Consider the following 258,483-nt stretch of genomic DNA (forward strand, 5'->3'; position numbering starts at 1 on the left):
CGCCCGCTCTGCCCGGCCGAGCGGGGCCGCCTGTCAGGACGCCCCCGGGTGCCTCCCGCCGCCCCGCGCCTCTCCTCACCTCAGCGCCCGGGCCCGGCCGCCCTGCGCGCCCGTCCCGCCGCCGCCACAGCAGCAGCAGCAGCAGCGGCCCCGGCCCCGCGCAACCCGCGCGCCCCGGCCGCGCACACGCCCCACCCCTCCCCGCCCGCCGCGCGCAGCGATTGGCCGCCCGGGGCGGGGCTGAGGCTGCCGGGAGCGGCCGCCAGGCCCGGCCCGGCCCGGCCCGGCCCGGCCCGGGGGCGGGTGGGGAGCGGGGTCGTCCCTGCCCTGGGTTCCCGGGGCTCTGCCCTGTCGCGGGGGAAACGGGGTGCGGGAGTCTGGGGGGAGCCCTGGCCGCTGCATGCGGGGGGAGAGGTGGCCGCGGGGGAGCGAGGCCGGGCCCGGCTTTCGGGCAGCTGCGGCTCCTGCGCCCTCTCGCAGCGCTGCCGCGCCCTCCCCCTTCCCTTCCGTTCTCTTTCCCCTTTCCTTCCCTTCTCCTTCCCTTCCCCTTCCTTTTCCCTTTCTTTCCCCTTCCCTTCCTCTTTTCCCCTTCCCTTTTACTTTGCCCTTTCCTTTCCACGTTCCTTCTTCCCCCCCCTTTTTGTTTTTCCCCTTTCCCCACCCTTTACCTTTCTTTTCATCCTGATAGATGACAGGGTGGCCATGAGCTAGCAGTGTGCCCTGGGGGCTGAGAGAGCCAGGGGGATCCTGGGGGGCATCAGGAGGAGTGTGGCCAGCAGGTCACAGGAGGGGATCCTCCCCCTCTGCTCTGCCCTGGTCAGGCCCCACCTGGAGTGTTGTGGCCAGTTCTGGGCTCCCTGGGATCAAACAGACAGGGATCTGCTGGAGAGAGTCCAGAGGAGGCTACAGAGATGAGGAAGGGCCTGGAGCATCTCCCCTGTGAGGAAAGGCTGAGTGAGCTGGGGCTCTTCAGCCTGGAGAAAAGAAGACTAAGGGGGGACCTCATGAATGTTTATCAATATCTCCAGTATGGGATGCAGGGGGAAATGGGCAGCCCCTTCTCAGTGTCTGTGGGGACAGGACAAGGGGCAATGGCTGCAAGTTGAAGCACAGGGAGTTCCACAGCAACATGGGGAAGAACTTGTACCCAGTGAGGGTGAGGGAGCCCTGGGACAGGCTGCCCAGGGGGTGTGGAGTCTCCTCCTCTGGAGAGATTCCAGCCCCGTCTGGACACCGGCCCATGTGACCTGTCCCAGGGAGCTGCTTTGGCAGGGGGTTGGACCCCATGGGCTCTGGAGGTCCCTTCCAACCCCTATGATTCTATTCTATTCTAAAGCAGGCAGCTTGGGACTATTTGCTGGGTGTGGAAGAAGGATTAAATCCTGCTTTCTTGCTCTGGGTATGACTTCCCAAAGAAAGCACTAGTCAATGAGCTACGTGCTGCCCCAGGGATCCAACCCCCACGGTCTGCTTTGGGGTAACAGCTCTGAACACAGAGCAAGTACCCCTATGGGAACAGACAGACGTGGGGTTTGGGCTCTCCCTTATGGAAAAGCTTCTTAAAAGAACAAATAAAGGAATCAAAAATATTACAACAACAGTGGAAATGACGTTACAAGGCGCAGGAGGGGGCGTGTTCTGAGCAAAGCATTTTACTGTCCATAACTTTCCCTTTTTTTTAATCAATCTGCTCTGGAAGCAGCCCAGTGTCTGTCTTAATGAGTAGCTTGCATTAGCTCTCGGGGTGTGTTTATTTACTCATTCTCTACACCACGCTGAGTTATCTTCACAGAACCTGGGAGTTCCTCTGTCACCTACATAGGAATTTTCCCATGAATTTTTGGCTCATGCTCCTACAAATGAGACTACTCCTCCTCTTTGCCCAATCAGCCTCAATTTCTTTCTCAATCAAACCCAGGAGGACAGCCAGCTTGAGGCACAATACCTCAACACACCAAAGCTGCAAACGGCTGGTGGGTCTAAAACTCAAATATCTCCAACCTTTTTTTTCTTTTTTTTTGCCAAAACTACCTTTATTTGAGCCAAAATTTGCAGACCTCTCCTTAAAATTTGCTGCCAGACCTTAAATCTGCTGCACCAAGCGCTGGTTGCATCACCACAGAAGATGCACGCAACGCTGAAGATCTTGGGAGGGCTGAGCACGCACAACTCAGTGCATTGGTCTGACAAACCAGTTTGTACTGGGTTCTGGGCAAAGGGGCAGGAATAAGCCCTGGGCTTGGTGGAGTTAGTAGCCACCCTCATGGTTTTCCTATGGTGGAGCTTGGGTTTTCCCAGCGCAGCCGAAGCGCCGCGCTCCGTGCTTGGCAGGACACGGTTCATACGGCCAGGCTGCCTGTCTCCAGCCAGAGGTTGTTCCCAAGAAGCACGTTGTTCCTGCTGGATTTACAGGCTCCTGCTGGGCCTGGGGGTGGAAGCGAGTTTCCTTTGCCTGCTGTGCTTTGAGCAGTGAAACTGGACTTGCAAATGTTGGAGCTCCATCAGATCATGATCTGAACGGGGCAGAAATATCCCAGCAGACCTGAAACTCTGACACACCCTGGCAGGGCTGTGAGCCAGACCCAGGAGATCCTATCAGGCCTGGGACACGCTGCTGGAGCCCGCCAGCAAACCACTTCTCCCACAACCAACTTCTCCATCCCTCCATTCCTGCTCTCCAGGCTTGACCCAGATTCACACCTGCTGCTCCTGTGAGAACGGGCTGATTTCAGCATCGCTCGTGTCTGTCACGTCAAATGACACGTGTGACACAGCACAGGGCGTGGGTGACACTGCTGTGACAGAGGAAAGCTCACCCACTAGCACACAGCTACAACCCCAGAGGCTGCTCTGGCACAGGGGAAACACCCACTGGCACTGTCGGCCTCCTGGGCTCTGCCAGCCACCAGGATGGGGATGACATGCACAGGATGCTGCAACAGCAAATGCTCCCTTGCCACTCTCCCAGGAAACACGCTGGAGTTCTCAGCTGTGCAAAAATGCTCTCCAGCAAGTTGAATTATTAAGGGGGAAAGACCCTCAGACCCCCCAGTGTCCCCCTGCCATGGGTAGGGACACCCCCTATCAGCCCAAGGTGTCCCAAGCCCCATGCAACCCGGCCTTGAACCCTGACAGGGATCCAGGGGCAGCCCCAGCTTCTCTGGGCACCCTGTGCCAGGGCTTCCCCCTTCCTTGGGAAGGATTTCTGCCTCCCAGCCCCTCTCCAGCTGCTGGGGGTGCAGCCCAGGACCTGGGTGGCTTTCTGGGCTGCCAACAGTGCTGGGTCAGGTTGGGCTTCTCACCTCCCACCAGCCAAATCCTCCTCAGGGCTGTTTTGCATCCATCTTCCCCAGCCTGTCGCTGTGCTGGGGACTGCCCTGACCCAAGGGCAGGACCTTGGCTTGGGCTTGTTGAACTCCATGCACCTCACTGCCCCACAAGGTCCCTCAGGATACCATCCCTTCTCCTCCCAACCCACCACACAGCTCGGTGTCATCAGCAAACTGCTGAGGGTGCACTCAATCCCCCCATCCATGCCTCTGTTAAATGATCCCAGTACCAGCCCTGGGGAGCACCACTCCTCAGTGCTCACAGAGGAGTCAACTGGCATCAGAGTTACAATTCCCAAGTCTGAACTTCTTTCCTTTCAGAGCTCTGTGATGACATCCTAATTCCCAGCTTTAGTAGAAGATAAAGCAATAAGAACTCCAGCCCTTTGCACTGCCCTTTTTGGTCATGGCCCAGGATGGAAAGCTGCAAGCAGTTAGTTAATGGAATGCCAAGCATTCTTTTCTTCCAGCATCACAGGACAGCTTCCTTCTGTCAGTAACTCTGAGGTCATCAGAGTCCTTATGAAGAGAGGTATGACTAACTCATCCACAGGTGCCAGCAAAGCAGAAAGGTTGGGAGCAAGCGGTGTAAACTTGACCTCCAGCCCAGCCCCACTGTTATCAGAGTGACCTGACACAAGGTCCACAAGCTGATCTCCTTCCTCATTCCTTGCCCAAGAGCCAAGGCCAAGGAGTCAGCTCCAGCTGCTCTGTTCAGGGAAAGTGACACGATGGGAAGGAAAATCAATCCTAAGGATGTCAAAGAATGGGGAAAACAACTGGAGAAGAAATGCTTTCCAAGGAAATGCAGGCATAAATTGGATGAGAAATTACTCCAGAGAAAAATGTTAGGAAAAAGATGCATGCAAACACCCAGAAAACCAGCATCCAAAACTATGTGGCTGTGTTGTGCTGCCACATATAAACCCCATGGGTTTATCTGCACAGCTGTATAATGAGGCACTGCAACCCCTCTGCAGTAAGGCCACAGCTTGGGTTTGTCATGCAGATCTGAAGTAAAATAAAGCTTGTACCAGCACGTGAGCACAGAACCACAAGGTTGGGAAAGCCCTTTGAGAGCATCCAGTCCACATGGGAGCTGACATGCTGCCAGAAAAGGCATCAGCATCAGGTGCCACTGAGCACTGCCTGTGGCTCATCCACATCCCACAGGCAGTTTCTATGTGGATAGTTCTGTTTAGCGTTATTTTCATCATATTTTACTAAAATGCCTTGCAATTCTTCCCTCCCCAGCACAGTCTTCCTGTCTCTTCCTCCACACACATATCCCAATAAGCAGGTTTGAGGCAGCAGCCAGCCCCAGCCCACCCGTTTCACACCTCAGCTCTGACACCATTCTAGACCCTGCCCACAGTTCCTGAACAGAACTAACATGTTCTCAAAACCCAGAAATCTTCCAGATTTAAGTTTCCCAGTAACAGGGCAATTCTTTCCCAGCACTCCTTTCCAGAGCTGGAGTTGAAGCCCACAGAAGTCCCTCTTCCACACCAGACAGGAGGGAAACAGTCAGGATGTACCCAAAGGCTTCTTTCAAAGAGCAGGTGGGTATACACCGAATGGCTCCTCACTGCTTCTCTCTATACCCTAAAGATGTATCTTCCTTTAATGTGCCAGTTCCACATGAAGTACTTCAAAAAATGAAACATCAGCATACTCTAAAACCAGGAAGGCTGGCACACGTACCAGTCTTACCCTGCATCGTGCTTTGGGTTTGGGTGGTGAGGGTTTGGTGGTGGGGGACAGGGGAGGCTTCTGGGAGAGCTGCCAGGAGCTTCCCCCAGGCCCCACAGCACCAACACCAGGGGCCTGACTGTCTGCCATGGGAGGGACCCCGTGCTGGAGCAGGGGAGGAGTGTGAGGAGTCCTCCCCTGAGGAGGAAGGAGCGGCAGGGACAGCCTGTGAGGGACTGACCCCAACCCCATCCCCGTCCCCCTGTGCTGCTGGGGGGGGGAGGGAGAGAAATGGGGAGAGAGGTTGAGCCCAGGAAGGAGGGAAGGGTGGTGGGAGGGGGTAAGATTTGGGTTCATTTCTCATTATCCTGCTCTGGTTCCACTGGACAATAAATTAGATGCATTTTATTCCATGTTGAGTCTGTTTGTCCCACGACAGTAATTGCTGAGGGATCTCTCCTGCCCTTATCTGGACCCGTAACCTGCTTGTTTGATACTGTCTCCCCTGCCCAGCTAAGGAGGGGGGGTGACAGAGTGGCTTTGGGGGCATCTGGCCCCCACACTGGAGAACATGTGCCTCCCAGCAGCACAAAGCAATCCAACACAGCAACCCAAAGCAATCCAATACAGCAACCCAAAGCAATCCAACACAGCAACCCAAAGCAAGCTCTCCAAACCAGGACAGCTGCAGAAGTGACACGTTCCACATGTAAAGTGCTGGTGTAAAATCCTCTGGTTTTAACAGCACAAGAACCCAAAGCCCAGGACCCAGCCTGGTGCTCTTAATCTGCAACAGCCACAGTGGCCACTGAGGTAATTTCACATGAAAATGATCCCAAAATTATCTTGGAATATCTAGAACAAAGACACATCACCCTTTCATTCACCCCAAACACACAAAGCACCACCTAACAAGTACCTACAGTAATAACTGAGGGATGCACAAGTTTGGTGGCAGCCACTGAAAGCTCAAGGTCCCAAAGCTGGGCTTGAGTAGCTCTGGGAACACCTGTAAGGAAATGCCATGTGTGCAGCTGGAGCATACAATACTTAATGACTGTGTTTTATAAGAGTCCATCCTTGTGTTCTCTCTAAACCACATCTGCATTTCTCCCTTGTATCACCACAAAGAAATTAATACTGACAGGGCTGATTATAATAAAGGATTATAACAAACCAAAACAAGAGTGTATTTAGCATTTTTTATTATAGTCTTGGCTAATGGCTGTAAATAAACCAGAATATAACAAGATTTTTGTACCAAAAGCAAGTAATTTTTGCTACCAACTATAAAGCCCTGCAAATGTAGAAGTATTTTGACTACTAAAATAAACACTGTAATAATGTTGTAACAGAGAGTTGTGGCTAGCTCTGCAAGCCACCAAACAACATGTACCTTTTGTCTCTGAGTCTTTCTTTACCCAAGTCTTCTACCAGTAGTTGAGTTTGGCTGAAATAAGATCTGAGCAAGGTAGCCTCACTTCTCATGCCTTAGCAGGAAGCCAGTAATTGTGTGAAAAGGGAAGGGGAAAAGACTTTGGAAGAAGCAGCAAGCAGCCTTCTTAAAGCATTGCTGTTACAGTGGTGAGAGCTGTAAACTTTTGTTTCCTATTAAAAAAAAGAAAACCCAACTACAAAAAAAAAAATCCTCCATATGAAAATATTTCTCCTGCTAGTATTATAGAACAAAAAGAAGCAAACAGAATACTCATTCAAATGTTTTAACAGATAGATGATACTGCAAAGACATCACCTAAAATAACTCCACAGGTCGTGACCAAACAGACTGCACGGACACCCTGCTTTTTGTTGCCATGTCAGAAAACCCAGGGGAAAAAGCCCTCTCAAGCCTACACACACAGAGTTACATGTGCAACCAGCCCCCCTTTGCACCCATCTGAGGTTTCACAGTTTTTCTTCAAGTACAGGTTCATAGTACTACTGCAGCCAAGCTTACAGGTGAGCACACCAGCATCCCAGGGCTGCTCTCCCTGGCAAAGCAGGCAGCACCCACAGCACGCTGCCTTCAAAGCATTTCAGAGATGACAGACAAACAGCTTCCCAGGAAACAAACAGCTGCATCAGTAGGGAAAAACCCCACCTCAAACCTCCAGATTTGTGGCAGTGGAAGCACAGCATGGGACTTCACAAAGTTATCTGGTGAATAACTTTGTAGCTAAGTTCTTTTGGTAAGTTTGTGACAAGCAATTCACACAAATACATCAAAAACATTTTGATATAAATAAGGTAGAAAGGAGGCTACAACGCAGGGTTTTACTTCACATTTTTTTAGAAAGATTCAAATATAAAACAATTCATCAGCAGTAGTTTCAGGCAGGTAAAAAGTTGAGCTGCTTAACAGGTTTATAGCCACTGAAGTACCCCTGGAATTATCCATTAGCTGTAGAAATCCTACAAATTGTTTTTCAAAGAAACGTTAAAAAAAATATTATAAAAGTCACAGCTGCCCTTCAGCTTGGAGAAAAAAGTTGCAATCCTACCTATTAATTAGCTGCTCAGAAAACAACATTTTGTAACAGATCAGATGAGGAAACCTGCTTGCTGGCTTTATCAGTAGTAGAAAAACTAACACTGTCTTACTGCTCACCCCATGAGCCAGCACCTGTGTGGCTGTGCACTACAGCTGGTACTGATAGGTAGTAGAAGTCCAGCCAAGCTAACAAATGGTCTCCTCTCCTTATCAGCATTAAGGAAAGTGACTTTGACCCCCAAAAAACCCCAAGGAAGTGTAAGTTGTCAGTCACTTCTGAAGTAATACTGCTCACTCTGTCTGGGAGCAAGACCTTAATGTATACTTTGCACTGATCCCCTCAGGCAGAGAGCATTTAAAGCCAGTACATACTTCATGCTATGATTAACACTTTGCAATGCCCTAAAAACTGTATGAAAAGACTCATTAGGAATTCTAGAATTATTTATGGATTTGGATATAGAAAACTAGTCTTTGAGGTTTGCTTCATTTAACAGCATCAGTATTATTTATTTGCTTGCAGTAATCCCAGAAAATAGGACTGATTTGTGCTAACCTACAAGAAACCTACAATGATCTGCAAATAGAGTAAGAGATTTTAGGCAAACATAAAGAATATGTGTCCCTCAAAGTTAAATCTGGGGGAAATCATGGCTGTCATATAAAATGCAGTGTGCCTCTTAGAGGCATTTCCTTTCTTTCATTAAGACACAAGGCATGCTTCAATTTTGAGACTCGCAGAAGCCAAGAAAATCCTCTGCACTGAGCAGAGACAGAAAAAGAGCCAATGGTCTCACAGACACACCCCTGGAAACACAGCAAAACAAAGAAAATAAACCTTCTGGGGCTGCCTGGTGAGGTGACTGCTATACCCTACTGAACAAGGGTTGTTGGTGTTAGACTGAGTTAAAAGCAAGGAGCTAATTAGTAAGCCATATTATTATTAAAAAAAGAAGTGGTTATCTAATGCCCTATCTGACTAGAAAAGTTTAAATGTCTATTTCATATCCCTAATACAATGGGAAATTAAAAATAAGCTCAACACAAGAATTACTAAAGAAAAGACAAAGCCAAGTGTGTGTAAAATACTGAGTGCATGTTAGGAAGTACACATCTCAAGAGTTACCACGATTCGTTTCCACGTTAAACTCTAATGCAAATGCCAAGTCACTTGTTGAACAACAGGCATCCTTTCTGGTGTAACCCCACCACAGCTCAACTTCAGAACATCACCCTGATGCCCAAGTAAACCTAAAACCAAGACAGAAACAACATGATTTGAGGGGGGCTATCTTCTTGGGAGCCACAAACCTGAAAAAGCTGCAAAGGTTTTAAAAGCTCCAATGAAACGATGACTTCAGCACGTGTTAGAGAATCACCTGTTCACACCACTTCAAAGACTCCTTCCACGATTCTTGCCAGCATATATTGCACAGACTTTTGGGAAAATTTGAATATATATATATATATATAAATAAAAATACATAGGGACATATAGACAACCACACTAATGTTTAGTTTGGCCCCAAGCCATCCACTCCACAAACAGTAGTTAAACCTTTACCAGTGAGAAGGGAGGTTGAAACCTATGCAAACCCTTGTAAACATTTTTCCAGACCTTCTCAGTACCAAGTGGTGAAAAAACCCACCCTGTAAGTGGTTACATCTGCCCACCTTACCCAAGGCTTTACACATGGTGTCCTTGAACTGCGCTGCCATCTCCTTCTCCACTCTGCATCTGCATCTGCATCTGCGCCTGCATCCTCGCAATCATCTCCTGCATGCGACGAAGCTGCAAGAGGAGCACAGAAGCCTTCAGCCTAATCTCACCTCAGACTATGGCTCTCTGCTGCTGCCACACTACTAATTAGGAATATTAAAGAGGGGAGGCATGTCTACATTATCTTTATCTGATGGGTAACAATCTCAGGTTCTGTCAACCTTTTGTTCATCCGCTGAGAGGTTGGGAATATGCTGATGGAGATAAGCAGGCTTCATTAGTGTCATTTGGGATGAGATTTTAAGCATCCTTAATTGGAAGCCTTTGCTTCCTCTGAAGTTAAAGGCAGAAACCCGATGGTGCTGAAGTGCTGAGCAAGCAGCTACTGAAGCTCATCAGCAGAAGCAAAGCAGGTTGTTTATGACCCTCAAAACTATGTCAGTACCTGTCACCAAACAGAGCTGTCAGGGCTACTTCCCAGCTCCTCACTGGTGGTGTCTAGGTGGAAGGGAGTATTACAGACAAACCACCCAAGGAGACATAAGCTTGCCCCAAACCCATTTTTAGAGCACTGCAACATTTAAACACAGTGCCAAAGTGTGACTTGGCGACTGAGATTCATTCAGCTGTGCTGCTTGTACAATACTTACACTCTTTTATCACACCCAACTCTGAGGGGTGGGAAGTCAACCTCACCCCAAAATGTATTTGGTGTCTTTGCCTGTGTGCATCTACACTCTGAGCTCAAACAACTGTTAAGCTAAACAATGAAAAGTTAAAGCTGTGAAATGTTTACACTATTTTTTTCCATATTCTTTAAATGAAAAAACTTTTAACTCTACCTATCCTGTGGGACTCAGGTAGCCACCAAAACCACCAGCAGAAGACTGAGGATCTGCTTGTGGCAGAGCAGACTGAAAAGTCCACCTAACTCAGCCTTCTCTCCAACACCAGCTATCAGCAAGTGCATGGAAAAGCCCAACAGCTGAGTGTGCACACTGGGTCTTTCCTGACATATCTTTCAAAGTCCAAACATCTGTCAATCTGAAATCTGAACTTGCTAAACCAAAAATATTCTACCTTTGTGTTCAGTGAGGCATTTTACCACATTCCACCTGTTCCAGTAAGTCATGATCCTGAGACTCCTCTACACCTCTTCTCATTCTGCTACTGCACCTTGAATAACTTTATATTAGAAAATTCTGGTTTCCTTTCCAAATTACCAAGATCATATAAATCATCTGACATAAAGTAGTGCTACAAGAATAAAACTTATCCCATCACAAGAGTGTAGAAGTTCTGTCATCTTACTTCAGCTTCTTTTTCAAGCAGAATCTGGTCTTTATTTACTTCTTCGTCTTCTATTTTCCTAAAAAAAAGAGGAATATTGTTCAGGAACACCCATACATTCCAGATTTTGAATTTCTAGAGAATGCTTTGTTGACAAAAAAATCAAGGCTCTTCGAACACATCTTACATGGTAGAGTTTCATAATACACAGTTCATGAAACTTGGTCTGCCCACAGCTGCCACTCAGAGTTTCACTTTTAAAGTCTTTTCAAGACATCAGTTTAGCCCCTGTTCCTTCAAAAGGTTATGCCCAGAACAAGTACAAACTGTTCTACCTACAACTTTAAAACATGACAGATCTTTTCATGCAGATAACAACAACAACAGCTATTTCTGAGCAGGGTTCAAGTGTGGCAGTTTATCAGAGCACAACGTTATCTGAACTGACTGCAATCTGAGTTCCACACAGATACAGGTAATTGAGGAACACTGCAAACACATACTCCAGTATTCTCTTTCCCTGGTGCAATAAATCAATACAACTACATCAAAACAGAAGTTCAAGGTCGTGCTGGACAAGATAAATGGAATAAAAATAAATGGAAGTGATATGTAAAATACCCAGTGCTCTGAGAACTTCTGTCTCTGGAAGCTGGCTCCCTCCAGGCAGGACCTTCCTCTGATGCAGGTCAATCCCAGCCCTAACTTCCTGAGCCATGTTTGCTACCAAAACATCTAAAAGGGTCACAGCCAAACCCACAGAAGTAACACAACCACCACACGTATCTGGAATCCATCCAAGTGGAGGAACCCTTTATCCTTTGCTCCACGTAAGACACTGAAGTTTGACTATTTTTCTAGCATTTTCTTTTTTATTTTAATAAGTCCAAAAGGTTTCTTTTGCATGACAAGATCATAGTACAAGCATTGATTACACCTGTCAGAATTAAGCAGTCAGCAGTGTGCCTGGGTGGCCAGGAAGGCCAATGGCATCCTGGCTGGTGTCAAAAATAGTGTGGCCAGTAGGTCTGGGGAGGGGATTGTGCCCCTGGACTGGGCACTGGTGAGGCTGCACCTCGAGTGCTGGGTCCAGTTCTGGGCTCCTCACCATAAGAAGGACATGGAGGTCCTGGAGTGAGTCCAGAGAAGGGCAACCAGGCTGGGGAAGGGGCTGGAGGGCAAATCCTCTGAGGAACAGCTGAGGGAGCTGGGGGTGTTCAGCCTGGAGAAGAGGAGGCTGAGGGGAGACCTTCTCCCCACCTCCACTGCCCTGCCAGGAGGGTGCAGAGAGGTGGGCGATGGTCTCTTCAGCCAGGGGACAGGAGATGGGACAAGGGGCAATGGGCTCAAGCTGTGCCAGGGCAGGGTCAGGTCAGATGGGAGGGAAAAGTTCTTCCCTGCAAGAGTTGTCAGGGCCTGGCACAGGCTGCCCAGGGAGGGGGCTGAGTCCCCACCCCTGGGTGTGTTTAAAAAAGGGTGGATGAGGTGCTCAGGGATCTGGTTTAGTTTAGGATGGGAATGGTTGGACTTGATGATCTCAGAGGTCTTTTCCAACCTGGTGATTCTGTGATTCAGTAACTCAGTATCTTTCTTAACTGGGACATTCCAGTTTTACAGTGAGTAAACCAAACATACATTTTAACACACTGTAGTTTCAAGACTACCTACTGCTTTGCTAACAGATTGTTCCTGTCCCATGAGGCAATGGGGAAGATCTGCTAATAAGTCTAATCATACAAGTGCCACCAAAAGTGAACAAACTGATGCTCATTAAAAGGCCAACAGAGAAATTGTTTGGCAAATAGTCCTCGGTGCCCAAAAGGGAAAACTGGACTTGTAGCCCAGTGCTACAGACAAACTCCTTTTCCTGAGGAGTGAGTAGGCATTTGACAAAACCTGTGTCAACAGCATGATGGGAAAAGCTTTGCACAATATCTCAAACCTGCAGAAAAGTGCAATTCTGAAACCCTCTGGTGGCTGAAGTAAGAGAAGCAGCAGGAAACTCAAACCAGGAAACACTTTCCACAAGGACACACAAACTCCACTTTCCAAACCCTGCTATTTTAATGAAAAATGGAGTGTTCTGCCCATCTCTCTCCCCAGGAAAGCTGTGCCCTACCTACCACAGCTCAAAACAGGGTTGAAAGATATTATCCTGTTTATTTATGTAGAAGATACCCTGTCCCTGGGAGTGTTCAAGGCCAGGTTGGATGGGGCCCTGGGCAACCTTGTGTAGCTCCAGGCCTGGAGGTTGGTGTCCCTGCCTGTGGCAGGGGGTTGGAGCTCTGTGATCCTTGGGGTCCCTTCCAACCCCGACCATTCTATGATTCTATGGTGTTTAATAAAGTAGAAGGACTTGAGTTTCTCTTTCCAGTAGTTAATTCACAACCCTCCTCCCCCCCCCCTCCCATTTTTAACATATCAGCACTGACCTAAACTGCAGATTTTTAAAGACATTTACCACAGACATCTGCCCTTCTTACTTACCTCAAATGTTATAATCCAACTGTGCTCAAGCCTTAAAACAAAGCAGAGGTCTAACTCTACCCTTTTAATGACACAACTGTCTCTTCAGTTTTACAGACTACTCTATTCTTACATTCAGTGTAAACTGGTCAACTGAACTTGGTGCTTACTGGAGCTAGACTGTCCATGACCTACCAAATCCTAGCAATGAAACAGTAGGAGTGACACAGAGAGAGACCAAAAACTCAATTCAGAAGAGGGAAAACCAGCATTTAACTGTAAGATGCCAACCTGCCGCCTCGTTTGAGCCTCTCAGAGCGGAAGTTCTCATAGTGAAGGTCCTGGGTCACCTCCTGAAGATCTTGCATGTGGGTGCTGGTGGAAGGAAAACAGTTAAAATATACCTGTGTCATGTCAGCTTCTTTACCCAACTCTAACATGCAGCACTATGAGGTCAGGGGGTTCAGCGTGCACACCCAGTTAATATGCTAATTTCAAAGCTAATTTAAGTTCATTTGGTGCAATAAAAGACACAGAGAGATGACATCAGACCTGGAGGCAGCCCTGAAATAAGCTGTCCACCTGGGTAAAGGTGTTTAGGCAGGGGAAGCAGAGTGGCAAAGCCTGAAAAAAGTCAACCAGTGGACTTTTGATGTCTATTCTTTTGCAGATATCTATCCACATAGAGACATTATCAAAGGTGTGAAGCAACCTGCTCTGTGATATTGGGGATCTGAAGCCATACAACACTCTTCAACAAAAAGCATCGTTTTCTAGAATCACTTGGTAATTCATATTGGAAAGAACCTGCAGAGCTTATGTGGTCCAATCCTAGTCTAGGCCAGCTAGGTCAAGGTTGCTCATGGTCTTCTCCAGACACACGTCTCCAGGGATCCCACAACTGCTTCCTACCCCTGTTACAGTTTTAAGAGTATTTCCCTGGTGATTGTTTTTTCAACTACCATTTAATTGGGATTTTCTAACTTACATTAACATGGTCCTCAGCTTCAGGAAGTCATTATGTTCTGGATTCTCCACTTCAACTACACCCCATGGGTAGAGTCGACCTCGAACTTTTTTACCTTTGGCTTCAATGAGTTGATTTGATCCCACTACACAAAATGGAATGCTGGTCTGAAAGTGAAAAATGCAAAGATTACTAAAAATGAAGCAAAACAAACTACTACTGTTCTGTTCAGTGCTGCATATTAAGGTATTAAGTTTGTAAAGCTTTTAATTTGAAGCTATTAAACAAAAAAAAAAACAACCCAACAAGTTGTTAACACCTTTATCTTCCAGATAGAGCCTGAGCACAGAGATTCTGACTCACTCAAGGTCTCATCACTTGTTCTAAAGCCATCTGAGCAGTCCAACAATACAGGATATTATGCATGTAAGTAGCCTAGGGAGCCAGTCATACCTTCAGGAGTCTGGTCTGCTCCTTAAAATCTTCATCCTCATCCGATTCAGCATCAGGCAGGTGATAAATCTTGATGCCATGCTCTTCTATTTCATCCAGAATCTGACATTTATAATTTCAGAAATGGAGAAAACAGTAAAGTCAGGACTTTTAAATCTTAAAGTAAAATTACTTCATTGGTTATAAACCACCTCATTAGAACTGTGGGCCTATCTTACTGGTATTTGTTTCTTAACACCATATTTCTTCATGACATTCAACACCTACATGCCACAGAGCTTCATACAAACAGGAGCATTCAAACAAGCTACAAACACAACAAATACTTTTTTCTGTCTTCATGACTGCTAAGTATGGCATCTGCAGCTGGAATCCATACACCCATATTCTGCTCTTTAAAAAAATTGCATTTTTTTAAAAACCCTTTTATTTCTGCAGAATTCTACCACAATACATCTCTCAAAGTAAAGCTTCTCTGTTTATTGCAAGTTGGGTAAAGATATTCAGAATAACTGGAAGAAATCATAGATGAAGCTTTAAATATAACAGTTAAGACTGGATCAAGTGTGCCTTCTGCCAAGCTGGTTCTAACCCTGATTTCTAAATGTCATAGTTGTTATTAACTCATAATGCTTTGTCACCTTTTCCCCCACCCTCAGCAAATACAGCATCAAGTCCTACAAGACTGAATGTGTTAAGGGGTCTTGTGGAAGAGAGAACTGGAATGTATTAGAAGAAGGTGACACTGGAGCAGAAAAATAACTCCAAATCATAAATATCTCAAAAAATTAAAAAATATATGCACATTATAGCTGCAGAAAGGCTCTGCTTTGGGACCATGAAGATACCTAATATTATCTAATATGTAGTTTGATAATTAGGGCTACAAAGATGGTTAAAGGACCTGGAGCATCTCCCCTATGAGGATAGGCTGAAAGAACTGGGGCTGTTCAGCCTGGAGAAAAGAAGCCTGAGAGGGGAACTGATCAATGTTTATAAATATCTTCAGTATGGGATGCAGGGGGACATGGCCAGCCTCTTCTCAGTGTCTGTGGGGACAGGACAAGGGGCAATGGCTGCAAGTTGGAGCACAGGGAGTTCCACACCAACATGGGGAAGAACTTGTACCCAGTGAGGGTGAGGGAGCCCTGGGACAGGCTGCCCAGGGGGTGTGGAGTCTCCTTCTCTGGAGAGATTCCAGCCCTGTCTGGACACCGGCCTGTGTGCCTGTCCCAGGGAGCTGCTTTGGCAGGGGGTTGGACCCCATGGGCTCTGGAGGTCCCTTCCAGCCCCTGTGACTCTGTGATAATGTTACACTGTAGGTGAGATGACGTTTTCCTTGGCTAGGCCAGGGTAAGACTGAATGAGAATGCCCCACCTTTCAGCAACCACGCTGCTGTAACCAAACCCTTTGGAGCAAGCCAGAAAGACACTTACCCTTTTCTTCAGCCTTTCTCGCTCTTTCAGAGAAAGAGTATCAGCCTTTGCAATCACTGGCACGATATTTACTTTGTTGTGTATGGCCTTCATAAACTCAACATCCAGAGGCTTAAGGCTAAAATTGAAAGATGGAAAGGGTTACATTTATTTTTAAACTAAATTACCAATTTTACATATTTTTTTTACACCAATGTTGAGCTTCCAGAGAAGAAAATACCCTATTAATTCCAGCAGTTCTAGTACATCCTTAAGCCACAGCAATCAGATTGGGAAAATTTAAGTCAACAGGCACAAACCAACTCCCCAAAGTAAGAAAAGAGCAGTGAGAAGCACTTACCCATGACCAAAGGGTGAAATGAAGTAGAAGCAGCAATGAACCCGGTTATCTATGATGTGCCTCCTGTTCAAGCCACTCTCATCGTGCAGGTAGCGCTCAAACTGCTCATCGATGTAAGAGATGATGGTCTTAAAACTGGAGAACAAATATGGGTTTGAGAATCAGCTAAAGACAGATTTTTTTACTTGCATTAAAGACTAATTACTTTTCCAGAGTATTGTTTAATTTCATGTGTCTCAGTGGTTCCAGTGCTTTCTGACTAAGAAAAAAAAAAAGTCAAGGTCACTGGGGAGTTAAAACTGTTCCAAACTTAAAGTTAACTAAGAGCAGCAAAAACAAGGAGGGGGGGGGAAACTAGAAGCAGGAGGGGAAAGAGAAGGGAGCGGGGAATGAGAGGCCGACAAAACTTATTTCATGCTGTGTGGAAGTTATTGATACCTCTTTACATTTATCTGAGTGAACTCATGACACTTAAATTAAGCTTCTACAAAACTAGAGAGCATACCCATCACTCCAAAAAAACCTCCCAAAGCATCAGACTTCAAATTCAGCACTTTGCACAACACACCAAAACAAAACTGATGACTTTGAATCGCCTTTGGAGTGGAGGTGTTCAGAAGAGCTGGGTTTGCCCCCTGGGCCATCCTACTTGAACTGCCTATCATTATTCATATAGCCCTGCTGCAGTTACTTGTTCCCTCACACACACACACCTCAACACCTCTAAACTGGCTGTCAGTCCTCATACACAGGTGAACATGCACTCTGTGTCCATACCAGTCTCGACAGTTGATGGCATCCCCGTATCCCGGTGTATCGACAACCGTCAGGCGCAGTTTCACTCCCCTCTCTTCAATTTCAACCGTGGAGGCTTCAATCTGCACAGTGCGCTCGATCTTCTCTGAAAGAAAAGAGACTGGATCTTCCAGAGCTGAATTTATAAGATGATGCATAGAACAGAATCACAGAGTCACAGGGGCTGGAAGGGACCTCCAGAGCCCATGGGGTCCAACCCCCTGCCAAAGCAGCTCCCTGGGACAGGGCACACAGGTGGGTGTCCAGACGGGGCTGGAATCTCTCCAGAGAAGGAGACTCCACACCCCCTGGGCAGCCTGTCCCAGGGCTCCCTCACCCTCACTGAGGAAAAGTTCTTCCCTATGTTGCTGTGGAACTCCCTGTGCTCCAACTTGCAGCCATTGCCCCTTGTTCTGCCCCCACAGAGCCCTGAAAAGGGGCTGCCCATTTCCCTCTGCATCCCATACTGAAGATATTGATAAACATTCATAAGGTCCCCCCTTAGTCTTCTTTTCTCCAGGCTGAACAGCCCCAGCTCACTCAGCCTTTCCTCACAGGGGAGATGCTCCAGACCCTCCTCATCTCCGTAGCCTCCTCTGGACTCTCTCCAGGAGCTCCCTGGCTTTTTTATCCCAGGGAGCCCAGAACTGGACACAAAATTAATTGGCAAATGCAAGCATGTAGATGTTATTCACAGATTACCTTCTAAAGCCTGATAGCTCAAGAGCAAGACCCAGTACTTAAATTCTTCAGATTTTGTTGGAGGATTATTTGAGATTTCAGACTGGTCTTAAAGAGAAACTGAGGCAAAAGCAACCAAGAAAGAAAACCTGAATGTCATCAGCAACTTGGAGAACAATGCTAAATTATACACAATGGATTGTTTCCTAATGTTCAAAGTGGTAAGTAACTGTCAGCTAATGAGATGTCCTGAGTTTGGCTAAGATAAGTTTTATGTTCACCAGAACCTGGGGAGGGACACAGCCAAGACAGGTGAACCAGACAATCCAAAGGGCTATTCCAAGCTATATGACATCATGCTCAATATAAAAGGGGGCTACTTGAGATGGGGCAGCGAGGCTTCAGGATGCACAGCTCAGGGATGTTAAGGCTTTGGGATGGGGCTGAGCTGCATGGTTCAGTGAGAAACAGCCTCATCTATCACCAGCTTTGTATATTTTGTTAAGTCCTGTTGTGCTTTCATAGAATCATAGAATAGAATCATAGAATGGTCTGGGTTGGAAGGGACCCCAAAGATCATTGAGCTCCAACCACCCTGCCACTGGCAGGGACACCAACCTCCAGGCCTGGAGCTACACAAGGTTGCCCAGAGCCCCATCCAACCTGGCCTTGAACACCCCCAGGGACGGGGCATCCACCCCCTCTCTGGGCAGCCTGTTCCAGCCCCTCACCACTCTTTCTGTAAAAAACTTCCCCCTAATATCCAATTTAAACCTTCCTTCCTTTAGTTTTAATCCATTCCCCCTTGTCCTGCCATTGTCTATCCTTTTAAAAAGTTGAATCCCCTCCTGCTTATAAGTTCCCTTCAGGGACGGGAAGGCTGCAGTGAGGTCCCCCCACAGCCTTCTCTTCTTCAGGCTGAACCAGCCCAGTTCCCTCAGCCTCTCTCCATAGGGGAGCTGCTCCAGCCTTCTGAGCATCTCCGTGGCTCCTCTGACCCCTCTCCAACAGCCCCACATCTTTCTTGTATTGAGACCCCAGCTCTGGACACAGGACTCCAGCTGGGGCCTCCCCAGGGCAGAGCAGAGAGGGACAATCCCCTCCCAAATAACCCATCCTTATGCCAATCCATGAGGTCTGCCTTTGCAAAGAGGGGAAATAAATAGCACCTTCCTTCTTACAATATCCTCTTCCACTGGATTCCTGGATTACTGTATGCCTTGGTTAACATAACAGAAAAGGGGCAACTGCAGAAAAGCAGGTGAATGGCACATTCACTAAATATCAACCCAAAGCAAAGGAATCCAGTTGCAAGTCCCAACAGGCATAAACAATGCACAAATTTAGAAGTGCAAAAGATTAAAAATTAAAGAAAGCATCTGGTTTGTTTGGTTGGTTGTTTATCTTACTGTGCCATTATTTTAAGCAAAAGAAGGAATCAACTTTCTCTATGCCAATATGAGTCACCTGAGGATGAAATAACAAAGACCCCACAAACACCCCAGGTACAGAGGGCACCAATCCTACTGAACAGTTCCAGGGTAAGGAAGTAGATTAGAAATTACCAAATCTAGAAATTATTCCTAGCTGTTACTAAAATCCTAAAATAAAAGCATTCAACTCCAAAAATCATTGAGAACAGAGAACTAGATCCAAGGTGTGCTTACCAGCAGCTCCTGGGATTATCCTTTCTGGGTAGAGATCTGTCAAGAAGAGGCTGTTTATTAATGTAGATTTTCCCAGTCCAGATTCACCTGTGATTCAATACAAAGATAATGTCAACATATTTATATAATTAATTACACTGGTATCCAGATAGTATCATCTACCTATACATTTTCACAATGTTCCATGTAGATATTTTAATTAAAACACTTACATCTTCTAATTTTGTATAGAAAACTTTGCACAAGAAGGTTGAGTAGCAATTTTTGCATCTCAGCTGTACAATCCACTTCCTCAGAGCTTTCACTGATGATTTCTAATTAAATCTGCTAGGTAAGTACACTTCTGATTAATTTAGACTTAAAATGTCTCCTGAATGTTCAACACGTGCATTGCTGCTACCCCTCCAGCATGTGAGGGATCACACACAGTGATGAGCTGCCTCCTGCCTGGGCTGTGCCATCAATTTAAAGAAGGGAAAGAAGGCATTGCTCAACTTGTGCACAGCCAGCCACCACAAAGCACAATCTATTTCTGGAGCCTTCCAATACCTGAAGGGAGCAGAGAAACAGCTTGTTAAAAGGGTAGACAATGGCAGGACAAGGGGGATGGATTAAAACTAAAGGAAGGAAGGTTTAGATTAGATATTAGGGGAAAGCACTCTTGAGAGGTGCATTCTATAAGGCATTAAAAACTGGCATCTCCTAGTAAAATCTTAATTTAAAAAAGAATTCCATCTTTTTTTTTCTTTTGTTTGGATGGTTTTTTTCAGACTTCTATTGCAGAATAGTGGTACTCAGAGGGGTCGTGTGCCCCATTGCTTTTAACAGCACTTTTTAAAAAAAAATAATTCTATCAATACCTGAAATGAAGCCAGAATGCCAGTAAAGGAATTGTTCAGTGAATTGAAGTGCTGAGCACTTTGAGTTGCTGGTCTTTTTGCATGCTGTGGATGTTTGTCCTGATTAAGATCTTTAGCTAATTAGTTGGCTTTTGAACTTTCCTTATGGCTCAGTCAGTAGCCCTAGAAGAAAAGTATATTTATGGTACACCCAGTGAAACTGTACCATCAGTGAAAGTAATGCCATATTCCTCTTCCCTTGGGTTTGTCATAGAACCATAGACTGGTCTGGGTTGGGAGGGACCCCAAGGATCTCAGAGCTCCAACCCCCCTGACACAGGCAGGGACACCAACCTCCAGGCCTGGAGCTACACAAGGTTGCCCAGGGCCTCATCCAACCTGGCCTTGAACACCTCCAGGGATGGGGTATCCACCCCCTCTCTGGGCAGCCTGTTCCAGCCCCTCACCACTCTCTCTGGAAAAAACTTCCCCCTAATCTCCAATTTAAATGTTCCCTCCTTTAGCTTTAATCCATCCCCCTTGTCCTGCCATTCTCTACCCTTTTAACAAGCTGATTCCTCTCCTAATAAAGACTAACAGTCCAGCACAGGCATTGTGATAGAGCCCAAAAGAGAACATGCTTAACCCCATGCGCATCTCAAGAGAAAGAATTCACATTCCAAACTGCTGAAATAATCAACAATTTAAAGCCTAGTTTATTTTATCTTACATCAGCTGCCTCCCTCTGCTAGTGTGTCTTAAAATATAGTTCCAGATTTTCAATAAAATGACTTTTCTCCAAGTTCTCTTCCTGTAGCCAACTTATCACTTAGATGCTGGCAAGCAGCAACTGTAAAGTGATTTTTTTTCTCTGAGACATGGGTGGGGTTAATTGCATTTCTGTTACTCTGACAACAAAGAATTTCCCCCCCCTGTTTTTATTTTACAAGCAGCTAGAAACAACTATTTGGTCTATAGAATTTTGCATCGTTTTCTGCCTGAGCCATTTCACAGAGCACTATTTGAAGTTAATCTCCAAGAGATCTGGAAATTGAATTTAGCTGCAGCAGAGAAAGCACATCTTTTGCTTCTCAGAACTGTTTAGGAATTCTAGGATCACTGCACAGTAAACTCTAAAGAGCTGCAGTAGATCCCATAATGTGAAACATCTGCTTATAGTTTGGCTTTACCCTTAGAATTGTTAAGATATCCCTTGTGATATTATCCTCAGCAAATCCAACAAACAATATGGTAAACAACTACCATAACATTCTAGGAATGCAAAAGTAAGAAGCTGACTCTGTCCAACATTAAACCCCACAAGATGGGAACATGATAAAAGCAAGACTACGGCTGTCATCAGGCAAAACTAATGAAAGGTTTCAGGACAGTCTCTTTCTGTAACTGCTGGAATCCAAAACAATTAAGAACTTAAAACACCTCCTACCATGTACCACCTGGCCTCTCCTGCTCATTTCCACTGTGATCTCTGTTGGACAAATCTAACAGGCAAATGGGATTTGCTTCTTGTAATGCCAGGTAATAAAGGACTTCATTCTGTTAGGGTAGCTTTTGCAAAAGCCTGTCTTAAAAGCCAGAATTAGCAGAGTTCAAACACCAGAACTCACAAGTTTCAGCTCCCAAGCAGCGTGGCCAGGAGAGGGGCAGAAGACACCCCAGCCTGAATCAGGAGTCTACTTCATTTGCAAAAATTAACACCAACTTCTAAGAGGATCAAGGTATTTTTTTTACAGACACACTAAAACTCTCTTTCCATTCCAGATACCAACACATGCTTCATGAAATACCAAACAGAATTAAACTTTAAATTAGGATTGCTAACAGAAAATCAAGCTCAACTTTAAAAGTAACAGCTCACATCAAAACCAATTAATCTAATGTTCATTCTTTTCTTACTTGAGTCTTTAGAAGGGGTAGAAACACCAGAGTTCAGATTCTTTTGAGCAACAAAAGCATTTTAAAATGAACACTCTCCTTAACACTACTCTCTTAATCAAAACACACACTCCATTTGAAATGGAAAGCTTGGATCCCATTAAGAGCAGAGGACAGAAGTAATGATCACAATTTTCTTAATTAATGTATTAATTATTTCTTATTAATGTATTTAAACATTATTTGTAGTGTGGAAAACAACTGCTGTATGAATTAATAAACTATAAAAGAAAGTTAAGTGCTACTGCACAGAAAGGTTTCTGAAGGAAGCTGAAGCCTTGTGATAGTGAAAGTGATACTAACTTCATTACCAATTCTCCCTGAGTAAATGCTAATTTGGAGAAAGACACCAAAATGTTTCCTTACCAACCACCATGAGAGTAAATTCAAAGCCCTTCTTCACAGACTTGCGGTGAACCTGATTGGGAAGGTTTGCAAATCCAACATAGCCAGGGATTTCAGGGTTGTTAAACTGAGCAGGCTGTTGCTAAAATGAAAATAGAATAAGACAATGATAAGCAACCACTCCAGGGGTTTTCTCAGTTATTTCAAATGGTTTGTATGACATACTGAGAGAAAACTTCACAGGTGTTCCTACTACTCAACAGTTTCACAGCGAAATCCAGAATAATTACACCCACCTAGAATTAAACAAACCCACCCCAAAGTTTCATTTACTCAGCTATCCAGCCAAGATCACCTTAAGTAAAAGCAAAACTAACCCCCAAACGTTTATCTATTGCAGCATGAAGTCCATTCAGTAACCAGACACTTTTTAACCAGTGCCTTCACACACATTTAGAATAAAAGTTTTAGGTTCATAACCACTGGACACAAAAGATGAGCATTTCTAGCCTGTTTTTAGCACATCCAAACACAAACAGCCAAGCCATCTGCTGGAAGGCCTCCTTAGAGATGGTGGGGTTTTTTGGGGTCTTGGGGCAGGGCTGTGCAATTGACACAAAATGTACAAAATAGTGTTTTTTCCCTCTCTCTCTGTCTGTTTTTTTCTCTTAATTATGATTCCAGAAGCACCATGACTATGGTTGATGGGCTCAGCCTTGGTCAGCAGCAGGTCTTGAGCCCAGCCAGTGTTTGCTGTGTCAGGCCTGGGGGAAGCTTCTAGCTGCTTCTTGCAGGAGCTGCCCCTGCAGACCCCCTGCCCCATCCTCCACCAGAACCCCACCATGCAAAACCACAACACATTTTACTCTAGTCAGCTAGCACAGATTTTCTACCCATTAAACCAAGTGCTGGTGACCAAGGACCAGATGAATTCTAGTCATTTGATCATGCATGGCAAGATTTTAAGCTACCACATGGTTTATGAAGAATTTTTCAAGAAGATCAGTTGACTATAATTGTAAATGAAGAAATTAAATCTAAGAACAGCCTTTTCTTAAATGATTCCTGCTCAAACTATGATAGTAGAATGGAATTTCCAATAAAAATGCACTAGGGAGCTTGTATGCAACTCTGTCACCAAAATTAAATCCTTCCAGGAGCATTAGTTAACTGCACTTCTAGAAAACTACTTTTGTGTGTGCTTTATGTGGCTCAATATTACAATATTATGCCTTCTTAATGTGAATTCTCTCTTATTTATGACCCATAAATTTAGCATTTACGTCAGAATCAAACACAATATGTGTTATACATTCTGCCCTTGCAGATTAATAGGAAAATTAAATCATAAATCTGGTTTACATTGCAAGACAGACACGTTATTCTTACCTTGGACATTTTTATAGAAGCTCAGGAACAAATCTGGAAAAATAATAATGATTTTCAGTTTATTAAAATTCATAGGAGGAAAACCACACAACTAAACACTTAGTTGCACAGAAAATTTAAAAAGGAGACTTCTTGATTTTGAAGCAGTGTCAATGGCTTCAGAGTACAAATGTTTGACTCGTTGGTATCAATGAGAGGGGCAGAATTTTCAGCAGCCACTCGTTCCTCTTAGCACCACTGGCCAATAAATTGAAGCAACACAAAGGTGGGTGCTGAAGGCACTAGATGCACAACAAACCATGCTGAAGCTTGGAAAATAAAAGTTCACATCCTTTCCAGAAACTACCCACACCAAACACACTACTTAAAGACTTCTGACTATTTACAGGCCACAGCTCAAAAAAAAACCCCAACTCGTGTATTTTTTTTTCTTTCTTTCTTTCTAAGCCTCCTTTCCCAAAACATTTCCTGTCATGCCTGAGTGCTCAGGAAAGAGCTGAGAACTTCAAAATGAAACATTTTTCTCCTCCTCTTTCATCTAGATGCTTGCAAAATCAGTCATTTTAACTTCTGTTGCCAGGATAAGACTTTCACATGCAGCTGGACCACTTTAAGATACAAAGGAGACTTGGAGGGGAATCTTTCATCTAACTCCTCCATGCAAAAAACTCTCTTGACAAAGACAGACCTGTCAGCAGAAGAGAACTTCTGTCACACTTAACTTGCATGAGTTCAGGTGATCGTATCATTCCTTATGGCAACATAAAAAAGTTAGCACAGGCTGCACCTTTAAGTGATGAGCTCCTCAAGTCCCCCTTCTGGTCCCTTCCCTGGCTTGCCCTCTCACTGCAAAGGTATCTGTTGCCACTCTCAAAGCCATAACCTCACACATCTACCTCACTCCCACTTCCACTCTACAGACCTGCAGTTATCCCTGTCTGATGCTTTCCTCTTCCAAGCAGACTTCTGTCAGTGAGTTCAGCACCTTGTGAAATGACCCCAAACTGCTTCCGTGGGCAGCACCCTTCAGTCTGTCTGTCCCAGGGAAAAGCCATCATCCTGAAGTCAAAACAACCTGCCAAGCGTCAGACTGACAGGAGCCCAAGCAGAAGACAAAGCTGTTTTCAAATTGCCTGTGGTTTCCGGCAGCTAGGGCATTTCCTTCTTCAAGCTGCTGTATATGTATATATAAACCTCCTCTAGGTTTACTGAGATGCAGCTTCATAGCTCACCTCAATTACTTCCCTTTCAAGAGCTACCAAGCCACTTTCCCACCCCACTCCCAACAAGGAAGGGCTCAGTCCTGAGGCAGGCTTTTTGATGGAAGAGGCAGACTAAAGGTGCCAAACACTGGAGCAACCTGGTGTCCTTTCATAGAATCATAGAATGGTCTGGGTTGGGAGGGACCCCAAGGATCACAGAGCTCCAACCCCCTGCCACAGGCAGGGACACCAACCTCCAGGCCTGGAGCTACACAAGGTTGCCCAGGGCCCCATCCAACCTGGCCTTGAACACCCCCAGGGATGGGGCATCCACCCCCTCTCTGGGCAGCCTGTTCCAGCCCCTCACCACTCCCTCTGTAAAAAACTTCCCCCATATATCTAATTTAAACCTTCCCTCTTTCAGCTTCACTCCATCCCCCTTGTCCTGTCAGTCTCTACCCTTGAACAAGCTGATTCCCCTCCTGTTTCTCAGCTCCCTTCAGGGACTGGAAGGCTGCAATGAGGTCCCCCCACAGCCTTCTCTTCTCCAGGCTTTCACATGAAGCTGGACTTGATGACCAAAATCTGACCTCCTGATCACACACACGGCAGAAAAACTGCATCACGTGCTTCTCAAGCGAAATTTAATGCTAAAAATAAGAGCCAATATCTGCATTTTCAGGCATTAAGCTGGCCTGTGGCCTAGGAAGCAGCAGTTATCTGTGTGTCTTATCACCATGCAAGACTGCTCTGACAGCAGCTCTCAGAACAGTGCTTCCTGCCCAGTGATGTCACCCAGCCCTGTGCGACCCATTCTCCGTGACAGACTGCCCAATGCCAAACCAAACTCCATCCTGCTAGAACACACAACATTCTTTTAATTCACGGGGCTCGTCTGTCACCCAACTATGTCTCAGAGGCCAGCTGAGAGCAGAGGGGAGCTCCTCACAGCTCCCAAGAAGCGGAGGAGAGCCGCATACACAGATGGCTGCAGTCAAGTTACAGTTTAACACAGAGAAATCCTTCCCAGAGATATTTCCCCCCCCTCCCCAGCACTCCCTTCAGGCAGCAGCACCCAGTCTGGGAGCAGACAAGAGCTTCCTCTGGAGAGGGGCGATGGCGAGCTTTCCCCTCCCGCCTCAACAACCCGGCGGGAGTTTGCTACGAGCATCTCCCCAAGTGCAAAGGGCCCTGGACAGAGCACCTCGCCGCTCCGGGATGAGGGGACCGCACCTCGGAGACCCTCCCGCCGGGGGGGGGACTTCGGGACCTCCCCCCCCCCACCAGGCCCCGCGCCCGGCGGTGGCAGCGGGGCGCTCCCTCACTCCTCAGACCACCCCCCCCCCCCGACCCCCAAGCAGCCGGCGGCTCTACAGCCGGGGCAACGGGCCCGCTTCCTCCTCACCAGCATCTCCCCCGCACCCCTCCCGGCCGCCTCGCAGCCCCGCCTCAGCCCTTTCCTCCCTCGGCCCCGGCCCGCCCTGCGCTGTCCCACGGGAGCGCCCGCAGAGGGGGCTGCGGGGGGCTGAGGAAGGGGCCATCCTTTCCCGGCATCCCAGGGAGGGCCCCGCAGGCAGCTCGGCGCTCCCCCGGCCCCCACCGAGGGCAGCGTTGGGCAGCATCCCCACCCGACCCCGCGCCTCACCTCCAGCCCGCGTCGCTCCCGGCCCACGACCCCAACCGCCTCTCCCTCGCCCGCGCTCCCAGAGGGGGAAGGGGAGGAGCCGGGAAGACCCTCCCATCCAAGCCACGCCCCCTCCCCCTCAAGGCTCCGCCCCTGAGGCGTTGTGGGGCGGCCGGGCGCATGCGCCGGCCCCATTCCCATAGCAACCCGCCGGCCAAGGGTACGTGGGGGGAGGGATCAGCCGTATGTTGGTAGGTCACGCACAGACCTCTTTCTCACCAAGATGGCGGCCGGCCCCTCGGCCTCGTACCCAGCATAGGCTTCTGCTGCGGGCCTACTAGAGGTAAAGCCGGCCCTGCCCTCGGTGGCGCAGGCCGCGCGGGAGAGCGGCGGGGGTGGGTGGGGGAGCGCTTCAGGTAAGTGGGAGGAGGAGAAGGAGGAGGAGGGCGGCGGGGGGGGGGGCCCGGCCCTGCGGCCGAGCGGGTCCCGCTGCCTCCAACAAGATGGCGGCAGCAGAGAGACGGGCTCCGCGGGTGGAACGTCTAGCGAGCGCTCCGGCTCCGCTCTATGGTCCCGGCCTCTCCCATTGGCGCGGGGTGGGCCACGTGCCGCCGGAGCGGGCTCCGTGTGTGTCCCCCCCCTCCACCCCCCTCCCGCAACGAGACGGGGCGCGGAGGGGACTCGCGCCGACCCCCCCCCCCCCCGCCCCCCTTCATCCCATCCCCTCCCTTCCCGCCCGCCCGCCCCGGGCGGCTACCGGCGCGCGCCGCCGTGCCGGGCAGGGAGCGGGAGAAACGCCTGAGTCACGGCACCGCGCCCCTCCCTGCGGCGCCCGGCCCCTCGCCGCCGCCGTTCGTTCCCTGAGGCGGCGGGGGCTGCGGAAGGGCTCAGCCGCCTTTCCGCTGCCGCCAGCGCGGGTACGCGGTCGCCTTCGCCTCGCTTCCCGCCTTTTCCGGCTCTGTGGCAAGGCCCGTCCGGTGCCTCGGGCTGCCGTGTGTCACAGGCTCCTCTCGTACGGCTGGTGGGGAGGCTCCGCTCAGGGGGCTGCTCGGGAGAAGGGTTTCTGCCCCCCCTGTGGCTCCTGTGGCAGGATCGTGCCAGAGGGGGAATCCTGCCTCTTCCCTGCCCAGTCCTCTAGCCCTGCAGTGCGGGCTGCTGGCTTGTTCGCAGCGTATTTATAGAACAGGGCGACCCGGCAGCTGAGCGGGGCTGAAGAGAAGGTTTCTCGGTGTGGGAGCTGCGTGATTCTTGGGCCCGGCTCGGCGATGGCTGGAGTGGTTTGACACTTGATAAGTTATGCTGCTTCCTCTGCTGGCCTTCCCCACGCAGTAGGAAGGATGCCCAGCTGGCAAGAGCCGTTCCTTCCACTGAAAGATGAGATGCAAGATGGGCAGGTCACGCTGGGAACGTTAGTAACAGCAGCAGCAGCTCGCTCATAGCCCGTGGAATGAGCTGAGGGCCTTGAATTCGGAGCTCTAATGTAGAATCTGAATCCAAATTCACAGCTCTGTGGCCAGGAAGCGAAAAATCAGAGACATTCTCAGTCCCAAGGAGTTTGGAGGGGTCAGTTCTTTTCCTGTGCTGTTGTGTAATGACAGAGAAAACCCTGCTTGCTGTTGTGAGCTGTATGGCTTTGTTGTGTGTTTTTCTAGTTAGTAAGACAAGCCAAGCTGCTGCTCCATGATTTAGTCTCCGTTTTTCCTATTGTTGCTATCCAAACCCTATGCAGTGGTTTTCAGTTAGAATACAATTTAACACATTCTAAAAATGGCTTTTTGTTTTGTTTTCCCCCTCCCAAACTAGCCTGGAAAGTGGTGTTTCAGGTATTGTTTCCTAGGTGGATTGGATATCCCTCCCTCTGGTACAGGAATATCCATTGGAGACAAGGCAGGAAGGGAAGTAGTAACACAGTGTGTAGCTGTGTGTTTGCCAAAGCTCTGTATCCCCAACCCTTTTGCCTGTTTAGATTTAAGCTGCTGGGAAAAAAAAAAACCAGCCTTCCTGTTTGCACGTGGGTTTTCACGCAGCATGGCCCAGATCATAAGGCAGGGCCAGCCACAAAAAAAACCCCACACCCAACCTCTTCCTTCCAGAAAAGTCCACAGCAGTATAGTTTTTCAGGGATTGGAATGACAGGCACAGGAAAAGCTCTCTTTAAATGTGGAGGTAACAGTATCTGGAGGCCTGTAAACGTAGAGCGGAAGAGTCAGTGTAACCATCTAGACTGAGCTTTGCCACCACAGCAAGATACAGTAAGCCTAGACCGTTCTCAAATGATGGTTTTCTAAGCAGCAGTTATGAAGGATCTCTCTGTGTTTGTCCTATATAAATTGTTCTGGTGTTTCACTACTAATAGTGACATGTACTGTCTCTTCCATCATTGAAAATTAAGCTCATTTTTTTGTTGTCTTTTCCTCCTCTCCCCCAATTCTGTCTGAAAAGGTGAGAAAATTGTGTTGCTGCTTCTTAGGTGTTCCTCATGTCTAGTCTGGGATGATGAAGGAAGAGGTGGGGCGAAAGATTTCCTCTTGGTTGGAAACTGGCTCATAACACCATTATGTTAGGTAGCATAGTGGTAACAATAGCCATTTATTTTTGGGAGGATGAAGCAGCTCTTAGTCGAGTACCTGGTCTTTTTCCCAGTTTGTGTTCTGAAGACAGTACAGTCTGTCAGAGGAGAGTCTGTAACCTTGGATCTTGTAGCTGTTAACAGCCTGGAGAGCCATCCCAGACACACCAGCCCGTGCAGCTCACACCTCTTCCAAGAAAATGGAGATATTCTCTTCGTTGTAATAATTCAGCTGATACTGCTTTTCCCAGAAGCTGCTCTTCCCTTCGCAGATAGAAGCATGTTAAGCTGGTACAAATGCATTTAGGATTATACTTCTGTGAGAATTCAGGTATTTTGCCCAGGTCACTACTGGTCAGTGATTAGAGCAGTCAGTGTTGAGGCCAGTCCAGAGTGTTCAAGCTGAATGTGTGGGTGTGACTGAAAAAACTAATCCACTATGACTAGGAAGGTATAGGACAATTTGAGCCACAGGTTTCTGTAGAATACCAGTTTTATGTTATTTCTCTTTATTTTTTCTAAAAAAAAGGTCTCTCAACAACTGTTCATCTGTTCTGTATTCAAGAATTCTACAGAAGGTAATTCTTGGGCCTTTACCATGCAGAGTTTATAAAATAAACCTTGAAGGAAGGCTCTGGCAAGTGTCCTCATGGGTGTTTAGAAGCTGGCAAGCAGTAAAGACAGGGTGTGGAACACTGCCTTTGTGCTTTCCTTGCTGCCAGACAGAGGGGAGTTACAGATCAGTTGGTCTCATCCTTAGCAGGAGTAGGCATCTGAGCATCAGCTGGCAAGGCACCATAACAAGAAATAGAAGCCTTTTGGTGCCCTGTGGTTCAAGCACGATAATAACCTCCTCTCTGTAGCATTACCCCTGTGGAAATGCTGTTAGAGTCTCCATGGAAGAGATGCAGCACTGAAGTTGCAACAGAGGTTTTTAAAGTGGGCTGAGAAAGGCATGTTCACCCAGGATGTAACGAGTCTGACTTGCCCAAAAGCGTGTTACCAAGTCCCAGAGCCTGTGAAACTTTTGCAACGTGGGTCTGTGCAAGAATTAAAGTGGGTGTTATCTGTATTAAAATGTGAAAACAGATAAAGAGATAGGAAAGTAAAACCCAGCTGCAGGATTAGGTCTCTCTTCCTAATTACCCTAAGCTGGAGAGGAGAGAGAGTGTTAGGCTGTCTTGTGTAGCGTGGTGGGGTTTGCTGGTGGGTTTTTGGTTTGCTTTCTGCTTTTTCTGGGTCTTTGGTCTAGAAGCTGATCCAGGGGAGTCCTTGTTACCAGGAGGCTGTGGTATTTATCATGGGATGTGAGACTGCCTTTGGACTGGTCCTGGTAGGGAGAGATGTCAGAGGAGCCCAAGAGACGGCTCATGATAGGCTGGGAATTAAAGCAAGGGTGTAGTGTCCTGAGCTCAGGGTTTGTTTGAAGAGCTTTCTTCATTTTAGAAATTCTTAGTTTTAAAATAATAATTTTGGGTTACAGGCTGACCCTGGGTGTGGAATTATACCTGGGAGAATTTAGCATATGGCTTTATATTTAGGTCTCCTTTGGCTTTAAAAGAGTGAGTGTTTATGTCCTCAGAATCTGCTATTAATTTCTCATTGTTTACATTGCTATCTTCAATGGAAAAGCCCTGCATGCTTAGTAATTCCAGTGAAATTTTTCTCCATTTTCCTTCTGTGAACTAACGTTGCCCTGTAGCTCTCTCAGTGCAACTTCAGTGGAAGAGAATCAGGGAGTTGGGATGAAATAAGATGTATAAATAAGCAGGGAGGGAAAAGTTCTTACCAAAGTTGGGGTAGGGGGAAGCTTCTTATTTAGAAAACTTGATGTCTGTAGTAGACTTTGTGTTGCTAGAAGATTTATGGGTTTATGCACCTCCCCTGTGGAGAGAGGCTGAGGGAGCTGGGCTGGTTCAGCCTGGAGAAGAGAAGTCTGTGGGGGGACCACATTGCAGCCTTCTAGTCCCTGAAGGGAGCAGAGAAACAGGAGGGGAATCAGCTTGTGAAAAGGGTAGAGAATGGCAGGACAAGGGGGATGGAGTGAAGCTGAAGGAGAGAAGGGTTAAATTGGATATTAGGGGGAAGTGTTTTCCAGAGAGAGTGGTGAGGGGCTGGAACAGGCTGCCCAGAGAGGGGGTGGATGCCCCGTCCTTGGAGGTGTTCAAGGCCAGGTTGGATGGGGCCCTGGACAACCTTGTGTAGCTCCAGGCCTGGAGGTTGGTGGCCCTGCCTGTGGCAGGGGGTTGGAGCTCTGTGATCCTTGGGGTCCCTTCCAACCCAGACCAGTCTCTGATTCTAAGGCTTTAGTTCTGATGAGGAAAAGTAGTCAGGCTGTGATGCATGTTCGGGATTTATCTTCGTTTCAAAAGAAATGTATGTATGTTAAATCCAAAGTGGTTCTTTTTTCATTAATTCAGGATATCTTTGGTGTTTTTACTTCCACAAACTCTGCAGTTTAAGTAAATTCTCTCACAGATCCAAGTATCCTTTCTAGCAGCTCCCATATCATGCAGATACTTCTCTTTGAACTTGCTGGTAGACATCACCTGTGTAAGGATTGGCTCAGTTTGGTTGATTCCTGCATCTGGTAGTCTCTCAAGCCTTTTAGGTATCTACTAATAATTTGCAATTTATTGCTATATATATATTAGCATTTACAGGTACATTTATACCTCACAGTGCTAACTTCTTGACTGATTCAAAAAAAAACCCATTTAGTTCAATCTGGGTGTCCTGTAACCTTGTTTTGTGCCTGTGCATCCCTGCAGTTTGGAGAGGGCTAAATAGGCAGCTCCTGCAAAGAGGCAGGGGCTGAGCATTGACATACATGTCTGTATGTAAGAAAGGCAGGTGGGTTTCTGCTTACCTCCTGTAAATAAAGCAACATGGGAGTGGTGTTGGGAGGGTGTGGAGGAAAACCCAGCGTTACCCCTGTGGTCCAAGCAACCCTCTCCCCTCAGTGAAGTCTCTTCACTTGCACTTTCAGCAGTTGTTGGACTTGGGAAGAGAGATCTGGCCCCTTGGAGCTGGCAGTGGGTTCCTGGGCAGCGTGGCAGGAGCATGATGGCCTCATCCAGTGGCCATGTGGGTGTGGGGGTCTGACCTTGGCCAGGGCTGCCTGTACCAGGGGAGCTGGTGGTGCTGCTGCAGCAGGATGGAAGCGTATCGCTCCTGGGTGAGGAGCAGGGGATGAGGCTGGAGTCACGAGAGGCGCTTGGAAAGCAACAGGCAGGAATAACAGGAAGAAACCTGAGAGGAGAAAGGATGGCCCACAGAAGGCTTGGTTAGAGGAAATCATGATGAGTTTAACTGCAGTGGAAAAACAGCTCTGGAAGGGAAGGGATTGGTTCGGTAGCTGTAAGACACCAAGAAATGATTCACAGGAAAAGTTTTGCTTTTGAGAGGATTGAATAGCACAGTAATATTCATGTGACCTCACTGAAATGGCACTGCTTAATTTAATTGTGAAGTGAAATGGATTTACTTGTTGATGCACAATGGAAGTGGTACCAGATTCTCTTTGATTCAGCAGCACTGTCTGGAACTGTTTTCCAGCACTGGGTTTGCCCTCTTTTTCTGAAGATTTTTCCCTGATAAGAAAAAGCCATTTGGGAAGAGTTTGGGGATGGAACTGATAGATGTAGTTAGCATTAGTGGGGGGAAAAGAAAACAACCACCCAAACAAAAATAACCCCAAACCAAACAAAACCAATTCCACATAGGTCCCAGACTGGGGAGATTCTGGTAGAGAATGCCATACCTTTAACTTGTTTGAATGCCAAGCCTTTTGCCTGCACAAGAAATAGCTGTGAATGAGAATTTCTGGAAGCAACTGCTCATATGACAGCTGATACTTAGTAGTTTGATATCCCAACAACAAACTGGAGTTTGAGGAAAGACTTCCACCCCTGTAGTGTCTTCAACTATTGCTATTCAGCTCAGAGGTGGCAGGGCACAGCCTTCTCCTTGCATTATTAAGCTGATAATTGCTTGGTGGGGTCTCTACCAAAGCCTGTAAAAGGCTGACCCAGCCATACCAGACTCTGGTTTTAAAGGAAGGTTGCTGGTGGTGTATCTTGCAGTAAGTATCATGAGAGAGGCATGGCTAGGTTTTATAAAGCAAACCTCAGGCATGCTTTTCATGGGGGATTGGATAACTTGGAATAATCTTCTCAGATCATTCAAGTGCCAGGCTTGGTTTAGAGTGTTGGCAATAGCAGGGGCATCACTCCCCTGTTCCTTTTCTCCACATCTCTGCTAGTTTTGTTTGGCATTTCAAAGGTTTTGCAGTAGGCTGTCTGGGTAAAGGCCTTGTTTTAGAGGAGCACTCAGCATCGCTCAGTTTGGGTGGTGTGACCTACAGCAGCACCACTTTCTGGTTCTCACCCTGTTGTTTCTGGTACTGTGTCTCTGCCTGTACCTGCTTTTTGGGCACTGAGAATTAAACTGTGTGTTTCACAAACTAAGCTGGGTATGTGTCAGAGAGGAATGAAAAACAAAGCTGGGCCGTGTGGCCAGACACAGATGTTAGGCATGGGATGCAGACACTGAGGGAGACAGGAAAGAGCATGAGGGTCAGAGTTGATAAGAGGAAGATGGCAGGGGCAGAGGTGAAGCAGAGAAAGCCCCAGCCAGGAGCAATTGAGATGGTCCCACTGTCTATCTCAGCCCTGGGTGAGGAGTGGAGGTGTCTGTGTGTCTCCAGCAGGCACTGTAGATGGTGTCAGCTCTCCAGCCTCCTCTGCCCTCCCCAGATTGGGGTGCGTGGCTCAGCTCTTTACAGACCAGGCTCTGGTTGTTTCCACTGCACAGTAGAAAGTTTGTTGTGAGCTCTGTTCAAGTGATAACACTGAATGTAAACCTGTGTTGGAGCAGTTGGAAGGGAAAGCTGGGAAGTACAGCTCAGCAGGCAGGGTGAATGGATGGATGGGAATATGTTATGCTTGGCCTGTTGTTGCATCTGCTTTTGTTTTCAAAACAAATACTTCAGTGCTTGGTGTAGCCTGCTGAGATTCAGGTGTGTGGCCTTCCAAGGGCCCTTGAAATCTCTGGAGAGTAGCAAGTTGTAGGTATGTGACTTGCTTAACAGCAGAGCTGGTGAAGTAGCGTTAAGGAAACTTGAAAGTAAGGTTCTACCCCTGTTCTTGGAAAAAGTTTCATGAAATTAAAACACTGGCTTGATGCCTCTGATTGTGGCTGAGAACATGAGGGAGCAGTGATTTAGAGATGTGTTAGAGGTTCTTGGAAACTTAAGAGATGTTAACCCCTCTGTTTTATTTGCAGACTCACACTGCACAGGGCACTGGCCTGTGATCTAAGGCAGGAACAGTGTGTGAGGTGGGGGGCTCCAAGCAAGAGGTTTGTATGTGTGGTGGCACATGTACCCTACCAGCTCAGCCCAATGATGAGAAGGGTGGCACTGGAAACGTTTCCCTTATGAAAAGAGGGGTTTTAAGCATAAAATAATGTTATTTATACCTATTAGTGGAAGTAGTTTTACTGGGAGTTCTTGCTCTCTCCCCTTTCATAGCAGGCTTAGCAGGGCCTTGCAGATTTGGAAGAGAAGACTGTGTGGGTTTTTTCCCTGTCAGTTTAGATCACCATGATGTAATTCTGTCTAACACATGAAGAGCCTTTTGCTTGGCCTAGTAGAGATTAGGAATTAGTGCTTGTGTGTGAATATGTTGAGCCCCTGTTGCATGGGCTATGAATAGGATGAAGGGAAGGCTGTGCTTAAATAGCAAGGGTCCTATCATTGCTTTTAAAAAATGACAGTTGGAAAACGATCTTCAATGCTTTTTTTTTTTAGAGGAACTGTTGCCAAAATGAAGATAATTAAAGAAGAAAAGTTTGAATTCCCTCTCCAAACAAAGCACTAGCCTCCCTGCAAGCTTCATTATTTTTCTGAGGTTTCTGTTTGCTACAACAGTTTTAATTTTTCTGGGTCGTGTTTTCAAACTGCTTATTGTAACTGAAAGGTAGAAATTAAGACCTACAAGGTTGAGTGAGTGTTGTGAGGCTGAGTGACTTGAGGGCTGGGAGGAAAACATAGGAGAGCACATCATCAGAAGCTTGTAAAAAGGGAGCTCCAGCATTCTCATCTTTATTTTCCAATAAGCATTAATAACTGAGGAATCTTTTTAAGATCTTTCAAGGAGCTGTGAGCAACTTTGCTCACATTTTTCTGTGCAATACCTAGAATTGCTGTAGCTGAGCAAGACTAAAAAAAAAAAACCAAAACCCTCAAACAAAACAGACAAAAATAATTGTCTATTTACAGTTTCCATGCTTAAGTTGTAAATTGTGCCCCTGCCCCCCTGGAAAGTGTCATTTGGGGTGTTTCATTTTGCTACTTGTCTTAATTTTTTTGTGGTTTTTGCTAATTGAGTCTCTGAAAAGAAGTGGCTGTCATCTTTATATACTGCTGTAAGCACATCCTTAAATTCTGCCTGGCAAAACATTGGCCAAAGAGTACCTGTAGGAGGGTCTCTGGGACTGTGGTGACACCTTCAAGCTATGGCACACGGTCAGTCTGAATGTTCTGACTGTATAATGGTTATAAGTTCAGAATATATATACTGAATATGTAATAGTTAATGTGGAAAAGGGTGAGTTCAGGGTTTGCAAGTCCCTTGTCTTTCTAAGTGATGTGATATGTAGTGTGTGAGAACTTCTGGCAAGATCTCTTGGGGGGGGGAAAAAAGTAAATTAAAAATTGCCACATGTTCATTTTATATTGCAGTTGCCACAGGAGAGGGAACAGGGGATGCTGGAAATGTAAACAAAAGCACTGCAACCCAAAGCCAAAGCATGGTGGAGTGAAAGTTTCCTTTTGAAAACCAGAAGGGAAATATTGTGCACTTTGTTCTGCAGTATCTCTGCAGCCCTCAGCCCTTCTGGGGAAACTGAGATATGTCACTGCAGGTATCGAAGGGCAGTTTGGGAAGTAGCTATCAGCTAATTATTTGTGGAAGGTTATTTTTTTTTCCCCCCTTCTGCAGCACAGGTTGCAGGGGGAGCACTGCTGGAGCACCTCTGTGTGAGGAGCAAGCAGCGTGGTGGTGATTGAAATCCAAAAAGCAAGTCCAGATCAGCATAAAGAGGTAAAATTGAAATGAAAGGTTCTGACTGCAAAGTGAGAGAGCTGCTTTGCTGTTAGGATAGTCAGGGCTTGGAATAGGTAGGTTGCTCAGAAAGTTTGTGGAGCTTTGAAAGTTTTCAAGACCTGACTGGAGAAGGCCCTGAATGTGGTGGTCCCACCACACCTTCAAGCAGGAGGTGGGACTGGAGACCTCAGAGCCTGGACCTCTGTTGTCTGGTGTTCTGAGTTTCTGTTGGTTTCCTTCGCTTCTGCTGCTCTGTGTGATTGCTGCTTTCCCAGCAGTACAGCAGGAGTTTGTTCTCTAGATCTCTTTCCCCATTCTGGGGTCAAGTCAGTATGTTCCTTCACTGTGAAACTCCCAAGCAACACAGGAAGGCACTTTGTCCCTCATTTTTAAAAAGCATTCCTCTCTAAAGTGTTTATTGGCTCCCCAAGGCCAAGAACCTGAAATTTGCTTTTACTTTGATAACCTTTTGAATTCTTAAATTTGCCTACAAGTATTTCTGAAATACAGGTGGGAAATTGACCTGAGTCATTCTTTGTGAGAACATATTACTTATGTTTTCATCTCATCCCACTTTATCTTGTTATTTAACATCATAACTTCTCCTGAAAGCGTAGTTTGTGTTAAGTGACTTCCATGGCCTCCTTTTGCTTTGCTTTTGGATTGATTTTACTGAACTACCCATTGGCTTTCTCCCTTGTCCCTGAAATGACATTTGTTTTGTGGTAGCACCTGGCACCCAAGGACCAGGGCGTTCTGAACAACCTGAAATGAGCTAACGAGTCCACAGAGTAAATTAAGCCCACAGTGTGTGTACCTGGGCGACCTGGAGAGTCTCACTGCTTGGTACACCAAATCAGCAGCAAAACTAAGAGTGAGAGCTCAACTCTCTTGTCTGCATTAACCACTAAATCTAGTTTTCTCACAGTGTTCCTGTGTAAAACCTACATATCTACACCTCAACCAGCAGCTTGTGCTCTCTCCAGTCACAGGACTCAAAGCTGCATCTTCTGACTAGAACTCTGTCCACACCAGTAAGCTGCTCCTGTTCTTCCTACCTGTTTTGCTTGCCCCCTTTTAAAGAGCACCCAGTGATAGTCTAGGAAGAGCAGTATATACAGTGTTTGCTAGCTGGCAGTTGCATAATCTTATTGTCAGACTGCCCAGGAAATAAATAAGTCTCTTAAAACATCCAATCTAGCTTGAAAGGCCTGCTGCAGTTAGTCACCTTCCTTCAGTGTCTGGTCAGCTCTTCTGCTTGTGCAGGAGACTTGCTCTCAGTAAACAATGCAGGTTTGTCAGGAGAAAGGCAAGTGGTGTTGTGCTCTCCTGGGACCCCTTATTTATAGCAGCTAGGTCTTGTGTGAGACAAACATGTGGAGTTGTTCGTTCTTCCTTCCACCTCCCTCTCTGCAGTGTGACTAAAGGGCTGGAGTTGGGATTAGTGGATAGGTTTGGGTAGATAGGGGTTTTTTCTCTCTTTCTCTGCTTGGGTATTTGCAGTGGGCCTCTGAAGATGGTGAGCTTGCATTGAGTGCAGCTGAGGGGCAGAATGTAGCCTAAGGAGTCATTTCATCCTCCTACTGATGTGTGAATGGGAACAAGAGGTGCCTGACTTGCATGTCCTTGGAAGTTTCCCTTCTCATGGCAAACAAAGACAATCTGGTCTTGGAGTCACTGAGATGTAGCAGCATAGACTTGTGTTCAGTCCTCTGTTATGATGAAGCTTTTTTCATCCTCTTAGCAGAAGGATCTATAGAATTTGACCCTTAATTTCAGTTTCATAGATGTTTTCCTGTAGAAATAAGACTATTCTCTTGGAAGATCCCATGGCAAGCTATAGCTTTAGCTCTTACAGGCATATCTTGTTATTTTGGCCAAGAACCCAAGTGTTCTCTGGCTTACAAGTGCCCTGTGTCCTGAATCCTCCTCTCTTTTTTTTCTCCTTTTTCAGCCAAAGTATTCCCCTACCCCTTTTCATGCTCCTGGTGAGGAATGGGCTGAGATATTTGGGGGAAGATCTTTTGTGGTGGTCTCTGACTTCTGTGTGTGGGATAAGCACCCAGGCAGAGTACAAAAAAAAAGGTGCTTATTTGTACAGTTCTGGAAATCTGGACTTAAAATTTAACAGGAAATAAAGTCACAGCACACTTCAGAGCATACTTGGGTTGCTTTCCAAGTAAGGCTTGCAGTTTCTGGCAGGAAAAATAGGGATCTCTTATAACAACAGAAAATAAGAACAGGCTAGAAGAAATCCTTTGAAAATCCTAGCTCAGCTGAGGGTGAATGTGCCAGGAAAGACCAACCTTTTTGTGGTTTTTTGCTCCAGCGGTTTAAGGAGCTGAAAGTTTCCTCTCCCTTCCCCAAGAGTCCTGGGGAAAGCAGCTTAATTCCTCAACTGTGAACACGTGTTCTAAAACCCCAAACCTGTTCAGGTTTATGTCTGTGTGTACTTTGTCTTTCTGCTGGGCCTGTTTCTGTGTCTTCCCTCAGCCTGGTGATGTGAGCTGCCAGTTGATAAGCTGTGGAAACTGTATCTTATCCATGCCTTTATCTCTTGCCCACTGCTGCTCTTTTGGGGAAGCTTCCTCCTTTTCAGTTCTCACAAGTCATGAAACCAGGGTCTGTCATAATGCTGCCAAGATAGGGGATGCTGTAGGGAGATGGGCAGGTTGGTGTTTGTCATGGTGTTGGGTACCATGATCTGACTCCTTTCCCCTCAGTAAGCAAAGTTTCCTGCACCTGGCTTCTAGAGGAGCCATTTTACACATGTCCATGACAAGCATATATTATTTATTTAATTTTTTAAATGTGAGGCTGCATTTGTGGGCAAGTAGAACAGACACCAAGCAGCCCCCATGGGCCTCTTCTGTCTTATTGAGGGAGAGGGATGGGGTGGGATGCATACGGTCAGTGTTGCCCAGATTGAAATGGGCCTCTTAAAGGCCTCTCTGTGCATTTATCCACGTGCAAGACTCACTGAATGTGGGAGGAAAGATGATCTCTTCCTCCTCTTTCCCCTATGGAAGATCTTCCTCTGAGGAGAATAGCCCCTATGAGGTTTCCTTTCACCCAAAACTGCTATTTGAGAGTAGCACACAGTGCAATGTGCTGAGCCTTCCAGTAACTTCAGGGCCTGACAGGCTTTCCTCCCACCACTGGCAGCTGCAAATAAAGGAAGAGCTACAGAAGCACATGGGGAAGATTCCCTCTTAAGCAGTCCTGGGGAGGAAGCTGTGATGACAAGTCAGAAACCCATAAGATGCTAGCAACACCAGGAGCTGCAGCAGTGCTGTGTAGAGCAGGACACATGGCTGTCCCATAGGCACAGGGCATGTCCCCACAGCGGCTCTGTGCTGAGCCAGGTAATGAGGTGGAGTTGAGGGAGAAGAATGTTGATGTTTCAGTGAGATGCTGTAGCCTGTGATGCTCCTGTGGTTCCTCAGCACAGGGGATCACAGTATTTACCCGTGACACAGTTAATTGGATGCTGCAAAGTTGAAGCTTTGAAAGGAGACTGCTTGATTTGTGCTGGTGAGGGAGACAGGAGGGAGTGAAAGCACCAGCAAAGCATCGTACGCCTTGAGTGAGGTTCAGAGTGCTGGGCTCCAAGTCCCAAGTTACAGCCACCTGCACTCCTGGCTACTGCCTGGAAGCACAAGTGTCCAAAATCTGGAAGTGCTGTGGTTTGCCTGGGTCCCCAGAGCTCTGCTTTTGCATGAGCCACCTCTTTCTCAGTAGGCACCAGCCTGTTTGCATGTCTTACAAGCTAGTGCTGAGGGAGGGAGGGAGGGAGGGAGGGAGGGAGGGAGGGAGGGAGGGAGGGAGGGAGGGAGGGAGGGAGGGAGGGAGGGAGTGCTGCTGGAGGGAGGGAAGGAGGGAGGGAGGTAGTGCTGCTGGAGGGAGGGAGGGAGGGAAGGAGGGAGGGAGGTAGTGCTGCTGGAGGGAGGGAGGGAGGGAGGGAAGGAGGGAGGTAGTGCTGCTGGAGGGAGGGAGGGAAGGAGGTAGTGCTGCTGGAGGGGAGGGAGGGAAGGAGGTAGTGCTGCTGGAGGGGAGGGAGGGAAGGAGGTAGTGCTGCTGGAGGGAGGGAAGGAGGGAGGAAGGGAGGGAAAGAGGTAGTGCTGCTGGAGGGAGGAAGGGAGGGAAGGAGGTAGTGCTGCTGGAGGGAGGGAAGGAGGGAAGGAGGGAGGAAGGGAGGGAAGGAGGTAGTGCTGCTGGAGGGAGGAAGGGAGGGAAGGAGGTAGTGCTGCTGGAGGGGAGGGAAGGAGGGAGCGAGGGAAGGAGGTAGTGCTGCTGGAGGGAGGGAGGTAGTGCTGCTGGAGGGAGGGAAGGAGGGAGGGAGGGAGTGCTGCTGGAGGGAGGGAAGGAGGGAGGGAGGGGAGGAAGGGAGGGAGGGAGGTAGTGCTGCTGGAGGGAGGGAGGTGGTGCTGCTGGCATCCGTAGCCCAGACCTTTTTTTCTTTTCTCTTTTTTTTTTTCTTGCTCAGAGGAGCCTGAGCCAACTCTTGGAGCGTATATGACGTGGCAGCAGTGGTTGCTTGGAGCAGTATTGCTGTGTCCTCACGGAGACCGATGGGCTTTTTGAGGAGAGGCCAGGGTGGGGGAGATGGATCATCTTGGTGTCTGGGCAGGGTGTCAACTCTTGAGGACTGTTCTCCTTTTAGCGTGCTTCCCAGTTTCACCCACAAGTGTCACGCTGTTTACAGTGATAAATTGTTTGTGTCAAAAAGTTCAGTGCTTCAATGATGTCCTCCCAGCCACAAAAAAAAGATTGAAAGAGGAAAACTGGAGATGTCTCCTGTTCTTGTACAATAATATTGAGTAATCGTAATTTGACTTAAGGCTAAATACCGGCTGTGTTTCCATAAATACATCACAAATATATCTAAAAATTACTGCCTGTAATCTAAAGCAGTTATCCCAAAGACCTCACATTTCTGTGCTCTACAAAGCAGGTTCTTGGCCTTATTTTGCTGGGATCTGAGAGAGAGCAGAGTGTGAATGAGAAAACCAGCCAGGAAGCACAAGTTCTGACTGATGAGGAGAATTAATCCTGTGTAGGAAAACGGGCAGAGATGGAGCTACTGCAAAAATCAGTTCAAATTCCATGTATTTTCACACTGATGGGACTTGGTTTTCCTCAGTTCCTTGAGGGTGCAGGGCTAATAATTAAAAACATCTATATTGCACAAACTTTAATAAACATCCTCTCTGCAGGAAAGGAGGGTAGTGTGCTTGCTTGCTGGCTTGCCTTCCCCCTCCCTTTGCTCTTCCCCGTTTCCGAATTAGGGATTGGAACAAGGAGAGGGGTGGTATTGTTACTTATTTTTAATCCTGCCCTTACCCCTGCTGCCTGCAGCTTCGGCGTGGAGGAGCTGCTGCTTTGACGCAGCCTGTGCAGGAGGAGGAGGAGGAGGGACTGAGCCTCCGTGTCCCTCTCCACTCGTGCGCCGGGGCAGCAGCCGCCGGTCTCCGCAGCTCTCCAGTGCCAGCCATGGCTCTGGCGCTCACCAGAGCCCTCCTGAGCCTCCCCAGCGCACTAACCCTGCGTGCAACCGGCCTCAGCCCAATGCCTCGGTAATTCCCGGCTCGGGGGAGCTGAACGCGGCGCCGGGGCCAGACAGCCGGGCGGGCTCCGTTCTGCGGCAGCAGCTCCAGCCCTCGCTTGGCCCCGGCTGCGTGTCCGGGGCGTGGAGCCCCACGCTGCGCGCTGCTCTCGCCCTGAAGCCCCGCCAGAGCCGCGGGCAGCCGGGGCCGCTGCTCCGCTGCTCCGCTCCGTCCGCGGCGGGCGGCGGGGCGCCCCCGGCGGTGCGGGGCACGCGTGGCGGGCCGGCCCCGCCGGGAAGGGGCATGTCCCGCTGACGTGCGGGCCCGGGATTGGCAGCGGCCCGGCCTATATAGGCGGCGGGGCGGGCGCCGCGCCGCTCTCCCAGGAGCGCTCCGGTTCTCCAGCAGGGCAGGCGAGCGGGCACCGGCCGGAGTGAGTCACGGGGGACGGGGAGGGAGGGGGTGGGGGGGGCGGCCCCTCCGCCACGGCCGCGGCGCCGACGTGGAGGCTGGCGGGGCGGGGGAGCGCCCGGTCCGCGGCGGCCTCGCTGCCTCCGCCTGGGTAGCGACGTGTCAGCGCCGCCGGGGAAACTCCGGGACAACTTCTCAGGGGCCGGGCCGGGCCGGGCCGGGCAAAGTCCGGCGGGCGGGGGGCGGGGGGGCGCTCGGGGAAGGGGGAGCTTGGAGCAGCCGGCGGCGGGAGGGCCGGGATCTGGCGGTCTGGTCTCAGCCGGGGCCGATATGGCCGTGCCGGCCGCCAGCAGCTGTTGGGTAGCGCCGACCTACGGCGCCGTCCCGGAGCCGGGGGGGATGGGGAGGGGGTGGGACGCTGGGCCCCGCGGGTGCGTAGGAGAGGCCGGGCCGCGGCGAGGACCCCTTCGCCGGGAGGAGAGAAGGGGTAGCGGTACGAGTCGGTGCGGCTCCACGTCGTCCCCGGCCGTCGGAGGGTTTGCGCCCGGTCTGAGCCAAAGCGCTCGGCGACGGGCATTGGTCCAGCGCCGGCTCAGCCCGCGGAGCGCCGGCGGCGGGCAGCCTTCGCCCGGGCGGCGCGGCCAAGCGGCTCCGCTTCTGTCGTAATTAGAAGGGTGAGCGCCCGGGCCCCTTTCCCCGGGCCCCCGTCAGGGCCGAAGGGGCGTTGGGAAGGTGCTAAGGCCGGACTCGGGGCCGCCCAGCCCCGCACGCTCCTTTGCTACCGCCACCGGCAGCTTTCCGGCGGCCGCCGAGCCGTGCCTGGGGGGACTGTCAGCGGGCCCGTCCCGTTCCCCCTTCCCCCGCGGGATCACCTTTCCCCTGCTTGCGTTACGTGTCCGCCCCCGGCCTGCAGCCCGGAGCGCCGGTTGGGGCTGCCGCTGCCCCTTCCCCTCCGCGCTCTTAGTCCCGTTCCCGCACGGGTGGCGCGTTGGGGCAAGACCCCCGCTGCCGACCCACCCCCCGTTCAGCCCCGCGCGGGGGGCGCCGGTGACAGCGGGGCCCAGCCGGGCCCTTTAAGGGCGCCGCCCCGCCCCGCCGCCCCGCCCCCGGTGCCGCCAGTGCTGAGGTGGCGCTGCCGGCGCCGCCCGCCCCGGCCTGGCCTGGCGTGCGAGGCCCGGAGGCTTCTCCGCCTCGGCCTGGCCTGGCGTGGAAGGCCCGGAGGCTTCTCCGCCTCGGCCTAGCGTGGCCCGGCCCCGGCCGCCTGCCCTCTCCTGTCCTGGGCAAGGCGGGCGCTGCCCGAGGGCCGCTGTAACGCCTCAGGCCCGGGCGAGGAGGTGCTCCCCGAGGCTGGCTGCCCCTCTCGGAGCGCGGCCGTGGAACCCCCACCCCACATAACACACCCCCCCTCCCCCCGGCTCCGATGAGAAGCACCGCGGGGCCTACCGCGCTGAGGGCTCGGCGCGGGACCGACGGTAGGACGGCGGCTGCCACGGCGTTGCTGGCGGAGGGCTGAGGTCTGCTCTGAGCCTGGCAGCCTCCCAAAGTACCCGTCGCGGTGCGGTCTGAGGTGCAGGACTCGGGGAAGGGGCTCTGCCCGGGCGGTCCCTTTGGACCCAAAGCCCCGCAGAGGAGCCGCTCGCTCCTCTGCCAGGCAGCGCCCTGCTATCTGCCACCATCTGAGGAGAGCTGTGGCAGCCACAGCCAGCCCAGCCACTGGCTGCAGCTCCTCTTAGTCACCTCGACTAACCAAATGCTGATATTTTCATTAAACACAGCTTGAAACGGCGTGTAACTCACATTTCTGCCTGCGAGGACCGGTCGTGCTGGCAGTGCTTTTGCTTCTCTTCATGGAGACGTTCCTCAAGCAGTTCAGCCTGGCCCTGGTTAGGGGTTATTTTTAGGATTATTTCGTTCTCTAGGCTTCTGAAACTTTGCTTGGCGCACAGAGCCAGCGCTGCAGAGGGTGTATAAACCAGGCAGTTTGAAACCTGTTGACCCAGTCAGCCACACGCCAGCGTGACGTAGCTGAAGCCTTAGTTTCAAAACCTAAAGTGGGAAGCCAGGGAGGTGTAGGCTCCAAATGCGGTGCCTCAGCTGCTGGTTTTGATGTTGCATTGAAAATACCCTTTGGATGGCCGCCTCTGGCTTTGGCTGGAGATGAATCCCTGAGGCCTGCAGTATTCCAGATGTTTTGGGTTTACTGGAGACGAAGAGCATTTGTTCTGAGCTTGCTGTATGGGTGACGAAGCAGAAATCCGTGCGGATAAACGTCACCCTTAGATGCTCCTTTGACTGTCTAGCTGTCCTCGGAGGGGGAGGCTGCAGGGGAGGTCTCTGCAGCTGGTGCAGACACAGTGAAACCAGCACCTGTGCTTTGAGGTTGTCGTTTGCAGGCAGGCGCTGCGTTGGGTGCTGCTCGCCAACTGCTTGTCCTTGCCCTCCTCTAAGGAGCAGGAGATGAGTTATGTGATGGTTTCTCAAGAAATGAGTGTTAAAAGAGTCAAGAAAAATGTGGGCAGCAGGTCCAGGGAGGTTCTCCTGCCCCTCTGCTCTGCCCTGGGGAGGCCTCATCGGGAACTGTGTGTGTGGTGCTGGGCTCCCCGGGTCAACAAGGACAGGGAGCTACTGGAGAGGGGACAGAAAAGGGCTATGGAGATGCTGAGGGGACAAGAACATCTCTGATGAAGAGAGGCTGAGGGACTTGGGACCTTTTAGCTTGGAGAAGAGAAGATTGAGGGGGGATCTCATCAATGTCTAATGATACTTGAGGGGTGGGGTCAGGAGGAGGGGGTCAGTCTGTGTTCAGGACAAGAAGTGATGGGCACAAACTGGAGCAGAGGAAGTTCCACCTGGATGTGAGGAGGAACTTCTTTGCTGGGAGGGTGGCAGAGCCCTGGGCCAGGCTGCCCAGAGAGGTTGGGGAGTCTCCATCTCTGGAGCCATTCAGCCCCCATGATCCTGGACGCTGCCCTGTGCAGCCTGCTCGAGGGGACCCTGCTCTGGCAGGGGATGGGCTGGATCAGCTGCAGGGGGCCCTGCCAACCCCAGCCATTCTGTGATAAACACATCCGTGCTGTTAGCAAGGCTCTGCTCAAACATTAGTATCTGTTGATGATGTCTAGGGTGCTTTTTGTTCCTGTTCTCCATCCTTCTTGAAGCTTGCCCTGAGGTGGTGGCACCTTGATGATGACCCGTGGGCTGGAGGAGCCGACAGCAGAGTCTGCAGGCCTTGCCCAGACAGTCTGGTGCTGGTGCTGTGCCACTCACAGGCTTCCCTTGCTTCTCTGCCAGCTTGAGCCACCACACAGCCCTGTACCAGGGACGTGCAGCCACGTGTTACACCGTGGTGCAGCCATGGGCAGTGAGGAGAGCTGCAGTATTTCTCTGAGATCAGGTTACCAACCACCCTTGCCATGTAGCAGCAAATGCCTGGCAGAACCTCTTCCTGCTGCCACAGATGTGCTTCAGGCAGCACAGCTGGCTGGTTGGCCTGGTAGCTGCTGCCTCTTAGTAGCAGATCATTACAGGGTTAATTGCAACGTTGACTCTGCTGCTGTGATAGTGCAGGTGGTGTTGCCCTGTGCCTGATAAGAGGCCAGTCGAAGAGGGGAAAATCACTCCAGCCTTCCCTGATGTGGGAATGGGGCCTGTTGTGCTCCCTTTCATCTTCCCTCCTTCCCTCCTGCCCCTGTCACCTCCCTCACTGTGTCATGACACAGGCGTGATGCGCAGCACTGCATCAGTGGCACCGTGGGCTTGGGAGCCTTTCCTGGCCTGTTGGGAGGTCAGAGATGGCTTCTGTCAGGTTACTGAACATGTCCAAGGTGCTGTGCAGGAGGTCTGAGCCACGCTGCAGGGGCTGTGGGGGAGAGAAGCCTCCTGCCTCCTGAGCAAGGGCACTGGACTTCAGGGGAGTGCGAGTCCTGCAAGAGCACCAGGGGTACGGTAGGGCTGGGGAGCTGGTCCCCTCCTGGCAGGGTGTGTGCTGTACCAGCTTCCCAGTTTCACTTCTAAACACCTTTTTGGTAAATGTGCAGATCTGGATGCAGCAGCCATAAAGCTCCCACCAACAATGTGTGTTTTTTCCTGGTTCCATCTTCTGAAGGTGCCTAAAACAGCCCATGTCAGACAACGTGGGGTCTGTTCTTCCAACCTGCAGCCTGGAGACAGGGTTCAGCGCCTGGTACACGGTCTGACTGCAACACAAACCAGAGGGGGGAACCAACCAGCAGCTGTGTGTGGATAGCCCTGAGTGTTTGCCTTACTTTGTGAGGATGCCTCTGTTGATTCACCCGAGCTCCACTGAACTACATTCCTAACTTCTGACTGATGGCAGTGGTGTTGGCAGGTTTTCAGGTTGTTAGTCTCCTCTGACTAGATGTTGATGCTCTTGCTCCCAGCCCGAAATTGTATGTCTCTCTTGTACATCTGTTACTAATTGACTGCATTTTTGCCTGATACTGGATGGCTGGCTGCTCTTGTAGCCAGTGTGATGAAAGAGTAGCTACTCTAGGCTTCCTGTTGTGAGGTGTAAGTAGATAGGTGTTGCCTGTAGCTCTAGTAAAACATGGTGAGATGTGACTCCACATGAGAACATTTTGGGCAGGGTGTAAGCTCGAAACACAGAGCAGACTGAGCTCCTTTGGAAGGTACAGTAATGGGGGTGTCGTGTCTTCCTGTTGTCTTGGAACAGTCTCATGCCTATTTTCTTCTTTCTGTTTTTTTTTTTCTGTAAAGCAAAAGCTGGCAGGCTGACAAACGGGCAGTTTACAGGACGGACTCTCTGGCTACTGACCATTTAGCTGGTAAGTTCTTCTTTTGGGAGAGCCAGAGATGTTGCTGAGGCTGGTTACCAGCACAGCTTTAGGAGCATATCCCTCCATCAGTGGGAGTTCAGGCACTTAACTAAGTCTTTTTCAGGAAGAGGCAGCATCCTGTGCATATTTTGTTTTCTCTCCAGGGTTACACAGTGGTCTTACACTGACTATCCAGACCTTTGGATACTCATTTAAAAATCGCATGCCATTAATAATTGATAGATTCATTAGAGTATTCTTTAACAATTTTTGGTGTCCCCCTTTCCAGCAACCTTCTCAGGTTGCACATCTTCTGCCTTTTTGATGAGGAGCTCTGGTTTTGGTGACCACTGAGCTGTGAGGAAACATCCCCCTGGGTTTCTGTCTGGTTCAGCAAGAGAACTGGGCACCTGACTGGCACTGTAGATGCTTTTTGAAAGGGTGACTGGGAAGGTGCCTGATAACACACGCTTTGTCTTCCTGGGGTGACTGTTGTGCCTCTTGAGTAGCCTTGTAGTAGTGTTGCCACCTCTGGTCTCTCCTAGTGGCATACCCGGATTGTGTGTGGGTGGGAAGTCAACAATGAGCTCCGTGGCAGTTTTGACCCAGGAGAGCTTCGCTGAACACCGCAGCGGCCTGGCTCAGCAGCAGGTGAAAGGTGAGAAAACACACTCTGAGGCCCTGTGATGTGCATCAGGCTGTGACAGGCAAGGTTCCTTGCTGTTACCCAAGCTGGTTCCCCACAAGTGTGCAGACATTGCATTCTCTGTTCCAAGGCTGGTGGCCTGCCAAACTGGCTTTCCCCCACTAGCAGCCTGATGGTGATGCTGCACGGTGCTGGGCCAGGAGGTGGCAAACCTCAGACCTTGGTAGAGCTCCAGCCAGTAGTGCTGTCAGCTGTGGGACAGGGCACGTGCAGGAGTGGGATGCTGGGCTACAAGAGAGCCCCATGGGGTTGGTGTCAGGGCTGTCGCTTCCCTTGCTCAGCCAGGTGCTGGGGAGAGTCGGTGTAACTGTACTAACAGCCTGTGTGATGGGTTTCACACTCATCCTCAGCTGTGAGCTGGCCCCTTGGCATGGCCCCATACGCAGCTGAGTGGAACGTAAGGTACCAGCTTTCCCTGGGCTCTTCCCTAACTACAGCCTTTCTCTCTGCCCTTCTCCTGGGTGTATGTTTTTCTTACCCCCTTCTGACCTGCAGCCTTGCTCTTGTTTCACTTCCTTTTGCTCAACCTGTTCTCCCTTAATTAAGCTCCTCTTGGTGAATTTGGTGGTAACGTGCTGTTTGCTGCCACCATTCACTTGCATGTTCCCTTCCCTCATCCCTAGTGCCAGCTCAGACAAGGGTGGTGGTTCATGGCATCTGCTGCAGTTTCTGCTGTGCTCAGTTGTGTTCCAGACTTGGCTGCTCCACAAGCATAACTGGGATGGGATTAATAGTAGCACACAAGTAATTTGCTCTCCCTTGATAGTGGTGCCTAAATACAATTGTCCTGCCTAGGAATAGGAGCATTTCTGCAGGGGGAGAGTCTCATTTACCTTGTTTGCTTCACCCCAGTTACAGCTTTAAACTCCGAAGAAGAAAATGATCCTCCAACCTACAAGGAAGCCTTCCCTCCGCTCCCTGAGAAAGCACCATGTTTGGAAGCTGCCCAGGAACCTGCTGGGCCCTGGAGCAAAATCCGACCCATAAAGGCTTCTGTCATCACTCAGGTTGGTGGGAGTGGGTGTCACCTCCCTCCTTTCTGCCTTCCAAAAAGTGGGTGAAGCGAAGCTCTCCCCGGAGCATAAAATCCTTCGTGTGTCACATTGACAACCCCTTTGCTGTGCTTTACCCTGGGGCACGAGGAGGAGGGCTGCAGCTGGTCCACAACCATCCAGGAAAAAGCTCTGGATCCCTGTTGCACACACAGCTGGAGCAGGCTTGGAGGGAGGGTCGCAGCAGTCAGGCAGCGAGCGCTGACCCGCTCAGGCACTCGCCCCGTAGCACGTGCTCTGGGCCAGGCTGCCCACTGCAGTGCTCTCACACCTCCTCTGCTCACAGCTGCTGAGGAAGGGCTGGTGGGTTGCACAGACCTGAGAACTTAGTATACAGGTCCTGTGTGGCAATAAGAGAAGTGGGGGCTCTGGCAATCAGAGGTGTAACTGACTTTCTGTCTGTCCTGTGCCTGAGCAGGTGTTCCATGTGCCACTGGAGGAGAGGAAATACAAGGACATGAATCAGTTCGGAGAAGGTGAGCAGGCCAAGATCTGCCTTGACATCATGCAGAAGACAGGAGCTCACCTGGAGCTGTCTCTTGCAAAGGACCAGGGCCTTTCAATCATGGTCTCTGGCAAGCTGGAAGCAGTCATGAAGGCTCGGAAGGAGATTGTCGCTCGGCTGCAGACTCAGGTGAGGAGATCTAACTGTTTCCAACCTCTTCTTTGCTCTTCCCCAAGACTCCAAATGCTTTGAGACCTTTGGGTGTGTGTGCTTCTAAGCCAAAGAGGTGTTATTAGATGACTAATTCAGCTTTGCCATCTATTTTCAAGGTACACTATTGGCAATTTGGAATGGAAATGAGGCTTAAAATAGGGTTCAAAACTAATTACAGGTCCTGGTGTTGCTTGAAGGGTGGAGTCCACAATCTCTGAACACTTGAGTTACAAACAGTGACTTTGTGCTGAGGTGGTGCAGGCCCCTCACACAAAGGTAGTGGTGTGTGAGAGCAGGACTGTGCCTTCTCTGAAGTCCTTCAAAAAGTACGTGGAGGGGTGGGAGAAAGTAAAGTAGAGAAGAGGAGGTCCTGCCAAAAGCTGAAAGCTTCAGGTTGGTATTCTGGATTGTGTAATTGAAGGCACACTGGTGAGGAGCCACAAGCCTGTTGCTTCTCCTTTCAGTCCTGTAGGTTTTGATTTCTTACCTTCAGGTTCTTGAGTTCATAATCAAGGTGGTGGTTCTTGTTAGTGTGTAACACAGCCAGTTTTTAAAGTCTAATGTCAAAAGTAGTTAATGCAATAGTTAATACCACGTCTGCTTAGTGGTGCTCAGCCCATGGGTCATACCCTGCCAGAGGGAAGGGAAAGGGACAAACCCTACATAATGTGCATCTGAAAAAACAGTTGAGGTCATACTGCCACAGGTCCATGACCCACTGTCCTCAAATATACCTCCTACTGCCCTGGCCTCAGGTCCAGGAGGTGTGTCTGTGTTCCCAACTGCTCCTGGGTTTGGCTGCTTTCAGTACCAGGGTTAGAGTCACGCCAAGGGATCTTCTTTTGATTTTGATTTTTCCCATTGTAGCTTGGTTTTTAAGTGTCTAATTGCTGTTAGTAGTTACAAGTTTCCAGGACAGTAAGAACTCAGGTGAGAAGGGAAGATGTCAGGGATCCCTGTTACAAACCAGTCCTTCAGTGGCAGATTAAGAGAAGCTCTTGGGAGCCCTTTTCCAAGAGAGGCCTTCTCGAAGCAGTCCCAGGAGCAGCATGTAGTGCTTAGAAGTGGAAAGCATTTCCCAGCTGTGTTGCCTGCTGGAATAGGTTTCTGGTGTTGAATTTCTGTTTCCTAGGAGTCAGACTGTGTCTTGTTCTTTGTAGCCTTGGCAGCAGATGTCAGAGTTCAGAGAAACTCCACCCATGAGCCATCATCTCGATTATGTCTGGTATTGCTCCAGTGGCTTACACTGAAGGATAGGCACCTCCTCATCCATGCCTAGAAGCCTTTGCTAATTCAGAGTACTAGGTCTGGCCACACACAAGGGTTTTGAGGGAAAGGTGGGTTTTTAGCCTCCTGATACACAGGCACTGTAGATCAGCTGTTGTGGTACAGTGTCAGGCCTCAAGCAGAATGTTCTGGGAGGGCATTGTGTTTGCTCCTAAGCACTACTGCTAACGTGCTCTCCCTTCCTCTGCCCTTGTGGATCTGCCAGTGCAGGCAAAGGTTCTCACAGACCCTTGGTTCTTGTGTTGCAGGCTTCAGCGACAGTTGCCATCCCCAAGGAGCACCATCGCTTCGTCATTGGAAAGAACGGTGAGAAACTGCAGGACCTGGAGCTCAAAACTGCAACCAAAATCCAGATCCCCCGCCCAGATGACCCCAGCAACCAGATCAAGATCACCGGCACCAAAGAAGGGATTGAGAAGGCCCGACACGAGATCCTGCTTATATCTGCTGAGCAGGTACTTCAGTGCTGTGGTCTCCCTCATGGTGTTAGCTGGACAGTCTTTTGCCTCTCTCAATGGTGTGTGAGATGTTTGTAGCCACCGTGGCCATAGTCAGTAGCTACTATGTCAGTCTCAGTGAAGACCTGCACTGGGCCAGTGTGTGTATGAGCACCACTGCCAGGTTCTGCAACTCCTGGTTCTCTATTTTGCCCACTTCTGAAGTCAGATAAGCCTGGTTTGTATTTGAAGTGAACCATATGAGATGCCAGCTGAGATAAGGCAGGAGGTGAATGTCCTGTATCATCACCAGCAACATTTCTATATCGAAAGGGATGGAGATCCACGAGCCTGCAAACCAGAAAGGGTGCTTGGGCCAGAGTGTCAAGGCAGCAGTGAGAAGTCAGCTGTGTCTGACAGAGACTCTGACATGGGGGCAGTTCCCACCGAGGTCTGTTCTGGGCTCTTGCAGGATAAACGTGCCGTGGAGCGGCTGGATGTGGAGAAAGTGTACCACCCCTTCATTGCTGGCCCCTACAACAAGCTGGTGAGCGAGCTCATGCAGGACACAGGGACGCGCATCAACATTCCTCCACCCAGTGTCAACAAGACTGAGATAGTCTTCACAGGAGAAAAGGAGCAGCTGGCCCAGGCTGTGGCTCGTGTTAAGAAGATCTATGAGGAGAAGGTATGAGTGTGTAAAGCTTCCCATCTTCCCCCCCACCTGCTTCTAGTCCCTTCTTGTTCTACTTCTGTGCATCTCTCTGCACCCTCCTCGTGCCAGCTCTGGCTCAGCAGCCCTTGCAGGTGCATGGACCTGGACCTTACCATTTCCTCATTCAGCAGAGTGGGACTTGGGGTGATGCCACGAGGGAGATGACAGGTTTCTCACTTCTCTGTCTCGTGGGAGTTAGCAGACCACAAAGAGCTCCCCTGGCTCTTGTTCACACAGGTGCTACTAAGGAAGGAAGGGTCTACAGTGGTGGCCAGCTGACAGTATCTAAGTTACTACACAAGTAGAAGTTGCTGAAGAGTGAATTTCACTCCAGTTTATTTCCCACAGCCAACGCTGCTGTGAATATCCTTACTGTGGGCTGGTTTTCCTCATGGTTAGGTCTGTGTTTGTACCAGCCTGGATTTCAACAGAGATAATCAGCTTATAGCCTCATAACCTCCATGATGTTGTGTTACAGCACTGCTTGGGGACTGCCAGGCCTCGAGCCCTGTTGTGCAAGCAGAAGGGGTGTGTATGTGTGTATATGTGGACTCTTCCATGTAGCATCCCAGGGAGCTTGACATGGGATACTATTCTTTGTTCTTCACCTATGAAATATTTTGAGCACAAGGCTTTCCATGGGCCAAAGGGTACTGCAGAACCACTGTGCTCACCTTTGCTTTGCTCTGCTCTTCCCTGGGTGCAGGACTTCGCTGCATCTTGTGCCTCTTCCTTTCGCTGGCATCCTTCCCTGCCCCCTTGTGATTGATGCCCCAGTGCTTCTGCCCCTACAGAAAAAGAAGACTACAACCATTGCAGTGGAGGTGAAGAAGTCCCAGCACAAGTATGTCATCGGCCCCAAGGGGAATTCCCTGCAGGAGATCTTGGAGAAAACTGGAGTCTCTGTTGAGATCCCACCCACTGACAGCAGCTCGGAGACAGTGATACTGCGAGGCGAGCCTGAAAAGCTTGGGCAAGCGTTGACTGAAGTCTATGCAAAGGTACTGATGAGCTGGCCTGGTAGAGAGGCAGCTCAGGAGTCAATACTGAGAGTGCAGCATGGAGATTGGAACTGAAATTTTGTGGAGACCTCTTCCAGTCTGTCCCTCAAACAGCTTCTCTGTTTTTCTGTCTCTCAGGCCAACAGTTTTACCGTCTCCTCGGTCTCTGCCCCCTCTTGGCTTCATCGTTTCATTATTGGAAAGAAAGGACAAAACCTGGCCAAAATAACTCAGCAGATGCCAAAGGTATGGATGGGCTGGTTAGCTTAGCATCCTCTGACATTGAATGTGGAGTGTGGTTTAGTCCAGATTGTATTCTAGCATGGGGGGGGGGGGGGGGAAGGGAGGAAGTGACACAGATCTTAATATTTAGGGGAGCCTCTCTTTTACTGCTGCAAACACTGCTCATCCTGTGTTATTCTCATGGGTTGAGCCCTTCAGAGGAAGCTTTATGTGATACTATTTTGAGGATTGATGTAGTAGGATACCTGCAAATGTTGACTTCAGTGAGGCTTCTCCCTGGTGAGTTAGGTCATACCTAGAGAAAGGTTGAGGTAGCTTCTCCAAAGCCCTTGCAGCCTCCAGGACAGCACCAAAGCCTCAGGCTCTAGCCACTGATGTGTCCAGATCTGTAAGTTACCTACTTTCGAATCCATGGGGATGGTGTGTGTATTTTTTTGGGAAGGAAGCCATTTAGTGGCAGGGCTTGATAGCATAGGCCTGACTAACAGCACTGACCTCACTTGTATCTTGGAAAATTCTTACTGGATTCCTTGCCCTGTGTCTCAAGGTTCACATCGAATTCACTGAAGGAGAGGATAAGATCACTTTGGAAGGACCTACAGAAGATGTGAATGTGGCTCAGGAACAGATTGAAGTCATGGTCAAGGATCTGGTAAGTTGGTGTTACTAGTTCCAGACATAACAGAGTGGGGGAAGAGGCCAGGGAGCAGAGCTGACAAGGTATCACATGCAGATCGTGTCTCCACATGCTTAACAGAACTTGCAGAAGACAAGCTGTGTGGCAGATGGATGAAACTCTTTTTTACCAAGCTCATCCATAGCATTCTTTAAAAATCAGTAATGGGTGTTCAACCTTTTGATGTAGAGAAGGAAGGCTTCTCTTTCACTTGTAGCTGGAGAGGCTTAGCAGTTCCTTTAAACGTTGCCCAAGCGTGGTGCACTCAGTTTGAACCCCAGGGAAGTGCTTCTGCTCTGCTTGGTAGCTGGACTCCTTGCAGCTGACTGCTTGCAGAGCCAGTGCCAAGGCAACTCCTAAGGGCACAGGATGGGAGACAAGGTGGCCTGCCCTGCCTAACCCTGTATAATTCTTTATAGATCAACCGGATGGATTATGCAGAAATCAACGTTGACCACAAATTCCACCGACACCTGATTGGCAAGAATGGAGCTAACAGTAAGTGGGGTGCCTTTCTAGCCCTTCCTGTCTCAGGCTCTCTGTATTAGGGCTTCCAGGGCTCTGTAGCCTGTTTGTTGGGATTTTTCCCATTTGTTTGGGGTTCTTCCCATTTGTTGGGGGTTTTTCTTTTTTTTTTGAAGTTGCTCTGCCTGAATGACATTTCAGCAGTCAGTTGGGAGTGGTGAAAATCTGTCTGGGGACTTTCTCCCAAAAAAAACCAATTTGTAATTAGAAATTAATGACCATCTTCTGATCTAAATGTGGTGCTTTTTGGGAAAGAAACAGGTGCCTCTCTCTGGCAGGTAGACAGTTGGCTCTGTATACTCTAGATGCCACAGTATTTATTTGCACAGGTTCTCCTGTGGCACAGGTCTGGTGCCACTGAGCTCTAGGGTGAAGAAGTACTTTCCCCCCTGTTCAGCCTCACCCCACTGGCCCCTTCTCAGAGGCTGGTTTACTCCTTAAATGGCCTCTCAGCAGTGATAATTGAGGTGCTTTGCTTCCCATTCATCGCCTTAGCAGGCTGTGTCACCACTGTCCTTGCCTTGAAGTTAACAGGATTAAGGACCTTTACAAGGTGTCTGTGCGCATTCCACCGGACAATGAGAAGAGCAACCTGATCAGAATCGAAGGAGACCCACAGGGGGTCCAACAGGCCAAAAAAGAGCTGCTGGAACTCGCTTCCCGTATGGTGAGTAGGAGGACATGATGCTTGGGGTTTGGGCCCTCAAGTTCCTTCATAACCTTCAGGGTCAGACTCGATGATCTCTTGAGGTCCCCTCCAACCCTTCAATTCTGTGGTTGTGGTGAAGGTCTGTGCCCCTTTGCCCACCAAGCCCTTGGAGCTCACAAGTGTGAGTTCCTCTTGTTCCTCTGCTCCCTTGGATACCCCTTCTCTGTCAAGCCAGAGTGAATTTTGCCTTAGAGGAGAAAAGAGGCACAATGCAGACAGCAGACTGGCCAATCAAAGGATGTGGCTCTCTTGCTTGAACACTCAGTGTGAGCTCTGTTCTCATCAGGAAAACGAACGCACCAAGGACCTGATCATTGAGCAGAAGTTCCACCGGACCATCATTGGGCAGAAGGGCGAGCGGATCCGGGAGATCCGGGAGAAGTTCCCAGAGGTAAGGCTTGGCAGGAGAGGGGGAGGGCTCCAGAGTGGAGGAGCCTCCAGCTTGGGTAGGAGACACATCATTGCACGAGTCCTAAGTGTACTGGCTCTGTACCTAATATGTGTAAGGAAGGTAGTTCATTTGGGAGAGGGGCTGTGTAGGGTCCCCTCAACCTTTACATGTGTCTTGACACAGCAATTCCTGCGTTTGCTTGAGCTGACTGAGTGACCCCCTCCTGCAGGTTATCATCAACTTCCCAGACCCTGCGCACAAGAGTGACATCGTCCAACTTAGAGGTCCCAAAAATGAGGTGGAAAAGTGCACCAAGTACATGCAAAAGATGGTGGCAGACCTGGTAAGGGGGATGGGACATCTGTCTGCTCTTCTCTCCCATGTGCTTTGGGTAACCCTGCAGTAAAGCAGAATTGTTACTGGCTTGGCTGGGGCTCAAGCACCTCAAGATGAGGGAGCTTGGACACTTCTGGCTGGATCGTGGTGAGGGGTGAGGGGTAATACCTGTTATTTAAGGGCTGTAGAAGAAGAGGTTCCCCTTTGGTTATTCTTACAAATCTCTCATGTAGAGAGCTTCCTTGGATCTAAGTCTGTTGTCAGAAGCTTGTTTATCAAGTTCCTGGGACAGGGCCTTGCTTGCCATGATGGTGTAATCTTCAGTTCTCCATTCCTTTCTCCCTTAGGTTGAAAACAGCTTTTCTATTTCTGTTCCCATCTTCAAACAATTCCATAAGAACATCATAGGGAAAGGAGGTGCTAACATCAAGAAGGTGAGATGTTGTTCCTATCTCCAGTGCTCATTATGGTAACTGCCTGCAGCTAAATCCCACTCGCTGCTCTCCTGCTCATTGGGGATGTCACATAGAAGCTCCAAGGGATTTATTCTGACATGGAACACTTCTGAGATGATTTTCTTTCTTACCTTTGTGGCAGATCCGTGAAGAAAGCAACACCAAAATTGATCTCCCAGCAGAGAACAGCAACTCGGAGACAATTGTCATCACAGGCAAGAGAGCAAACTGTGAGGCTGCTCGCCACAGAATTCTTGCCATCCAGAAGGAGCTGGTAAGAGAAATGACTGTCCTGTTGCAGCTGAGGAACTTGAAAATACTGCCAGAAGACATAAATACAGAAGTGCTTGTAGTAGGGGAGGGCAGGGGGACAGGAGTGAGTGTCAGTCCATTCTTGACTCTTGAAACCTGGGTTTGTGGCTGCTGCTGGGCTGAGAGTAGCCACTCTAAAGCTCTCTGCTCAGGCATTTCCTGGCAATGTCGAGTTAAGAGGGTGTGCAGAGTGGGTGCAGCTTGACTAGCAGCTGGGTGTTGTCCTCTCCTAGGCCAACATCACAGAGGTGGAGGTCTCTATTCCTTCCAAACTGCACAACTCCCTCATTGGCGCCAAAGGCCGCTTCATCCGCTCCATCATGGAGGAGTGTGGTGGGGTCCACATCCACTTCCCCACCGAGGGCTCTGGCAGCGACACCGTCACCATCAGGGGCCCAGCACAGGATGTGGAGAAAGCCAAGAAACAGCTGCTGCACCTGGCAGAGGAGAAGGTGAGCCTTGTCTCACAGGGGAGGGAGCGGATTGTTTGGGCCAGCTGTTTCCTTCTGGGGGCTGAGGTGATCCCCTCTGCCTGCTGAGAGGAAGCCTCTGGCATCAGCCAGCCTAATCCTCTTCTTGAGGGGTTTGAGGACAGTTTGAACAATGAAAAGAGAACTGCTCTTCTGTCCTTGCAAGAATGAGTTCTTTCCCCATAGGTAGAAAACTGGCTGTAATGCCTGTCTGCCCAGGCTGGGGACATACTCAAGGGATGAAGGCTTCCTACCCCCGTTTTAGGGATCCACATTGCTCTGAAGTAGCTTACTCTGAGTATCTCCTTTACCTTTTTCTTGATCTCTGAACTCCAGCTCCAGTTCTTCCATTTCACTGCGTATCTCCAGGTTTGAGAACTTTGGGTTCCAAGATCTTGCTCTGAGTTGTGGCTGACTGACAGGTCATTTAATGGCAAGAAAACCCCCCTTTCTAATACCAGCATGTGGCCTTGTTCTCACTGGGTGGTTGCCTCTGCTGCCTGACTAGCAGCAGCCTGTTACCAAACTGGTTGCGCTGCCTTGTGTGAACCTTCTCCTAGGGATGTCTTTTCTGCCCACATTCTCACCAGTTGTGCTGAGTGTAAAGTTAGGGTTTCAGCCCTGAGTACACCTTTTTGGGCAGTGTTTTTAATTAAAGACATTAGATACCTTTTTGACTGTGACAGCATGTTGCACCTACCTTGCTCTCGCAACGCTGTGTATGTGGATGCAGGCAACACACCTACGTGCTTGTGCTGACGGGTGTTTTCTGTGTGCTGATGTGTTCCATGGGTATCTGACTCCTTTCAGCAAACAAAGAGTTACACTGTGGACCTCCGTGCGAAGCCAGAGTACCACAAATTCCTCATTGGTAAGGGAGGCGGCAACATCCGCAAGGTGCGTGACAACACCGGCGCCCGCATCATTTTCCCCACTGCTGAGGACAAGGACCAGGAGCTGATTACTATCATGGGGACTGAGGAGGCTGTCAAAGAGGCACAGAAGGAGTTGGAGGCCCTCATCAAGAACCTGGTATGAGCTGCTTTTTTCTGTGGTCTTGCCTGTCACTCTAATAACGTAGAGTCATAGAATCATAGAAGGATTTGGGTTGGGAGGGACCCCAAGGATCACAGAGCTCCAACCCCCTGCCACAGGCAGGGACACCAACCTCCAGGCCTGGAGCTACACAAGGTTGCCCAGGGCCCCAGCCAACCTGGCCTTGAACACCTGCAGGGACGGGGCATCCACCTCCTCTCTGGGCAGCCTGTTCCAGCCCCTCACCACTCTCTCTGGAAAGAACTTCCCCCTAATATCCAATTTAACCCTTCCTTCCTTTAGCTTTAATCCATCCCCCTTGTCCTGCCATTGTCTACCCTTTTAATGAATCAGTGTGGAGGACCTCCTCACCTTAAAACCATCTGCTGCCCTTCACGGGAGCTCAGGAAGATCCTCCTTGCCATCACTTGATGGAGTGAGGCTGTAAACAGATTGCTTAGCAAGCTCATGCTTACCACCAGAACAGAGGAGGGCTGACTGACTGTTGCCTGTTGGCAGGATAACGTGGTTGAAGACTCCATGGTGGTTGACCCCAAGCATCACCGCCACTTTGTCATCCGGAGGGGCCAAGTGCTGCGTGAGATCGCGGATGAGTACGGCGGTGTGATGGTCAGCTTCCCGCGCTCGGGCACCCAGAGCGACAAAGTCACCCTCAAGGGAGCCAAGGACTGTGTGGAGGCAGCCAAGAAACGCATCCAGGAGATCATTGAGGACCTGGTATGTTGCAGGGAAAGTGTTTCTTCTGTGCTCTGTGGCTTCAGTGGTGCCCTCTCTGAAACCTGCTGTTCAGCAGAGCTTTATGGGAACGAGTCCCACAGTAGTTCAGGGATTTGAAGCTTTGTTACTAATCTGTAGAGTCTGTGGACTTCTAGACCTTGGCCTGGGGAATGGCAGCTGGCTCCAAAATGGCAAGGAATGATTTGCCTCCCCTGATTACCATCCTTTTGGTGGTTTAGGAGTGGAAATAGGAGACTGTTCCTTGGTGTACTTCTAGACATAAAAAGATGTGAGCCTTCTCATGCCTCTCTATGCCTGGGCTTGGGCAGTGGTTGCTCTCTGTGCTGTTAGTGTTGGCTTTAGGAAGCAGCCAGCTGTCAAACCTCTGCTAATCCATCCCTTCTGTCTTTTTCCTTTCTTCTAATGCTTTGTCCCCTACACAGCTTGAGCTTTGGTCTCCAAAGCCCTTGGTGCCATGAGTTGGAGGCAGCCTCCATTGCAAAATCCTCTGTTAATTCCCTGAGCAGAGCTTGTAGATTCTTCCCTTGTCAGCAGCTCTCACCTTTCCCAACTCCTCTCTCTCTGTTACGGATTTCACCTTGCACAAGCACCTGGTTGGTGTGAAAGAGCAGGATAGAGAGCAGGGATAGAGCATGATAGAGCCACTCTGCTTTCTCACAGGAAGCTCAAGTGACAATCGAATGCACCATCCCACAAAAGTTCCACCGCTCCATCATGGGCCCCAAAGGATCCCGGATCCAGCAGATCACCCGGGACTACAGTGTCCAGATCAAATTCCCTGACAGGGAGGAGAACCCAGGTATGCTCATGGATGCATGGTGGCTGGGGCTTTCAGATGAGCACAGTGTAGTGTAGCAGTGGACAACCAACCCCCTGCAGTGTCCTTGAGTCTGGACTTAGAATAACCTTGCTCCCATGGCAGGAGGATACAGGAGGACCTGGGTGTTTTCAGCATCTTCTCACCACAGAGCTTAGGGGGTACCAGGACCTACTACAGCAAAAAGGGGCTGTACAGGTTACTGAGGTCTCTCCAAGCTCCCATGTGTTCATTGCTGAGTGTACTGAATCCTGTGCAGCTGGGTACTCTGGCCTAGCACCAGCCATCCTGCTGTGACATCCAGTGCTGTGCTGGGCAGCCTTCCTGATGGGGGACAGCAAAGGGCTGCAGAGATGCTGAGGGGACAAGAACATCTCTGATGAAGAGAGGCTGAGGGACTTGGGACTTTATAGCCTGGAGAAGAGAAGACTGAGGAGGGGATCTTATCAGTGCTGATAAATCCTTGAGGGGTGGAGGGGATGTTCTTGTGTGTATTCCAGGCTGAGCTTGTGGCCAGCTGCCTGTGTGAGGAGTGACCTCCTCCACAGCAGCCTGTGCTGTCCAACTGCCTGTGACAAAGCCCAGGTTGAGCCTGAGGATCTAGAGGGGGAGATGATGAGCAAGGAGAGGGGACTCTCCATTTAACATCAGACTTTCTGTGTTTCCAGCCCCTGTTGCAGAGCCACCTGTGCAGGAGAATGGTGAGGAAGGTGGGGAAGGCAAGGATGGGAAGGATGCAGATCCCAGCTCTCCAAAGAAGTGTGATATCATCATCATCTCTGGCCGCAGGGAGAAGTGTGAGGCAGCCAAAGAGGCGCTGCAGGTATGTGGCTCTCCAAGCCCCTTCACCCTGTAATGCAGTGATGTCCTGATGCAAGAAGCTCAGCACAGGCCTTAGTGGTAGTAATAAAAGCTCCTCAGTCAAGATTGGGATCCAGGTGGTCGCTGAGGCTAGCTACAGAGCTGTACACCACTCAGGGGAAGTCCTGTCCTCTCTGATTTGGCCTGGTGGCTTGAATTGTAACACATGACCTTGCCATTGCTGGAGCTTGCAGGCAGCCCCAAGTGACTTGATCTAAAAGCATGACATGGGTGTTTCCTGAAGCACAGCTGGAAAGAGGAGGAGTCTAAAGCTGAGCTGTTCTAGCTTTAGCAGACCTTGTCGTGCTCCTTCAGTGATGTTTTCCAAGTTTCTGCTAGATGGAAGCCAAGGACATGAAAAGAGCCTGTCCCCAGGGGCAGGATTTAAGATCACTCATTTGGAAAAAATGCTTCAACACCCAAAAAAAAAACCCCTGTGGGTGTCTGCTGGTTCTCTCTTCCTGAAGAGCCTGTCTGCTGGCTGCATGGGAATACACCTCAGCTCAGCAGCACGTCCTTTGGGGCAAGTGTGTGGCAGGCTGAAGGACAGGAGAAGTCTTTCAGCTGGCAACCTGTGCCCCCTCCCCTGCAGGCTCTGGTTCCTGTCACCATTGAGGTGGAAGTTCCCTTTGATCTTCACCGGTACATCATTGGCCAGAAGGGAAGTGGGATCCGCAAGATGATGGATGAGTTTGAAGTAAGTCATCCCCCCCTTCCCCCCAGCCCCTGCCTGAAGAATCAATAACTGGCCACGTTTGTGGGGGCAGCAATCAGCTGTGGGATACTCAGGACTTGTTGTGGTTTGACCATGGAATGAGGCAATGGGATGTGTTTTGATTTAAACCCCTGACTGGGACTTGGTGGCTTTTGTGTTGAAGCTGGGTGGTGGGCAGTGGTGCTGTGAGCTTTACCTACAGGGATTCCTCACCACTGTGAGAGTTGGTTTCCTCCTCAGCCATGGGAAATGGCTCTGCTGTGCCTGCCCCTTTGGGGAATTCCCTGGAAGCCCTCAGGAGCTCTTGGGGCTGGTGCAGGTTGGCTGCAGACAGTGCTGCTGAGCACATACTCCATAGAGGAGAAGACCTCTCAGGATCTGGGTGGAGCAAATCAGGCAGGGAAGGGAAAAGATTGGCGTGGTTGAGTAGAGACCTGCTGGTCAAAGTACAGAGCAAGAAGCCAAACAGGGACAGGTGACCTGGGAAGGTGCTGCATGGTGGTGTAGGGATGGGGTCAGGAAGGCCAGGGCACAGCTGGAGCTGAATTTGGCAAGGGGTGCAAAGGGTAACAAGAAGGGTTCTACAAGTATGTCAACCAGAAGAGGAAGGTGAAGGAGAGTGTACCTGTCCTGATGAACAGAAATGGTCACCTGATATCAACAGATAAGGAGAAGGCTGAGACACCTTCTGTGCCTCAGTCTTCGCTCTGAGGGTGGTGAGGCCCTGGCACAGGTTCCCCAGGGAGCTGGTGGCTGTCCCCTCCCTGGAGGTGTTTGTGGCCAGGTTGGATGAGACCTGGAGCAGCCTGGTCTGGTGAGAGGTGTCCCTGCCTGTGCCAGGGGGTTGGGACTTCATTAAGTCCCTTCCAGCCCTGACCATTCTGTGTATTTGCCTCCTCATCCCTCTGGGCCAGTACAGGGACAAACAATCTGTTCACAGCAGAAGAAACAGGGTTCTATGACAAAAAGCCCAACATTGAGACATGGGCCCAGGCAGTTGGACCTGGTGGAGCAGGAGGTTGGACCAGATGACCTCCAGAGGTCCCTTCCAAGCTCAACTTCTCTGTGATTTTGTGGTTTAGGCTGTGTGGGAGCTGCTCTTTGTGGCAGGAGGGATCAGCAAGATGCCAGCCTCCATCACAGATGATAGGAGAGCAGTACCACAAAGTGATAATCCCTACTTGTTGTTCAGGTGAACATCCAAGTCCCTGCTCCTGAGCTGCAGTCAGATATCATCACCATCACTGGGCTGGCTACCAACCTGGACCGTGCCAAGGCTGGGCTCCTGGAGAGAGTGAAGGAGCTGCAGGCTGAACAAGAGGATCGGGTAAGGCCTGTGCTTCTCCTTCTTCCTCCCAGCCAAACAAGGCTTCAGCCTCTGGGTGTTCTTCCAGAAGCTGCACAGATGCCAGGAACCCCTTGTTTTAGCTGCTCTGCAGGTGTGGGGTGCTCCTGAGAGAGTTACCCAAATGACTGTCAGGGGAACTGACAGGAAAGGTTTAGGGTTGTGTTTTAGCTGACTTTGGACTGTCCAGGGCTCTGTCTTCATGTTCTTTGGAGATGCTGCAGGGTGGGAACCTCAGTGTGCCTGTTCTCATTGAACAGGTTGAGTTGGATGATTGCTACTTGTAGTTTCCCACTGAACTTGGCAGAAACACAAGGTCCCACCAGATGGATGTTGGGGTGCCTTTCTGTGCCCACATACATTCAAGGTTGACTCTGCAGAGTCTGTCCTGTCCATCTCAGAAGCCAGAAGGGTTGTAGATGGACATCACTGGACTGGCTGTGCTGTTGTATCTCACTCTGGTTCTCCTGTCACAGGCCTTGAGAAGCTTCAAGCTGACAGTCACTGTGGATCCCAAGTACCACCCCAAAATCATCGGGCGGAAGGGAGCAGTGATCACCCAGATCCGCACGGAGCACGAGGTCAACATCCAGTTCCCTGACAAAGATGATGAAAGCCAGGTGAGAGGTCAGAGGGGGTGGTTTTCTCTGAGCACAACACAGGTGGGAAGGGGACAGTTGGACTTGATGATCTCAGAGGTCTCTTCCAACCTTAATGATTCTGTGATTCTCCAGGGCTCTGACCCACCTGCAGATAAGGCGGAGGGTGAAAGAATCATAGAATCATAGAATTGGAGGGGTTAGAAGGGACCTCCAGAGCCCATGGGGTCCAACCCCCCTGCCAAAGCAGCTCCCTGGGACATATCACTCAGACAGGTGTCCAGACAGGTCTTGAATATCTCCAGAGAAGAGACTCCACACCCCCTGGGCAGCCTGTCCCAGGGCTCCCTCACCCTCACTGGCTACAAGTTCTTCCCCATGTTGCTGTGGAACTTCCTCTGCTCCAACTTGCAGCCCTTGTCCTATCCCCACAGAGCACTGAAAAGGGGTTGGCTGATTCCCCCTGCATCCCCTGCTTAAGATAATTATAAACTTTAATTAGGTCCCCCCTTAGTCTTCTCAAGGCTGAAGAGTCCCAACTTACTCAGCCTATCCTCATAGGGGAGATGCTCCAGGCCCCTAATCATCTTCGTGGCCCTTCTTTGGACTCTCTCCAGGAGATCCCTGTCCTTTTTAAACCAAGGAGCCCAGAACTGGACACAATACTCCAGGTGGGGCCTGACCAGGGCAGAGTAGAGGGGGAGGATCCCCTCCTGTGACCTGCAAAGGGATTAGTGGGGTGAAGACTTCCTCAGCTGTTTGATCCTGGTCTCTCTCTCAGTCACACATGTCCCTGTACCCCCAGGCTCAAGACCAGATCACCATCACTGGCTATGAGAAGAACGCTGAGGCTGCCCGGGATGCCATCATGAAGATCGTTGGGGAGCTGGAGCAGATGGTGTCTGAGGACGTGACCCTGGACCACCGCGTCCACGCGCGCATCATCGGCGCGCGCGGCAAGGCCATCCGCAAGATCATGGATGAGTTCAAGGTGAGCAGGGGGCTGGTGCAGCACAGGTAGGGGCTGGGCCTTTGCTCACAGGTGTGGTACCAGCCTTCCTGAATTCAGGAACCTCGCGTCTTGTGGTCCTGGAGTCTTGGGCCTGTTGAGCACCTTCAGCTGGAAGGGGCAGCAGAAGGGATGCCAGTGTTGTCCTGCTCTGTCACCACAAATGTCCCCCCTGCCAGGGCAACCTCTGTGCTGGGCAGCTGGGTGATGTGATCACCACGCCCAGGCACCAGCAGAAGCATCCCCAGATGACCTCAGCTGTGAGTCACCCTTCTGGGACCCAGGCCAGGAGGAGTGAGCCCTTCCTGTCCTGCTGGAGCACAGCCAGAAGAGGAACCCGGAAATGTTTAGCCCTGGAAAGAGTGCTGAGTTCTGCCCCACTGCACAGCCCTTCTAGGGGGTTTCTTGCAGGCAGGGGTCCAGATGGTTTGCAGAGGGAGAAGGTGGCTGTGTCAGCTCCTGTGGTGACTGGAAGGGGACAGCCAGGCCTCTTGCTGGGGGCTCTGGGAGGAGACTCTGCCCACACGCCCTCAGCTGGAGCTTCACTCATGGAAATCCTCTGGGCTTCTTTGTCTCTAGAATCATAGAATCACAGGGGTGGAAGGGACCTCAAGAGCTCATTAGGTCCAACCCCCTGCCAAAGCAGCTCCCTAGGACAGGTCACACAGGCTGGTGTCCCAACAGGGCTGGAATCTCTCCAGAGAAGGAGACTCCACACCCCCTGGGCAGCCTGTCCCAGGGCTCCCTCACCCTCACTGGCTACAAGTTCTTCCCCATGTTGCTGTGGAACTTCCTCTGCTCCAACTTGCAGCCACTGCCCCTTGTCCTGTCCCCACAGACACTGAGAAGGGGCTGCCCATTTCCCCCTGCATCCCATACTGGAGATCTTGATAAACATTCATAAGGTCCCCCCTTAGTCTTCTTCTCTCCAGGCTGCACAGCCCCAGCTCACTCAGCCTTTCCTCACAGGGGAGATGCTCCAGGCCCTGACTCTGGGGACTGTGACCTGCTCTCAGGGCTTCAGAGTTGGTGGAGTCAGCTGACTCTGGGAAGCACAGGGACCTTTGCCCCAACAACGTGTGGCAGTAGCTGTGTGCTTAACTACAGGGGCAGTAGCGAAGGTGAACCCTGAGCCATAAGGCTTTGGAGATGTGCATCTTGGCTGGGCTCCAGCATGGAAACAAGCTGTTTGGTTCCCAAATGAGCAGCCTCTGGTTTTGGTCCTGTCTTGTGTTCCTTCCCTGCACCCACCTGGAAAGCAGCTTTGTGGGGGGTACACCACACCAGCTCCCTGAAGTAGTCATCAGCCAGGATTACTCTGTCAGGGGAGAGATGAGAGAGCCCTTAGTTTTGTGCTGGAACAGGCTGCCCAGAGAGGGGGTGGGTGCCCCATCCATGGGGGTGTTCAAGGCTGGGTTGGATGGGGCCCTGGGCAACCTTGTGTAGCTCCAGGCCTGGAGGTTGGTGGCCCTGCCTGTGGGAGGGGGGTTGGAGCTCTGTGATCCTTGGGGTCCAACCCAGACCAGTCTATGATGCTGGAAAGGCAGCCCTGTGCTGCAGGGGCTGCTACTGCAGAGGCTGCTCAGCCTGCCTTTGGAGGAGAATGGGGCATGTATCCCAGTGTACCCCCAGCATGGGGGCTGTGCAGGTCCCACACAGACTGGGGCAGGGAACAGACCAGGGTTTTGTTCTCCATGTGTGTGATGATGAGGCTCCTGGGAGTCTGTGGCTTTGCAGATCTAAGTCCTGTCCTGTGCTTTGTGTTCCAGGTGGATATTCGCTTTCCCCAGAGCGGAGCTCCTGACCCCAACTGTGTGACTGTGACAGGACTCCCTGAAAACGTGGAAGAAGCTATTGATCACATCCTGAACTTGGAGGAGGAATATGTAAGTGGTCAGCAAGTCTCTGCAGGGGCTTAGCAAGGATTTCCTCTGCCACAGAGCTGATGGCTGAAGTATCTCCATGTAGTATTTTCTACATTGGAAACTGGAGCCCTGTGAAGGCAGCAGTCAGCCCTGGTCTGCAGCTGTCCCTCAGACCAAGTGGGTGCAGAGCAGTGGCAAGGGCTGGCCCTGCTGTCCAGGGTAGGAGTGAGAGTGCTGGAGCACCACCAGCACAGGTCCATGCTTGCCTTGCTGCTGCTTCCATCAGTCAGGAGCTGGTGGCCCTCAGGCTGTAGCAGAAACTCTGGTCGCTGTAAAACACACCGGTGGCCTTGGGCAGGTTGTGGTCCAGTGAGATGGCTGGGGGGAGGCACCTTACACCAGTTTGAAGGGCTGTCCAGCTCCTCCCCTAACTGGCCTGTGTCACTGCAGCTTGCAGATGTGGTGGACAACGAGGCAATGCAGGTGTACATGAAGCCCTCATCTCATGAAGAGTCCAAGGCCCCATCCAAGGGCTTCGTGGTGAGAGATGCACCCTGGGCCACCGTCAACAACGAGAAGGTGAGTGGGGCTGGGGGCACAGGGCATGGGGCATCTGCTGCCAGGGACCCACTCTGGGCCTGGCCCTCCTGTCACACCCAGGGAGACAGGCTGCTCTCCCTCCCCTCAGGAGCCATGAGGGGCTTTCCCTGTGCATTGCAGCCCCTGGCTCTGCCTCTCCACCCTCCAGAGTGTCTGCTGGCTCTTCCTTCCAGCCTGACTGGTAGTGGCTCCCACTGTGGGGCTCCTAGGGCGTGGGAGACCCTTACCAGGAAGTGTCCTACCAGGTCACCTTGTTTCTCAGGGTGGGGATGGCACCTTGGGACTCCTGACTCTTCTGCTGCAGCCCAGCAGGGCTCGATGCTGGCTGGCTGGCAGCAGTGAGCTGGGACTCCTGGCAGCTCTGTCCTCAGCTGGCAGGACTGGCTTGACCCTGCTCCAGTGGCCAAGTCCCCAAGGCTGGGCCCGTGGAGCCATCTGCCCCGGCCTGCACCCTCCCAAACATCATTTCTGGATGGTTTGGCCACCCACCCACCCAAGGGCAGTCCTGAGGACCCAGTGATACTTCCCACCCCCACCCACTGCTTCTGCTCATGAGACATCAGAGCATGCTTAGCTCAGGGCTGCACCGCGCAGGCTCGCAGCAGGGCAGCAGCTTAACTTGTTCCCTTTTTGTTTGCTCTAGGCCCCTGATATGAGCAGTTCTGAAGACTTCCCCAGCTTTGGGGCTCAAGTGGCCCCCAAGACTCTTCCCTGGGGACCCAAACGATAATGACCTGGAAGCAGAAACTCCTCCAGCCCGCTGACCTGACACTAACCTGCCACAAATACTTCCTGTCTGAAATCTGACCCAGCGGCTGGAGTACAAGTCAATTGCCCCAAGAGGTCTCCTAATGGTGTCTGGAGTGCTAGAGCCCATCCTGCTCCCCTCAGCTATCACCGTGGCTAGGACCCACCCTCATCTCTTGATGGATATTCTTTCCTCCTTTGGAACAAGACTTCCACTCAGATTCAAACACTAAATGTGTGTGGTTTTGGTTTTTTTTTTTGTTAGAAACTTCATAATTGACTCCAAGTGGCTTAAGATTCGCAGCTTCCCGAGCGCTAGCAGAGCGAGCCGCTCTCCTGAGCATGTCTCACTAGGCATTCTCGCCTTCATTAGGAGACCTCCTTTACTGTGGCTAGGAATCTACTTCCTGTCTCATGACCTCAGGAAATAAATTTCCTTGACTTTCTAAAGCCAAAACGTTTGCCCTCTTTTTCCTTTGTGTTTATCCCAGGCCTTACCTTACCTTTGTAGAGTGCAATCAACTCTTCTTTTCTTTTTTTTTTTCCCCTCCTTTTAACTGCCAAAAATTCATTTAATGCTGATAGCTGACTGTGGGGAGAGCTTCAAATCATCTGAAAAGGTCAGAAACTTGCTTTGTAAAAGGATAAAAACCCCTTCAGTAGGCTGTAGAGGCGGCAGAGATGGAAGGGATCGGAGCAACGCCCGGCTCTCTGGGTCAGGTAACCCCCTCCTCTGAGCACCACATGATGCCAGCCCCTGCCCCCAGCTCCCCCAGCTCCCCCTGGGCCCTTCCCAGCAGTGTGAGCAGGCAGGCCCAGCCGTGGTACCGCACGGGGCAGGCTTGGGTTGGCCCAAGGGGTGTGTGTTGTGACCCAGGAGCAGCTGGAGGGAAGCGCAGCCTGGAGACGCTCCCGCCCTCTGCTCGCCTCTGGGCACGAGCAGCAAGGGGGATGCCTGTTGCCTTCTTTCTACCTCAAAAGTCAGTGGGCTGGTGGCCTCTCCCTGTAAGGGGGGGAGCAGCTGGCCCAGCTCTTGCACCCGGAGCGGGAGTGGGGAGGAGAGGGAGAAGCAAGAGGAGCCTTTTGTCTCCACGTGGCTGTAGGGAGCCTCCTCCAGAGGGAAGCTGAGCCTGGCTGGGAATCACAGCCCTGGTCCTGCCTGCTGAGCTGCAGCCTTGCCCTTGGCTGCAGAGCTGGGCAGCCAGGCTTCTGCTTCCCTGGCATGGGGGGCTGAGGGTGTGCTGCGCTGAGCCCTCCCCAGGGCCCCCAGCGTATGGGTGGCAGAGGGTTGGTCCATGCTCTGGCCTCCAGGCTGCTTGTGCTCAGCCCCTGCCAGGGCTTGTGTGAAGGAGGCTGTGTCCAAGCTCCAGCCAGTGGGAGGAAAAACCACCTCTTTGTGGAGGGAGGCGGGGAATGCCGGGACTCTGTTCCCTCCCTTCCCTGCCTCAGTCTGAGCCGTTCCTCTACCCCAGCTGCTTCAGCTCTGGGACAAGCAGGAGTCCCTGGCCTCTTCTCTAGAGCTGCTTCTGGAGCAGAGGCCCAGCGTCCTTGCCTTTCCCCTTTGTCCTGATGTGCTGACATTTCTCCTTCCCCTGCCAGCTCTTCCTGGAAGAGGCTGCTATGCAGAAGTCAAATCAAAACCTCACCGTGCTCCCCCTCTTTGAGAAAGGACTGGAGCTGGTTGCAGCCCGCTGCAGGGACCTTGGCTGCTCCCAAGGACAGGGGTGGCCTTGCTTCCAGCACGGGAGACAGGGTGGGTCAGGCAGAACTAGGGTGACACCCTCCCATCTGCATCTTGTCAGGAAATGGTTATTACCCATGTAGCTTAGACCTGTCCTTTGTCACCGAGCCTATTGCCCCACCCCACCCCTCTTTAGGCCCCTGTGCCCTCACCAGTTGCACAGTTAGGTGTGAGTTACGTTTGGGGCACCACAGTCTGGGCTCGTGCCCCCACAGCCCAGCCCTCCACTTTAAAGAAGGTCATGAAGTGATTGTACCTAGTACTGTCCCCCCCAGCACCCTCCCTCCGCAGCAGACTGTGGCATGTGTCCCATTTCCTCTCTTTGACGTCTTCCATATTGTACGTTTCCATAGCAATGATCCCTTGGCCTTAACTTTGGAATTTGGAGACTATATGCAAACATGTAAAAAGGCTCATGAGTATGGATGACACTGGAATTTTATAAATTCTAAAATAAAACCTGAAACAGCCTGGAGTGTCGTGGATCTTCTTTCTCCTGAAAGGGAGCCCCCCCAGGCAGCCCTTGGCTCAGCCAGGTTTAGCCTGGGGGGGTTGAGGTGTTCCTGCCTGCACACCTGAGTCTCTGCTGCAACCCTGCCCTGGCACAGCCCAGGGCTGGTGTGGAGGGAAGGCAGGAGCAGCAGAGCAGGGGTTGGGGCTGTGCCCTGCCCGAGGGGTGGTGCCTGGGGGGCTGCAGGGGAGGAGAGGAGAGGGAGGGCACCAGCCATGATCCCCTTGCTCACCTTCTCCAGAGCCTCCTGTGGCCAGCACCACCTCAGCACCCAGCAGCCCTGGCCCAGGCGCTGCTCTCTGACAGGTGAGGCTCCCCAGGCTCCAGGCTGGCTTGAGGAGGAGCTGGTTGGGACCCCCAAGTCCCAGCACCCAGCCATAGGGCACACTGTGTTGCTCAGCTGCTGGAGAACTGCTCTGTCTCCCAGGCCTGCAGCTGCATCTGGGATGCTGGCCTTGCTTCTTGGCTCCTGTCTCTCAAAAGGACCTGAGCCACAGAGAAAGGGAACTGGTGTGTGCAGGAGCTGCCCCAGCTCTTTACAGGGCTGCTGTCTTGCTTGCCTGAGCCTCTGTGCACGTTTAAAGCAAAACCCAAAGGTTTTTAAGGAGGTGGAGGTGCCACAGCCCACCTTGTCCTCAGCCAGGGTCTCCTGCCCAGGTACCATCCACACTTCACCTTGACCTCTCTGGACTCAGAGATGTGAGAGGTTCCAGCCAGGAAATCACAAGCCCAGGAAAGAAAAGGGGCCCTGGGGGTGTCGCCTTTGGGAAAGCAGCTGCCCCTCCAGCCCTGGGGCAGGCCCAGCCAACCCCATGTGCCAAACCTGAGCCCCAGCTCCTGGGGAGAAGGGACAGGGGCTCCACTGGCAGGTGGTCCCACAGCACACGAGGTGAAAGACGCTCCCACAGCCACACAGGCAGCTGCCATGGACCTACCTGTGGTCACCTGGGGCAGGAAGTCAGAGGTGAAGGTGATGAGGAAGGCCTGGGCACAGGGGGGGCTGCAGCAGGCCCTGCAGCTGGGGGATGCCCCAGCCCCTGCCCCCCTGCCCAACCTCCTCTGTGTGTGGTGTTCTACCTCACCTTGCCCTCAGCACAACACAGCAGACAGGCTCAGCAGCTCCCTGCTCACATCTCCAGCTCTCACCCCTCACTTAAACCCAAGCAGGGCCACATGTCATGGGGGTGTGAGGGGAGACAGCATCCCACAGCTGGAGCTCCACCTTCTGCAAAGCCAGACCCACCCCAGCATCACATCTCCCCTCACCACTTCAACATCCTGCAGCACCAACACAGGTTTCTGCCCCTACCTGCTCCAGCAGACTTGCCCCTCACCACCCACCACCCACCCCACCATCCCCAGGCAGGTGACAGCCCCCAGGACAGAGCCCCAGATGCTGCTCCCTGTGCCTGCCCAGCCACAGGCTGCTGGGAGCCACAGGCAAACTTGCAGATCCTCAGCACCAGCTCACAGCTGTAACCTGGCTGAGCATCTCCACACCATCCCATTTCTGACCAGGACACCACAGAGCTGGGTCTGACTGGGGGACCTGTGCAGAAGGTGACTAACCTGAGGGTGGGGTACATCAGCAGGTGGCTCCAAGCAGCTTCAGCTTGTGGTAAACACTCTCCACCAAAGCTTCTCCCCTAAACAACAGGAGCAAACACCAGGGAAGCCTCTTGTGTTAAGGTTTAATAATAATAATAACAACAACATTTCAAAACCAACGAGTGTGTTGAACACGAGACCTGGGTACTCAGTGGCTGTTCAATGACCATCTGCTCTGTGGGGGGGGGGGGTCAGTGTACTGAGGACCTGGGGAGTAGGAAGTGGATAAAAAAAACCCAGTTAAGGAGATTTCTCTCTCTCAGGGAGGGCAGGACAGGCTGTGGGGTGGGCAGCAGGGGGTTCAGAATCGGACAAAGGTGGCATCGATCTGCCGCACGGTGGGGAGGGCCAGCATGATTTTGCGCCGGTACTGGGGATCCTTCTGCAAGGGGTTTCTCTCCAGATAGACAGTTTCCAAATTCTTGGCTCCTTTCAGCTCATCCAGGTCACTCCAGCTCTCCACAAGGTTGTCATTCATCTGCAGAGCACACAGACATGGGCACAGACAGGTCAGAACCCTTCAGAGAGCGCAGCCCGTCCCACCGGCGCACTGGGGAAGAGCCAGCAGGACCCTGGGACAGGCTACAGAGTGTCCCAGCCCACCCACTGCTCATTTAAGGGTTGGAAATCTTTATGGCCAAGGCTTTCTCCCACTCTAACACCTATCTTTACCTTCAGGACTTCCTAGGAACTGTTAAGAAGTCCCAAGCTGCTGTGAAAGGTGACATTTTCCTCTCCTCCCATTCACATCAGCTCTCTACATCAACCCTTCTGAGCTTCAGAGCAAGCAGCAAGCCCTCCCACTCAGGGTCTCCTCCCATCAGCCCAGGAGCTGCCTTGCTGCTGGGCACTGCCAAGGAACCCCCACACCCAGGGGACAAATGCTTCAAGGAAGCAAAGTGTGCAAGGTGGCCACATGCTGCTGTCCCACCCCCAGGCCTCAGGCTTTTGGATCCAAAGGCAGCTACTACAGCAATACCACCTTTAAAAACAGTGTATAGGGGGCAAAAAAAACCCCAAACAAACCTCAACCCCCCCCCAGTAGACCAGCTCTGGCCCCCTCAACAGCTGTTCTTTCCCAGAGTAAGCCAGAAACACTGTGAACCCTGTGTGCTGTGTCAGGTTCCACAGTGTTCCTGTGCAGCAAGGAAATCCCTGTCACTCTGCTACATCCAACTCATCAGCCCTTCAGACATCTCCATCCCTCTGCTCAGGAGGTACCAGGAAGCTGTTAGGAAACACCAGGGTTTGAAACTCTGCTTCCTTAAGGTGTCAAAGGACCTTGTTGTGTGGCCTCTGTTCTACACTCAGTGCCAAAACATGCAGGAGTCGATGCAACATTTGTTTCCATCAGCCACCCCTGCCCTGCTCTTTATCAAATTGCCCAGCATTTTGACTTTTTAATTGTTTTTAAAAGCCCCAGCAGTGTTCCAGCAGTGAGAAGCCAGGAGGGCATCTCCCAGGTTCAGGTAACCCATCCTGGGCAGCAGAGAACTCACCACACTGAGGGGGTGGTCAGGCTGTTCCCATTCCCTCTGTCAAACAAGGGGAAACTGCAGCACAAAGCTGCCTTCTGTAAGCAGGGCAAGAGCTGGAAGGGAGACTGGAGGAGACTTCAGAGGACAGGGACACTCCACCATCTCATTTTTAATGCCCCAAAACCTCCAGCCCATCTGTGAGGCCCCTCCCAGGCAGCAGGGTGCTAATGTTCCAGCAGCAGAGTCTCCCTGTACTTCTTGACAGGACACAGGAGTGACAAAGGGCTCAGCTAACACCAGGAGGAGAGAGGAGCAGCCCAAGGCAGTTCCCTGCCTCTCAGGAATGGGAGTGAACTGGAAGATGGTGCTTTTGTCTTCCTGTTTATACCACAAGCACATTGATGTGGCTCTAAACAGGCATTGTGCAGAGTGCAGTGACAAGACAGTATCAGGTTCCCCCTTATCACTTCAAAAAAAAGCATGAGATCTGCAAAACTGGGATGAGGGAGGGATGTTTGGCAACCCCCCCCAACTGTGGAGGCAGGGCCTGTTTCCTAGGTAGGGCTGGGCTTGTTCCCACTAAGCAAAGTTCTAATCTAAGCTCAAATTTTTCCTTAGGGGGGAAAGAACCCCCCCATGCAGACAGCCAAGGTCTCAGTGTTGGTCACCAGAAGAGCTCACTCCAAGACACAGACACACAGTGGCCTCCTGCTTGCCATCAGAAGGGTCTCTTTCACCCCTGAACAGACACCCCAGGGCCTTACCCAGAACTCCTGCAGCTCTGTGAGGTGGCTGATGTTTTCAATCTTCTTGATTCTGTTGGCTGCAATGTCCAGCATTGTGAGTTTGTTCTAGACAAGCAGAGACAACAAGCCATTAGGCTGGGCTTCCTCACACCTTCCCCATCCCGTTTTTATTCTCAGGCCCAGAGCTGGAAACTACCAGAAGCAAAGACACATCACTGCCAGCTGCTCACAGGCACCTCAAGAACTGCCTAAATACAGCAAGGGAAGTTGTTTTTAATTAAGCTGGGTTAATGACCTCCCAGAAGCCACAGGACAAGAATAAAAGCAGTTCCTGGCTGGAGAGCAGGTGCCAGCCAAGGGCTCCCAAGAAGTGAGGTTCTCTCACAATGCATTGAGAGGAGGAATCCATTCAAAACCAGATCCTAAGTGTCCCCTTCAAGCACCAGAGCTGAAGGTACTTCTTGCAGCAGGATACCCAATGGTTTTAGAAAGAGGGTCTGTTTCTGCTTTGCACACACACAACCCAAGTTCCAGGTTGTCTCTGTTCTCCAGCAAGGTCACCTGCTGCTGGGTAAGAAGGAAAATGCTACAGGCTGCTTCTGGGAAATCAACCCAAGCCAGAAATTGTGTCAAGCTGCTGCCTGAATGGCTGCAGTAGAGGCAGCTGGCTGCAGCCACCAGTCTTTCCCTCCCTGAAGATCAGCCAGGCTGCTGCACCTCTCGCTTCCCCTCCTCAGGTCATGGAGAGAACTCTACTCCAGGAGATGTGGAGGAGCTTCACCCACACCACAGCTTTTAACCTAAGAAAACCCTCAGATCTTGGGGGCTTTTTTGAGAAACCAAAGACCCCACTACCTAACTGGGGAAGCCAAGAGCCAACAGCTCCTGGAAGAGCAGAGCTACCAGCAGTTGAGGAGAAAAGGGCTGTGTCAGAGTTAGCAAGAGCCTCTCACGTTGTTCTCCAGCCCCTCGATGGCTTCGATGCCGTTGTGGCTGAGGTACAGCTCGCGCAGGTTCACCAGGCTCTGCAGCCCCTCCATCTTGGTCAGGCGGTTGTTCTGGAAGGGAAACCAGGAGTTTTCAGGCCCATTCCCCACCAACCAAAAGCCCAGGGAGTCACCAGAGGAAGCAAGCACCCCTCCCAGCATGGAGAGGGCCTGGGCCCAGGCTGGGATCTCTGCAGCGCCAGGCACAGGGGAGCCGCAGCCTCTACGTTTAGAGGAACCAGACTCTGACCTCCCCATCAAAAGGTGAAAGTTCTCTGTCTCCTCAGAAGCATGGAGAGCTCTCCTCCTGCAGGCTGTACTAAGGGAACAGTGGGATGGGGAGTTAGAGGACTCCCATCCCACCTGCTGTACATCACTCTTTACCTGTGCCTGTCTCACCAGCCACTCTAAGAGACACCACGATGCACCAGCAGTGCCACACAGGTGAGGGGGCTTGAGCAAAGGAACTGGGTGAGTGGCTTTTGTTCCACTTTAAGGAAGAAGCTGATGGAGGAGATTTCAATTTCACACAGGCTCCCTTCACCTCTCCTCCCTGTTCAGGAAGGAAGGAGTGACACTGAGCCAGCTTCCCTGGTGTTACTCATTGGGTGTTACTGGAACATACTGGGAAGCAGCATTCCAGGAAGGAAATGGCGGTAACACTCATTGCTTCCTGTTCTCTCTTGCATAAAAAGTGTTCAAGCCTTTCACCAGTGTCTGTCAATCTCATTTAGTGGGGGAGGATGAGGAGAGACAGCACAGAGAATATCACGAGAATATCACACTCCTTCCAGTCCAGGAGTTTGGCTCAAACACTGGAGACAGAATCACAGAATCACCGGGTTGGAAAAGCCCTTTAAGATCGAGTCCAACCGTCCCTGTCCTGTGCTGACCCAGATCCCTGAGCACCTCATCTCCCCCCTGTTAAACACACCCAGGGACTCAGCCCCCTCCCTGGGCAGCCTGTGCCAGGCCCTGACAACTCTTTCAGGGAAGAACTTTTCCCTCCCATCTGAGCTGACCCTGCCCTGGCACAGCTTGAGCCCATTGCCCCTTGTCCCATCTCCTGTCCCCTGGCTGAAGAGACCATCGCCCACCTCTCTGCACCCTCCTGGCAGGGCAGGGGAGGTGGGGAGAAGGTCTCCCCTCAGCCTCTTCTTCTCCAGGCTCAACACCCCCAGCTCCCTCAGCTGCTCCTCAGAGGATTTTGCCCTCCAGCCCCTTCCCTGGACTCGCTCCAGGACCTCAATGTCCTTCTGATGGTGAGGGGCCCAGAACTGGACCCAGCACTCAAGGTGCAGCCCCACCAGTGCCCAGTCCAGGGGCATAATCCCCTCCCCAGACCTACTGGCCACAAGCCAGGATGCCCTTGGCCTTCCTGGCCACCCAGGCACACTGCTGGCTCATGTTCAGCTTGCAGTCACCCAATACCCCCAGGTCCTTCTCTGCCTGACAGCTCTCCAGCCAGTCTCCAAAACTGGACACAGACCTGCTGATTCAGAAACACTTTCAAACTCCAAGGCAGCTCACAGAGCTGAGGCTGTTACAAGTGTGACAGTGAGCAGCAGAGCCAGTACCTGTATGCTGAGCACAGTCAGGTTTGTCAGTGCATCCAAGTTCTGGAGCTTGGTGATTTTATTCTTCCCAAGGAACAGGCTGTCAAGACTGGCCAAGGCGTCGATGTTCTCAATTGCCTGTGAAGCCACCAGAGGAGACAGTGTTATGGGATGCAAAGCTCCAAGCTGTAGGTGTGGTGAGCATGTTACAGCCCTGACCCAGGGGCTGCACCCCTGAGAAACACAAGCCTGAGGCTCCCTCCCTTTTGACCCAAGAGCTGAGAGAGCACAGGACTTGGCAGGGTGGCAATGAGCTGGGCCAGCGTGACAACTGGCTTGTGGCACCACTACAAGGTAGTTTCAGCACGGGTGGCTTTGTCCCAGCTGTCCAGGCAGCAAGAGCTGAGCAAGGAAAGGCCCAGGGAGCACTAAATGTGACATTCCCTAGGCCATAAGGTGTACCCAGGGCAGCAGATACCCAGTTATGAAGTGAGAACAAGGGAACAGAAGGACAGTCCAGGAGAAAACAGGATCTGAACATTCAGTCCTGACCATTGGTGACAGTCAGCAGCAAGGTGTTTAGCTTCTACACACAACAGTCTCTGTCACAAGCACAGCTGCCTGTTTTATGGGTGTATGTGTCAATGTCTTTAGCTACTGCTGCTGCAGCACAAACACATGCCAATTTCAGTGACAGATATGCTCCTGGCAGCACATGTGTGTTATACCAGTTTAAGTCCTGAGCTCAGCTTTTGGTGGGAGGAAATAAGGATCTCCTGAGGCATCAAAGGCCACCATATTCTTTGTTTGCAAAGGAAAGGGCACCAGAAAGCACAAACAGAAGAGAAAAAGAAAGGCAAGAAAAGGGGAGAAGGAAGGGGGTTAGAGAAGTAAACAGAAAGAAAAAACAAGCAGCTTTTTTCAGGGGAAAGCCTCTTGATTAAAGGTGCTGTTAAAATAGCAGGTTATCAGTTACATGTAGGTATCAAGCTAGAAAGACACACAATAGGCTTTAGGGACACAGCACCAGCCTCTGGGAAGGGAAGAGAAATCAAAACCTGCTGGGTTTTAGCAGGAGAAAACAACCCCCTGCAAAAGGCAGCACACACAAGGGGTTACACTGGGGAGGGAAGATTTATAAGCAGCGAGGCACTACGCTCACATGGGATGACAGGACCCAGCAGGCACAGCAAGGAGCTGTTCCAGAGTGACAATGGCACCCAACTGTGAGGGCCAGGCAGTGAAGTGACAGGAACAATGACCATGAGGTTGTGAGCACAGGCCAGGGAAGGGCACTGAGCTCAGGCTCACGCCAAGGCCGCGCTCGCCAGCGGGCACCGCGCCTACCCGGATGCGGTTGGATCCCAACTCCAACATCTGCAGCATCTGCAGGCTGCTCAGATTCTCAATCTTGCTGATTTTGTTGTTGACAAGGAAGAGTTTCTTTAGCTGGGTGAGCCTGTCCAGTCCTTCGATGTGTCGCAGAACGTTGAAGGAGATGTCCAGGATCCTGAGGGGAAACACAAGAACAGAGGTGCCTTCAGTCCCCTCAGGTCTGGAGGAGCCTGGGAGAGGCACTGGGAAACTGGTGGGGAACCTCACTGCCTGCAGAGATCAAGCCCTGTGCTAGGCCTTGCAGTCCTAAGTGTCATTTCTTGTCATCACAATGGCAAGTACACCTTTCAAAACACTACTACAGCCTGCTGTCAGGGCAGCACAGAGATGATGGTCAGCGTTGCGCCCAGCAGTGGAGCTCCCACTGTGGGAGGAAGGCAGCCCCCAGGGCTTCCCCCCAGAAAGGGAAGGCAGCCCCCAGTTCTGGGCTCCCTGGGATAAAACAGACAGGGATCTCCTGGAGAGAGTCCAGAGGAGGCTACAGAGATGAGGAAGGGCCTGGAGCATCTCCCCTGTGAGGAAAGGCTGAGTGAGCTGGGGCTGTTCAGCCTGGAGAAGAGAAGACTAAGGGGAGACCTTATGAATGTTTATCAGTATCTTCAGTATGGGATGCAGGGGGAAATGGGCAGCCCCTTCTCAGTGTCTGTGGGGACAGGACAAGGGGCAATGGCTGCAAGTTGGAGCACAGGGAGTTCCACAGCAACATGGGGAAGAACTTGTAGCCAGTGAGGGTGAGGGAGCCCTGGGACAGGCTGCCCTGGGGGTGTGGAGTCTCCTTCTCCAGAGAGATTCCAGCCTTGTCCGGACACCGACCTGTGTGCCCTGTCCCAGGGAGCTGCTTTGGCAGGGGGTTGGACCCCATGGGCTCTGGAGGTCCCTTCCAGCCCCTGTGACTCTGTGACTCTGTGATCACCTCTCATTCTCCCTGCCTCACACAACACACACTTCACCCCCAGCTGACCATCCCTGCTGAGCTCCAGGACACGAAGCCACTTTACCCCACAGGTTAAAATACCAACAGAGAACAGCCCCTTCCCAGAGCACCCAAACAAACAAGGAGAAGAGCCTGTGTGTAAATACAGCATGAGCAGCTCAGTGAAAGCCCCCTGTGGTTCCCCTGGACTCACTCAAGCTCCACCAGAGCCTCCAAGTTCTCGATCTTCCGAATCTGGTTGTCATAGAGATCCAGTTCCCGCAGCGTCGGCAGCTGCTCCAGGTTCTCAATGCGCTTGATCAGGTTCTGACGGAGACACAGAGTCTGATGGGGAGGGGGGAGAAGATGAGAAACAACCAGGAACATGGGTGTGAATGACTATTTTTGGCATAGAGATAATGAGATTTGGTGGTTTGGGGTGTTTTTTTTAATAGAATCTTGCAGTCTCCTGAGTTGGAAGAGCCCATGAGGATCACCAAGTCCAACTCCCAGCTCTGCACACACCCAGCCCAGTCAGAGCATCCAGGTGCTTCTTGCCCTCAGCCCAGCTCAGGGCTGTGACCCCTTCCCTGGGCAGCCTGTGCCAAGCACCCGACCCCCCTCTCAGTACAGAACCTAACAGAATCTCCTCTTGTTTTTTCCAGCTCTACAGAAGGAAATCTTTTTACCACAAAGACAGTCAGACCCTAGAAGAGCAGCCCAGAGGGGCTGTGTAATCCCCAGCAATGTGCTTTAACTGGACCTGCTCTGAGCAGGGTTTACTAAAAGCCTCCAGAGCTCCTTTCCAACCTAAGTTTTTCCTATGTCAATCCTGCTCTGCAGGTACAGGATGGATCTTTTCCAATGAGCCCTGATGTGTTGTCTCTCATCCACTTCTAAAACCCCAGAATTCCTAATACTACCTGACAGACAGGGAAACACCACCTCCTCCACTTAAACAGAAAGGCACCTTGCTAGAAACCCAGCCAAGGAGAAGGCTCCTCTATCTGTCCTCTTAGATGTTAGACAAGCAAAACCTCCAGCTCCAAGAGGTGTTCCCTCTTCCTTAGGACTGTTACCTTCACTTTCTTGAGCACCTCAAATCCTTCAATCTTCCCAATTCGGAAATGATTCAAGTCAACATCCTGAAAAAGAAACAGAAGGATTCAGCAGCTGCTTCAAAACACCCTTCCAAGGCCAACCTGGCACTTTTTTCTTACAAAATGTGTTGCCCATTCAAACATCCCTTCAAAGAGCTGCTGAAAACTGGGTTTGGCACACAATTTTACCCCCAAGGGTGAAGTGTGTGGCCTAAGCTTGTCAGCTGTGAAAGGGCAACATCCCTTCACAGAGCACTGTTCCACCAAGGGGAGAAGTTCTTGTTCAGTGAATTCTGATTTTATGGAGACAGACAAATTCTGCTGTCTGGCATCAGTAAGATGTTGCAGAAAACTCTCTTGCCCACTCAGCTAGGGGTTAACTGGAACACACTTTGCTGTTTCCAGTTCTGGGCCTCAGATGAACAGGAACCCACTGTTACTTCAAATAACCTGGTGGTCCTGTCAACATTAACTCCACACAGGCTGAGGCACTTCACATCTGTGCTGCCCAGCCCCAGATGTTCCAGTTTCACAGGACAGACAAGGAGGAATAGAGCACTTTTACCATGGGAGCTCAACACCTCTCCAGCTCACAGGCCCAGGAGGCTGCTGAGGCACAAGGCCTGGTGCAAACCACAGGTCTGACAGCAGGAAGGGGCTCAGTAAAGACATATCCCCACTAAGGCTGGTAGCTTGTCAGTAACACGTGCAGCACAGGCTCACTCCCAGAGCCTCCACGCTTCATTTAACATTCTAAATTAGTAATAAGATGTTTTAGCAACTGACAGAGAACACAACCCCCCTACTTCTAGCTTAAAGGCTCTGAAACAATTCCAGGGAAGATCACGACAGGCAGAACCTTCAGAAGGATTAAATCTTTCACCAGGTTTCAATACTTGCCTTTGCCTACGTTTTCTTCCCGCTGTATAAAGCCCGTAAGGGCAAAAATCTGCCTTTACCTCAGCTTCTGGGTCCAGGTTAATAGTCTCCATGTCCACTGGTGTCTCTGCTTCTTCTGCAGGAGAAGTAAATACATTAAAAACTTCTGCTGCCTGAGAGCTAAAGGCAAGATTACATTGGCTAACACACAGAGAGGCAAAGGGAACCAATGCTCCTCCTCAGAAGAGGAATCATAGACTGGTCTGGGTTGGGAGGGATCCCAAGGGTCACAGAGCTCCAACCCCCCTGCCACAGGCAGGGACACCAACCTCCAGGCCTGGAGCTACACAAGGTTGCCCAGGGCCCCAGCCAACCTGGCCTTGAACACCTCCAGGGATGGGGCATCCACCCCCTCTCTGGGCAGCCTGTTCCAGCCCCTCACCACTCTCTCTGGAAAGAACTTCCCCCTAATATCTCATCTAATCCTTCCCTTTTCCAGCTTCACTCCACCCCCCCTTGTCCTGCCAGTCTCTGCCCTTTAACAAGATGATTCCCCTCCTGTTTCTCTGCTCCCTTCAGGGACTGGAAGGCCGCAATGAGGTCCCCTCACAGCCTTCTCTTCTCCAGGCTGACCCAGCCCAGCTCCCTCAGCCTCTCTCCATAGGGGAGCTGCTCCAGCCCTCTGAGCATCTCTGTGGCTCCTCTGACCCCTCTCCACCAGTCCCACATCTTTCTTGTACTGGGGCCCCAGCTCTGGACACAGGACTCCAGCTGGGGCCTCCCCAGGGCAGAGCAGAGAGGGACAATCCCCTCCCTGTCCCTGCTGCCCCCACCTCTGCTGATGGAGCCCAGAAACATGGAAGATACACAGTTCAGCTGTTCAGCTGCATGAAAATACCCCTCACCTATCTGGCTTGTGTTGTGACAGCTAGCTGTAGAAGAAGCACTTCCCTAACAACAGTGTTTCATGCCTAGATGCAGAAGAGAGAGAAAAGCACCTTCCCCAGCCTGCCTGTGCAGCTGCTGCATAATGCTGGCTTAAGACTGATCTTAAGACTCCTTTTCTTTACACTTAGGGCCATCCATCCTTTAGAAGGACACCATCCAGTGTCTGTGCTCCTCCAAGGAGGAACACAACCCTGCCAAGAAGAAATCTAACCTGCCCAGTGATAGCTCCAGGAATGACCAAGCATCTGAGCAATCCCACCCCTCAGCTTCTCCCTCATAAGCACTGACAGTTTATGTCAGCATTGTGCACACCTTTGCAGGGATTTCCCTCCTCTTGTTTGGCTGAACTCCCTAACATGCCAGAACACATTGTTTGTCACACCACACAGGGTTTTTTGGGCAATGTCTTTATAGCTCTGGATGGCAGCCCAGCATTTGCTGTGCTCCTGTAAGAGGGAGTGAAGTTTACTGGCTCAATTCATTGTGAATAATTCATGCCCAATTCTCCTTTCTTGGTGACAGTCTGCTAGTTGCATCAACTTCCAAAGAAAGTCTAATTCACCTTGGCAAGAGACACACAGCACACAAGCCTTTTCCACTTCATGTGGTACAGGCAGAAGCCTGTGTGCTTGTGTGCTCCAAAAACCCAAGGGACTGTAACTACAGTCAGACCCCAGACTGGTCTGGGTTGGGAGGGACCCCAAGCATCACAGAGCTCCAACCCCCCTGCCACAGGCAGGGCCACCAACCTCCAGGCCTGGAGCTACATCCCAAAGGCTGTGCACTGACTCCTGCTGTACTGTTTGCAAGCTCATCTGTTAACCCAGAAGCCAAGACTGCTTTTACACCCCAGCATGGTTTTAACACCCTCACAAAGGCCAGGTGTCCCCTGTACTTCCCAAGTGTTTTTCCTCCCCATGCTTGGCATTTCAGTGGCATTGTAAGGAGAAGCAGCTTCACATTCTTTAATGTTGCCATCAAACACTGAGGTTGGGATACACACATCACCTCGTTGTCCTGTAGCTGCTGCTCTTGCCCAGGCACTTCAACACTGAAGAGCACGAGCTGGACCGACTCACACAAGTTAAAACCAAAACCACTGCCCTGTCTTCATCTTTTAATATACTTTCAAGCAGCAATTAGCACAGGGAGTGTAAAGTATATTTTGAAGATAAAGTGAAATGAACAGGAAGGCTTGGAGACATTGAGCAGCTGCACAGAAACACCACCAAAGCTGACATGCAGAGAGATGCCTGTCAGTGTTTCAGCAACAGGCAGCACTTTGCTTTTGCCTTATTTTCCTTCTCCCAGAGCTATCACAGAGTCACAGGGGCTGGAAGGGACCTCCAGAGCCCATGGGGTCCAACCCCCTGCCAAAGCAGCTCCCTGGGACAGGGCACACAGGTTGGTGTCCCAACAGGGCTGGAATCTCTCCAGAGAAGGAGACTCCACACCCCCTGGGCAGCCTGTCCCAGGGCTCCCTCACCCTCACTGGCTACAAGTTCTTCCCCATGTTGGTGTGGAACTTCCTCTGCTCCAACTTGCAGCCATTGCCCCTTGTCCTGTCCCCACAAACACTGAGAAGGGGCTGCCCATTTCCCCCTGCATCCCATACTGGAGATATTGATAAACATTCATAAGGTCCCCCCTTAGTCTTCTCTCCAGGCTGAACAGCCCCAGCTCACTCAGCCTTTCCTCACAGGGGAGATGCTCCAGACCCTCCTCATCTCTGTCCCTCCTCTGGACTCTCTCCAGGAGACCCCTGGCTTTTTTATCCCAGGGAGCCCAGAACTGGCCACAACACTCCAGGTGGGGCCTGACCAGGGCAGAGCAGAAGGGGAGGATCCCCTCCAGCAGAGGAGCACGATACCCTGCCTGCTGCTCCCAAGGCTGCATCTCTTTGCCCTACTTCTCCAGGTGCAAAGTGCTGCCAGCACAAAGTTCTCCAAGCCAAACAAGCACCCTCATTGAATTTACAGCCAAGAACACAGGCCAAGTTTGGAACAACAGGAATTGGAGACAGCACATAGAAACCCAAGCCATTCCCCTTGTATTAAGTTGTACTAGCAAGTGCTCATGGTGAAGAGCCTTCCAGGTTTGAGATTTAAAGCTGTCCAAAAGTAAAACCACTCATGCACTCAGGAAAAAAAATAAATTATTTGAACAAAAATAAAATTCAAATGGAAAAAAAAAATTATTCAAAGTTTTTTGGCTTCCCTATAAATGAAGTTTCATTGCAGCACTCAGTCCAGACCATTTACACACATGTGGGTTTGGCAACGTGCTGAGTACTCTGTTCTGGGACCTGTCAAAGGGCAGCTCAGAGTGAAGGAACTTCATCAACACAAACCCACCCCCTTCCTTGTGTTTTTTTGCCACATGGCTTTGGGCAACCAGCTCCAGCGTGGGGAAGAGGCATGCAAGTCCAAAGGTGCACAACCCAAACCACACAGGACATGTGCACTGAATTAACTGAAAGAAAAGCAATTTAAACCCCATCAAAGCAATTTACACCAATGCATCAGCATTTATGTCATCAGGCCAGCTCTCTCAGTTTATGGACTGTGTGTTAGGCACTCTCCATAAAGTAATGTCTAAAGTGAGATGAGCATGCTGAAAACACTGGTAAATCAAGTAGTGGTAGGAGAACATTAAAGAGCTTTTTTTTCCTCCCAAAGAAGAGAATTTAAAGCAGTTTTAGCAAACTCAAGTCTTATTGTCAGCCAGCATATTATATATAAACCAGGTGGCCATAAAGCACCCCAAAGCAACTGCTTTACAAAGAGAGCTGGAGGTTCAGCTGCATGCAGTCCATATGATGACAGGGTGTCCATGAGCCAGCAGTGTGCCCTGGGGGCTGAGAGAGACAAGGGGATCCTGGGGGGCATCAGGAGGAGTGTGGGCAGCAGGTCACAGGAGGGGATCCTCCCCCTCTGCTCTGCCCTGGTCAGGCCCCACCTGGAGTGTTGTGGCCAGTTCTGGGCTCCCTGGGATAAAACAGACAGGGGTCTCCTGGAGAGAGTCCAGAGGAGGCTACAGAGATGAGGAGGGTCTGGAGCATCTCCCCTGTGAGGAGAGGCTGAGTGAGCTGGGGCTGTTCAGCCTGGAGAAAAGAAGACTAAGGGGGGACCTCATGAATGTTTATCAGTATCTTCAGTATGGGATGCAGGGGGAAATGGCCAGCCCCTTCTCAGTGTCTGTGGGGACAGGACAAGGGGCAATGGCTGCAAGTTGGAGCAGAGGAAGTTCCACAGCAACATGGGGAAGAACTTGTACCCAGTGAGGGTGAGGGAGCCCTGGGACAGGCTGCCCAGGGGGTGTGGAGTCTCCTTCTCTGGAGAGATTCCAGCCCCATCTGGACACCGGCCTGTGTGCCCTGGCCCAGGGAGCTGCTTTGGCAGGGGGTTGGACCCCATGGGCTCTGGAGGTCCCTTCCAGCCCCTGTGACCTGCAAACAGAGCTTCAGCCCACAGTTTTGAATGCAGCAGGTTTCTCCATGGGCAAAGAAACAAACCCAACACTGCTCTGGCAACGAAGCTGCTTAAGTGAATCCTGGTGCAAGCTGTGCCTGGGAGCCAGGCAGCTCTGCAGAAGTAGGTAAAAAAAACCCCTGACATTCAGGAAACCCAAATTCCACAGTGGGGAACTGCAGTCGTTGAGTTATGTAAGTTCACAGCACCACAAGCCTTTAAAGCCACTGACAGCCTGACTGCACAGGCAGGAGAAGCAGTATTAATAGCTGAGTTGTAAGCTGCACAAGCAGAGGCATTGATCCTCAGAAAAAAAAAAAATCAGCTGAATGATGAATCTGAAGCTTCAGCTGCTCCAGCTCTTTCTATTTATGATCTTATGGAACACTCTTCATTTTCCTTTCAGCTGAGAAAGGAAGGAGGTGGCTGCAGAAGCTAACTCAACTGCTGCAGAATTATTCCTCTGCTTCCTTTCTGCCCCAGTAGAAATTTTCTGAATGCCAGCAGTTTGGAAGCAGCAGCAGCAACAACACAGTTGCTGTATTAAGCTGCATCCAGTAATTCAGCCACCAAGTGGGTTTTTACTGAAGTATTTTCTCCAGGACTGTAAATCACAACCTGAAAGAGGCAGGTAGGTGACAGCAGCTGAACAAACACCTGGTGTTAATGGAAAACTGTGGGTTTACTGATCTTGTGAAGCACAGCTTGTGAAGGTGTGCTCTTCCACTTTCACAGACATCACTGGGGCATTATTTAATTAATATGCAGGGGAGAGAGGTGTTATGATCAATTATACCTAGAAGGAGTTAGTTTACTTACTTAGGAGATGAGATTTAAAATTCTCACAATAATTTACTAGCTTGGGGAAATATTTTTTGCAAATTCTAATGGGGAAGGTGAAAGTTGGGAGAGGCCCTCAGTAGATGCACACCCAAAAAGGCCTCAAGATTTGGTGCAGAAAGTTTGCTGTATTCATTTATTTTCACTTCCAGAGCAAGAATAACCACAGGAACCTGCCTGTCAAAAGGATGCCATTACACCTCAGATTGTTAGCTACCACCAAAAGCCATGGGGATGTTGCTATACAAGGTCTCCAGAAACACAGCTCCACTGACAAATTCTAGGCAAGCCACTGAAAATCAAACTGTTCCATCCTACACACACTGGATTGAAAGAGAAAACTGGGTAGAAGCAGCAAAAACAGCAGCAGCCAGACAGCTTCCTTGAGTTTATCTAGTCACAGAATCACAGGGGTTGGAAGGGACCTCAAGAGATCATGGGGTCCAACCCCCCTCTGCCTTCCAAAGGAATCTGACAACCTACATCCACTAAAGCAGAATCATGAAAAGCTGTTTCTGTTTATTTTCCAGTGAACATTTCCAGCACCTTTCAAGGGAGAGTTACTCTGTCCCCACCAAAAAAAGAAAACCCACCCCAAACAAGTGTGAACAAAAGGGGTTTACATTTGGATGTGAAGTATTTCAAACAGAAATGTAGATGGATAGATAAATGAATAAGATTTTTTAAAAACAGGTGGTTTTTAAAACCATATCAGTGGTTCCCTGACACGAAGGCAGATTTATTTTAGCAAGAAGGATGTGATAACTTATTTCTGCTTAAAGGAGATTGCTCCAGGGTGGGTTTGTGTAGTTAACTAACATTGCCACAGCCATCAAGAGCACAAAGAGCCGCAAGAAACACAAAGGAGCCATGCAGACGGGCTATTGTCCACGGTGGTCAAACAATTCCCACAGCAAATCACCGAGGCTGGGAAAGGTACCTGCGGAGTTCTCACCATTCTGCTCGTCTCTCAGGCTCTGCTGGCTGAGGTCTGTTACTAAGCGAACCGCTTGCTTCTTCCCTTCCTCGTCTCCAGACTCCTCCGATTCAATCCGCTTATCGACTGCGTGAGACAGAGAAGAGCCGAGTTAGGCTGTTTGCAGCCGCGGAGCAGAGGGGAAGGAGCAGCAGGCAGGTACAACAACCGGGATTCACATATACCACTACTACGCGGTTAGTAGAAATCCTAAGAGTTAACTAAACGAAAGGTTTAGTCTTAAATAAAAGGCCTCTTACCCCTTGTTTCTACTTTGATTTTGGATGTACTTTTTCCTCCCATCACATCTTCCTAAACAATCTGGGAAGAAGACTGGAGGAAAAAGGAGATTTCTTAGATCAATGAAGTGCAATTCCAAAGATTACAGAGGGGGGATTAGAACTATTACAGTTTAAAAGCTTTTAGGGATATTATATATATATAAGTATATAAACCCAGTATTGTGCACGGTAGTACGAGTGACACAAAGAGGTGGCAGCGTTAAGAAAATACTAATAGAAGAATTAGACAAAAAAATAATCCCTGCAGATCAAAGAAACCACCTCCCCAGCACAACCTGCGGGGCCCCCTCGCCGCTCGAGCAGCCACAGCCCTGGCAGCCACCCTGGGGACCTGAAGCTCGCTCCTCCCTCTGCTGCCCCTCAGCAACCCCTCTCGTTTCAGGGCTCGGCCGAGGGAACGCAGCGCCACGGCGGCGGATTCCTTGGGAATTTGGGGTTTAAGGCCACAGGCGCCTCCACGAGCTCCCTCCTCCTCCTCCCCGCCCTCGGGCGCGCAGCCCCCGGGGAGAGGGAAGGGCCTCAGGCCGTGCCCCGGGGAACGCACCCCCCAGCCCGGCCGCCGGCCCTCAGACCGGACACCCCCGAGCCGCCCGGCCGCCCAAGCCCCCCCAGCCCCACAGAACGCAGCTGGCAGCCGCCCCGCCGAGCGGCGGCACCCAGAGACGGGTCGCCCCACCTCCCACGGCGGCCATGCCAGCCCCTCAGCGAGCTCTCACCCTCCATCATCTCCTGCGGTCCCTCTCCGCTCTCCGCCGCCATATTGCCTCCCCCACCACCGCCGCCCCCTTCCGGAAACCGCCTCATCCTCCGCCGCAGCCAATCATCTCCGCACTCGGTGCGCCGAGGGGGCGGGTGAGCGCCCCAGCCGCCGGCCTCTCAGGCGCATGCGTAAGGGACCGTACCCCCCCCCCCCCCCTCCCCGCGGCCTCCTGGGAGTTGTAGTTCCCGCCAGGCAGGGCGGGAAGAGGTCGTAGCTGCAGCAGCGGCTGGGGAGCTGCCTCCTCCCCTTAGCGCCTCGGCTCTGAGGCGTTACCAGCTACTCTCGGCCTCGGCGTTCCGCCCGTCGGCTGTCACCCCGCCGAGGAGCCTTCCATCTGCTGAGCAGGGATCCTTGGGCGGCTCCGCTGAGAGTGCCTGGGCTCGGCGGCTCGAAGCGGGGCACCGTGCGTGGCGGTGGCGGGATGGAGAGGCTGGAGGGAGACGCAAGATTCCCCGACTCCGCATCAATTTTGCCTCTTCCCGCGCTGGCGTCCTATTGGCTGCTTTCCGTGCCGCTCTCCCATTGCCTCTTCTTATTGGCCGGTGTGGCTGCTGGGTGCCGCCCCCTACTTCCTCGCGCCCGCCGCCTGTGAGGCGCCCGCCGCCTGTGAGGCGCCCGCCGCCTGTGAGGCGCCCGCCGCCTGTGAGGCGCCCGCCGCCGGGAGCTGTGGCTGTCGCGGTCTCGCCGGGGCTGCGCTTCGCCTCTACCGCCGGCGGGCTTGGGCTGTAGCCCTGTGAGGCTGACCCAAAGCTGGTAATCCCTTCCCAAACGGCCGAAGAAGCTTTTTGCTTTTCGAACGAGCGGGGATGGTGGGGACGGGGAGCGCTGGCTGCAGCTTGGGAGCTCTGGCAGAAACATGGTGGCCCTTTGGCCATGGCTACTGCCTCCTCTCTGGGTACAGAGCCAGCCTTGTGCCAGCAACACGGGCCAAATGTGGATTGGGACACGAAGGAGAGGGTGGCAGTCATGCCATAACTTGCAGGGCTGTGCTTGGGGTTAGAAGGTGATGTTCCCTGCAGCATCCTATCCTTAGCAGCCTGGCTGGAAAGCTGACTGAACTAATTGCATTTCTGTTACAGATGGTGGCTGCTGGGTGTGGGGTGGCAACCAGAGTGTGGTCATGGCAGCCGAGGCTTGTAGCCCCTCTGAAGATGGCCTCCTGTCTTCGTCAGTAGGCTTAGTCCTTGCTGACTTGGATGACTCCAATACGCTAAGTAGATCCTACCCCTGGGCCAGCAAGAGCAGGAAAAGTCAGCTGTCTCAACTCTGCCGGCTTAGAGCATCCCTGTCTGGTGAGCATGTTGCTTTGAGATTGAATTCACGTGTCGGTGGAGGTGATACGTTTCAGATGGTTTTAGATCTGCTCCCCCCCTTCCCCAAAACTAGAGGCAATAGCAATAAGTATGTGCCAGAAAGCACTTGTTCACAGAATCACCAGGTTGGAAAAGACCTTTAAGATCGTCAAGTCCAACCATTCCTGTCCTGTGCTGACCCAGATCCCTGAGCACCTCATCTCCCCCCTGTTAAACACACCCAGGGGTGGGGACTCAGCTCCCTTCCTGGGCAGCCTGTGCCAGGCCCTGACAACTCTTGCAGGGAGGAATTTTTCCCTCCCAGCTGAGCTGACCCTGCCCTGGCACAGCTTGAGGCCATTGCCCCTTGTCCCATCTCCTGTCCTCTGGCTGAAGAGACCATCGCCCGCCTCTCTGCACCCTCCTGGCAGGGCAGTGGAGGTGGGGAGAAGGTCTCCCCTCAGCCTCCTCTTCTCCAGGCTGAACACCCCCAGCTCCCTCAGCTGCTCCTCAGGGGATTTGCCCTCCAGCCCCTTCCCCAGCCTGGTTGCCCTTCTCTGCACTTGCTCCAGGACCTCAATGTCCTCCTGATGGTGAGGAGTCCAGAACTGGACCCAGCACTCGAGGTGCAGCCTCACCAGTGCCCAGTCCAGGGGCACTATCCCCTCCCCAGACCTACTGGCCACGCTATTTTTGATACAAGCCAGGATGCCATTGGCCTTCCTTGCTGCCTGGGCACACTGCTGACTCAACAAGCATGGTTTAGATTTGACATTATAAAGAAATTCTGTGTTATAAGGGTGGAACACGTTGCCTAGAGAGGCTGTGGAAGTCTTTAAGGCCAGGTTGGATGAGGCTCTGGGCAAGCTGATTTAGCAGAAGGTATCCCTGCTCATGGGAGGGGGTTGGAACTAGATGATCTTTCACATCCCTTCCAACCCAAACCTTTTACCAGGCATAGATGCTCTGCACATGTCCCTGAGCAACCTTTACTGGCTGCTATTGGACCACCCTGCCACCTTGTATTATCTAAAATGTGAACATTTTCTAAATGAGGAGAACAGTGTTGTTATACCAGTGACTGTTAATCTGGCAAAGGGGAAGAACTTTGCGCTTTACAAGGTATTCAGATATAGATCATAGAATGATAGAATGGTCTGGTTTGGAAGGGACCCCAAGGATCACAGAGCTCCAACCCCCCTGCCACAGGCAGGGACACCAACCTCCAGGCCTGGAGCTACACAAGGTTGCCCAGGGCCCCATCCAACCTGGCCTTGAACACCCCCAGGGATGGGGCATCTACCCCCTCTCTGGGCAGCCTGCTCCAGCCCCTCACCACTCTCTCTGGAAAGAACTTCCCCCTAATATCTCATCTAAACCTTCCTTCCTTTAGTTTCAATCCATCCCCCTTGTCCTGCCATTATCCACCCTTTTAACAAGCTGATTCCCCTCCTGTTTCTCTGCTCCCTTCAGGGACTGGAAGGCTGCAATGAGGTCCCCCCACAGCCTTCTCTTCTCCAGGCTGAACCAGCCCAGCTCCCTCAGCCTCTCTCCACAGGGGAGCTGCTCCAGCCCTCTGATCATCTCTGTGGCTCCTCTGACCCCTCTCCAACAGTCCTACATCTTTCTTGTACTGGGGCCCCAGCTCTGGACACAGGACTCCAGCTGGGGCCTCCCGAGGGCGGAGCAGAGAGGGACAATCCCCTCCCTGTCCCTGCTGCCACCCCTCTGCTGATGGAGCCCAGGATCTCATCACCCTTCCGAGCTGCAAGAGCCACTGCTGGCTCATGTTGAGTTTCTCATCCCCCATGACACCCAGGTCCTTCTCAGCAGGGCTGCTCTCCAGGAGCTGTTCTCCCAGGCTGTGTTGTTCTCCTTGTTCTGTCATGGTGATGGTTCTGTGTGTGGTGGAGTGATGGCATTTGGCTGCTGATGCTGCAGCCCAGGAAAACATCGTTTTACTGGCAGAACTTTAAACAATTTTAGAATCACTTGGCGTTGTGTAACATGAAACAGTGATGTGGGCACAGGTATTTCAGTGTCATGTGGAGTTAATAAACTGACTTCTGACTAATGCAGCACTTAATCAGGGTTTGAACACTTACCACAATTATATTTAATAACGGTTTCAATTTTAACTTGAGAGATTTGAAAACCCTTTAAACCCTGTTAGCTTGAGTGAAAAATGAAAAAATTGAGTGGTCTGAGTGAATCTTATGGATGTTTGCATATTTTTTTCCTAGCCTACAGACTGAGTTTAGCTGTTGCAGTGGCTGTGTTTCAAAAAGATGTTTGTTAGGAGAGTTTCTGTCTTCTTTAGGTTCAGTTATTTTATTTTCTTCTAGTTTCTTTAAAAGTATTTTGGGGTTACTTGACAGCTGCTTTACCTGCCAAGACTTTTTAAATTCATTTCTCTACTGCTCCTGTTGTAGACTGTTACAGTTACATACCTGTTCTTTATCTTCTGACAGGGGAGAGATGGAGCTCTTACTGTCTGTCTTCGCTGGCAGCTCGTAACGTTTGTGCCAGCAGAGCTGGCAGCTTGTGTGCTCGGTGGGATTCTGCCTCTCTCTCCACTTCCCTTGGAAGTTCTGCTTCCTGCTCCTTTTCACGTGGCCTTGCTGGGGGGGAACCCAGCCAGCACCTCCTGCCTGCTGCACGCAGACCAAACCAAGCCATCTTCACTCTGGATGTCAACACCATGCAGGTATTTGCTGTAGTGGCCACTAAACTAAGCAGGCCCTAACTGCCTGTGCTGAGTAGTAGGATGCCTCTCATTTGTGTGTATATCTGCAGACAATCAGAACATCATGAAGGGGTTTTATGGTGGGCTCAAGCTCTGTGTTCCTCACTGCAGCCTCCCAGTCCCTGGAGGGAGCAGAGAAACAGGAGGGGAATCAGCTTGTTAAAGGGCAGAGACTAGCAGGACACGGGGGATGGATTAAAGCTGAAGGAGGGAAGGTTTAAATTGGATATTAGGGGGAAGTTCTTTCCAGAGAGAGTGATGAGGGGCTGGAACAGGCTGCCCAGAAAGGGGGTGGATGCCCCATCCCTGAGGGTGTTCAAGGCCAGGTTGGCTGGGGCCCTGGGCAACCTTGTGTAGCTCCAGGCCTGGAGGTTGGGGTTGGAGCTCTGTGATCCTTGGGGTCCCTCCCAACCCAGACCAGTCTGGGATTCTAAAGACTGACAACATGTTTCCACTGCAGATTGTAGTTAACACAGTGTGGAAGGCAGCAGCAGAACCACAGATGTCTTGAGCCCTTCTCTCAAACAGAAAAAGGGAATAAAGAATAATGCAGCTGTGATGTGGCATGAGGGAAGAAAGGAAAAGCAGAAAGTGCTTCAAGCCTTCTGTCTAGAAACACCAACCCTGGGATGTGTTTGTGGTGGCATGAGGCCTCTTTATCTGACCCAGTAAATATGTGTTTTGCACTGGGAGAGAGAGAATTCCTCCATTTCTGTCATAATCTGAGTACTGAAAGCTTTAAGGAGCTGCACTGGTTTTAGTTTGAACTGGCCATTGGGGCTCACCCCTTTGAGAGGCATTTGATCCTCACATGGTCTTTACCCATGCCAGTGGTGATTATGTGCCTTCAGGCCTGGGTAAAGCTTTGTGGTCTGTGCTTGCAAGTGCAACTTAGTCACTGTCACCTCCCTGGATGTAATTAGCTAAACAGCACAAGTGGGTAGGCAGCTAAAAGCAAGCAGGAAGCCTAAAAGGAAAGCAGTGTCTCAAACCCCTTAATCAAGAAGTTGTGTGGGCAGAGGATATCCTAGAATAAGAAGCTTCAGTGAGGTGGCTTTGAAGATTACAAAAAGCCACTCCATTTCCACCAAGAGTAAGGGTTATTAAAGCAACAACCCAAGGAGGTGAGGACCTATTAACAAAACTTACAGCTTTTATTTTGTTGTGTTTTTTCCCCCCACTTTTCTAGATCCTGGTGGCTAATGACAAAGCCTGCAATCTGCTTGGGCGCAGTAGTCAGGAGCTCATTGGTCAAAAGCTGTCCTGTTTTATGGCCAAATCCAGTGAAGAGGCCTGGGGAGCTGTGGGAGAGGAGGAGCACATAGAAACTGAGGAATGTTCACCCCTGTTCTCAGGAGCTGTGGTATGTGCAACGTTTCAGCACACATGCAGTGCTTTTCCACTTTGGCTATTTTGCCATTTGTAGGATTTTTTTTGGTTTAAAAGTTTGCAGATAAGGGAATTCACAGGGCAAAAAGATATTTTGGGAGGCACCTGTGAGAGCCTTGCAGCTGCCAACATAAATAGTAATGATGGTAGAATTAGAAATTAAATGACATTAGATTTTTAAGCAGAGGTCAATATAGGTTGCTTGACATGGAAAAAACTGTTGTGGAAAAGTTCCCAGTTGCCTAGTCTTCTAAAATATCTTAACATCATCTTAAACTGCATTGTGCATAGGATAAAGTTACAAGTGAGCTGAATACATAAATGTCTGTGCCAAAATACCCTAGCTGGCACAAAAGAGTGGTACTGATACTTTGTCTGTAGAAAGGTTGTTTATTAAGAGAACTGTATGAGAAATGCCTCAGAATTGTTTTCTTGTGCTGCTGTGCTGAGCTGTCGCTAGAAAATGTTTGGGAAGTGGGCTCATACTCTTCAGGGTGTGCTGTTTTGGTGCTGAAATTGTGAGCATCTCAGAGATTAATCTTCCTGAATCCTCAGTTGGATATGGGGTGGTAGGGAATAAAACACCTAAGTCTGATTCATTGAAATCCAGAATGGAATGAAATGCCTGGTAAAGGCATCAATTCTAAGCTGCAGCCATTCCATGTGCTTTATAGGAGTCACTGTGTAATTCATAAACCCATTCTGTCAAGAGCATGCAAATATGATAAAAGGCCTGATAAGAGTACTGCAGGTTATAAGAGAAACACCTTCTGATCTGAGAAGAATCTCCCCCCATATGAAATTCAACTGCTATTTTTACAGCTTCAAGCATAAACTTTGTTAGTAATGTCAACTGCTGGTGAGCACCAGGGGACATCTCTAAAGTGAGGCATCTCTGAAAGGCAGTTCTCACTGCATGCACGTTCATTCCACTGAAGGAAATGCCCAGAGTCTTCCTGAGGTGAGGCCCCAGCTGGAGTCCTGTGTCCAGAGCTGGGGCCCCAGTACAAGGAAGATGTGGGGCTGTTGGACAGGGGTCAGAGGAGCCAGGGAGATGCTCAGAGGGCTGGAGCAGCTCTCCTATGGAGAGAGGCTGAGGGAGCTGGGCTGGGTCAGCCTGGAGAAGAGAAGGCTGTGGGGGGACCTCATTGCAGCCTTCCAGTCCCTGAAGGGAGCAGAGAAACAGGAGGGGAATCAGCTTTTTAAAAGGGTAGATAATAGCAGGACAAGGGGGGTGGAGTGAAGCTGAAGGAGGGAAGGGTTAGATTAGATATTAGGGGGAAGTTTTTTCCAGAGAGAGTGGTGAGGGGCTGGAACAGGCTGCCCAGAGAGGTGGTGGATGCCCCGTCCCTGGGGATGTTCAAGGCCAGGTTGGATGGGCCCTGGGCAACCTTGTGTAGCTCCAGGCCTGGAGGTTGGTGTCCCTGCCTATGGCAGGTGGTTGGAACTCTGTGGTCCTTGGGGTCCCTCCCAACCCAGCCCAGTCTGGGATTCTATGATACCAAAGCCACAGTGACACAGTCAGTGAATTATTTGCATGCCTTTGCATCTGGGTTAAAACTAACAATGACAGGGAAGTGTCTTGGCTCAGTATCTTATTTCTGTTTGAAATTCTTGCTAATTAACTGCAGTCTGAGTAACTGATCAGTGTGTCTCTGAACCCTGTGGCCAGGTGGATGTTGTAGGCCGTCTCAAGGAGAAGATCCCTGTCTCAGTCTGGCTGAGGCGAATAAGAAGCAAGGACAACCAGTGTTGTGTGGTTGTGCTGGAGCCAGTGGAAAGACTTGCAGCTTCCCTTTCCTTCAGGGCTGATGTGAGTGTTTTCCTAATGATCAGATGAAACTGCAGCTTGGGAGGGTTGATGTGCACTGTGGCTAAAGTGCTAAAATTAAAATAGTCCTGTAAATTTTCTTCCCAAGGGAAAGATTATATCATGTGACCTCCTTTTTGCCCATCTCCATGGCTACCCAACACTGGAAGAAGTAGTTGGGCTCCACATCAAGGACCTGATTCCTTCTGTGCAGATCCCTCCTCTAGGCAAAAAAATCCCAAAGGTATAGTATAAGCACCAACCCCATTCTTCCATACCCTTCCTGTTTGGAACACAGGCCTACCCTCTTCTGCCTCCTTATGTATAAAGCCTTCTTCCTTAGTAAGAAAACCTTCCCAGAAAGAAGCATAAGTCACCTGAAAAAGGGTTATTTATGGAGCTGCTATCTGAATATTTCCTAACTAGACCAAGCCCTGACTTCTCATTGTGGAATCTGTCCTGGTGAAGGACACTTTTCTCCAATCCTGGATTGATAAGAAACCATGCTGATTCTGTGAGCTCCTTAAGATTATTTTGAATTCTTCAGCCCACTTCAGTGAAGGTCTAAAGAATGCCCAGATCTTCCAAATGCCATAAAAACAGGCAGATAGATAGGCAAAAAGGGCCTTACTAATGCTTTGCTTGCTGTAAAGCTGCAGCATGGACTTTTCTGCTCTTCTTGGTCAGGCTGTTCACACAGGAGTTCAACAGTGCATTCCAAATCCCCAGAAAGCCAGACTTTGATCATTTGGATATTCCCAGGATGGGTTTGTTTCTCTTTTCTCTTCCTCCTCCTTTCTCCTGACAACATGCCTGTGTAATTTTATCTGAATACTGAAATGAAACTAAAACATTTGGGTAGCGGGAGGTTTTCTGCTTGTTTGTTTGTTTTCATTTAGAGCCTCAGGATTCAGCAAGCTGTAGGCCGATCCAGAGAGGGGAACGCGTTCCCTCTCAGTTTGAAGCTGCAAGTGAGCTCCCTGGAAGAGGCCCAGGTGGCAGAGCAGGAAGGTGTTCCACAGACAGAAGCTGGCTCTTTCACAGCCTATCATTACTCTGCTACAGTCGTGGTTTTCTCCACCATCAGTGGTCTTATTACTGTCCAGTCAAATGGAACCATCTGTGGCATCAAGGACAGCTTTGCATTACTTCTCTTTGGCTACGAGAAGCAAGAGCTGCTGGGAAAGGTAAGACAGGAGTTCTGACCCCTGCCTGAAGGCTGCCACGTCTGGCAGCATATCCATTGGAATTGTAAAGTCAGCTTTTGCACTCCTTTCTGCCTGACACAAAACCTCTGTGCTGCCTGTGGCCATGAGCCAGCAGTGTGCCCTGGGGGCTGAGAGAGACAGGTGGATGCTGGGGGGCATCAAGAGGAGTGTGGCCAGCAGGTCACAGGAGGGGATCCTCCCCCTCTGCTCTGCACTGCTCAGGCCCCACCTGGAGTGTTGTGGCCAGTTCTGGGCTCCCTGGGATCAAACAGACAGGGATCTCCTGGAGAGAGTCCAGAGGAGGCTACGGAGATGAGGAAGGGCCTGGAGCATCTCCCCTGTGAGGAAAGGCTGAGTGAGCTGGGGCTGTTCAGCCTGGAGAAAAGAAGACTAAGGGGGGACCTTATGAATGTTTATCAGTATCTTCAGTATGGGATGCAGGGGAAATGGGCAGCCCCTTCTCAGTGTCTGTGGGGACAGGACAAGGGGCAATGGCTGCAAGTTGGAGCAGAGGAAGTTCCACACCAACATGGGGAAGAACTTGTAGCCAGTGAGGGTGAGAGAGCCCTGGGACAGGCTGCCCAGGGGGTGTGGAGTCTCCTTCTCTGGAGAGATTCCAGCCCCGTCTGGACACCGGCCTGTGTGCCCTGTCCCAGGGAGCTGCTTTGGCAGGGGGTTGGACCCCATGGGCTCTGGAGGTCCCTTCCAACCTCTGTGATTCTGTGTGTTTGGTGAGTAGGCTGTAGGATGATACACAACCCCCCTTGCTGTAACTCCCAAGCCTTGAAGTGCTGGGGATCCTGTATGGATTTCAGTTGTGTGTTCTCTGTCAGACACATGGATGACTTTTGCCTCATGACTACTCATGAGAATCAGGTCCACAACAAGGGCTTGTTCACATTTGCCTCCCACCTGTGAGAGACAGCTTAGCTTTAAATGGGTTTTCCCTGTGTTTTAGAACATTACATTCCTCATCCCTGGTTTCTATAACAACATGGAGAGGATTGATGACTCCATGGGCATGGAGAGCGAGTGCATCTTTGAAGATGTTAGTTCCTGCCATGCAGCTGGCTCTGGCTGTTCTAATAAAGGTAAAAATGAATGGAGACAAGGGATTTGCCTGTGAGGATGGGAATGTGCTTTGTGTAAGCAGCAGACCTCTGTGCAGTTTTTTACTTGGATTTTCACTATAACCTAAAGCAGAGAGTGTTGTGTACTGAGGGCTCTGCTTCTGTCTTTCATGCTAAGAAGGAAAGATGTTCTTGACTTATTCTTTCTCTTAAACATGTTTAGACTGTTTTCTGTCTTGCAGTTACAATGAGTTGTATAAATGCTGTCTAAGCCTTTTAATTGTAGGTGTTTGGAATGGGAAGTGTATGTGTGTTTGGGGCTTTTTTCCCCTGCTATTTGTATGATCACCTTATTTCCAGGCTCTGCATGGTAACTGGCCTTTTTTTTTAATCCAAGTAACTAATCCAGGAGGCTAATCCCTGTCCAAGAGCTTGGACAGGAAGGCAAAGTTTAGCAGCCCTGGATTGTTTTATTTTCCTGCACGTGACAATTTTTCAGGCCAAAGGAGAGGGGAGTGCTCATGTCTGATGAAGATGCTCAGAGGGCTGGAGCAGCTCCCCTACAGAGAGGGGCTGAGGGAGCTGGGCTGGTTCAGCCTGGAGAAGAGAAGGCTGTGGGGGGACCTCACTGCAGCCTTCCAGTCCCTGAAGGGAGCAGAGAAACAGGAGGGGAATCAGCTTGTTAAAGGTTAGAGATGGGCAGGACAAGGGGGATGGAGTGAAGCTGAAGGAGGGAAGGGTTAAATTGAATATTAGGGGGAAGTTTGGCAGAGAGAGTGGTGAGGTGCTGGAACAGGCTGCCCAGAGAGGGGGTGAATGCCCCATCCCAGGGGGTGTTCAGGGCCAGGTTAGATGGGGCCCTGGGCAACCTTGTGTAGCTCCAGGCCTGGAGGTTGGTGTCCCTGCCTGTGGCAGGGGGGTTGGAGCTCCGTGACCCTTGGGATCCCTACCAACCCATGCCATTCTATGATTCTATGTTTGGACCACTTTGTCTTAATTAAGTCTAGCTCCTTGGGGAGGAGACAGGCCAAGGCAGTTTCAAAATCCTTTTTTAATCACTGTAGTCTCTGAAGCCCCAACACAAAAGGCTAAGCTGGGTTTTGTTTCTTGACTGGTCCAGACAGCATTTTCTCCACTGCATCTTTAGCAAGTCTTCTGTCAAGAGAAGAGCAGGAATTGGAAAGAAGAGACAAAGATGACAAACTGATGCACAATGAGACTAAACCAAAGAGTGGGACCAGTTTATTTTCTACTCCCTCACCTCCTGAAGCAGCATGCACGTCATCTAATAGGTAAGCATTTCATGGACTGCATACTCAGTTTGAAAAATGAAGGCCTGTGGTGGGAATCACCAGCAAAAACTCTTCACATCTGTGATGTCTTTGGAAGGTGGGGCAAAAGCCTTCTCCACTTTGCTCCCTTTAAAATCTGAGTGCTGTTTGCAAGACAGATTGAGTTTTGCCTACCTTAGATATTTTTTTTGTTTGGCTCTGTACAGCCTACAGCTGTAAAGCAACAGGAGTCCTGTCCCTAAAGGGGACCAAATGCTTCCCCCAGGCTGGGAAAGGTAGGCAGGGGGGTTGAAACTCTGTGATCCTTGGGGTCCCTCCCAACCCAGACCAGTCTGTGATTCTGTGATTCTTTGGTCAAGCTGGAATTTGTTAGGATTTTGGCTCCCTGTGACAGCAGCTTTCTGTTTCTTCCTTTTTAACTTCAAAATAAAACATCTGGACATAGCAATGTAAGAGTGGGTAGTGTAGAATATGATGGTTTTCTCATTCTTTTGTCCTCATGCTATCACTAATAACTTTGAACCCTTGCAGCAAAGACAGCACTGCTACTGATGGGCTGTCAGTCCACCACAGAGAGCCTTACCCTGAAACCTGGCTGGAGAGAATGAGAGCAGTGGAACAGTACAGAGCAGTGGAAGCTGCAGGGTCAAGTAATTCTCAGAAGATGCTCTCTGCAAGGTGCTCTCTCACATCATCTGGTTCAGAAGGGTTGGATTTAGGTGAGAGCATGAAGGCTGCAGTAAGAAGCACAGATAGTGCAGTAGCTGCTACATCTGAGACTGGGAATGCCAGCCAGACTTTCATCTTGCCTAACCAATTACAAGCTCATCATCAAGATCTCAGGGAAGTAAATTGTCAGCAGGTCTCTGTGTTAGCATATGAAATGCTGAAGCATCAGCCCTCAGCTGATGCCTGGGGACAAGCTTCTCCAGAAAATGTTGCCTGGTCACCTCTTTGTTCTAGGCAAGAAGACAATGCAGATACAGCTTCCTGTGGCCTGACTAAACCACCACCTGGTGCTCCTTGTAACTCACCTGGAACACCAACAATGGATGAGCCACAGCCTGGGACAACACCAGACTGCAGACAAGACTTTCAGAGCCACACAGTTCCAGGACAGTTGGCAGAACCAAACTTGTTGTGTGATGCAAAACGTTCCAGTCCCAAGTACAATGTCACTGAAAATGGCCTGCTACAGGATGCTTCATCCTGCCTTGCCAGTGGAAGAAATACTGTCCCTGATGTTTGCTTGGGAGATAAATGGGGTCACAGTGCTTCTGTGCCAGGAGCTGCTGTAACCTCTGAGGGTGTTAAAGAACCAGATGCTGAGCTGAACTGTATTTGCTCTGGTCTGGAGGGACTGGGTCTGAATATCGATGTCATGGGGAACTCAGGCAACTGTTTAGGGATTGTTTCAGGAACATTCTCCTCTCAGGAAGTGGACTCAGCTGTAGGCAACGTGCTAACTCAGAAAAACAGTGCTTTTTCCACTGGACAGGAAAAGCAGCTGGTGAATGATGTGGCAGAAGGAGATGGTTCTGAGTGGCTGTCCTCCCCAAGGCATCTAGAAAACTCCAGAGTGTTTCTTGAGAAGCCTGAAACTCTTGCAGAGACTTTGGGGGACAACATCAAAAGAAGGCCACTGGAAAGCAAAGGTAGTCCAGAAGAAGACTGTCAGCTGCATGGGCTGCAAAATGTGGAGCTAAAAGCAACATCAACCCCAGTGAAACACGAAGGAAGGCTCAGTCCAGCAGCTCCTTTGTCCTTGGAGATTCTGGAAGGCAGCTACACTGGGAATTGCTGTCACAGAGATGGTTCACAATTAAGTAAGTTACACTTATTTATCCTCTTACCAAAGGTCTTAGAGGGATACTCTTTTTTTCACCCACATTTTTGCAGAACACAAACAGTTCTGGTTATAAACTCACAGTGGAGAGAAAGGAAGAAGCCCTGGCACCTAGAAGAAAAAAACAGCCTACTCAGATGGTATTGGAAAAGCAGGTGGTGTGACATGCAATGTTACTAAGAAATTAATCCAGACTAATAGTCAGAAATGTTCCTAAAATACAAGTAAAAGATTTGAGCCTGATAACTTTTCATGAACAGAAAAGATAAACTCCACTGTAAAACTTGTATTTCAATTTTGTAATGACATGTGTTCCATTCACTCCTTCAGCTGAATTTGATGTCTTGTGGCAGAAAAATCCCCTTTTTTGTGTAATTTGGAGTAACAATGTGGAATTAATTATCACAATTGGATGGTGACAGAAACTTCTGCTGGGGGCTGGGGACTATGGAGGCAGCTGCCAAGCATCTCTAGAATAGTTGTGCTGTTGTCAGGCCCTCTGATGATTCCTTACTAAGTAGGTGTTCCCCAATGAATAATGGAGGGACTCACTTTATGAAGCAGCTCAGAATTCTGCCCTAAAATGTCTCTTGTTCAAAACTGACAGTTTATTTGACTGGCTTTTAACTTTTTCACCTTTTTTTACAGGTATACTCTTTGAAGTGAAGCAGGTAGAACTGCAGGGCCCTGCCATGCTTTTCTGCATTTGGGTGGTGAAAGACCTTCTGCAGAGCCACAGGGAAGCTGTAGCAAAGACTCAGCTGTTGCTCTCCAGTCTGGCAAGCTCTTCTCAGTCTACTGCAGATCTTTCAACACACAGTCTTGGAGAAGTAAGAAATTCTGCCATTGAGTAATGCTGAATATTTCTCTCCTTGTTTGACTGCTCAGCTGAAGTTGAAAAGCTTAAGACTATTGTCAGGTGGTGGTGGATGGCCACTGCTGTTTCATTGTTCCAAATTTTTATGTCAAAGGAAATGTTTCTTTGCCCTAAAAGGGACAGAGTGCTGTTTAGTACCTTCTTCTGGTGGGGTGTGTTTGGCTTGGTGTAGTTACCCTGCCAGCCTGAACAGCGAAAGCACCTAGTTTGTTCTTGGGCTGGCTGAAGTACATCTGCAATGGATGAATTTTTAAGTCCCTGTAATCACACTGGCAGCAATGACACACCACCAGTAAAAAAGGAAACACTGTGTTGAGTCTGGTTTGCCCAGGACAGTAATTGCAGAGTGATCCCTCTGTCCTTATCTCAACTCCTGAGCCTCTCAATATCTATTTTATCCCCTTTCCAGCTGAAAAAGGGGAGTGATAGAGCAGCTTTGGTGGGCATTTGGCCTCCAGCCAGGGCCAAAACACCTCACTACTCCTGGAGCAAGAACAACTTCTGTTATGTTTAATTTCTCATGCAGTGTTGCAGGCCTTGGTAGGAACTTCAGTAGTATTTCTCCACTAGGGATTTTACAGAGGTATTAAAATTCAAGGATGCCTTAGACTTGTTCCCTCTCCATGTCTGCAAAGAGATCAGTCCATAGAACTAAAATGCCATCTTACCAGAAAGTTTGGGTAAACACTGGTAAATTAATATCTCTTATATCCTAACAATTTTTAGGTTTCTGGGGCAAATAGAAACAGCCAAATTTGTAGACGGGGCTTAAAGCAGAACCTTTCTAGGTCTCTCCATCTAGAATATGCTTGTCTGGAAGAATTACAGCATTGAAAGCAACCTGCTTTTTATTTCTCCAATAAAATTATCATTTGGTAATGATATTACCAATTAATTAATTTTTCTCCTTGCACAGATAATCTTGTGTGAGCACCTAAAGTGTGTATGTATCTGTTTTCTTTACCTTCCTGTGAATTAAGCAGCATAATTTAAGTATGAATTAAGTTGACTGTTGACTTAACTTGCCTCATGTGGTGGTGGTTACAGCTCTTGCTGCCAAAACAAAGGAGGTGTCCTTTCCTTTCAGCACTCCCTTCATTTTATGAACATGATTTCTATGGCTTGCTCTTTTCTTTTTCTCTTTCTAAACCTGTACCTAGGCTATCCAAACGACTTCACTTTTTGAGAGTTCCCAAAGAGCTGAAGAGCTGGAAGGATTAAAGGCATGTGAGGGGGAATACGCCCAACATTACCACACTCTCGCTCTTATTGGCAGAGGATCTTTTGGCTTTGTCTGGACTGCCAGGGGCAAGAAGGATCACCAAGAGGTTAAATATTCCTTTTCTATCTCATTGCAGTAATGTACAGTAGACATGCTGAGGTTGTGGGACCCTCTGCCAGCAGAAGTAGTTTGGGTGTTGAGAAGCAAGCTGGGGTGTTTCTCTGCATTGATGGCAAGTGCTTGTTTCCCTCCACTGTACCCCTATGCCAGAAGTCACTGCTGCTTGAGTTGCTGAGAGAGCTGGCCTGTCAAAGCCTTTGGAACCCAGCACATCAGTCAAATCAGTATCCTCTGCTTCTGTGCATTGCTTGGCTTCTCAATTGGCTTAAATGTGTTTAAAGATACTATAAGCAAGGTGTGTTGGGTTACCTCTGACTTTCTAGTACTATGATTCACTAAGGTTTTCCCTGGAAATGAACTGACCAAGCACTTAAAGCCATGCTTTCACAGGGGATGCTGAATGCTGTTGTCTGTGTAGGTTGTTGTAAAGTTCATCTGGAAGGAGAGGGTGCTGGAGGACTGCTGGGTAGATGATCCTGATCTGGGGAGAGTTACTCAAGAAATAGCAATCCTTTTGAAGCTGCAGCACCCCAACATCATTAAGGTACAGTGTGAACATGTTCCTCTGAATGCTTGGTGTCTCATGTTCCTCTTCCAGAGTGAGGAGGTGTCCTGTATTAAAGCTACCACCTTTTCAAGAAAGAAAGGAGCCTACCTATCTGTCCTGCTTTGGTTTGGAGGTTATGTTACAGCAGACTATTGCTTGTTTTGACACTTTTACCCCCAAAAACTGATGTAAACATCTACCTGAAGGTGTTATGAACAGGAAAAAGATGATTTCCAGATGATTGGAAGTGTGATGTCACATGTGGACATGTTCAGCAAATCTGGATGCATATCTTGATTCCTTTCACTTCCTTTTGGGGTTGTTGGGGGGTTTTTTGGTGCATGGGGTTTTGGTTGGTTGGTTTTGTTCCCCAGAAAGAGAATTCTTCTTGTTTTAATGATGCTCTCTTTTCAAGCAACATTTGTGCTGTGTGAGAGGAGACTTCAGTCTCACAGGTTGTTGAAATCTCCCAGAGGGGAGCAGTGTTTGTTCAACACAAACCCACAACAACAGGCAGTTTTGGGGTGAAGCATGGGATTGACACAGTCTGTTACTTACAGGTGCTGGATGTATTCCAAAACGAAGACTTCTTCCAGCTGGTGATGGAGAAGCATGGATCTGGTCTGGATCTCTTTGCATTCATTGATAATCAGCCCAGGTTGGATGAGCCATTGGCAAGCTATATATTCAGACAGGTGAGAGCTGGGGGGGGGAGCACAGCTGCTCCATGTGGGTAAGATAAGAACCAGGACCCTCCTGCCCCTAAAAGAACTGCTGGCTGATAAGCAGGCATGCTCAATACACAGAACTTTCCCTTCTTATGGGGCAGGGCTTATTTCTAGCTGACTAAAATGCTACCTGCAGAAACCTGGAACAAAGCAACCTGTCCAGGACCTTACTTCACCTAGGGGGATCCCTATAGAACCATCCACTTGCTGTCCCATCTATTGCCCAGTGTTTCTTGGCAGTTCAAGCACACCCAAAGCTAGTGCTTTGGTTAAGTTTACACACAGATGTTACAAGGTAGTACCCTCCCAGTGGTGTGCAATTAGAGGAGTAACTGCTGTGTAACACCTTCAGTGGCTGTGGAGGAAGGGTCTTCAGCTGGGGCTGGGGTCATCTTGACCTGTGGGTGTGTGTCAGTTCGGTTTGGGAAAGCTGGACCTTAGTTTTCAGTGCCCAGCTGGCTCTGTGTGCATTGGATGTTTGGTCTTCCAGGACAGGTACTTTACAGGTGTTGCTTTCAGTACCTCCCTTTGATCCTTTCCCTAGCCATGCAGTCCTTATCCATCATGTAATACAGAGCTGGCCTTAGCTTTACAGTTTGATGATAGATACCAGCTTCTGTGGCAGCCCACACCCCCGGGGCCTGGATGCCTGTGTAGCAGTCACATTTCCTCTGTGGGAGGAGGAGAGCATGGGGAAGTTGCTCCTAGCCTCAGGCTGTCCCTTAGATCAAGGGTAAAGATCTAAAGGTTTTAAGGCACCTAAAATCAAGGTGTGATCTTGGATTTTAATGTGGTGTCATGCAAACCAGCTCAAGGTGAGTCAGGAGTTTGCCTGAGAGCTGACTTGTCCTCTGTTGGTTGGGTCACTGCTCTCCACAGCAGCAGTCCTCAGGTAACTCCCCCTCACTGTGCTTTGGAATAAACTCTTTGCTCTGAGGCATGCAAGAATTCCTGTGTGCTGATAACCCAGATGGGAGTGATGCACCCTTCTCTGTGCCTGCTGTGCAGCCCAGGGTGCCTTTAAACTTGGGGGGGGGATAAGCCCTTTTCCTGACCCCACCCCAAGTTTGTAGGGGGTGCTTGGTTACCTCACACCAGTGCCACGTTCCTCTGCAGTGAGACCTTGGTGTTCCAGATAGAAACTCTTCTTCCTCAGCCTCCTTGCTCAGATGCACTGTCACAGGGATCACGATTGTCTCCAAGGTGATACAATTCTGAGGCTGTTTTTCATTCTGGCACCACAGCATGAATCACCCAGAAAGAAGAAGGGGATTTAGGAGTGACTGTATTATTTATACCAAACTTCACCCTTCGCTGCTTTGTCATCCTGCAGCGAGGAAGGAACACAGCAACATCCTCCTGGAGAAAACAAAAGGACCCTCCCAGTGAAGCTGGGATAAAAATAGAGTAACCTGCAGGGCTGTAGCAGTAAGCACTGGTGCTCCTACCCAAAAAAAACCTCAAGCACATCGTGACTGCAGCATGCCATCTTCCCCCACAGAAGCTTTAAGTTCTCCTCCCAGGAGCATTGTAATGCAGTGCTGACAGGCATGCCTGAGGGGGTTTCCAGTTACCCAAATTAGGATCTGTTTCTTCTTTCTGTAGTGTCAAGACCAAGCCAGATTGTGGCTATTGGAACTCTGATGCCATATAGAGTATCTGGAAGGACACCCCTGTGTAGTAACACCTAGTTCTTTCTCCTTCTTTCAGCTTGTATCAGCTGTCGGGTATCTCCACTGTAGAAACATCCTTCACAGGGATATCAAGGATGAAAACATCGTCATTGCTGAAGATTTCACAATTAAATTAGTGGACTTTGGTTCAGCTACCTACCTGGAGCCTGGGAAATTGTTCTACACCTTCTGTGGGACAATTGAATACTGCTCACCAGAAGTGCTGTCTGGAAAACCGTATGTCACCCTCTGAAATGTCGTGTCTGTGGCACTAAAAAAGTGTGTGTGCAGGGCTGGAATGAAGAAGCCCAGCTGTGTTACCACCTAGCTAGAGTAGTTAACCACAGAGAACCCCAGTGACATGTAGGGCACTGCAGTGACAGAAATGACTTGTAAACCTTTGCATGTAGAGCTGTTTCTAAGTCTGTGACAGGCTCTCTTTCTCTGGTCAGCTGTTTTGCAATGCTCAGAGGAACAGCTGCCCCCCACAGAGCTGAGCTCAGGAATGAGCCTGTGCTTTTAATTTCCAGCCTGCAGGAATCACAGAACCACAGAATGGTCTGGGTTGGAAGGGACCCCAGGGATCACAGAGCTCCAACCCCCTGCCACAGACAGGGACACCAACCTCCAGGCCTGGAGCTACACAAGGTTGCCCAGGGCCCCATCCAACCTGGCCTTAAACAACCCCAGGGACAGGGCACCCACCCCCTCTCTGGGCAGCCTGTTCCAGCCCCTCACCACTCTCTCTGGAAAGAACTTCCCCCTAATATCTAATCTAAACCTTCCCTCCTTTAGATTTAATCCATCCCCCTTGTCCTGCCAGTCTCTGCCCTTTAACAAGCTGATTCCCCTCCTGTTTCTCTGCTCCCTTCAGGGACTGGGAGGCTGCAGTAGGTCCCCCCAGAGCCTTCTCTTCTCCAGGCTGAACCAGCAAGAAGAGTCTGGATGAGTCACAGTGTGACTCCAGCATGTCCTTTTTCCTCACTCTTTCACACTGTGCACCTCAGCGTGCTGCCCTCCTTGTTACACCTGCACATGAAGCCACCAATACATCTCTACTAAAAGCTGCTCTTCTAGAGAGGTGGCATAAGCACTGCTGTATGGCATCTGCCCCTTGTGATGCCTGGCTTGGCACTTCTCTCCCTCTCATCTCCTCTCTTCCCTTCTCTCCTACTTGCTTCCCCATAGGAACTTTAGCAGTTTGATCATTGCTCATCTCCTCATTGTTTTTCTCTTTTCCTGTGTGTGTGTGATCCTCTGGACTCCAGTTCTCCCCTTGCAGCTTGTCTTGCTGCTCTTTCAGATGCACTGCCTGAATCTCAGCTGTCTTCTCCCTGTCCTCTCCTCCTCTGAGGGCTTTCTGCCTGGAGGCTGGCAGTCTGACACCCATGCCTTACTGTCACAGGGTGCCAAACACAAACTGTACATACAACTATGTCATCTTGCTCTCATTTCACAACTGTTTGTGTGGGTCCTTCAGCCAGCTCCTCTTAACAGTGTGGGAAGCTATGTGAGGAGGAGAGGAAATCCCTGCTGGGAATGAGGTGGAAGATAAAACAGTGCTGCCCTGGGAACTCAGCCTGTCCCAGCCTGAAGAAACTGTCCCTTTTCTCAGAATCTAGATAGTTAATATTTATATCCAAGTAACTCTTTTTTCTTTTAAAGGGATGGGAGGGGGCAAATGGGATTCCAGTGAAGTGCCTGATGTTCCACTGAAATATTTACCTGAGAGTTTTTGCTTATGGTTGAGGAAGGAGGATGCTTAAGTTCTCCTGTCACCAGATGATGCATGTAGAAGTCCAAGTGTGTGTTACACACCTGTTGGCCTTTGGTTGTTTTTCTCTTGTGGAGAAGCATAATGCAGACTTCCCAAACACATGAGATCCTTATTAGAATTCTCACAGACTTCCCATGTTAAAAGTTGGTGATAAGGGCTATCAGCTGTCTTTTTATTCCTTTTTACTTTCCTTAGCACACAATAAGGTCATTTGCACTCTGAGCTGATGCAGGTTTCTCTCTGCATAGGTACCAGGGCCCCGAGCTGGAGATGTGGTCGCTTGGTGTCACCCTTTATACCCTAGTGTTTGGAGAGAACCCCTTCTGTGAGCTGGAGGAGGCGGTGGCAGCTCTCCTGAACCCTCCTCGGCCTGTCTCCAAAGGTGAATTTTTCCTACTTCCTTTTCCAAAAGAGCAGAGACCCCTGGGGGAAACAGTAGGAGCAGTATTTATTCCCTGGAAATAAAGGGGAAGACTGGAAAAAATGTTTCCAGGTGGGCCATGCAGTGTTTCCAAAGCTGCTCCCTGAGATGGAGGAACCTTTCAGGTAAGTGCTGCAGCCCCTCGTGCCTCCAGCGAGCGCAGCTTCCTGCTGCCTGGTTTTCCTCTCAAACTCCAGGCCTCGTGCTTATTGTGATGACAACCTCTCAGCTTGCCAGGCTGCAGTGAGGTTTATACCCAGGGAAACTGGAGCTTGATGGGGAGGTTCACTCAAGTGGACAGCTCAAGGCTGAACAATGGCACTTGTGTAGCTCTAACACGTAATCTCACCCCAGCTACTAGCAGTCCCCGCTCTGTCACGTTTGGGATGGATCATTGTCTGCTGTTCAGCTGGGCCTAAGGGACACAGGAAGCAGTGGGGGGGCACACTTAGGCCAGCTGACCCAAACTACCCAGAGGGCTATTCCATATCACAGAATCACAGGGTTGGAAAAGACCTTTAAGATCATTGAGTCCAACTGTCCCTGTCCTGTGCTGACCCAGATCCCTGAGCATCTCATCTCCCCCCTGTTAAACACACCCAGGGGTGGGGACTCAGCCCCCTCCCTGGGCAGCCTGTGCCAGGCCCTGACAACTCTTGCAGGGAAGAACTTTTCCCTCCCAGCTGAGCTGACCCTGCCCTGGGGCAGCTTGAGCCCATTGCCCCTTGTCCCATCTCCTGTCCCCTGGCTGAAGAGACCATCGGCCCACCTCTCTGCACCCTCCTGGCAGGGCAGGGGAGGTGAGGAGAAGGTCTCCCCTCAGCCTCCTCTTCTCCAGGCTGAACACCCCCAGCTCCCTCAGCTGCTCCTCAGAGGATTTGCCCTCCAGCCCCTTCCCCAGCCTGGCTGCCCTTCTCTGGACTCGCTCCAGCACCTCAATGTCCTTCTGATGGTGAGGGGCAGTGGCAGCCAGGATACACCTCTAACCACAGGTCAAACGCAGGGTGACTGTGGGACAAGGGTGAGCTTAGAAATGCCAGGTCGGGGTTGTCTCTGTGGCATTTGCTTCTACTTCTGTCCCCCTCAGTGCCACAACCTGGGAGTCTCTGAGCGTTCCCCCTGTGAGGAATGCAGTAGCACAGCACTGCTCAGGGGCTCAGCAGGGAGGATTTGGAATTCAAATCTGCATTCTTGGAATAGAAAGCATGCCTCCCTGCTGTCTCCCCCCAGGTCTCATGGATCTCATCGCTGGGCTTTTGCATCCTGTTCCAGAGCAGCGCATGACTCTGGCAGTGCTGCTAGAGGATTGCTGGCTGAAGCAGCCTGTGAACCTGGGTGGTTACACCTGGGAAGAGGTGTACGTCTCTCCTGAGGCAGGTGAGGTGGCATTCTGAAGGCTTTCTCCTCTGGACAGCTCTGCCAAGCAAGCAGGAATGGTTGGTGAGAGAAGATTATCCATGGTGAGCGAGATTCTCCCCCCTGGAAGGACACCTGACGTGCAGAGTCCCTTGCCCCACGCCTGGGGGGATCTGTTGATTCACCCCTCTCAGTTTATCCTGCTCCCTAGAAAGCAGCAGACACAGGAAGGGTCCTGGTGCAGGTGCCCATGCAGACAGACTCCCATCTCCCAGCAGACAAGGATGGGCTGTGCCAACCTGCAGATCCCTGAAGGAAGCAGGGGCTGAGGGCTGCCTGGGCTGTGGGGGTCCTGCTCCTTACAGCAGCACCCCTAGGCTCACTCTGGACCCAACAGCACTCCCCTGTAAGCTCTTCTCTCTCTGTAGGAAGAGCTGGTGGGCAGCCCTGGGCAGATTCCCCCCCGGGAAGCGTCTCTTCTATGCACTTAGGATTGTTCTTACACAGCAGCTGTTCTAAAGCTGTGAGACAAGGGGTTTAGTGCTTTTTGTTTGTTCTAAATAGCTTGTAACTCGGAATATGGGGGGTTTTTTTACGCCTGTTTTATATATTAAGCGACTGAATAAACGCTTTTGCCTGGGGTGCCGCTCTGTGCCTGGCGTTGGGAGCCTGTGAGCAGGGGCTGGGCTCAGCCCCGGGCGGGAACCGTGACAGGGCCCCTCTGGCTGGAGCCGCTGCCCGTGGCTGGGGGCAGCCAAAGCCGCCGGAAGGAATAACGAGTCAGGAATCACCGGGACGGGGCGAGGCGGCACCGGGGCAGCCGCACCGGGCCCGGGTCACCCTCCCGGCGCGGCCCTTCTCGCCCGGCCGCGGGGCCGCTCTGGCTCCTCCCCTCGGCGCCGGGACATGGCGGCGCGGGTGCTGCGGGGCTGCTGCTGCCGGCCGGGCCCGGCGGGCTGGGCCCCGCTGCTCCGCGCCGCTCCTGGGCCGCGCCGCGGCTGCGGGGAGGCGGCGGCGCTGCGGGATATGGGCTTCAGCGAGGAGCAGACCCGCCGGCTCCTGGGGCTGCAGCCCCGGCTCGGCCCGCAGCGCCGGGAGGCGGCGGCGGCGCAGCTGCTGCTGCTGGGGCTCAGCGCCGAGGCCGCGCTGGGGCTGCTGGAGCGCATCCCCGGGCTGCTGCGGATGCCGCCGGAGCGGCTGCAGGAGCGCAGCGCGGAGCTCCGGCGCCTCGGGCTCGACGGAGGTATGGCCACGGGGGGGGGCGGGGAGTGGGAAGGGGGGGGGCGGGGGCTCTGCCGGCAGCCCCCCGGTTCCCCCTCACCCCGGCGCCCGCAGGTCAGCTGCAGCGGGCGGTGAGCCGCTGCCCCCAGCTCTTCACCCTGCCCCGGCAGAGGATGGCGGCGGCGGTGCGGCTGCTGCGGGAGCGCTGCCTCTTCACGGCGGAGCAGCTGAGGGAGGTGCTGCGGACCTGCCCCGACGTGCTGCTGGAGGAGCCGAGCCGCATCCACCTCCACTTCCAGGTGAGGGGTCCTGGCCCTCCCGCGGCGGGGGCGGGTTTCCTGCGCGGCGGGAGCGCCCGGGAGCCGCCTGAGTCGCCCCGATTCCCCCGCAGTACGTGTACTTCAGGATGGGCGTCCGGCAGCAGGAGATGGTGAAGGCCCGGCTCTTCAGAACGCCTTTCGCCGAGCTCAGGAACCGGCACATCTTCCTGGAGCGCCGGGGGTTCTACCAGACCCCACACAAAGGCCAGGCCCAGACCGATAACCCCAAGCTGAAGGACATTCTCCAGCTCTCAGAAAAAGACTTCCTGGCCAGCCTGGCCCACTCCACCCCCGAGGAGTACGAGGTCTTCAAGAAGCTGCTGGCAAGAGAGGAGGAGGAGGAGGAGGAAGAGGAGAATGTGGAGAAAGAAGAGGAGGGCAGGGATGCACTATATGCAGGGGAAGATGAAGACTTGGGTGAGTGGGGGAAGTAAACTGTCCCGAAGTGAGATGAGGCTGGATGGGACAGTCCCTGGCCCCACTGCATCTGTGGGTGCTCTGGGCCCCCCACCCCACACCAGCACCGGCTGTGTGGGGGGGTGGGGGGGTGCAGGGCCCCACATGCAGGCCCTGCTGAGGAGCAGCAATAAACTTCATCCATCAGAATACAAGAACAACCCTGGTGCCTCCTCATTCACCAACTACTTGGAAAAATAGCCAGTTTCCATAAAGAGTTTTTATTAACAAAAAAAAAACCCCACCTGATCCAAACCCAACCACAGTAACTGAGTGCCAGGGCCAGGGTTAAACCTACGCAGCGTGCTGGCTGGGGGGCAGGAGGCTGCCCTGCTGGCTCCCAGTGGGGCTGCAGCCCTGGGGGGACTGTGCAGAAATGGGACTGTCCCACGGCCCGGCTGCCTCCCCTTTCACAGCCAGTGTGGGTGCTGGGCTTGTAGCTGACAAGATGGGGGTACAAACCCTCCCCTCCTTCCTGAGGGAGGATCTTCTTGCTTCCCCCTTACCCTGCTCTTCCAGGCAAGGGCTGGCTTCTCCCTCCTCTGGCTCCGGAGCAGGATCAGGCAGCCTTGGAGCAAAGTGTGGCGTGTCCATCTCCGATTCTGGCAGCAGAGCTGGAGCTGTGCAGGAGGGGAACGTCACATGGGCCAGGTGCTGGTGCTGCTGGTGGTGACTTTACATCACATCCCTGCTGCTCCCAGGCTGCAGCTGGATGCTTGGGCAGGCATCCTTCCAGGCTGCTCCCAGGAGGGAGAGGGGGCTGTGAGGAGCACCAAGCCCCTGGGCTGGTCCTGCTCAGGGAGCATCTTCCAGGCTGCCGCTCAACACACACGACTGAACAGCAAAGTGATGCTCGTGGGAGGGAGGGGAGGGGAGGGGAGGGAGGGCTGCCCTGCCAGACCATCCCCCACGCTGCTGGGAAAATAACACTCTATACCATAGCTACGATATATCTCTGGTATGTATTAATTTATAATATACAATGTGTACGTTAATACACAGATCTATGTTTAACTAGTGTTGCCATACAAACTCACAAAAACTAGGAACATTTCTAACCTACTCTTTTCCCTGGCTGCTGGGGCAGCTGCTGGGTGCTGATCCTCTCCTCTCTCTCCTCCCCAAACAGGGAACACAACTGCTGCAGCAGCTCAGGGTATGGGTGTGAGGGGAACACACTTCAGCACCCAGCCCCTCACGGTGCCCTGCACTGGCTGGGGGTGGTCAGCCTCCAACCAAGCTCCTGTTAACCAGCTGACAAACTTCACCTTCCAGATGGCTCTGAAATGGTGTTTCCTGGGTGCTCTGTTGGCCTCCTGAGCTGGGGACTGGGAGAAGAAAACCAGGGATTCTTTACAAAAGCAAAACACAAAAAGGCAGGTAATAGAAGCTCCTTCAGAGAGGGGACAGAGACAGGGCTCCAGTGCCCACGCCTCGCTGCTCAGGGGAGCTGCTCACCATGTCCCAGTCTTCCACACAGGGAAGGAAGGGCTCCGACCAGATGGGGCACGTTCCAGGTGATGGCTACAGCTTCTTAGGCTGCAGTACACTGGTTTTATTTGGGTGTTAGAGGCCATTTATCACCTGGGATTATGGAGACAGGCTGGTGCAGGTGCTGTTGGCAGGGAGCTGGCTCAGCCCTGCCTCTGTCTGAGCCTGGCGCTGGTGTGGAGGGGCAGGGGGGTGCTGAGTGGGGCTGGTCCCTGGCAGGGTGGGGGCAGCCAGCCAGCCACTGCAGTGTAGTGGTGCTCAGCTCCTCAGGGGCACAGGGGGTGGCTGGAGAAGGGCAAAGCCAGAGCAAAGGCTGGGGGCTGGTCTGGCAGAGGAAGGGGAGTGCTGCTTGGCATGCTGATCTGGCTGCATGTCCCTAACGGGCTGGAGGAGAGGAAGAGGCTGGTGCCAGGCAGGAAGGGTCCAGCGCTGCGGTCAACCCCGTGAGCAGATCTGATCTTCTGGTGTTTCAAAAGCCCTTAGCTGCGGAAATATGAAGCTTCTACTGCTCTGAACCCTGGGAAGGAGGAGGAGAAGAATGAGCTGGCATGCAGAGCCTCTCCGAAGCCCTGCACCTGCCTCTTCCCACCCGTGTGCCAGTCTCCAGCTGGGAAAAGCCCAGCTTTGCCTTGCACGGGCAGGCAGCGCCTGTGTCCTTCCTGTGCAGGAATCTCTCCTTTACAGGGCTGCAGGGAAGCAGAGGATCACCTCCTGCTCCTCCAGCCTGGCCACAACCAGCAGCTGCATGCCTGAGCCAGACTGGCACAGCAGCTGTGGTGCCCTTACATGCCCCTGCCAGAGCTTGGGCTGCACCCTGGCCCCATCCCATCCCATCCCATCCCATCCCATCCCATCCCATCCCATCCCATCCCATCCCATCCCATCCTTCTCCTCCCCAGCTCCCTGTCCAGGATGGGCACAGCCACAAGCAGGAGCAGGTACTTACTCTATGGCTGCTTCAGTGTGTGACTGGTGCTTGGTTTTCTGGAAGAGAAGGGAGGAGAGCCCCATCAGCCCTGCAGCCCCTGGGCAGCTGCTCGCAGGGGGTGACACACAGAGCCAGCCTTGGCTGCGCACTCCCTGCACTCTGTGCTGCACGGGGTGCCTGTGCTCTTCTCCCACACCATCCCCCAAGCCTGGGCACCCCAGGGCGTGCTGGGGGACACAGGCCAGTTCATGCTCTGGCCCCAGGGCCCCAGGAAGGCTGGTGTGCTGGGTGTGCTGCTGCAAGCTGTACCTGCTGGCTGTCTGCTTGGAACCGGTGCTCTCGCAGCTCTCCTTGTAGCAGATGTCCTGGTGTACCTTGTAGACTCTCCTGTACCTGCACACACAGCAGAGGAGTGAGTTGCAGGGAGTAAAAGAGACTCATCTGCTTTTAGAAGGTGGGATGGGGGCCGGGGGGGAAAGTCTGTGGGTTCCCTGTGTTTCCTTCAGGCTGCAGTCACTGGCCCTGGGAGGAAGGGGGCTGACCCCACACAGCCAGGCACCACCCGACCCCCCTTCACCCCTACCCCCCCCCCCATGCCTCCTCTGTGGGACAGAGCGATGGGCCCCATGCCCTGGCACTGCAGCAGGGCTGCCCACAGGTGGAGAGGCAGCCAGGCAGGCAGGGGATCTGCTGCTGCTTGGGGAGCACACACCCTAAATCCAACCTCGCTGCCCCAGAGGCAGGTAACATGGCTATGGGGCTGTCAAATTGCAGTGGCACCCTGCCCTGGACCACAGGCAGCAGGGCAGCCCCAGGGCTCACGGGTACACGAGGCTGCTCCACCTGCGCTGGGGAGGGGGCAGCTGCCAGCCAGGGTCTGAGACGGCCTCACTCCCCCTTCCCTGGCTCCGAGCACCAGGGGGAGAGGGGAGCACAGCCCCCAGGCAGCGCTCAGTACTCACAGGTAGTGGCAGGTGCCTCCTTCCCACACGGGGAATGACTTGGTTTCCGAGTACAGCCGCGTGCACGAGTGTGACACCTTCTTGCAGGCTGCTTGGGGAACAGGAGAGGGGAGCTACCAACAAGCCCATCTCCGACCCTGATGGCTGGTGCCCCTTGGCAAGGGCCAGCAAGGCCCCACGGGCTTTCCTCTCTGCTCTGCTGGAAGACTGGGCTCTAAAGAGGCAGGAGAGGCAGAGGCCCCCCATGCCCAGGGAACTGCGTGCACAGGGCAGAAGCTTCACCAGGCTGCCTGGGGCAGGGCTTGGCCAGAAGCAGGGAGCTGACCTGCGCTCCCACATCTGCCTGACCTGGCCAGAGCTGAGCCCAGCTCCTCCCTGTGCTGTGGGCACAGTCTCTCCAGGGGAGACTCCGCACGGTGGGAGCCCCCTTGGTGGGGAGACGCCGGGTGCTGTGCCCTGGGGATCCATGGCTGGCACAGGCACTGTGCTGGGCACGTTGCCACCCACTCTCAGGAGGGAGCTGAGCCCTGGGGCAGCAGCACAGCACTCACCCAGCTCGCAGAGCCGGCCCTTGAAGCCCAGGCGGCAGTCGCAGTGGTAGGACGTGGCGTCCCTGGCGCAGGTGCCTCCGTTCCTGCAGGGGTTGGTGGAGCAGTTCTGCCCCTCACCTGTGGAACACCAGTGCCTGTCAGACCCTGGGGCCATGGGGCAGCTTTGCCCACCCTGCTGGGGCCTGTCAGACCCTGGGGCAGCTTTGCCCACCCTGCCAGTTTGCCCCCAGCATGAGCAGGGCTGGGTCAGCCAGCGTGTTGTGCCGCTGTCATGCCTCCAGACAGGGCTGGTGTCCAGCTCCTGCTTGTCTGCAGGGCCTGGTCCCTGCTGCACATGGGGGGTGTCACTGTGTCCTCCCCCCTGACTTACTCTTGCTCTTTGCCTCGCGCAGCTGCAGTGCCAGACTGCCCTGGCTGGACACCTCCACGTTCTCCAGCTTCACTGGAACCTCCGGCTCTGGGCAAGAAGAGGGTCAAATGTCACCTCCATCTGGGGCCAGACGCAAAGGCAGCCCCTCAAATGGGATCCAGTCCCTCAAATGGGATCCAGCCCCTCAAATGGGACCCAGCCCCTCAAATGGGACCCAGCCTGCCCACCCCATCAGAGAGCTGCTCAGGCCCAGGGCAGTGTCCAAGTCTCACCCTTCCTGGAGGGTTCAGGGCTGGGGAACCATGGGCAGAGCCCAGCCCTGCCGCCACCTCTGCCCGCTCCCTCTGTGGCATGGGGTCCCCAAGCCCAGCAAGATACCCACAGGGTATCATGTTATGGGACTGACAAACAAGGGGGCTGGTCCCAGGTCAGCAAAGGGCTTCTCACCTGGGCACCCTCCTTGACTGGGAGGCTGTATTTGGCTGTGGGGGCTAAGGCTGCTAAGCAGGCAAGGGCCACACTGGAGGGCTGTGGGGTCACTGCCTGGGCTCCCACAGCTGCTGGCAGTGGAGAAAGCCAGCCTGTGCCCCAGCCATCCTTGTCTCCCATCAGGGACAGTCTCTCTCCGGTCTCCCCAACTGCCTGTGTGTCACAGGTCTCCCTGGGCAAATGTTTGTCTGCCCAGGGAGGTGAGAGGGGGCTCTGCCCTCTTCCATGGCTCCCCCAGTTCTACAGCAGCCCGCTGAGCAAGCACCCTGTCCCAAGGACAGGCGTGTCAACAGGTGACAAGAGGGGGACACAGACAGCAGAGCACTCACGTGTCTTCACAGTGATGGATTTGCCCAGCGCAGTGCTGAACCTGGCACTGATCCTCCTTCTGCCATCTACCAGCTCGGTGAACCTGAGACAGGAGAGCCATGAGGGTCCAGGGCACTGTGGTGTCCCCAGGCCACCACTGCCCCACAGGCTGGGGCTGGAGGCACTTGCTGGCCGTGCCAGGCTCAGGTCTGCTCACATTGTACGGCCCTGCCTGGCTCGGGACCCCAGTGGTGAGGGGGGTGGGGGGCAAGGGGTGCAGCCCAGCAGGAGCATGGCTGGGAGAAGGGGCTGTGCTCAACACAGTGCTGGGAGAGCTGGAGCAGTGCCTACCTGGGGGCTGGTGAGGGTGCCTCAGCTGTGTCGTGATCCGCAAGCAAGCGCAGCTCAGGCAGGAAAGCTGGGGGCAGCCTGTTGCGCAGGACCCGGGGGTGTCCGGCCTGGCTCCACCGTCTCTCTGGAGCCCCATCCCTCTGCACTACAGACCAAAGGGTTGGGCTTAGCAAGAAGCAGGCTGCGAGTCAGCATGGGGGGGCCTACAAGCCCACCTCCTTGTCCCCAGGCTCGGGCTGCAAATGCCAGTCCTGGCGCAACACCAGGGACCTGTAACCCTCCACCTGCCCTCCACTAAAGAGAAGCAGCACCCTGTGACCCCCTCACCCCCTCTTTGCAGGGGAACAGCACCCCATCCCTGCAGCTGGGGCAGGAAGTCCCCATTGGGGGGGGGGGCTGGTTATGGTGTTGGGTCAGCCCTACCCCCAACGGGCAGCACCGGAGACTCACGGGTGGTGACGTAGAGGTAGATGGGCTCGCTGTGCACTTGGCCTTGCTCTGTGTTCTGCACAGCCGTGACAGACAGGCGGTAGCGCAGCCCGGGGAGCAGGTCCCGCACGGTGTAGGACACCAGCTTCCCGTTGGGCACGTAGCGGCTCTTGACGCTCTGGGCGGTGGTGACGTTGATGATGTAGCCCTCCACAGCGCCAGCGGGCGGCTGCTCCCACGCCAGGGACACCGAGCTGGCCGTGACACGGGAGGCAGTGAGGTTGCGTGGGGGGAGAGGCCCTGGATAAGGTGGGAGGAGAAAAAGGGGTCAGCACTGGCGCCTCTGAACAGTGACAGGGTGACTTGTGGCCACCCTAAAAAGCACAGCAGGGCCCTGGCTGGCACAGCCACAGCACACGCAGCCCTGGGCAGGGATCGCAGGGCACCAGGATCCAGCTACACAGCGCGCCAGGAGATGCTCAGTGTCGGGTCTCTGTGGAGGCAGGCAGAGCCTCACTGCACACTGGCACCCGGGTCTGGCCCTGGCCCTGCAGCTGCCGTACAGCACGGGCTGAATCAGGCCCGTGGGGCTGAGCTCATGCTGGCCTTGGGCAGCAAACAACAGCTGGCAGGGGAGGACGTGCCGCTGCCTCGCCTGCCCTTCCCAGAGCTGCCTGCACGCCTCCTGCCCGCCGTGCTGGCCAGACAAGCTGACGGCTCTCACACCTTCCCCTCCCTGCAGCTCTCCCCCTGGCCCAAGCCACCGTGCCCAGTGCCTGCCAAGCCCTGGGGGCCCCTGCAGCAAAGGCAACCCCACTCACTCGTCCACACGTGGAAGGGGGCCGTGGCCAGACTCTCTGAGGGGTGGTCTTCTGTCCCCAGCCCGCTCAGCGTCGTGACGTGAACGATGTACTTCTCCCCTGGCTGCAGGTCCCTGCAGAGGAGAAAGGCGGGGTGGGAAGGGGTAAGCTGGGCAGGCTGGAGGGGCAGCTGGCCGGCCGGGTGCTCCCCCCTGCCACCCCACTCACAGGAAGGTGTACTTGGCCACGCTGCTGTTCAGCTCCACGGTGCGGTCTGCCAGGTCGCCCAGCTGGCGGATGGAGACCCGCACCCTACTGACGGTGGAGTGCTTGAGCCGGTGGAGAGCCCACTGCACCGTGATGGCGCTGGCCGTCACGTTCGTGATCTCAAAGCCTTCCACCGGACGCGGTCCTGGCCAGAGGAAGCAGGGAGGAGGACTGCGGTCAGTGCAGCTCGCCCCATCCCTTCCCCCGTGGCCCCCACCATGGAGGGGGGTGGGTCCTGCCTGCCCCTCTGGGAGCAGCTCAGCGCTGCCCACCTTTCCAGACTCATGCTCTCCACCAGCTCCTGGATGGGCAGGTGGCACATCCAGCTGCCTGCCTGCACGGCCTTGTGCCGCCTGCAGCACCCCAGGGCTGTCATGCTCTGGCCTCATCCTCTCCAGCCCCAAAGGGTTTGCAGTGCCTGGCCCTCAGCCCGCCTCGGGACTGTCCTGAGCCCGGCTCTTGTTGCCCCAAACATCTGGCCCTTGCTCGAGGCCTCCCAAAAAGCCACAGCTGGGGTGCAGACCTGCACTGCTCCTGCCTCCTTCTCCTCTGAGCTTCACTCCATCTCAGCCCGTGGGGGTGACGTGGTTGCAGGCTTTCCATCCTCCTCTTGTTAGAGAGCAGCTCTTCTAGGTCTCATTCTCTCCATCCCTTTCCTTTCTACACCCACCTGCCCTAGCAAATGGGCCCGCCACTTCTCCACATGCCTCCAGCCCACAGCAGCATCCCTGGGCTCTCTCCCTTCCCAGCACAGCGCCGAGGTCCTGTCACCCTCTGCCCTCATCACTCTGCCCTCTTGGCACGTCCCCATGGTGAGACAGTGGAGACATGCCCGCAGAGCTCCTCTTCAGCACAGCACCCCAGCCAGCACTGTGGGGGGCCAGGCAGCACCCACAACCTCCCTGGGCCCCATGAGGAGGACTGAGGGGTGCAGCCCAGCTCTGGTGAACGGGACACAGGAGCAGCCCCTGCTGCCAGCCCCCGGTGAGCTGTGGGGAGCTGCATCCCCCCTTTTTCACTCACAGCAGAGAGAACAGCGACTCTCTGCGGAGCTGCATCCCCCCTTTTTTTACTCACAGCAGAGAGAACAGCGACTCTCTGCGGAGCTGCATCCCCCCTTTTTTTACTCACAGCAGAGAGAACAGCGATTCTCTGCGGAGCTGCATCCCCCCTTTTTTACTCACAGCAGAGAGAACAGCGATTCTCTGTGGCACTGCATCCCCCCTTTTTTTACTCACAGCAGAGAGAACAGCGATTCTCTGCGGCGCTGCATCCCCCCTTTTTCACTCACAGCAGAGAGAACAGCGATTCTCTGCGGAGCTGCATCCCCCCTTTTTTTACTCACAGCAGAGAGAACAGCGATTCTCTGCGGAGCTGCATCCCCCCTTTTTTACTCACAGCAGAGAGAACAGCGATTCTCTGTGCTATTCCCAGCTGACTTTTAGGATCTGCACTGCCAAACCAGCTGAGCTTCAGCGGTGAGGAGGAGGAGGAAGAGGAGGCAACACAATCCCCAGCGCCGGCTGGGACGGGGGGCTGCAAATGTGCTTCCAGCCCGCGATCCCCCCCGGTTGGGAGGGAGGGGGGGATGCTACTCACTAGTGCGTGTGGTGAGCATGATGGGCCTGCTGATATCATTCTTGTTGTTCACGTTGCGTTTGACTGAAAAGACAGAAATATTGTAGGCTCTGCCGGAGGCTAGTGCCCGCAATTGGTGGGCAGAACGACTTCGGTCCACAAAATCTGTCCTGCGGTAAGAGCCGTCGAGGGATACGTACGTCACGGCGTAGCCGTCAATGAGTTGCCTGGCGGCTGCGTCCTCAGGTGGGTGCCAAGAAATCAACACACCAGTGTCCTCCACCCTTTCCACCTTTAAGGAGGTTGGTGGCAGCAATTCTTCAGGGTGTAGGCAAAAGCAAAGGGGAGAGGTAACGCCAATGAATCTCTAGAGAACAGACCCCACCCCCCCAGCAGCGAGAGGCAGAGCGGTTGCAATTGGGAGGACAGGGCCCTCGCTCTCTCTCTCTCTCTCTCTCTCTCTCTCTCCCTCGATGGGGGTACCTCAGGGCACCAGCCACCACTGGCTCAGCAGGCAGCAGAGGAATTGAGGCACCCAGAGTGTGGCTGGCCGCTGCGACCTGGCAGCTGAGCGCTTGTCACAGCCTGCTGGGGAGGCCAGTGGCAAGAGGCTTCCCTTGGGCGCCTCGACCTCCCCTCCCAAGGGCATCCGAGGGATCACCATCGCTACTAGGGGATGGGCAGGGGAAACTGGGCCAGGGGAAACCTGTCCCCGGTGTCCTTGTGCCAACCCCGGTGCTGGCAGCAGCAGCAGCAGCTCAGCATGCCAGTGCCCAAACACAGCATCGGCGTGGCCCTGGCTATCCCCCCCCTCAGAGGCGAGGCCCCGGCCGTGCAGCTGCTGGTCCCGGGCAGCGTGGAGCCCCTGGCAGGCAGCGGCCGGTGTCCAGCCCCGCGCCACGTCCCGGTGCCGCTGCTGAGGGCCTTTACCTTTTTCGCAGCTCTTGCCTGTGTAGCTGACTTTGCAGGTGCAGCTGTGGGTGCCGTTGCTGGGCAGGCAATAGCCTCTGCTCCCGCAGGGGCTGGAGAAGCAGGGGTCGCTGGCTGCGGGACAGGGGCCGTGCCCGGCGGCGTTAGCTGTGCTGTGCCAGCGGGACAAGCGGCCACCCTGCCCTGCGCCGAGCCACCACCCCCCACCCCAGCTCACCTGTCTCGCAGTGGTAGCCGAAGAAGCCCTCTGGGCACACGCAGAGGTAGGAGCCGCCGTAGCTCTCGCACTCCCCTCCGTTTTGGCAAGGGCCTGACTCGCAGGCATCCACTTCTGCAGGCAGGAGAAGGCCAGAGGGGGGGTGAGCAGGGACCAGCAGCCAGCTCCTGTGGGTGAGCGATGGCAGACACCCCCCCCACCCCCCCACCCCAACCCTGTGGGGGCAGCAGGATGGAACATGCAGTCCGGGGCTCAGCACAGCCCGTCTCGACCCAGCATCCCACCCCCATGGACACTTTTGAAAGGGGACCTGCTACCAGCAGGCTCCTTAATTCCTTGCTGCCTCCACACTGGGGCAGTTTCAGCTCTAACCCCCGAAGCTGCAGGCAAGGAGGTGCGACAGGCAGCAAATGCCCAAGGCAGCTGCTTGGGGCCAAGGTGGCAACCAGCTGCCTGGCCAGGTCTCAGTGTGCAGACTCCCCACCCTCCTGCTGCACTGGGAGGGGCAGGTCTCTTACCTGTCTCACACTGGGTCCCCACAAAGCCCTCGGGACAGTAGCAAGCGAAGGACCCGGGGAGGTCCTGGCAGGTCCCGCTGTTCTTACAGGGCTCTGACTGGCACTCGTCAACATCTGGAGAGCAGCAGCAGGAGAGGCACCGGCTCAGCACAGTGCTGAGACAGACAGCAGAGAGCAGGCAGTGCTTCTCTTGCAGAACACAGACCCTCCCCACATCACTGTGACCCCCCCCCCAAGCTCACCAGCTCGGGCCAGTCCTACTCCTGAGGCCACCCACCGCCCCATGCCCGGCCCTGGCAGCAGGAGCTGGGCACAGAGACGTGCCCTCAGAGATGCATGGGGACAGCTGGCAGAGTGGAGCTGTGCCAAATGTGCCTGCAGCATGTCCCCTCCTCTGCCCCTCTGCAGGCATCCCATCTTCTCCCCACACCATCCTCTCCCAAGCCACAAGGAGCCTGGCTAGAGCTGCCTGCCCCTAGGTCCCCCCAGCCCCCATGCTGCCCACCACCCCTTTCACCCAGCGCCCAGGTGCAGCCATAGCCCTGTGCACACATGGGAGCCCAGCACAGCTGAAAACATGCACCCTGCCTTCCCCCACTTGGCCAATAACCTCAGGGCCACCCAGGGCACATCCCACCCAGCCCCTCTGCATGGGCTTTACGTGCCTCAGGAGAAGCCACTTTCCTGCCAGAGTGCCCACAGAGCATCTCCCACCCCAGAGCTGGCCGGGGGCTCTGGGAGAAGAGCCCTCGCCACGGGTGAATCTGGTAGCAGAGTGAAGCTGTGATATGTGATCCTGGCCACGGGGCTCCTGCCTGTGCCACTCCCCAGGGGCAAGGCGAGGAGGGGGCTTGCTGTGGCCCCACAGTGCACCCAGCAGGGCCCCTTACCTGACTCGCAGCGGGGGCCAGCGTAACCCGGCTCACAGAGACACAGGAACTCCGCGACGCGGTCCTTGCACCGGCCCCCGTTCAGGCAGGGCTGGGACTGGCACTCGTCGATCTCTGCAGGCAGTTGGGCAGGGGGAGAGCCGTAAGCACGGGGCAGGGGTGGTCTCCCAGCGCCCCTGGGCTGGGCCGCTCCCCACTGCTCCTCACCGTCGCATTCGGGTGGGTCGCTCCAAACACCCTGCAAGCGGCAGACCCGGGGGTGGTTGTGCTGACTGAGGGTGTAGCCGAGCTCACAGTGGTATTCAGCCAGCGAGCCCACCTTGGTGGAGTTGAAAGAGGCCTGGGCATGCTTCACCTTGCTAGGGACACCACAGTCGACCTCTGGGGAAGAGACAGGGGAGGTAAGCAGGGCCCGCAGAGGCACCCCGAGCCCCTGGCTGGCAAGGGGCAGCACAAAGCCCTTACCAGACTGGCAGTGCTTCCCTACGTAGCCCATGGGACACGTGCAAGTGTAGACCCCACCGAGGTCCTCACAGGTAGCTCCGTTCTCGCAGGGGCTAAGGAAGCATGGGGAGGGCACTAGGAAGAAGAGCAGAGCAAAAAGCAACTGCTGCAGAGCTGACAGAGCCCAGACACAAGAGCCCAGACACAAGAGCCAGCCCCTTTTCCCCTCCGGCAGCGTGCCAGGGAGTCAAAGCACTCCCAATCAACAGGGAAGGGTGTTGGTAACAAGTGGCAAGGCTTGTGGCTGTCACAGCTCTCCCGGCAGCCCCAACACCCCCTCTGGGACCGGCGCACCCTGCTGACACCTACCGATCTCACAGTGCCGGCCAGCGTAGCCCGGGGGACAGTCACACTTGTACTTGCCGATGTAGTGGAAGCAGGTGCCCCCGTTCTGGCAGGGCCCCGAGGCACAGGGGTCTGGCTTACCTGAGGGGCAGAGGGCAAGCGGGAGCTGAGCAGCCAGCGGGACCGCTGCCCCCCCACTCTCTTCCCCCCCCTCTCTTCCCTGGTGGGGGGGGTGGGGTGGGGTCCAGGGGGCCGTACCGATCTCGCAGTGCTTGCCGGTGAAGCGGTAGGGGCAGGTGCAGTGGTACTCGCCGTCCGCTTCCCTGCACGTGCCTCCGTTGCGGCAGGGCCCGGTGCTGCAGAGCCGTGGCTTGGCTGCAGGGAGAGAGCAGGGAGTCACCCACCGACCCCCATCCCCCCCCAACAGCACCCCCAGCAAACCCCTCGCTGCAGGAAAGCTGGGTGCACCCAGACGTCACAGCCCCACAACAACAACACCCCTGCAAGGGCCCCTGGGGTGCACGATGCTCAGGACAGCTGCTCCCAAAGCTCAGGCAGGTAAAAGTACTCCAACACTGATGGTGTTAGGCAGGACACACAACCAGGTTGGCTGCTGGGGTGGGGTGGGATGGGATGGGATGGGATGGGATGGGATGGGATGGGATGGGATGGGATGGGATGGGATAGGATAACCAACCCTGCAGGGTGGGCTGGGATGGGATAACCAACCCAGCAGAGTGGGGTGGGATGGGATAACCAACCCTGCAGGGTGGGGTGGGATGGGATAACCAACCCAGCAGGGTGGGGTGGGATGGGATAACCAACCCTGCAGGGTGGGGTGGGATGGGATAACCAACCCTGCAGGGTGGGGTGGGATGGGATAACCTGCCCCCTCTTCCAATGGCAGCTCAGGATACGGCTGCTTATCTCCCACAAACTCCTCCCCAAGCCTCTGCCAGGCCCCAGGTTGGGCAGGGCGCTCTGTCTGGGTACCTTTCTCGCAGCGCTTGCCCAGGAAGCCTGGAGGACACTGGCAGGTGTAGGAGTCGTCCTGAACCTCACAGGACCCCCCGTTCAGGCAGGGCTCCGAGTCGCAGGGGGACGGCATTGCTGCAAAGCCAGGCACAGGCAGGGGCTGAGGACAGGCAGCCAAGGGCCAGGGCTGCTCCCCAGCTGATGGCAGTGTTCCTGCTCAGCTCCCCCAGCCCCCAGTGTGTCCCCCACAGCCCTGCAGGGCAGACTCACTGTGGTTGGTGCTGTAGTCAGTGTGGCACACGCAGAGGTAGCTCCCGCCGTACTCCATGCAGTAGCCGCCGTCGGGGCACTGGGTGTTTATGTTGCAGGGTGTGGTGGTAACTTCTGCAAACACAGCCAGAGCTGGCCTGTCAGGCAGACACACAGCCGGCTGCCTGGCTGCAAACAGGGGGCTCCTAACTCTGCAAGGTCTGATGAGATGGGAGGGACCCTCTGTACCCCACTCTGCAGAGAGCAAGGGCCAGCCTGGATGCCCATGAGCCACAGAGGGGGAGCATGTAGAGATTCCTCCATGCTCAGGGGTGATGGGCAGGGTCCAGGGGCTGGGAGAGGCACAGCTCACTGGGGAGTGATGAGGTCAAGTGCTGCCTCCTCACCAGGGAATGGTATTCCCAGGCTCCCATCCAGTCTGTATCCCTGCACTGTGCTAGGCTGGGGCATGGGGCAGAGCAAACCCTTGCCTACCCACAGCCTGCCTGGCTCAAGCATCCTGGCAAGGTGGGGTTGGGGGGGTGGGGGAGCACAACAAGTGAGAAGCCTTCACCTACCAAATTCACAGAGCAGACCAAAAAACCCAGGTGGGCACTGGCAGATGGTGACATTCCCCTCCAGACAGCTGCCCCCATTGCGACACTCACAGCCCTCCGAGAGCTCTGCAAGAGAGGAGAAGATGGGAGCTTCCCAGGACCCTTCCTGCTTGCAGGGCTGGGATGGTCAAGCAGTCTTGTCGGATGCTACCCACAGGGAGAGCTCAGGTGGGCGGCAGCCACGAGCCTCCCCCCCCCAAAACACAGCCTCCTTGAGAGGGAGGCTCCTTGAGGTGCTGGAACAGGCTGCCCAGAGAGGTAGCGGATTCCCCGTCCCTGGTGGTCTTCAAGGCCAGGTTGGATGGGGCCCTGGGCAACCTTGTGTAGCTCCAGGCCTGGAGGTTGGTGTCCCTGCCTGTGGCAGGGGGTTGGAGCTCTGTGATCCTTGGGGTCCCTTCCAAACTAGACCATTCTATGATTCTATGATGGACCCACTGTTTCAGGAGCCCTGAATGGCCTCTCTGGGCTGCTCCTCTCCCCTCTCAGGAGCATGAAGGCTGCTCCCCTAGAGACGTGACACCCCACCAGAGAGACACCGGGTACTCACGGTCTCGACAGTCCTGCCCGGTGTAGCCCTCCTGGCATTCACAGACATAACCCTGCTCTGTCTCCAGGCAGCTGCCTGCATTCTGGCATGGCTGGGAGAGGCAGGCACTGGGCACACGGGGTCCACCTGTGGACAAGGGGGCAGACTGAGCCAGACCCCCCCCAGCCTGGGGCTGCAACACCCCCTTGTCCTGGGGGGAGCTGTGGCAGAGCCTGCCCAGCACAGCTTCATCCCAGAGACCCCCCCTCAGGGCAAGGAGGGAAGGAGCTTTCTCCCAGCAGCGCGAGGACCCCTCCGCACACCCCCTGCCCGTTTCTGCTGGTGCTTCAGGCTGAGGCAGCCCCTCACTGTTCAAGCCCTCTCCTCCCAGCTCCCCCAGAGCCAGGTCCTGTGCCCCCCAAACTCACTGTACTGGCAGTTGCTGCCGTAGTAGCCCGGGGAGCAGGTGCAGATGTAGCGGCCGGGGCGGATGTAGTTGCACGTCTGCCGGTTTCGGCAGCTCCGGTCCTCGCAGGAAGACAAGTCTGGGAGGAGGGGGGAAGCAAGTGAGTGAGTGGGAAGCAGAGCTGAGGCCTGGAAGAGGGGCCCTGGTGGCCCCAGAACACGGGGGGATCCACGCAGTAGCCGTCACCTGTCTCACAGCGCTGTCCCGCGAAGGGCTCCAGGCACACACAAGTGTAGTTATCGACCAGGTCAACGCAGTGCCCGCCATTCAGGCACGGGCTGGACTCACACTCATTCACCTCTGCAAGGGGAAGGCAGGGAGGGGTGGTCAGGCCATGGGCCAGCACTGTGAGCCCACTCGCTGCCTCCTGCCCTGGATGATGCTCATGAGGAGGAAGGTGATGGGCAGGGGGAAGATGGAAACAAAACCAGCGCCAGCATCAAGGGTGAGGGTTCCCCTCCCACAGCTGTGGCTGGGGGCAGAGCTGGGTGGGCAGGGAGCTCGCTGAGGCACCCAGGCACGATGTGTCCCCAGCACCTGCTCTGGCCACCCACCTGTCTGGCAGTCCAGCCCTGTGTACCCCGGCTGGCACAGGCACACTGCCGTCCTGTTTGCTGCCTGGCAGCTCCCGCCATTCTGGCACACCCTGCTCTCACACGGGGACTCCTCTGCAGCAGGACACCACAAAAAAGACAAGGGGGGTGGGGGGGAGGAGAAGAAATCAACTCAGGCACAAGATGGGCACGTGACATCCTCTGTCCACACAGTGATGCTGGGCCCAGCTCAGAGCCACTGACACAGCCTCCCATGGGACACGGCAGCCACATCCCCACTCATGGCTCTTCCCCAAAACCACTCCTAGGGCAGCTCGGCCCTTTCATCCCCCCTGTGCCAACCCCTCAGATGCCAGCATGCCACACTGGGCATTTCTCCCTCCCTTTCTCTGAAAGCCAACTCCCTGCTCTCCTTCTCCACAGAGGCTCGCTGGGAGCCAGCTGCTCTGGCAGCACTTCCCCAGGTGGGCTGAGGCCAGAGGTGGGGGAAACCAGCCACCACAGCCCCTGCCAGGAACCAGGAGACTCCCTCCTGGCTTCAAAGCGCTGGGGATCAGAGCATCACCTGCAAAAGCAGGGCTTCTGAGGGCTCTGCTGGAGCACTGAGGTAGCTTTTCCACGCTTAGGGAGCGGTGGCAGGGAGAGGTGCTGGCGGCAGCGCAGAGCCAAGCCCTGGGCAGAGCAGGCTGCCAGCAGCAGGAAGGGCTCCCAGCCAGAGCAAAGCTTCCCTTGCCTGCAGCAAGCTGCAACCCACGCTGCTCATCGCCCAACTGCTCGAGTCCAGCAGTTGCCATGGGAACCCCGGTCTCAAAGAACACCCCTGTACCCCCCAAAAGCAGCAGTGCCTCTCAAACCCAGGGTGAAGAGCCAGCTTATGACCCAGCACTCACCAGTCTCACAGTTGGTGCCCTGGAAGCCTGGGGGACACCTGCAGCTGAAGCTGCCGGCACCGTTGAGGCAGGTGGCTCCGTTCTGACACGGGTGGGAGAGACACTCATCCACATCTGAAACACAGCAGGAGCTCAGGGCAGGGACAGCCAGCCAGGGTGACAGGGACAGCCAGCCAGGGAGGCAGGGACAGCCAGGGAGCAAGAGCAGCTTCCTGTGGCTGGCACCTCGGGGCTGGTACTCACCAACATGGCACCTCTTCCCAGTGAAGCCGGCCAGGCAGGAGCAGGTGTAGGAGGGGTTCCCCGTGATGCAGTCCTCGATACACTTCCCCCCATTCAGGCAGGGCCGCAGTGTCAGGCAGACAGAGGCTGTGGGGACGGATGGTGCCCACCCCCGTCAGCTGGTGCCCTGGCAGGGCTCACCCGCCACCTTCCAGCCACACCAGTGCCAGGGTCTGTCCCCACACCCCCCCTGGCTCCTTGGGGCACTTAGGGAGCCTATGGCGGCTGCCAGCCTCATGAGGGGTGGGGTAGGGTCTGCTCCTCAAGGGCTGCCCTGGGACAGGCTTTATTCCTCTTGTGTCAGGAGCTGCGTGGGGGCAGCCACACCGCCCGAGGGGAGGAACAGGGACACGCTTATTGCCCGGGGTGGAGGGGAAGGGGGGGGACAGGAGAGCCCCTGTGTAGCAAACCCACCAGTACCACGCAGGTGATGGGTGGAAAAACACGGCCAGGGGGAAGCAGGGACAAGGAAGGGGTGGCCTGTGGCACCACAGGATACATGTCACAGCCCCCTGGGTGGGGAGTGCAGCCCGGCCCTGGCACCCCAAGCCCCACAGGGGAAGTTGGCACCCAGTGGCCCCCCAGCACAGCTCATCCCAGCCTCCTGGGACTTACAGACATGTGCACGCCCCAAAGGTGCCGGCCCCTCGTGCCCTGCCCTGCCTGGCAGTGGGGTTCTGCCTGTGCGCCATCCTCTCCTCCCCAGCCTCCCTCATCAGCTCCCCACAGGCTCCTGTCACCTCAGAAGTCTGCCTCCCCTCCCCATTTGCTCTCCCAGCCCCTTCCCAGCCCCAGGGCACCTGTGGGTGCTGTCCCCCAGCCACGGTGGGCACTGAGGGTGGTTCCCCCCATGGCTGCCTCCCCTCCCTCCCCAAGCCCTTCGAGCCGCCTCCTCCAGCACGCGGAGGTGGGGGCTGAGGCAGGGAAAGACAGGGCTGGAGAACAGTGTGGGGTTGGGTTGGGAGTTAAGTAAACCTAACTGCTGTCCTCTTACTTGTATTGCTGCAGCCCCCCACTTGCACCTGGGCATCATCGATTCTGAACACCCAGCGCCCGGGGATACCCACATTTGTCGTCATCTCCACGTCAGCGATGTCATCGGTGCGGGATCCAGGGATGTTGAAGTAGCGCTTTCCATCACCAGCGTTAAAACCTGCCTGGGAGGACAAGGGCAGAGGGAAGAGGCATCACTAGTGCATGGGGGGAGAGGCTGCTGGAGCACGTGGGCTCTCAGCGCCGCTCAGACCGGCCGTCCCCTTCCACACGGTCCTGTCCACATGCTGGGACAACAGCCAGCACCACAGGGTGATGCAGCCATCCTGCCCACCTGGGATTCCAAATCCTTCCCTGGGATTCAACACCCACCCCACTTCCCCTCCACCTGCAGCATCACGCCTGCGGCAGGCTGGGAGCCAAACACGGAGCAGCCTGAGGGTAAATTCACACATCTGAAGGGGCACTGGGGTTTCTGGGGGTGGGAGCTTTGAGGTTTTATCCACACACACCCCCCCTTGAACACAACAACACACCCAAGGATGAAATAAAAACACAGCAAGAGCTGTGCTGGCTGCAGCTGCTGCTCTTAAAGGCTGAGGTTAGGAACGAAAAGGGACTAGGAGGCAGCAGCCAAGGCAAAGACCTGTGGTTTTGGTATAACAAAGCCCCCTGTATGGTCTTGGCTTTGAAAGCCAGAGCACACATGGATATTTAAGAACCTTAAAAACACACCAAAAAAAGCCAACAGGGGGAGGCTTTCCACCTCAAAAAAAAACCCCAAAACCCCAACAAAGCATAACCAAACCCCAAATCAGGAGCCACGAGCTCGCAGGACAGATGTGCTACCCAGGTAGCTACCCAGGTGCTACCTGGGCACCCTGGGAGTCACATTCACCACTTACCTGTGCTGCAATGCCGCCAAGCCCGGTAAAGTCCCCCCCACTGCTGGCGTGCATACCCGTGGTCCAGGTGATGGACTCATAGTTGAAGATAGTGAAGGAGAGCTTGCCATCCGTGATGAGAACGATCTGGAACGTGTTCACCTGCAGCAGGGAATGTGGGGGGGGTTAAGAAGGCAGGGAGGGGGTGTGGGGTGGGGCAAATGAGTCACCCAAAACCCTAAAGGGCTAAAGAGCATCATTGCAAAGGTGTTCTGCAAAGAGCCACCAACCCCCACCCTGCTGCTGGCCAGGAAAGGGGGATGCCAGCAGCTGCCACGCAGCTCGGAGAGGAGGGTTTGGTTCTGCCAGCCTGACACTGCTCTGCTGGGGTCAGCTGAGTCCTGCCATGTGCAGCCAGAGCATCACCGCCACGGCTCAGCTGAGTCCTGCCATGTGCAGCCAGAGCATCACCACCACGGCAGGTACCAAAGCCCTGGTGGGCTGTTCCTTTTAATAACCAACCAACCCCCCCCAAAAAAAACCCCACAAATTAACAGCTGCTCTGCCACAGCTACTCACTGGTGAAAAGGAACTGCCCCCGAAGAAGGTGACTCGGTACCAGGTGGCAATGAAGACCCACTGAGCAGAGAAGCCTGGGAACTCGGGGAAGTACTGTGCGATGTCCCGGCTGGCCCTCTCCAGGATGGGCTGCTCCGTGCTCTCCCGGTAGTACACGTCGCCCGCCCGCCGGTTGTCCACGTCTGCCCAGAAAGCAGCAACCACACGCCGGTCCTTGGAGATGGGGAAGGCCACCGGCGTGAACTGGGAGACTTCCTTTAGGAATGAGATGATCCCATTGTTGTTCACCTGGGGAGAGGGAGGGCGACAAACGGGTGGGCCACGGTTGGTTCCCGCCAGCAGCAGGACCCCCGTGTTTGAGAGGCACTTTCCATTTTGCCATTCTTCCCCATCCCCCCCCCCACACTCCCCCCATCCCTTTGCACAAATATTGGAGCTGTTTCCCTTCCTGCTCTTGGAAGCAGAGACGTGCCCCGGCGCCCGCAGCCCCCCACGCCGACCGCTTGCTCGCCGGAGTGCGGCAGCTGTCTGAACAAACCCATCCCTGTTCTCTGCTGAGGTCGGGCTGGGGGAAGGGGAGGAGGGGAAGGGGGGGGGGGGGTGGTGGGGGGAAACGGGCAGCTGAGAAAACTGTGGCAGCCCCGGTGCTTTAAACAAACAGCGCCCAGCACGCTTGGCCAGCTCACACCAGTGCCCTTGGCGGGAGGAGAGGATGTCTCGCTCGCTCCCCACTCTCCCAGGCTGGCTGGCAGGCTGCAGGGCTGGGGGTTAGGGCTGTTGCCCTCCTGGGAGGGGGTACATACCCCCAAGCAGGAAGCCCCAGCCTTGCTGGGCAGCAATCCATCCCCCAAGTGAGTTAATGAGTGGTCAGGTTAACAGGCTCGTGGTCCCCTGCTGACCAAGCACCACCATCCCATGCAACGCCCCTGATGCTGTGCCACCCTCCCATGCAGTGCTGGGATGGGCCTCACCAGGCTGTTCTTGTTAAAGCAGGGGATCCCAGACACTGGGGTGATGCACTGCAAGCTCTGAGCCCTACCCCAGCACTAATTAACTGGGGCAATCAGCGTCCTGGCATGCCCAGCCCAGGGATGTGGGACAGAGGTGGCCTTGGGCCCAGGGAAGGAAGCTGGGAATAGGGGATTCTGCTGCCTCCTGGCTCGAGTGAGAGGTGGGAGCAAGGAAGGGGAGGAAACCCCCTGCCTGCACCGCTGCCTGAGGAAGCAGGGATCACAGGGAAGTACCCTTGCCCTTAGCCCCCTAATTCCCAGGGGAAGACCCTGCCAGCCCCAGCAGGGTGGGCAGCCCCAGCAGGTCCCACGTCCTGCCTGCACTTAGAGGCTCTCAAGTGGACAGAGCAGCACCGGCATGCAGTGAGCAGGCAGGAGTGGGCAGCAGCATCACCCTCTCCTGCTGACAGGCAACTGGGGGCCAGTGTCTGCCCAGGAGCCAGTGCCTGTGCCCCGGCACGTCCAGCCCAGGGGAGGGGGTCAGCTCCTCAGCCCCTTCATTCAAACACCAGGCAGTCCTTGCTGTGACTAAGGGGAAGAGGATTCCTGTTTCCCAAAGCCTCTGTAACCCTGCGGTGTCCGCAGAAGAACATTCTTCCCCTGATTAAAGCAAGATGGGAGAAAGCCAGAGCCAAGAAGGGGTTTTTTTTGTTGTTGTTGTTGTTGTTACTTTTTGCAAAGGAGGCAGGAGTGGTTGGAGGCAGCCCTCAAGGACAGAGGTTTTCAGGTGAGCCCAGCCAGCCCCATTCCAGCTCCCTCCAGAGAGCGGCTGCCTGTGGAGGAGCAGCCCCGCTGCATGTACCCCCACACCAGCAAGTTGGCCCTGCAGAGCCAGGGTGGGGGGGAGTCTTGTTTCAGTGGAGGGGCACGCACCACCCTCTAATTCCTGCAGCCCCTTCAAGAGCCAGAGCTGTGCTGCAGATCCCGTATGGGGCAGCCATCACGTCACCTGGCTTCTTCCACCCTCTTCTGTGTTCCCACCATGGGTCAAACTTCAAGCCCCAGTCCCTCCTACCTGATGGCAGGGTTGCTGGGAAAGAAACCCCACCAGTAAGTACCAAGGACCTCCTGTGCTTAACTTGGAACAAGAAACCAGCCCTGAAATGTCACTGAGGTCACACTCAACCCCTCTGCCAGCCGGGTCTGGATCATCAGTCAGCCCACAGCAAACTGGGGAGAAGAGATGGGACACTGGGGAATTCGCCACACTGGGTGGCAGCTGGCATGGGCAGCACAGATCACTCCCCAGGATGCAGGGCAGGTGTTTGGAGCCAGCACTGCCCAAAAGGCTCTGGGACAGCTGGGCACTCTGGGCTACTCCTCTGCCCACAGAGTGGGAGACACACAACGGGCCAGGTATGACTTGACTTCTCCCCATCCAGGTGGCTCCGGAGCTGCTTATCAGCCAGGGTCCCAGCGGTCAATGGGGGGAGAAGAGGTGAAAGGGAGCTTGATGTGCTGAGCAGACAGCCAAGCCCACTGCCACCCAACCCAAAGGGCACTCATTGCCTCCTCTCAGGCGACTGACACCCTTCCAGGTCCAGAGCATCCCTGCTGCCGGCTCCTGCCCGCCGGCTGCGCTCAGCTCCCCGCTGCTGGGACCCGTGTGGGACTCCAGTGCCGCGGGATGCGGGTGTCGGGGGCAGGCGGGCGTTTTGCCCCGCATCCCCAAGGGCGGTGGGGCCAGGGCTGTCACCAGGGCTGCCACCAGGGACAGGGCTGTCACCAGGGCTGTCACCAGGGCCAGGACACGCGCGGCACCACTCGGGGCGGCCCCGGCCCCGCCGAGCCGGGGGGTCCCGCGCTCTTCCCGATCTGGCCCTGCCAGATCCGCCTCCTGCTCCTCCAGATCCCCCCCCCCCCCCTCCCTCCGCATTCCTCTGATGCTCCGAGGTACCTGGAGACCACCAGGCCAGCCGGGCCCGTCGGAGCGGGGCGGTCATCACTAGATGAAGCTACGCGGGAGACACCCCCCACCCCACCCCCCTCCCTCCGCACCCCCCGGTACTCACATAGAGCCCGGTGTGCCCCGCCCCGAAGAAGGGGAAGGGGATGGAGAGAGGCCGCAGCTCGGAGCCGCCGTCGTCCTGCTTCCGCGTGGCCGCGTCGCCCTGCGCGGGGCCGAAGGGGTAGAAATCCGCCAGCGGCACCACGCCGCCCGCCCACAGCCACTCGCCCAGGGCCACCAGCACGGCCCAGCCCACCAGGCGGCTCCGCATGGCCACCGAGATCCTGCCGCTCGCACCCTCACGCCGGTACCGGCCACCGCGGCATGGCGGCGGAAAGAGGCGCCCGCCGACGGGGCTTGGGAGCTGGACTGGGAGGGAAGGGGGGTGGTGGTTCGGAGGTGACGGGCTCGGAACCGGGCGGCCGCCCGCAGCTCGGGGCTGCTCCGCCGCCGCGGCCGAGCTGCTTCACCCCGCCGGCCCCGCCCCGCCGCGGCTGATTTGCATATCCCGAGGGCGGCCAGCCAATGGGCGCTCGGCGCGCCGGGAGGGCGTTGGTGGAGGGGGCGGGGCATGCAAATTTCAGGGGGCGGTGGGGAGGGGGGGGCAAGGTTGGAGGGGGCGGGGGTGCTGGGGCAGCTCCCGGAGGGTCCCGGTGCTCCGCGCCCCCTCCGCCACCCCTCCTCTCCCAGCGGGGGAACGCAGCCAGGCCTGGGGGCAGTGCCCCCAGGGCCAGCCGCCGCCCCCCCTGTGTGTGTATCCCCCTCCCCCAGCTCGGCAGCGGGTCCCCTCTGCTCCTTTAAAGCCGAGGAAAGGGGGGGGGAGGGAAGTGGAACAGGAAAAAAATGGTGTTATTTGGGGTTTTTTTTTTTCCTTCCCCCCCCCCCCTTTCTTTTTTTTCAGGTGCTAAAAATATTATCAGGAAATTCTTTTCAGGAATGCCGTGTTTTCAGTTGTACACGAGGCTCAAGGGCCTCTTTGTCTCCACGGGGGGAAAAAAACCAGAAAAGCCCCAAACGCCCCCACCCAACAACTACTCCCAGGTAACCCCCCCACCCACCCACCCACCCAAAACCTGACAGGACCCCTGGGGGGTTAACTGCTGGTAACCACAGGGCAGGTGCTGGGGTGACAGAACTCGCCAGACTGCGGGGTTTGGCACCCCCCATCCCACCCCCTATACCCACAGCTGTGCCCGAAGTTCATGGATTAAGGGAGAACCCCATCCAGCCCCGGGCCAGCATCCCAGCAAAACCAGGGAGGGCCGTTGTCGGCCCCTGGCACTGGGATGGTGCGGGAATCCGGTTCCCGGCTCCAGAGGTTTTCCGTGTTATTCCACACCCCCGCTGTATAAATATCCTCTGCTGTAACTATGGCGAGGTACATTTGAAAAGGGGCCAAGGAACAAATTATGTAAAGAGAGAAGTGGAGGAGCAAACAACAGCGGGACTGGGTGAGGACCAGCCCCGGAGAACACTGAGGAAAGTCTGCCTCACCGGGGCCCCAGCTCTGCCATCAGGGCAAGGGTGGTCCCAAACCCCTTGCCCAGGAGCCACTGGCTGTCCTGCGAGGCAGCAGTGCTGGCAAACGGGGTCTGTTCTACAGAGAGAGGGAAACTGAGGCATGGGGTGGTGGGCCAAGAAGTGGGGGGGACACACCTTGCACAGGCAGCTAGAATGCAGCACCCAGGGTAAAACTGAAGAGCTCAGAAACACCCTTGGAGCAGCATGGCATCCCTGGTCCCCAGCAGCACCAGCACCTGCCCCCTCTAGTAGTGACCCCAAAGCTGGACCCTAAGATCTGTCCGACCCCTTGAGATGCCAGGGCACCTCAGCCAGCACCAATGCTCCAGGAAAAAGTGAGCCCCCATCGAGTCCTGCTGCTGGACACAGAGAGGCGTCCCTGGCCCTTTAAAAATCTCCTGGAAGAAAATGTTAAAAGGAAAAGAGGGGAAAAAAAAAAAAAAAGAAAAGAAAAAAAAAAAAAGAGGCGAAATCCAAAATAAATAAATGGCCACATCCGGATTTCTCCCCTGAGACACTAATAAAGGCTTTATGAATTTGATATGAATTACCCTCCCTGGCCATTTGTGGCTGATCTTCTGGAAGGCATTAGGCTGCTTGCCCCTTCCCTGGCTCAGGGACACCGTGGGGGGGATGCAGTGGGGGCTCTGCCTTCTCTCCACACAGCCCATCCATGGCTCCGGGGGTGCTGGCAAAGACCCATCTCTTTTGGGGAGCAACTGAAGTGTGAGGGGGGGGGGGTGGTGGGCTGTCTCCTGGCTCTCAGCACCCACCACCTCGCAACCAGGAAGCTGTGGCCTGGGCTGCTGTGATGGGGAGCTGAGCCCCCTGATTGCTGTGCGCTCCCAAGAGCAGCACTCAGCTCCCAAAGGGACAAGGGGACGGGGCTGTCCTGTGTCTCAGCTGGTGGGTTTTCCCTCGTGGGACAGGCAGGAGGGAGCAGCCCAGCCGGCAGCCATCCCGAGCTTGAGGGAAGGGTTTTCTTCTAGGCAGGCTTCGCACAGGAAAGCGCTGCAGCAACACTCCCCCGGCGGCGGCCCGGGCCAGCTCTCCGGGATGTTAAATTGAAAGCAGCTACCCAAGCGGGGAAAACAGCTGTGGGCCACGGCCGGCAGCCATTTCCTCTGGGCCAGGGCCTGGAGCCGGTGCAGAGCCAGGCTCCGTGATGAGAAAGCTGGGAGGAGTATGGGGGGGGGAGAAGGAAGCAGCAGCCCCTTCCCCGCACCATCTGGCCAAGCGCTGGTTGCCGTTGCTCGCTCCTTCTCTGAAGGCTGAATGCCCCTTTCCTCCACCCCCCCCCCCCTCCATGGCTGTGTTCAGGGCATCTGGCAGCCTCCAAAACAGGGCTACGTTGTGGGGTGGGGAAGGCGTGGGTCTGGGCAGCGTTCCTGGCACTCATCCCAGGCGTTCCTGGCCCTTCCCGGCACTGGTGGCTGGCAGCACTGCTCAGGGAAAGGGCCTGGCACGGGGCTGGCGGCCTTCGGGCCTGCCGCTTCCTCCCAGGCAAGTAGGTTGAGGAGGGTGACGGGCTCCAGCTGCTCTGTGGGAGCAGCTCTCCCGCCGCAGAGCTGTGTTCTGAGGGATGGAGCCACAGGCCCACCAGCTGACCGTGAACCTGCTTCTCCCTGGCATCACAGGGATGATGCATGACAGGGACAGGCCCCGCTGGCTGGGGCTGCCCCAAATCCACAGCCTGCCCTCCGCTGGCTGCTGCCTATTGACTTCCACAAAGGGCAGCTCTGGATATCCACTGGCAAGGTCCACAAAGGCCAACCTCACAAGTGTCAGGGGGACACACGTGTGGGGAGGACCCGAGTAGCTCAGAGGGCTGTTGGGCAGAGGGGTGAGCTGAGCATCCCCGAGCTCAGCTCATGTGCAGCACAAGCATTGCCTCCCATGGGGGAAGGGGGGAATCTGGCCCTGGAACCCCCTTCCCAGGGGTAAACGAGGAAGCCAGGTCACCCAAAGAGGTTGGGGTTGGGGGGGGAGGCAAGGTTTTAACGATGGGCTTTGAACTCGTTCTCTGGCTGGGGTTCAAAGAATGCGAGAACACGGACCACGTGCGTAAATGTGGGTGGTGGAAGGGGCTGCAGAGTGGCCAGGAGAGTGGAGGTTACTGCAGCACATGGCTCCTGCTTCCCCTGCGCTGCCCAAGCCTGCAGCAGCACCCACCTCATGGTCTATGGGCCATGAGAATGGGGTAACCCCCTTCTCTCCCACCCCTTCAACCTTCCCCTGCCACCCTGGGACCCCCTGCACTGCGTGGCCAAGGTGTCTGGTGGCTTCAGGCAAGCTGGGCTACGGCCACAGGGTTACTTGGTGGCAATTACATTGTCCCAGCCCAGGGAGCCCCAAGTGAGCAGAAACAGGGCTGGGGGTGCCTCTGTTTTAAGGCTGTACCCCTGCCTCCCTGGGGACCAGAAGCTCGGGGCTTCTCAGTGGTGCCAGGGCAAAGCGGGAACACCGTGAACTCGGGAGAGGAGCTGTGGTCATGCTGGCAACCAGCTGGTGACACCAGGGTAAATGGGAACTGTTTAGACAGACAAAAACCTTGTTCCCTGAAGGAAACCCTGGACCAGGGTTCTCAGCCCACTGCTGCAAAGCCAAGCTTTTGAAATTCTGAGCAAGGGTTGGAGATGGGGAGGGATGGGAAAGCTGGACCCTTCCCATCCCATGGCAGCGATGGCAGCCCTGCTGTTCCCCACTCCAGTCCCCATCCCTGACACACAGCTCTGGGGAGGACAAGCATGCAGCACTTCACCCAAGGATTTCTCTGGCTCCCAGAACAGTCCAGTGCAGGGGACAGTGCCAAAACCAGGATGTGAGGTTCAAACTGGTACCTGGCCAAGCCTCGTACCCAGCTGGGGCTCCCAGCAGCGGGGAGCTCGACCTGTTCCAAGTGAAAGCCACCCACCACTGTGGTCCCCAAACTGCATTAAGGAAGACCTCAAACCTGTGCCTGCAAGTCTGGCAGCCCTTAGGGCTGGGACCAGCCACAAGCACCTCTAGCATCCTAGTGTGGTGTCAGAAAGCAACACTGGATTTCCCAATCCAGCTGAAACCTCCTCGGATGTTCTGCTGCTTTGATTATTTGACAGGCCATGTTTTTTAAATTATTCTTGTATAAATATTTACATGTTTTTACAAGAACCATGCTTTGAGCAACAGGCCATGGCAGAGGAAGGGCCAGAGGGGAGGGGGCTGGAGCCTGGATTGCTCCATCCCGGCTTTGCAGGTCAGCTTGGGGTTGAGTTCAGCTGGTGGGGATGGGGCTGCACCCATTCCTGGGGCAATGCACTGCCGGGTGCTGATGGCCCCCCCTTGAAGGAACAGTGTGATCCTAACCCTTCTGGCTTGCCCAGCTTTCCTCTGCCCAGGGAGCAGAGCCTGGCCAGGCACCCGAGTGCCCAGGGGCCAAACCTCCTGCTGTGGGGTATGTGTTGCTGGCCACTGCTGGGAGATCTGTGCAGACCCACATGTGTGTCCCTGGTCTCATCCCCAGCCTCGTGCCTGGTCCTATTGCCTACCCAGGTCTGGAAACCACCTCCCACAGACACCCTGAGCCGAGCAAGCCACCCTGCCAGTGGGCAGTGAGGGAGGATGTGGCTGCTGGTGGGATGGGGACCACCTCAGCACGCCCTGAGCGCAGCTATTCTGCCCCTCACTCCTACCCCCGGGTACAGCTTCTCCATCCCCCGCTCTCATTCCAGCACAGCAACCCAGCCCTTGTACTTGGGGCCAGGCTGGGGAGTGGGCTGTGGGGGGCTGGAGATCTCTCCCAGAGAGAAGGGGATGAGGTGCAGGGCTATGGGGGAGGGAGGGTGGGGTGTCAGCACTGCAGCCCTCATGCCTGCTCCCAAAATCCCTGAGCCCAGGCACGGTGTTTGCAGAAAACTTCCCCATTGTCATGGGGACCCTCCCTGCCAGCTCCATCCCACTCCCCAGGACTGTTGCTGGGGGTTTTTTTTTGTGAAGGATGAGGGTGAGCTTCTCCCCCCCCTACCCCCCCCAACCCCCCCATCCCCCATCCACAGATGGGATCCACAACTCAGCCTCACGTTTTCCGCCAAGCTCAGCAGAAATTCACCCAGAAGGTCAGTGACCAGAGAAAGGGACGATCCATCATTAAATAAATTGTTTTCATTTCCCAGGATAAAGGGGAGGAAAAGGAGGGGTGGGGGAGTTGGGAGGAGGGGGGGGAGGGAGGAGTGGTGATGTTGGACCAGGATTGGAATAAAAAAGAAAAGAGCACAAGGCAGGAAAACCACCCCCTGTGCTCCCTGCTGCTCCCAGCCTCTGCTCCTTCCACACACACTCTCAGGGCTTTTACAGCCAAAGCTCTTAATGGGATTGTAATAATTATTTCTTTCCTAGCAATGTGGGGTGGGTGGGTTTGGGTTTTTTTTTTTTTTAGGGTTTTTTTTTAAATAAACAGCCTCTTTTGAAATGTTGTTGGGGGAAGCCAAGAATCCAGCTGAGCCCTGGCCCCGGAGGAAGGAGCAGGGGCTGGGGGAGCGTGCGAACGTGCACGGAGTGCGTGCAGGCAAAGCATGTGCCTGTGGGTGCCCATGGGGGCAAACCCAGGGAGGGGGGAGGTTTTAGGGGGGGTGTTGGTGGTGTGGGGGCTCCACTGGAGCGTGTGAGTGTACCCCAGTGCTGGGAACTCTGGATGGAGCAGCCAAAACTCCCATGTCCCCGTCCAAGCGCCCCGCTGAACCCACCTTCGCAGCCCTGCTCCTCGGTGTGGTCCCCCAAGCCCCAGGGCCAGGCTTTGAAATCTGTTGAAAAGAAACCCCCTTTGCCAAAATAAACAGCCTGTCATGTTAAATTACTCTCCCTTCCTCTCTACCTCCCTTGCCTGCCTGCCCACCCCCTTTCCCACCCCAGCCTGTTTGCTGGGGGGGGTGGGATGGGGACGTGCTGCTCCTGCTGGACTCCTGTGTCTCTGGGTGTGGGGTGCCATGGCCAGTGTAGAGCTGGTGGGGGGGTGCAGAGCAGAGAATCACTTACCTCCTGCATCCCAGTCTCCCTGTCCCCAGTTAATTTTGGCACCTTAACCCCCTGTGTCTCTCTGCAGGGTGGCCTCTGGCAGGGTGTGTGGTGGCTGCCGAGTCCTATAGAGGGGCAAACTGGGTGAGGGGCACCCAGCCCCTTGCCCACCCCTGACATGTTGAACGTCCTAAATGACCCCAGGGTGTTTCCCTCTCTCTCTCTCTCTCTCCCTTGCCTTCTCCTTTCCTTTTTGGCTTGTTTTCTGGATGGAACAAAAATTCCTAGAACCGTCAAATGCTGGGATGGAAACTGAGCGATGAGCTCATTCCCCCCAGCCCCTGTGCCAGTGCCAGCCCATTGCCTGCCACCCTCCCAGTGACCAGCCCAGGCCCAGCGCTGCCTGCTCTCTCCCTGGGCCTCCCCACAGCCCAGCTCACCTCCTGGCCAGGAAACCTCCCCTCCCCTTAGGTCTTGCCTCACACCGCAGGGTGAGCGGCGCTGGCACCGCGCTGAGCGCCCGGCCGTGCCACGCAGCAGGGTTCCTATCCCCAGCCTCCCCCCCGCCCCTCCAACACCACCCACTGGTGCTTGGTTCCTCCCTGACCTGCATCATCCCTTCCCTGTGCCAGCTCCTCTTCCTCCCACCTGGCTGGGCTCCCCTGGCACCCTGCTCAGGCTCTCCAAGGGATGGCAGCAGGCAAAGGGCAGGTGGGGGGCCGGACCTGACAACATGAGCTGCCTGCTCGGCCTCGGTGGCTGTCCCCCTGCTTCAAGGGTGACCCTCCTGCTGTGTCCCAGCACCCTGATGATGAGTTGTACCCCAGCCCCGGGGTGTCAGGCAGCACGTGGCACCGGCCCCCTGCCCACTCATCCTTCTCCTGCTGGGCCTGCACTGCCTGTGCCTGGCAGCCCTGGGGGAGATGCTCCTCCCGGACCTGCTCCTGGCTACTGGGGAGGGAGGAGGATGAGGAATGGGAAGGGGAAGAAGGGGAAGGTAAAAGGGGAGGAAGGAATGGAAAGGGGAAGGGGTAGGGGAAGGGAAGGGAAGGGAAGGGAAGGGAAGGGAAGGGAAGGGAAGGGAAGGGAAGGGAAGGGAAGGGAAGGGAAGGGAAGGGAAGGGAAGGGAAGGGAAGGGAAGGGAAGGGAAGGGAAGGGAAGGGAAGGGAAGGGAAAAGATGAAAGGGGAGGGTGAAGGAAGAAGGGGGAAGAAGAAAAGGTAAAAGGGAAAGGGGAAAGGGAAAAGGGGAAGAAGAGGAAGGAAAGTGAAGGGGAAGGAGGATGGGGGAAAAGTGGAAGGAGGATAGGAGAAAAGAGGAAGGAGGAAGAGGGAAGGGGAAGCCCCCAGCCTGAGGGAAGGAGCAGAGGGCAGCATTTTGTAGCACCCACCTCTCAACGATGGCACATGGAGGTCTGCAAATTGCAGGTGCCAGAAGTGTTGAGGAGCTGGGGAGACGTTGCACTGCACCCACTCCACCTGGTACCAGAGCTCTGCCAGTGAGAGCAGCAGGATGCCAGGGTTGCATGTGGGGTCAGCCAGCACTACACTGAGGAAGGGGAAATGCCCACCAGCACCCAGCTACCCAGGGGAACTGCCCTGTCTCCCCAGCCCCATGAGGCTCCTGCTCCCAGTTCAGTTCCTGTGTGACCCCCATGGCCTCCTCCAGCATCCCTGACAGGTGCTGCCTGAGGGACTGTGCTGGCTGCAGCCACAGCAGGGAGTCCATGTGGGACAAAGAGCTGCTCCCAAGGCACACAGCAGCCCTGCCAGCAGTGAGCCTTGCCCCACCAACCCCAGGAAAGCAGTGGCCTGTGGCTCTCTGCTCTCTTTTTCCCACATTGGGGCCTGGAGTGGTTGTGGCTCCTGCCTGGCTTGGGCTTAGCATCCTCCAGGATGAGCCTGAACCCCTCTGGGTGTGAAGCCCACAGGACCCCTACTTTGGCAACAGGGAGTCCTGCTGCTTTTAAGCAGGGACACCAGCTGGCTTGTCCTCCCTGCACGATGGGAGAGGGCAAGACCTATCTGTGCCTGCAGTCCTGGCCAGGACAGTGGTCAGTGGGGTGAAACTGAGAACACATGGGTAAGGAGACGCAGAACCTGTGTGCCCTGGGTCTCCCCAGCCTTGGCTGTTCACAGCCTGGGTCGGGCTCCTGCTGCAGGCACAGGAGGATGCTCTGCAGCTTGAAGCTCTTGCCATGCTCCCTCTTGGAGGGTTTTCAGAGCTGAGCTGGCGGAAGGACAGGCAGCCACAGGGAACAGACAGGGCCCTGTCTGGAGGGTGGCTCCTCTGTCACTCACAGGGATGAAGGAGAAGCAGCCAAGCAACTAAACCCACCAGCTTCATCTGGGCTGTGTAACGGGGCCATAAAGAGCCTGAGCCAGAGGAGGTGGGAGGACTAACTGTGAGCCCTGCCGTTCCCTCTCTCCCCCCAGAAGCTGTCCTAGGGCCCCATGTTGAGCAGCGACCGCCCCTTCCCACACCGGCTCCTGCTGTCACGGAGCCTCCCTCGCTCCCTTCGGTGCCGTCTGCTGGGAAGCCGGGGCTCCCACACCGTGCTGGGAGAGCCCTGCAGGACACCCGGGGGCTGTTAATGACCGAGAGCTCCAGCTCCGGGCCTGGGAGGAGCCACAACATACGCACCCACAGGCCGGGGCTGGTGGAGGGGCTGAAGGACCGAGGGCAGCGCGGAAGCAACAGCCGCTCCCTGCCCTGGTTTTGGCCAGAGCTGCCCTAGCCCGGGCCAACCCAGGGGCGAGGCCTGTCCCGGGCCGCTCTGGGGAGGCAGGTGACGACCACCCGTCCCTCAGCAGCAGCAGCAGCTGCTCCTCCTGGCGGCAGCCGGGCAGAGCGCAGCCCCCTCCCTCCCTCCCCATCCCCCGGAGCCCCGGCCGGCTCCCGCCCCGCTGCGGGGCGGCTCTGGGGCCGAGGGCGCTGGGCCGTGCGGGTCCCCCCGTGGCGATGCGCCCCTCGGCCCGGCGCTGTCGCCATGGCAACCGCAGCCACTGCGCCTCGGGCGTGGCGGGGGGGGTGGTGGTTGCCGGGGTGACGAGGGGGCGTGGCCTGGAGGAGGGGGCGGGGCAGGCGCCGCCCACCCCGGCAGCTCGGCGGGATGGGGTGGGCGCAGCCCGGGATGGGGCCATCCCTGGGGGGGGGGGGGCTCTTCCCGGCCGGGTGGTTGGGGGCTGCTTACATCTGACGAGCCTGAGCCGGGGCGTGGTGGAGCTGTGGGCCCTGCCCGGGGTCCCGCAGGTCTCCCCAGCCCCCCGCCGCACGGCCCGACCCCCGCACCGGCCCGTGTGGGCGCGCCGCAAGCTCCGAGGTGACCGGATCAGCTGGGAGGGGGGTGTTTTGCCTTCGTCTGCCCTGGTTCGGAGGGGATGCTGCTGGCGCGCAGCCCCAGGGCAGGTGTGAGAGGCCGTGGTGCTGTCTGGGTGCGAGCAGCCGGCTGAGCATCCTTTATCATCTGCTGGGAGGGGTGTGGCTTGGTCCCCCACCCTGGTTCTCCCAGCCACTCTCCCTGGCGCTGGCCCAGCAGCGATGCTTGTAAAGCGCTGGGCCGTGGCTTCTACCCGCCTGCCCTGCGCCAGCTCCCAGCCCTGCCCTTCAGCTTGGAGCAGGCTGGGGACGGTGTCAGCCCTGCCATGGCAGCCAGCGCTTCCCAGTGGAGCAGCTACCTGGGGGCAATCGTGTCCCATGAGAGGCAGCGGCTGGAGCATTTCCAGCGGGCTGAGGACATCCTGCTGACGCTGCTGGAGGCCATCCATGCCAGGGATCCCCGCTTCCTTGTGGATTACGCCAGGAACCTGGAAGCCTTCGAGTTTGCTCTCTGCACCTCTGAGGATGCCGTCACCATGGAGGTCCCCCTGAGGATCGACGGTGATGCCCTGCGGGTGCTGACATGCTGGGACCCCTCAGCTGGGCACTGCTGCCTGGAAGTGCCTTCCCCAGGGGCTGGCTTGGAGGACTGGACCGGTGCTGTTGGTGTGACGGCAGGGGGAGGTGGTGCGGGGTGCCTGCTTCCCGGCAAAGTCCTCCAGCGCCTGAAAGAGCTCCTTGTTTCAGCCATCGTGCAGTGCCAACGCCTCTTCCTGTTCCAGCCAGGTGCGTACGCCGAGGGGGCATTTCCCCAGGCAGGAGCCCGGGTTGGTGGTGGTCCCTGCACAGGCGGGTTGGGGCGTAAGTCCCTGGGCATGTGGGGCCCCCCAAAAACCTGCAGAGTGATTGAGCAAGTGCCCTACCAGGCCCTGGGCCAGGCTTTGCCTTCAGCTCAGGAAGGGAAGATGCAAACTACTCCCTGCAGTCCCACATCAGCAAAGCCATCCTTGGGCACCTTCACCCTGGGCTGGCAGCAGGCTCCTCGGTGGGTGACAGCTCCATGCAGGGTCCATCCCCTCCCTGCTATTAGTCCCTGGGGGGGTTTGCCCAGGGACTTGGCATCCTTGGCTCACCCTAGCAATGCTGTCCCTGTCTGTCCTGGCCTCCCCTGCTCCCTAGAGGAGGTACATCAGGGCTGAACCTTGGGACGTGGGTGTGACCCTGCACACACATGCGCCCCAGCATCTTCAAGAAGGACATGGTGGGGAAGGGACCCCAGGAATGCCCCTAGGGATCCCCTCAACTTCTTCATGCATTCCCACCTCCAAAGGTACTTCCTGAAGTGAATCTCAGCCTTGATGGAGATGTGGTGTGAGAGGACCCACAGGTCTGAAAGTCCCAGCCCCAGCAAGCCCACCATTCTCTCCTCCTTTGGTGGCCAAGCCAAAGCCCTTCACCTTCCTCAGGGTCCTGAGACCTTTCCTGATCCATTTTCCTTGTTCAGCCACCCCACCCATCCCTGTTTGTCCACTCAGGGCTTCCTGCTGTGCCCACACCTGGCCCTGAGCCCTGCTGGAGCCATGCTCCTCCCTGAAATCCCCCCCTCCCCAGAGTGTTTTGGAGACTGGCTGTCTCTGAGGAACCAAACAGCAGCATCCAAAAGGGATGAGTGGAGCAGGGTGGGTGGGACCCGCCCATGGGTGTTGTAGCACATACCTGGCTCAGCTTGTGGGACAGGCTGTGGTAACCTCACAACCACGGCCAAACCCTCCCTATCTAGGTGACCTCAGCGCCGAAAGCATACAGGAGGATGCCCTGGAGCTCTCCCTGCTGATCCGTGGTGGCTGGAAGACCATCCGCTTCGACATCGTTCCTGTGGTGAGGAGGCAGCAGGGGCCGCTCTGGCTCAAGGGGCGGCAGGACAAGGGGCCCTTCCCCTCGGGCAGCCTCCGTGAGGCTGGGGAAGAAGCCCACTTTGTCCCTGCCTCTCCCAATTGCTGGAGGTGAGTGCCGTGGTTGTGCCCCTGCTTGGCTGGCAGCGCTGCTAGGTGCAGGCAGGACAGAGATGGGAGTGTGGAGAGACATATTTAGGGTCTTGGGGGGGGGGTGTGTGAAGCCCAAACCCGTTGCCCTGCGCTGGGGGAAAAGGCTCAGCCAAATTTCAGGCAGCTGAAGGAAGGAGAGGCTCATGCAAATGAAATACCCCACCCCTCCCAAATTGTTGACAAGAGCTGAACCTTGGCTGCAGGAGACTGGCAGCTCTCCAGGAGGGTGGCAGCTCCTGCTTGGGCTTCGGGATCAAGCCTGGGCTTCTGGCAGTGGCAGGGTGATGTGGTGCTTCCTGGGGCAGGCTATGGGTGGGTGACACATACATGACCTGCCAGCACAGCCACCCAGCCCCAAGGAGGGGCCAGACGTGCAGCTGGACCAGCCCAGGCTTATTTTGGGCACAATGTGTTCAGCCAGATGCTCAACCCCTCCTTGAGGTCCAATCCAGCCTTCCCTCCAGGGCATCCTGCAGCCATCCCCTCTTGTACCCCTTGGGAAGGCAGGAGCTTCGCTCAGCAGCATCCCTCCCTGCTCCTTCCTGACCAGAGGTGTCCTCTCCCTAGCTGGGAGGGTGGAGGTTCACTGCAGCCCATCTCTCTTTTGCCAGATCCTCCACTCACATCCCGGTCCTGAAGCTGCTGCGGGCTGTGGACACGCTGAAGGGACACCGGCTGGACAGCCTGCGCCTGCTCAACCAGCTCTGCAGCCAGGAGTGGGGGGACGAGGGGCAGGGGGCTGCTCTCACCTTCACCCACCTGAAGGTACCTACGTTCTGCTGGTGGGACTGCAGCTCTCTGGGCAGGCAGAGTGGAGGCTGCTTTCTTGCACCCCACCGTGCTGCTGGAACAAGAGCCCTAGCAACAAATCCCAGCTCCTGCAGCGCTTTGGGAGGCACCAGCCCCTGGCTGGAGGGCTTTGATCCTTCTTCCTTGCTGTATTGAACCAGCAACCTCCAGCTTGAGGCATGTGGAGCTGGGGCTGTGTGTCCATGTGCCACACATCCCCTGCTAAGGCTGCCTTGGGCAGGGGCCGTGCCGGGGGCTGCACCACCGTGCTGGCTGTGCCATGGGGTGCTGGGTGCCCCAGCATGCTGGGAGCTGCCCGTGCAGGGCTGAGGGAGGAGTTTCCTCTACCAAACCCTTGCACTCCACCCAACCTTGGGGGTTTTTTTTGGTGCTTTGGATCCACACCAGCTGGTGATGCCTGTTGGGAAAGGGACTGTGCTGGGGACAGCACTTGGTGGCACGATCCAGGTGTGCCCTGCCTTGTCCCTGCTCTCCAGGATGGGGTGGAGAAGGAGGCAAAGTGGTCTGAGAGAACAGCTCCAGCTCTGAGTAACACAGATGCTGGGGGGGTTGGCTTTATGTTGTATTCTTGGATGTTTGGTTGTTGTTGTGGGGGTTTCTTTGTGTTGTTTTTGGGTTTGTTTGGGTTTTTTTTTTTAATAAAAAGGGTGCAGTGTGCATCTGTCCTTCAAAAAAGCCATTTCTGCTCTAGCCCACCTTGTGCACTGCCCATTCTGCTGGGTTGCCAAGAGGTGCTGGGCCGTGTTCTGGCCCAGAGCTGAAGAAGCTGGTGTGGCAGCTGCTGGGGCTTCACCTGCCTCACCAGCAGCTGGTGAAAACCACCAGTGGGATTTCCTTTTGCTGTTGTTTGGGAGCTGCTGGTGGAGCTGGGATGGGACATCAGCTGTGCCTGCCGTGGCCCAAGGAGCCTGTGAGCCCCTGGGTTGCTGAGGACATGCTGCCTGTTCTGAGGGCTCATCCCCACAGGCGGGTTCACGGTGACCCCGCACGGCCTCGGTGGGGGAGCACCGGACCCCCTACAGCCATCTCCTCCCTCCCCACAGATGGTACTGCTGTGGAGCACGGAGCTCTTCCCCTCCCCAGAGGACTGGCAGGACCTGGAGGGCTCTGTCTACAGGCTCTTGGTGGTGCTCCTCCGTTGCCTGGCCACCCGGCGCCTGCCCCACTTCCTGCGGCCCGAGGAGAACCTGCTGCTGGCCGCGCAGGCCCCAGGCCTGGCTGCCCTGTGCCGCAAGGTGCAGAGCTTCGCCCGGAGCCCCCGCCACCGCCTCCGCTTCCACTTCGGCCTCCCCGCCCGCGCCCGGAGCTGCCAGGAAGACCCCAGCACCCAGGCGCTGCTGCATCTCCCCACCCAGGACAGCTCCTACTGGGACACGGCCTATTTTGACATCTTGCTCAGCCAGGTGAGGGGGGGGGGCTGCGGGTTTGGTGTTGTGGTTCTACCCTGGCTGAGAGCTGAGATCCATGGCAGCTGCCTGCTCTTCAAAGGAAAAGAGGAGGGGGAGAAGTGTGTGTGTGGGGGGGTGAGGCAAGGGAAGGGAAAAGGAAGGGGCAAATAACAACCCCAAAACCAAGAAACCAAAAGCCCCATGGGTTGGGATAAGGGTAGTTTACTAGAACAGCAGAAAGATCAAATATAACAATGCTAACAGGACTTTGGAGCTGTTGATACCCAATGCAGTGTCTCACTGAACCCACAGCTCAGGCTGTGCCACCCAGAGCCGTCCCGGAACCCAACCGTACCCCAAAAACCACGCATCCCAGAGCCACCCCTCTCCCTCTCCCATCAGCCCCCTTTATACTGAGCAGGATGTAATTGGCGTGGAATACTCTCTTTGGCCAGTTGGGTCACCTGCCCTGGCTTCACTGCTCCTTTCTCATGAATAGAGAAATACAAAGAGCTGAGAAAGTCCTTGACTGCTTCACCACAACTAAAACCATCAGGGTGTTACCAGCACTGCTCCCATTTTAACACCCAAACTCAGCATTCCATCCACTGCTACAGAAGAAGTTAACTCCATCCTGACCGACACCAGGACCCCTGGAGCGCAGCAGCACCAGGATCCGCTGGGTGTGCTGGAATTTGCCCCCCAGAGCCCTGCAGCCCTTGGCAGACACTGGCACACGCTGCCCAGTCCTGCACTGGAGGCTGGGGGAGGCTGCTGATCAAAGCCACTGGAGGGAAGCAGGAGGGGATCTGGGGGAGCCCCCATGGGGCCACAGGTGCTCTCACCTCACAGCATCAGTGTGTGTGGGGTGGGCAGAGCTGTGGGGCAGAGGAAAGGCCGTTGCTCCCTGTGGCAAAGCAGGAGGGACCCTGAGGGTTGGGCTGTTTCCCACCTCCCCCCCTGGGGTTTGGGCACGACTCTGCCCTGCTCCCTGTGCTGCCATGGTGCCCACCTCCCCTCCTGGGACTGCTGAGTCGGGGGGCACTGGACCCATCTATGGGGCTGGAGAGTCACAGAGTGATGGGGGTTGGCAGGGCCCTCTGCAGCCCACCCAGCCCATCCCCTGCCAGAGCAGGGTCCCCTCGAGCAGGCTGCACAGGGCAGCGCCCAGGATCACGAGGGCTGAATGGCTCCAGAGATGGAGACTCCCCAACCTCTCTGGGCAGCCTGGCCCAGGGCTCTGCCACCCTCCCAGCAAAGAAGTTCCTCCTCATGTCCAGGTGGCACTTCCTCTGCTCCAGTTTGTGCCCATCACCTCTTGTCCTGACCCTGGGCACCACTGGACACAGACTGACCCCCTCCTCCTGACCCCACCCCTCAAGTATATATAAGACCCCCCTCAGTCTTCTCTTCTCCAGGCTAAAAGGTCCCAAGTCCCTCAGCCTCTCTTCATCAGAGATGTTCTTGTCCCCTCAGCATCTCCATGGCCCTTTGCTGCCCCCTCTCCAGTAGCTCCCTGTCCTTGTTGACCCAGGGAGCCCAGCACCACACACACTGTTCCTGATGAGGCCTCCCCAGGGCAGAGCAGAGGGGCAGGAGAACCTCCCTGGACCTGCTGCCCACACTTTTCTTGATACACCCCAGGATGCTGTTGGCTTTCTTGGCCATGAGGACACGCTGCTGGTCATGGTCAGCCTGCTGCCCTCCAGGACTCCCAGGTCTTTTTCCACAGAGCAGCTTCCCAGCAGGTCAGCCCCTCCTGGTGCTGGGGTGCAGGGCTTGAGCCCCTTCCCCTCACTTCCCCCCCTGCCTCTGCTCAGTTCCAGGTGTACCGGATCCAGGACAGCACACGCCACACAGCTATGGCCCAGCTCCTCTCCAAGATCCAGAAAGAAATCCCCCAGCAGAGCTGAGTGGGACCCTGCTGTTGATGCCCACCCCACATCTGGGTGCTCTTGCCCCTTGGAGGGTATGAGGCTGCAGGGTGGGGAGCATCGTGCTGCCGTGTGGCTTTATTGAAGGCTGGTGTCAGCGTGGTGCTTCTCTGCTGCAGCTGCCTGGGGACACGCAGCCTCCTGGCTCCTGCTGGGCACCCTGGTGGGTATTTCATCCCAGGGTACCCTCTCAAGGGGGGGGGCTGGTGTCCTGCACCCGGTGCAGGGACAGGGGGACTTCTTGGTGGCAGGGGGGTGAAGGGGAAGGGATCCAGCCTTTGTGTCAGCTCGAAGAAGGGCTGCTGGGGGGCAGGGGAAAGGGGGGGTGGAGGGGGGCCGGGGGGCTGTCCCAGTGAGGAGCCATGCTGCATGGAACCAGGAGAAGGCATTTGGAGCTGTGTCCCACATCTGCCGAGCCACAGCCCTCATCCCCAGGTCCCCACCTCTTCTAGCTGCTCCTGCCCACCCTGGCTCCAGTCGCTGGGTGTCGCAGCATCCCGGGGAGTCAGCGGAGCCCCTTTGCCTGTCGGCTTCCTGCTGGGCATGGGGAGGGGGGTCCCAGCTGCCCACCCCCCCACCTTTCAGGGCTGCTCACAGCCTGCTGCGGCGACAGCACCTGAGGGCATCTCTCAGGGCACTCAGCACACGGTCCACGTTGCTGCTAGTGGAGTTGCAGCCCATGAGTCCTATTCGCAGAACCTGGGGGGAGGAGGAAGAGGAGGAGTTGGGCAAGCATCACCTGCCTGCAGCACCCACCTGGGCAGCAGCGCCCTGGTGCCACCTGCCCATGAGCAGAGGTGGGTGGGGGTGTCAGAGCACAGCACAGGGCACACACACGCTGCCCACCTTGCCCACAGAAGGGCCCAGGCCCCCAGCGATCTCGACGCCGTGCTTGTCCATGAGAAAGGCTGTGATCTCCTTCCAGTCGTAGCCCTCGGGCATGCTGACGGTGGTGATGGTGGGAAGCCTGACCTTCTGGGGCAGGGGGAAGCTGGGTTAAGCCTGCAGCTCCCACTGCAGCCCCAGCCAGGCTGCCTGCCAGCACAGAGCAGCCCTGGGCTGGGGCAGGGGGAGGGAAGGCTTTTGTCTCACAGCAGAAGGTGCCCAGGCATAGCCCCAGCTGTGCAGGGCCATGTCCTCACCCCACACCCACCTCCTCCTTCACGAAGAGCTCCAGCCCCATGTCCTGCAGGCCCCGGCACAGCCGGCTGCAGGTGGCCCGGTGGCGTTCCCAAGAGCTCTCCAGGCCCTGCAGACAGAGAAGAGGGAGAAGGTCCCTGCTGCCAGTGGGGTCCTCTGGGCACCCACTGCTATCCCAAGTGCCACTGGCACAGCTGGTACCCCCCCTCCCCTCCCCTGCCTGGTGCTCCTCACCAGCTCTGCCAGCATGGCCAAGCCTTCCCGCAGGCTGAAGAAGCTGTTGATGGGTGCTGTGTGGTGGTACCTGCAAGACCCAAGGGGCACCCAGCTGGGTTTGGGCTGGCAAAGCAGTGCCCCAGCTTGCAGCAGGGGGAGAACCAGGGTGCGGCGTCCTCCCTCCTGTGCAGCCAGCGCAGAGGGGGTGCCATCCCCCAGGGCCTCTCCATGACCAGCAGATATGGTGCAGGACAGGCAGCCCCCCAAGCCAGGGAAAAGGCTGTGGTGGGACAACCATGGCCATCTGTCCAGCCACCCCCCTCCCCCAGTCCTCACCTCCGTGGCTCACCATCGCAGCCCCAGTAGTTTGCCAGCCAGCCCATGTCCAGGTAGAAGGATGGGGGCTGCGTCTTCCTCCTCAGCATCTTCTCCCTGGTGAAGCAGAGTGCTAGGGAAGGGCTAGACTGTGGCCTTGACCGCACCAGCTTTGGGTGAAGGTCCCCAAGGCCCCTCCACGTGAGTGCCAAGCTTGGCTCCCGTGCCCATCGCTGCCCCGAGCTGGGCTCTGATCCTGCAGAGCTGCTGCTCTCCAGCACCAGGATGGAGCAGGGGGCTGTCAAAGCAGGGAGGGGGACAGCCTCCCCTCCAGCCCTGGGGAGAGTGGAACAGGGATGCTTTTACCTGGCTCGCTCGCTGAATGAGATGGGAGCGGTGCCGGGAGGGGCGTTGAGGACCTTCTGAGACCCCGAGTACAGGATGTCGATCTCTGCCCAAGAGGGGACACGGCTGCTTAGGGGTCAGGGGCTCCCAGTGAGGACACCCTGAGCCCCCTGCCAGCCCGGCTGCAATCAGCAGGGGGGGCACATGCTGCAGATCCTGCTATTGCTGCTGGTGGGGGCTGGTCCCACTGCCCTCCCTGGCTGTGGGATGAAGCCTCCTCCTCCCCTGCATGTCCGTGCTGGCACTGTGGCCCTTACCTTGCTGGTCCATGAAGATGGGGGCTCCCCCCAGCGATGCCACTGCATCCACGAGCAGCAGGCAGCCATGCCTGCAGGAGGACAGAGCTCACTCAGCCCAGTGTCCCTGCCACCCTCTCCCACCACTCCTCCCAGCCTTGGCATCGCAGGTCCCCCCGAGGCCACATATCTCACTGGCACCAACTGCTCCCAGTAACCAGGGAGCCAGAGGAGAGCCCAGGGCATGTAAATCTTGTGCCCCCATCCCCAAATTTAGGGTGCTGCCTGCCCCTGCAGATGCCCACCACGCACTGACCGGTGGCACAGCTCGCCCAGCCCCTCCAGCGGCTGCAGCACCCCCGTGGAGGACTCGCCATGGGTGATGAAGAACACCGAGGGCTTGTGGCGTGCCAGGCTCTGTGTGGAACAGAGGGGAAGGTGACTGTCCCCAGGGCTGGCTCATGCCACCTCCCTGCACCGTGGCTTGGCACTCACCTCCTCGATGTCCGGTGGGGTGAAGTACTCGCCCGGGGGCTTCAGCAGCTCGTGGACATTGGCTCCTGGAAGGAATGTGGACAGAGGAGGAGCGAGGTTGGCGTGAGAGAAGCCAGAAACCACCGTGAGCTCAGGGCCACCACCCTGGGGAAAGAAACTGGAGCACTCTCTGGCTGCAGAAGCCATGCCAGCTGCCACTGGGCTTGGGACAGCAAACCGGGACCCACACCCTGGCATCCAGCCCCGCTGGTCCCCAGTATACCCAGCCTCCTGGCAATGTCGGCAGCGCGTTGTCCCCAGATGCCGTTGACAGCCACGAGCGCCGTGTCACCGCGCTCCAGGACGTTGAGGAGAGCCGCCTCCATGGCGCAGTGGCCCGAGCCGCTGACGGCCAGGCTCAGCCTGTTGTGTGTCTGGAAGGCGTACTGGACACCCGCCTTGATCTCATCCATCACCTGCGGGGCAGGGGGGGCTGGCTGGCACCCTCCTCGCTGCCTCAGCCCCCTCCTTTGTGGGGTTTGGGGACAGGGAGAAGAAGGGAGGAGGGCTGGGCTGGGGCAGCTCACCTGCAGCACCTCAGGGTGCATGTGGCCCAGGAGCTGCAGGCCGCCTGCAGCCAGGATGCGGGGGGGCACGTTGCTGGGCCCCGGCCCGAGCAGCAGCCTCTCTGGCACGCTCAGGGGCCGGAGCAGCCCCTGGGGCGGAGGGATGCGGAGCAGGCTGGTGGCCATGGTGTGCTTGGCTGTCCCCAGGAGCTGAGCCCGCAGCAGAGGCGCGGCGGAGGCTGCCCGGGCAGCACCCAGCACTGCAGGGCAGCGCATCCCACGCCGGTGGTGTCCAGGGTGCCAATGGACCCTGATCCCCGGGGCTCAGTGCTCCTCCCACTGGTCTGGACTCTGTCCCTGGCCTCCTCCTTGTCCCGTTAATGTGTCACCACTGCCCACCTTGCTGTCTGAGCCACCGCACTGCCGCAGGTCTCCCCTTGCTGGTGCTGGTGGGGCTGCTCCCCAGGCACACCAGGCTCTGGGGCTGGCAAGCACCCACGCAGACCCCACACCACAAGGTTCCCACATGGGTGACGGTCCCCAGCACCATCCCAGCAGGGAGACCTGCTCCGGTGCATGCAGGTCCTGGGCCACAGGTTGTGACTCCTCCAGTGGCACAAAGCTCTTGTTGGCCAGGTCTCCCTGACCAAGGACCTGCCTGTGGAAGAGCTACTGGAGAGAACTTAGAAATCACACAGGTTCAGCTGTCAGGAAACTTCCAGGGTGCAGAGCAGTTGGTATCCCAAACATCCTTTCTTGCATTAAGCTCCTAAACCTCCTTTTCACACTAGTTTGGACAAAGTGTTGCCCTTTGGTGAACTTTGCCCATTATAATACCATGATGGTACAAAGCTACACCTCCATCCTGAAAGCTCCCTGCCTCCAAGGTGAGACCACCCCTCACCGAGCCTGTGCCCTGACTTTTCCTCAGCCTCTCCCTTTGAAAGTAAAGCAGGAGAATTTCCCACTGATCACAGGTTTGTATGAGCAGAGTCACTCGTGCTCCACCTCAAAAGTAAAAAGTGACATAAAATAGCTTAAGGGAGAGAGGATGGTGAGGAAGACACCATCCACTCTGTCTTTTGGTATCAATTGATGTGTTCCCCCCCCTCCTTCAGGACACCTCTGGGTCAGATTCAAACCTTGTGTTATGCCCAGTGCCTCCCAGGGAAACTTAAAATCTCTATAGGGTCATGGTATAGCTTGGAAGGTGCTTGTAGCCCAGGGGTGTTCCTGATACTCCTGGTATTACCCCATGTCCTGCAGACAGAGGATTGATGCCTGGAAACCCAAAGAACCTGTGTGTCTGTTGCTTTAATAAACTGCACTGTCATTAATCCAGGTGTGACAGCTCTCATCACAGAACCACAGAATCCCAGACTGGTCTGGGTTGGGAGGGACCCCAAGGATCACAGAGCTCCAACCCCCCTGCAGGGCCACCAACCTCCAGGCCTGGAGCTACACAAGGCTGCCCAGGGCCCCATCCAACCTGGCCTTGAACACCCCCAGGGATGGGGCACCCACCCCCTCTCTGGGCAGCCTGTTCCAGCCCCTCACCACTCTCTCTGGAAAGAACTTCTCCCTAATATCTAATCTAAACCTCCCCTCCTTCAGCTTCACTCCACCCCCCTTGTCCTGCCAGTCTCTGCCCTTTAACAAGCTGATTCCCCTCCTGTTTCTCTGCTCCCTTCAGGGACTGGAAGGCTGCAGTGAGGTCCCCCCACAGCCTTCTCTTCCCCAGGCTGAACCAGCCCAGCTCCCTCAGCCTCTCTCCATAGGGGAGCTGCTCCAGCCCTCTGAGCATCTCTGTGGCTCCTCTGCCCCCTCTCCAACAGCCCCACATCTTTCTTGTCCTGGGGCCCCAGCTCTGGACACAGGACTCCAGCTGGGGAGGGCAGAGCAGAGAGGGACAATCCCCTCCCTGTCCCTTCTGGCCATTGAATGCACCCAAACTCCTCCAGCGTGGCTGTGGTGGTTGGTGGGACGGGACCAGACTGATGGTGTCTGTCGTAGTTGTGTGTTCAGAATCGTGATAGTTTGGGGCACAGACAGGACCGGGCTCAGGACGATGACTTTGGGCACCACCCTGAGTTACTTCCACCTTTAAGGTGACCAAAGGCTGTTCCATCACTCCGGTTCCATCACACCATGCCCATCCTCTGGCCATCCACATCCTGAAACGTGGATGAGTTGCCTGCTTCCAGCTCCTGGAAGGCCCAGCAGTGGTCTCCTGGCCACAGCTGGGGATGGTGGCTGTGGAGTGGCAGTTCCCCCCCCTGCCTCCAGGCCCTCACAGAGCTGGCACCAGCAGCCAGTGCTGAAGGAATCTGGGACAGGCACAGGGGACTGGGATGATGTGAGGTGAGGACACTTCTGCCTGGGCAGCCAGATGGTCATTTCTGAGCATGGCTGGGAGCTGGTGTGGCTGACACTGCACCTGTGATGGAAATTACAGTCAGCCTGGGACCAAAGTGAGGAGAGGGAGTCCTACTGTCCCAAAAGGTCCTGAGTCAAGTCCTCATCTTGTGCCCCAGCCACGTATTCCTCTGGCTGAAGTGATTCTTCACTCACAGCATCAGGAGAGACTTTCTGGGGACCCACCACCGCTGGTGTGGGCGGGTAGGTGGGCACCTCTTCCTTGCCTGTCCTCCGGGGAGACTCGAGGAAACGCTGGGGCAGGGAGGGGCCATGTGGCCTGGCTGTTGGCGTGGAGAGGGAGGATGCGCTGCTGGAAACAGCTGCCTGCCGAGGCTTAATCTGCTTTCCGCGCTGGGGCTCAGCTCCTCGCCGCCGATGGGGAGGGAGCTGGCCGTGCGGGGCGGGGGGCTTGTGAGGAGGAGGAGGAGGAGGAGGAGGAGGAGAAGCTCCGCACTGCCGGGGGATGCTGACAGCGGAGGCCGGAGAGGGGCCGGGGCCGGCGGGGCCGGGGTACCGCGCCCTGGGAAGCGGTGGATGAAATATGATGGGGGGGGGGGGAGCGTTGCTAGGCGACGGTTGCCGGGTGACGCGCGGGGCCCGCCCCGCCTCTCCCGCGCCCTTGCGGCGGTTCCGCAGCGCGGTGAGGGGGATGCGCTGACGTCACCGCTCCATCCCCGGCTCGCGCACTCCCGGTCCCGTCGTCCTCCCCCCTTTCTCCCTTCCCACGGGCGGCCAACCAGCGCGTGAGGCGGGGCGGGGACCGCAGGGGCGGGGCTGCCTCCACCCGCACCGACACCGGCACCGGCACCGGCACCGGCACCGCGCCGCTTGGCCTCATGCCGGCGGCCCCCGCCCGCGGCTGAGCGCTGCGCCCCGCCGAACCGGGCACGGCCACCCGGGCACGGGCACAGGTAGGGGCGGGCGGCACCCTGCGGGACACGGGCGGCCCCGCCGCGCCCGGGAGGGGCTGCGGCATCCCGCTCCCCCACCTCGGCCAGCGTCCTTCGGGCTGGGAGCGGGATGCCGGGGCTGGGAGCGGGATGCCAGGGCTGGGAGCGGGATGCCGGGGCTGCCGCGGGATGGCGGTGCCGCCCCTCTCGCTCCCGGAGGGGCTGAGGCGGGGAAGGGGGGGTAGGGGAGCGCTCCCTCCCGGGGGGCTCGGTGGGGCGGGGGGCTGCGGCCATTTTGCGGGGCTCCCCGAGGCGCGGGGAGTGAGGATACTGGCGGGTCCCCATCGCGGCACTCGGCGGGAGCCGCCCCGGCTTCCAGAAGGATCCCGCCGCGGGGGGAGGGGGGGCGATAGTGTGTGTGGGGGGGGGGGGTGGAAGGCGACCTTCCCGGGGACGGGGCGATGCCTCTGCAGCCCCGGCCCCAGCCCGGGGGAAGGCGGGAGGGGGGCGATGCCGCCCCTGCAGCCCGTGAGGGGGGGTGCACAAAGAGCCCTTTGCACCCCAGAGCCGCCCCCGCTCTCCCCTCTGGGGCAGGTGGCTCCAGCCATGAAGCTCAGCCATCTTGTACCGTCATCGGCGTGGCCATCGTTAGGCTTCAGAGTCAACGGCGGCGCCGGAGGGACCAGCGGGCGACCCAGACAGGAGTCTTGCCCCAGGGGGTGACGGCAGAGGTGCTGCCAAGGCTCTTGCCTGCCCCCCAAGGACAAGGTGCTGCCGCTGCCCTTGTGCTCAGGGGAGGCTGGGTGAGGGCTGCTGTGTTGCTGCAGGAGGGGGGTGGTCACTGGGTGGAGGGGCTGGGGCAGAGCCCCACGCTTGGCCACCTCGGCTCCCAGGCAGCCGCCCTGCACCTGCCCCATTGTCTTCCTCCTCTTCCTCCTCCTCCTCCATCCCCTCCCCAGAGCCCCCAGCTCCCCTGTGTCCCTGGCTCTCCTGGGCCCCACTCTCAGCCTCCAGGCTCGGGGAAGGCGAGGAGCCCAGCCAGCATCCTCCCTGCCACCCCCAGCTGTCCATCCCCGCAGCAGGTGGCCTGGGTGGCACTGGGGAGGGAGGTGCAAGGAGTGCGAGGGTGTGGTGGGCGCTGTGGTCCCTGCGCACTGCCGCTGACCTCCATCTTGTCTGGGAGGTGGCAGCTGGCACTGGCACAGCCGCCGCCGCCGCTCCCTCGCCTCCCTGCGCCTGGCCAGAGCTGCAGCCCCCAAACCCTGGGAGGGGTGTTGGGAAGGGTGTTCCTTCCCCTACCCCCAGCTTCCCACCCATCTGTGCTGGCACCCCACCTGAGCTCGCTGCCTTTTCTGGGCAGCTTCTCCCTGCTGTGGGTGGATGGTGGTGGTGGGGGGGGGGAATGGGTGATGGAGAGTGAGGTGACTTGCCTTTGTAGCAGGGGTGTGGGGAGCTGGATGATGGTGAGCAAAGCCCCTCATCCACCAACCAGGCACTGAATCCAGGTTGAAATGTCTTGGGGAGCTGCACGTGCTTCCCCCAAAGCTGTGTCCTCTGTTGGTGCAGGTGGGAGGTGAGGAGGGGCAGGGCAGGGTGCCCACCATGGCACCGGGGGAGGTGGTGGGGGGGACGACAACGACGACTGGATTTCAGCTGGGGATGGGGGAGCCCCTGCCCTGGCTCATCCTTTGAGCTGTTTCCCTGCCTGAGGCTGCTGCTTCTGGGAAAACTGCAGCGTCACGGCCCCGGCGCTCGGTGCGGGGCAGGAGGCAAGCGGGGAGCAGCCCTCAGGCACCACGGGTGCCACGTCACCGGCGCCAGCTGCCCCCCCCCAGAGTCCCCAGCCATCCCTTGGGGAGAGGGCAGGGTCCCGTGATGGAGCTGGGGAGAGGTAGGGGTGGGGGTGGGGGGCAGAGCAAGGGCTGGTTGGTGGCTGAGAGCAGCGTGGCTTGGGAGGTGCAGCCGGATGGGGCGACTGCCCTTGCCACCAAGGTGACGTGTGGATGGATGGATGGATGGATGGATGGATGGATGGATGGATGTGCGCAGACAAAAGAAGGATCCACCTCGGATCTGCCCTGCTGAGGCAGCTCTTCATCTGCTGGCCCTGGCTCTGGTGGGACAGCCCCTGCCCTGTGCTGGGCAGAGGGAGCAAGGGTGTCCTGCCCATGCTGCGCTGTGTATGGAACCCCAGGGGTCCTGCAGCACCCATGGCGCATCCTCGGGGCAAGGCTGGCTGCAGCTGGGGACAGCGCTCTCTGTCCTGCTGTCACCTCCTGGCAGTGGCAGGAGGGCTGCCAGTCAGGAGCCCTTGCACTTAGGAGAGTTCTTCTTAGCTAATCTCCACCTAATTAATCTTAGCTGATCCAGTTAATCATTGCTCTCTAGGCCTCTTGCCCATCACTGCGGGCTGGTGGATGCACTGGGGGGGGTGTGTGCAGGGTGCAGCCAGCTGTGCACTGGTGGGGATGTGTAGGGTGCAGCCAGCTGTGCACTGGTGGGGATGTGGGGGATGTGCAGGGTGCAGCCAGCTGTGCACTGGTGGGGATGTGCAGGGTGCAGCGTGCTGGGGGCTTGGTGGGGAGGAAATTCCCTGCAGAGCTGTGGGATGAGTCCAGCCAAGCTCCCTGGCACTGGGGCCCTGTGGTCTTTGCTGCTCTGCCTCCCCTGTCTCCTGTGCGTGTGGGGTGGACCCAGGAGGGGGAAGTGGGGCCATGGTGCTGGGCTATGTCCCAGTGAAAGGCTGATGGCAGCTGATTGAATTTCTCTTGGTGGAGTGGGCGGTGGCCGACTGTCCCCTGGGCAGAGTGAACTGGCTGGGCTCGAGCCCCCTGCCCACCCCTGCCCTGCCTGTCTGCAGCCTGTGCTGCAGCACATCCCCTCCCTCTGCGGGATGCTGAGCGCCTGCATCCAGTGATGCCAGTGCTGCCCGTGGCTGGCAGCGCTGCCCATGGCTGGCAGGCTGGATTCCTGGGAGCTGGGAAAAGGAGAGTCAGGGAAAGTGCTGGGCAAGGGGGGCTGCTGGCGGTTCCTGGGGGGGTCACAGTGCTGCAGTGGAGGTGGGAGTGTAGAACCGCAGAGGAGCAGGAGGGAAGTGGCACGATGCTGACTGAGGGGATGGATGGAGACAGAAAATGGAGCCAAGTGTGTGGCTCTGCGGCAGGGAAGAGTGGCAGGGAGAGGAGATGGTGCTGCTGGGCTAGCTGAGCTTGCTGGGAATACACTGGGATGCAGACATTGGGATGGGAGGGAGAGAGGGCAGGTGGTGCTGCTGAGGAGGGGGCTTCTTGGGGCCAGAGGGGTTCTGGAGTGGGGCTGAGTGGGTGGAAGAGGATGGGCAGCCGCTCGTGGAGGACACGCAGCAAGACAAGGTGCCTGGGGGAGTGGGATGGAAAAGAAACCAGAGCTGCTCTGTGGGAAGTGGTGGAGCTGGGGGGGCTGTGAGGGAACAGGGCAGGGGCAGATGGGGATGAGGGCAGGGTCTGGCACTACCCAGGGCAGGTACCAGGCAGCCCAGAGGCTACTGGGGGATGGTGGTCAGGTGTTGGTGGCCTCTGCCGAGGGTCTGGGGGTCTGACCTCCCTTTTCATAGCCCCTGGGCACAGAAAGCCAGTGGAGCAGAGACAGGCTGCCCTGGCTGTGGAGGAGAAGGCAGTGTGTGATGCTGGCCATTGTTAGGTGCTACAGGGAGGGGTTTAGCACAGCCACAGGGATTCAGTGTTGCTGAGCACCAGGGTGGAGCAGCTTAAGCTGAAAGCCCTGTGAGGATGCACCCCTCCACCTGGAATGGACCCCACCTTTTCATGGGAGAGCCAGCCTTCTCCTTCCCCTTTGCCAGAGAGTTGAAGTTTTCCCTTCTCCCCAGTGGGATGTAGGGCTGGAGCTGGCCACCAGCACACTGGGAGCTGTGGGGCTGTCCCAGCGGGGTGGGTTTGGGGACTCTCATGGGGGAAGATCTGTTCCCCTGCTGTCAGGGGTGCAGGCTTGCTTTTAAAACAGACAAAGCATGGATGAAAAGACAGCACTGAGCTTAGAATCCTTTCCAGCTGCAGATTTCCCCACTGCACCCTGAATGTCCCCCCTGCCTTTGGGCAGAGCACGGGTGGGTTCTCCTTTGGGAGTGAAGCTGGAGATGTTGCACCTCACTGGGTTTTAAAGCCCCCCATTCCCTGGATTTTTCTTTTTAACCCCCCTGTTCCTCCTTGTTCTCATCTCCACTGTGGGAAAACTCACCTCATGTCGAGGGCCCATCCACAGGACTCCATCTCCATCAGGTCATGTCCTGTGTAGCCAGATTCATGCCATTGCTTGCACCCCGCCTCCTTCAGCCCAGAGTGAGCATCCCCCTGGCAGAGGCCAGGCTCAAAGAGCCCCAGGGCATTTTGCAAACACCCTCCCAGAGGGGCCTGAAGACAGAGGTAGTGGAGGAGCTGGTGCCCACAACTGCTGCAGGTGCTGAGCTCCTCTTTCAGGCTCAGCATGAGGAGCCAGGGAGTAGGAGGATGGGCAGGAGAGGGCGTGCATGCTGGAAGGCATGAAAAGGACCAAGGGCAGGGGAGGGACCCCAGCATCCTTTGCTGGCCAACACTGGTGGGCTTTAAGATGGGAAGATAGGACCAGCTCCAGAGAGCCTGGACGCTGGTGGTGGGATGAATGGCTGTTCTGAGAGATGTTAGTGGTGTGTTTCGTCTTGGGAGGTTTGTGATTAATAATTTAGTGAGGAAAGGAGTGGAAAAACCATGGTGAGCTGGGAGCTTCAGCTGGCGCTGACGCCAGGCTGCTCCTGCCTTTGTTGAGAGCTGACTGAGAGGCAAGGACCAGTGGCTGTGCCCAACAGCCACCTCCTTTCTCCACATGGATGCCGTTGCCTTCCTGCCTCCACCCCCAACCTGCTGCCTGGTCCTTTCTTTGCTGGGCCTGAAGTGGAGGCAGGAAGCTCAAGTGATGGGCAGGGGGGACTCCTTGGGGGGGGGGTCCTGCTGATGCTGCCGTGCTTGCTGGCTCTGTCCCCTGCTGTGGGCACCTGCCTGGGTGATGCCCCAGGGTGCTGCAGGCTCTGGGTGCTGCCCTGGGGTAAGGGAGCCAAGCAGGGGGTCCTGGCCTGAGATACACAGGGGTGTGTGGGTGGGAGAGGCAAAACGTGGGCGGATGAAGCGGGGGGTTCACTGCACAGCCATTCCCTTGGCTCCTGTGGCACATCCACAGGCTGGGGGGGCTGGGGGGGGGCTGGGGGGTGAGCTGTCCTGACTGCTTTTCCTCCCCTCCTCACAGGACAGCTGCCTATTCCCTGCCAGCAGCACCCACCCCTGGGCAGCAGGATGGCGGGAGCCTCTGTGAAGGTGGCGGTGCGCGTGCGGCCCTTCAACTCCCGGGAGATGAGCCGGGAGTCCAAATGCATCATCCAGATGTCAGGCAGCACCACCAGTGAGTGCTGGGGGGCTTGGGACTGGGGTGGGGGTGGGGGTGATGGGGGGGTGCTCTGGGGAGAAGCTCCCGCTGTGGATGGAGGAAGGAGGCAGGGGTAGGGTGGGGAGGGGGAGGGATGTTGCCTTCCCCCCCACACACATCCACCCAGGGAGATGCAGTGGGATTGATGTGGTGTTGAGCCCTTGGGTTTTGGTAGCACCAGAAGGGGCAGAGTGTGCCCAGCAGGTGAAGGGAGAGGATCAGAAGAGGCTTGGAAACACCAATGCACAGCCATGAGTGCCCAGGCCTGCTGTGTCCCAGGCAGTGAGTGGCTCCTGATGGGTGCCCAGTGGGTGCTGGGTGCTGTGGTGTGATGGGCCACAACCCAACACTACCTACCCTGCCTTGAGAGGCTGCTGTGATGGATGGAGAACAAAATTCATGGGCTGAATTAACAATGGATGTTTCTGAGAGGGGTGAGGGGCTGGAACAGGCTGCCCAGAGAGGGGGTGGATGCCCCGTCCCTGGGGCTGTTCAAGGCCAGGTTGGATTCCCTGGAGGAATCTTGTGTAGCTCCAGGCCTGGAGGTTGGTGTCCCTGCCTGTGGCAGGGGGTTGGAGCTCTGTGATCCTTGGGGTCCCTCCCAACCCAGACCAGTCTGGGATTCTGTGACCCATCCCTGCTTCTGCAGCGCTCAGAGGAGCGTGGGGGTTTGTGCTTGGGGTGGCTTGGGGCCAACTGTCCTGTTGGGACCCTGTCTGGCACTTGTCTCTCTAAATAACAGCCGGTGGCAGAGGTGCCTGAGTCCCTCCTCTTTGGCTCTGGAAGCCTCCAGATGGGACAGCATCTAAAATAACTCCCTGCCTGCCTGCCTGGGGCTTCCTGCGTCACTGGTGGTGGTGGGAGAAGCGCTGGCGCCAGCCACCCCCACGGCATGTGCTAGTGGGCTGCTGTGACAGCTCTGGCATGAGGGACAGGAGGGCACCCCAGGGTGCAGGCTGGGGCTGTGACCCCACGGGGTCCCGAGGCCTGGGGAGTGTGGGAGGGGTGGGGGGTGGTACCATGGGGCAGCATTGACTGGTCTCTGGCATCCTTGGGGGGGACAGCCCTCTGGTTATTGTCAAAAGCATCAGGAATCCCCCCCCCTGCTGCCATGGGGGTGTTTGCTCAGAGCCTGTGCCCCTCCTGCTGTCTGCAGCTCCCCACAGCCCATGTGTCCCCCCCCCCCCAGCCCGCACTGGGCAGGGGCAGCACCCCACAGCCCTTTGCTGACAGGGAGGATTTTCTCCCTGAATGGACAAACCCTCAGTTAATCCCCTTGGCTGGGAGGCTGGGGGGAAGGGGGGCTGGTGCCTGCTTTGGTTGGCTGGGAGAGGTGGGAGGATGCCAGTGGTGCTCACTGCCCCCTGCCATGCAGAGCAGCCCCCCAGGTCCTCACAGAGGAGCCAAAACAAAATGTGTGCCATCCTTTCCCCCCCCAAACTTACAGCCACCCCCCAGGGCTTGCTGTACCGTGGCTGCCCCTGCCTGCCAACGCTGCTCCCACGACTGTCCCTCTGCATGGCTGTTGGGTCCAGGCTGGGCACCAGCACCCCTCCAGCCCCTCTCCTGGCAGCTTTCCTCCCCCTGAGCCATTAGTATTCTCTGGCCAGATCTGTGTTTCTGCAGGCTTTCAATCTCAGGGCTTCTTTTCTCTCCTTTTCCCCCCTGCTGAGTCCTGGCCACTCACTGCTCTGCCCTGCTGCTGGGTCCTGGGGGCAAAGATGGGGCTTATGTTCTCCTCCCCTCCCTCCTGCCTGTGGGCCTGGCTGGTTTCCCCCTCCCCCTTTTTAATCCCCCTTTGCTCTGGCCAGACTCTGTGGGATTCCTCGTGACAGGGAAGGAAAACACCAGCCAGTGGCACCCAGCCACACCAGGGCAAACAGAGGGGCAGGAAAGGAGTGTGGGAAGGGACTTCCCAGTGGGGACCTTGGTGTGCTCCCCCTCTCCCTGTGTCCAGGTCCCTGGGCTGCCAGGACAGCTGGGCAGCTGCAGCTGGGGTGCCCAGCACCGCTCAGTTCCATCCCTTGCTGCTCTGCCCTGTGCCTGGCATGGGCTGGCACGGGGAGGCAGAACAACTGCTGTGTGCAGCCCCATCCCGCTCTTCCCCCATTGCGCTCATTTTTTTGGGGGGGTGATGCTTCTGTTTGCTCCAGCAAGGGTTGTTCCTGAGCCAGTGGGGCAGGGTGGCACGGTGGAGCTTGCTGGGTGAACTCCAGGAGCCCTCAGACCTCCGTGCCCACACCTTCTGTCTGCACCGGCCACTCAGGTGCTGAGAGGGATGGGCAGCCCCTGCCCAGAGAAGGCTGGTGCCCTCCCATCTGGCTCTCAGCAGGGGCTTCCCAAGTCCCTAAGCCCCTTCTCTGGAGCCAGCAGCCCCGGCCCTGGCCCTGTGCCTGCCTGGGACGCGGGGAGGCACCCAGAGCAGCCAGTCAGGCTGCCCGCAGTGGGCAGGCGGCAGGGAGCCGGGGCCTGGCGGCTCTCTGGGGCTGGAGCTGCTGCGGCCTAGGTCAGCCCCTGAGCCTCCCTTCCCCCTGGCCTTGACAACAGGGGGCATGGGGAGGGAATTTGGAGGAGAAAACATCCGTATCCCTAACACCATTGCAAGGGACCCCTGACCCCTCGTGTGGGGAGCAGGCTGGGGCTGCCCGGGTAGGCCCCGAGCCCTGTGGGTTGGGGGTGTGCTGGAGGGGGCTGCGGTGGCAGGGGCAGCTGGGGGCCGAAGGCACGTGAGCCGAGCTGGCCTGCAAGGTCACTTCAATGTCAGCCAGCCTGGCTGGGTCTCATGATTGCTGCTCCAGTTTGGGTTTCTACTGATGCATCTGTTGTTTCAGGGGGAAAAAAAAAAAAACCCTGAGCATCATAGATGGTGCAGGGGGTGTGGGGGGCGGGGAGCAGGGAGGGAGGGGAGTGATGCAGTCTCCAATTTCCATGGCAACATCCTTTTCACAAGGGGACAGGGAAGAAGCAGGCTCTTGTTTGCAGTGTGGCGTAAGCAAGGCATTAATCACTGCTGGGGCTGGGTACCCAGGGGGGAACAGGGGAGCAGGAGGGGATCTGGGGGAGCCCCTGTGGGGCCACAGCAGCTCTCACCTCACAGCATCAGTGTGTGTGGGGTGGGCAGAGCTGTGGGGCAGAGGAAAGGCTGTTGCTCCCTGGGGCAAAGCAGGAGGGACCCTGAGGGACGGGCTGTTTCCCACCTCCCCCCCTGGGGTTTGGGCACGACTCTGCCCTGCTCCCCATGCTGCCATGGTGCCCACCTCCCCTCCTGGGACTGCTGAGTCGGGGGGTACTGGACCCATCTGTGGGGCTGGAGAGTCACAGAGCCACAGAGTGATGGGGGTTGGCAGGGCCCTCTGCAGCCCACCCAGCCCATCCCCTGCCAGAGCAGGGTCCCCTCGAGCAGGCTGCACAGGGCAGCGCCCAGGATCACGGGGGCTGAATGGCTCCAGAGATGGAGACTCCCCAACCTCTCTGGGCAGCCTGGCCCAGGGCTCTGCCACCCTCCCAGCAAAGAAGTTCCTCCTCACGTCCAGGCGGCTCTTCCTCTGCTCCAGTTTGTGCCCATCACCTCTTGTCCTGACCCTGGGCACCACTGGACACAGACTGACCCCCTCCTCCTGACCCCACCCCTCAAGGATTTATCAGCATTGATAAGACCCCCCCCCCCCCCCCCCTCTTCTCCAGGCTAAAAGGTCCCAAGTCCCTCAGCCTCTCTTCATCAGAGATGTTCTTGTCCCCTCAGCATCTCCATGGCCCTTTGCTGCCCCCTCTCCAGTAGCTCCCTGTCCTTGTTCACCCCAGGGCAGAGCAGAGGGGCAGGAGAACCTCCCTGGACCTGCTGCCCACACTTTCCTTGATACACCCCAGGATGCCGTTGGCTTTCTTGGCCATGAGGACACGCTGCTGGTCATGGTCAGCCTGCTGTCCTCCAGAACAACAGGACCTGGTCCTGCTTTCCAGGATCAGCTGGGACTGAACCCCATCACCCTTCTTCCCTCAGAAGCAGGATGTGGGAGGTCAGGGTACCTCATGTGGCTGGTGGGGGGGCAGGCTCATTGTCCTGTCTGTCTGTCCCTAGCTATCCTGAACCCGAAGCAACCCAAAGAAACACCAAAAAGCTTCAGCTTTGACTATTCCTACTGGTCTCACACCACGGTAAGCGGTGGCAGGCAGGACCCTGCCTGGAGCACTGGGGAGGGCTTAAGGGAGGCAGGAGGACCTCCTTGCCAAATTCTCCTTGTTCCCCTCCTCTCTGTAGCCTGCAGACATCAACTATGCATCCCAGAAGCAAGTGTACCGGGACATCGGCGAGGAGATGCTGCAGCACGCCTTCGAGGGCTACAACGTCTGCATCTTTGCCTATGGGCAGACAGGGGCTGGGAAGTCCTACACCATGATGGGCAAGCAGGAGAAAGACCAGCAAGGCATCATCCCCCAGGTACCACCTAGGGGAAGGCTGTCTGCTGCTCCTTGAGCCCTTGGTGGGATGGGAAGGAAGAGCTGGGCCAGGAAGGGAGAGGGCAGCAGGGCAGGGGTTTTGTGAGGTCTGCTGCAGGGCAAAGGGGGATGTGAAAGGGTGTGGATGTCTCCAAGATGGGGTGAGATGTCTCCAAGATGGGGTGAGTTATGGAGTCCAAGCACTGAGTCCCTAGCTGCTGTGCACTGCAGGTTGCTGGCTGGGGGTGCTGGGTGGGGATCCTGAGCCCCCTGTATCAGCATGGGGACATTCTGCCAGCTCCCCAGGAGCTGTCCCAGCCCTGCAGCTGTGGGGTTTGGGGTGAGAAATGAGAGAAATCCCTGTGGCCTGGGAACCCTGTGGCCTGGCAGGAGCATCCTTCTGATGGGGGCACTGAACAGCCTGGCTCTTCCCTCTGCAGCTGTGTGAGGACCTGTTCTCCCGCATCAACGACACGACGAATGACAACATGTCCTACTCCGTGGAGGTGAGCACCCCATCACCCATCCCACCTGGTTCCAACCCCCCCCTCAGCTCTGCCAGCCCTGCAGACCCCTCTTCATGGGAGTGCTGTACCTGGGGGGGTGGGTGTGCAGGGCCTGACTCTGCCTATGCACTGAGCATCCACGTCCTGCCAGCCACTAGCCCTGCCTGTGCCCTCTGCTCTAGGTGAGCTACATGGAGATCTACTGTGAGCGTGTGAGGGACCTCCTGAACCCCAAGAACAAGGGGAACCTGCGGGTGAGGGAGCATCCCCTGATGGGCCCCTATGTTGAGGACCTTTCCAAGCTGGCTGTGACCTCCTACAATGACATCCAGGACCTCATGGACTCTGGGAACAAGGCCCGGTGAGTTGGTGAAGCAGATGGCCAAGGTTTGGAGAACTTGTGGACATCTCCAGAAGGTCTGGCTTAACTTTCTTGCTTTGCTGGTCTGGCTGCTCTGGAGGTGGCAGCCCCCCCCCACCCCTCCTGTCTGTTGGATACACACCCACCCACCCCTGCCTTCCCATTTACTTTCACTTCACCCCCTTTGTGCTCTCCAAACACCCTGGAACCATCATGAGAAACCCCAGACTTCTGCACTACTCCTCCCAGAGTTCTCTCCTGTCCTCCACACTGGCCTTCCCATCATGTCCCTTGTCCTGCAACGAGCCCTGGCCCCACCACTGGTGTGCCCTGCAGAGTGTCACACCCCTCCCTGTCCCCCTGTCCCCACAGCACAGTGGCTGCCACCAACATGAACGAGACCAGCAGCCGCTCCCACGCCGTGTTCAACATCATCTTCACACAGAAGCGGCACGATGCTGAGACAGACATCACCACTGAGAAGGTGAGAGCAGAGCTGGGGGGGCTTGGGGAGCATGGAGCTGGGAGAGGCTTTGTGTGCTACTCAGGGCACTGGGGATGAGATAGTGCAGCCTGATGGAGGGTTCAGACAGGGTGGAGATAAGTCCCAGGCATGTGCTGGGCTCATGGTCCCTTGAGGAACTATCCCCTGGGCAGGATATTTGGCAGCTGGTGCCTTCTAAATGCCTGGCCTAATGGATGTTTGTACCTTCCTCTTGGCCAAATTTTTTAGTTCTTCCCTCTGAGGGTGGTGGGTCACTGGCACAGGGTGCCCAGAGAGGTGGTGGAGGCCCCATCCCTGCAGACATCCAAGGCCAGGCTTGATGGGGCTCTGAGCGACCTGATCTGGTTCGAGGTGTCCCTGCTCACTGCAGGGCTGGACCCTCTGAAGGTCCCTTCCCACCTAACACACCCTGTGGTTATATTCTATGGCTCCCTGGCTGGCTGACCCTGTGGAGCTCTCCTCTGCCCTCAGAGAAGCCTCACCTTGCAGGGGAGGGGGTCTTTGCTCCTTGGCTGGGTGCTGAGGACCAGCTGGCTGTGCCTGACAACCCCCCTCTGCTTGCAGGTCAGCAAGATCAGCTTGGTGGACCTGGCTGGGAGCGAGCGAGCCGACTCCACGGGTGCCAAAGGCACCAGGCTGAAGGTGAGATCTGGGGGGGGGAGGTGGGTGGGTGTCCCCTCTTCAGCCCCCAGGCACCCCACACCCTGCTGTTCACCCCCCGCTGCGATACCCACTCCCCTTGCCTGGCTCTTGCTCATCACGCTGCCCACATCATCCATTGGGGCCTTGTTGAAAGGCAGCCCAGTGCCTGTTCCACCAGGGTCTGTGAGTCCCAGCTTGGGGGGTGCTCATCACCCAGTAAGACCAGGTGCTTTTTGCCCATCTTGGACTGGGACTTGCCCATCATTCTGGTGCAGCAGGCTTGTAGCGCTGCTCTGAAATGGAGCTGGGCAGCTGGCCTGAGCATCCTCTCTCCACCAGGAAGGAGCAAACATCAACAAGTCCTTGACCACACTGGGGAAAGTCATCTCTGCCCTGGCTGAAATGGTAGGTGGAGAAGCAGACAAGCAGCAGCACAGTGGGGGGAAGGGGCTCAGCTCAGCAGGGGTGGGCTCAGCTCCGAGGCGAGGGGGAGAGCATCCTGCATCCAAGGGGTGGGCAGATGCATCCCAAGGCTGGGATCAACTGGGCAGGTGAGGCTGCTGCCTCCTGTGGGACACATCCCCACTGCTCCCTGCTTGGGGCACTGGGAGGTTGGCACTGGAGGGGGGAGCAGCTTGTTTAAACAGTCTCTCTGCTTTCTTTGCAGGACTCGGGGCCGAACAAGGTAGGTGCCCTGGGGAGGGAAGGATTGAAGGGAGGGGTTTGGGGGTGTATCTCTGTCTGGGCTCAAGCTTCTCCTGTGGGCTGGCATAGCTGATTGCCCTTCCTTCCACTCTCCACCCCCTAGAACAAGAAGAAGAAGAAGACAGACTTCATCCCCTACCGGGACTCGGTCTTGACCTGGCTGCTGCGGGAGAACCTGGGTGAGGCTGTGGGCTGGGTGGTGGGCATGGCTGTCAAGCAGAGGGTGACAACTGCTGTGGGGAACAGCGTTTCCCTGATGCAACTCTGACTCTCTCTGGGCAGGGGGCAACTCCAGGACAGCCATGGTTGCTGCTCTCAGTCCTGCTGACATCAACTATGACGAGACTCTCAGCACCCTCAGGTAGGAAGAAGTACCCTTGTTCCCTTGTTTCCCTCCCCCCCCAACAGCAGGTGAGGGCAGGGGGAGTGTCTCTGAAACCCAGGCACTGCCAAACCTGGCTGGGAGGATGCCAGGGGGAAACCCAGCAGCCTCAGCTGTGAGGCCAATAGGATTGTCCCGATGCTGGGACCCCCCAAAGAATCATTTGTTGAGGGGCTCAGCGCTGTGGTCCCACTGTCCCAGCAGCTGGGGGAAGAAGTGTGGGGGTGTGTTACTTCTTTCCCCTCGACCCCCTCTGCTCAGGGCTCTGCCCTTCCCTAGGTACGCTGACCGTGCCAAGCAGATCCGCTGCAACGCCGTCATCAACGAGGACCCCAACAACAAGCTGATCCGGGAGCTGAAGGATGAGGTGGCACGTCTGAGGGACCTTCTCTATGCCCAGGGCCTGGGGGACATCATTGACAGTAGGTACCACTGGGCCCTGGCACCCCCACGCCCCCCCACCCCAGCCTGCTGCCCGTGGAGCAGAGCCCGGGCTCCTCTGGGGAGCCCCCTGCGTGTGTGTTGGCAACCCCCAGCCCGCTCCCTTAAGCAGGAGGAGCTGCTTCACACCCAGCAGACCTCCCCTCTCTCCCAACTTCAGCATCCTGAGGTGCCAGGAAGATGTAGGCTCCCAGGGCTGCCCCCTCTCCCCCCTGCAGCCTCTCCTCCCCGTGCTGTTGGAGAGCCTGATGAGATGAACCCACTCTTGTTGTGTTCTCTGTCTCACCCCCGCTCCCTGCCCTCTCTCTTTCTTAGCCCATCCTGCTGCAGGAGGATCCAAATGTGTGTATTCCCCATCACTGGTACTCTCTGTCACTTCACGGCTTTTGGGGGGCATAGGCTGCACCCCGGGGCACGTGTACAGCATGGGGAGGGGCTCTGGGAGATGGAGAGCCACTTGCCCACAGGCCAGGGAGCTGGCAAAGGGGACAGTGACAGAGCTGCAAATTAGCACCTTGGCTTGGGACGGTGCTCAGAGGGACTGGTGTTCTTCCCATCTGCCATGTCAGGGCCCTGGTCCCCACGGGGACACCTTCCTCCATGCTGTCACCATGTTTCCTGCTGCTGCTGCTGCTTCTGCTGGCGCTGGGGCTCATCAGGACCGGAGCCCAGCATGGCACTGGGGCAGGCTGGCATTGGTGCTGCCCTGTCAGAGGGGTGTAGGGTGGTGGCCAGGAGGGTTTTACCCATGGATAAGTGCTGTCACACCATCCCAGCCCGGGGCAGGCAGCACAGCTGAGCCGTGGCATGGTTGCTGAGGAGATGGGAACCTGGCCTTGTCCCCTCCTGGCTCAGCACTGCTGGACCTGGGTGGTGGAGATGGGTGAGCGATGCTGTCCCTGCTAACCTGTACCCTGCCCACCTCTGGCACAGCGTGCCAAGCTCCTGGCACACCTTGGAGGTGGAGGAACATCTCTGATACCTGGGTTCCTTTGCTCTGGGGGCACTGGCAGCCTGTTCTGGGCATCCTGCCACCCTGCCCTCACTTTGCTCTCTGCCTGCCCAGCCAAGGTGCTGCGCCAACAGGTCCTGAGCTTGGGCTCTGCCAGGGATGGGATCCCACAGCTTTGTGCCCCTGACCCCTTTGGAGGGTGGAGGGCCACCTCCTCTTCTCCCCTTCCCTACTTCTTCTCCACCCCCAGACCCAGCTAAATCTGTGGCAGCCAGGAAGGGGGACCCCTGGCTTCTCTGGGAGGGAGGATGGCAGGGGAATCACCCTTGGGGCAATGGTTCATCCCAGACCTGATGGCTGCAGGACCTGGTGTTGCAGAAAAGCATCCCTCCAAACTATGGTCAGCTCTGGGGCCGTTCCCATAGCTGGATCCCAAGCAGCAGCCGTGCTCTGGGGCGCTGCCTGGGCTGGGGGGGGGGGGTGATGTGTGTGCCCTTGCCCTGCTGCTGCCTGTACCGCTGCGCTGCCGCCTGTGCCTTCACCCTGTAACCCCCTGGCTTTCTCCTCGCTGGGCTTGGCCACTTTGTTTTCCTCCATCCCCTCCCCTCCCTCCAACAGCTTTCCTTGTCTCTATCTCTCTCTTTCTCTCTTCCTGTCTGTGTGTCCATCCCTGGCCCGTCCCTCCTTTCCCCCCCCGCCCCCCGCCGTAGATGTGTCGGACCTTGAGAACAATAATGCTCGAGGGGCAGAGCTGAGTCAGCGCCATGACCCTCTCTCCACAGTGACCAACGCCATCGCTGGGATCAGCCCCTCTTCCTCCCTCTCAGCCCTGTCCAGCCGGGCTGCCTCTGTTGCCAGCCTCCACGAGCGCATCATGTTTGCTCCAGGCAGTGAAGAGGCCATTGAAAGGCTCAAGGTAAGAGGCCAGCACCCAGGAGGTCACTCCTGCACTGGGGATTGGTATCTCCTGGGCACCCAGTGTGGTTTCCTCCATGGTCTTGCAGGGTGGTCAGACCCAGAGCTGCTCAGAGCTCTGGGGCTGCCAGATGGGAGAGGGTTTGGCAGAGTGCTGCCTCTGCCCTGAGGGTGGGTGCTCCTCTCTTGGGATGGGTCCTCCTGGTCCAGCATGGTGCAGGAACAGGCTGGCAGCGGTGGGATGGAGGGCTGGTCCTCATGCCTCACTCTCTGAAGATGGGAATGGTGGAAAGATGTGGGTGAACCGCTGCTGTGGCTCATTTAAACCACCCTGAAACTGGGACCAGTGTCCTGCTATGGCAGGCTGGGCAGAGCCTGGCAGGGTAGGCAGGTCTGGTGCCCAGAAGGTGAGATCCCTTCTGCTAACCCTGTGCTTGCCAGGAAACGGAGAAGATCATTGCAGAGCTGAATGAGACCTGGGAGGAGAAGCTACGGAGGACAGAAGCCATCCGGATGGAGAGGTAGGTGGGTTGGGTGGGATGGGACAGGATGGAATGGCATGGGGGTTTTCTGGGCACCTCCCTTCCATTTCCTACAGCAGTTCAGTTCCTGGGGGCAGCCAGGCAATCTGACCATCTAGCCAGGCTCCCCTGGCAGCTCAGTGCCCACCATGTCAGCCTGCATGGACATGGTTTGCCCTCAGAAGCTGTCCTGAGGCACAGAGTGTGCTGAAACAAGCCCTGTGGCTCTGATTTGTGGGGAAAACTTGTGGGCTTGTGTGCTGTCCTGAGCCTGTCTTGTGCTAGCCCTAGGGTCTTGTGGGGCTCTGACAGGGTCTTCTTTCCCTTGCTCCTTCAGGGAGGCCTTGCTGGCTGAAATGGGGGTGGCCATGAGGGAGGACGGAGGCACCTTGGGTGTTTTCTCTCCTAAAAAGGTAGGATCCCATTATTCTCTTCTTCCTGGCAAACAAGGGCTGGTTTGTACCCCCTGCAGCTCCTGTCTGACCTGCCTGGGATCAGAAGAGACCTTTTGTTTGTGTCTCTGTTCCTATTTCTGGGAAATTCAGAACTTCACCTGCTGAAACTCCAGGGGTTTTGCCTGTTCATAGAATCCCAGACTGGTTTGGGCTGGAAGGGACCCCAAGGGTCACAGAGCTCCAACCCCCCTGCCACAGGCAGGACCACCAACCTCCAGGCCTGGAGCTACACAAGGATGCCCAGGGCCCCATCCAACCTGTCCTGAATGTGTGATCACAACAGCTTGGGCTGGGGTCAGATGAGCCAGCTGCAGCTGGAGAGGGCTGTGGTTGGGGGAGAACATTCCCTTTCCTCCATAACAAAGTGGCTTGGGACCCAGAGGAAGAAAGTTAGGGGGGGGCACTATCAGGAAGTGGGGAGTCTCTGGGCTGCAGGGTGCAGTTTGAGGTGCTGCTGAGTTCCTGCCTGCCTTGGGAGCATCCCTCAGTGCCTTGGGTCGATGGGGCTCACTGGGCTGACTCCTTGTTTGTGTCTTCCAGACACCCCACTTGGTCAACCTGAACGAGGACCCGCTCATGTCCGAGTGTCTGCTCTACTATATCAAGGATGGGATAACGAGGTGGGTGCCGTGGGAGCAGCCTGGCTACCTGGTGGTCTCCTTAGGGAGGCTGCTCTTGCTGTGCATCACAGGTAGTGTTTGGGGGGGGGGACACACACCAGAGAGGGACTCAGCTGGGTTTCCATCACCAGGGTTGGCCGTGAGGACGCAGAGAAGAGGCAGGACATTGTTCTCAGCGGGCACTTCATCAAGGAAGAGCACTGCCTCTTCCGCAGCGACACCAGAACCGGCGGTGAAGGTATTCCCTGCCTAGGGGTTGGGGGCTCCACCACCCTCTGCATGTCCCCAGCACCCTCCCTCCCCGGGCTAGAGGGGCTTTCCTCCATGGCTGAGACCTCTCCACGCTTGGGGAGGGAGCAATGCAGTGGGGAAGCTGGTGCAAGGCGAGGCAGGCCAAGGGGGTGGAAGGGGGTGTGCGTGGAAAAAGAGCAGAGTGTAGCCAATTTCCCAGCCCAAGATGCAGAGCAGAGCTCACTCCACAAACCAGCAGGAGCCTGGGAGTGGAAGGGCTTTGGGAGACCAGACTGGGGAGGCTGGAGGTGCGTGCTGGAGGCTCTGCACCCTTGCAGCCTGTCTCCATCTGCTTCCAGTCCTTGAGACTGCTCTGATTGTCGTGAGGTTGACTGAGGCCCCTGGGCTCCCCAGGGTGTGGGTGTTGCTCTGGTGTCCCCTTGCTCCCCGTGTTGAGGTGGCTGTCCCCCCTTCTGAGGCTGCAGAAGCAGGAGGTACAGGATTTCTTCCTCTGCTTCCCCCTTACCTTGTCTCCCTCTCTCCCCTCCCACCGTCTCCGCAGTGATCGTGACCCTGGAGCCCTGCGAAGGTGCTGACACCTACGTGAACGGCAAGAAGGTGACAGAGCCCAGCATCCTGCGCTCAGGTGGGTGCCCCCCTGCCCTAACCCCCCCCCACCTCCACCCCACGGGTGCCCTGCAGCTTGTCCCACCTAAAACCTGTGCCCCCTTGTGCATCATCCCCCCCAGGAAACCGCATCATCATGGGCAAGAGCCACGTCTTCCGCTTCAACCACCCCGAGCAGGCTCGGCAGGAGCGGGAGCGCACGCCCTGCGCCGAGACCCCCGCTGAGCCCGTGGACTGGGCTTTTGCCCAGAGGGAGCTGCTGGAGAAGCAGGGCATCGACATGAAGCAGGAGATGGAGCAGCGGTGAGGGCATGGGGACTGGGGTGAGGAGGAGTTGGGGTACCCACCTCCTGGGTGGTCATCCTCTTCTTTCTTTCCCATTCCTCCCAGGCTCCAGGAGCTGGAGGACCAGTACCGGAGGGAGCGGGAGGAGGCGAATTATCTTCTTGAGCAGCAGAGGCTGGTAGGTGGCCAGGACCTGGCTCCTCCTTGGGCTTTCCAGGCATGATAGAGCCCTGGCCAACGTTTGCATGGGGTGGCTCTGTCCTAAAACTGAGGGCAACGTGGTTGCTCCTGGGGGTGTCCCTATGAACACACACCCAGAGGAGGGAGGGAGCTGGGTTCCTGCAGCGGGGAGAAGCGCTCTGAGGAAGGTCACACCATGTGGGCTGCATCATTCCTCCCCCTCCTCCTCCCAGGACTATGAGAGCAAACTGGAGGCTTTGCAGAAGCAGATGGACTCCAGGTATTACCCCGAGGCAAATGAGGAAGAGGAGGAGCCTGAGGATGAAGGTGAGGACTGGGTGCCACCGCTGGGTTTTGGTGCTCTCTGTGGGAGGAGCGCTGTGGGCACCAGTGTCCTCGCAGCTGGTGGTGGGGTGACGGTCCCTCCGTGTCCCCACAGTGCAGTGGACAGAGCGGGAGTTTGAGCTGGCCCTCTGGGCCTTTCGGAAGTGGAAGTGGTACCAGTTCACATCCCTCCGTGACCTGCTCTGGGGCAATGCCATCTTCCTCAAGGAAGCCAATGCCATCAGCGTGGAACTGAAGAAGAAGGTGGGCACCCAGGGTTCCTCTCTGGCTCCCTGCAGCACCTGCCCCAGCAGCCATGAGCGTGGGCTGCTGAAGGGGTGCTGGGGAGGGACTCACCAGAGGCACTGTGCAGAGCCTGCTATCCTGCTGGCTGGCTCCACCATCCCCCATTGCCCTTCTCCAGGTCCAGTTCCAGTTCGTGCTCCTCACGGACACGCTGTACTCGCCTCTCCCTCCCGACCTTCTGCCTCCTGACGCCGCTAAGGACCGGGAGAAGCGGCCCTTCCCCCGCACCATCGTGGCCGTAGAGGTGCAGGACCAGAAGAACGGGGCAACCCACTACTGGACCTTGGAGAAGCTGAGGTGGGTGAGCGGTGCCCCTGTGCCCAGGAGGGCTTGGCCAGCCTCAGCCCGGCCCCTCACCGCTCTCCACTCCCCACCCTGTGCCCGCAGGCAGCGCCTGGACCTGATGCGGGAGATGTACGACCGAGCGGCCGAGGTGCCTTCCAGCGTCATCGAGGACTGTGACAACGTGGTGACCGGTGGAGACCCTTTCTACGACCGCTTCCCCTGGTTCAGGCTGGTGGGCAGGTGAGCGCTTCGGCTCCTTCTCCGTGCGGCCAGGACCTGCAGCCAGCCCTCTGTGTGTGGGGGTGCTGCCAGCTCTGCCACCTCTGGGGGTGTCTGTGTGTGTGTGTGTCCCCCCTCCACGGAGCTGTGCTGTCGGGGGGGGGTGAGTTGCCCCTGTGATGCCAGCCAGGGCCCATCTTCCTGCCGTGGCTCTCTCTTCGCCGTTGGCTTCTGGGACCCCACAGGACCTGTGAGCCGCTGGCAGCTCTCCCGCCGGCTGCCGCGACGCGGTGCTGCGAGGCATGGGCTCCTGGCTTGTGGCTGGAGGGGAGGGAGGGGGTGGGAAGCCTGGGTTCCAGCAAGCTGAGAGCCTGTGCCCTTGCGGCCTCTGTCCTGGTGGGCACGTGTGTCTGTGCACGCGTTGGTGTCCGGCATCCATGTGTGCCACACGTCTCCATGTGCTTCCCTCCCGCACGCCGGTTGGAAGGGCGAGGTGCCGCCAAACGAGCTCTGGCTGCCCCAGAGGAGGGGTCTGTCCCATCAGGCAGGGGGAGCAGGGGTTTGGGGGGGGGGGGGGCTGGGCTGAGCTGCATGGCCTGACCAACCATCCCAGCCGTGGAAGGCATCCCCTCCTCGTGCCACGTCACGGGGAGGGATCCCCCTGGCCCGGTGGGGGTGGTGGCAAGCCTTGTGCCCCCCCCTCCCCTGCTCTGTCCCTGCATGGCCCGTGGAGCCCATCAGGGCGATGCCCACAGTGTGCACCAGCTCCTTGGGTCGCTCTTGTCTCTCCCCTCCTGGATGGGCAGCAGGTTTTTACTTCCCCACCTCCCTTGGTTTAAGCAGACAAAAAAAACCCCCAACCAACCCAAACCCTGACCCCAAAACCCAACTAAAACACCCCAAAACTCAAACCTGACCATCCCCCCCACTCCCCTACCCCCCCAAAAAAAAGAAAAAAAAAAAAAAAAGGCCAATTTCCTATTCTTGCTCTCTCTGTTTGGAACAGCTGGTGTTAACCTGTCTTCTATCTTGTTGTACTAACCTTAGTTCAGATATCTCTGGCTGCAACAGCTCTCCTCTTTTCAACACATGCATGAGCGAGCGCATGGCTGATCTCACCCCCTCCCCTACCTTCTCGAACCCCGACTCCGACATCACCGAGCCTGCTGACGAGCAGCACCAGGGGCAGGAGGAGGAGGAGGAGGAGGAGGAGGAGGAGGAGGAGGAGGCGGAGGACCTGGAGGAAGACATCTTTCCGGAGTGCCCGCTGTGTGATGGCCGGGATCCGTTTTACGACCGCTCCCCCCTGTTCAGTTTAGTAGGAAGGTTGGTGAGGTTTTAGGAGAGCATGCCGGGAAGGAACTAGCTCTTTCGCATGAGGGAACTGCTTTGGGACACGACCCCCACCTCTGGGGTGTCCTGGATGGTGCAGGGGGTGTGGACAGGCGACCCGCCAGGATTGCTGCTGAACCCGGGGCGCCTGGCAGGGCGGTGAGGTGCCCCCCACACCCCACCCCGGGTAGGGCTGTGATGGGCACAGCAGCAGTAGGGAAAGCAGGGTGATGTGGAGACGGTGCCAGCTCTTGCCAGAGACCCCTTTAGGCAGGTCCCCCCTTTAGGCGGTCCCCCCCCTTTAAGCAGGTCCCCCCCCTTTAAGCAGGTCCCCCCCTTTAAGCAGGCCCCCCCCTTTAGGCAGGCCCCCCCCTTTAGGCAGGCCCCCCCTTTAGGCAGGCCCCCCCTTTAGGCAGGTCCCCCCTTTAGGCGGTCCCCCCTTTAGGCAGCCCCCCTTTAGGCAGCCCCCCTTTAGGTGGTCCCCCCATTAAGCAGGTCCCCCCTTTTATGCAGGTCCCCCCCTTTTATGCAGGTCCCCCCCTTTTATGCAGGTCCCCCCCTTTAGGCAGGTCCCCCCCTTTAGGCAGGTCCCCCCTTTAAGCAGGTCTCCCCTTTAGGCAGGTCCGTTCTTTTTAGGGCAGTCCCTGAGAAGGGGGGTCTTGGTTCCTGGGTGTTTCTGTCCTGGGGAAGGCAAGTCCTGCCTGTCCTGGGGTGACCCTGTGGTGCCCCTGGCTGGAGACATGCAGATGTGCCTTTGGTGTGGCTGCCCTGGCTGCGTGGGTCAGCAGTGAGACCCCCCCCCGGATGCTGAGGCTCGGATGTCCCCAGGGTGTGGAGCTGAGGGGCTGGAGGGCAGGGGGCAGGATGGGGAGGAGGACTCTGTGGAGAGCAGTGATTTCTCCCCCTTGGCTTGGGGCCATCCCTGCAGCTGAGCACAGGAGATGTTTTTTGGGGGGAGGTCATGGGGGGGTCAGGCTCCAGCTCTTCCTTGTCTTGGCCAAGGATGGGACCTTTCATTTCTCATACCTGTTGGCCAGGAGATCCTACCCTGGGCCCCACTGATCTTGTTCTAGAGAGACCCATCAGCTGCCACAAAGGCAGCCACGCTGCCAAACCCAGCTGCAGCCTTCCCATCCCCAAAATGGGATGTGGTCCTGGGGGTTCCTAAGGGGATATAAGCCTGGAGCTGGTCCCAGAGCCTCTGCCCTGGGGCAGGAACCGGAGCAGCTGATGGTGGAGCTGGAACTCCTCTCCTGAGGTGTGTTACAGCTTTATCCCTGCCAGGAGTGTGGGCAGCTAGGTGGGGAGGAGAGGGACCAGCACAGGCAGAGAGAGGGCAGAGGTGGGGTAAGAGTCCTGCAGCCTCAGACCGAAAGAGCTGGGTTCTTCCCCCTTTTTTTTTTCCTCTTTTTTTTTTTCCTTTTTCCTTATTTAAAAAAAAAAAATTAAAACAAAACAAAAAAAAAATCAATCAATCTCCCCCTCTTCCCCAAACCTCTCAGGGGCACCTCAAAAAAAACCCCCCAGGAGGCCCTGTGGCAGTGGCCTTGCTCTGTGCTGTTGGGGGGGGCACGTTCCCCAGAGCTCAGCACCTTCTGACTTCTTTTGGGTCACCTGCCCTGGGTTTGGCTCCTTGCGCAGCAGCTCCGCCGGCCACGTTCCCTGTGAAGTGTGCTTGGATTGGTTCATGATTGGATCCTTGTCTTTCAGTTGGGTTTTGGTTTGGTTTTTTCCTTTTCCTTTCCCTTTTGTTTCTTCCCTTTTTTTCTTTTTTGAGTTTTTGGGGTTTTTTGGTTTGGTTTTGGTTTATTTTTCATGGGGGGTTGTATTTTTAGCTGCTGGCTCTCTCTCTCTCCAAAGCTTTAGCAAAAATTGGGGTTCTTTCACTTTTTTGTCTTCCTTTGGAAAGGCTTTTCCTTGGTCTGAGCATGCCATCTTTGCACCTCACCAATCTTGTGGTTAGTGTTCCTGCCCTCCTTCCTCTAGTGACACACTTGTCCCCCTCCTCCCTGCCCCCCTCCACCACCCTCCCCCTTCCTCTCCTTTCCACTCCCTTGGCTTCAACACCAGCTGCCCAGCAATTTTGGGCGCACAGTCCCCCTGGGAAGCCCTGGTGTCACCCAGCTGCTTGTCTCTTCTGGTGGCCTCTGAGAAGAGATGGGGTCCAGCGTCTCAGCGATGGGACCCGGCGTATCACAACTTGAGTCCTTGGAGATGCTTTGGGTGGAAAAAGCCTCTTGAGTGGTGCTTGGTGGTCAGTGGGAGCCTCCTGGGCACTCTTGGGTTCGGATGGATGTCTGCAAAGACGCCTGGAATGTTGGGATGTCACAAGCTGGCTGCCTGGAGATGGGACCCTCACAGCAGCTTCCCGAAGCACCCTTCCACCCTGTGATGCCTGAAGATGCTGCATATCAAGACACCAGTCGGTGCCCCAGGGAGGGGTGCTGGGCACCCTGGGCACTGAGGGTAGATGGAGCGTGACACCCAGGGCTGCAGAGGTGACACGTCACTGCTGTGGGCATGGCAACCAAGTGCCAGGAGGACCACTGGTTGAGGATGGCAGCAAGAGCAGAGAAAATGCTTGAAGCCTGGGCAGCTCTGGCCTGGTGGGAGGTGCTGGCAGAGATGATGGTGTGGCCTTCACGTCGAGCCCTGGTGCGGCACCGTGCCACCGTGCTGTTGGTGACCTGGATGCCACCGCAGAGGAGAATGGAGAGGCTGCGTGGGGAGAGGGTGGCTCCTTCCTCAGCCACAGGGAGAAGCTGGCAGTGCTGTTCCTGTGAGGTGGCTGTGGGTGGCACAAGGACCCCCAGAGCCGTGTCTGTGATGGGATAGGGCAGGGAGACAGATGCCACTGAGGCTGCCCAGCCAGCCAGGTGAAGGCAGCTGGCAGCCACCACGTGCTGGGTTCGGCTGCCAGCCAGGCAGAACCACAGTGACACACCAATGTCACTGCACCTCTGGGAGCCTGGTGGTCCCCTTGGGAAGCATCACCAATGGTGGTCCTGTGATGCTGAGGACAGAGCTGGGGCCTGGAGGTCCATCTCTTGAGGCTTCTGGCCCCTGGCCAGGACCTCTTCCTCCTCTCCCCCTCCTTGGCTGGACTCTGCCTCCCTCCTCACCCTCCCTTTCCCCCTCACCCCAACCCCCCCCCTACACACACCCCCCCTTGTCCCTGTGCCCCCTCCCCCTCACGGTAACTCCGCAGCTGCCCCCGAGCCGTGTCGCAGCACCTCCTGCCCCAGTCCTCCAGCTCTCCACCGCAGAGAAGGTCCTCTTCCCTCCCGGCTTCACGGCAGCGCCAGCGCAGCCCCCCTCCCCTCCCCGGCCGCCACGGAGGTGACAGCGGGAGAGGTACGCCAGCCCTGCCTGCTCCCTGGTGCTGCCCGAGGCCTCCTGCTGCCTGCCTGCTGCCTGCCCGCTGCCTGTCCCTCTCGCCTGGCCCTGGCTGCCTCCTTTTTTAGTTTTGCTTTGCAGCGCCGCGGCCGCGCCGTCAGCGGTGACCTGGGACCCCGGCCGCTGCCGGCTGCGCCACCTGCACCTGGGGGACCCCTGGATGGGAGCAGTGACCGCTCTTCCCCTCCTCCCCTCCCTCCCTCCCTCCCCTTCCCCCCACTCCTTCCCCCTTTCCCCATCCCCCCCTCCCCGTGTTGTGTGTGTGTCCCCCCTCTCTGGCAGGGCCTTTGTCTACTTGAGCAACCTGCTCTACCCGGTGCCTCTGGTTCACCGCGTGGCCATCGTCAGCGAGAAGGGTGAGGTGAAGGGCTTCCTGCGTGTGGCTGTCCAGGCCATCTCAGGTAGGAGAGGGACCCCCCCCTACCCTGAAATGTGCCCCTTGTGTCACCCCTGTCCCATCCCCCCCCCGCCACCAGCTCACCCCCATCCCTCCTCCAGCCGATGAGGAAGCCCCGGACTACGGCTCTGGTGTGCGCCAGTCAGGAACAGCCAAGATATCCTTCGATGACCAGCACTTTGAGAAGGTATGGAGGCATTCTGTGGGGAAGGACATGGGGGTCCTGGTGGGTGACAGGGTGGCCATGAGCCAGCAGTGTGCCCTGGGGGCTGAGAGAGCCAAGGGGATCCTGGGGGGCATCAAGAGGAGTGTGGCCAGCAGGTCACAGGAGGGGATCCTCCCCCTCTGCTCTGCCCTGGTCAGGCCCCTGCACCTGGAGTGTTGTGGCCAGTTCTGGGCTCCCTGGGATCAAACAGACAGGGATCTCCTGGAGAGAGTCCAGAGGAAGCTACAGAGATGAGGCAGGTCTGGAGCATCTCCCCTGGGAGGAAAGGCTGAGTGAGCTGGGGCTGTTCAGCCTGGAGAAAAGAAGACTAAGGGGGGACCTTATGAATGTTTATCAATATCTCCAGTATGGGATGCAGGGGGAAATGGGCAGCCCCTTCTCAGTGTCTGTGGGGACAGGACAAGGGGCAATAGCTGCAAGTTGGAGCATAGGAAGTTCCACAGCAACATGGGGAAGAACTTGTAGCCAGTGAGGGTGAGGGAGCCCTGGGACAGGCTGCCCAGGGGGTGTGGAGAGATACCAGCCCTGTCTGGATACCGACCTGTGTGCCCTGTCCCAGGGAGCTGCTTTGGCAGGGGGTTGGACCCCATGGGCTCTGGAGATCCCTTCCAGCCCCTGTGACTCTGTGATTCAGTCCTGGGTGGGTGTCTGGGGCCTGCAGACCCCCACCTGCCATGGTGATGCTTCCCAAGGGGACCACCAGGCTCCCAGAGGCGCAGGCATCACACAGACCAGGACTGTGCTCCTGGTCGTCCCCCCCTAGTATCCCCCAACCCTCTGGCACCCAACAGTGCCCCCTGCTCTTGCAGGGGCACCTCCATCCTGGGGGTGAGGAGTTGCCATGGTGGGGCAGGAGGGGAGAGGTGTAGGTGCCCCAGGGTGGTGGTAGTGGCGATGCAAGCAGGGGACCGCCTCAGAGAGCACCAGCATCCCTGATCCCTGGTCCCGGCACAGTTCCAGTCCGAGTCCAGTCAGTGCCCGGCCGTGGGGATGTCACGCTCTGGGACCTCCCAAGAGGAGCTGCGCATCGTGGAGGGGCAGGGCCAGGGCAGCGACGTGGGTCCCTCTGCCGATGAAGTCAACAACAACACCTGCGCAGGTGAGGGGGTCCTGGCGCGCAGGGGAGGGGAGGGGTCCTGGCGCGCAGGGGAGGTGGTCCTGGCGCGCAGGGGAGGTGGTCCTGGCGCGCAGGGGAGGGGAGGGGATGCCGGCGCGCAGGGGAGGGCGCGCAGGGGAGGGGGTGCCGGCGCGCAGGGGAGGGGGTGCCGGCGCGCAGGGCAGCTGCTGCCTCCTGCTGCCCCCGCTGCGGGGCTGCTGACAGACACTGGAGGGGTCACCCCCCTGCTCTTCCCCGGCCTCTCGCTGAGAACCTTCTGCTCCCCGCAGTGACCCCAGAGGACCTTCTTCTGGATAGCCCAGAGAAGCCGACAGCCGAGGGGCCGCTGGAGGCGGCTCTGGACCACCTGAAGCTGGGCAGCATCTTCACCTTCCGCGTGACGGTCCTGCAAGCCTCCAGCATCTCTGCAGAATACGCAGACATCTTCTGCCAGTTCAAGTGAGTCCCGCCCCCCCTGCCCCCCTCCCCATCCCCTGACACGCTCTGGCCATTGCACTGAGTGTTGGGGAGCCCCAGTCCCCCAGCCTCTGAGCCCTTTATTGGGGGGAGGCAAACCCAAGGGCTGTGGGATGAGACCAGCCGCTTGGCCAAAAGGCAGTGAGAGGCTCCCATTTGCTTTGGGGAAGCCCCCCAGTACAGAGAGCCACCCTGGGGGGAACCAGCTCTTCTCCTGGCCCCTGCCCTCTCTTCCCTCCCTGCTCCAGCATGTCCTGGACCCTCAGCCCCTAAGCCACTTTTCTTCCCTCTGCAGCTTCATCCATCGCCACGATGAGGCCTTCTCAACAGAACCCCTGAAGAACACAGGACGGGGTCCACCTCTGGGCTTCTATCATGTCCAAAATGTGTGTATTCCTCCTCTGCCCAAGCCCCCTCACCCCTGCAGCTGCCAGAGTCTCCATGGGACTATTGGCTGGGTTATTCTCCCCAGGGAGAAGCAGCTTCTTGTGGGCTTTCCCAGCCCCTCACAGGTACCCAGCCAAGCCAAACATGGGCAAGCTGGATATGTGGGGAAAAGACCAAAAAGCTGCTGCCTTTCACCCAGAAAGACTGGGTGGCCTTGTTTGTGGCAGTGGTCTTGGTGGGGAGAGCACCCCTTGGGCCACAGGGAAGGGGGTGGGCGAGGGGTGCAGGGGGTCAAACAGGCTTCCAGCCTAGTGCTGCTGCCAGCTGTGCCCCTTTCCCAGCTGAGCTGTGCTGCCTTCTTGTCTAGATTGCTGTGGAGGTGACCAAGTCCTTCATTGAGTACATCAAGACCCAGCCGATTGTATTTGAGGTGTTTGGGCACTACCAGCAGCACCCCTTCCCACCCCTCTGCAAGGATGTCCTAAGGTGTGTGCACCTGGGGGGGGGGCTGGCTTCTTGGGGAGCCAAAGCAAGGGGAGGGCAGGTATGGGAGGGGGTGTCCCTTGGGGTACAGGGGGGGTTTGGCCAGGTTTGGAGGCTGTGGGTGCTTTAACTGAGCCCTTTGCCTCTGCAGCCCGCTGCGGCCGTCCCGGCGCCACTTCCCCCGCGTGATGCCGCTCTCCAAACCAGGTAACGGGTCTGGCCTCCTGCTCCACGGGCTCTCTGGCTCCCCGTGCTGCCTGTGGGGGTCCCCTTTCCCAGGGGCACCAGTTAGGACCCTGAGGGCGCCACAAAACCTGCCACCCAAAAGACAGAGCACCCAAAAGCCCTTGGCACTGGTTCCTGCAGCACTGGGCTGATGCAGAGCCCCCTTCTTGCCTCCTGTAAAGTGGCAGGGAGGAGGCTGCCTGCCCTGCATGGCTCAGCTGGCCACACAGGACCCCCACAGTGTGGGGGCTGCCTGGTCTTCCCTGTGCTCTGTGTTTGCCTGGTCCCCCTGTGCCCTGTGTTTGGCTGGGTGCTCAGTGTTTGGCTGGTCCTCCCTGTGCTCTGTGTTTGGCTGGGGCTCTGTGTTTGCCTGGTGCCCCCTGTGCTCTGTGTTTGGCTGGACCCCCTGTCCTCTGTGTTTGGCTGGGGCTCTGTGTTTGCCTGGTTCCCCTGTGCCCTGTGTTTGGCTGGGTGCTCTGTGTTTGCCTGGGTGCTCTGTGTTTGGCTGGTCCCCTTGTGCTCTGTGTTTGCCTGGGTGCTCAGTGTTTGCCTGGTCCCCCTGTGCTCTGTGCTCTGTCTTTGGCTGGGTGCTCTGTCTTTGGCTGGGTGCTCTGTGTTTGCCTGGTCCCCCCTGTGCTCTGTGTTTGGCTGGGTGCTCTGTGTTTGCCTGGGTGCTGTGATCTGCTCAGCAGCCCCTTCAGCTGTCCCTGAGCCAGCTGTACCTGCACATCCATCCCTGCATGGTCCTTGCAGTGGTGCTGAGTGCTTTGGGATCAGCACCCACAGTGGGGCTGTGGGCTCAGGGTGTGCAGCTCAGGGATGGGATGGGGGGGGGCAGCACCCCAACACCCTCCCCACTCAGCGCTGAGCATGGAGATGGCACAGTGGTGCCCAGCAAGGGCTGTCCCCCTCTCTGCTCCCTCCTGGGTCCCTGCCTGCACCCTGTTTGCCACCGCCAGGCCACCAGCAGGGAGCTGTCCCTTCAGGCTGTCTCTCTGCCCTGCCGCAGTGCCTGCCACCAAGCTGAGCAGCATGACTCGGCCCAGCGCCGGCCCCTGCCAGTGCAAGTACGACCTGATGGTCTTCTTCGAGATCTGCGAGCTGGAGTCCAACGGCGAGTGAGTCCTGCCAGAGGGGGGAGCAGGGAGGGAAGGGAGGCCCCGCGGTGGTGGGGCTGGGGCTCAGCATCTCCAGGCAGGCTGGCTCTGTGTGTCACACTCATCCTCTCTTCCAGCTACATCCCTGCCGTTGTGGACCACCGTGGAGGCATGCCGTGCCATGGGACCTTCCTCCTCCACCAGGTACCCCCTCCCCTGAGATGCCCTGGCTCTGGCTCCTGCCAAAAGCTGTGTTTTAACCACTGCTCCTTCTGCCTGGCTCTCAGGGCATCCAGAGGAGAATCACTGTCACCTTGGTGCACGAAACAGGCAGCCTCATCCGCTGGAAGGAAGTGCGGGAGCTGGTTGTGGGTAAGCTGAGCCAGGTTGTGTGGGTGCTGAGCGACCCCCAAGCCCGCTGAGCTCCCCATCAACCTCTTGGGCTGTTCCTCATGCACCCTGTGGGGCCTTAAGCCTCATCTTCCCCCCCATCCTGAAAAGGTGGTGTCACTGGGACACATCCTGAAGCAGCAGGTGGGATGCCAGGCAGGCAGGATGCTTTGGTCCCAGCTGCTGCATCCTTTTGGTCCCAGCTGCTGCTGGACTAAGACCTCTGTCACTAAGAGGCCAAGTGCTGGGTGGCTGCTGCCTGTGATGGGAGGGCCCTTCTGGGGGATGCAGGCAGGTGGGCTGCCCCCCCCAACCCTTGTGGGTACCCTCCCAGCCACAGCCTGTCTTCCTGAGCAGCATCCCTGTGCTGTGCTTTGCAGGTCGGATCCGGAACACCCCAGAAGTGGATGAGTCTCTCATTGACCCCAACATCCTGTCTCTGAACATCCTCTCCTCTGGGTACATCCACCCATCCCAGGATGACCGGTGCGTGCTGCCTTTTTCCTGGCTCTTCCCCTGCTGTGGTGAGGGCTGGAGGTTGGGGGGGGAGGCACATGTGGGATATGGGGGAGCCCCTCTCTTCCCTGGTGGGGCTCTCAACCCTTCTGTGGGGACCTGCTGACCTGTTGCTGCCTTGGCGTGGGGCTTCTCTGGAGCTGCAGAGGGTGTTCAGGGAGCTGTTCAGGGACACCAGCCCCCCTTCCTCCTCCTCCTCCCTGAGCCCCCCTGCCCCAGGCTTTGGCACTGCAGGGTGTCTGTTTGGGGGTCCTGCTCTCTGGTGGGGTTTGTTACTGCTTGGCACGGAGAGCTGGCTGGTGCCATGGGAGGCTCTACTGACCCTGTGGCTGGAGGGAGGACCTGCCACGAAGGGCTGTTTGGTCCACACCCCAGCAGATGCATTGCAAAAGGCCACTGGCCCTGTCTGTGTGGGAGTGCTGAAGGAAAGCTGTTCCCCATCACTGACAGCTGATTTTGGGGATGCCTGCCCCCTCCTACCTGTTCTGGGAGGGCTGTGTGCCTCCAGATGCTTCAGCAGATGTGTGGGAGCAGCAGGGCTGGAGGGTTTTATCTCTGAGATCCTCCCTGGCCAGGTCCTGTGGTGGGACAGTGGTCAGAGCTCTCCTTTGCACCAGGGCTGCTGGCAAAGCTCAGGGGGCTTGGTGGGCATCCCTGATCAGAATGTGTGTGCACAGGCAGCCCTGGCAAGGCAGGGATGGTCAGTGGGAGAAGCAGGACCTGTCCTGGGCTGTGTGTGTCACAGCTGCTATTGTAGGAGCATCCCAGTGTGGAGTGGGGAATGCTTTTCCTCCCATTTCCTTTGGGGTCACCGCTGCCCAAAGGGGGCCTGCCCCAAGGCAGGGGGCTTTCAAGAGGCTTCACAGGGCTCTGGCAGGTGGAGAGCTCAGCCTGTTGGAGCTGATGTGGTTTTTTTGCTGTGCTGGTGGGAACTGGGTGGCTGTGGGACCCATGGGGCTGCGCTGTTTGTTGGCTCCTGATCTGGCTGGTCAGCCCTGGGTGCAGCTAGGTTGGATCTTGGGCATCTCTCTTGTAGCCTGGCAGGTGGGACGTGCGTCCTGCTCCTGCTTTCTCCCCCACAGATGCCCCTACAAGGGACACAGCTCAGGCTGGGAGGATGCTCAGGATGTGGAGAGATGGGAGGGGGGGCTGAGGCCTGCCTCCCCTGCCTGCTCAGAGGGCCTGTGCCTCCGAGCCAGCCCCAGTGCAGGGCTGCACACCAGCCTGCACACCATACCCATCCTGTTCAGCCTGCCCAGGGCCGGAGAGGGGAAGGAGTGGGGGGCTGGCTTCCCGTGGGGCTTGCTGTGATGCCCCTGCCCTTGCTTCCATCCTGCATGCAGGCATGCATGCTTCAGCCCCAGCAGCCTGCCAGGCCAGGCAGGGGGAGGGCAGTGGGCAGAGCCAGGGTCTGCTTCCCCCTCCTCCCCAGCTGCTTGCATCCCCCCGCTTTGCGGCCTTACGCCACGCAGCCTCCATCACCCCAAGCAGAGAAGCCCTGGCTCCCCCTTTCCTCTACCCCCCAGCCTCCCCAAATCCCCTGAAGCCCCTCAGGAGGAGCCAGGGAGGAGTGGTCCAGCTCGCTCCCCAGCATCCATCCATCCCTGCCCAGGGAGGAGGCACGGAGGCCAGCGCCCACAGGTTGCCCCTGGCTTCCCTCTGCTGCTGCTGCCCATCCAAGCCCCCACTAACCATGTGATTGTTTTGTGTTTTTGCAGGCAGTTTCTTGATTCGGATATGCCTAGGTATTATTTGTTTCCATTGGCTTTTTTTTTTCCCCCACCACACACCCCCTCCCTTCTCTCTTTCTTTCTTTCTCACCCCGTGCCTCGGTGTGCTCACTCCTGCCAGAGGCAGCACTTGGATATCCAGCCCCGCCCCCCCATCTCTCCACACACCCCATCCTTCCTCCCCACCCCCCCCACCTCACCCCTGGTGCCTCTCACTCACTCGGCCCCTCTTGCTGTTCCATTTGGGCCGCTCTCTGGCTGGCTGCTGCTCCCGTGCCTGCGTCCCCATCGCCTGATTCAGGGCTTCTTGCTTCTTGACTTCGCTGCTCTCCCCTCTCTCTGGCATCCAGGGCTGAGTGTGCCTCCCCCCCCAACCCCACCACCTCCTGCCCTGGTCCCAGCTCAGCCCCTGGTGCCTCTTGGAGTAGCTGCAGGGCTGGTGCAGACCGTGGTAGGGGGGCTTCAGGGCACCTCCAGCCTTTCCCTGGGCACCTGGTGACAATCAGTGCTACCATGTGGTGAGGCTTTGCCCGGGCACCTGGTGACAATCAGTGGTACTGTGTGGTGAGGCTTTGCCTGGGCACCTGGTGACAATCAGTGGTACTGTGTGGTGAGGCTTTGCCCGGGTACCTGGTGACAATCAGTGGTACTGTGTGGTGAGGCTTTGCCTGGGCACCTGGTGACAGTGGCAGTGGTACCATGTGGTGAGGCTTTTCCTGGGCTCCTGGTGACAGTGGCAGTGGTACCATGTGGGGAGGCTTTGCCTGGGCTCCTGGTGACACTGGCAGTGGTACCATGTGGGGAGGCTTTGCCCGGGCTCCTGGTGACAGTGGCAGTGCTGCCATGTGGGGAGGCTTTGCCTGGGCACCTGGTGACACTGGCAGTGCTGCCATGTGGTGAGGCTTTGCCCGGGCTCCTGGTGACAGTGGCAGTGCTGCCAGGTGGGGATGCCACACACACGGGGCCTGCCCGCCTCACACCCGGCCAGGCCGCGGGTGTAGCTGTAGGGCAGGTGGGCAGCAGGTGTGACAGTGGGTGAGTGTGCCCACTTCAGCTTCTCACATCCCATTGCACCCCCGTGTCAGGCAGGGAGCAGCTGTTTGGGGACAGGGGACGTTCAGTTGGGATGCAGGTTGAGCCTCAGAGCTGGGTGCTGCGCCCGGCCCTTGGGCTCTGGCAGAGGTGCTGTGCTGTGCCCATGCCTCGGGGCAAAAGAAGAGGGGAATGCATCTTGGAGACAGGGGATGGTGTCTCCCTCATCCCAGGAGGCTTGGTAGCTTTGTGCCTGGGAGGTTGTCCTCCCCACAGGACCTAGAAGCTGGTCCTGCTCAGAGATGCCGGAGGGCAGAGCTGTCCCTCCAGCAGCACCCTCTCCCTCCCTGAGTGCACGAGGATGGATCCAGCATGGATCCAGCCCCCCACTGTAAGAGCACGTAGGTTCATGCTGCCATTGCCCGTGGTCTGAGCAGTGATGCTCTCCCTGTGGATCAGGGGATGGGATGAGAAATCACCTCCCACTGCACGGGTGGTGGTGGGATGGCTGGTGTCCCCCCTGATGGGCTCTTTCCTGGGGGCTGTGCTGGGTGGGAGCTCCTTGCCCTTGGGTGGTGAGGGCAGAGTTAAGGGCATGGGGAAGATGTGTGTTCTTGGACCATGACAAAGGTGGGAGGCAGAAGGTTTTCACCCAACTGACTCAACCTCTGTCTGCCCTCACCAGGCTCCAGCTTCAGAGCCCAGCTAGGGCAGGAGCTCCTTTGGCCAGCAGTGCTGATACAGGGCACTTGCCCTCCTTGCAGCCCCACTGCCAGGCCAGCCCCACAGCAGTGATGCTCTCTGACCTCTCATTTCTCTGTGTGTGTCCCTGTGTGTGTTTGTCCTTGGGTCGCCTTCCACTTCTAGCATTTCCTTTGGAAGTGACACTAGGTACTCTGCGCCCACTCGGTCTGGTCCTTCCTGCTTTTCTCTCTTTCTCCTTTGCCTCCTCCCTTTGCTTTTGCTCTCCCCTCCCCAGCCCTCTCCCCTGAGGCTCCTCTTCTCCTCATCCTCCCTGGAGAGCACTCTCTTTTTCTCTCCAGTGACCCATGTCTACAGAGGGATCCTTCACCTTGGCTCTGTCTCATGGGGGGGGGTTTAATGTGTTTTATGCACCTTCTGAAAGCGTCGCTCTCCTCCTCCCAATATGGGGGCAACCACAGCCTCTCCTCACTCCCTCTGGCCACCCTGGTTCTGGTTAAAAGAGCCACTCAGACACGTGGATGCTGCTTCAGGGACGTGCCAAAATATTCTTGTCACTGAGCCACAGCTTCCTGAGGATGCCCAGGCAGGGAGCAAGGCCTGAGGCAGCTCTGAGGGGCTTTGGGGAGTGGGTGGCACATAACCCCAGTGCTGGTGCAGGAGGGGGGCAGGGGTATCCCCCGTGGTCTGAAACTGAAGCCACCTTCTGCTTCACTTGCCCTCCACTGCTTGATTTAAAGGGGGTGGTGGCTGCTCTTTCTCTGGGTGGTGGCACCGTCCTCTACAGCGCTCCACAGGCACTGGGCAAGTGGGGCTGGGTGTCCCCTGCCCCTTCTCCCAGCCTGGGAGCCGTGGAAGATGCAGCGAGGGGTGCGAGGCAGCCAGGTGGGAATGGGGATGGGTGGGCCAGGTGGTCAGGGCAGAGCACGAGCTGGGGTGGGGGGGTGGCACAACAGGGACCAGCCACCAAACTGTGGTCCCCAGGCCCTACCGAGGCTCAGGGCTGGCAGATGGGAGCAGCTCTGGGGAAGGGGACCTGGCTGGCAGCGGGGTGCTGCTCTCCCAGGGGCAGGCTGGCAGCAAACCTGCCCCCCACTCCCAGGGCTGAGCATCCTCCCTCCTTTCCCTTCTGGCCATTGTTACCTGAAGGGCCACGGCTGCTCCTGGGAGGGGACTGGAGGGGCAGGAGGTGCTGCGTGCCCAGGGCTGGATGCTGGGGATCTGGACTGGGCATACTGGGGGTGGCAGCCCCCTGCTCTGAGCATGGGGGGGGGGGGGGTGGGGCATGCACCCTCCTTCGTCCTCCTTCGCCTTCCCAGCCCGCCCTGCCTTGCCTGTGTCCCAGCTGAGCCCCCCCACTCCCGCAGTCTCTCCTCCCCAACACACTGGCCTGTCCCTCAGCTGTTCCAAGGGCGCTGTGTCCCTCCTCTCACCACACCCTGTCCCCATGTGCCTTGAACCCGTGTCCCCTGGAGTGGCTGTCCCCACCGCACGTGCATGTCCGTGTGTCCTTGCAGGCCTGCCTCAGCGCTGGGGGCTGGGGCTGGGGGCTGGGGGGGGGAGCAGGGGAGGGGACACACACACGATGGCATCTCTTTGCTGGCTTCTCTGGGCTTCTGGGAGGGTTGTTTCACCGGCTCCACTCTCTTTTGTGGCAGGACCTTCTACCAGTTCGAGGCGGCGTGGGACAGCTCCATGCACAACTCGCTGCTGCTCAACCGGGTCACCCCGTACCGGGAGAAAATCTACATCACCCTTTCTGCCTACATCGAGGCAAGGACCTTAGCTGGGGCCACTGTGACACCACCAAAGTCGGGTGTTTCCCCGCACCCTGGCCTTGTCAGGGTGCAGCCAGTGTGAATCCCTCCACACCTCGAGTGCTGGGTCCAGTTCTGGGCCCCTCAACATAAGAAGGACATGGAGGTCCTGGAGCGAGTCCAGAGAAGGGCAACCAGGCTGGGGAAGGGGCTGGAGGGCAAATCCCATGAGGAGCAGCTGAGGGAGCTGGGGGTGTTCAGCCTGGAGAAGAGGAGGCTGAGGGGAGACCTTCTCCCCACCTCCACTGCCCTGCCAGGAGGGTGCAGAGAGGTGGGCGATGGTCTCTTCAGCCAGGGGACAGGAGATGGGACAAGGGGCAATGGGCTCAAGCTGTGCCAGGGCAGGGTCAGCTCAGATGGGAGGGAAAAGTTCTTCCCTGCAAGAGTTGTCAGGGCCTGGCACAGGCTGCCCAGGGAGGGGGCTGAGTCCCCACCCCTGGGTGTGTTTAACAGGGGGGTAGATGAGGTGCTCAGGGATCTGGGTCAGCACAGGACAGGGAGGGTTGGACTGGATGATCTTAAAGGGCTTTTCCAACCCGGTGAGTCTGTGATTCTGTGATTAGCACCAATGCTAATAGGGTGCAGGATTCAACCTGGTGCTTGGGGGCCCTGTGGGACCCTGGAAGTGGAAAATGCTTGGCACTAGGACTGGGGGAGACCTGCCAGGCAGCCAAGCTACAGCCCCTCTGATGCCCACCCCCTCCCCACACCTTCCTGCCCTGCTGCAGATGGAGAACTGCACTCAGCCTGCTGTCATCACCAAAGACTTCTGCATGGTCTTCTACTCCCGGGACGCGAAGCTCCCCGCCTCCCGCTCCATCCGCAACCTCTTCGGCAGCGGCAGCCTGCGGGCTTCTGAGAGGTACTGCAGTGCTTCCTGGGGAGGAGACCCATCCCCTGAGGACTGGAGCCCTCCTGGGGGGGTGAAAACAAGGGGGCTCAGGGGTGGGGGTAGAGCCTGTTAACACCTCACCTCCCTTTGCTTCCAGCAACCGCGTCACAGGAGTCTACGAGCTGAGCCTCTGCCGCGTGGCTGATGCTGGCAGCCCAGGTGGGTGCTGTGCCTCTGCCTGGCTGTTTGCTGTGAGCTCAGGAGGCCCAGCGTGGCGTGGCCTGGCAGCAGGGGCCATGCAACAGTGTCCCCAGCTGTGTGTCTGTCCCCCCCCAGGGATGCAGAGACGCCGCCGGCGTGTGCTGGACACCTCTGTGGCCTACGTGCGGGGTGAGGAGAACCTGGCTGGCTGGCGGCCCCGCAGCGACAGCCTCATCCTTGACCATCAGTGGGAGCTGGAGAAACTCAGCCTCCTGCAAGAAGTAAGAGTCTGGGCTGGAAACACTCTGAGACGGTGCAGCTCAGCCCCGTGCAGCTGGTGCTGGGGTGGGGGGCTCCTCACTTGGGGTGTGCCAGCCCTCAGGGTTGCAGGAGGAGGCAGGAGCGGGGCTGTGCTGCCAGTGCTCCAGCTGGCTTCCAGCAGAACCAAAGCTAATGCAGGGCTGGGGTGAAGGGGGCCTGGGAAGCCAGGTCCTGGTAGGGAAGGGAACAGCCCCAAAACTGATGCAGGGCTGGGGTGAAGGGGGCCTGGGAAGCCAGGTCCTGGTTAAGGAAGGGACCAACCCCAAGCCTGGCTGTCTGTGCCCAGGTGGAGAAGACAAGGCACTACCTGCTCCTGCGTGAGAAGCTGGAGACCACCCAGCGCCTGGGCCTGGAGACCCTGTCCCCCTGCTCCAGTGAGGACTCTGACTCCCGAAGCACCTCCTGTGTCTCCTCCCCACTCTCTGTCGACGGGGGTCCCGAGGGCCGCACCTCTCCCCCCGAGACCCCCAGCGAGAGGCAGAAGGAACTGGCTGTGAAGGTACCTCACTGCAGCATCCCTGGCTCAGGGGTGGGGGGGGGATGAAGCTGGGGAGGGACTTGAACAAGGTGGTGAGGGCTTGTGGCAGGACAGAGCCCAAGAGGAGTGGGAGGAGGAGGCTGGAGGAGGCTGCCTCCCACCTCACTGTGCTCCTCTCTCCACAGTGCTTGCGCCTGCTCACACACACCTTCAACAGGGAGTACAGCCACAGCCACGTCTGCATTAGTGCAAGTGAGAGCAAGGTACCACTGCTGGCCTGGGCTCCATGGGACTGGCAGGCAGGAGCGATGCCTGGCTGGGGGGGATGGGGTGTCTGGTTGGGGGTGGGGGCAGATGGGCACTGCTGTGGGAGTTTACCCTGCTCCCTCCACTTGCCCTGGTGTGGTGTGGAGTTGGTGGCTCTTGGGACTGTGGCAGGAGACAAGCCCTTGGCCGGTGGTCTTGCCTCTCCCACCATGAGCAGGCACCTGGGCCTTGGGCCTGTGCCTCTGCCTGGCCTCTGGCAGAAGCTTGAATCCACACCTCTGCTCCTCCACAGCTGTCTGAAATGTCTGTGACCCTGATGAGAGACCCCTCCATGTCAGCTCTTGGGGTCACCACAATCACACCCTCCTCAACCTGTCCATCACTGGTGGAAGGACGTTACAATGCCATGGAGGTCAGGTAATAAGGTGGCCAGGAGGTTTGGCAGACACCCTGCCATGCCCCAAGCAAGGCAGCTGTACCGCTGGGGATGCTGTCCCGGTTGATGGACGCTCCTCAGCTGCCACTCCTCCTACACCCCGGCCTCTCTCCCCTTCCCAGACCCCCCCAAGTCTCCCCAAGGGCTGAGAGCCCTGACCTGGAGCCTGCAGCAGAAGGAGAGCAGAAGAAATCCCCAGCCCACCGGCCCGAGGAGGAGAAGGAGCCCCAACGTTTGCTGGTACCCGACATCCAGGAGATGCGGGTCAGGTAGGAGCTGCGCAGGGAGCACCCTGGGGGCTGGGGCCCTGAACCACTGCAGCCTCCTCACCATCCACATCCCACCGTGACCTCCATGCCTCCCACAGCCCCATCGTCTCCAAGAAGGGCTACCTGCACTTCCTGGAGCCCCACACCAACGGGTGGGTGAAGCGCTTCGTGGTGGTGCGGCGCCCCTACGTCTACATCTACAACTCGGACAAGGACGCGGTTGAGAGGGCCATCCTCAACCTCTCCAAGGCCCAGGTGGAGTACAGCGAGGACCAGCAGGCCATGCTCAAGGTAGGGAGGTGGCAGCCAGCCCCACTCCGTGCCCCCCCTCCCCCCTCAGATGAAGGGCTCAGCCCTGCCTCTCCCTCAGCAGACCCCAAACACCTTTGCCGTCTGCACGGAGCACCGGGGCATCCTGCTGCAGGCGAGCAGCGACAAGGACATGCACGACTGGCTCTATGCCTTCAACCCCCTCCTGGCTGGCTCCATAAGGTACTGGGGGTGCAGGGGGAAAGGGGGGGTGCAGGGGGAAAGGGGGGTGCAGGGAAGCCACTGGTGGGGGGTTTGCAGGCAGCCAAGCCTGCTCCTTCAACACCTGGTGGCACAGCCACTGGCCCTTCACCACTCCTGACATCTCACAGCGCTCTTGAGAACCATCTCAAGTGGCAGCACTAAGGGAACAGGAGTGAAGGGGCAGGAATTTGTGTGCTCTAAGAGAGCCCTCCCACATCCCTCCAGCTCTGGTTCAGAGCCAGGACACAGAACCCAGGGGACCACACCTCTTCTCATCCGCATCTCTGACACCTTTGATTTACCTTCTTTTTCCAACCCAGATCCAAACTTTCCAGAAGGAGAACAGCCCAGATGAGAATCTAACCTGAAAAACCACCCTCCACCTCATCCATCTGCCAACAGGATCAAGATAGCTGGTTCTGTCTCAAGACTCCCCATGTTAACGTCTGATCTCTCACACCATCTGCTGCCCCAGCTGTCTGCTCCATGGAAGGATCTGGCTCGACACACACCTTCACAGGGGAAACTTCACTTCTCTTTGTAGCTGCAAAAAGCCTGGACCCGCCTGGGGCAGGATTTCTTGTGCTCATGCCATCTCCTGCCCCCTACCCCATGGGTGACCTGCATGTCACACCATCCGTAACGCTCCAGAGGTTCCCTGTGGCAGGGGAAGGAGTGAGGAGGAGGGCGGTTTTTGGCTAAGAGCTGGGCTTTCATCTCCAGAGGTGGGAGCACAGGAAAGCTCAGAGGTTGAGAGAGCAGGAGGAATTGCCTCCACCCCAAGGGAAAGTGGTAGGTTTAGGGTTGGGGATTCCCTGGTTTATTGATGGCTGCAAGAGACGGCAGGGAAAGAGCAGGTGTTGGTAGTTTAAGATTGTATTTATAAAGTATTTATTTCTATTTACGTCACAAAAACCCCTTAGCTTGGGTCCTGGCCCCTGGACAACACCTCCCCTGGCTCTGGGAGAGCCTTGCCAGTGGGCCAGGGTCCCAGCAATGCCATCCCCAGGACATCCTTGGCACATGCTCAGCAGCAGCAGCAGTGCTCTCACCCTTCCCCGACCCCCTGCTTTGCCCCCCCCACCCCACCCTCACCCCCCTGCAGCTTAAACTACTTCTCCCCTGAGCGGTGGCTGGACAGCTCACCACTTTGTCTTCCCAAAGGAGGCAATTCCTACCTGCCCCATCTACCTCTGGAAGGGGGGGGGGAGCCCACTGTCTTGGCTGGCTGGGGCACCCACGTCCATGCAGATGGGACACCTCCCTTCAGAGCTGGGACCTGCTGCTGGGCAAAGGAGGCCTGTGGGGATGGCTCTGCCCGTCATCCCACGCAGGGCTCTCCTTGCCCAAACACGAGGATGCAGCCCACCTCCACTACCCCCACCTGGGAGGCCCAGGAGGGGCTTGTCCAAAGGGATTTTCCCCCCCTTCCCCTCTTAAAGCAGGACACTGAGGGTCCTGTCCCTGCAGGGAGAGTGGAGGATCAGGTGGCCACTTCCAAATGTGTATGGGAAAGCTCCCCAGGAGTCAGGGCTAGGAACAACCATCCCAATCCCCAATCCCCCTGTGGCACCCCTTCCCAAAAGGGCTGTTGTGTCCCTCCACCTCCCAGCAGGACAACAGGCTCAGAGCAGGTCAGAGGGGTTGCAGGGGGGGGGGGGTGTTGGGAGTGGGGATGGGGGCTTCCTTTTACCGTTGTAGCTGGTGTCTTCTCGCTCCCTCTTCCTCCACCTCCTCCCCCCCCTGCCTCCATCAGCACTGGGGGGGGGGCTTCCTGCACCAGAGGTGGCTTCATTGCAAAGACCCTTCCTTCTCCCCCAGCCTTTGCTGCTTCCCACCTTCCCCAGCGCCTCCTTCTCCTCCTGTCTCTCACCCATGGGGTGACACCCAGCACAGCTCTGGGCAGGAAGGCCGAGCAGCTGCTTCCTCCACTCATCCCTCCCCGGCTTTTGCTGTCACACCTCCAGGCCTGACCTTCCCTCGGCTCTGCTGCAGCTCCCTGCACTGTCTGTGGTGTGTGTGTGTGTGTGTGTGTGTACACACCTCTGTGTGTGTGTGTGTCGGACGTGGTGCCATCTCCTCGTTACGCTTGTGTCGGGGTGGGGACGGAGGGGTAGGGACAGGCCAGGCCAGCAGAGGCTTGAAGGGACCCCCAGCGGGTGCTGCGCAGCTTGGGGTTCAGGGCAGGGAGGGGAGGGGTTTGCAGCGCAGGGTTTCGGGATGTTCCCCAAGCCCTGGCTTGTCCTGTCCGGCCTCACCACTGCTCACGCCATCGCTCTGCCCCGAAGCCCTGGCCTGCCGGGCTGCTCCCCCTCCCCAGCCCGGCTGCTGCCCCCCCCAGCCCGGCCGGGCAGCAGTTCACCTGCCCGGGAACAGCTCCCCATCCAACTTCCACCATCCTCCCCAGGATCCGTTTGAGAGAGCTGGGGGCTGCCTCCTGCCCTTCCCAGAGGGCTGCCTGGCGGCAGCCGCGGCCCGAGCAGCGCAGGGACCGGGGCTGTGACCCCCCCAGGGCTGTGACCCCCTGGGCAGCGCAGGGGCCGGGGCTGTGACCCCCCGGGCTGTGACCCCCCCTGGGCAGTGCAGGGACCGGGGCTGTGACCCTCCCAGGGCTGTGACCCCCTGGACTGTGACCCCCTGGGCAGCGCAGGGACCGGGGCTGTGACCCCCCCACCCCTAGGGCTGTGAACCCCTGGGCAGCTCAGGGGCCGGGGCTGTAACCCCCCCCAGGGCTGGGACCCCCTCCAGGGCTGGGACCCCCTGGGTAGCGCAGGGGCCGGGGCTGTAACCCCCCAGGCCGGGACCAACCCTGGGCAGCTCGGGCCGGGGCTGGGACCCCCCCAGGGCTGGGACCCCCTGTGCAGCGCAGGGTCCGGGGCTGTAACACACACACACCCCCCCCAGCTCCCCCATCCCGTGCAAGAACCAGTTGGTACCACCTGAAACATCAACCTGGGTGGTGCCCTTGGGGAGAGGGGAGGCTCCCCCCGGGCAGCGATGGGACCTGCGTCTGCCAAGGACCAGACACGGGCCCACCCGCCGGGGCGGGGCGGCCGCGGCCCCGGCGCCCTCCAGCTGGAGCCCGAGTCACGCCTGAGGCCAGCAAACCTGCAGCGCACTCGGCTCAGCTGGTTGGGGGGGACGGGCCGAGGGAGAAGCCAGCCCGGCGGCCGCCCCACCAGCTCCGCTTCGCCAGCAGCGCGGCCGGGGCCCCCCGGCCCTTCCCCACCGCGGCCTCCCGGGCGCGGGGAGCGCGGGCCCGAGGCTCCGGCGTGAGGGGTCGGCGGGGCGGGATGGGGAGAGTTGGGGGGGGGGGGGGGGGAGCGGCGGCGGCCTCCGCGACCCCCGGTCCCCGCGTCCCGGCCGTCCGCGCGCACGTGAGGCTTGTTCGGTTCTGAAATAAATGTGGCATTTAACGCAACCGCCGCCCGCTCAGCTCTCCTTGCCGGGACGGAACCGGGACCGGCACCGGTACCGCCCAGCTCTCCTGCCCGGGACAGAGCCGGTACCGCCGCCACTGAGCTCTCCATCCCGGGCTGGAACCGGTACCAGCACCGCCCAGCTCTCCTTCCCGGGCCGGAACCAGTACCGCCGCCCAGCTCTCCTTGCCGGGGCGAAACCGGTACCGGCACCGCCCCGCTCTCCTGCCCGGGGCGGAGCCGGTACCGCCCAGCTCTCCTTGCCGGGCCGGAACCGGTACCGGCACCATCCAGCTCTCCTTGCTGGGGCGGAACTGGTACCACCGCCCAGGTCTCCTTGCCGGGACAGAGCCGGTACCGCCGCCCAGCTCTCCTTTCCGGGACGGGACCGGCACCGGTACTGCCCAGCGCTCCTGCCCGGGACGGGACCGGTACCGGTACCGCCCAGCTCTCCTTGCCAGGACGGAGCCGGTACCGCCGCCACTGAGCTCTCCTGTCCGGGGCGGAACCGGTACCGGCACCGCTCAGCTCTCCTTTCCGGGGCGGAATCGGTACCGGCACCATCCAGCTCTCCTTGCTGGGGCGGAACCGGCACCGCCGAGCTCTGCCTCCCGGGGCAGGGCCGGCACCAGCTGCCGGGCCGGGCACGGAGCGCGGCCCGGGAAGCACAAGAGGGGCGGAGCCTGGCGCTCCCCGCAGCCGCCGCGGGATTGGTCGGGGGCTGATTGGCGGGGCGGCCGCGGCTTTCCGATTGGCGGAGGAGACGCGGCGCTGGCGCCCGGATTGGCGGGAGTGATTGACAGGGCTCCCCAGCGGGGCGGGGCGGGTTGGCCGGGCGGGCTCTTCCGCTCCCGCCCGTCGTCACCTCCGGGGCGCTCGGCCGGTGCGGGCGCGGCCGCGGCCGCTGATTGGCCCCGCGGAGGGACTGGCGGGGCCGGGGCGGCGCCTGGGCTGGGGGAAGCGGCCTCGGCGGCGGCGGCGCTGCCGGCGGGATGGATCTGTTCGGGGACCTGCCCGAGCCGGGCTCCTCGGTGGCGGGTGAGGCGGCGGCGGCCGGTACCCAGCTCCTGCCCCAGCCGCGGCCCTGCGGCGGGGCCTGGCCCGGCCGCGGCCTCCCGGGGCCGGCGCCTCAGGGGGCTGGGTCGCCTCCCGGGGCTGGGCCGCCTCCCGGGGCTGGGCCGCGGCGGGCCCGCCCGCCCTCCCTCCCTCTCACCTTCCATCCCTCCCGCCTCAGCACCTGTGGGGGCGGCGGGAGGTTGTGAGGGGGCTGAGGGGGAGGCCGCAGGAGCGGGGAGGGGGCTTAGAAATGGGTGGAAAAGGCTTTTTTTTAGGGGTTTTGGGGGGGGAAGGGGGTCAGGGTGGGTTTGCCTGGCGGTTGGGTCTGTTTTGCTCCACCTCGGGGCTCGTTGGGCTGCGGAGCGGGGCCTGTGCTGGGGCCTCTCCCCTCCCTGGGCCGCTGTGGGAGCTGTGGTGGCATTGGCTGGGATAGCTGGGTGCTCTCCGGGCTCCTCCCAGCCCATAATACGCTGTTCGGGCTGTTAAAAGAAGTAGAGGGGGGAGAATGGCTCAATTGTAGAGGAGCTGCCTCAATTAAGAGCCCAAGAAAAGGTAGCCCAGGGCTTCCCAGCTCCCCTGGCTGAGCTCCCCTGGGGACAGACCTCCCAGAAGGCCTGGACTGGTTCCTGACTCTGCCCTGGGTGTCTTACAGGGAAGGAAGCACAGCAAGGGCCTCTGCTTTTTGATGACCTCCCACCAGCCAGTGGTGCTGACTCAGGTATGGATGCTCTGGTCCTGCTTCATGTGTGTTCAGCATCTCTCCAGATAGAACTGGTGTGACCCCCTTTTCATGTTAGACAAGGTAAAGGCAGCTGGCTTATCACCACTGGTGTGCAAAAAAGCAGCTGCTTTTCTTAATGTGTGTTTTTAGGGGTGGGGTTTTGGGTAACCTGAGTGTTCCATGTATGTCCTGTAATGTATTCCATATGAATATGTCCCCCATAAACACTCCCTGAAGCAAAGGTAAGGCCTGAGCTGGCACCTGCCACCCTGTAACAGGAGTGGAAAACTGGCATTTTGGAATCCCTGCCCCTCAGGAGGAGTGTGAACAGAGTGTTCCTCCCTCAAAGGGACAAAGCTGTTGAGTTGTTCTTGCCTTTCTCTCATGCTCCAGGAACAGGAGGCTCTTTACTCTTTGATGATCTCCCACCAGCCAGCAGCAGTGACACAGGTAAGGAGCTGGGTGGGCTCCCTGAGCCCCTGCTGAGCTCAGGCAGCTCCCTGGTGCTTCGTGGCACACCTGCTTCTTGTGTCTGAAAAGCTTTGGGGGTGAAAGTAGGGGTGCACTTGGTGGGAGCAGAGCTGGTACCAGCCCCCTGCTGCTGCTGCTTTGCTGCTGCAGCCCCAGGCTGCTTCCTTCTTTCAAACTTTGCCTTCAAACCCAGCCTGCTGCTCTGGCAAGACTCTCTGTGTGCAGCTGAGCCTTTGCTGGCACCTGGGAGGTGAGATGATTCACCATGCCAGAGCAAAACAAATCTCTAGAAGGAGAATCCTGGGGTTCTGGGGTCAGGAGACTCATGTTTTGCTTGCCAGCTTTTATTCCTAACCTGTTCCCTAACAAACCTGCACCTTCAGGGCAGCAAAAACCACTGCTTGGAGTTGTTGTGGGCACAGTTTACAGGCAGTCATAGAAGTGTTCCAACCTGAAACACTAACTTCCTGAGCAGTTAACTGCCAAAAAAAAAAGGCTGGTAGCTAAGAAACAAGAGTGTGACTGGGTGGGGAGGGTAACAACCTGCCTGCCAAACACAGCTGTGCTGGGCCTGAGGTGTAGAGCCTGGAAGAAGACCTCAGCCACCTGCTTCTTGTGCTTTTCTTTCAGCCTCTGGTGCTGCTGAACAAGTCCCCTCAGCAGGGAGCCATGGAAAAGGGGAGAAGAGGAAGTCCTTGGAGGAGGAAGAAAAGAATGGCAGGGAAGAGCTTGTGGAAAAGAAAGTTTGTAAAGGTTTTCAGACAGTTTGAAAACAAATGTACTCCGTTTGCACTCCTGGTGGTGGGCTGGGCCAGGCCAGGCCAGAGCTTTGGTTTTTCAGTCTGCTTGCCTTTTTTGGCCTTTTCCAGGGGACAGGCTGCTGCAGCAGCCTGTGCAGGCCCCTCAAGCTCCCTAGGGCTCTCTGCCTGCCTAAGCTGGGCCTTCTGAAGTGGCAGAAGCTGTTGCAGGGACCTTGACATGTGCAGGAGAAGCTCTGTTACCCCATCCACAGGTCTCTGCACCAGAGAGAGAGAGACTTGCTGTCACCTGCAGAGCACTCAGCTCCTGGGTTGTGGTGCAGCTTTGGGAAGGAGCCATTTGAACACAGAGGGAGGGGTGTAGCTCTGGAAACAGCAGCCCCTGCTCCCCTGCCCTTAGCACCCTCTGGGAAGCTGTGCCCTGTTCCCTCTGGGTGGGCACATGGTGCCCCTCCCACCCCTCCCTTTTCAGGGGGAGAGAGAGAGAGAGCCCTGGCTGACCCCAGACCCAGCTCACTCAGCAGCAGGTGCCAGGTGCTGTGGTGCAGAGTGAGGAGCAGCAGTGGGTGCTGCAGGGTGGTTGCTGGTTTTGAGGCTGGGGAGGTGGAGGGGAGGGGGTTGGGTTTACACACCTGTGTCTGCTTTTGCTCCCTTTTGCAGGGTCAGTGAGCATCCTCAGGCTGAAGGGTTACGTGGCAGAGAGGAAAGGGGAAAGGGAAGACATGCAGGATGCACATGTCATCCTCAATGATATCACTGAGGAGTGCCAGCCTCTCCCCTCCCAAATGTAAGTGGGGCTCAGCTGCCCGAACAGAGCTGGGGGATGCCTCCCCTGGGGGCACATCCCATCACTGGCCTCACAGAGGGCCCAGGAACCAGGCACCCACCACTCTGGTGGGTGCCTGGGGGTGCAGGGGGTTGTGCTGGGTGCCAGGCTCTGGCTGGGTGCCCTTCTCAGCCCCCCCCCTGCTGCCCTTTGTGCCCCCCCAGCTCCCGTGTCTCCTACTTCGCCGTGTTCGATGGCCACGGGGGTGTCCGAGCCTCCAAGTTCGCAGCGCGGAACCTGCACCAAAACCTCATCAAGAGATTCCCCAAAGGTGAGAGAGCAGAGCAGCCAGCACCATCCCTGCCTGCACAGCCTGGCAGTGGGCAGGGAGACTGATTCCACAGTCCCTTAGCCTCACTGGGCTGTGCTGTCTCCTGGGGAAGGGGGGAGCTGGAAGCCTTGTTTTGGGCACAAGGGTGCAGGTGTGAACCACTAAGCAAGCCTGGGATGAGCTGCTGCCAGGTTTGGCAGTGCCACTTGGAGTGAAAACACCCCTGTGGGACAGAGCCATGTCATTCATCCTCCATAGGTGCTGCCAAGCAAACTTCTGCTGCTGGCTGAGTGAAGGGAGAGGCTGGGAGTATGTTTTACCTGGAGCTTAGCTGCTGTTTCCCCTGTCTGATACCAGGTGAGGTGGCCAGTGTGGAGAAGACTGTGAAGAGATGCCTTCTGGACACCTTCAAGCACACAGATGAAGAGTTTCTAAAGCAGGCCTCCAGCCAGTGAGTGTGAATGCTTCTCCTGCAGCTGGGTTTCCTGCACCTCCCAGGCCTGAGCAGGGCAGAGGAAGCCTGAAGCTGGGTCTCTGCTTGGGCAGAGCCCTGTGCAGCTCAGCTGTGCCAGGCTGTAGATGTCTGCTGGGGTAGATTGTGGCATCTTCTGACCTTAACTCCGTGGTGAGCCATCTGTAGGAGCCCTTAGGCCAAAATACACCTTCCTGGTGAAGGAAGGAGCCCAAACATGAGCAGAAAAGCACCTCTGTCCCTACCCAGGGCATCTCCTCTGCCTTCTTTTGGAAGAACTGCCGTGCCTGCCTGCCACAGCGTCTCCATGGCGATGGCAGGAGTGGTCTCTGCGGGGCAGTACTGTGCAGGCTGCTGTCTGCAGCGCTCTCTAGAGCTGCAGCCCTGTCAGGACATTGCCAGGCTGGAGCATGGCTCTCAGGCCATTCCCAATGCCCCCTGCTAACAGACTTGCTCTCCCAGTGTCTGGCTAAGTCTTGGTTGCTTCACTTCTGCAAACAGGTGAGTTGCTAAAGAGCTGCTCTCATCTGAAGCTTGTTTCTAGCAGCTGCTTTGAAAATGAAGCTGCAAAGCACAGCAGCTGGCCTGTGGGGTAAATGGCTTGTGTGGAGGGGTTCAGCCTGGGTTTGATTCCCAATCAGGGAAGTTCCCTTTTACAGGCTGCCCAGGGGATGTGGAGTCTCCTTCTCTGGAGAGATTCCAGCCCCATCTGGACTGTGTGCCCTGTCCCAGGGAGCTGCTTTGGCAGGGGGTTGGACCCCATGGGCTCTGGAGGTCCCTTCCAGCCCCTGAGGCTCTGTGACAGCTCATTTCAGTGACAGATGGCACCAGAGCTGGGCTGCAGTGTGGGCAGGACCAGCCTGGCAGCTGTAACCTGAGAGATGCTTCTTGTTTGACTTGGAGCTCTAAAGATCTGAGCTCCAGCCTGGCAAGTTCAGTTCCTGGAGAGAGGGCTGGAGTTGAGTGGTGGTGCTGAGCTGGGGTGGGAAGGGCTGTGACTAAAAGACAGTGTTAATGGGGGTGACACTACCCCAGCCCTGAGTGTGCCTTCCTTTGGGTGCAAAGCAGGAGCCTCCCAGGGAGGAGTGTGGGGTGCTGTTGGCTTGTGGGGTTACAGCCTCTGGGCAGGTGCTGTGCCTGAGCCTGTTGCAGCCCCAGGGGAGCAGGGTGGAAGGGGCTGGGTGTGGGGAGCTGGGCTGGCAGGGGCTGGGCTGGCTGTGCACGGGCAGGGTGCTGCTCTGAGCACCTCCTGGCCTCCCCCAGCTGCTCACCAGCAGCAGTGGCCCAGGCTGCTGTGTGACGCTGCCCCAGGAGGGCTCTGCAACTGCCTCCTCAACTATCCCCTGAGTGATCCCCCTTCTCCTGCCCGCAGGAAGCCGGCGTGGAAGGACGGCTCTACCGCCACCTGTGTCCTGGCTGTGGATAACACCCTCTACATCGCCAACCTCGGGGACAGCCGGGTAAGCAGGATGGGGACACCTGCTGCTCCCGGAGCCTTACTCACCTGAAGGGTGGTGAGCTGTTGGGGTGGGGTGTCCCGCTTGCTAGGAGCTCCCCAGTTGTGCTCACAAAGCATCTTGCTGTGGCTGGGTGTCTGTCTTGCCCCTGCACTGGAGAACAGCAGTGTAGCAGCTCTCTCTTGGGAGAGATACTCACCTTGGTAGCTCTTGGGAGAGATACTCACCTTGGTAGCTCTTGGGAGAGAGGTACTTACCTTGGTAGCTCTTGGGAGAGAGATACTCACCTCACAGTGTCTAGAACAGAGCACTCCTGTTGGAAGGCACCTAGAATGACCCACCCAGTCCAAGTGCTGCCCTGCCCACTCCAGGGCTGACCAGCCCTTCAGCCTGTTGTTCAGGGCATGGGCTGCCAGGCCTGGGGCACAGCCCAGCTCTCCAGGAGTCCTGCTGCAGGTCTGACCACCCTGGAGGGGACAAATGCTTCCTCATGTCCTGTCCACCCTCTCCTGGTGCAGCTGGGAGCCATCCCACCTGTCCTGCCCCTGGGTCCCCAGGAGAAGAGCTCAGCACCTCCCTCCCCACGTCCCCTCCTTGGGAAGCTGCAGTGAGGTCACCCCTCAGCCCCCTTTTCTCTGAACCAGCCAAGCCCAGGGCCCCCAGCTGCTCCTCACAGGACCCACCAGCCCCCCAGCTGCCTCCACCTGGGTGTCCCCCTCAAGCAGAGGGGCCCAGCACCACACAGTGCTGAGCAGGGGGGACAGGCCCCTCTCAGGACTCCCCTGTTCAGCCCTCAGGATGCTGTTTGCCCTGGGCTCTGGGGATGCTGCCAGCTCCTGCTGAGCTGCTGTCACCAGCAGATCCTTCTCTGCAGGGTGCCTGCCAGCCGCTCCTCTCCCAGTCTGTACTGGTGCTGGCATCTCCTCTCCCAGTCTGTACTGGTGCTGGCATGACTCCCTGCTGGGTGCAGACTCTGGCACACAGCCTTGCTCAGCTCCACACCAGACAACTGCCCGATACCCAATCCACCCAGATCCCTTTGCCGGGCCTCTCATCCCTCTTGAGTGCCACCAGTGCTCCCAGTTTGGTACCACGAGTGGGCTTGGATGTGGCATTGGATTTCCAACAACAGTATGGACCAGCACTGGGACTGAGCCCTGAGGAGTGGTGCTGCTGCCAGCCAGCTGCAGCCCCAGTGCCTGCAGCCCCAGCTCTCTCAGGCAGCTCTCCCCAGTGCTGGTGGCCCAGGCAGTGCAGGCCCAGCTGTCCCCGGTGCCGGTGGCCCCAGCTCAGCTGTCCCCGGTGCCGGTGGCCCAGGCAGTGCAGACCCCAGCTGTCCCCGGTGCCGGTGGCCCCAGCTGTCCCCGGTGCCGGTGCTGACTCAGGAGGCCTCTTGTCAGCGCAGGCGGTGCTGTGCCGGTACAACGGGGAGCGGCACGTGGCGCTGAGCCTCAGCAAGGAGCACAACCCCACGCAGTACGAGGAGCGGATGCGGATACAGAAGGCTGGAGGCAACGTCAGGTGAGGGGCTGGAGGCTGGGGGGGGCAGGGGGAAACAGCTGGACCCTGGGTGGAGTCTGAGCCTGAGCACTGGGTCTCTGGAGCTGCTGAGAGCCTGGGGTCTGGGGGAGACACAGTGAGCCCAGCGCTGGAGCTGCTGAGAGCCTGGGGTCTGGGGGAGACACAGTGAGCCCAGCGCTGGAGCTGCTGCGAGCCTGGGGTCTGGGGGAGGCACAGTGAGCCCAGCACTGGAGCTGCTGCGAGCCTGGGGTCTGGGGGAGGCACAGTGAGCCCAGCACTGGAGCTGCTGCGAGCCTGGGGTCTGGGGGAGGCACAGTGAGCCCAGCACTGGAGCTGCTGCGAGCCTGGGGTCTGGGGGAGGCACAGTGAGCCCAGCACTGGAGCTGCTGAGAGCCTGGGGTCTAGGGGAGGCACAGTGAGCCCAGCACTGGAGCTGCTGAGAGCCTGGGGTCTGGGGGAGGCACAGTGAGCTCAGCACTGGAGCTGCTGCGAGCCTGGGGTCTGGGGGAGGCACAGCGAGGTGGCTCTGGATTTAGCAGCCCAAGGTGGTGGGCTGGGGCTGGTTTCCCTGAGGCCTGTGGAGGCAGGAGCCTGTGTGCATCACACTCTCAGCTTCCAGGCCTGGGGGGTTGCAGCTTGACTCCTGCAGCACTGGCCTTGTGTAAGGAGCTCTGGCTTGCAGCAGGCTGCAGCGCTGACCACAGCCCACATCGTGACCTCTCCTTGTCCTGTGAGGAGGGGGATGGTTTGGGAGGGCACAGGAGGCCCTCAGTGGTGGTTGGTGTGACCCCCTGGGTGGCACTGGGTGTCTGCAGAAGGAGGGGGATGTCTGGAGCCAGAGCAGAACTGTCCTCACATCCCTCTGTGTGTGTGTGTGTGTGGCTTTTCAGGTGGTTGTCTCTCATTTCCCTGCTGGGTTGTCCTGCTGCCTTTGAAGGCTGCTCCTTCCTTTAGTGCCAGCCCCACAGGAGAGCACATGGTGCAGGTGAAGCACCTTAGTGTGAGGAGGCAGAGTGCCCTCTAGATTGGGCAGGGGTGGGCTCAGTTCTGCCAGGCTGTCAGTTCCCCTTGTCTCCACACAGCACATGTTGCTGCTGAAGCTTCTTACTGCTCAAGAAAGAGATGGGCCAGTGTCTGTCAGCTTGCTCCAGCACTGGGGGGACCATCTGGCTGCCTGAGAGCCTCTCCTCCTGCTTGAATCTACATGTTTTGGAGCCAGGAGAAGTTGGGAAGCCTGTGAGCATCAGACCTCTCTTCCCTGGTGTGCCTGGCTTGGTGCTTTATCTCCAGCAGGGCTGGTTGGACTAAAAGAGGAACAAGCTTGTGTCTCTCCAGAACGTGCAGAGGACCCTTTGTTGGGGTGGAAGATGCTCAGTTGTTGGGAAGGTGGAGTGTGGGAAGCTGCAGCTGTTGGGGCAACACCCAGCTCAGTACCCAGAGCTGCTGAGAAGGGTTGTGACAGCTGTTTGTCACCATCAGTGGGTAGTAAAGACCCAGGTGATCAGGAGAAAGTGGTGTGGCTCTTGCTCCTTGGAACCCCCCAGCTGAACTGAGCTCCTTGGAGCTCCCCCCAGCTTGAGGCAGTGAGTGGAGGAGCTGGTGTCCTGCTGGGCAGGGCTGCTGGCTCAGCCCTGGGCTTGCTGCTCTCCTCCTGGGCTGCAGCTGAAGTGCAGTTTGCCAGGTACCTTCCCAAAACTGGGTGAGGTCAAGCCCCCACCCCCAGGAGTTGAGCTGGGCTCAGCAGGCCTTGAGCTGGGGCAGAGGGATGGCAAACAAACAGCCTTCAATTCCCCTGCCTTTGCTTCTGCCTCTCCCTCTCCACTGGCTGCCCAAAGCTTCCCCCAGACACGCAGGCAGGGCAGGAGCCTGGGAAGGGGAGAGCTGAGCTTGGACAAGGCAGCAGCCTGCAGAACATCCCCATCAGGCAGGGCAGGGGTGGGGGGGGGCTGTGCCTGTGTTGGGGAGGGGGCTCTCAAGTGCTTTCTGCCCTGCTGCAGGGATGGCAGAGTCCTGGGGGTGCTGGAGGTGTCGCGCTCCATCGGGGACGGGCAGTACAAGCGCTGTGGGGTGATCTCTGTGCCGGACATAAAGCGCTGCCAGCTCACCCCCAACGACAGGTAAGGGGTAGCTACACCACTGGGAGGGGGTGTGACTGTGACCCAGCTCTGCTCAGTAGAACCCTCACAGCCCTGTGTGCTCAGCTGGGGGGACCCAGGCACTTCAGGCTCCTCACACAGAGTCAGAGGGTGCTGCTGTCTGGTCCTGACCTGCACAGTGGTGCAACGCTGCTGCTGCTGCATAGTGTGAGGGACTGGGAGGGCTCCTCTTGGAGAAACTGGCCTTGCAGCAGTGCTGTCAGCCTCTGGCTCCCTTCAAGGAGTCACAGGGTGGTTTGGGTTGACCTCTGCAGCCCACCCAGCCCAACCCCTGCCAGAGCAGGGTCCCCTCGAGCAGGCTGCACAGGGCAGCGTCCAGGATCATGGGGGCTGAATGGCTCCAGAGATGGAGACTCCCCAACCTCTCTGGGCAGCCTGGCCCAGGGCTCTGCCACCCTCCCAGCAAAGAAGTTCCTCCTCACGTCCAGGTGGAACTTCCTCTGCTCCAGTTTGTGCCCATCACCTCTTGTCCTGTCCCTGGCTGCCAGTGAAGGAGCATCTGAGTTCCCACAGCAGTGTCCCAGCAGCTGGTGGAGGCTTCACTCTGGATCCCTGTCCTGCCCAGGAGCTGTGTCCAGCCCCCATGGTGCCCACAAGCACCCTTGTGTTGGGCTCTGAAGGTCTGACACACTTTCCCAGTGCTGGGCAGTGACAAGCTGCTGTGAGCTTCCATCCTGGGACAGCCTGTGGGCTCTCTGAGAGGAGAGTGTAACCCAGTGCTGCTGCTTTCTCTGGGCTTAGAGTTCCACATCGAGTGAGCTGCTGAGATTTCTGAGCCTGGGGGCTCCAAACCCATGTCTTCAGAGACAGGTGCTGCCCTGGGGGGCTGACCACCTCTGTGGGCTGGCTGGAGTTTGCCTTGTCCAGTGATTCCCAGCAGGGCTCCTGGTCAGTCCAACCCCCTGTGCTGGCAGGGAGCACGCAGCAGGCTGTTCCCCCAGCCTCCTGTGGGGAGCTGGTACACAGGGCTCCTCACCTCAGCCTTCCTGCCATCTCAGTGCTCTGCAGGGATACCTTGTGGCAGAGGGTTTGATCCCAGTTACACCTCTGTGGCTGGGTTCAGGGGCTCTCTTTCTGTTTGAATGCTTCAGCTGAGGTTTCTGCATCCCTCAGGAGTGTGGGAGGGTAAAGGGTTTGCAGGGATGCACCTGAGGGACTGGGTTTCTCTCTTCCCTTGCATCAGCCACCTCACAGGGGAGAGAGAGTGGCTGGAAATGATTGAAAAGGAGAAAGAAACAGTTCCTGGAGCAACAACAGAGCTGCTGGCAGGGGGTGGTGTAGTGCCCTGCCTGAGGGTGCGGTGTCAGTAGGGCTGCCAGGGGGTCTGAGGTGGTTTGCCAGGCTCCTTGGCCTGTGCTTTGAATTGTCTCAGCTCCCTGGGTGGTGGTCTGTGGAGCACCAGGGGACTTGTGTTGCTCTCAGGGGGTCTCCCAGGCGGGCTCTGTGCTGTCTTGCTGTTGGGCTGCGGTGGGGACGCTCACGGATCAGCTGCAGCCTGGGGATCCAAAGCTTCAGCCTTGGAACTTTGTCTCTGCTTGGTCTCCAGGTTCATTCTGATAGCCTGTGATGGTCTCTTCAAAGTCTTTACCCCAGAAGAAGCTGTGAACTTCATTGTGTCCTGCCTGGAGGTGAGAGCAGCAGGGTGGCTGCTGGGGCGGGGGGCAGGGGATGGGATGGGGGGGCACGAGCTGCAGTGCCAGGGTCCCACTGAGCCTGTCCCTGCTTGCTCTGCTCCCCTGTGCTGGGAACCACCCCTGCTGTCCCAGCCAGCTCTGCTGGGAGCACTCAGGGCTGCCTCTCCTTGCCCCCCCAGGACCAGACCCTCCCGCTGAGGGAGGGCAGGCTGGAGGCGGACGCGCGCTACGAGGCGGCGTGCAACAGGCTGGCCAGCAAGGCCGTGCAGCGCGGCTCGGCCGACAACGTCACCGTCCTGCTGGTCAGGGTACAGCCCTGAGGGGCAGCCTGGGGCAGCAGGGCCCTCTCCTGCCCTGTTCTGCCCTGCCCTGCCCCTGAGGTGGGGGTGGAGCTGGGGAGGGTGGGTGGGTGGGTACCTACCTGCCTGGGGGAGGGAAGGGCCCGCTGGATGCTCTGCAGTGTAAATAAATCTTTGGGGTGTTTTCTAAGAGCTGGGGGCTCTCTTGCCTGGCAGGGTTTTCTCACTGGCTGCCAATCATCTCTCTCTTGTCCTGTCAGTTCACACACACCACCCACCATGGATGTCTTGGCAAAGCAAACAAACCCAGGTGGCAGAGGTGCTGTGGGCATCTGGTGCAGTGTTGCTGTGCCTCCCTGAGGCCCTGGGGGAGTCTGGGGGCTCAGGGGGGGCTCCTGCTCAGGCTGTGCCGTGTGGGACACTGTGGTACCCCAGGCCCCCAGCTTGGGCTGATGTAGTGTGGGCTGTCCTAGTGCTGGGAAGGCAGTGTTGGGCCTGAGGTGGGGGCTGTGAGTGAGACAGATGCTGCTTGCAGAGCAGCTGCCTCCTCTCCTCCTGCATGCAGGCAGCACTGGGGGTTTCTCCTGGGTGGTAGAGGCAAAAGTGGCTGGAGTTTGCTCCTGGTGTTTAGTGGGAGAGGGTTCTCCCCAGTGGGAGAGGGTTCTCCCCAGTGGGAGAGGGTTCTCCCCAGGGGGACCTGCCAGGCAGGGGGAGTGAGGGCAGGCTCTGTGCCTGCCTGGGTGGGATCTGAGGAGCAGGGCTTCAGGTCCTTATTGCTGTGAGGTGTCTGGTATCTTATCCCTCCCCAGTTCTGCTCCCAGCTGTTGCTGCAGAGTCAGGGTGCTGACTCTGGGAACTGAGAGGCTCTTTGGCTTCAGCCCAGGGGAGGGTGTGACAGCTGAATGCAGAGGCCACCAAAGCACTGAAATTCCTGTCTGCAGCCTGTGGGGGGGATGGTCCCACGAGGGGGATGAGCCAGGGGCTCTGTGGTGGCTCCTGCCCAGCCTCCTCCCTCTGTGGTGCAGTCCCCAAACCAACCAGTGAACCCAAAGAACCAGCCCTACAAGGGCTCCTCAGCCAAAGCGTGTTTATAAGCACAAGACTTCACCCTGGGGGGGGAGGATGACACACACACGTGGTGCTGGTGCCCCAGCCAGCCTGGCAAAGGAGTGTCCATCCCCCCCACTGAAGAGCTGAACCAGCAGTGAGGAGAGAGGTGAAAGGGGGAGAGCAGCTGTGCAGGGGGACAGGCCGTGCTGGGGAGGGGGGGAGGAGGGGGGGGGGGTCTCTCCTGCTACCCCTGGTCGCCCTGGAAAGCCTCTGTCCACTTCGAGGTGTCCATGAAGATGGAGGAGGAGCTGTGGAAGAGCCAGAGGCAGGGCAGGGAGCCCTCCCTCCTCCAGGTGTCCTTGGCACAGTCGTACACCTCCATCTCCACCCGGTAGTCCCCGTCCATCCCCTTCCAGTGGCCACCAGTAACGAAGAGCCGGTCTCCCAGTGGCACCATCCCCCCGTTCTCGTGCAGTGTGTGCAGGAGCTGCACCTGGGGGAGGGGAGGGGAGGGGAGGTGAGGCTGGGGGTTCCCCTCAGCACCTCCCACCACCCACCCACTGCCTGCACCCCCCCTGCCCTGCCCTCTCTGTAAGCACTGGGGTCTGTGTCTTGCTTTTAGCAGCATCCCTGTGTGGGAGCAAGGGTGGGGTTGCTGGGGTCTGGGGCAGGAGGTTTTGTGGGAGACACCCCCCCTCTTCCCCTTCCCCCTGGCCCAGCTGCATTCCTAGTGTGGATGTGCCAGGGGAGCAGGGAAAGGAAGTGTTGGGGTCATCCTGGGATCCAGAGGGGTTAGTAGGGCCAAGGGATAAGCAGGGCGGAGGGATGGGGCTTGCTGGCACCTGTGGGTGCAGGGACATGGTTGTAGGGTGTTGGTGGGGAGAGAACAATGGCTCCACCTCCCCAAGAGGGGGATTGCACCCAGCCCTGCATCCTGCTACCTTCTGCCAGATGTTGGCCTCTGGGTTGTACACGTAGACCTTCTTGGTGTTGTCCCCAATGAGGTAGATGAGGCCGTGCAGGGTGGCACAGCGCGGGGCTGACAGGTACTTGGGGATGAAGGGGGATGTGATCAGGCTCCACAGATCTGCAAGGAGCAGCCATCAGCAACAGGCCTGCCTGGGGTTTCTCCAAAACAACAACAACAGCAGCAGCAGCAGCGTTGCCAAGCCCACAGCTGTTTCGGGGTTGGGGGTAGAGGGGGGTGAAAGGGAGGGGAGCAAGCAGCTGGGCAGAGCATCATCCTCAGGCCCCATCCCTAACAAAGCTCTTGCACAGGAAAAGGTGGGGGGGAACACATTATCTAGTGGTGGTTTGGGATGAAGGAGCCCACTGCAACCTGCCTAGAAGGAGGGGGAGCTGTCCCAGGGGTTTAGTTTCTCCCTGAGGTGGGCAGCTTCCCCCACCACTCTGCCCCAGGGAGTCTGCGCCACTGTAGCTCAGGTCCACGCTGTGCTGGAGGACCACAGCTCCTGCTGGCACCCCTGCTTCTGGCTGTCCCTGTGCCACAGCCACTGCCAGACCCCCCTGACACCTTGGCCGGGGTTGAGCAGGGTGGGCAGCTCTCCCCTTGGCTGGGGTTGAGCAGGGTGGGCAGGTCTCCCCTTGGCCAGGGATGAGCAGGGTGGGCAGCTCTCCCCTCGGACAGGGATGAGCAGGGTGGGCAGCTCTCCCCTTGGCTGGGGTTGAGCAGGGTGGGCAGCTCTCCCCTTGGACAGGGATGAGTAGGGTGGGCAGCTCTCCCCTCGGACAGGGCTGAGCAGGGTGGGCAGCTCTCACCTTGGACAGGGTTGTAGCACTGCAGGGTGAGCGCGTTGTACTTGACGGCGCAGGACCCCACCAGGTAGAGCTTCCCCGAGCAGCTGGCGGCAGCGAAGTTGCTGACGTACTTGAGGGCCGGGCTGGCGGCACACCAGGCCCTGCTGTAGGGGTCGTAGCGCTCCACCTCCACCACCTCCACCGTCGTCCCTGCAGCGCAGGGGGGACGCTGCAGCCACCCCGCTGCCCCCGGGCAGCCCTGGGCTCCCGCCCCGGCGGCGCCCGCGGGCTCTTACCCCCGATGACGTAGATCTCGCCATTGAGGACGGCGCTGGTGTGGTTTGTCCGGGCTCTCAGCATGGAAGCGATGGGCTGCCAGGTGCCTTCCTTGGGGCAGAAGCACCAGGCCTGGGTTGTCGACCATGTGTCGTTCTGGGACCCCCGGGAGCCACCTGGGGAGGGACAGGTCAAACAGCACCCACCCCTCACCCTGCATGCAGCTGTCCCCAGGCAGCCCTTGCCAGTGGCCAGGTCCACCCAAGAGGGGAGTGAGAAGAGGGATTTGCTCAAAGAGGATCATAACCCCTGGCCCCATACCAGTGCCCCCATGCCCACATCTTCATCCCTCAGCCTCCAACCCGCTCCTCGGGGCTCCCCACCCCGTGCCAGCAGCCCCAGCACTTACCTGTGACATACACGTCGTTGTTCAGAGCCACCAGGGAGAAGCCCCATTTGTTGTAATCGGGGAAGTCAGGCAGAGCCACCCAGCGCCCTGAAACCCAGCAGAGCCACGTGATGATCCCCCCCAGCCACGCAGGAGCCTCATAAGCCAGCCCTGTTTCACTCTTCCTCCCCACAGCTCCCAGTGCCCCTCCAGACACCAGGTAATTCTGCACTTGCTCCGTCCCTGCCATGGGCACTCACTGCTTTTGGGGTTGTAGAAGGCAAAATTCCTGGGGGCAGCTTGCATCTCCAGCTCCCCATCCTCATCTTCGCTCTCTTCCAGCACGCGGCCACCAACCACCACCAGCACCTCCTCCAGTTTCTGTGGTGGGGTCAGGGAGCTCTTCTGGGCATCAGCATCCCTCTGCCCCTGACGGAGAGGCCAAGGCAGGACCATATGGCTCTGAGCTCAGCCTCCCCCCCCCCTTACATCAGCTCAGGGGAAGGGATTTGGGGCAGGGCGCACCCACCTTGACACGGGACTGGGCAACAAGAGCCTTGCTGGCATCTGAGTCCCGGATGAGGGGCTCAGTGGCGAGCAGGTTCTGCAGGTACTGGTCAGGCAGTGAGACGAGGTGGGCCAGCTCCAGCAGCTCAGGCAGGAACTGAGCTCGGGGCCCCGGGTCGTGGCGTACCCAGCGCAGCACGGCCTCGGCCAGGCTCTGCTCCTCCTGCACCTGCAGCTGGTCATTGGAGAGGTAGACAGCCAACCTCTCTTTAGAGAGCTGGAGGAACTCCTCCTGCTGAGAGACAGCCTCAAAGTTCTCCTGCAAGAAAGACCAGGCCTTGGAGGAGACCTCGGGACAGCCGTGGCTCTCACCAAACTCGCAGATCCCCAGGCAGTTGGTGGCATCCATCTGCTGCCGGAGGTAGCGGCTGCAGACCTTCTGGATGGTGGGGAAGTGGAGCTGGCTGGAGGTCCCCATCAGCCCCTCCACGTTGCCCTGGTTGATGGTGACCTTCCCCGTGTAAGCGAAGTCCAGCAGCGTCTCCAGCGCGCCGGGGTCCACCTCCTTCAGCTCCACCCGCGCCGCGATGCTCTCGGCGAAGTCCCCGGAGAACATGGCTCGGAAGTAGTGGCTGCAGAGCGCCAGGACGCCGCGGTGGCACGGGAACTCCCTCCCCCCGGCCACCAGCACCACGTCCGACAGCTTGGGGTGGGCGCGCAGCTGCTGCAGCCCCTCCAGCACCCCCTGGGCGTGCGAGGGCACGCAGAAGTCAAAGTCGTCCACGTTCCTCACCATGGTGCTGGGGGGGATGGCCGGGAGGACTCGCTGGCAGGCGAGGGGTGCCCCTGCCAGAGAAAGGCGATGACACAGCCCCCTGTCCCCCATCCAACCCCCTCACCACCCCCCCAGCACGACCGGGCCGAGTTTGCAGGCACCGCCGGGGACAGAAATACCCCCTGGACACACAAACACCCCCCCACCCCGCTTCCACTTTCTCTGCCCCCCGCTGCGAGCTGCTCTGCCGAGCCTGTCACGGGAGTGAAGGGGTGTTTTTTAGGGCTCGGCTCAGCCCTGCTCCGCTTCGCTCCCTCCCCGTTCTCACCTGGGCTCCGCAGCCCTCCGGCTGCCTGGAGAGAAGCGGCCGCGGTCCGCGCACAGCCCGGAGCGACACGGGATCCCGGCGGGACGGGCTGGGACGCTTTATTTTTAGGTGTTGTCGGGACAGCGCTCGCTGCTCTTAAAGGCACCGTGCGGGCAGAGCCGCCCGCTGCTGCGCATCGCCGGCTCCCCGCAGCCTCGCTGCTTGTTGGAGAAGCACCGGCCGGGCACAGCAAGCCTGGGGGGGGGGGGGGAAGGCACCCCCGCAGCAGCATCCTCGCCACCTCCCCCCCTCCCCTCTCCGCCCCCATCGGTCGCTGGGGGTCCCCGCGATGTGTCCCCCCCCCCTCCCCCCGGGCTATGTCTGCCGATGCCCAGTGTTAAATATAGGATGTGAGCTCACTCCCCCGCGGCCACAAATAAACGGTGGCAGCCGCCTCGCCACGGGGAGCCGGGGGGGGGGGGGGTGAGGGGGGATGGGAGGGGTCGGGGTGGCAGGGCGGTCCCTCTCCATTGCCCTGGGTAAGCCTCACTCAGCTCAGAAGGAACCGAAAAGGCTTTTATTGCAGCCCGCGGCTCCCCGCCGCCCTCCCGGCCAGCGGGCAGCATCACTCCTCCAAGCTGAAGATCTCGGCTTCTTTCTCCTTCCAGAAGGCGAAGCTGCGGTCGATGTAGCGGCAGATCTCCTCGCCCTCTCCCCCGGCCTCCCTCGGCCGCTGGGCCGAGCTCCGGGGGGATCCGAAATACCTCTCCTTGATGTCGTCGAAGCCGTCCCGCCAGTCCCGCCGGCCGGCCGCGATCTCGTCGGTGACGGCGCGGTGGAAGGAGCGCACCGCCCGCCAGCCGTGCCGGCCCAGCTGCTCGAAGACCTCGAAGCAGAGCAGGTGGCGGCCGCGGCGCTCCTCGGGAGGCAGCTCCTGCTCCAGGATGCGGAAATACCCCAGCATGAAGAGCTCCAGCGACAGGCTCTCGTAGTCGGCCGGCCCTTCCCCGGCCTTGGCTACGAATTGCTCCGGGGAGAGGGGAGCGCGGCCGGCGGCGGGGGGCGGCGGGGGGCGGCGGGAAGCGGCGTCTCGCCAGCTGCCCAGAAGCCGCTGGATGGCCGCCCGCTGCCGCGCCAGGCGGGCCGCCGCCCCCGCCCCGCTGCCCGCTCCTTCCCGGGGGTCGCCGGCGCCCGGCGGGGTTGCCCCGTAGGCAGACCGCCTCCAGTGACTCAGGAAGAGCATCACGATCCGCTCCTTCCGCAGGCTGCCCCACTCCGGCCCCGGGGAGCCGCCGCCGCCGCCGTCGGAAAACGCCTCCTCGCAGCTGATGCCGGAGTCGCTGGCGGCCTCCGCCCCGCTCCCCGCCGCCGCCGCCTTCCCCTCCGCCGGCCCCGCCGAGGGCTCGAAGGCGCCGCGGAGGCTGCGGACGCAGACCCCGTACTGCCGGATCTCCCGCTGCGCCAGGCTGCCCGCCGGCGACCCCGGGGAGGGAGCGGGCAGCGGGGCGGCGGCAGGAGCGGCGGCAGGAGCGGCGGCCGCCCGCGCCCCCTCGGCCTGGGCCAGCAGCGCGGCCAGGCTGCTGACGGCGCCGGCCAGGCGGCCGCACCAGACGGGCAGGGGCTGCCCGGGGGCGGGCGGGGGGCTGCGCACGGTGATGCTGAGCAGCGGGGCGGGCAGGAGGGCGCGCAGCTCCCGGGCCAGCCGCCGCAGCTCGCCCTGGTACGCTTCGCCCCGGCGCCGGAGCCGCAGGGTCTCCACCGCCCGCTCAAGTTGCTGCAAGTCCGCCTCGGTCAGCAGCTCCCCGAAGGGGCCCAGCACGGCCTGGCGGGAGGGCGAGAAGCGCCAGGAACCCCCGTCCTGCGGAGAGCGGCCGTCAGCGTTCCCCCCCCGCCGCGGGGCCGGCAGCCCGCGGCCCCCCCCGTGCCCGGCCCGGCCGGTACCTGGCCGCCCGCCGCTCCTTCGTCCGCCAGCCGAGCCCGCAGCCGCCGCACCATCACCTGCCGCTTCCACTCGGGGATCAGGCGACCCCGTTCGTCGTGCGTGGGCACCAGGGACTCCACGTCTGCCTCCGCGGGGCTCGGGCCCCGGCTGGCCGCCGGCGTGGGCGCCCCAGCCTGTGCGGGTAGGGAGAAAGGGGTAGAGGGGAGTCGGGGGGGCGGGGGTGGGGGGGGTGGCCGGGGGCCGCGGAGCCAGCGACCTACCGGGTGGGCGAGGAAGGGCTCCGGGATCCTGGCGCGCTGCGAGGGCTGGCGGAGCTTCAGCCCCGCTGGCACGACCCCGCCGGGCTCCATCCCCCCCGCTCGGCCGGGCGGCTGCGGGGGGAGACGCGCAGGCCTGTTCCTGGGGGAGGGCGGGCAGCGGGGAGACGGGGCCACCGCAACCCCAGGGCCCCCCACGCCTGGACGGGTGAGGGGTGCCCGGTGAAGAGGACCCGGCGGAGAACCCTCTCCGGGACGCACCCGCCGGGAGGCATCTTCTTCCAATACGGAGTGGAGCTGCAGAGCTCCCTCTGCACCCCTCTGCCCCCCCTCTGCCCCCCTCCCCGGGGGACACCGCGCTGCCCTCGCAGCCGAGGACGAAACCCGAGGGGATGGGGCCACCCACAGCCCCGGCGGGGCCTTACCTGCGGCGAGGAGGGGGTGGGGGGTGGTGGGGAGGGCTGAGCTGGCCCCCGGGGATGGGTGGCCCCCCGCAGCTCCCCGCCAGGAGCAGGGGGTCGGGTCCTGCCCTGCGCAAAGGTGGCTGCAGCCGCTTTCCCCGAGCCCCCGCGCAGGGCGCAGCGGGGAGTGGGAGGGGAGGCTCTGGGGCCGGGCAGCCCTGGAGCAGGCAGGTACCATGCTTGGGGCAGGGCAGAGTGGAGGAAGCAGCGCATTAATATTTGACAGAGGCATCAAGTGGCAGCGCCGGGGCTCAGTGGGTGGCACCAGCACCGCTCCTGGACATAGTGGCTGGGTGGCTTGGCTCCAAGCCTTGTCCTGCTCTTGGGCCAGTGGAGAATGGCCAGAACTGGTCCCAGGACTTGCCCTTGCACATGGTCAGGTGAGGTTTTGGGGAACAGAGGATGGGCTATTGCACTGCCTGGCACAGAGGGCTGGTACCTGCGGGGGGGGGGGAGGGGGGGGCAGGGGGGGATCTTTGCCAGAGGGACCTGCTGCACTGCTGCCCAGGCGTTGGTTACTGATATTCAGCTGCATTTGTGTTCCTTCCCTGCACTGCCATCCATTATATATGGCCAGGATGGCTTAGTGAGGCTCAGTTACACGTGAGAAATTCCATCAAGGGCTGGAATACAATCAAGAAGCAACACGCCAAAGCCTTTAACCACCGATCACATCCCGTGGGGATCCATTACAGGCGGCTCTTTGGCTCCAGCACGGGCTGACACCTGGCCCAGCCTGGCTCTTCTGGGGGAGGATGAGCGGATGCCACCTCCCAACGCGGCTGGAGCGCCGGAGCGGGTCACGCCGTGCGGAGCAGCGCAGCGCCCTGCGACACTGATGGGGCTGCAGGCTGAAACACAGCTTGTTGCTGGACTCACCACGTGTCCCAGGTCGAGCAGACAGATTCTGCAGGCTGTGGCACAAGCTGCATGTGAGCCTGCTCCTACCTCACTGTCAGCAGCAGGACCAAGCCTGGAGATTTTGGCCACAGTCCTGCAAGGGTTGGGTTTTCCTCTGGGTACCAGAAAGCTGCTCTCAGATGTCCTGCTGCGTGCTCCCCTGGAATGATGGGGAGGAACAGAAAGGACTATGCTCATGCCTTGCGTGGACTCACCTCCAGTGTGAGGATGCTGCTCAGGAGAAGCCTTTGGGAAGTACAAAAGAGCCACCTCCTGCTTGTCAGCATTTTCTGAGCTAAACCTCCATTAGATTTTTGTCTTTCCATCCGTCCCAGGGCCCGGGAGGCACTGAGAGGCCAGGGCTGCAGTGCAGTAACCTGCCCTTCAGTGGGCAGCTGCACTGGGGCTAACTAATGGTAACTAATATGCTGATGGGAACTAGGGTGCAGCTTTGTGTAGCTGGGTGCTGGGAGAGAAGGGGGGGGGGCTGCAGGAGGGGCTGCTGCCAGGAGCAGCCAGGAGCTCTCTGCAGGCCCCACAGAGCAAACACTGGCTGATTCAAGGCCAGAGTCACTGCTGACCAAGGCCGAGCCCATCAGCCATGGTCACAGCGCCTCTGGAATCACATTGAACAGAAACAAACCCGCCAGCAGCAGTTTGTGCCCCCAGAGAAGGGAGTGAGAAGGTGTGAGGAGCTGTGCAGGCACCAAGGGCAGGGAAGGTGGGAGGAGGACGAGCCCCAGGTGCCCCAGAGAAAGATGCCCCTGAGCCCCTGGAGAAACCCATGGTGGAGCAGGTGTCCCCCCACAGCCCATGGACAAGGCCCAGACCCCACCTGCAGCCCCTGGAGAGGCCCCACGCTGGATGGAGCAGGGGGAGACACACAGGAGATGCTGTATTCAGGCATCTTGAACAACAATCCCCTAGGTTTGAAAACAATTTGGGCATTCAGATCAGCTAACAGATCCCTTCCCATGAAGGGTATCGGCCCTTCTGGAACCTACAGGAATTCACGTTAGAATTTTGGTGCCAAATGGTAAATGCCAGGGCTGGAAGAATGTTGGGGTTTCCTCTTTCCCTGTGGCTCCCACAGTATTGGCTGGTTTAGCTTCTGTCTTCCCCACCTGCTTCTCAACACTGAGAACGGTTGCTCCTGTGTCCCCCAGCAATGGGACCTCTTTTTCTCCCAGCTGTATTGTACCCAGGGGCTCAGCTGGCTTCACCTCTGCTTCCAGTCACCTTGGGGATTCTCCTAATAGCATCACATTGCCTGTTGCCTGATCTTTTTGGACACTCCTTGCAGTGCCCCTCTTCTCTACAAAGAGCACACTGATTTATTCCAAGAGGGGCTCTACCACTCAATCCTCCCCTTCCCCCTCCCATTCCTCCTCTGAAAAGGCCTCTTCCCCTCCTTCCACTTGGAAACTCCTGTCCCCCTGGGACAACTGGGTTTGTTTATGGGCTTCAGTTTCCTTTTCTTGGTTATTATAAACGTTCCAGGCTACTCCCAATGATCTATCCAAATTCCATAGCCCCCCCTCCTTGGCACTTCTGGAGCTTTTCCCTTCCATCTCCTTGGGACTGTCCCAGGAAAATCAATGCCACTTGTGCCCTGGCTCCTCCTGCCTCCAGCTGCCAATCTGTATCCTTGGGAATCGCTCCCTTCGGCCTCAAGAACCGCTGCTGGGGGTTCCTTTCTCTCCTGCCTGATGTCGTACAGCGCAGACCAACCTATAGCTTTGGGCACAGCATTTTGGACCCCGTACATAACCCACCGTTGAGATCTTTTCAATCTCTGTTCATCTCCACCGAGATGAACACTCCCCCGCCGAGGAGCTGCTGTGGGAAAGGCTTGACCTGTGGTGCCATCTACTGCCCGAGCACGGACATCCTCCTCTGCTCGCCTTCTTGGGGTTCTCAGGACCATCTGCTTTGCCTGGGGAATCCATAAGGGTGTCCCAAATTACTTGCATGTCATCCCAGTGTGGGTTTGGGGTTTTCATTATCATTCCCACCCCCCTTCCAGCTTTCCCAGGATCCTCTCTATAGGGACCAGCTGATTCCTTCCACATGATGAAATCAGCAGGAGAACAGGGTATCTTCACATGACCTGGTCTGTCTGCCCAGCTCCTTGTCTCAAGGGAGCTGTTATTCATCTCACCGCTCTAGACCTTAAGGGGGTTACAAGATGAGCACACTGTTGTGTCCTCCTGGATATTGGTGGGGAGGAATTCAATGTCAATTCCTTTTCCTCTAATCCAGTACTGTCTGGACAGGGACCAGGTTGGCGTTCCCTTGTTCCAGGCTGTCCTTTTGGAGGGTCAGACCCAGAGTCAGGCCTATATTCAGGAGAGGGTAAGGAGTATAGATGGGAACAGCAGGGGTTATTTGGGCTGTCATCCACCTGCTCTTCACCCAGGCATACTTGGGCTCCCTGACCTCTGGTGCCAGAGGAAGGGAGGGTGTCACTGCAGTGGCCGAGGGGCTGGGATGCTGCCAGGAGCTGGGTGGTCCTGGGGGGGGGGTCCTCCTTTCCTCTTTGGTAATGCAGAAAGGCAGCTTCACATGAGGATCTCTCTCTCCCCACCAGGTAGATCTGTACTTCTTACTGTCCCGTTCAGGAGTTTCCCCTCTCCTGTGAAACTGGGGGCTCCTCTCTGTCCTGCAGCCCTGGGGGCACGGCCGTACCACCCGGGTGGCTGCCTGAGGCCTGGTGCCTCTTCCCAGCTGGGGCTCACAGCGAGAGCTCTGGAGACTGGCCACCAGCTGTATTATCCTCAGAAATCCCTGGCCCCCATGTAATAAACCTTGTATAATCAATTTGTTAATCATACCGGTCGGCAGTTAAACTGTGCTAACCTGTGTCACTCAGCTGTTAGTAATTGCAGGTGATGTGAGGGGATGGGATCACAGTCCTATATGTAGGGTAGTTGTGAGGGCAGCTCTGGGAGCTAATGGTGTGTGAAGGATTAGAAAGTCTGGTGTTTTTTCTTTTTATAACAAAGGGCTTTACTTGTGAAAGCCTCACACTATCTCGGGGAACACGAACTTGAGGGTGGGATGGCATCCACCACAGATACATTGTTTATCCCCTTACTAAAGAAAAACTGATGACTAACAAGGACATAAACTGGCTCAGACTGGTAAGAACACTGCAGGCTTTCAAGACCCTCACATTCCAGGTGAAAGCTGAAAAGTACATCGTGAGGAGGATGACTCCTGTTCTTCTTCCAAGGACCACCAGAGACCCTCGCTCACAATTCTTGGCAGGATCTGCTCAAGGGCAAAGGACTGATAAGGTAATGAACATGTGAAGAGAGCAGGTGGGTTTAGGTAGTAAATATGTATGGGTGTTAATAGATTATTCATTGTGTTACTGCATAAATGGAGGGTCGGTCTGCTGCTTTTATGTGCACTGTTGGTGCAGCGGAGACTCCCTGTCCGCCCAGTGCTGTTACACCTGCTCATTACTCGCTCAAATAAATGCTAATTGGATACTCTAAACTAGAGTGAACAATTTGTCACGGCTGTTTATAACATTAAAGACCACAGAGGAGGGCAAGGCCGGACAGGGAACCAGTGTTGGGGCTGGGAAGGTCTCTGAGGGCTGCAACCCCTTTGGGCTGTGACCACCCAACACCATGGCCCTTACCCGGCCTCTGCTTGCTCTGCTTGGGGTGAGTTCCTTCACCCTGGCTACAGCAAACAATTGCAGCCAACGTGTGGAGACCACCTCCTTCCTGTTTCTTGATGAATTAAGTTTTTTCCAAAATTGTACAGGCTCAACCCAGGCGTTTTCATGTCTGTCAGGGTCCTGCTTATCTTACCCCTTTGGTCTGTGCCCTTTGAAGTTAAAGGTGAGCTTGCAGATGGCTGCCTTTATCAGGGAACTGAGGTAGAGGGACGTGGGCCTGGGGTTGAAGGGAGACAAAGCTCCATACAGGTTTCAGCTATGTGCATGTTCATTTTGTAGCCTCTGAAAAGGTTTGTTATTTTACTAATGGGTGATTCCACTCCTGGTCAAAACGATTAGTTTTATGGAGACCCCAGATCGGGGTTTTTTTTTGCCTGGATGTGGTAATTTGTGCCCCATTATCAATCAGCATGATAGAAGCCTGTTTGTTGGGCCTGATCCTGGCGTCCTCAGTCACGATTTAACCCCTTATCTCATTGTCCAGGATCACCTGTGACTTTTAGCAGAGCTCTGTAGTCAAACTGAACCCTTATTTGAGAACAGTGTTCCCCCTTATGGGATGTGCTATCCTGAACTCCCTCCACAGGATTTCCTGTGAGGCAGCCTGAGCCCTCTAAGTCAGTGAAAAGAACCTTTTCCAGTTTGCAGAAGCAACATTTCTTAGCGCTTTCCACGAATGGTGTCAGGAAATGGGGGTTTGGGATCTCTGTCCCTCTGACTCGGGGCCGCGGAGTGAACGTGACACCCTGACCCCCGGCTATGGCGGGGCAATGGAACGAGTGTTCGTGTTCGTGGGGGGGGGGGGGGGCGGGAGTGGGGCCGGGGCGAGCGGGCCGGCACAGCCGCGCATGCGCATTGCTCGTTGCCGAGCGCGGATCGGAGACACCTGGGGGTGGGCGCATGCGCACTGACGGTTAACGCGCTGCCCAGCGTCAGCCGGCGAGAGAACCGGCCAATCAGAGAGACGTGTCGGCTCCTCAGCGCTATATAAGCGCGAAAGGGGAGCCGCGCAGCGAGTGTCTGGAGGGAATGGAGAGTGCGGGGTGCGCCGTGTGCCCCCCCCCCAGGGCCGTGTGCCCCCCCCGCCCAGGGCCGTGTGCCCCCCTTCATTCGGTTAACGAGCTGTTACCGCTGCTTATGATGCTGTCTGGGACCGGGTCCTTCATCACAAACCCGTTTCAAACCCAAAGCCAGGAGCCTTTGCTGGCAGCTTGCTGTGCTGGGGGGTCACGCTGAGACTGTTAAATAGTTCAATATGTCCCACAGCAAAACTCGAGTCCCCCGTGGCTGCAGTTGAGTCGAGCAGCTGGGGAGATCTCCTTCTGCCCCCCTTGTTGTTTGTGAAGCAAATGCTTGAGAGTTTGATCCCTGCCTTCCCCCATGGCCTGGCCTGTGGGCGAACGCGGTGTCCCTGTGACATGGGGAATGCCCCAGAACTGGAAGCAGGTTGGTGTTGCCTGTGCTGTATGTCCTGGGCTGGTGTTGGGTCTGATTTCAGGGGGTACCCCAAGTGCTGCTGTGGCAGAGCGCACATGGCATTGGACATGCTCGCTGGACTCCCCTGTTTGTGCAGAAGCCCCACACTGCCAGAGAAAAGGGATCTATCCAAACGTGGACATACTTTGGCCCACAAATCCTGGGAGGTGGGTAACATCCGTTTGTCAGACATTGGTGGGCGGCACTGACACTGTCAGGGACAGTCCCCAAGCACACCCCCTGGGCAGCCTGTCCCAGGGCTCCCTCACCCTCACTGGGGACAAGTTGTTCTTGGTGCAGAACTTCAAACTGAGCCAGGCAAAGGCAAAGAGCACTGTGACCCATAGTGGCAGTAGGGCCCAGGAATACGGGAGGTCTGGATCTAGTCACAGCCCAGGCTGTTAGGAATCCATCGGGCCCTGGGGGGCCAAACCATCAGCCCCAGAACTCCGTGGTGTCTCTCGAGGAAATGCTGCTTTTGGGGAGGGGATATAGCCAGGACCATGGGCCTGAGCTGAGTACAGGGGCTGGACAGTCACACAGGGCTCTGTTCTGTCTCTCCTTTTATTTCAGAAGAAACGGGGCCTTGCTGGGTGGCTCCCAAAGGCAACTGCTATCTTGGGTGGCAGGAGCCAGTGAAGGACATCCCTCTCCAGCAGGACCATGGCGAGGAGGATGACCTGAAGGCAGGCGAGGAACAGAAGGAATCTCCAGGATTAGGAGAGCAGGGGGAAAATTTGTCTTCGCTCTTGCCAGACACCCTCTTTGAAAGCCACTGGTGGTGGGACCTTGCACCGTGCCGGGCTCAACTCCCCCCGCTCGGCTGGAGCGAGAGGCCTGTGCATCTCTCAGCTCTACTGTTCATCTCCCCAGTGGGCCCCCAAGTCTGCCCCCATGTGCCCCCCAAGCAAGGAAGAACAGCAAGAGGGAACCATTTCACCCCAGACAAGTCCAAAGCTGCTTAATGCCCTTGGGAGCACTGGCACAGGCACCCCACTGCCTGTGGAAGAGCCCCAGCACCCCAAGCCCCCCGGGGCAACTCACCACAGCCAAGAAGTGATGCTGTGCCTCCTGGACACCAGCTGCTCCTCCTACAGAGCAAGGCAGAGCAGGGACACGTGTTGGGCTGTGCCAGGGGGACGAGGGCTGGGCACCCAGCCCTGCTCCCTCGTCCCCGCTCAGACCAGTGCCCTCGTGTCCTCTGGGCACAGTGCAGACCCTTCCCTCCCCAAGGCCCACAGTGGGGGTGTCTGTCCTACCAGCTGCACAGCCACCATCTCGTGAAGCAGCGACCCTTCTGCTTCGTCTCTCTTGGCCACCTTCTTCTCCCTGCTAGGGTTATCACGGGCTTCAGGAGTCAGCCTGTCAGTATCTCAGCCCTGGCTGCTTCTTCCAAGCCATTGCAAACCCCCAACCCAAAGCCACGAGCCTTTGCTGGCAGCTTGCTCTGCTGGGGGGTCACGCTGCTGCTCCCCCAGGGCTGGAGGGAGCGGCGCAATGTGCATGGCAACAGCCCAAGGGCTCTGCAGAGCAGAGTGCAGCAGCAGGCAGGAGCCAGGAAGATGTCTGCTCATGGCAGAGGTCTGCCCCAAGCTGCTCAGCACCCCCAGCCTACGGCCCCAGGGTTGGGTCAGGGCCCTGTTGCCACTCACCAAGCTGGCTGCTCCCAGAGACGTTCCTCTCTCTCCAGCTGGTCCTGGATCTTGTCCTGCAGGAGCTGGAAAAGCCAAGGACCCGCTCAAGAGTCCAACTCATATTTGCTCTGGGAGGCTTTCCTCCACAGACATGTTGAGCCCCCAGCCCTCCTGTCCCCAGTCGGTACCTCCTTGGCCTCCGTGTGCTTCTCAATAGCCTTGGCCAGTTCTGAGCACTGATACCACTGCAGAGAGAGCGGGACACTTTGCAGGGAGACGTGGTGGGACGGGGCATCCCCAGTCAGTCTCCAGGGCACTGGGAAGTCAGGCCAGGGCATCAGGCACACAGGTGGCCTGGGGCTGGCACCACTGTCCAGCGGCTCCGGCCACTCCCGAGGGATTTATGGGTGACAGACTTCCAGAGCTCTCGCTGCGAGGGGCAGCTGGGAAGAGGCACCAGGCCCAAGGCCTGAGTCCCCGACGCAGCCCTGGCCACCGCTGCTGGGTGACACGGGCAGAGGAGGGGACACTGACCTGTGCATGATGCTCCTCCAAGGCATCCCGCATCTCCTCCTGCTCCGCTTGCTGTGTGGGAAGAGAGGGGCTCAGGGGCCAGGCTCTCATTCCCAGCCTCTGAGCACAAGGGCAACACACTCCTCACTCACCAGAGTCCGCAGCAGGTCCTGGTGCCGCCGCGACTCCACAGCACAGCGCTCCAGGCGCTCGTGGAGCCCTCGCAGCTCTTCCTCCACTGCCTCCTCTGGCTTGGCTTCCTTCATCTCCTCCTGCATGGCTGCGAGGGGGGCCAGCGGGGTGTGAGGGTACACCTGGGGGTCACAGTGTGGCACTGATGCTGTCAGGGACAGTCCCCAAGCACAGGGGTGCCCACCCTCTCCCACAGCCTCAATGCAGCCAGGCGAATGCACAGGCAGGATCCGTCTGGGTGCTGAGCACGGTCTGGGAGGTGAGAGCTCTCCAAACTGCTGCCCAGCAGCACTCAGGTCCACGTCCAAATGTGCTCTTGCCTCCTGGAGCAGCTTCTTTTATGGGCACCTATGGCAGAAAACCTCCTGTGACATCACAGTGACACGGGCATCGCTGTCCAGTCCAATGTGGGGGTTGGCTTGGTGGGCGCTGGGTGTGCAGCCAAGGTTGCCCCCGTCCTTGGGCAGGTCAGCACCATGACACAGCTGGTAAGGCCATGAGGCCCCCCCCTCCATTGTGAGGGCAGGGCCAAGACAGGTATCCAAGGCCGTAGCCGCTCCCCCTGGGCCGGGCCCGGCCCTCAGGGTCGCAGGCAGAAGGGGGAGCGTCCCGCCCCGCCCGCGCTCCCCCTTCCTGCTCCACAAGCGTTTCAAAAGACTATTAAGGGTTCCTTTCCCCTTGGGGTATGGCAGGGCTGTGGCGCTGCAGTTCCACTGGGCACCGCACCTGCCAGCGCTCTGCCCTGAAGCCATTAGGCCTGTCACCCTCTCCAGGCATCGGCCTTGCCTCGCATTTCCAATCGCCCTTTGCTCAGAACCCTTCTTTGGGGAGTAGAATCAGAGAGTCACAGGGGTTGGAAGGGACCTCCAGAGCCCATGGGGTCCAACCCCCTGCCAAAGCAGCTCCCTGGGACAGGGCACACAGGCCGGTGTCCAGACGGGGCTGGAATCTCTCTGGAGAAGGAGACTCCACACCCCCTGGGCGGCCTGTCCCAGGGCTCCCTCACCCTCACTGGCTACAAGTTGTTCTTGGTGCGGAACTTCAAACTGAGCCAGGCAAAGGCAAAGAGCACTGTGACCCACAGTGGCAGTAGGGCCCAGGAATACGGGAGGTCTGGATCTAGTCACAGCCCAGGCTGTTAGGAATCCATCGGGCCCTGGGGGGCCAAACCATCAGCCCCAGAACTCCGTGGTGTCTCTCGAGGAAATGCTGCTTTTGGGGAGGGGATACAGCCAGGACCATGGGCCTGAGCTGAGTACAGGGGCTGGACAGTCACACAGGGCTCTGTTCTGTCTCTCCTTTTATTTCAGAAGAAACGGGGCCTTGCTGGGTGGCTCCCAAAGGCAACTGCTATCTTGGGTGGCAGGAGCCAGTGAAGGACATCCCTCTCCAGCAGGACCATGGCGAGGAGGATGACCTGAAGGCAGGCGAGGAACAGAAGGAATCTCCTGGGGGCAACAGGACAAGGATTAGGAGAGCAGGGGGAAAATTTGTCTTCGCTCTTGCCAGACACCCTCTTTGAAAGCCACTGGTGGTGGGACCTTGCACCGTGCCGGGCTCAACTCCCCCCGCTCGGCTGGAGCGAGAGGCCTGTGCATCTCTCAGCTCTACTGTTCATCTCCCCAGTGGGCCCCCAAGTCTGCCCCCATGTGCCCCCCAAGCAAGGAAGAACAGCAAGAGGGAACCATTTCACCCCAGACAAGTCCAAAGCTGCTTAATGCCCTTGGGAGCACTGGCACAGGCACCCCACTGCCTGTGGAAGAGCCCCAGCACCCCAAGCCCCCCGGGGCAACTCACCACAGCCAAGAAGTGATGCTGTGCCTCCTGGACACCAGCTGCTCCTCCTACAGAGCAAGGCAGAGCAGGGACACGTGTTGGGCTGTGCCAGGGGGACGAGGGCTGGGCACCCAGCCCTGCTCCCTCGTCCCCGCTCAGACCAGTGCCCTCGTGTCCTCTGGGCACAGTGCAGACCCTTCCCTCCCCAAGGCCCCCAGTGGGGGTGTCTGTCCTACCAGCTGCACAGCCACCATCTCGTGAAGCAGCGACCCTTCTGCTTCGTCTCTCTTGGCCACCTTCTTCTCCCTGCTAGGGTAATCACGGGCTTCAGGAGTCAGCCTGTCAGTATCTCAGCCCTGGCTGCTGCTTCCAAGCCATTTCAAACCCCAACCCAAAGCCACGAGCCTTTGCTGGCAGCTTGCTCTGCTGGGGGGTCACGCTGCTGCTCCCCCAGGGCTGGAGGGAGCGGCACAATGTGCATGGCAACAGCCCAAGGGCTCTGCAGAGCAGAGTGCAGCAGCAGGCAGGAGCCAGGAAGATGTCTGCTCGTGGCAGAGGTCTGCCCCAAGCTGCTCAGCACCCCCAGCCTACGGCCCCAGGGTTGGGTCAGGGCCCTGTTGCCACTCACCAAGCTGGCTGCTCCCAGAGACGTTCCTCTCTCTCCAGCTGGTCCTGGATCTTGTCCTGCAGGAGCTGGAAAAGCCAAGGACCCGCTCAAGAGCCCAACTCATATTTGCTCTGGGAGGCTTTCCTCCACAGACATGTTGAGCCCCCAGCCCTCCTGTCCCCAGTCGGTACCTCCTTGGCCTCCGTGTGCTTCTCAATAGCCTTGGCCAGTTCTGAGCACTGATACCACTGCAGAGAGAGCGGGACACTTTGCAGGGAGACGTGGTGGGACGGGGCATCCCCAGTCAGTCTCCAGGGCACTGGGAAGTCAGGCCAGGGCATCAGGCACACAGGTGGCCTGGGGCTGGCACCACTGTCCAGCGGCTCCGGCCACTCCCGAGGGATTTATGGGTGACAGACTTCCAGAGCTCTCACTGCGAGGGGCAGCTGGGAAGAGGCACCAGGCCCAAGGCCTGAGTCCCCGACGCAGCCCTGGCCACCGCTGCTGGGTGACACGGGCAGAGGAGGGGACACTGACCTGTGCATGATGCTCCTCCAAGGCATCCCGCATCTCCTCCTGCTCCGCTTGCTGGGTGGGAAGAGAGGGGCTCAGGGGCCAGGCTCTCATTCCCAGCCTCTGAGCACAAGGGCAACACACTCCTCACTCACCAGAGTCCGCAGCAGGTCCTGGTGCCGCCGCGACTCCACAGCACAGCGCTCCAGGCGCTCGTGGAGCCCTCGCAGCTCTTCCTCCACTGCCTCCTCTGGCTTGGCTTCCTTCATCTCCTCCTGCATGGCTGCGAGGGGGGCCAGCGGGGTGTGAGGGCACACCTGGGGGTCACAGTGTGGCACTGATGCTGTCAGGGACAGTCCCCAAGCACAGGGGTGCCCACCCTCTCCCACAGCCTCAATGCAGCCAGGCGAATGCACAGGCAGGATCCGTCTGGGTGCTGAGCACGGTCTGGGAGGTGAGAGCTCTCCAAACTGCTGCCCAGCAGCACTCAGGTCCACGTCCAAATGTGCTCTTGCCTCCTGGAGCAGCTTCTTTTATGGGCACCTATGGCAGAAAACCTCCTGTGACATCACAGTGACACGGGCATTGCTGTCCAGTCCAATGTGGGGGTTGGCTTGGTGGGCGCTGGGTGTGCAGCCAAGGTTGCCCCCGTCCTTGGGCAGGTCAGCACCATGACGCAGCTGGTAAGGTCATGAGGCCCCCCCCCTCCATTGTGAGGGCAGGGCCAAGACAGGTATCCAAGGCCGGAGCCGCTCCCCCTGGGCCGGGCCCGGCCCTCAGGGTCGCAGGCAGAAGGGGGAGCGTCCCGCCCCGCCCGCGCTCCCCCTTCCTGCTCCACAAGCGTTTCAAAAGACTATTAAGGGTTCCTTTCCCCTTGGGGTATGGCAGGGCTGTGGCGCTGCAGTTCCACTGGGCACCGCACCTGCCAGCGCTCTGCCCTGAAGCCATTAGGCCTGTCACCCTCTCCAGGCATCGGCCTTGCCTCGCATTTCCAATCGCCCTTTGCTCAGAACCCTTCTTTGGGGAGCAGAATCAGAGAGTCACAGGGGTTGGAAGGGACCTCCAGAGCCCATGGGGTCCAATCCCCTGCCAAAGCAGCTCCCTGGGACAGGGCACACAGGCCGGTGTCCAGACAGGGCTGGAATCTCTCTGGAGAAGGAGACTCCACACCCCCTGGGCGGCCTGTCCCAGGGCTCCCTCACCCTCACTGGCTACAAGTTGTTCTTGGTGCGGAACTTCAAACTGAGCCAGGCAAAGGCAAAGAGCACTGTGACCCATAGTGGCAGTAGGGCCCAGGAATACGGGAGGTCTGGATCTAGTCACAGCCCAGGCTGTTAGGAATCCATCGGGCCCTGGGGGGCCAAACCATCAGCCCCAGAACTCCGTGGTGTCTCTCGAGGAAATGCTGCTTTTGGGGAGGGGATATAGCCAGGACCATGGGCCTGAGCTGAGTACAGGGGCTGGACAGTCACACAGGGCTCTGTTCTGTCTCTCCTTTTATTTCAGAAGAAACGGGGCCTTGCTGGGTGGCTCCCAAAGGCAACTGCTATCTTGGGTGGCAGGAGCCAGTGAAGGACATCCCTCTCCAGCAGGACCATGGCGAGGAGGATGACCTGAAGGCAGGCGAGGAACAGAAGGAATCTCCAGGATTAGGAGAGCAGGGGGAAAATTTGTCTTCGCTCTTGCCAGACACCCTCTTTGAAAGCCACTGGTGGTGGGACCTTGCACCGTGCCGGGCTCAACTCCCCCCGCTCGGCTGGAGCGAGAGGCCTGTGCATCTCTCAGCTCTACTGTTCATCTCCCCAGTGGGCCCCCAAGTCTGCCCCCATGTGCCCCCCAAGCAAGGAAGAACAGCAAGAGGGAACCATTTCACCCCAGACAAGTCCAAAGCTGCTTAATGCCCTTGGGAGCACTGGCACAGGCACCCCACTGCCTGTGGAAGAGCCCCAGCACCCCAAGCCCCCCGGGGCAACTCACCACAGCCAAGAAGTGATGCTGTGCCTCCTGGACACCAGCTGCTCCTCCTACAGAGCAAGGCAGAGCAGGGACACGTGTTGGGCTGTGCCAGGGGGACGAGGGCTGGGCACCCAGCCCTGCTCCCTCGTCCCCGCTCAGACCAGTGCCCTCGTGTCCTCTGGGCACAGTGCAGACCCTTCCCTCCCCAAGGCCCACAGTGGGGGTGTCTGTCCTACCAGCTGCACAGCCACCATCTCGTGAAGCAGCGACCCTTCTGCTTCGTCTCTCTTGGCCACCTTCTTCTCCCTGCTAGGGTAATCACGGGCTTCAGGAGTCAGCCTGTCAGTATCTCAGCCCTGGCTGCTGCTTCCAAGCCATTTCAAACCCCAACCCAAAGCCACGAGCCTTTGCTGGCAGCTTGCTCTGCTGGGGGGTCACGCTGCTGCTCCCCCAGGGCTGGAGGGAGCGGCACAATGTGCATGGCAACAGCCCAAGGGCTCTGCAGAGCAGAGTGCAGCAGCAGGCAGGAGCCAGGAAGATGTCTGCTCGTGGCAGAGGTCTGCCCCAAGCTGCTCAGCACCCCCAGCCTACGGCCCCAGGGTTGGGTCAGGGCCCCGTTGCCACTCACCAAGCTGGCTGCTCCCAGAGACGTTCCTCTCTCTCCAGCTGGTCCTGGATCTTGTCCTGCAGGAGCTGGAAAAGCCAAGGACCCGCTCAAGAGCCCAACTCATATTTGCTCTGGGAGGCTTTCCTTCACAGACATGTTGAGCCCCCAGCCCTCCTGTCCCCAGTCGGTACCTCCTTGGCCTCCGTGTGCTTCTCAATAGCCTTGGCCAGTTCTGAGCACTGATACCACTGCAGAGAGAGCGGGACACTTTGCAGGGAGACGTGGTGGGACGGGGCATCCCCAGTCAGTCTCCAGGGCACTGGGAAGTCAGGCCAGGGCATCAGGCACACAGGTGGCCTGGGGCTGGCACCACTGTCCAGCGGCTCCGGCCACTCCCGAGGGATTTATGGGTGACAGACTTCCAGAGCTCTCGCTGCGAGGGGCAGCTGGGAAGAGGCACCAGGCCCAAGGCCTGAGTCCCCGACGCAGCCCTGGCCACCGCTGCTGGGTGACACGGGCAGAGGAGGGGACACTGACCTGTGCATGATGCTCCTCCAAGGCATCCCGCATCTCCTCCTGCTCCGCTTGCTGTGTGGGAAGAGAGGGGCTCAGGGGCCAGGCTCTCATTCCCAGCCTCTGAGCACAAGGGCAACACACTCCTCACTCACCAGAGTCCGCAGCAGGTCCTGGTGCCGCCGCGACTCCACAGCACAGCGCTCCAGGCGCTCGTGGAGCCCTCGCAGCTCTTCCTCCACTGCCTCCTCTGGCTTGGCTTCCTTCATCTCCTCCTGCATGGCTGCGAGGGGGGCCAGCGGGGTGTGAGGGCACACCTGGGGGTCACAGTGTGGCACTGATGCTGTCAGGGACAGTCCCCAAGCACAGGGGTGCCCACCCTCTCCCACAGCCTCAATGCAGCCAGGCGAATGCACAGGCAGGATCCGTCTGGGTGCTGAGCACGGTCTGGGAGGTGAGAGCTCTCCAAACTGCTGCCCAGCAGCACTCAGGTCCACGTCCAAATGTGCTCTTGCCTCCTGGAGCAGCTTCTTTTATGGGCACCTATGGCAGAAAACCTCCTGTGACATCACAGTGACACGGGCATCGCTGTCCAGTCTGATGTGGGGGTTGGCTTGGTGGGCGCTGGGTGTGCAGCCAAGGTTGCCCCCGTCCTTGGGCAGGTCAGCACCATGACGCAGCTGGTAAGGCCATGAGGCCCCCCCCCTCCATTGTGAGGGCAGGGCCAAGACAGGTATCCAAGGCCGGAGCCGCTCCCCCTGGGCCGGGCCCGGCCCTCAGGGTCGCAGGCAGAAGGGGGAGCGTCCCGCCCCGCCCGCGCTCCCCCTTCCTGCTCCACAAGCGTTTCAAAAGACTATTAAGGGTTCCTTTCCCCTTGGGGTATGGCAGGGCTGTGGCGCTGCAGTTCCACTGGGCACCGCACCTGCCAGCGCTCTGCCCTGAAGCCATTAGGCCTGTCACCCTCTCCAGGCATCGGCCTTGCCTCGCATTTCCAATCGCCCTTTGCTCAGAACCCTTCTTTGGGGAGCAGAATCAGAGAGTCACAGGGGTTGGAAGGGACCTCCAGAGCCCATGGGGTCCAACCCCCTGCCAAAGCAGCTCCCTGGGACAGGGCACACAGGCCGGTGTCCAGACAGGGCTGGAATCTCTCTGGAGAAGGAGACTCCACACCCCCTGGGCGGCCTGTCCCAGGGCTCCCTCACCCTCACTGGCTACAAGTTGTTCTTGGTGCGGAACTTCAAACTGAGCCAGGCAAAGGCAAAGAGCACTGTGACCCACAGTGGCAGTAGGGCCCAGGAATACGGGAGGTCTGGATCTAGTCACAGCCCAGGCTGTTAGGAATCCATCGGGCCCTGGGGGGCCAAACCATCAGCCCCAGAACTCCGTGGTGTCTCTCGAGGAAATGCTGCTTTTGGGGAGGGGATATAGCCAGGACCATGGGCCTGAGCTGAGTACAGGGGCTGGACAGTCACACAGGGCTCTGTTCTGTCTCTCCTTTTATTTCAGAAGAAACGGGGCCTTGCTGGGTGGCTCCCAAAGGCAACTGCTATCTTGGGTGGCAGGAGCCAGTGAAGGACATCCCTCTCCAGCAGGACCATGGCGAGGAGGATGACCTGAAGGCAGGCGAGGAACAGAAGGAATCTCCTGGGGGCAACAGGACAAGGATTAGGAGAGCAGGGGGAAAATTTGTCTTTGCTCTTGCCAGACACCCTCTTTGAAAGCCACTGGTGGTGGGACCTTGCACCGTGCCGGGCTCAACTCCCCCCGCTCGGCTGGAGCGAGAGGCCTGTGCATCTCTCAGCTCTACTGTTCATCTCCCCAGTGGGCCCCCAAGTCTGCCCCCATGTGCCCCCCAAGCAAGGAAGAACAGCAAGAGGGAACCATTTCACCCCAGACAAGTCCAAAGCTGCTTAATGCCCTTGGGAGCACTGGCACAGGCACCCCACTGCCTGTGGAAGAGCCCCAGCACCCCAAGCCCCCCGGGGCAACTCACCACAGCCAAGAAGTGATGCTGTGCCTCCTGGACACCAGCTGCTCCTCCTACAGAGCAAGGCAGAGCAGGGACACGTGTTGGGCTGTGCCAGGGGGACGAGGGCTGGGCACCCAGCCCTGCTCCCTCGTCCCCGCTCAGACCAGTGCCCTCGTGTCCTCTGGGCACAGTGCAGACCCTTCCCTCCCCAAGGCCCCCAGTGGGGGTGTCTGTCCTACCAGCTGCACAGCCACCATCTCGTGAAGCAGCGACCCTTCTGCTTCGTCTCTCTTGGCCACCTTCTTCTCCCTGCTAGGGTAATCACGGGCTTCAGGAGTCAGCCTGTCAGTATCTCAGCCCTGGCTGCTGCTTCCAAGCCATTGCAAACCCCCAACCCAAAGCCACGAGCCTTTGCTGGCAGCTTGCTCTGCTGGGGGGTCACGCTGCTGCTCCCCCAGGGCTGGAGGGAGCGGCACAATGTGCATGGCAACAGCCCAAGGGCTCTGCAGAGCAGAGTGCAGCAGCAGGCAGGAGCCAGGAAGATGTCTGCTCATGGCAGAGGTCTGCCCCAAGCTGCTCAGCACCCCCAGCCTACGGCCCCAGGGTTGGGTCAGGGCCCTGTTGCCACTCACCAAGCTGGCTGCTCCCAGAGACGTTCCTCTCTCTCCAGCTGGTCCTGGATCTTGTCCTGCAGGAGCTGGAAAAGCCAAGGACCCGCTCAAGAGCCCAACTCATATTTGCTCTGGGAGGCTTTCCTCCACAGACATGTTGAGCCCCCAGCCCTCCTGTCCCCAGTCGGTACCTCCTTGGCCTCCGTGTGCTTCTCAATAGCCTTGGCCAGTTCTGAGCACTGATACCACTGCAGAGAGAGCGGGACACTTTGCAGGGAGACGTGGTGGGACGGGGCATCCCCAGTCAGTCTCCAGGGCACTGGGAAGTCAGGCCAGGGCATCAGGCACACAGGTGGCCTGGGGCTGGCACCACTGTCCAGCGGCTCCGGCCACTCCCGAGGGATTTATGGGTGACAGACTTCCAGAGCTCTCGCTGCGAGAGGCAGCTGGGAAGAGGCACCAGGCCCAAGGCCTGAGTCCCCGACGCAGCCCTGGCCACCGCTGCTGGGTGACACGGGCAGAGGAGGGGACACTGACCTGTGCATGATGCTCCTCCAAGGCATCCCGCATCTCCTCCTGCTCCGCTTGCTGTGTGGGAAGAGAGGGGCTCAGGGGCCAGGCTCTCATTCCCAGCCTCTGAGCACAAGGGCAACACACTCCTCACTCACCAGAGTCCGCAGCAGGTCCTGGTGCCGCCGCGACTCCACAGCACAGCGCTCCAGGCGCTCGTGGAGCCCTCGCAGCTCTTCCTCCACTGCCTCCTCTGGCTTGGCTTCCTTCATCTCCTCCTGCATGGCTGCGACGGGGGCCAGCGGGGTGTGAGGGCACACCTGGGGGTCACAGTGTGGCACTGATGCTGTCAGGGACAGTCCCCAAGCACAGGGGTGCCCACCCTCTCCCACAGCCTCAATGCAGCCAGGCGAATGCACAGGCAGGATCCGTCTGGGTGCTGAGCACGGTCTGGGAGGTGAGAGCTCTCCAAACTGCTGCCCAGCAGCACTCAGGTCCACGTCCAAATGTGCTCTTGCCTCCTGGAGCAGCTTCTTTTATGGGCACCTATGGCAGAAAACCTCCTGTGACATCACAGTGACACGGGCATCGCTGTCCAGTCTGATGTGGGGGTTGGCTTGGTGGGCGCTGGGTGTGCAGCCAAGGTTGCCCCCGTCCTTGGGCAGGTCAGCACCATGACGCAGCTGGTAAGGCCATGAGGCCCCCCCCCTCCATTGTGAGGGCAGGGCCAAGACAGGTATCCAAGGCCGGAGCCGCTCCCCCTGGGCCGGGCCCGGCCCTCAGGGTCGCAGGCAGAAGGGGGAGCGTCCCGCCCCGCCCGCGCTCCCCCTTCCTGCTCCACAAGCGTTTCAAAAGACTATTAAGGGTTCCTTTCCCCTTGGGGTATGGCAGGGCTGTGGCGCTGCAGTTCCACTGGGCACCGCACCTGCCAGCGCTCTGCCCTGAAGCCATTAGGCCTGTCACCCTCTCCAGGCATCGGCCTTGCCTCGCATTTCCAATCGCCCTTTGCTCAGAACCCTTCTTTGGGGAGCAGAATCAGAGAGTCACAGGGGTTGGAAGGGACCTCCAGAGCCCATGGGGTCCAACCCCCTGCCAAAGCAGCTCCCTGGGACAGGGCACACAGGCCGGTGTCCAGACGGGGCTGGAATCTCTCTGGAGAAGGAGGCTCCACACCCCCTGGGCGGCCTGTCCCAGGGCTCCCTCACCCTCACTGGCTACAAGTTGTTCTTGGTGCAGAACTTCAAACTGTTAGAAATGACAAAGGTCCGAAAAACAGGACTTGAGGCAGACACTCTAGTGAAACAGTAATTTATTAAACATTCTTGCAAGAACGGGTGACCTAACAATGTAGGCACACCTTTGGTCAGAGTTTGTAGCACTTTTATAGCATATCCTTATTCAAAAATCATTAGGTTACCTCACACACCTATACATATTCATAACCTGTCCCGCTTCATATTAAAATGAGTTCCAAGAAGTTACTTCCATCAACTCCTCCCCACTGCGCCTGCGCACTGCTGTTTGGTGGTGGTCGTTGAGGGTCGTGGGGATGAAGTCGGATGGCTCCTCTTCGTCACCGCAAGTAACCTTCTGTCTTGCGCAGACTCAGTTACCCCTTGACTCTGATCCAAACTACAAGTTTGGTTTCGGCAGGTTTTGTCTATCTTCAAGGACAAGGGGAGCTTGAACTAGTTACAATGAGATGCTTTGCCTGCATTTGTGACCAATTCGAGACAAGCAAGGAATTCATCGAACAGATAAGGAGGGGGGGGAATACTGGAACTTGTCAAAGAAGTCTTTTTATTTTCACAGAGCACATAGTCCTTGAGTGTGTAATTTACTTAAAATACGGTGTTAAGACTCAAACTTATGTCAGGATTGATGTTTCTTCTTTATCAGTGAGGCAGAGTCGTTCAAGTGAAGCATTGTTTATGGGAGGCCACCACTGTGGCACTTCAAGCTATCCTGTTAGCAAGCCTTCCTTAACCCTTTACAAGCGTCTTAATGCAATATTTCAGCAATGTTGAGACATAATCCACTGGTACAGGCATTCGTTGAGGGATACAGTAAGTCCCACCACCCTGTGGCTCGACATTGCCATCTTATAGACAGAGGATAGAGATAAAGGAGGAAGGAAAAGTGTATACCATAGCTTGAAAGTTACAATCAAATTATTCAAATAATTAACAATCTGCATTTGCAGTAATCAATAAGAACTGTTCCCTTTTAGTTCAGGGGCTAGAGGAAAACAAAACAATGATATTTTACATGAATATTCACAAGACGAGTATTTGTGAGGATCACAAGAACACAGGAAGCACAAGTTAACAGAAATGCATCATAAATTGGCACCATCAAATGAATACATCCCCTTGTTTGTTGGCTGGTTTCTATTGTTGTTATAGTTGTACACACCAATAAAGTTTGGTTTTGTTCAGTTAACCGTGAGTTTCTATATATCCTAAACTCCTCTACAGAGAATACAATAACCCTTTTCAATTTGCAAAAGCAACATTTCCCAGTATTTTCCACAAAACTGAGCCAGGCAAAGGCAAAGAGCACTGTGACCCACAGTGGCAGTAGGGCCCAGGAATACGGGAGGTCTGGATCTAGTCACAGCCCAGGCTGTTAGGAATCCATCGGGCCCTGGGGGGCCAAACCATCAGCCCCAGAACTCCGTGGTGTCTCTCGAGGAAATGCTGCTTTTGGGGAGGGGATATAGCCAGGACCATGGGCCTGAGCTGAGTACAGGGGCTGGACAGTCACACAGGGCTCTGTTCTGTCTCTCCTTTTATTTCAGAAGAAACGGGGCCTTGCTGGGTGGCTCCCAAAGGCAACTGCTATCTTGGGTGGCAGGAGCCAGTGAAGGACATCCCTCTCCAGCAGGACCATGGCGAGGAGGATGACCTGAAGGCAGGCGAGGAACAGAAGGAATCTCCTGGGGGCAACAGGACAAGGATTAGGAGAGCAGGGGGAAAATTTGTCTTCGCTCTTGCCAGACACCCTCTTTGAAAGCCACTGGTGGTGGGACCTTGCACCGTGCCGGGCTCAACTCCCCCCGCTCGGCTGGAGCGAGAGGCCTGTGCATCTCTCAGCTCTACTGTTCATCTCCCCAGTGGGCCCCCAAGTCTGCCCCCATGTGCCCCCCAAGCAAGGAAGAACAGCAAGAGGGAACCATTTCACCCCAGACAAGTCCAAAGCTGCTTAATGCCCTTGGGAGCACTGGCACAGGCACCCCACTGCCTGTGGAAGAGCCCCAGCACCCCAAGCCCCCCGGGGCAACTCACCACAGCCAAGAAGTGATGCTGTGCCTCCTGGACACCAGCTGCTCCTCCTACAGAGCAAGGCAGAGCAGGGACACGTGTTGGGCTGTGCCAGGGGGACGAGGGCTGGGCACCCAGCCCTGCTCCCTCGTCCCCGCTCAGACCAGTGCCCTCGTGTCCTCTGGGCACAGTGCAGACCCTTCCCTCCCCAAGGCCCACAGTGGGGGTGTCTGTCCTACCAGCTGCACAGCCACCATCTCGTGAAGCAGCGACCCTTCTGCTTCGTCTCTCTTGGCCACCTTCTTCTCCCTGCTAGGGTAATCACGGGCTTCAGGAGTCAGCCTGTCAGTATCTCAGCCCTGGCTGCTGCTTCCAAGCCATTTCAAACCCCAACCCAAAGCCACGAGCCTTTGCTGGCAGCTTGCTCTGCTGGGGGGTCACGCTGCTGCTCCCCCAGGGCTGGAGGGAGCGGCACAATGTGCATGGCAACAGCCCAAGGGCTCTGCAGAGCAGAGTGCAGCAGCAGGCAGGAGCCAGGAAGATGTCTGCTCATGGCAGAGGTCTGCCCCAAGCTGCTCAGCACCCCCAGCCTACGGCCCCAGGGTTGGGTCAGGGCCCTGTTGCCACTCACCAAGCTGTCTGCTCCCAGAGACGTTCCTCTCTCTCCAGCTGGTCCTGGATCTTGTCCTGCAGGAGCTGGAAAAGCCAAGGACCCGCTCAAGAGCCCAACTCATATTTGCTCTGGGAGGCTTTCCTCCACAGACATGTTGAGCCCCCAGCCCTCCTGTCCCCAGTCGGTACCTCCTTGGCCTCCGTGTGCTTCTCAATAGCCTTGGCCAGTTCTGAGCACTGATACCACTGCAGAGAGAGCGGGACACTTTGCAGGGAGACGTGGTGGGACGGGGCATCCCCAGTCAGTCTCCAGGGCACTGGGAAGTCAGGCCAGGGCATCAGGCACACAGGTGGCCTGGGGCTGGCACCACTGTCCAGCGGCTCCGGCCACTCCCGAGGGATTTATGGGTGACAGACTTCCAGAGCTCTCGCTGCGAGGGGCAGCTGGGAAGAGGCACCAGGCCCAAGGCCTGAGTCCCCGACGCAGCCCTGGCCACCGCTGCTGGGTGACACGGGCAGAGGAGGGGACACTGACCTGTGCATGATGCTCCTCCAAGGCATCCCGCATCTCCTCCTGCTCCGCTTGCTGTGTGGGAAGAGAGGGGCTCAGGGGCCAGGCTCTCATTCCCAGCCTCTGAGCACAAGGGCAACAGACTCCTCACTCACCAGAGTCCGCAGCAGGTCCTGGTGCCGCCGCGACTCCACAGCACAGCGCTCCAGGCGCTCGTGGAGCCCTCGCAGCTCTTCCTCCACTGCCTCCTCTGGCTTGGCTTCCTTCATCTCCTCCTGCATGGCTGCGACGGGGGCCAGCGGGGTGTGAGGGCACACCTGGGGGTCACAGTGTGGCACTGATGCTGTCAGGGACAGTCCCCAAGCACAGGGGTGCCCACCCTCTCCCACAGCCTCAATGCAGCCAGGCGAATGCACAGGCAGGATCCGTCTGGGTGCTGAGCACGGTCTGGGAGGTGAGAGCTCTCCAAACTGCTGCCCAGCAGCACTCAGGTCCACGTCCAAATGTGCTCTTGCCTCCTGGAGCAGCTTCTTTTATGGGCACCTATGGCAGAAAACCTCCAGTGACATCACAGTGACACGGGCATCGCTGTCCAGTCCAATGTGGGGGTTGGCTTGGTGGGCGCTGGGTGTGCAGCCAAGGTTGCCCCCGTCCTTGGGCAGGTCAGCACCATGACACAGCTGGTAAGGCCATGAGGCCCTGTGGGGACTGGGGATGAGCAATATGCCATTGGGTAGGAATTTGAGGTGAAGCTGTTTCTTGGGTGGAATCGCACAGTTTATAGACCTTCGTTAAGGCAAACGAGGCAGCTCAGAACCTGCTAATTGGGTTACACACACTGTTCACACTCCACTGATTGCTCAGGGATTGTAAGGAGTTCTGATGAACAGATCTTATAGCCAATGTCCTTCTGTTACCTTTGATGCCTGAAAGCTCCTGCTCACTGGCTGTATTGACCATCTTCTTATGGCTGGTTCTTGACATGCTGTTCCTCCCAAGTACCTTCCCATAACAACTCCTTGGTTTAGGGCATCCTGTACCCCTGTTGTCAAGGCTGCTGTGTTCTGAGCTGTGATTATTAAGCTGCTCTCAGCACGAGTAACTTTTCCTGTCTCAGGGGAACAGGAGGATATTGTCAGGGCCTGTGTGTTGTGTGAGGACAGCCAGGCTCTGTTGTTGGCTCTATTGTTGGCTCTGTCTATCTCTGGATGCTGACGTGAATGGACTGGGGGTGGTCAGACAGGTCCCTGCAGCACGTGCCATCAGGGTCCTGACACCCGTGTCCGTGAGGCAGTGACAGGCAATCACTTGCTGCCCGATTCTGTCTCACGGAACCCAGATCCACAGCTCAGTGCTTTAGCTGCCTCTGCTGTTGTATTTGTTTGCTTTGCCAGTCAGGAGTGTCAGGAGTGTCTGGGTGTAGGTAACAGCAGCTTCTCTTTGGGTACAGGCAGCCATTACTGTCAGTGATCTTAGGCTGTGTGGCAGTCACTGTTTCACTGATTTTCAGGGGTATTTCAGAGACTGTTAAATAGTTCAATATGTCCCACAGCAAAAGTCAAGTCCCCTGTGGCTGCAGTTGAGTCGAGCAGCTGAGGAGATCTCCTTCTGCCCCCCTTGTTGTTTGTGAAGCAAGCGCTTGAGAGTTTGATCCCTGCCTTCCCCCTTGGCCTGGCCTGTGGGCGAACGCGGTGTCCCTGTGACATGGGGAATGCCCCAGAACTGGAAGCAGGTTGGTGTTGCCTGTGCTGTATGTCCTGGGCTGGTGTTGGGTCTGATTTCAGGGGGTACCCCAAGTGCTGCTGTGGCAGAGCGCACGTGGCGTTAGACATGCTCACTGGACTCCCCTGTTTGTGCAGTAGCCCCACACTGCCAGAGAAAAGGGATCTATCCAAACGTGGACATACTTTTGCCCACAAATCCTGGGAGGTGGGTAACGTCCGTTTGCCAGACTTCTGGTGGGCCTGTGCCACGAGGACTGACACCAGGGGCAAGGCCACCGGGGAACTGCTGACAGTCCAGCCACGACTGTACAATCCCTTTAGCCTCAGCAACCCACAGGTGGTGTTGTCGCTGAAGCACCCTGGCAGATTGATGAAAGGATTCATGTGGTCTCCGAGCCTGTGCACAGCCCTCTGCTGAGGGAGCAGCCCACGCTGGTGCTGCCAACCTGTCTGCTCTCTGGTTGCCTTCTGCCAGACCTTGAGTTGGTCCAGTGTGGCTGCAAATATGGGTAATAAAGTACTGATGCTGTTGGCTAGACAGGAGGAGCCAGAATTCCTTAAACAAACAATACAACCTTTGGTCTGAAACCCCTTTCCATAGTGCCCGCTCCATTCGGGTCACTGTTCCCACCACACACAGGGAGTCACAGACTGTATGAACCGGTTCAGCTTTCCACTTGTCAAACACTCTCACAGCCACCTGCAATTCCAAGTTCCAATTGCTGAGTTGAGGCTTGGGCTCCTCTCAACACCAGACGCTGCCTTTCTCCATACTCTTGCCATGTCATTGCAGTTTGCTGAGTTCTGCCTCTCCCATCAGTAAATGCTGTAACACCCCAAACCAGGAGCCCAGACAACAAGGGCTTTCCTTCTGTTTGACAGTCCTGTGCTGCCTTAAAGGTTCAGTTTCACTTCCCCAGCATAAAGTCTCATAAAGCTCTTTGCAGGGCAGTGCTGTTCCTCAAGGCCCAAGCTAAGTACTCTGAAATGTGGGTTCTGGTTTTGTCCCAGTTCTCAGGTCTGATGTCTGGGGCTGGCAGACTGGGCTGTGGGGATCCCCGATCTGCCGGGACCTCCTTGACTTTGCCCAACTCGTGCACCCAGCGCCACCTCCCGTCCGCACTGGGAATGGTACAGCCAGGCACTGCCGCGGGCTGGGGGGGGCTGGAGGCGTCCCTCGCTCAGCTGCTCCTGTGTTAAATCTTGTGATTGCGCCAGTTTCGCTTAAAGGAGCGCCCGCTGATCGGCTCAGCGGGGGGTTGGTGTTGACGCTTTGGGCTGCGGGGCCTTTAGGGCTGCAGCTGTGGAGGGGCTGTGGCCGTTGGTGTTGCCGGTGCGTCTGTGCGCCTGTGCGCCTGGTGGTGACCGGACAGCCCGTGTTCTGAGCATGGGGCTGTAGCCTTTGCTGTCCTGGGGTGGTTGTCAGTCCTTGGAGTAGGCTGTTTGCGGTGAGTGGGGTGCCTACGGCCATACCACCCTGAGAACGCCCGATCTCGTCTGATCTCGGAAGCTAAGCAGGGTCGGGCCCGGTTAGTACTTGGATGGGAGACCGCCTGGGAATACCGGGTGCTGTAGGCTTTTGCGTTTGGCTGCTCGGGCTGGGGGCTCCTCAGGGTCTCCCCTGCCCCGCACCCCTCTTGTTACGTGGCCTTTTTTGGGGTGGAACTGCGGAGGGGCTGTGGCCGTTCGTGTTGCCGGTGCGGCTGTGCGCTTGGTGGTCACCGGGCAGCCCGTGTTTCGAGCATGGGGCTGTAGCCTTTGCTGTCCTGGGGTGGTTGTCAGTCCTTGGAGTAGGCTGTTTGCGGTGAGTGGGGTGCCTACGGCCATACCACCCTGAGAACGCCCGATCTCGTCTGATCTCGGAAGCTAAGCAGGGTCGGGCCCGGTTAGTACTTGGATGGGAGACCGCCTGGGAATACCGGGTGCTGTAGGCTTTTGCGTTTGGCTGCTCGGGCTGGGGGCTCCTCAGGGTCTCCCCTGCCCCGCACCCCTCTTGTTACGTGGCCTTTTTAGGGGTGGAACTGTGGAGGGGCTGTGGCCGTTGGTGTTGCCCGTGCGGCTGTGCGCTTGGTGGTCACCGGGCAGCCTGTGGTGCAAGAATGGGGCTGTAGCCTTTGCTGTCCTGGGGTGGTTGTCAGTCCTTGGAGTAGGCTGTTTGCGGTGAGTGGGGTGCCTACGGCCATACCACCCTGAGAACGCCCGATCTCGTCTGATCTCGGAAGCTAAGCAGGGTCGGGCCCGGTTAGTACTTGGATGGGAGACCGCCTGGGAATACCGGGTGCTGTAGGCTTTTGCGTTTGGCTGCTCGGGCTGGGGGCTCCTCAGGGTCTCCCCTGCCCCGCACCCCTCTTGTTACGTGGCCTTTTTTGGGGTGGAACTGCGGAGGGGCTGTGGCCGTTCGTGTTGCCGGTGCGGCTGTGCGCTTGGTGGTCACCGGGCAGCCCGTGTTTCGAGCATGGGGCTGTAGCCTTTGCTGTCCTGGGGTGGTTGTCAGTCCTTGGAGTAGGCTGTTTGCGGTGAGTGGGGTGCCTACGGCCATACCACCCTGAGAACGCCCGATCTCGTCTGATCTCGGAAGCTAAGCAGGGTCGGGCCCGGTTAGTACTTGGATGGGAGACCGCCTGGGAATACCGGGTGCTGTAGGCTTTTGCGTTTGGCTGCTCGGGCTGGGGGCTCCTCAGGGTCTCCCCTGCCCCGCACCCCTCTTGTTACGTGGCCTTTTTAGGGGTGGAACTGTGGAGGGGCTGTGGCCGTTGGTGTTGCCCGTGCGGCTGTGCGCTTGGTGGTCACCGGGCAGCCTGTGGTGCAAGAATGGGGCTGTAGCCTTTGCTGTCCTGGGGTGGTTGTCAGTCCTTGGAGTAGGCTGTTTGCGGTGAGTGGGGTGCCTACGGCCATACCACCCTGAGAACGCCCGATCTCGTCTGATCTCGGAAGCTAAGCAGGGTCGGGCCCGGTTAGTACTTGGATGGGAGACCGCCTGGGAATACCGGGTGCTGTAGGCTTTTGCGTTTGGCTGCTCGGGCTGGGGTCCTCGGGCTGTGCGGGGTCTCCCCTGCCCCGCACCCCTATTGTTATGGGTCCTGTGGGGTTGCAGCTGCAGAGGGGCTGCGGCCGTTGGTGTTGCCCGTGCGGCTGTGCGCTTGGTGGTCACCGGGCAGCCTGTGGTGCAAGAATGGGGCTGTAGCCTTTGCTGTCCTGGGGTGGTTGTCAGTCCTTGGAGTAGGCTGTTTGCGGTGAGTGGGGTGCCTACGGCCATACCACCCTGAGAACGCCCGATCTCGTCTGATCTCGGAAGCTAAGCAGGGTCGGGCCCGGTTAGTACTTGGATGGGAGACCGCCTGGGAATACCGGGTGCTGTAGGCTTTTGCGTTTGGCTGCTGGGGCTGGGGTCCTCGGGCTGTGCGGGGTCTCCCCTGCCCCGCACCCCTATTGTTATGGGTCCTGTGGGGTTGCAGCTGCAGAGGGGCTGTGGCCGTTGGTGTTGCCCGTGCGGCTGTGCGCTTGGTGGTCACCGGGCAGCCTGTGGTGCAAGAATGGGGCTGTAGCCTTTGCTGTCCTGGGGTGGTTGTCAGTCCTTGGAGTAGGCTGTTTGCGGTGAGTGGGGTGCCTACGGCCATACCACCCTGAGAACGCCCGATCTCGTCTGATCTCGGAAGCTAAGCAGGGTCAGGCCCGGTTAGTACTTGGATGGGAGACCGCCTGGGAATACCGGGTGCTGTAGGCTTTTGCGTTTGGCTGCTCGGGCTGGGGGCTCCTCAGGGTCTCCCCTGCCCCGCACCCCTCTTGTTACGTGGCCTTTTTTGGGGTGGAACTGTGGAGGGGCTGTGGCCGTTGGTGTTGCCGGTGCGGCTGTGCTCCTGGTGGTGACCAGACAGCCCGTGTTTCGAGCATGGGGCTGTAGCCTTTGCTGTCCTGGGGTGGTTGTCAGTCCTTGGAGTAGGCTGTTTGCGGTGAGTGGGGTGCCTACGGCCATACCACCCTGAGAACGCCCGATCTCGTCTGATCTCGGAAGCTAAGCAGGGTCGGGCCCGGTTAGTACTTGGATGGGAGACCGCCTGGGAATACCGGGTGCTGTAGGCTTTTGCGTTTGGCTGCTCGGGCTGGGGGCTCCTCAGGGTCTCCCCTGCCCCGCACCCCTCTTGTTACGTGGCCTTTTTTGGGGTGGAACTGTGGAGGGGCTGTGGCCGTTGGTGTTGCCCGTGCGGCTGTGCGCTTGGTGGTCACCGGGCAGCCTGTGGTGCAAGAATGGGGCTGTAGCCTTTGCTGTCCTGGGGTGGTTGTCAGTCCTTGGAGTAGGCTGTTTGCGGTGAGTGGGGTGCCTACGGCCATACCACCCTGAGAACGCCCGATCTCGTCTGATCTCGGAAGCTAAGCAGGGTCGGGCCCGGTTAGTACTTGGATGGGAGACCGCCTGGGAATACCGGGTGCTGTAGGCTTTTGCGTTTGGCTGCTCGGTCTGGGGTCCTCGGGCTGTGCGGGGTCTCCCTTGCCCCGCACCCCTATTGTTATGGGTCCTGTGGGGTTGCAGCTGCAGAGGGGCTGTGGCCGTTGGTGTTGCCCGTGCGGCTGTGCGCTTGGTGGTCACCGGGCAGCCTGTGGTGCAAGAATGGGGCTGTAGCCTTTGCTGTCCTGGGGTGGTTGTCAGTCCTTGGAGTAGGCTGTTTGCGGTGAGTGGGGTGCCTACGGCCATACCACCCTGAGAACGCCCGATCTCGTCTGATCTCGGAAGCTAAGCAGGGTCGGGCCCGGTTAGTACTTGGATGGGAGACCGCCTGGGAATACCGGGTGCTGTAGGCTTTTGCGTTTGGCTGCTGGGGCTGGGGTCCTCGGGCTGTGCGGGGTCTCCCCTGCCCCGCACCCCTATTGTTATGGGTCCTGTGGGGTTGCAGCTGCAGAGGGGCTGTGGCCGTTGGTGTTGCCCGTGCGGCTGTGCGCTTGGTGGTCACCGGGCAGCCTGTGGTGCAAGAATGGGGCTGTAGCCTTTGCTGTCCTGGGGTGGTTGTCAGTCCTTGGAGTAGGCTGTTTGCGGTGAGTGGGGTGCCTACGGCCATACCACCCTGAGAACGCCCGATCTCGTCTGATCTCGGAAGCTAAGCAGGGTCGGGCCCGGTTAGTACTTGGATGGGAGACCGCCTGGGAATACCGGGTGCTGTAGGCTTTTGCGTTTGGCTGCTCGGGCTGGGGGCTCCTCAGGGTCTCCCCTGCCCCGCACCCCTCTTGTTACGTGGCCTTTTTTGGGGTGGAACTGTGGAGGGGCTGTGGCCGTTGGTGTTGCCCGTGCGGCTGTGCGCTTGGTGGTCACCGGGCAGCCTGTGGTGCAAGAATGGGGCTGTAGCCTTTGCTGTCCTGGGGTGGTTGTCAGTCCTTGGAGTAGGCTGTTTGCGGTGAGTGGGGTGCCTACGGCCATACCACCCTGAGAACGCCCGATCTCGTCTGATCTCGGAAGCTAAGCAGGGTCGGGCCCGGTTAGTACTTGGATGGGAGACCGCCTGGGAATACCGGGTGCTGTAGGCTTTTGCGTTTGGCTGCTCGGGCTGGGGGCTCCTCAGGGTCTCCCCTGCCCCGCACCCCTCTTGTTACGTGGCCTTTTTTGGGGTGGAACTGCGGAGGGGCTGTGGCCGTTCGTGTTGCCGGTGCGGCTGTGCGCTTGGTGGTCACCGGGCAGCCCGTGTTTCGAGCATGGGGCTGTAGCCTTTGCTGTCCTGGGGTGGTTGTCAGTCCTTGGAGTAGGCTGTTTGCGGTGAGTGGGGTGCCTACGGCCATACCACCCTGAGAACGCCCGATCTCGTCTGATCTCGGAAGCTAAGCAGGGTCGGGCCCGGTTAGTACTTGGATGGGAGACCGCCTGGGAATACCGGGTGCTGTAGGCTTTTGCGTTTGGCTGCTCGGGCTGGGGGCTCCTCAGGGTCTCCCCTGCCCCGCACCCCTCTTGTTACGTGGCCTTTTTAGGGGTGGAACTGTGGAGGGGCTGTGGCCGTTGGTGTTGCCCGTGCGGCTGTGCGCTTGGTGGTCACCGGGCAGCCTGTGGTGCAAGAATGGGGCTGTAGCCTTTGCTGTCCTGGGGTGGTTGTCAGTCCTTGGAGTAGGCTGTTTGCGGTGAGTGGGGTGCCTACGGCCATACCACCCTGAGAACGCCCGATCTCGTCTGATCTCGGAAGCTAAGCAGGGTCGGGCCCGGTTAGTACTTGGATGGGAGACCGCCTGGGAATACCGGGTGCTGTAGGCTTTTGCGTTTGGCTGCTCGGGCTGGGGGCTCCTCAGGGTCTCCCCTGCCCCGCACCCCTCTTGTTACGTGGCCTTTTTTGGGGTGGAACTGCGGAGGGGCTGTGGCCGTTCGTGTTGCCGGTGCGGCTGTGCGCTTGGTGGTCACCGGGCAGCCCGTGTTTCGAGCATGGGGCTGTAGCCTTTGCTGTCCTGGGGTGGTTGTCAGTCCTTGGAGTAGGCTGTTTGCGGTGAGTGGGGTGCCTACGGCCATACCACCCTGAGAACGCCCGATCTCGTCTGATCTCGGAAGCTAAGCAGGGTCGGGCCCGGTTAGTACTTGGATGGGAGACCGCCTGGGAATACCGGGTGCTGTAGGCTTTTGCGTTTGGCTGCTCGGGCTGGGGGCTCCTCAGGGTCTCCCCTGCCCCGCACCCCTCTTGTTACGTGGCCTTTTTAGGGGTGGAACTGTGGAGGGGCTGTGGCCGTTGGTGTTGCCCGTGCGGCTGTGCGCTTGGTGGTCACCGGGCAGCCTGTGGTGCAAGAATGGGGCTGTAGCCTTTGCTGTCCTGGGGTGGTTGTCAGTCCTTGGAGTAGGCTGTTTGCGGTGAGTGGGGTGCCTACGGCCATACCACCCTGAGAACGCCCGATCTCGTCTGATCTCGGAAGCTAAGCAGGGTCGGGCCCGGTTAGTACTTGGATGGGAGACCGCCTGGGAATACCGGGTGCTGTAGGCTTTTGCGTTTGGCTGCTCGGGCTGGGGTCCTCGGGCTGTGCGGGGTCTCCCCTGCCCCGCACCCCTATTGTTATGGGTCCTGTGGGGTTGCAGCTGCAGAGGGGCTGCGGCCGTTGGTGTTGCCCGTGCGGCTGTGCGCTTGGTGGTCACCGGGCAGCCTGTGGTGCAAGAATGGGGCTGTAGCCTTTGCTGTCCTGGGGTGGTTGTCAGTCCTTGGAGTAGGCTGTTTGCGGTGAGTGGGGTGCCTACGGCCATACCACCCTGAGAACGCCCGATCTCGTCTGATCTCGGAAGCTAAGCAGGGTCGGGCCCGGTTAGTACTTGGATGGGAGACCGCCTGGGAATACCGGGTGCTGTAGGCTTTTGCGTTTGGCTGCTCGGGCTGGGGTCCTCGGGCTGTGCGGGGTCTCCCCTGCCCCGCACCCCTATTGTTATGGGTCCTGTGGGGTTGCAGCTGCAGAGGGGCTGTGGCCGTTGGTGTTGCCCGTGCGGCTGTGCGCTTGGTGGTCACCGGGCAGCCTGTGGTGCAAGAATGGGGCTGTAGCCTTTGCTGTCCTGGGGTGGTTGTCAGTCCTTGGAGTAGGCTGTTTGCGGTGAGTGGGGTGCCTACGGCCATACCACCCTGAGAACGCCCGATCTCGTCTGATCTCGGAAGCTAAGCAGGGTCGGGCCCGGTTAGTACTTGGATGGGAGACCGCCTGGGAATACCGGGTGCTGTAGGCTTTTGCGTTTGGCTGCTCGGGCTGGGGGCTCCTCAGGGTCTCCCCTGCCCCGCACCCCTCTTGTTACGTGGCCTTTTTTGGGGTGGAACTGCGGAGGGGCTGTGGCCGTTCGTGTTGCCGGTGCGGCTGTGCGCTTGGTGGTCACCGGGCAGCCCGTGTTTCGAGCATGGGGCTGTAGCCTTTGCTGTCCTGGGGTGGTTGTCAGTCCTTGGAGTAGGCTGTTTGCGGTGAGTGGGGTGCCTACGGCCATACCGCCCTGAGAACGCCCGATCTCGTCTGATCTCGGAAGCTAAGCAGGGTCGGGCCCGGTTAGTACTTGGATGGGAGACCGCCTGGGAATACCGTGTGCTGTAGGCTTTTGCGTTTGGCTGCTCGGGCTGGGGGCTCCTCAGGGTCTCCCCTGCCCCGCACCCCTCTTGTTACGTGGCCTTTTTAGGGGTGGAACTGTGGAGGGGCTGTGGCCGTTGGTGTTGCCCGTGCGGCTGTGCGCTTGGTGGTCACCGGGCAGCCTGTGGTGCAAGAATGGGGCTGTAGCCTTTGCTGTCCTGGGGTGGTTGTCAGTCCTTGGAGTAGGCTGTTTGCGGTGAGTGGGGTGCCTACGGCCATACCACCCTGAGAACGCCCGATCTCGTCTGATCTCGGAAGCTAAGCAGGGTCGGGCCCGGTTAGTACTTGGATGGGAGACCGCCTGGGAATACCGGGTGCTGTAGGCTTTTGCGTTTGGCTGCTCGGGCTGGGGTCCTCGGGCTGTGCGGGGTCTCCCCTGCCCCGCACCCCTATTGTTATGGGTCCTGTGGGGTTGCAGCTGCAGAGGGGCTGCGGCCGTTGGTGTTGCCCGTGCGGCTGTGCGCTTGGTGGTCACCGGGCAGCCTGTGGTGCAAGAATGGGGCTGTAGCCTTTGCTGTCCTGGGGTGGTTGTCAGTCCTTGGAGTAGGCTGTTTGCGGTGAGTGGGGTGCCTACGGCCATACCACCCTGAGAACGCCCGATCTCGTCTGATCTCGGAAGCTAAGCAGGGTCGGGCCCGGTTAGTACTTGGATGGGAGACCGCCTGGGAATACCGGGTGCTGTAGGCTTTTGCGTTTGGCTGCTCGGGCTGGGGTCCTCGGGCTGTGCGGGGTCTCCCCTGCCCCGCACCCCTATTGTTATGGGTCCTGTGGGGTTGCAGCTGCAGAGGGGCTGTGGCCGTTGGTGTTGCCCGTGCGGCTGTGCGCTTGGTGGTCACCGGGCAGCCTGTGGTGCAAGAATGGGGCTGTAGCCTTTGCTGTCCTGGGGTGGTTGTCAGTCCTTGGAGTAGGCTGTTTGCGGTGAGTGGGGTGCCTACGGCCATACCACCCTGAGAACGCCCGATCTCGTCTGATCTCGGAAGCTAAGCAGGGTCGGGCCCGGTTAGTACTTGGATGGGAGACCGCCTGGGAATACCGGGTGCTGTAGGCTTTTGCGTTTGGCTGCTCGGGCTGGGGGCTCCTCAGGGTCTCCCCTGCCCCGCACCCCTCTTGTTACGTGGCCTTTTTTGGGGTGGAACTGCGGAGGGGCTGTGGCCGTTCGTGTTGCCGGTGCGGCTGTGCGCTTGGTGGTCACCAGGCAGCCCGTGTTTCGAGCATGGGGCTGTAGCCTTTGCTGTCCTGGGGTGGTTGTCAGTCCTTGGAGTAGGCTGTTTGCGGTGAGTGGGGTGCCTACGGCCATACCGCCCTGAGAACGCCCGATCTCGTCTGATCTCGGAAGCTAAGCAGGGTCGGGCCCGGTTAGTACTTGGATGGGAGACCGCCTGGGAATACCGTGTGCTGTAGGCTTTTGCGTTTGGCTGCTCGGGCTGGGGGCTCCTCAGGGTCTCCCCTGCCCCGCACCCCTCTTGTTACGTGGCCTTTTTAGGGGTGGAACTGTGGAGGGGCTGTGGCCGTTGGTGTTGCCCGTGCGGCTGTGCGCTTGGTGGTCACCGGGCAGCCTGTGGTGCAAGAATGGGGCTGTAGCCTTTGCTGTCCTGGGGTGGTTGTCAGTCCTTGGAGTAGGCTGTTTGCGGTGAGTGGGGTGCCTACGGCCATACCACCCTGAGAACGCCCGATCTCGTCTGATCTCGGAAGCTAAGCAGGGTCGGGCCCGGTTAGTACTTGGATGGGAGACCGCCTGGGAATACCGGGTGCTGTAGGCTTTTGCGTTTGGCTGCTCGGGCTGGGGTCCTCGGGCTGTGCGGGGTCTCCCCTGCCCCGCACCCCTATTGTTATGGGTCCTGTGGGGTTGCAGCTGCAGAGGGGCTGTGGCCGTTGGTGTTGCCCGTGCGGCTGTGCGCTTGGTGGTCACCGGGCAGCCTGTGGTGCAAGAATGGGGCTGTAGCCTTTGCTGTCCTGGGGTGGTTGTCAGTCCTTGGAGTAGGCTGTTTGCGGTGAGTGGGGTGCCTACGGCCATACCACCCTGAGAACGCCCGATCTCGTCTGATCTCGGAAGCTAAGCAGGGTCGGGCCCGGTTAGTACTTGGATGGGAGACCGCCTGGGAATACCGGGTGCTGTAGGCTTTTGCGTTTGGCTGCTCGGGCTGGGGTCCTCGGGCTGTGCGGGGTCTCCCCTGCCCCGCACCCCTATTGTTATGGGTCCTGTGGGGTTGCAGCTGCAGAGGGGCTGTGGCCGTTGGTGTTGCCCGTGCGGCTGTGCGCTTGGTGGTCACCGGGCAGCCTGTGGTGCAAGAATGGGGCTGTAGCCTTTGCTGTCCTGGGGTGGTTGTCAGTCCTTGGAGTAGGCTGTTTGCGGTGAGTGGGGTGCCTACGGCCATACCGCCCTGAGAACGCCCGATCTCGTCTGATCTCGGAAGCTAAGCAGGGTCGGGCCCGGTTAGTACTTGGATGGGAGACCGCCTGGGAATACCGGGTGCTGTAGGCTTTTGCGTTTGGCTGCTCGGGCTGGGGGCTCCTCAGGGTCTCCCCTGCCCCGCACCCCTCTTGTTACGTGGCCTTTTTAGGGGTGGAACTGTGGAGGGGCTGTGGCCGTTGGTGTTGCCCGTGCGGCTGTGCGCTTGGTGGTCACCGGGCAGCCTGTGGTGCAAGAATGGGGCTGTAGCCTTTGCTGTCCTGGGGTGGTTGTCAGTCCTTGGAGTAGGCTGTTTGCGGTGAGTGGGGTGCCTACGGCCATACCACCCTGAGAACGCCCGATCTCGTCTGATCTCGGAAGCTAAGCAGGGTCGGGCCCGGTTAGTACTTGGATGGGAGACCGCCTGGGAATACCGGGTGCTGTAGGCTTTTGCGTTTGGCTGCTCGGGCTGGGGTCCTCGGGCTGTGCGGGGTCTCCCCTGCCCCGCACCCCTATTGTTATGGGTCCTGTGGGGTTGCAGCTGCAGAGGGGCTGTGGCCGTTGGTGTTGCCCGTGCGGCTGTGCGCTTGGTGGTCACCGGGCAGCCTGTGGTGCAAGAATGGGGCTGTAGCCTTTGCTGTCCTGGGGTGGTTGTCAGTCCTTGGAGTAGGCTGTTTGCGGTGAGTGGGGTGCCTACGGCCATACCACCCTGAGAACGCCCGATCTCGTCTGATCTCGGAAGCTAAGCAGGGTCGGGCCCGGTTAGTACTTGGATGGGAGACCGCCTGGGAATACCGGGTGCTGTAGGCTTTTGCGTTTGGCTGCTCGGGCTGGGGTCCTCGGGCTGTGCGGGGTCTCCCCTGCCCCGCACCCCTATTGTTATGGGTCCTGTGGGGTTGCAGCTGCAGAGGGGCTGTGGCCGTTGGTGTTGCCCGTGCGGCTGTGCGCTTGGTGGTCACCGGGCAGCCTGTGGTGCAAGAATGGGGCTGTAGCCTTTGCTGTCCTGGGGTGGTTGTCAGTCCTTGGAGTAGGCTGTTTGCGGTGAGTGGGGTGCCTACGGCCATACCACCCTGAGAACGCCCGATCTCGTCTGATCTCGGAAGCTAAGCAGGGTCGGGCCCGGTTAGTACTTGGATGGGAGACCGCCTGGGAATACCGGGTGCTGTAGGCTTTTGCGTTTGGCTGCTCGGGCTGGGGTCCTCGGGCTGTGCGGGGTCTCCCCTGCCCCGCACCCCTATTGTTATGGGTCCTGTGGGGTTGCAGCTGCAGAGGGGCTGTGGCCGTTGGTGTTGCCCGTGCGGCTGTGCGCTTGGTGGTCACCGGGCAGCCTGTGGTGCAAGAATGGGGCTGTAGCCTTTGCTGTCCTGGGGTGGTTGTCAGTCCTTGGAGTAGGCTGTTTGCGGTGAGTGGGGTGCCTATGGCCATACCACCCTGAGAACGCCCGATCTCGTCTGATCTCGGAAGCTAAGCAGGGTCGGGCCCGGTTAGTACTTGGATGGGAGACCGCCTGGGAATACCGGGTGCTGTAGGCTTTTGCGTTTGGCTGCTCGGGCTGGGGGCTCCTCAGGGTCTCCCCTGCCCCGCACCCCTCTTGTTACGTGGCCGTTTTTGGGGTGGAACTGCGGAGGGGCTGTGGCCGTTGGTGTTGCCCGTGCGGCTGTGCGCTTGGTGGTCACCGGGCAGCCTGTGGTGCAAGAATGGGGCTGTAGCCTTTGCTGTCCTGGGGTGGTTGTCAGTCCTTGGAGTAGGCTGTTTGCGGTGAGTGGGGTGCCTACGGCCATACCACCCTGAGAACGCCCGATCTCGTCTGATCTCGGAAGCTAAGCAGGGTCGGGCCCGGTTAGTACTTGGATGGGAGACCGCCTGGGAATACCGGGTGCTGTAGGCTTTTGCGTTTGGCTGCTCGGGCTGGGGGCTCCTCAGGGTCTCCCCTGCCCCGCACCCCTCTTGTTACGTGGCCTTTTTTGGGGTGGAACTGCGGAGGGGCTGTGGCCGTTCGTGTTGCCGGTGCGGCTGTGCGCTTGGTGGTCACCGGGCAGCCCGTGTTTCGAGCATGGGGCTGTAGCCTTTGCTGTCCTGGGGTGGTTGTCAGTCCTTGGAGTAGGCTGTTTGCGGTGAGTGGGGTGCCTACGGCCATACCACCCTGAGAACGCCCGATCTCGTCTGATCTCGGAAGCTAAGCAGGGTCGGGCCCGGTTAGTACTTGGATGGGAGACCGCCTGGGAATACCGGGTGCTGTAGGCTTTTGCGTTTGGCTGCTCGGGCTGGGGGCTCCTCAGGGTCTCCCCTGCCCCGCACCCCTCTTGTTACGTGGCCTTTTTAGGGGTGGAACTGTGGAGGGGCTGTGGCCGTTGGTGTTGCCCGTGCGGCTGTGCGCTTGGTGGTCACCGGGCAGCCTGTGGTGCAAGAATGGGGCTGTAGCCTTTGCTGTCCTGGGGTGGTTGTCAGTCCTTGGAGTAGGCTGTTTGCGGTGAGTGGGGTGCCTACGGCCATACCACCCTGAGAACGCCCGATCTTGTCTGATCTCGGAAGCTAAGCAGGGTCGGGCCCGGTTAGTACTTGGATGGGAGACCGCCTGGGAATACCGGGTGCTGTAGGCTTTTGCGTTTGGCTGCTCGGGCTGGGGTCCTCGGGCTGTGCGGGGTCTCCCCTGCCCCGCACCCCTATTGTTATGGGTCCTGTGGGGTTGCAGCTGCAGAGGGGCTGCGGCCGTTGGTGTTGCCCGTGCGGCTGTGCGCTTGGTGGTCACCGGGCAGCCTGTGGTGCAAGAATGGGGCTGTAGCCTTTGCTGTCCTGGGGTGGTTGTCAGTCCTTGGAGTAGGCTGTTTGCGGTGAGTGGGGTGCCTACGGCCATACCACCCTGAGAACGCCCGATCTCGTCTGATCTCGGAAGCTAAGCAGGGTCGGGCCCGGTTAGTACTTGGATGGGAGACCGCCTGGGAATACCGGGTGCTGTAGGCTTTTGCGTTTGGCTGCTGGGGCTGGGGTCCTCGGGCTGTGCGGGGTCTCCCCTGCCCCGCACCCCTATTGTTATGGGTCCTGTGGGGTTGCAGCTGCAGAGGGGCTGTGGCCGTTGGTGTTGCCCGTGCGGCTGTGCGCTTGGTGGTCACCGGGCAGCCTGTGGTGCAAGAATGGGGCTGTAGCCTTTGCTGTCCTGGGGTGGTTGTCAGTCCTTGGAGTAGGCTGTTTGCGGTGAGTGGGGTGCCTACGGCCATACCACCCTGAGAACGCCCGATCTCGTCTGATCTCGGAAGCTAAGCAGGGTCGGGCCCGGTTAGTACTTGGATGGGAGACCGCCTGGGAATACCGGGTGCTGTAGGCTTTTGCGTTTGGCTGCTCGGGCTGGGGGCTCCTCAGGGTCTCCCCTGCCCCGCACCCCTCTTGTTACGTGGCCTTTTTTGGGGTGGAACTGCGGAGGGGCTGTGGCCGTTCGTGTTGCCGGTGCGGCTGTGCGCTTGGTGGTCACCGGGCAGCCCGTGTTTCGAGCATGGGGCTGTAGCCTTTGCTGTCCTGGGGTGGTTGTCAGTCCTTGGAGTAGGCTGTTTGCGGTGAGTGGGGTGCCTACGGCCATACCGCCCTGAGAACGCCCGATCTCGTCTGATCTCGGAAGCTAAGCAGGGTCGGGCCCGGTTAGTACTTGGATGGGAGACCGCCTGGGAATACCGGGTGCTGTAGGCTTTTGCGTTTGGCTGCTCGGGCTGGGGGCTCCTCAGGGTCTCCCCTGCCCCGCACCCCTCTTGTTACGTGGCCTTTTTAGGGGTGGAACTGTGGAGGGGCTGTGGCCGTTGGTGTTGCCCGTGCGGCTGTGCGCTTGGTGGTCACCGGGCAGCCTGTGGTGCAAGAATGGGGCTGTAGCCTTTGCTGTCCTGGGGTGGTTGTCAGTCCTTGGAGTAGGCTGTTTGCGGTGAGTGGGGTGCCTACGGCCATACCACCCTGAGAACGCCCGATCTCGTCTGATCTCGGAAGCTAAGCAGGGTCGGGCCCGGTTAGTACTTGGATGGGAGACCGCCTGGGAATACCGGGTGCTGTAGGCTTTTGCGTTTGGCTGCTCGGGCTGGGGTCCTCGGGCTGTGCGGGGTCTCCCCTGCCCCGCACCCCTATTGTTATGGGTCCTGTGGGGTTGCAGCTGCAGAGGGGCTGTGGCCGTTGGTGTTGCCCGTGCGGCTGTGCGCTTGGTGGTCACCGGGCAGCCTGTGGTGCAAGAATGGGGCTGTAGCCTTTGCTGTCCTGGGGTGGTTGTCAGTCCTTGGAGTAGGCTGTTTGCGGTGAGTGGGGTGCCTACGGCCATACCACCCTGAGAACGCCCGATCTCGTCTGATCTCGGAAGCTAAGCAGGGTCGGGCCCGGTTAGTACTTGGATGGGAGACCGCCTGGGAATACCGGGTGCTGTAGGCTTTTGCGTTTGGCTGCTCGGGCTGGGGTCCTCGGGCTGTGCGGGGTCTCCCCTGCCCCGCACCCCTATTGTTATGGGTCCTGTGGGGTTGCAGCTGCAGAGGGGCTGTGGCCGTTGGTGTTGCCCGTGCGGCTGTGCGCTTGGTGGTCACCGGGCAGCCTGTGGTGCAAGAATGGGGCTGTAGCCTTTGCTGTCCTGGGGTGGTTGTCAGTCCTTGGAGTAGGCTGTTTGCGGTGAGTGGGGTGCCTACGGCCATACCGCCCTGAGAACGCCCGATCTCGTCTGATCTCGGAAGCTAAGCAGGGTCGGGCCCGGTTAGTACTTGGATGGGAGACCGCCTGGGAATACCGGGTGCTGTAGGCTTTTGCGTTTGGCTGCTCGGGCTGGGGGCTCCTCAGGGTCTCCCCTGCCCCGCACCCCTCTTGTTACGTGGCCTTTTTAGGGGTGGAACTGTGGAGGGGCTGTGGCCGTTGGTGTTGCCCGTGCGGCTGTGCGCTTGGTGGTCACCGGGCAGCCTGTGGTGCAAGAATGGGGCTGTAGCCTTTGCTGTCCTGGGGTGGTTGTCAGTCCTTGGAGTAGGCTGTTTGCGGTGAGTGGGGTGCCTACGGCCATACCACCCTGAGAACGCCCGATCTCGTCTGATCTCGGAAGCTAAGCAGGGTCGGGCCCGGTTAGTACTTGGATGGGAGACCGCCTGGGAATACCGGGTGCTGTAGGCTTTTGCGTTTGGCTGCTCGGGCTGGGGTCCTCGGGCTGTGCGGGGTCTCCCCTGCCCCGCACCCCTATTGTTATGGGTCCTGTGGGGTTGCAGCTGCAGAGGGGCTGTGGCCGTTGGTGTTGCCCGTGCGGCTGTGCGCTTGGTGGTCACCGGGCAGCCTGTGGTGCAAGAATGGGGCTGTAGCCTTTGCTGTCCTGGGGTGGTTGTCAGTCCTTGGAGTAGGCTGTTTGCGGTGAGTGGGGTGCCTACGGCCATACCACCCTGAGAACGCCCGATCTCGTCTGATCTCGGAAGCTAAGCAGGGTCGGGCCCGGTTAGTACTTGGATGGGAGACCGCCTGGGAATACCGGGTGCTGTAGGCTTTTGCGTTTGGCTGCTCGGGCTGGGGTCCTCGGGCTGTGCGGGGTCTCCCCTGCCCCGCACCCCTATTGTTATGGGTCCTGTGGGGTTGCAGCTGCAGAGGGGCTGTGGCCGTTGGTGTTGCCCGTGCGGCTGTGCGCTTGGTGGTCACTGGGCAGCCTGTGGTGCAAGAATGGGGCTGTAGCCTTTGCTGTCCTGGGGTGGTTGTCAGTCCTTGGAGTAGGCTGTTTGCGGTGAGTGGGGTGCCTACGGCCATACCACCCTGAGAACGCCCGATCTCGTCTGATCTCGGAAGCTAAGCAGGGTCGGGCCCGGTTAGTACTTGGATGGGAGACCGCCTGGGAATACCGGGTGCTGTAGGCTTTTGCGTTTGGCTGCTCGGGCTGGGGGCTCCTCAGGGTCTCCCCTGCCCCGCACCCCTCTTGTTACGTGGCCTTTTTTGGGGTGGAACTGTGGAGGGGCTGTGGCCGTTGGTGTTGCCCGTGCGGCTGTGCGCTTGGTGGTCACCGGGCAGCCTGTGGTGCAAGAATGGGGCTGTAGCCTTTGCTGTCCTGGGGTGGTTGTCAGTCCTTGGAGTAGGCTGTTTGCGGTGAGTGGGGTGCCTATGGCCATACCACCCTGAGAACGCCCGATCTCGTCTGATCTCGGAAGCTAAGCAGGGTCGGGCCCGGTTAGTACTTGGATGGGAGACCGCCTGGGAATACCGTGTGCTGTAGGCTTTTGCGTTTGGCTGCTCGGGCTGGGGGCTCCTCAGGGTCTCCCCTGCCCCGCACCCCTCTTGTTACGTGGCCGTTTTTGGGGTGGAACTGCGGAGGGGCTGTGGCCGTTGGTGTTGCCCGTGCGGCTGTGCGCTTGGTGGTCACCGGGCAGCCTGTGGTGCAAGAATGGGGCTGTAGCCTTTGCTGTCCTGGGGTGGTTGTCAGTCCTTGGAGTAGGCTGTTTGCGGTGAGTGGGGTGCCTACGGCCATACCACCCTGAGAACGCCCGATCTCGTCTGATCTCGGAAGCTAAGCAGGGTCGGGCCCGGTTAGTACTTGGATGGGAGACCGCCTGGGAATACCGGGTGCTGTAGGCTTTTGCGTTTGGCTGCTCGGGCTGGGGGCTCCTCAGGGTCTCCCCTGCCCCGCACCCCTCTTGTTACGTGGCCTTTTTTGGGGTGGAACTGCGGAGGGGCTGTGGCCGTTCGTGTTGCCGGTGCGGCTGTGCGCTTGGTGGTCACCGGGCAGCCCGTGTTTCGAGCATGGGGCTGTAGCCTTTGCTGTCCTGGGGTGGTTGTCAGTCCTTGGAGTAGGCTGTTTGCGGTGAGTGGGGTGCCTACGGCCATACCACCCTGAGAACACCCGATCTCATCTGATCTCGGAAGCTAAGCAGGGTCGGGCCCGGTTAGTACTTGGATGGGAGACCGCCTGGGAATACCGGGTGCTGTAGGCTTTTGCGTTTGGCTGCTCGGGCTGGGGGCTACTCAGGGTCTCCCCTGCCCCGCACCCCTCTTGTTACGTGGCCTTTTTTGGGGTGGAACTGCGGAGGGGCTGTGGCCGTTGGTGTTGCCCGTGCGGCTGTGCGCTTGGTGGTCACCGGGCAGCCCGTGTTTCGAGCATGGGGCTGTAGCCTTTGCTGTCCTGGGGTGGTTGTCAGTCCTTGGAGTAGGCTGTTTGCGGTGAGTGGGGTGCATACGGCCATACCACCCTGAGAACGCCCGATCTCGTCTGATCTCGGAAGCTAAGCAGGGTCGGGCCCGGTTAGTACTTGGATGGGAGACCGCCAGGGAATACCGGGTGCTGTAGGCTTTTGCGTTTGGCTGCTCGGGCTGGGGGCTACTCAGGGTCTCCCCTGCCCCGCACCCCTCTTGTTACGTGGCCTTTTTTGGGGTGGAACTGTGGAGGGGCTGTGGCCGTTGGTGTTGCCGGTGCGGCTGTGCGCTTGGTGGTCACCGGGCAGCCCGTGTTTCGAGCATGGAGCTGTAGCCATTGCTGTCCCAGGGTTGTTGTCAGTCCTTGGAGTAGGCTGTTTGCGGTGAGTGGGGTGCCTACGGCCATACCACCCTGAGAACGCCCGATCTCGTCTGATCTCGGAAGCTAAGCAGGGTCGGGCCCGGTTAGTACTTGGATGGGAGACCGCCTGGGAATACCGGGTGCTGTAGGCTTTTGCGTTTGGCTGCTCGGTCTGGGGTCCTCGGGCTGTGCGGGGTCTCCCTTGCCCCGCACCCCTATTGTTATGGGTCCTGTGGGGTTGCAGCTGCAGAGGGGCTGTGGCCGCTGGTGTTGCCGGTGCGGCTGTGCGCTTGGTGGTCACCGGGCAGCCTGTGAGAAAGAATGGGGCTGTAGCCTTTGCTGTCCCAGGGTTGTTGTCAGTCCTTGGAGTAGGCTGTTTGCGGTGAGTGGGGTGCCTACGGCCATACCACCCTGAGAACGCCCGATCTCGTCTGATCTCGGAAGCTAAGCAGGGTTGGGCCCGGTTAGTACTTGGATGGGAGACCGCCTGGGAATACCGGGTGCTGTAGGCTTTTGCGTTTGGCTGCTCGGGCTGGGGTCCGCGGGCTGTGCGGGGTCTCCCCTGCCCCGCACCCCTATTGCTATGAGTCCTGTGGGGTTGCAGCTGCAGAGGGGCTGTGGCCGTTGGTGTTGCCCGTGCGGCTGTGCGCTTGGTGGTCACCGGGCAGCCTGTGGTGCAAGAATGGGGCTGTAGCCTTTGCTGTCCTGGGGTGGTTGTCAGTCCTTGGAGT

General features: G+C 57.2%; 11 protein-coding genes across 17 annotated transcripts; 6 read left to right on the plus strand and 5 right to left on the minus strand.

Annotated features, from left to right (window-relative positions):
* Positions 1-8,502: 8,502 nt before the first annotated feature.
* SEPTIN2 (septin 2) lies at positions 8,503-15,958 on the minus strand. Of its 2 annotated transcripts, none has more exons than XM_084267467.1 (7): positions 15,846-15,958; positions 14,409-14,510; positions 13,977-14,122; positions 13,280-13,363; positions 10,544-10,601; positions 9,192-9,304; positions 8,503-8,763 (listed from the first exon to the last, which is right to left on the minus strand). In XM_084267467.1, the coding sequence occupies exons 1-6, from the start codon at positions 15,936-15,938 to the stop codon at positions 9,200-9,202; spliced, it is 588 nt and encodes a 195-aa protein (XP_084123593.1). In that variant the 5' UTR covers positions 15,939-15,958; the 3' UTR covers positions 8,503-8,763; positions 9,192-9,199. The 2 variants fall into 2 exon arrangements, with proteins under 2 accessions (XP_084123593.1, XP_084123592.1); XM_084267466.1 differs by having other exon boundaries at positions 8,688-8,763; positions 9,187-9,304.
* Positions 15,959-26,940: 10,982 nt separating this feature from the next.
* HDLBP (high density lipoprotein binding protein) lies at positions 26,941-69,650 on the plus strand. Its single transcript, XM_084267704.1, has 28 exons — positions 26,941-27,026; positions 47,056-47,123; positions 47,660-47,772; positions 48,673-48,827; positions 49,291-49,506; positions 51,066-51,272; positions 51,727-51,942; positions 52,764-52,970; positions 53,109-53,216; positions 53,761-53,865; positions 54,309-54,387; positions 54,942-55,081; positions 55,410-55,514; positions 55,744-55,857; positions 56,198-56,284; positions 56,448-56,579; positions 56,851-57,069; positions 57,898-58,119; positions 58,642-58,860; positions 59,542-59,680; positions 60,367-60,521; positions 61,152-61,256; positions 62,467-62,601; positions 63,096-63,239; positions 64,024-64,209; positions 65,997-66,113; positions 66,543-66,671; positions 67,336-69,650. Exons 3-28 carry the CDS (start codon positions 47,697-47,699, stop codon positions 67,420-67,422), a joined length of 3,804 nt encoding a protein of 1,267 aa, XP_084123830.1. The 5' UTR covers positions 26,941-27,026; positions 47,056-47,123; positions 47,660-47,696; the 3' UTR covers positions 67,423-69,650.
* Positions 69,651-71,375: 1,725 nt separating this feature from the next.
* Positions 71,376-87,651, minus strand: PPP1R7 (protein phosphatase 1 regulatory subunit 7). Of its 3 annotated transcripts, none has more exons than XM_084267103.1 (10): positions 87,605-87,651; positions 86,566-86,673; positions 80,433-80,488; positions 79,453-79,518; positions 78,588-78,718; positions 77,413-77,575; positions 76,087-76,203; positions 74,477-74,581; positions 73,542-73,628; positions 71,376-71,777 (listed from the first exon to the last, which is right to left on the minus strand). In XM_084267103.1, exons 1-10 carry the CDS (start codon positions 87,645-87,647, stop codon positions 71,601-71,603), a joined length of 1,053 nt encoding a protein of 350 aa, XP_084123229.1. In that variant the 5' UTR covers positions 87,648-87,651; the 3' UTR covers positions 71,376-71,600. The 3 variants fall into 3 exon arrangements, with proteins under 3 accessions (XP_084123229.1, XP_084123227.1, XP_084123228.1); XM_084267101.1 differs by having other exon boundaries at positions 86,551-86,673; XM_084267102.1 differs by lacking the exon at positions 87,605-87,651 and adding an exon at positions 86,847-86,891 and having other exon boundaries at positions 86,551-86,673.
* Positions 87,652-88,768: 1,117 nt separating this feature from the next.
* On the plus strand, positions 88,769-109,060 carry PASK (PAS domain containing serine/threonine kinase; the record flags this gene model as incomplete). Its single annotated transcript, XM_084267632.1, has 16 exons — positions 88,769-88,940; positions 91,412-91,647; positions 92,876-93,049; positions 94,748-94,888; positions 94,995-95,129; positions 95,785-96,072; positions 97,052-97,184; positions 98,284-98,455; positions 98,987-100,281; positions 100,950-101,131; positions 102,339-102,506; positions 102,939-103,064; positions 103,628-103,762; positions 105,506-105,705; positions 107,494-107,627; positions 108,897-109,060. 16 exons carry the CDS (start codon positions 88,769-88,771, stop codon positions 109,058-109,060), a joined length of 3,855 nt encoding a protein of 1,284 aa, XP_084123758.1.
* An 868-nt stretch (positions 109,061-109,928) lies between these two features.
* MTERF4 (mitochondrial transcription termination factor 4) lies at positions 109,929-111,171 on the plus strand (the record flags this gene model as incomplete). Its single annotated transcript, XM_084267222.1, has 3 exons — positions 109,929-110,265; positions 110,358-110,542; positions 110,635-111,171. The coding sequence occupies 3 exons, from the start codon at positions 109,929-109,931 to the stop codon at positions 110,995-110,997; spliced, it is 885 nt and encodes a 294-aa protein (XP_084123348.1). The 3' UTR covers positions 110,998-111,171.
* A 56-nt stretch (positions 111,172-111,227) lies between these two features.
* Positions 111,228-133,132, minus strand: SNED1 (sushi, nidogen and EGF like domains 1; the record flags this gene model as incomplete). The annotated part of the gene is made up of 33 exons (XM_084267504.1): positions 111,228-113,027; positions 113,457-113,494; positions 113,748-113,831; positions 114,401-114,488; positions 114,952-115,068; positions 115,322-115,408; positions 116,140-116,222; positions 116,471-116,615; positions 116,921-117,199; positions 117,721-117,833; positions 117,928-118,111; positions 119,566-119,862; positions 120,475-120,588; positions 120,692-120,805; positions 121,210-121,323; positions 122,100-122,213; positions 122,307-122,480; positions 122,565-122,678; positions 122,913-123,029; positions 123,147-123,263; positions 123,882-123,998; positions 124,134-124,247; positions 124,691-124,795; positions 125,277-125,402; positions 125,684-125,800; positions 125,908-126,021; positions 126,276-126,389; positions 127,166-127,279; positions 127,409-127,534; positions 128,442-128,604; positions 129,346-129,486; positions 129,904-130,191; positions 132,926-133,132. The coding sequence occupies 32 exons, from the start codon at positions 133,130-133,132 to the stop codon at positions 113,458-113,460; spliced, it is 4,338 nt and encodes a 1,445-aa protein (XP_084123630.1). The 3' UTR covers positions 111,228-113,027; position 113,457.
* Positions 133,133-143,014: 9,882 nt separating this feature from the next.
* Positions 143,015-149,171, plus strand: MAB21L4 (mab-21 like 4; the record flags this gene model as incomplete). The annotated part of the gene is made up of 5 exons (XM_084267238.1): positions 143,015-143,474; positions 144,469-144,691; positions 145,345-145,498; positions 146,587-146,946; positions 148,752-149,171. The coding sequence occupies 5 exons, from the start codon at positions 143,015-143,017 to the stop codon at positions 148,842-148,844; spliced, it is 1,290 nt and encodes a 429-aa protein (XP_084123364.1). The 3' UTR covers positions 148,845-149,171.
* Positions 148,916-152,508, minus strand: AGXT (alanine--glyoxylate aminotransferase). Of its 3 annotated transcripts, none has more exons than XM_084267236.1 (11): positions 152,239-152,508; positions 151,935-152,127; positions 151,673-151,737; positions 151,494-151,594; positions 151,199-151,269; positions 150,903-150,987; positions 150,558-150,653; positions 150,240-150,309; positions 150,019-150,114; positions 149,712-149,837; positions 148,916-149,564 (listed from the first exon to the last, which is right to left on the minus strand). In XM_084267236.1, the coding sequence occupies exons 1-11, from the start codon at positions 152,491-152,493 to the stop codon at positions 149,457-149,459; spliced, it is 1,266 nt and encodes a 421-aa protein (XP_084123362.1). In that variant the 5' UTR covers positions 152,494-152,508; the 3' UTR covers positions 148,916-149,456. The 3 variants fall into 3 exon arrangements, with proteins under 3 accessions (XP_084123362.1, XP_084123361.1, XP_084123363.1); XM_084267235.1 differs by having other exon boundaries at positions 149,712-149,840; XM_084267237.1 differs by lacking the exon at positions 148,916-149,564 and having other exon boundaries at positions 149,710-149,837; positions 150,019-150,309.
* Positions 152,509-160,843: 8,335 nt separating this feature from the next.
* Positions 160,844-193,855, plus strand: KIF1A (kinesin family member 1A; the record flags this gene model as incomplete). Its single annotated transcript, XM_084267193.1, has 48 exons — positions 160,844-160,949; positions 165,052-165,128; positions 165,232-165,411; positions 165,851-165,916; positions 166,099-166,277; positions 166,650-166,761; positions 167,347-167,424; positions 167,764-167,829; positions 168,092-168,109; positions 168,233-168,308; positions 168,412-168,490; positions 168,791-168,933; positions 169,268-169,294; positions 170,615-170,820; positions 171,261-171,340; positions 171,678-171,753; positions 172,336-172,415; positions 172,547-172,653; positions 173,209-173,292; positions 173,396-173,576; positions 173,664-173,736; positions 173,972-174,065; positions 174,178-174,326; positions 174,487-174,665; positions 174,756-174,893; positions 175,920-176,198; positions 179,883-180,001; positions 180,099-180,184; positions 181,178-181,322; positions 181,610-181,778; positions 182,092-182,182; positions 182,551-182,669; positions 182,818-182,873; positions 183,901-184,009; positions 184,126-184,192; positions 184,276-184,360; positions 184,759-184,864; positions 190,017-190,131; positions 190,904-191,037; positions 191,165-191,226; positions 191,344-191,489; positions 191,816-192,028; positions 192,193-192,270; positions 192,567-192,691; positions 192,833-192,979; positions 193,078-193,270; positions 193,353-193,471; positions 193,813-193,855. 48 exons carry the CDS (start codon positions 160,844-160,846, stop codon positions 193,853-193,855), a joined length of 5,460 nt encoding a protein of 1,819 aa, XP_084123319.1.
* Positions 193,856-197,851: 3,996 nt separating this feature from the next.
* ILKAP (ILK associated serine/threonine phosphatase) lies at positions 197,852-208,638 on the plus strand. 2 transcript variants are annotated; one of them, XM_084267736.1, is made up of 12 exons: positions 197,852-197,949; positions 198,620-198,685; positions 199,082-199,138; positions 199,790-199,912; positions 200,578-200,704; positions 200,908-201,014; positions 201,372-201,465; positions 202,859-202,946; positions 204,349-204,464; positions 206,462-206,581; positions 208,167-208,248; positions 208,434-208,638. In XM_084267736.1, exons 1-12 carry the CDS (start codon positions 197,904-197,906, stop codon positions 208,572-208,574), a joined length of 1,167 nt encoding a protein of 388 aa, XP_084123862.1. In that variant the 5' UTR covers positions 197,852-197,903; the 3' UTR covers positions 208,575-208,638. The 2 variants fall into 2 exon arrangements, with proteins under 2 accessions (XP_084123862.1, XP_084123863.1); XM_084267737.1 differs by having other exon boundaries at positions 199,790-199,906.
* A 1,076-nt stretch (positions 208,639-209,714) lies between these two features.
* On the minus strand, positions 209,715-213,853 carry KLHL30 (kelch like family member 30). The gene is made up of 8 exons (XM_084267157.1): positions 213,636-213,853; positions 212,555-213,378; positions 212,286-212,454; positions 212,047-212,133; positions 211,658-211,813; positions 211,383-211,571; positions 210,545-210,690; positions 209,715-210,096 (listed from the first exon to the last, which is right to left on the minus strand). Exons 2-8 carry the CDS (start codon positions 213,326-213,328, stop codon positions 209,848-209,850), a joined length of 1,770 nt encoding a protein of 589 aa, XP_084123283.1. The 5' UTR covers positions 213,329-213,378; positions 213,636-213,853; the 3' UTR covers positions 209,715-209,847.
* Between the last annotated feature and the right edge of the window lie 44,630 nt (positions 213,854-258,483).

This window comes from Gallinula chloropus (assembly GCF_964237585.1).
Source record: "Gallinula chloropus genome assembly, chromosome: 8".
In the NCBI taxonomy this organism is placed as follows: domain Eukaryota; kingdom Metazoa; phylum Chordata; class Aves; order Gruiformes; family Rallidae; genus Gallinula; species Gallinula chloropus.

Coding starts and splice junctions, on each gene's coding strand:
- PPP1R7 (XM_084267101.1), bottom strand. CDS start 87,647: ATGGCGGCGGAGAGCGGAGAGGGACCGCAGGAGATGATGGAGG. Junction 80,489..86,550: donor GAATGGTGAGAACTCCGCAG/GTACCTTTCCCA, acceptor CTTCTCCTGCAG/AAGAAGCAGAGACACCAGTG. Junction 74,582..76,086: donor TGACTGTGCTCAGCATACAG/GTACTGGCTCTG, acceptor TTTCCCTTCCAG/AACAACCGCCTGACCAAGAT.
- SEPTIN2 (XM_084267467.1), bottom strand. CDS start 15,938: ATGAAGGCCATACACAACAAAGTAAATATCGTGCCAGTGATTGCAAAG. Junction 14,511..15,845: donor GAGAAAGGCTGAAGAAAAGG/GTAAGTGTCTTT, acceptor TATAAATGTCAG/ATTCTGGATGAAATAGAAGA. Junction 10,602..13,279: donor AGGCTCAAACGAGGCGGCAG/GTTGGCATCTTA, acceptor TCTTTTTTTTAG/GAAAATAGAAGACGAAGAAG.
- KLHL30 (XM_084267157.1), bottom strand. CDS start 213,328: ATGGTGAGGAACGTGGACGACTTTGACTTCTGCGTGCCCTCGCACGCC. Junction 212,134..212,285: donor CTTCTACAACCCCAAAAGCA/GTGAGTGCCCAT, acceptor GCTGGGTTTCAG/GGCGCTGGGTGGCTCTGCCT. Junction 210,097..210,544: donor AGGCCAACATCTGGCAGAAG/GTAGCAGGATGC, acceptor CCCCTCCCCCAG/GTGCAGCTCCTGCACACACT.
- HDLBP (XM_084267704.1), top strand. CDS start 47,697: ATGAGCTCCGTGGCAGTTTTGACCCAGGAGAGCTTCGCTGAACACCGC. Junction 59,681..60,366: donor TGACAGGGAGGAGAACCCAG/GTATGCTCATGG, acceptor CTGTGTTTCCAG/CCCCTGTTGCAGAGCCACCT. Junction 60,522..61,151: donor CAGCCAAAGAGGCGCTGCAG/GTATGTGGCTCT, acceptor CCTCCCCTGCAG/GCTCTGGTTCCTGTCACCAT.
- ILKAP (XM_084267736.1), top strand. CDS start 197,904: ATGGATCTGTTCGGGGACCTGCCCGAGCCGGGCTCCTCGGTGGCGG. Junction 197,950..198,619: donor GCCGGGCTCCTCGGTGGCGG/GTGAGGCGGCGG, acceptor GGTGTCTTACAG/GGAAGGAAGCACAGCAAGGG. Junction 206,582..208,166: donor CAGCTCACCCCCAACGACAG/GTAAGGGGTAGC, acceptor CTTGGTCTCCAG/GTTCATTCTGATAGCCTGTG.
- AGXT (XM_084267235.1), bottom strand. CDS start 152,493: ATGCGCTGCCCTGCAGTGCTGGGTGCTGCCCGGGCAGCCTCCGCCGCG. Junction 150,988..151,198: donor CATCTTCATGGACCAGCAAG/GTAAGGGCCACA, acceptor CCTCTTGGGCAG/AGATCGACATCCTGTACTCG. Junction 150,115..150,239: donor TGGCCATGCTGGCAGAGCTG/GTGAGGAGCACC, acceptor CTCTGTCTGCAG/GGCCTGGAGAGCTCTTGGGA.